Raw genomic sequence first — 268,576 nt, 5'->3', positions numbered from 1 at the left:
TGTCAAACTCATATGATCTGTTTCCAACCCTGAACTTAGTATTATTAGCGTGAGGAACAGACTAGGTTCATCATCAAGTATTGCTTGTGTGTACATCTGCCAAACCCTCCGCCATGCCATCCCACAAGAATACAACACTTGATGCCGATGCAGTCTTACAAGCCTTTCAAACTATCAAGAGCGCTACGGGTGACTATAAATCATGGCGTAGTGCACCGAGTTACTTAGTGCCCATCATGTAAAGCCATGGATTATGTCAGCAGTTCACCTCCCCGCGCTATACTGTAGTAGCTAGTTTAGCTAGCTTCGGCCCGCTGCCTTCTGCAGCTGGCACCATTCAACATACCTCATCTTCCACACCTCGGATCCACGCTTTCCACATGCTGTGATCCACCACAAAATGTCTGATACACCTGAAGGCATCGTCGAATACGCCTACGACCACATCTCAGAATGGTATTTGCAATGGGTCGAGAGCCAGAAATCACCGCGAGAGAGATACGCCAAGAAGCTCCTTGAGGAGCTGCCACCTTCACCTTCTATTCTAGAGCTTGGTTGTGGCCCTGGCGTTCCCGTCTTGCAACTGCTTCTCGACCAAGGCGCACACGTAGTCGCAAATGACATATCGACGAAGCAAATCGAGATGGCCAAGGCCCGCTTCCCAGACGCTGAGCTTGTTGCGGGCGACATGACAGCACTCACTTTCGAGCCTGAGAGCTTCCACGGAGCAATCAGTTTCTACACACTGTTCCATCTTCCACGGTCGAAGCTCAAAGATATGCTCACAAAGATCCACAGTTGGCTAAAGCCTAACGGAGTCTTTGTGTTCAATCTCACAACCATCGACGAGGAAGAAATCCATGGCGAATTCTTGGGATATGGAATGTTCTGGAGTAGCTTTGACGTCGACGGGAATGAAGCACTGCTTAGGGAAATCGGATTCGACTTATTGCAGGTGGAAGTATTGCAGGCAGGCGATGGGAAATTGGAGGAGGGTGATCCAGACTTTGATGCCGAGTTTATGTGGGTGGTGGCACGCAAGAAAGATTCTCCTACTGAGCGGAATACCGTAACGATGGTGGAGCCAAGTGAATAAGCCCTATACAATTCGGTTTGGGCATAAGTCAATTGAGCTCGGGCGATAGCAGCGTGAATAAGACTTAATACGAAGAATTTTGGCTGCCACTCTCTGTTGTGGTCTAAGGCTAAACCCAGTTGCTCTATGTCCTTGTTTGTAGCTAGTGCTGGAGCCCAGTACATCACTTTCCTAATCTCATAGACCAGTATCTGCCACAATAATATATATGCCAGCAATAACAGAGTACTGATCATCTGCAGCGCGTGTGAAACAACGGCGCATCCCTCGGTTCTTTCCTGGATAACCTCGCCGTTGATGTTTAGGACATTATTCTGGAGCGGCTGGCCAGCAAAAGGGTCAGGAGCGTGGCCCAGATGGTTGCCATTCCTAGTCGTGCTACAGGTAACGTTGTAAGTGGCTGCTGGATCGTGTTTTCGTGCACTTGAGTTGGATAATGCCAAGGGCTAAGCCATCAGCGTATTGCACGTAATACACGGTCGCGAGCCAGTCCATAGTCGTAGCCGTCTGGTCGGCAGGGTGAATCTGAAAAGGATTGGAAATAGTGGATGGGTCAGAGTCATCGACGAAACGATCCATCAGGATTTTCAGGTGGTCAGATTCGGGCTACACAGCAATGCTAGGCAGTGTTGATCAATTAGGTCTTGTCAAAGTTACATCTATAATTCGATAATGACAGTCCCGAGATTCTGTACAATCATGATTCCAACCTAATCGTAGGCGGAGGAAACCCAGTTGATGATATCCTCAGCTCTGAGGACCTCTATGAGGGTCTCCTCCTTTCCGATCTTCCAATCAGTGAATTCCTAACGGGTACCTCTGTCAATCTGGGCATGACTTTGGTTACCTTCGAGTTCAGTCATCCCTAGCCCTTTGAGAGCGAATCCTGTTGAGCGGTAAGATTTCCACTCCTTCACATCTCTCTCGTCCAACATAGCCATAAATCAGGTCGGTCCTTCCTTGATCCCTTCGTCCCCGACATCCCACTGTAGCCTCTACATGTCCTTGTGCTCGGAATGCTGTCTCCTCTTGTCCCGCATGACGTGGAAGTCAGCCGTTGCGACGAGCCTCCTCCAGACCACCGTCTCCGTCTTTGGCAAACTCGAACAAATGCATCCCGAAAGGAGGCTACGGGGCTGTATCAGCGTTGAATATATGTAAAAATAAAAGAGTTGTCAATCAAATGAATTATATAAAAAAGAATAAAAAAATTAAAAAAAAAAAAAAAAAAAAAAAAAAGAGAAAGAGAGAGAGAGAGAGAGAGAGGAAGGTCTTTGCATATTCGTTCCGCTGTCGGAAACATCCCATTGCACGGTCCTCCAGAGCAGAGATCTCCTGCTGTGCTTAGTTAAGGCATCAGCCCTAGCCGTGGCGTTTGAAGTTTTCAGAATACTGGCTTGTGAAGCCTGCAGACGCGGGTGAGGGCTGGTTTCTCGTATACGGTATTGCCACAGGGCCGCCGTCAACGTGATGGAAGGGACAGGGGTATCAGACCCTCGCACTTGCCTCGCCAAATAGGTAGCAGGGACAGGGCCGTCTGCAGGCTGCCACATCCTGGTGAGCTCGCTGATCCTCAAGCATAATCACGATTGGCCGGGAACTTCAGGTGGCGTTCTGGGGAAGTGCAAGGCTCCCTCAGCCGAGATCCCCACAAGTATTCGTCATCTCGCCGGCAAATCAAACCATGGGCAAACAACACACCACATACAGCTCATCAATTATGCCATGGTATTATATAGTTACCCGGTCAATAAACAACCCTGTCCGTGGTCAGCATGCCTTTGAACTATTAGACGATCTAATTACATAGGACGTTATGTATGTATTTATGTGTCAATGGGCGCTTAGAGAATCCAAGCAGCAATCCTAGCAATGTGACTGCGGACCCCAAATAACGCTTCTTGGCTTCGTCTCAGAACGAGAAGGATGGTTGGTCTCGGGCCTCTCCTATGTAGTATACACAAGACTGATCCAGTTAGCTTAATCTTACCTTATTTTTGTTTCTTGTTTCTTCTTTTTTCTTATTTTGCCCCCCGCCCCCGGCCCCTTTTCTTTGGGCCATTCCTCTGCAGACTGGAGAGCCAAGGTGGCTGGGCTTGGCTTGATGAGTTGTTGTTGCCTATGACCTCTCAAGTCCAGCGTGTGCGCGCGGGTGGCTCCTTAGCCCTCTGTAGAACTCTTCCTTGCTCCTTCGTGCATTGCCGCATATGCACTCGATCGCGCCATGACGTGTCCTAAATTGGTCATTTCAATGCCCCTGCGCGCACCACTGCATGGTACGGTGTGTCTAAACCTAGCATTAGGGCCGTTTCGCGATATGCCGTCTGCCGAGCTAGTGCTGTACCTTGAATTTCTACCAAAGCCTCGATCCGACCACCCAGCCACCACTTGAAGCCCCTTTATTGCTTGCTCTTGTCCCGTCTCGACGCGTCCTGACAATAATCCAATTTTCTCTTTCCTTCTCTCTCTCTCGTACACTTTGAGAAATCATAGCGACCAGCCAATTCTCTCTCTTTCTGCCAGACACCCATCACGAACTTAATCCACCACAACAAAGTCCGTCAAAATGCAGTTCAAGGCCGCCATCGTCGCTACCCTCAGCGTTGTCGCTGTATGTTTTTTTCCCTTCCCCTTTTAATACAGAGAAAGATGCTGTCCCCCTCTAGCTACTCAAAGAATGAATGAGCTGACCCGGTCAATTATTTCCAGGTCAACGCCGTCGAGACTGGGTATACCTCAGCCTTCCAAGCCTACCAGTCGGCTGTCGGAGTCATTGACAACCAGCTTCACTCGGCTGAGGCTTCCGTCACCCTGACCGGCACCGCCCTGAACGCCGCGTACTCGAGCCTCCAGTCCAGTGCTACCGCTGCTCAGGCCAGCCTGCTGTCCTCCTTCGAGGCCGCATGGGGTGTCACCGCTGTCAGCAGTGACGAGACCACAGCCTCCGCCACCAGCGCCGCCACTGGTACCGGAAGTGCAGCCTCCGCCACCGCGACCGGCTCCGCCGCCGGCACAACAATCACCACGACCACCGCGTCAGGAAACTCCTCAGCGGGCTCCACCTCCTCGTCCGGCAGCTCTGGCTCGGCCGCGTCGGGCACTGCCACCACCACCGAGTCCTCGTCCTCCAGCGGCACCTCGACAGCGTCCAGCAGCAGCAGCTCGAGCTCGAGCTCCTCCGCCGCCGGCGCTGTGAACTTCCCCGTTGCTCTTGCGGGCGTCGCTGCTCTCTTGGCCGCTGCTCTGTAATTGATGGCTGATGGATGAGCACGTGACGAAAAACTGAAGGATGCGAAATACACACGCACAGCAGCAGCGAGGAGTTCTTGCGTACTTTTGTAGGACTAGGTGGGAGCATCAATAGCGATGTAATCGTAATGAGGGGTTTTGCATATAATTATACCAAAAGTCATCTGCTCATACTCTGCCAACTTCTTCCACCTTTGTGACAAGTACTTGTCCCATGCCTCAACCGTCGAGCGCAATTGCTGAGAACGGCCACGCACCTCATCTCATGCAACGGCTCATAAATCACCAACGTTTCGTCGTTTTGTCAAAATCATCCTCATCTGTTACCACAGCACGTGCCTATTTCATTCGAGTCATGCATTGGCCGTTGGCTTGCTCTCACGGATCAGAATGCATTCATTGCCCAGCAAACCCCCCCAAGGGGCTCTAAGTACATATGTAATGAGCACTGCAGCAATCCGAAGATTCCTAAGTACACGAAGGGGTTTATGCTAACAAGAGCGGTGTCAAAGTGTCAAGTCCTTGAATACGGAACCGTACAAGTCCTAATAAGCGATGCAAGTGTTCACTGCCTTTGGGGCTACTCAGTGTATGAAACTGAATACTTAGATTGACAACTGAAGAGCTATGTACTGAATCCGTCTAATGGTAATGACCGTATCCTTATATATCCAGCTCTTCAGTATGGCTCGTTGGGATCGCTGGCGAGTCTAGCGATCCAAGGTGTGAAGCTCGTTGGGATCGCTAGCGAGCCCAACGATCCTCCCTCCTTTACAACCCTAACCCTGGGTTATGTAATCAATGCTTTGTCAGAATGTTGAGTTCTTGACACCTGGTCCCTGTTACTCGTGACCTGTTCTGTGACCTGCATGTTGGATGGGTCATAACATCATCTCCCTCCTATCAGTCGTTGTCCTCAACGATCTTCTGTAAGTATCCTGGCAAGTCTTCGTGTTCATGATCTTGCCTTCCTAATCGAGATGCCGAACAGAATCAACAAAGTCGCGAAACCGAAATCCTCGAATCCTCGCTCTGACAAAAAGAAGCAGAAAGATCTCCTTCTTCAGTCCATTCTTTCAAACAGTTTCGATATGCATCCCTGTTCTTATTGCGATAGTCGAGGCCTGCAATCGTGTATCGTTTCTCCTCACGATTCATCCCGTTGCTCGGAGTGCGTTTCCCAGAATCGCGCCAAATGCGACGTTCTGGAGCCGACGAACGCTGCCGAACTCCTTCTTACCTCTACTCAGCATCGAAAGCTGGAGGACGAGATAGAAGAGTTGGAGTTGAAGTTGCTTCGACTGCGTCAACAAAAGAAGATGTGGCGTGAGAGGATGTCTCGGGCTATTCGTCGAGGTCTCAAGAATCTCGAAGATCTTGAGAAGGAGGAGGCTGAGGAGGCCGAGGCTGAGAGGGTCCGTGTTGCTGCCGAAGTGCAGGCTGTGGTGGCTGAGGAATCTGCTGTTGTAGCTGGAGATTCTTCTTTTGAGGGTTTTGACTGGAATTCTGTGGTAGATTGGTCGGGCTTTCTGGAGAGTGAGGTTCCCGAGGCTTCTGGGTCTCGCTCCGGGGCGGAGCGATCGTCTTAGGTACTGGTTTCCTTCTTTTTCCAATACTCAGCTACTCTTTCCTGAGCGTTTTTAACGTTCTTCTGTGGTTCCCATGAATTTTCGCTTGCTGGGTAACCTTTCCACTTGATGAGGTATTCCCTTGTATTATCTGTGCCTCTGTGCTTGAGAATCTTCTCTACCTCATACTCTGGTTCATTGTTTTCCACTTCTGCTGTATTGTCTGTTGGTGTTTCCTGTGCTGCTGGTTCCAGCAGTGAGATGTGGAAAACCGGGTATATCCTCATCCTGTGAGGTAATGCTAACTCGTAGTTAACCGGAGAAATCTATCGCAAGATTTTGAATGATCCCAACTTCTTGTAGTCGAGTTTGTTGCTAGATCTAGTTGTTTTGATGTTTTTTCGAAGTAGGTAGATCTTATCTCCCTTCTGTAGGATTGGTTTCTTAATTCTTTTGGAGTTTGCGTACTGCGTCATTCGTTCTTGAACGAATTGTAATTCTGATCGGAGTTTCTTCTGAACTTTCTTAATCTTCTTAACCCTTTTATCCGCAGCTTCTGCATCTGCTTCTGGCAGTACCTTGTGGTAAGCTGTTGGGTTATATCCATAGAGTATGAAGAATGGTAACTTCTTCGTCGTGCTCGTATCTGCGCTATTATAAGCGAACTGTGCAAGAGGCAACAGATCAATCCAGTTGTTCTGTTTCTGATTGATATAGTGCTGAAGATACTATTCAATAACTTGATTCATTCTTTCCGTCTGTTCATCTGTTTGTGGATGAAATGCTGTGAACATTCTGTAGTGTATTCCGAGCTGTTTTATAAGCGAAGTTCAAAACTTCAAGTTGAACTTCCTATCTCTGTTGGAGATTACCTCCTCTGGCATGCTATGGTTAGCAATGATTGTTCTGAGGAATGCATATGCAAGTTCCTCTGCTGTACTGCTTTCCTTATAGGGAAGAAAATAAGCATACTTGCTCAGTCTGCAAACCACTACTAGGATGCTATCGTATTGCATCTTAGTTAAGGGTTCTCGTGAGAGAGGTAGCTTAGTAATGAAGTCTAGACTAATGGATTGCTAAACAGTTATAGGTACTGGTAAGAGGTGCAGTAGTCTGTAAGGCTTGTATCTTTCTGCTTTATTCTTCTTGCAGCTGTTGCATTGTTATAGGATGCTCTCAATTCTTTTCCTAAGACCTGGTAGGTTTCAGTATTTCTTGATGCATTCGTAGGTTGCTCTGATTCCCTGATATCCGTGTGCTGGTGCACTGTATACATCCTTGATGTAGTTGTCTTGTTCGTCTGGAATCATCGATTCTGAGTCTTTTCCTGAGAATCCGATCCTGAGGGCAGCGTTCAGTTCTCTGTATGCATTAACGAGGTTTCCTGACTCGTTTTGGGCGAAGATATTCTGTATATCCGAAGAATCTGCGTTTCGATGATCTGATCTCCTGCTGAGAGCGTCTGCTCATCCATTCTCCAAGCCTTTGCAGTGCACAATTTTAAAATCGAATTGTAAGAGGAATTCTGCCCATCTGACTTATCGTTTGTTCAAGACTTTGGTTGTCATAAACGTAGTCAGATTCTTGTGATCCGAGTGAACTATGATCGGGTATTGTATGCTAATAAAGTAGTGTTGCTATTCCTCAAAAGCCTTCACTATTACCATGAGTTCCTGATCAGGGATCCTGTAGTTGATTTCCGAGCTATTCAACTTCTTTGAAAAGTTGCTTACAATCCTTAGACATTCTTGGTTATCTCGCTGATCAAGTTGTTCTCCAAGTACATATCCCGATGCATTGATTTCAACTTCAAAGAGTTTATAGGGATCTGCTTTACACAGAACTGGTTCTGAGGTAACGTGCCTGATGATCTCGTTGAAAGCTTCTTGTGCCTTGGAGGTCTATTCGAAAGGCTATTCCTTTTTAGTGAGATTTGTAAGAGAGTGTGCGATCCGGCTGTAGTTCTTAATGAACTGCCTGTAGAAGTTAACGTATCCGAGGAAAGACCTAACATCCCTGATATTCCTGGGAATTGGCCAGTTCCTAACAGCTTCTACCTTATCTTTCTGTAGCTTGATGCATCCCAGCTTGATCATGAATCCGAGATAGTCGACTTTTTGTACATGAAAGTGGCTCTTTGCAGGTTCCACAAGGAGTTTCGCATCCTGGAGCGTTTGCAACACTATTTCCACATGTTTCTTGTGTTCTTCAAGTGTTCGAGAGTAAATAAGGATGTTGTCGAGATAGGCAATAATGAACTGATCCAGGTGCTTGCATAGGATGTGATTGATCATTTCCTGAAACGAAGCTGGGGCATTCGTTAAACCAAAGAGCATAACTAAATATTTGTAGTATTCGTAGCGTGTTCTGAAAGCAGTTTTCCATTCTTTTCCTTCCTTTACTCTGATCAGATTATAAGCTCCTTTCAGGTTCAGGACTGTAAATCATTGTGCTCCTTGCAACCTATCTCGTAATTCCTTGATGAGTAGCAACGGGTATCGGTTCTTGATCGTGATGTCGTTGAGTTGCCTGTAGTCAATGCATAGCCTGAGCTTGCTGTTTTTCTTAGGTACAAACAGGATGGGGTATTCTGCTGGTGATTGCGATGATTGTATATATTCTTTCTTAAGGTTCTCATCGAGGTACTCCCTGAGTGCCTCTAGCCGTGCCTTGTCTAGTTCGTAGATGGGGAAGAATTTGGGCTGTTTTCCTTCTTGTAGCAGGATCTCGTGGTTGTACGAGCTGTGTTCTGGCAATCCTGTATCCAATTCTTCCTGGAACAGTTTCTTGAACTTGTGATATTCTCGTGGTATGTTTGCGAGTGTTGGTTCTGGTCCTTGTGCTGTTTCTGCTACCTGGAGGAACAGTAGGTACTGTTGAGCGTGCTTCTTTTCTGATGGCGTTTTTGAGGGCCTTGAGCGTCCGCTCCGGGCCGGAGCGAGCGCTCGAGGGCCTGGTTTCGAGGTTTTTCCTGTGTGGATCCACAATCCACTTTCTGAAGCCTTTCCTTGTCGCTCCGGGGCGGACCGACTTGCTGAGGGTCTCGCTTCCGTTGTTTTGCTAACCTGTTGGCGCCCTGGCACTGTTTGGGTTCGCCTATTACTAGGTCCTTCTCCTTGAGCTGCTAGCCCTGCTGACTTGAAGGTATGTGTGAAGTTGTGTAAAGCCTCTTTTCCTGAGTGTTCTTCAATCACTAGCTTCGATCCTGCGCTGTTGATTGTAACTATCTCTCTGGGTACAGCTTGTTCCCATGAGAGCTAGCTAGTAGTTCAATCGATTCGAGGATTATGCTTCTTGAGCTATGGAAGCTCCATAATCAGCTCATGCTGTGCTGTATCCGTGATATCAAAGGAAGCTCTGGTTACGTATTCTTGGATCAAGATAGGTAGATAATCAGTCTCCTTATCGATTACTCCTTGATTGTATGCAACAGGTTGTTCTTCTATGGTGCTGAGGGTGTATGGGCGTCTCTTCCATCTCCATTGTAGTTATGCCTGATTAACAATGTGTGGGGATATGAAGTTTCCCTGAGCGCTACTGTTCAATAGTGCGCTGTATTTGTGTTCTTGAATGTATATGTCGAACTTGATGTGAGCGTAATCTGCCTTGAAAGCTCTATATAGGGATTGTTCCGGTCTGATCATCTGCAGTTTCTTTACAAGCAATCCTGTTCTTTTGAGTTCGTCAAGGACTGCTTGTTCTCCTGAGCCTGCTTCGCTGCTTCTTAAGCAAGCTTCTTAGCTTGCCTTTGCCCGTATCATTATTGTTCCTGATCTTTCTTCTGTTAATGCTAGTCGCAAACCTTGTTGTTGATGTAAATCGTGCAGAGTGTTGTTTTGCACTGCTACCATTCTATCTTTTTGTTTATGCATTGCATGGAGCAGTTGTCTAGTAGCCCAATGTATGCATTGTAGTGCTATCTGTTGAGAACTTCTCTGAAGCGGAGTTCCTTTTCTTCAACAGCCTGAAGGATTTGTTCTGGTTCTCTGACGGGGAACTATTCGTGTTGTACCTTCTCCGAGAAATGCGTTCTGCAGCTATGATAGGTGCAGAAGATCCAAGCCAATTCGTGGTATAGGTTGTGAAGTGAGCTGACTCAAGGATCCTCATCCTCTCGTGCCTCGATGTTCTGCAAGGGGATGCAGGTGAAGAGCTTCTCTAGTTCTATTCCATAGATGAGATATTTGATCTATGTTGTTTCCTTGTTCCACCCAATGCTGAAGGGAAACCTTCCTTTAAGCTTATTGGGCATGTTGTTTGCAGGGAGCTTTTGCAGGCTGCTAGGTTGTTTGCTCTGGCTTGATCCTTCTGCTGCCTGAGAGGCATTCTCTATGTTGCCTAGGTGTTCGTACCAGTAGCCAAGAGGGTACCATCCCTTATCCATGTTCCTGGTCATGGTGCTTGGCGTAGGCGATGAAGAATGTTGAAGGGTATTGTTGCTAAGCCCTTCTTCCAACGCCTGGATGCTCTGTTCCACGATGTTGGAGCAGTCCGAGTTGCTATTCGTGGGGGTGCTGGGCATGCATTCTCGTCCTGCTGTTGCTATTTGTCTGCAGCGCCTAGGTTTCTGAGGGAACCATCCTGAACCTTCCTTACTCGAGAGGTATGTTAAGCAGTTGTCATCATAGCAGAATATCCAGCTGAGACTTCCATGATCGACAGAGTTCAATACTTGCTCCGAGGGGGTGTTGCTCAGTTGATTGGGTTCCTGTCGCTGAGCAACATTCACCTGGCGTCCTTCCTGGACTGGTTGCTATTTGTTCTTCCGGGGTTGATGGCAGTTGCATGCAATGTGTTCTTGTTTGTTGCAGTTGTAGCAAGTAACGCTGTTCCTCTTGCTATACTGCCTGTTGGCTGCATCGAGTTCCATGGAACCGGCATGCATAGTGCTGCTCTGAGCCATACTGCTATATCGACTGCTATTCTTGTTTTGGAGTTTCTTGCCCGTATTAGCTGGAAACCTCCAAGTCTGGCTTCCTTCCTTCTTAGACTTCTCCACCCGTCGTTCATACAGACGGTTGTCGATGCGGATAGCTTGATTAGAGAACGTCGCAAAGTCCTCTGGCCAATCCTGTTTGGAGATTTCGTTCTTAACGTTGTTCTTGAGTCCCTTATAATAGTGCTCCATGAGATTCTTATCTTCCTACAGAAGTCTTGCTGAGAGCTGCTTGAACCTGACCGTATAGACAGAAGCCGACTTGGTCTGCCTGAGATCCATAAGCTGCTGAGCTGTAGTGCGTTCTTCGTTGAGATCACCAAAGATCTCTTTGAGAGCCTTCTCGAAGCCCTCAAAAGAATCGAACATATCCTTGGTACCCTGGGTACGCGCGTTGGGATTGTCCTGATGCTCCAAGTGGTTGCGTAGAGAAGGTTCGTACCAGATGAGAGCATCTTTCTCGAGACGAATGTCTGCAAGAATAACCTTCTCGGATTCCATGGTAAACTAGGTTGCATGGTGCAAAAAGTACGCCCTGCAGTGGGTAAGGAACCCATGCAGCATCTTCTGATTGCCATCATACATGGCGGGCTTGTCCATCTTGTATGCTTTTCCAGCGCCACTAGTGGTTGCAGAGATAGACTGCGCCTGCTGAGCCTGTTGGGCTAGCTGGGCCTGTTGGGCTAGCTGGGCCTGTTGGGCTAGCTGGGCCTGTTGGTTGGCGATGGTAGCGCTCTGAGCCTGCTGTTATTCGCGCAGGTCCTGGATACGCTGGGTAAGCTGGTACACCTGGTTGACCAGTTCTTCCTGAGTGGGGGCGCGCGGGGACGAAGGGGTTCCTGGAGGAGCCATCGTGTTCCGTATTGCTCAAGGGGTAACACTGAACCGTTCTTGAACAAGAGTTGTCAAAATGTAATGAGCACTGCAGCAATCCGAAGATTCCTAAGTACACGAAGGGGTTTATGCTAACAAGAGCGGTATCAAAGTGTCAAGTCCTTGAATACGGAACCGTACAAGTCCTAATAAGCGATGCAAGTGTTCACTGCCTTTGGGGCTACTCAGTGTATGAAACTGAATACTTAGATTGACAACTGAAGAGCTATGTACTGAATCCGTCTAATGGTAATGACCGTATCCTTATATATCCAGCTCTTCAGTATGGCTCGTTGGGATCGCTGGCGAGTCTAGCGATCCAAGGTGTGAAGCTCGTTGGGATCGCTAGCGAGCCCAACGATCCTCCCTCCTTTACAACCCTAACCCTGGGTTATGTAATCAATGCTTTGTCAGAACGTTGAGTCCTTGACACCTGGTCCCTGTTACTCGTGACCTGTTCTGTGACCTGCATGTTGGATGGGTCATAACAACATACCTTAGTATCAATAGCGAATTTGCTCCGCTCGCGGCGGTTCGGGCCGTACAACCTGCTGTGGGTAAGTAAATGACTAAGCATCACAACGACGCTTCATACCGCCGACTTAGAGACAACCCCTTCTGTCGTCAACCTCGTCGTGTCCATATTCAGTTCTGCTTTCCCATCAGAAACCGGCCTGCAAAGTAACAAGTCGAACGATAATACAAAGAGACCATATACCATTCGATATTCTCATGCCTACACCTTGATTATTACGCGCGTCAAACACACAAATACTAGGAAATCAGTTGACGCTCAAAGTAGCGCTACGATACCAGAAATCAAAGAAAGTAAGAGGAGAAATGTAGAATTAAAAAATGAAAAAAGGTCGATGGTCCCTGCCCCAGTCTCTCTTCTAATTCCTCCTTCCGTCCCATTTACAATGGATCTTTCCCCCCTTCCCAATTCACACACACAGACAAAGCCACCCCCTCAAGCCGCGGCATAACAGTTATACGCCGGATTATACAACATGTACAGACACATGGCAACCCCCGTGGTGCCATTCCCAGGACAGTCTGAACCGACGATACACGCGTAGCCGGCCGGACAATCGGCGTCTGACGCACAGGCCCAGCCATTGAGGCACGAGATGCAGTCGTTGCAGTAGTTGTTGCCGTCAATGTCGTGCATGCAGGCAGAGGCGGACTTGCCGGCGATGCAAGGGGTGTAGGGCTGTTGAGTACCAGCCGTGACTTGGGTGACGTTGTAGGGGGACAAACCGGCCGGGCACTGAATTTTTGTAAGAAGAAGAAAAGAAGTTACACCTCCCTGTCAGTCTCCCTGTTCTTCCTGGACAGGGCAGTTTGCAGGAGGGGTTTGTTGGGTGAAAAAGTGATGGATGGTAACTTACATAGGGAAACTTCCCAGTTGGGGTCGGGCTATATGAGGTCGTCGTGGTCGTCGTCGCAGGCGGACAGAAGCCACCCCGCAGGTAGAAGGTGTTGGGGCTCGAGGCCGAGTACAGGTCAACGCTGAGATCATGCTCGTACAGGATGCAAGCAGGCGCGGACGGATTGATGGCGAAGCTAAGGCAGGCCGCGTTGGCGTTGCACAGGCTGCTGCAGCCGAAATAAGTGGCCAAGCTGGCGTCTGCGTAATAGCCGATGTTGGTGCCCGTGTCATAGCCGGTGAATCCGCACGACGGGACGGTCGGGGAGGCAGATGGGCTGCTGCTCGTAAGGCTGCTGCTGCGAGGTTGGGAAGAGGTGCGGGCGCTGGTGGTGGAACCTATGCTGAGAATTAGCGAGCTTGTGGTAGACGACGGACTCTGCCCAGTTGATGATGATATCTGCAAACTAGCCGCCGTGCTGGTGGTGCTTTGCTGCGTTGCTTGTGATGAAAGTGATGTGGAAGCTGTAGACAATGATGATTGTTCACTGGTGGATATGGATGTGGATATGGATGAATAGCCGCTAAAATTGAAAGAGGAAGAGGACGATAACGATAACGATGAAGACGACGGGGCCACAATGTTCAGCTGAGCCAGGATGGTGCTGGAGTCTCCTCCCTCCGTTGGCATGACCACAAGAGTAACCATCACTGGTCCTATGTAGCCCGCTGGCGGATCCACCTCGATACCCGAATTGTCAAATGTCACATTGACAAAGGATACTTGGGGGCTAGTTGAGACGATGGAAGAGATAGTTCCAAATCGCGCGAAGCTGAAGGTGTTCACCGTGCCACTGACCACGTTGAACACCATGGCGATAGGAAGGGAAGATGTGGATGAGGGGCTTGTCTGAAGTGTTGTTGACGTGCTGCTGATGTTGTTGCTGCTGCTGCTGCCGCCTTGCGGCGTCGAAAAGGATGTGATGGTGGGCTCGAATGATGAATCTGTGGTGGTACTGAACGTGCTACTCGTCGAGGTTTGATCAGGTGCCAGCGAGCTGAATGCTGAGATATTCGACGATACTGATATGCTCAATGTACTCGAAACCGTTGAGATGCTGGAAGAAGAGAAAGACGGCGATATTGCTGTTATTGTGCTCGATGGTTCTTCTGACGTGATGAATGATGTGGAGACGCTCGATGATGCCAAGGTAATAGTGTTTGATGAGGTTTGGCTGCCTGTAGGTGGCTTGGACTCCGGCATAGTCGATGCTAGGCTACTACTGGTAGCCAAGCTGCTCGAGATCTGGACGCTGGATGCTGGAAAACTCGAATCTGCGTTGCTGGAAACCGAAGAAGGCTGGGATGTTGTGCCGGAGCTCGGCTGCGACAGAGAAAGTGTGCTGGTGAGACTACTTGCTTGCTCGCTGCTCCTTTGCTGACCGGTTGCGCTTTGGCTGTCTGATCCTTTGACGCTTGTCGTCATCGTGGTCTGGCTTGGCGAGCTCACAGGGAGTGACGAAGTCATGGACGCATCGGTGTTCGGCAATGTCTGCGAGGCCGATGTATGTAACATGGGAGTTCCAAAAGTGATTGTGGACGAGCCTCTTGTTGCTGGCGTCTGTACATTGCTGGAAGAAGAGCTCGACTCAACCGATCTAGCCGGTGAGTGGCTAATATAAGGTGTTCCGCTCAATGAAACTTCACGTGGCGATGCTGTACTACTTCTGTTGATAATGACGCTTGAAGAAGAGATGCTGAAAGAAATAATTGCTGGTTCCCCAGTGATCTTGGTGAAAGTAATCGAAGAAGCAGGGAGAGTTGATGTTGATTGTCTAGACGAAGAGATGATGTAAGAAAGATGCAGAGACGTACCGCCAATAGTAGTCGGCTTCGTAGTCGTTCTAGACGTGCTGACTTGGGTAGTCCCAGACTGTTTGGGAGTCGTTTTTGAGGTGGTGGTGGTTTTTGTCGTTGAAGTTGAAGTTCTCCCAGTTGTCGTGGTTGTGGTGGTGCGCTTCGTCGTGGTGGTGGTAGTGGTAACTGCAACTGCCGCTGTCTTGATATAGGTGTCGTAGCCGCTCAGAGCGGCGAGGCCTGTAATTAACTGGAATAGGATACAGTTGCGAGTACCTTTCTGGTAGGATGCGCCCATACAAGCCGAGTTCCCCATGCATTCATCGATACAGGCAAAAATATTAGCCACGGACCTCTTCTTCTTCAAGCTCTCCAGGGCAATACTGCCAGCGCCCGGAGCCTGACACCTGTGACAGGCAAAATCATCCACCTCTGGTGCGTGGGAGCAGCCTGCAGACGATGTCGATGTGGTAGACGTTTCGGCGAGCCCCGTCGACGGCACCGTCAGCTCCATTGATAGCAGAGAAGATAGCAGAGAGTTCTCGGAGTCTAGTCCAGATGTTGCCTCCGCCGGCTGCTCGAGAAGAGATGTTGTATTTTCTGACGCGAAGGCGTATTCCAGCTTCGTTATTTGTCCAATCGTCCGCGTCGCCACGGAACAGTCCTCTTCGTCAAAGACGTCTACTGCCTGCGACTTGGAGGCGCAAAATGCCCATAGAACAATAGTAGAACCTCTCATATTGAGTGAAAGACGGATTCTAGGGGGGAGGGAGAGGGGGAGGTATTGCTTGTTTGGCCCAGACTCGTGAGAAAACCAGGGGCGGGCAAAAGGACTGCGAGTGAACGGGTTTTGTAAACCTCATGGTTGAGAAAGACGCGTAGCAGCAAAGCGCGGCATCATCTCCAGAGAGCTTACATCATACCGTCCTTCAAGTACTTCTGTGTTTATTTGCGGCAGCTTCTCCTCAAAGTATACAGGCAGGCAAGTCAAAACAGTCGGATGAGGAATGTTGTCTCGGCTTTTTGGGATGGGCTGACTCCGCCGGTTATGCCTGCCTCGACATAAAATCACACTTCACCGAAGAAAATGCAATATAATAATCAAAAGGCCTCAGTGATCAGGCGGATTCCGTGTGATCAGCAAAGCGCTTGAAAGACAGAAAATAGTGCCGCTGAGCGAGCGGCTTGTGGCAGTGAACACGGGATCGGAACCTTCGATTTGACAACATACTCGAGCTTTCCCACGTCTCGTTCAAAGTCGTAGTCCAACCTCTCATTATTTCAGAAATTATGAGTATTGATAGACCTCCTTAAGAATTGAGTTAAAAGATTTAGTTTAGATTTCGATCTGATATCGACAAGAAAGGTGCGACGGAGGATGAGCTGGGCCTTGCTTCATCAACCCAGCTCCAGAGGAATGCAACGCGACCTTGCCCCGCGTGCCAGCTTGGGTCTGAACACCTTACTCTGAACAGTGTTGTCACTGTGTTCGCACGACCTTGATCACGCCCCCAATTTCCGTTGATACTCGTGATAACTCCTTGGCTGCTCCAGATACTACAGAGTGTTGCTTGGTTTTCCGATTCAGCAAGTGAATCCTTTGCAGAGGTTGAGATTCCGGTGCCATGCATGCAAGACCCCTCCACCCCTACCCCAGTACAGTCTATCATGGGAACCCAGTGGGACTGCCGCCATTAAGGTTACCAATACCACTCCCGGGTTTCAGACCTCTATTCCAATCTAGAATGATCATAAACCTTCTCGTACCCTCCTTCTATACCTGGACGGTGGGACACAATCTGCCGGCCCCAGCACAAGATACTACACCCCAGAGCATTGTTGACCTACACATCAACGCACATCTCTTTTGCTCAGTCAACCGCTCTGGACCACGAATGCAGGTTCATACATGGGAGTCTCCAAAAGACTCGTAGTTTTAAATCACAAATGACGCGAAGACGTGATGTCACGTGCGTGAACGGGTACAAAGAGCATGAAAACAACGCAATGCCCCTCGGCGCAGATGCGCGCTCTGGAATTGAGATTCATGTCTGCAACACAATGAAAGGTATTTGCGAAAGACCTTGTAGCAAAGCATGCTGGTGCAATCTAGGTTAGGCCGTGGAGGAGACGTAGCTGCACCTAAACGGCCGAGTCGGCAAGATGACGCCCCCCCCCCCTCCTTTCCCGGATTCCTCATCTTTCTTGCCCTTCTTTTATTATTGTTCATTGCACTGAAAAATCATGAATTGATGTAAAAATGAAATGGATGAGCTCTTGTCATATTCTGTTTTGGTCTTCATGGAGGCAAAATCTGGTCTGCGCAGACAGCTCAGGCTTGAACAAAGAGGGGAAGAGCTGTGTCTGTACCATACTCCTTCCTCTCATCATTACCTTGGAGCTATCACTCAGACCCTCCTCATCACTGTTTTGTAGCGACTCTCAGCTTATCTCATCGTCACTGCTCCTTCCTTCCTGTACTGCTTTCCAAAGGCCCCTGTCACTACACCGAATTATCTGCATGGGTTTGGACTGCTCCTTCCTCGATATATCTTCCAGACGATTCTTGCTGTCAATCCAGTTCTCTACTAACTCTTCTCTTCCACACGCTTCTCTTCCAAACTCTTCTCTTTTACACTCTCCCTCTCCAAACTCTTCCACTGCGCTGCATTTCTCTGCCATACAGCCTCCCAAAACACCTCATCACTTTTCTGGCATTCTGTCCAGTCTCTAAATCCTCCACAACGTCCACACGCACCTGCTGTCAGTGGTCTAAATCTAGAAACTGTGCTCTTTACCAACTGGGCCGAATCTGGCACTTTCTGCCAGTCTCATCATTCTTCAAGTGCACTCAACGTCCCAAGGTTATCAACACCCCCTCTTCAAGACAACAACGCAGCAACCTCTCACTGCTCAGTTGCATAGTTTCGCAGGTTATCCAGTCTGCATCGCCTACACACCCTGCACTGCATGTGTACTCAGTACCATCAATATCCTCTCTTCATGACAACAACATAGCCACTTCCTGTTGCTCGTTCGCGCAATCTCGCAGGAAGTTGCCCACTTCAGATCATCAACATCTTTTCTCCGCCATAACAAAATAGCAACAGCCTACTATTCGCTTGTACAGTCTCACAGGCTGCACACTCCATGACTATACAGTATGTAATATTCAGACTATGATCCTCCCTTTCAATTCAAAGTGTGTGTTGGAAGGTAATCTTCCAACCCGCGCTGTATGCACATTCACTAGCAGCGCATAGTGCTGCAATGTTACTTTCTCATCGCAGTTTTACTTTGAGGGCATTTGCGCTGCTCTGTCCCTGATTTCTTTCTGTAACACTAGCAATCCTCCTTTCCTATTTTGTTTCTTATGATGCTCGACGCTTTCTATCTTCACAACACAACACTCCTTATTCTTTATCACATTGGATGCTATGACATTCGACACTCCCTATTCTTCACGACATTCGACATTCGACATTCTCTATTTATTATAACATATAATGCTTCTCATCTTCCCCTTTTCTATGATTCTTAAACATTGGCATTGATCCTTCTCTATTTGTTCTTAAGCTTTTCTCTGTTAACATACTCTGTCATCCTGCATTGTGCATTGTATTTGCTGATCTTCTGTCATGTTTCTAATTGAACACTTGGTGCTTGAACTACAGTTTGACTTACTCTCCTCTTCCCATACTACCTCTCTCTTTCTCGACCTGCACACTGCACACATCAGAAAATGCTGACAGTTTACTCACAGTCCAATATGGCTTCTGGACAGTCTTCTTGCATGGGCAAACAGGCTAACAACACCTTGAAGGACTTTGCGACAGAGGTTCCCGATGGCCACGTCATGCTGCCCCATGGACTGGGCATTGTCAAGATAGCCAAGGGTGGAGCTACTGGCACAACCAGACCTGTCACGACTCCTGATGCCAGCACAGCCGATGCCGAAACGAGGAAACCAACACAAAGTCAGCTCCGCTTGAACCTTTCGAAACCGCATTCCAGTCTTGAAGAAAAGGAGGGAGATAAAAATGGGCACACTGAGCCGACCAAGGACGAGATCAACGACCTCAAAAAAGAGCATGGCAGAACAAAGGCCGTTGCCAGGAAGCGAATTCCAGTCAAAAATCAGACCCCCTACCAACAGAGAACGAAGGTGCCATGGGGCGAAAGCCCTTGGCCAGAGCAGGCCGGCCCATCAGCTGAGGATTGTGAGAGTGTCTACGACATTCTGAAGGAGCAACACGCCGGTGGCAAGTTGAATTTTGAACGACCTGCCAAGATCCCGCCACCTTCTCTTGAAGTTGCTGGTTGTGGCGAGACGCAACTCCTCATCGACGGTCTCTGTCGGACTGTGCTGAGCGGTTCTACCACCATGAAGCATGCCGATAAAGCTATTCAAAACATCGTCGAGTCGTACGGAACTGTGACCAAGTCAGTCGTGATTGACGGCGAAGAAGTCACTCCTGTCAAGAATTGCATCGACTGGAACAAGGTTCGTTTGAGAGGGGCCGCCGAACTCAAGTCCGTTATCCGCTCTGGTGGCCTTCAGGAAATTGGGAGCAAGGCCGTCCTAGATATCCTCGAGACCGCCTACAGTGTCAATTCCATACGCGCCGCTGCATTCAAGCGGGAGAAGGCAGATGGAGTGCCTGCTGACGTGCCTGGTGCAGACAAGTTGACGCAGAGCCAGAAGGATATGGAAATATGGATGTTCGAAAACGACGTCATCTCTCTTGAGCACCTTCGAGTCTTGTCTACAGAGGCCGCCATGAATGAGCTGGTCCTTCTCAGAGGTGTCGGCGTAAAGACGGCCGCCTGTGTGATCCTATTCTGTCTCCAGGAGCCTTGCTTTGCTGTGGACACTCACTGTTTCCGGATGGCACAATGGCTTGGCTGGCTGCCAAGAGACCTTCGGGAGGACGTTGGAAGAGAGAAGGCCTTTGCACACCTGGACCAGTGGATCCCTGACCATCTCAAGTACGGACTCCACCAGCTGTTTATCGAGCACGGCCAGAAGTGTCAGCGTTGCAAGGCCAGCACGAGAGAGGGCAACAAGGACTGGGAGGATTGCGTCTGCCCTCTAGAGAACCTGCTGGATCGCAATAAACCCAGACCCAACCCAGCCAAAGCCAGTCGGAAGCGGAAGGCAAAGGAGGTGAAGGAGGAAGCTGATATTGGTGACGAGGCCGGCTCTCAGAATCTTGGCGCCACTGAAACAGCGGAGGCGATTCTGAACCCTAAGCTGGGTGGGGAGGTTCAGGTCGCAAGCGAAGTTCTCGCTGGTGAGGAGGAACAGAAGCCTACTCGCATCACACGCCAGCGAAAGAAGAAGGTGCAGTACAGCGAGGAGTATCTCGAGTCGACTACCCGAAAGCGTCAGCGAGGACCCAGGTCTGGGGACAGTGACGAAGAGTACCGTCCTACTCGGGGCGGTCGGAAGGCAAAGAATGGCACAGTGTGATGAAATGTGGGCTCACTCATAGCTATACGGGTCGTAGATGAAGTGAGATTTTTTCCTTTCTTTTTGGAATGTTCCGCAAATCCCTTCTAGCATCAGCTCTAGCAAACCTGCAAATTTCGCCATCTGTGCTGGAAAGTTCGAAACGCTTGCTGTTATGGATATGAAGTCTTTAACTATTTCTGATGCTCTTCTCAGATTTACCAACAATGAACAATCGACATTCGATGTTTAGCGACAGGAGCAAAAAGGAATCTCATATTTCATATTATCTATCTTTCCCATTATCAGCTTGGTTAACAATAAGATGTCATGAGGAGCATGTATGAGCTCTAAGAGTCTGAAGCAGCCTCTAGAACGCTTCCACCCAACACAACACAAAGGACTGGCAGTTGAAGAGTCATGTGAGAAGTAGAGCATGCAGCCACCAAGGTCGCAAAATCCAGCCACTTACCAGTAGAGACATCAAAGGCAAGATTGAAGTATACTATATGTGATATTGGTATTCATTGAAAACAGTGGTGATAAGTAGGTGATCAGGGTGCTAGCAGAGCAAAGCACATAAGGCTTGGTTGCTTGCCTTTGCTCCCCTATCTTTACACATCCATCCTCATCTCATCCTCTGACCATCCCCTTCGTACTGCTCAACCCAGGTCCTCCCCCTCCCCCTCTCCCTTAGGTATATGTGTATATATAATGCTGGCCTCCTTTCTGAGCTGTGTGATTTGACTCAAATCAAATCCAGTCCTCCTCAGCTGACCTTGGGATGCAGAAATGCAGTTCTTCCTTCAATCATGTAACATCTTTACACTACCACCGCCGTCCGTCCCTGCATTTGTTGAAGCCTAGGAAAAAAAAAGGAAAAAAAAAAAAATTTCAAGCCATCTTTCGCCTTTCTTGAACCCACTACGCCGACAAACGCCAGTCAGGGAAGGCCAACAAACAAAAAAAAGCCAAGACCTCAAAAGTATCACCAGAAAGGAAGAAATGCAACAAAAAACGAGGAATAATCACATTGATGGGGGAATCCCGGCAGCGCGCACACATGGGCAGCGAGTGACAATTTGTAGGCTGGCCATTCCTCCCTTTTTTTTCTCCCTCTTCTTTTTTCCTTTCGGCGCGTTGCTGGGAGAGAGTATTCATAGGTTACTTCATGCGAAGAAAGAATCGTGAATGCATGAGATTTGTGTATCGACAAGCTGCGAAAAAGAAGTGGGAAAGTCCTTCCATTCGAGTGTGTATGGTACAATTCGGGTACGAAGAGAGGAAGTGAAAAGGTGTGAAACAGTTGGATGTGGCGTTTGGGGGGGGGGGGGAGGTGGTATGTGTTTCCGACAACTTCTATGGTTGATTATTATGTTTGCTCTTCGCCGATATTATGGACAGCCCTCGCATGCGTGTCCTGTTGAGTAAGTTGCCGGAGGCGCGGTGTGCCGAGTGTGTGGACTCGACGCGGCTGAGCCTAGCAGCTGAGGTGAAGTCACGGCTGGCTTCGAAGCTCGGGCGGACGCGGTCCATCGAAGCTCGTATCCTGTCGTACGAAGGCCTAGCGCGGTCTATCGACTGACGCACTGGGTACGAATCCGTCAAATCTGTCGACACTGGACGAGCTGACATGTCGTGCTCGTGTCCCGTGTAATTCGTGCCGTCGCTGCCGTTTTGTGCCCTCGTGTTGTGCGTAGCAACAGAGGGAGGGTAGATTGGCCGCCGGTCCTCGTCGACACTGGCATATTTGGTGTGTTTGGTTTTCTTTGAAGACTGGCTGGATCCGGTTGACGAAGACTCCAGAGCGGTGTCGACCTTCTCTGGGTTGAGAATCCGATCAAACTTGCCCATGGTGACCTGCTCGCGCACAATGTCGACATCGTAAGGGAAATATACTTTCTGCAGGGCTTTGATGGCGAACCTGGGAAAGATGCAGACGACTGGAGTGATGAAGTAGCACGCCCAGAAGGTGGCCTCGGCATAGACCTGCGGCGCAGCCTTGTAGAAAGTGGCCGAATAAGTCGTCGACGTGTAGACACCCGTCCAGAAGAAGATGAAGAGATCGCTGATGACGACAACAAGCAGCATCACCCAGTCCCAGCGATAGGTATTGATCAGGATGTAGAGGTTGATAGTGATCACAGCAGGGTGGGCAATGTAACACCCGAGACGGTACCGTTCCGAGACGTCCAGGCCATTGAAGCTGACAAAGGGGCTGTTCGCAACAGTGAGATATGGGATGAAGAAGACCATGACCGACTGGTAGACGCCGTCCAACATGTAGAGCCTGGCTCGGGGGTTAGTAACTCGTCGCATAAATTCGTGGCTTTGGTGGGATGGAAAGTCTAATAAAGAAATAAGCTTACCAGAACTTTCGCTGCGTCCACTCCAACCGCTCGATACCTCGGCGGTAAAGTTGAGGAACAGCAAGCGAAACAGCATCGGACACATCTTGATCCAGCACACCCATCAGAATGACGGGAACCGAGGTGAAGAAGAGGTTGAACATGATGATGTACGAGTATTCGAAAATGTAGGTGATGTCGAAGTCGCAGAATACTTGATACCAGAAGATAGAAAACGTCCAGATCATGTTCTTGTAGAAGAAGTTGCTGATGGTCTCGGCCAGACGTCGGTAAGACCATCGTCCATGGACCAGGACGAGTCTTTGCAAGAAACGAAACTGGCCGATAGCATAGTCCGAGGACATGACAGCCTGTCGACCTTCCTCACCGGCAATACCAACACCTACGTCGGCCTCCTGGATCATGGCTACGTCGTTGGCGCCGTCGCCGATCGACAAGGTCATGACATCCAGTCCATTCTTAACCATGGAGACAACCGCGGCCTTCTGCGCCGGGCTCACACGGCAGCAGAGCACAGACTTGCAGTTCTTGCAGAGAAGCAGGAACTTTTGCTTGATCCTTTCGTCGAGCACCCATCTGAGCGTGAATCCATCAATGACCAGGGCGTGCGTAGGGGGAGGGGCCTTGTGCTCGTGCCGCGCACGTCGAAGATCCTCGTCGCTGCCGGTGATGTTGAAGACAGCCAGATGCTCATCGAGCGCAGCCTCGACCTCCTGCACATATTGGTCCGGAGGCGTCTGGCCAGACTCGTCTTCCACAGCCTGCAGCCGAATCATCTCCATTTCGTTGCTCAAGAGGTTGCAAGAGAATCCAATGTTGATGGCTGTCTCGACCTTGTCGCCCGTCAGAACCCAGAGCTTGATACCACCCTCAGCCAACAAGGCAATGCTGTCGGGCACTCCGTCTTGCAGCCGGTCCTCGATGGCGGTGCCGCCCAGCAGAGTCAGGTCCTGCTCGATGAGGTCGGCCACTGCTTCTAATTTCTCTTCTCGCTCCTCAAGGGCGGTCGCCGCAGCTTGGTGCTCCTTCTGCCACGCGATGTACTCCTGCTCTGTCAGGTAGCGCTTGGCAATGCACAGTGTCCGCAATCCTTCTCGGGCAAAGAGTTCAAGATGCTCCGCGGTCTCCCGGCGCAACTCTTGCTGCTCTCCTCTTTTAAGCCGGGCATAGATGACGCTGTCGGCGCCCTTGCAGTACAGCACGATCCTGTTGTCTGGCAGGCGCACGATAGCGCTCATCCTCTTCCTGCTGGAATTGAACTCGATGGTGTTGAGAATTGGATAATGCCGGTCTTCGCCCAAAACATTTACGTTGATTCCGTCACCTGTGTGCCCGAGCACAGTAAAACCCATATCGCGAGCGGTGGCCACCAAGGCAGCCTCATCAGGAGACTGGGCCTTGAACAGCATCTTGGGTGGGTCTCCCGGTTGCTTTTCTGCGATGACTGTGTGGCACAATGCCAGGGCCAACATGAACTCCTCGTTGGCCTGTTTCTGGTCCTCCCCGTGCGTTCCAGTCAGGTCGTCCACGAAATCGGGTGCGATGAAGGTCACTTCATTGTCGTGCAGGAAGGGGTTATCATGCAGGTTCCGGAGGCCCTTCAAGGCCTTCACCTTGGCGATCTCGATCTCGGCTCGAATCCGGGCCCCTTCTTTCTCGACATCGACGCCAGCACGCTTCTGCATGCCTGCTTGGGCTTCAGTGTAAGCCTCGCCGTAAGGCTGGCCGTTGATCGTTGCCTTTTTAAATTCCATCACGTTTTGGGTCAGTGTTCCGGTCTTGTCGGAGAAGATATATTCCACCTGGCCCAGATCGTCGGATATATTCCAGGTTTTTGGAACACAAGGCTGATCAATAGGTTCATAGTACATCTCGGCGTCGCTGAAGATAAACACAGCCTGTAATGTCCGCACGATTTCCAGGGAGATGTAGAGCGAGATGGGGATCAAGTTCTGGAACACGATCAATGCTGCCCAAAAAGTGATGAATCCAGTCATGGAAGGTGTGGATCCAATCGACCCAAAATCAAAGTAGTACAGGGACGCATCCGTCTTTGCCCAGGCAACACCGTTGTCGATGGCTGCCACGAAGCACATGAAGAACAAGAAGACAAAGTTGCAGATGACGTTGAAGTTGAGTCCTCTCGCGATTCTCGCGCGCTTGCTAGGCGTGGCTCCGGCATTCATCATGATCTTGGTGTCGTGACCGGTGAAGAGGACAACACCAAGAACCCACTCCGTATTCCGCACATTGCAGCCACGGAGCAAGACGTTGTCGATGGTAACAGGCTCTGACATCTGGCGGGGCGAGCCGTTTACATTCTGCTCCCACTTGATGGCGCCATTGTACTTGTAGAGGTTGGCCTGCGGCGGCTCGCTGTCGATCATGAACTGCGCCCTCTCGCAGTCCCTCGCATGCTTCATAGATCGGCCGCACCGTAGGGCCTGGCGCACCTTCAGGTTCGTCTCGCCGTCCAGATTCTTCGTCTCCACATAACACGCGCCGTCGGGGTCCGAGGTCGACAGGATGATGATATCTGCCGGAAGCTCGTCATCCCCATAGACACGCACGAAATCGCCGACCTGTAGACTTTTCCAAGCATCTTTGTGGAAACGAGCCTTGCCAGGCGCATCCAGATCGTGGTTGATGACATCGCCCTGGATGTTCTCAAACCTGGCCTCGGCCTCTGGTTCCCGAAACTCGTAGCTCGTCTGAGGAGGCGGCGCGTCCATCTGGTTGTACGATTGCTGAGTCGGCAGAGGCGACGTGACAGGTGTCATCTGGATATCCTCGGCAGCGGACACGAAGGACTCTCGCCGAGTAGAAGCGCCATGTGTGACTCTGGTCTCGACAGACATGCGAGGATCGTCGTCATATATGCCACGGCTCCGCCTCCGGGCGGCTGGATCCTCCTTTTTCCACAGCCCCTGGATCGCACGCCATATCGATCCAAAAAACCTGGAGGTCGCCTTCTTGATTTTCCTCCACATGGAGACGTTGTCCTCAAGGACGTTCGGGTTGTTCCAGCCCTGCAGACGGTGGACGGCCGCATTGTTGAGTTCAATGTCGAGGACTGTGCGGCGGTAGTCTTCTATTGCGTCCCTTATCGCGGTAATGATAACGATACAAATCAAAGGCACAGCACTGAGGCCGGGATTGGTGCCGCCGAATATAGGAAAGAACTAGTCAAGGAGTGAGCGGCTGATGCGCGCGTCATTTGGCGCAGAAAAGTAGCAGCGCGCAGCAAGAGAGGGGGTGGGGGTCACAAACTTACAACAATAATGACGAGAAAGAGGAAAAAGACGTTGGCGACATTTTGGAATTGGAACCATAGGTTCTTGGGTATGAAGGATAATGGGGTATATTTGGCGGTCCTGATCTTGTTACGCGTGAATTGTTGTCGTGGGTTGCCGTCGTCGTCGAGGAGATTCTGCGGCAGAGGCAGGTTGAAGTACAGCTTCCGCGGCGCTGCGTGGCCGGACTCGTCGTCGATTGCATCGTCAGCCTGGTCGACCTGGTCATCTTCTTCCTGATTTGCCTGTGAGGACTGCAGCGTCTCGGAGCCCCCAGACTGTCTTTTCTTCTCGGAAGTAAGGGATTTTCTGTGGCGGCCGATCAGCGACAGGCGCTTGAGCTGACTACTTCTGACCGTCATCTTCCTGGTAGCCCATCTCGCGCGGTCTGTCTTGTCTAGCTTCTTCTTGTCGGGGCTGCTGCCACCACTGTTCGCGCCATCGCCCGCATCGTTGGTGTCCGGAGTGGAGGGCGCCATGGCGAGGGGTGGGTTGCGGGCCAGGCCCGGTCAAGCCTCAATGCTCGCCAGGTCGGGCCTCTCGTCCTCGTCGAAGCCGGCGTCCGTCCACCTGCCCTCGGAGTGGGCGCGCGTCGCGATCCCAGCCTAATTGGCCTCCTCGTAATGTAAAAGCGTGTTGCGGAGTCCTTGGTAGTGCGATCGTTCAGCGTGCGTTGGAGGCAAACAAACAAGAAAAGCGGATGATTCGGTCAAGGTGGAGGCTTGGCTCTTCTAGCTGTGACTTGGTTGGAAATCGGTCCCGGTATCAAGGGATGGAAATTTGGCGACGACGACGAAGGGGGAGGACGAGGAAGTGGTGGTCGTGTCGTGGTTGGTGCAGGCCGAGACTGACGGGGTAGTCAAAAAGGGCGGAGGACCAAGGGAGCGAACAGGTCAGGAAACCCAAAAAAGAAGGAGAATTCCACTGAGTGTCTTGGTCGGCTGGCGGGGGGGAGAGTAGGAAAAGAGAGGGGAGAAGAAGAAAGAAAAAAACGAAGGGACGGGAGCAGGTTCGTGGTTAGGATACAAGGTACAGCACAGTACGGTGCAGAGAATGGAACAAGATGGGTCAGGACGGACGGAATGTGCATATGTCCATGACCCAGTCCAAATGCAGTTTCCCGATCGAGGTCGCAATTGCAGGGCAGGGCAGAGCAGTGTAGTGCAGCGCCAGTAAAGTGCAGTGCAGTGCGGTGCGGTGCGGTGCAGCGACGAGAAAGGGTTGTGTGTGGTGGGTGGAGGAGAGGTGGAAAATCGATCTTGGGTTGAGATGGATGGATTGGATGGACGGGGTGACGGCGAGAATTGGAATTGCCTGGATCTGCTTGGGATTGCGCTGACTGCAGGACCCAAGACATTACAGCGGAGTACGTACTACTACCTAGCATGCCCTTGCCCTGCCACGCACAGGTTGAGGAGGTACCCCGTAGCAGTAGTGCTGACCCAGCTAAATCGGGGCGTCTCTCGGCGTATCGTAGCTCGCCCCCCTCGCCTTAGGCTGGCTGCTGCACAACCCGAGGAAGCCGGAAATAACCAGGGGCGCTGAAGGGACAGGACAGGGCAGGACAGGGTCCTTGACCTTCCATTTCCATTTTCCACCCCCCTCCTTGAATCATCACTAATTGTGCTTCTGCTCTGCTCTGCCATGTAACCCTACGTTGGTTGTTTTGGTGAAAGGATTTGATCAATTTTCCCTCCCGTCCTCTTCTACAACCCCCCCTCCTTAGGCCCCCATCCATCTCGAACAGAATGTCTTGATGATTTACAACAACAATAACAGATAACAATAGTAATCAGCAGCACCTGGTACAGATGTGTCCAGTAAACAGGCACCTTAGTACTATAGTATATAGTAGCAAGTCAGCCCAATGCCCAGTGCTTGTTCCTGGCAAGTGCATTAGTAAGCTATTCTGTGCACAGTGTCGTTTGTTAGGATTCCCAAGGATGTTGTCCTTCTAGAAGCTGCAATAATAATAAAAAAGAAAGAGGAAAAGGCTAGTTTTCGCCTCATCTTATCTGTTCTGAGTGAGGGCTGACAATCACAGCACCGAAAAAAAAGAGGAGGCTCACGCTGACAAACCCTAGCCAAGGTGTTGAGTAAGTACCCAGCAGGGTGTGGAGATCGTTGAACAGGCTCTGGTACGAAAACCGGCAAAGACAGTTGAGGCAGAAGCAAGATTGGAAATTGCCAAGTACAGTCTTCCTTCCATTCCAAATAGGATAAATAAGGACTAACTTTGGGTTTCTAGCATTACTTCCTGGGTCTGGGGGTTGAGGAAGCATTTGGCATCCTTCCACACGACGTGTTATGGTATGCATGTGTTGGTTGCTTGGTTGGTGGATAGAGGATTGGATCCCAACCCCCTGACCTCGACCGGGCCAGTTTCACTTTTTTTGGTGTTTTTTACTGGTCTGGAATCCAACTAGGACAGGAATGCATACTAATTACTGTCCGCAATGAAGTAGTCCAACAAGGTCCAACTCGTCTTCTGACTTCTTCTCCCTCGTTGGTTGGCTTGATGCGATACATACTCGCACACTTGCCCAGGGTGAGGAATTATTTTCATCCCTCACCTCTCCATTCCTTGCACAGAAGAAAAGACCCAGAAAAAAAGGGGTTGCAAGTGGCTCCTCCCCCCGCCCCCCAAAATTCATTCTTGGGAACGTAACGGCATAATCACGATAGGGCTGATGTGTGATGCGAAGGAGTCAGCTGGGCGTAACCGCCTCGTCGAATCCATCCTGTACGCAGCAGGTCTTTGGGACTACCGTCATCATCATAATGTATTTCTTTTTTTTCTTTTCTTTCTCTTACTACGTAGTATGTGGCTCAGCCGCGACTTTTCAGCCGTGCATAAATTCATACACGCAATTCCTCGCGCAGCGTCCCCGATGCTGGATGCCCACCAATCAAGGTTCAAGGGTCGTTACAGGGGAGGAGGTGTCGTTCCCTTCTTCATGGCATCAAGGAAATCAATAAGCACGAATCAATACTGTTTGTATCATCCCATCAAACTAGGTATTTGCCAACCTACTACGGACTGGCGTGCTTGCTGCTTGGACCTGCAGATCTGAGACAGGATATATGATATTTGGTTGAAGATCCGGGAGCCGATCCTCATCGGCCTAGAGATTTTCTAACACCCCTTCCCTCTCCTTGCTTAGACACAGACAAACACACACACACACACACACACACACACTCTCTCTCTCTCTCTCTCTCTCTCTCTGTCTTCTGTACCAGTCCAGCCCCCAACGCACCGGCCCACATGCCCCAGCGGCGCTCGACTTTAATGATCTACATGGTACCCATCTGCAAAGGGGGTCCAGGTGTGGGGGTCTTGCAAAGGAGAGGACAAGAAGAAGACTGTAAAGACGCAAGCAGGGAATGGCAGAAAAAAAAGATAAAAAAAATAGGGGTGTCACGGATGCCACGGATGCCTTTTAAAACTTGGCCTGCTTGATTTGCCAATCCCCAGGGACCATTCTGCACAAGGAAAAAGACAGGGACCCAATCTACCGTCACGACGCCTCGGCCCCACCCACCCCCCTCTCCTTTCATCTACCGTCTTTACCATATACCACGCTACGGTGAGAAATAGAGAGAGAGACCTATCTAGAAAATCCGAAAATCAACCTTGACGCACGCACCACGCGTTGTCGACGGAGCCGAATTCAACCATGTCTAGGTTGCTGCCCTTCCCCCACCCATGCCGATTGGGCGAAACTGAATGTGCGTCGCGTCCCGATTGAGGCCGAGTCCCAGGTACTACAAGTAGTAGCCTCATTGACACAAGAAGAAGACGGGCCCGAGAAACTAATTTTATACAAAAGAAAGCGGCTGCATGGCGGGGAGCTATACTAGATCTTAATCCCGTCAGACGTCCCGCCACAATTCTGACACACATCCATACACACAGCGGTAGACTTGTGTAGCCGTCGACCAAGACACTCGTTTTCACCCACTCATCTTCAAAGAAGAGAGATAGAGAAAGTGTGTGTGTCGCGTGTGTACACAGCCCGCCCCTAGGTACTACCAGGGACTTGTGGATGCGCCGCTTCGCAGGGCTCTCTTCTTTCCAAGGGTTCCACGGCCGAGATGTCTGATCCCGTCCCGCTGCAGATTAGGATGGCCTGGACACCTCGTTTCGAAATGCATCCTGGTCCACAACAACTGTTGGGGGCAGTGTGCACAAAACCCAAGCTCAGAAATAACCCCCAGTCTCTTCCTGGGTCCCAGGGGGGGGGGGACTCGTGGCCGCCAAAAGGGGTCTCCGGTGAGTTTAAGAAAGAAAAGAAGGAAATGAAGAAGGAAAAAGAAGAAGAAAATATTTGAAATCGTGCCGTGCCTGGGCTGGGTTCATCTGGTCGCTGGAGATTTCCAAAGTCCGATGACTAATGTCCACCAGAATGAGTCCTGCTCAGTTGAAACAGTCAGTCTGCAAGGTACCTTTAACATACACACACACACACACGCAGATTCTCTTTGCAGTGCTGGGCCGCCAACATTGGTGGAGGACTCATGCGAATCGACGAGGTTGCATCGGTGTGACACACTCTGCAATCCTCTGCAACATGCTGATATTTGTCTCCTTGTCCTTGCTTGCGCATCTCATCTCACCTTCGGATCCTTCTCGTTCGCCAGCCCGTGGCTCAGCGAACAGTAGGAACAAAAGAGAGAAGTAAACAAGACATCCCCCCCCTCCCAAGAAAAAGAGAACCAACATCGATGTTCTAGCAATAGAGTGCCCAACAGCTGTTTCCTCTCCTGGGCGAGGATGGTGCTAAGGCGAGACAACCCCCAAAAATGCCCCATTCAAGGCTCTAAAGGGGTCTCCGCCGTTGCGTCACTGTCCATGCCCGGGTGGGACCTGTGTGCTAGGGGGGCTCCCAGGCACAGGGCACGACAGGGTACTCCTGTGCGTGGTGCTGTCCTTCTCTCCCCACCCGACTCCTTTAGATTGTACCAGCTTTGAGCATCCTCAGCCTTCAGCCTCACTTTTGACGATACCTCAGGTCGTGCATATATGTCTCGTTCATGCCTCTTTTGCCTTCCTGTTCACACCAGTGTCCAGAATACAATGTCTAAAACCAAAATCAAAGGAAGAAAAAAAAATTAATTTCAAAGAAGCCACCTATGTTTGTTCCCTTTTTCTTGTTAATTCCTGTGGGAGCCTGGATGAAAATGTCACTGGTGTTGGTAGCAGTTCAAAAGAGGCGGAAGGACCACCCCCGGGACGGAGAAGTTCAGGCCAAACCAGTCAGGCCAGATAAGCTTGATGACAATCACGCAGCTCCGTCGCTCCATGATCATCGCCAGTGAGTCCCGCCTTGCTCAACAATCGTCCTCCTCCACCAGTAGAGAATTGCACAATTTTCAAAGAGAGGGGGGCACTGGCTGTGTTATCGCTTTTTCCGCCCAGCAAAGCTTTCTTAGGGCTACCATGGTAGGAAAGGGCCTTTGTCCTTCACCGCTCTTGGCACCTCTTGACAATTTTACTTTTCGACTAGTGGCTGTCTTGTGATTGATAGTGTATTTTTGTTTTCTTCTTCTTTCCCACTCTTTACTTTTATCCGCGCCCTTTCTTTCCTTTTCCCCCGGTCTGCTAAATGCCCCGGTGTTTACGGAGGTAACAGATATACACACGGGTTTTTACCCGAAGCCGAGACGCCGGGCGATGTTTACGATCTAGAGGGGTTCCCGCATGCTCTGCATGTCCCTGAGCGTAACACTGGAGCCACACCCCTGAACACGATTATGTAATATGAAAACTTCCCTTAACCTCCTCGCTTCATACTCCAATATCAAGACGTGTGAAGGAACAGGTTTCCACCTACATACACCCTCGGGACGCACTGTCGTGAGCTTTGTTCCTGTCTTTTAAGACATTCTTGTGGATTGAGCAGAAAGGGCATTTTCCTTGCCAAGAGAGTTGTGTTCTTTGCCAAGCTATCAAATTTCCTGCCACGGATGATCGACTGTCCGCAACGGGAGTTTGACGTGTCGACTTTCTGAGAACACACAGCAGACAGAAGCCAGCGGGACTGTGGTGCTAACTCCCACGAACGCCTATTGGTCATATCACGTCCAGATATATCAAGTCATATACACGTGTGATTCTTTTATTTGCTTTCCAACTGGTCGTGGCTATGTAGCGGCTCTGCTCGTGTGACTTGCTCGTTCAAAGCTTCAGCGAGCTTTCTTTCCCTGTCTCATGTCTCTTACCTACTTTTCCAAGGAAATTTGTCCTGTCTTTTTTTTTTTTTTTAACCGCCCCTTCCTCACCCAGCTGTTTCTGCTGACTTTATCTTGGGAGAACGTTTTATCTTCACCATTTGGACGGTACATCCACGGGTCTGTGGAGGTGAGCAGTTATCTTCGATACTGGTCATGCAGATGAGGGACATCTACCTGGGTATGATAAAACCACGAGAAGATGACGTGGAGAGTTTCAATACACCACATAAGGCTCGGCTCCAGAGGCAATAAAGAAGCTGTTGGCATTTCCAAAGACATCCTTGGGAGGCTTGCTGGCTGAGAAAAGTGAGACAAAAGGAAGACTGAAGGAGGGGGGGGGGGGCGCAATCCAAGTAGTCCACTGGCAATGAGGGAACAATGTCAGTTATACGATGTCGATTGACTCCTTAGGTATGATTATCTACATGTTTGCCTCCTTCGATTCTTTGTCAAAGGTTAACTGGAGGCATACTGTACATTCCTCCGTCACACCATGTGCAGTCTAGCGGCGGCTTGATACGGCAGCAAGTGTGCCACCGGTCACAGTAATTTTCTTCGCAGCCCAAATAATCATACCCTTGATGAAGGCTCGGAGGCCTTGATGCAGTGGGTCCTAGGAAGATGCTCTTCTGCAGGAGGAGTCTGAGCAGCCCTACACTTCTGATGACAAGCACACCCAGTGCCCCCTCCTTTTCCTCTCGTGGGTCTCACTGAAAGAGAGCATTGTCTACTGGATTCATGCGATTATGATTAGCTCTCCCAAGGCGGTGCCGATTTCACTGTTATCGGCTTTCCGAGTGCTGTGTGGATTTCCATCTCGCAGTTCGAGGGATTCCCCCTACCATGCTGAGGAGGGCTGGCGTGGGAATTATTTCATACAAAGAAAATTGGCATCGAAAAATAGGGGCAGCCTGACCAGCTTTCAGGCAGTTTCTCTGCCTGTGCGTTGACACCAGGCATTGGAGGTGACGTGGCGCGGGTGTGAAGTTTCCTTCCCTGGAACTTGATTGCACCTGCACTTCCCAGGCTTCGACTTGCACTTATGGGTGCGTTCAGTTGCGAGTTTTGGTAACAATTGACCGAGGTGATTAGCTTCGGACTCATGCCAAATTTCTGTTCATGCTTGCCGGAACCGCCAGTTCAACGTTCTCGGATCATACAGTTTGAATCCCCAACGGGTCGGGGTCCTTTTCTTTCTCCTTCCCCTTCCTTTTGTTTTTCCTTCTCTCAATCTCAACGTGACCTTTCTGAATGGAAATTGATTCTAAGTCTCAGCGTCGATCATTGTACTTCTTCGGTATCTAGGCCATAGCAATGTTGATGACATGGGATGGGAACGGGCAGTCGACGATTTCCTCTTCTCATCACTGCCCCCCTTGTGCCCACGAGAACCTCCTTTCATTTGTTGCCCCCTATCGCCCCGCCCCCCCCCCCCAAACGAAAAAAAAAAAAAAAAGCCCTTCGCGTTACACCTAACAGGTGACCGTGGCAGGTCTTTCAACTTGCAAAAGGCTTGATTTCGAACCCTGAGTGGAGGAGATGAATGCCTTGTCACAACGTTTCGAAGGGAAGGAGCTGGGCTGAGCCTTCATACTCGGTGTAGTGCAATGTAATCACACGAGCCCTGCCGAAGCAATGATCGGACTGACGATAGGCACTTGTTGGTGGCACCTGTGGTAACGCGTTGATCACATCCACTATAGAGGACTAATTGCTCTGAACCTGGAGTAGTCTCATTCTCTAATTAAAAATATCTAGCATCTGTGTGAGTCCGACCGTTACGCAGCTATATAGGCCATAGTCCCCTTCCAGTCAGCTGGGAGTGGTCACTCCTTTTAGCTGTCGCATAGCATCTCTCTATGTTCCCTTGTCTCTTGACCTTAATAACAGAAGCCTTGAGGCTGAATGTTAGGGTCTACTTCACCCTCTTTAACTTTCTCTGCCTCTTTGCATAGTGAGTTGCCATGTTTCAAGCTCTCAGTCGGCATATATGATCTGTAGATCGAGTTGCCTCGAGAATATAAGCCAACCTCCAAACAACCCGCCCCCCCCTCCCCCTGATGTTACTCTCTCGTGATAGTGTCCGAGTTTAGGTACTTGAACCAGAGTAATTAATTATTCAACCATCAAAATAGGCCTATACACCAATTGTCTCTGCTGAAGAAAGGGTTGACTTGGTAATATTCAGGTTTTGAATTACAAATCAAAGGCATAATACCTCACACTGGTATACAAACCTTTTAGAGCTGTGGTTTGAATGCGCCAGACAGACCTGTCGTTCAGATAATAGTGGATTGTCTTGGTCAATCAAATATTGCTTGTTGTAGAAGGAAACCTGTCAAATAATTCTGCAGCCATCTCTTTCTTTGCTTCATTTGCCACTGTTTCACGGAGATACCCAGATCTTGCCTTCTTTCATGACCCTTTTCCTTTATTGTCTGTGATTAAATTTAAAATCTATTTAGGAGTATTTTCTTCTCTTTCGGGGAAAGGGGAGGGGGTGTTGGGAGGGTAGTAGGCTGGGGCCCCTAACTGTGGTCCTTCCGCGCCTACTATCTACACCCGTTGCAACCCCACTTCCCGCAGCGCATCGCGTACTTCGAAGACGACGCGCTGCAACGCACGTTAAGGCATTGCAAGCAAATCTATCAAGCGCAACATGAAAGAAGAATTTGGCCTGCAGCGCCGTTAATCAATCACACACTGGCAAGCCCCGCCGCTACCACTACTACCATGCCCTCAAACGGCGACATCCGGTCTTTCTTCTTCACCAAATCACGAGCAGTCTCGCGCGTCTCGTCTAACCCACCAGCACCACCACCGCGCCGCGCCACTGCCGCCCGAGCACCGCCTCCAGCATCACCGTCACCATCGTCGTCATCCTCCCATTCCTCTTCTCCCCTTGATCAGGCCCTCCATGCCGCGCCGTCACGAACACCTTCGTCGTCCCCGGGCGTACACACCCCGCCCACTCCGCTTCCCGCAGGCGCTGCCTCTCTCACACCCTCCCCATCGGCCGCCGCCCGGCCCCGACAGATTTATGCACATGACGCCGTGATTGACGCATCTGACGACGACGATAGCGACTTCTACGAAGAAGACGGGCTCGGAAGCGACGGATCTGACCTCTCAGACATCCTTGGCCTGGGCACGCCGTCAGGGTCACGACGGGGACCGGCGGATGATGAGTCCAAGGTGGTGGGAACAACAGCAAGACCGAGCGGTGTATGCGTGACGCCGCGGGCCAAGAGGACGCTTCCAGACAAGGCCTTTTTCTTCTCGACCCCGCTGACAATCCGGTCAAAGAAGAAGAAGAACAACAAGAACAAGAGATACGACCTGGGGAGCCTGCTGCAGTTGAACGAGACGGATGACGATACAATCTCGAGCGCGAGGAGGTTCGAGACTCTGTTGAAGGGCGAGAAGAAAAACCTGCAGGCGCGGAGAGATGGTGCTGCTACTGCCGCTACTGGAAAGGCCCTTGTCGTCGTGAAGCAGGACGAATCTCAGCCCCAAAAGACCGAAGATGACGGCGACGAGGACGAGCGGAGGAACAAGGCAGCTCAGCAGTTAAAGAGGCGAATGATTGAGTCTGCTGCTGCGACTGCCGCTGCGACCGCCGACGAGAGCGAAGGAGGGGCCACCGGCAAGATGCGGGTTGTCAGGGCCTTGGACAGGGCGAATGTCAATGCTGGCAGCAGGGAGTACTATTTTCTCGAGCAGACGGAGCCCGAACCTGAGTCCCTCCTCACTGCAGGCAACCCGTTTCCTTACGAAAAGGCCAAGGGGGCCTGGCAGATCCTCGCAGACAAGCAGGACCGCAGCATGCATTTCCAGAGCGGGTTTCCGTACGATGTCCAGAAAATCCTTCGAAACATGCCGGATGAAATCTTCTTTTGGTTGTTGTACGAGGTCTGCCGTGAGAGACGAAGAGATCTGACAGAAGAGTACGTGAAGCTGCTGCACATCTGCGACGACCAGGTGCGCCAGCTTGTTACGCCTGGCCTTCTACAAGCTCTGTCCCGGAAATTTGGCGCAACCAAGGACGTGGAGAACCTGCTATCTCCTGTCACGCTCAGGGACGCCATCGACGATCCTTATCAAGACTGGAGGTGGACACGTCTTGAGACCTTTCTCAAGCTTCTGCGGAGCATTTCGCATTCCATGAACCCAGAAAGCCGGGCCACGGCAATGCAGATCCTTTTGCGTCTGGGCATGGACCACGTCGCTCTTCAGAACTTTGGCCTCGCGCAGGACTGGCAGTTGACGGCGGAACTCGTCGCCCGCAGCGTGCCGGGCGAGGAGTGGACCAATTTTGTAAGTAGCCTCATGACTGTCTTGCCATTGCCGCAGTCACATTTTGCTTACATATACTCTTCTCCCTTTCTTAGTGCCGAGAAGTCTGTGCATCTATCTACCAGAGCACACCAAAGGCAGCCTTCCGATTGCGGGCTATTTCTCGCCTCGGTCCTTTCCTACAACAGGACGACTTCGCGTCTGACCTGGACGGACGTATTCTCGACCTCAAACGTCGGCTTGCGTCTGCTTTCTTTTTCGACGACGTGGCAAGAGTCGATCAGCGACTGGAGGACACGGCCAACTTCGGCGCTGTGATGGGCCGGCTGCAAGAAGAAGAATTCGCTGTGCATGCAGGGACAGACTACGTCGAGCTGAAGGCTCTCATGCTTCTACTTAATACTGCCCTGGGCGGAACGTCCGAGGACGAGTACACGCTCACGGCGGCGGAAAGCCGGGACTTTGAAGCGCAGGTCGACAAACTGGCGCATCATTTGAAGAACCTGGTAACCCGGGTGGCGCCACCGCAGAATAAGGGAATCCACGTCTCGAGAATCGAGGCCAAGAGTGCCATAGAGGTGGCACGTGAGAGGCTGTTGTACCAGGTGCGGGCCAGGAAGCCGCCTAAGATCCAGGGCATCCGTCACGAAAAGATGAAGAGAAAGGATGATACGGCAACACAGCGGGAACAGCAGGAGTTCATGAAGCATTTCTTCCTGAGCGATGATCAAGTTGAGATGGAGAGCCAGGAAGTCCGCACGGCCAGCATTAACATTGAGACGGACCTGGTGGTTTGATACCTGCGCTGGGCCGGGAAGGGGGGCACGGGCCCGACTTGACGAATTATGAAACTGTACATGTACAACGATCCTGTATGCCTACCACCTTGGAAGCCGGACTTACAAGTGTTCCTTATATGTAGCCAATGGACTGGGATGGAATACCACCCAACGAACACACACAAGCAGACAAGAGGAGGTCCCAAGCCTTTTTTCTTTTTCTTTCTCCCGCTATGTTAAATGACCAAACATGGAATGATAATAAAAAACAAATTCAGATACAATGCACGTATGCATACCCAGTGTGAGGTATATCTCTCTATGTCTAGTAGTAGTGGGCCTAGTCGAAGAACTTGCGGTTGGGGTTTGCGCCGAACAGGGTCTTGCGCATAGCTGGTAGGGCGCTGTCCTCGAGCAGCACCAGCCTCGCCTCGAAGGTGTTGTCGATCTCGATCTTGCCGCCTCCACCAATGATGAACACACCGCCAGCACTGTGAGTGACAACAACAACAGCCTCGTGTGTTAGCAGATCATGTCCAGGATCTCAACCTTTGTATGGCGACGGTTTTCCACCAGCTCGGTCAAAACGGGGAGGGCGCGGGGGTAAAACTTGGATGTCCTTACCTTCCCTCCGGCAGAGGATTCTTCTCGTCAATCTTGGCCTTGCACTCCTTGCCCACGTTCTCCTTATACTCGGCGGCAGCCTTTTCGCTTGCCTTGTTCACGGCATCGAAATCTACCTTCCGCGCCCGCAGCACCAACTCGGGCTCGTTCATGGCATACATGCCCTCGAGCACCAGACCCTTGAGCGTCGCGGCGTACTTGTCCCCATCACTGGTGCCCTCGGTGGCTAGCTGCTTACGGGCGTCCTCGAAGATGTCGTCGAGCAGCTCCTGCCGGGCGGCGAGGACCTTGAGGCGGGTCTTGTTGGCGACGGTGGACCGGGTGATCTGCTGGGACATGGTGGCCTGCTTGAACTTCTTCTCGTAGGCCGTGTCGATGGAGTCCGTCTCCTGGCGCACCAGCTTCGACTTCTCGATGGCGAACTCCTCGTCTGCCTTGATCTCGATCTCGCGGGCCTTCTCGGAGGCTTCTTGCCGGATGAACGCCGTCATCTTGCGGAGCTCCTGTCCGACCTGTTTGATGTTGGGGCAGTAGGTGCATAGGTCAGCCTCTGTCTACGAATGCGGGAAGCTTGGACAAGAGTGTGGTATCGCACGTACCTGATCGTCGGACAACGCGTGGACTTGCGACATCTTGGGCGGTGGTTCTACTACGGCTGCAGATAAGGAGGTGCGAGGTGAATGACGCTGAAGAAGGCCTACGAGCTCGTTGCTCGCAAGGACGCAGGGGCGAGAAAGCTTCCGGAGGGAATTCTAAAAAGCCTGGGCGGGGAGAGGGGGGTGGAGTGTTGGGAAGTTGTTTCGTTAACGGTGTTTGCGAGGGTTGTTGAAGGTGCGTGAGATGTACAAGAGTACGTAGTTGAGAGAGCGAGCTATCTTTGGAAGGCTTGGTGGATCCTACGCCTTGGGTAGTGGCTTGTCGCCATACATAGCACACAGCAGCTCCGACACCGTCACTCAATGACGAACCGTCAGCTTCCCAGCTGCAGGCCACTTACTAGCCACACGGCACCCCTCCTCATAGTACTGCAGTTTGGGGCTGGGGTGGCTTGCCGGCGGCAGTGGTGGCTCCTTGAAAGCTCCAGCGTCTTCAGAGGCTGCAATGGGCCCCCGCAGTGGCCGGTCCAGGCCTGAGCAAGCTAGAGAAACTGCTGTCGTACAGCATACCGCCCTGTGGTAAGGCGCTGCTGCAACCAGTCAGCCAAGTGCTAGCAACGCCCCAGTAGCTGGGGCTGCACCGGCTCTTTTCAGCACCGCAACTCTAGTGATTGGCCACCTCATGATTGGCCTGGAGGGACCGTTGACGCAGGGACCGGGAGAAGCGCGAAAGCGGCGGCTTTCAGGCACTGATGGGACGGCTTCAGCATTGACTCAAGACCTGGGATATGCCTGTGTGCACTTGCATGGAACGGTCACGGAAGCACATCACCTGCTTGCGCATCACGACGACTCGTTCTCCTTTTGTATATGAGAAAGTAGTAATTAACCAATCCCACCCACCCTCTTTTTTCATGTCTCAAATTCCTTTTCATCTTCAGACTTACACAAACCACCCACCGATCTATCTCCCTTGGGGCCATAGTTCCTGTGACCCGCCCTGACCAGTCGACGACCGACCTGGCAGCAGACCCGCGGCATCTCAGCACTCCGAAACAGACCACCCATCTGTCCAACGCCCCCCCGGCCCCTTAGAGGCCCGCGGTCGTGAGGTCATCCTCCCAACATCATCTCCCACGGTCTACAGCCACCGACTGCTACGCAACCTCCTCAACCCACGATCCTCCTCAACGAGACCAAGACCTTTCGAACAGCGCTCGAGGTAGATCAAGTACCAGTAGCGATTATCAGCTGTGTGACTGCAGTCCCGACCTGAACTGCTTGGCTGCATGCCAGGCGTAGGTGCGAGGACTCGAAGAGACCCGGCGGGATCTCCTCGAAGCTCCTTGACGACCGACACGCATAAGCCTGATCCTCGACGAGCCCTCCCAATTCTGCGTCAGCGACGAACCTCGCCAACAACACATCTGTCATCCTTTCCTCCTTGACAGATCATCCTCCACTGGCAGATGCCTCCCTGTGTGACTGCATCCGCGCAATGGGGTCACTCGGTGGGATGTCCCCTGGCGGGAGCATTGCGGTGCGTACTCGGTGCAGCAGCGAGGCTCTATGATGAGGGACCACGAGCGCGGTGTGTGCAGGACTGACTTATCGCCTCTTGTGTACAGCTCGGAATTATAGTCGGATTGATATCGACCAGCGTCCAGAGCCTTGGTCTCACGCTACAGCGCAAATCGCACATCCTCGAGGATGAGAAGGGACCACACGACGTGCGAAGACCGCCACACCGGAGGAGAAGATGGCAGCTGGGGATGGCCATGTTTATAATATCAAATCTCCTGGGGAGCACGATTCAGATCTCGACATTACCGTTGCCGGTCCTTTCAACACTCCAGGCGTCGGGCCTGGTCTTCAACTCGATCTGCGCGACACTCATACTGGGCGAGCCCTTCACGAGGTGGTCATTATGGGGGACCTTGTTGGTCTGTATAGGTGCTGTGATGATCGCGATCTTTGGAGCCATACCTTCGCCGACGCACACCCTGGACGAGCTGCTGGAGCTGCTGGGGAGGCAGGCCTTTGTGCTGTGGATGGCGCTGCAGGTCGTGCTTGTGATTGCCATTTGCGTATCCGTCGATGTTGCGAATCACTTCCTCAAGCTGTCACAGAACCCGCGGTTTCGCCTCCTCCGTGGTCTGTCATTCGGCTGCGTCAGCGGTATACTATCCGCCCACTCGCTCTTGGTGGCGAAGTCGGCCGTCGAGCTTCTGATCAAGACACTTGTGGATGGACAGAACCAGTTTGTCCACTGGCAGGCTTGGGTGATCGTGCTGGCCCTCATCACCCTCGCCCTGACGCAGCTCTACTATCTACACCGAGGCCTTAAGCTGGTCTCGACGAGCGTCCTCTATCCTTTAGTCTTTTGCATCTACAACATCATAGCTATCCTCGACGGGCTCATCTACTTTGACCAGACGGAGCTGATCAGCCCGCTGCACGGGTGCCTGATAGCACTGGGCACCGTCATCCTCCTTTCTGGTGTCCTTGCCCTGTCATGGAGACTCAGCGACGAGCAGCACACCCCCGGTGTTGGACAATCTTCTCTGGCACCCGGTCTCGGGCTCGTGGAAGACACTGATGGCGAAGAGGACGAGGAGGAGGAGGGACTCCTTTTGGGAACTACTGGAGACGAAGATGACATCCTTCCTACGACCTACAAGTACAACACCTTTGACAATTTCGAACGAGACACAGTCCGGCGTGGCAGGCCAGATCCCCTACCTCTCGGAAGGTCTTCGGCCAAGATGAGCCGCAAGAGGGCCTCGTTTGTGCAGCCGCAGTGGCAAGAGAGGCGGGAGATCTGGGGCGAGCTGGACGACGAAGAGACTCCCTACTCGCCCGTGCCCAAAAACATGGGCAGATTACGATCCAAGACTCTGCCTGTGGGCGATGGGCCTCTCCTTGTCTCCCGCCAACGACAAAACCTCGACAGCCCCCTTACCGACGGGCCTGCTAGCGGCGACCGGCCACCGCGGTCATCTAAGTCAGACTATCTCCGTCTGCGCAGAAAGTCCACCGGGTTCCCGGGCTTTACTGCCCGCCGGACAACCCGCAGGAAAAGCGTAGGAGGTGGTGTTGGTGGTTTGCAGGGTGCTGTAGGCGGCATCTCAAGGTGGTGGCGAAGCAGACACAACAACTCATCCGGAGACCTCCTCGCCCCACCGCTCAGCTCAACGGAGTACCGCGACGGAGAGGAGGGTGCGGTCGCATCACCTGCGCTCGGCGTCTATCGCGATGAGCCGCCGCCGCCGCCCACCCCACAGCCCGGTCCGCCGGCTAGCTCCAGTGAGGATATGGTTACGGGCAAGAGGAGAGAGGATGATTCCGCCGTATAGAGAGATGGTTGATTGATGCCTACCTGGCTTTGCTTGTTTGCTTCATGGGCTTTCGGAGACAATACTGCGGGTTGACAGCGTGTCTATGGCGTTTCGATTGGCTTTTTGTTTGTTTGAAAAAAACCCGGTCTCTTGAACAACTTTGGGTTTGAGGGCTCATCGGGTTGGGTTTGAGGGATCATCTGGTTGGGTTTGGGTATGACGCGATATACCATAGATACACACACACACACACATATATACATACACGGGATTGGATAACATAAATTTGATCAGTCTTACCCCCCTTCGACTTCGTTGAGCTTGACTAGATCGGATATCAGGGCTTCTCCTTTAGGATTACTGCTCCTACCAATGGTCAATTTGGCAAGTCAACTGAGGCCATTTGGAAGGTCCAACGTCTTTTCCTTTTCCATCATTGCAAATGCAGTTCATTGAACACGTAAGAAGTAACCAGGGGCAGGAGTTTGGGCGTGGTCCATTTCCAGACGCTGAGACGCATTGGGTAGCATGAGGCGTCACGCCCCAAGGTTTGGACGGCTAGGACGGCACGCGCGGGTTTTTTTCTCTGTCTCTCTCTTCTTTTTCGTCCGATTACTTACCTCACGCTCGCAAACCCTCTATCTATCTATGCAGGGCCCTAGAGGGTTACGGGGCGCGATGCCTCGGTTTGTTACCTTGTCTACCTCGAATCATGCATGTGCAGAGGAGGAGGGTGTGGGTGGTCGGCCGGCATCCGAGGCATACGTAGGCTTGCCTGGTACTATTATTAGGAGACACGTGAAGATATCTGTGGGGGGTTAGATCAGCAGGCGTCTTGCATTCTTCAAGTCATATGGATACCAAGGGAGAAGACAATGGAGCTTTCTTATTCAAAGCTGAGAGGGTCAAGGAGAAAGAAGAAAAAAAGAGGAGCTGTACACTACTACAACCTTCTATTCAAGTCTAACGCTCCATATCCTTATGTAGTGCCCAGCACATCTTGATGAAGAAGGGAGGGGACTCTCAACACACTAGATCAACAACAGAATAAAAGGTAGAGATATAAAAAAACCAAAAAAAAAAAAAACAACCGAAAGAATAAGACTGGTGGACGGGAAGGAAAAAGCCAGGAGCTGCGTGGTGGGGAGGTACCAGAGGGGCGAGGTACAAAGAAGTCATCGCCCCCTCCTAGACCCCGATGAACAACACGATCCCTCCAGTCTTTTCCGCTCTGTAGATCCAACCCTCACATCCCACATACGATCCAACCGCCTTTACCCTCCCATATGGGCGCCAACCCACCTCCTCGTTCCCTCGTGATGCATATGCGTCGTGGAACTTGTGCATTAAGTTTCTCCCCCTGTCTCAACCACCCAAAGACCATCCATCCATCCCCTCTTTCAATTTAGGCCCCATCTATCCATTGGGCAGGCTGTGTGGAAAGTTTCCCCTCTGACCAGATGCAAGAGTAAGACCAATTGAGTCAAAATTCTCCTCATCCTAACCATCAGAAGCACACCCTCCACTCGCCCACTTAGGAAACCAGGGGGGGGGGGGTTACGCTCTCTCTCTTCAGATCGACCCTGACCTGCCCTCGGCCTTGGAGTCGATGTACCTGAAGCGGGCGCGCTCCTTGCGGTCCTTGAGCAGGCACGCAGTGGCGAGAAGGAGCACGGCATCGATGCCAGCCATACCGAAGACGGCGGTGAAGATGTCGTCGACAAAGACGTTGGCGAAACTGGCAATCGGCGCAGCACAGCCTCGCATCAGGGCGGCGGCCGCGGGCGACTGGCACGTGGCGTCCGTGACGAAGGCGGGCGAGGTGCTGTTGAAGTAGCCGCAGCAGGTGAACTAGGGAAAGATCTCCATGTCAGCCAGTCAACCCATACACATGCATGTCAGGCACAAAACACGTACCGAAGTCTGCATCAGGTCTTGCACCGTCGAGGTCTGGGCATCCCATATAGGTGAAAAGGTCTCCTTGGTCCGTAGCGTGAGGATCCACATATACAAACCCAGGATGACGGAAAAGAGGGCGCTGGCGACGATGAAGTAGCTTGAGAGCTTGAGCCAGCCGCGGGTGGGCATCACTATGGCGGGGATAGTGAGGGCGAAAGTCACAAAGACCATGACGCCGTTGGCGATACCCGCTGCGATGTGATCATCTGTCAGCTTGCTTTTTTCTCTTCCATCATGTCCTCGTCTTTCTCTTTTTCTTCGTAATCCCCAATCCGGTATCCCCTCAGCGATCCGGTTCACGTACCTGTCAATGGGAACTCCCGGAAGAGGAGGTGCTCAACAGCCTCCGTACCATTCGTCGGCGCGTTGAACATGGTGTTCTGCGTGACGACGCAGAAGCCGACCAGAATTGCGCCCGTGACCGCGAAGGCCAAGTCGGCGGCCACATAGGCCCCCAGTACCTTGTTGACCATTTTTGCTTCTTTGTGCTAGGAATCGTGATGGCCTCTTTCTCCTTTGTCGTCCTTCTGGTCTCGCTACTACTACTACTGAGCAGTCCGAGGGAAACTGCTCCTCAACCTGTCCTGCTCTGGTCGGTCGGTCGGTCTTTCCGTCCGTCCGTCCGTCCGTCCGTTTGATTATACTTGACGACCTGCGTCACTATGATGATATTCGACGAAATAATGTGTTGTTCGTCGTCGTCGTCGGCGAGAAAAGAATGTAGGCGGTCTTGGCGTGTGAGTATCGTCCTGCGGGTCCTCCACCAGTGGCGAGACTAGTCCGAGCAGCAATGAGCGTGGTCGATACGACAAGAGAGAAACAAGAAGAGAACAAGAAAGCCCAGTCGGTGAAAGAATGATGGAAAGGGGTGGGAAAGTATGACTGAAGATGACGGCCAAGCGCCTATGGGTCCATGAAACTCTTGTCGAAGGGCTCGCAATCCTCCTATTACTTGAGTCTGCCTTGAAAACGAAGCCAAAACAAAGGAGAAAGGATGAAGAGGAAGCAAAGAAGGGGAAAAAGAAAAGAATTGAGAGGTGTAGCGCAAGACGATACTTGCAAGGGCTACCGTCGAGACCAGCAGAAACACGGCGGAAACACAGGTCACTCGACCCATAGAGCTCAACCTTTCCTTACCCAAATAAACTCGCTGAGGACTGCTTCAGAACTCCGACTCCTCCCCACCAGGACGAGACGGAGAGGCGTTACTCGGCTCTGGGGGGAATGATTACCATCACCTGTGTCCTTGTCCGTCCTTTCACGAACAGCGTTTGAGGATGGTGGCCGACGGCGGTTATGATTCACATCGTGAGGCAGCTGGGGTTTCAGGCCTGGGGTGAGATGAGGCGTGCAGGGGTCGTGGTGTAGTCCCAAACCCTGGCAGCCGCCGCCTTCAAGCCTGGCTCGCAGGCGGCTGATCGCCCAAAATCATTCGATCATCTCGGACGCTTGAGAGCACTCGATTTAGAACTGCAATCCAGCATCTCTCACCTCTGCAAAATGCAGAAAGCAAAACCATCATATGAGGGCATGAATATGGACCCCTCTTTTTTTTTTTCCCTTTTTCTTTTTTTGTTTGTGCTTGTATGTTTTTGAACAGCGCCAGGTGGCACGGCTGATTACGTAGGGCCTGGTCTGCCCTGCGGACGGAAGTGCTTCAACAAGGAAAGAAGGGGTTGCTGGCTGCGCACGCATCGTAAGCTGGTCAGCGCAGCCGCAGACGGACGGCCGGCCAATCATCTATGCTCGGCTACCCGTGCAGATGCTAAAGGTTCTCTTCCAAACTCCAGAAGTGTTCAAGATCGTCTCTCAAAAGAAACCCTCTTGGTGCCTCGGAAAGATCCTGGGGCTTGACACGTTGTCGACAAATCAAGATAGGTGACCGCATTCGGATTCCTATTCCTATTCCTTTCATTTGAGTGGGCTAGGTTTCAGGAACAGGAAAGGTGCCGAACTCGCCGTGGTATCGCTTCCGCGAGCAGTCAGCGCGGCCCCAGGGGCGCAGCCTGTGCTTCTCTTCCTCTGGCATGATGGATCGCCGCAGCGTGCCGACCTGCTAAACTACTTCTGGCCATGACATCCATAACCTAAAAGCCAAAATACTTGCAGAGAGCCAGATAAAAAGCCAGCTTCAAACCTCGCGGGAAGGCTTCATCTGGCGAGAAAGGCAGAAACCGATGGGCCTCTACTTGGCTGTCCAGGCGGGCCCCCCTTTTCTGAGCCTCATTGCTGTCAAGATCTCTCTCCCTCAGGTGCCAGAAGTACGCACGTTCTTACCTAGCTTATAATGATAGCTATGCTATATCCATATCTCTTTACCTGCTTGTTAGCAGTAGGGAATTAGTCCTCCCCATCAACATCGAGAATGGCAATGGTCATCGAGGAGGACGGCGATGCGCTCAGGCGGTCGTGAGGCAAGTTCTGAAGACGTCGTCGATGAATTCCATTTTGACAAGAGCAATGACGAGCCCGTACCACAGCAAGCACTGTAGAGACGGCTCGCAAACAGCTCGATCGGTCCAGGCCAGACGACCACGTGCCAAAGGCCAGGAAGCGAGATGGACTCCAAGGATGATGGGTAGATCAACGTAAGATTCGGTGTGGGTAGCAAGCCCGTCGGAAAGCCGAGCGAGGATCAGCAAAAAAGTAAAAACTCGGGGGGAGAAGAAAAAAGAAGAAAAGAAAAAAGAACTGGACATGGTCGTGTTACCACAGTACTATGGTACAGGCAGGACCCGAGGACCCATAGGCCAGAAGGCTATTCTCTGCACTCCTATCTGTGTTGATGAGCCCATCCATTCACTCGCCCGGACATCGACCCGCTGGGCCCGCATACAGGGGGCTTTGGTGGGTATACCATTCTTCCTTCCTCGACGTGATATGATGTGCGCTAGCAAAACAGGCCGGTAGCCCTGAGCGGGGGGGGGGAATGTATTAAGACGCTAGTAGGGACCAGGTGTCAGCCATCTGGCCAATAGCAGACGCAGTCATCTCCGTAGTAGGAAGTTCTTCGGTTTGCCCTTGCCCGGTTGCAGAAGTTCCTGCCATTCCTCTTTCGACAGAAGTGGCCACTTTCACCTGAAGGGAAGGCGCCAATGTCAGTCAGTCAGCCCGTCCATCATTGACTCCTACTCAGCAAATTGTTTGTTTGTTTGGTAAGAGCTCATCAGCTGTCAGACTTGTCACTCAATGGTGAGGTCATTAGCGTGCCCTTTCTTTCCTTCACAGGAATGCAGAAACCAGGGACGACCAAGCACTGGCATCTTGTTTTGATGTTCCCAATCAAGTCAATTAAGGTGCGTAGACCCCCTCCCGATCTACCCTACCAAAAAGACAGAGAAAGAAAGAAGGGAAAAAACCCCTTCTATCGATTGATCTCTCTTTCGCTCTCTCTCTCTCTCTCTCTCTCTGCGAGGACCCCCGCCTCCCCAGCAGAGCACAACAAAAAACCACACCCCATTTTCTACCCCTCCCACCTCTTGTCCAGTCTACATCCCGTAACGATCATGTCCATTTTTTCTACCACCAACAATTGATCATTCTGGTTCCAGTCATCCAAGCAAGCCTGTCCTTTAGCCCTCTCTAGACAAGGGTCCTTATTGAGCCTTTCATTCCTCAATCTGAAGGCTGTCGTTGTGTCTGCAACTTCCCTCTCTTGGTACTGCGCCAACCTTCTTCACCCAGGTTCTGCTACCAACCAACAGCCAACCAAACCTTTCGCACCTAAACAAAAAGACCATCACTAAACAGGAAAGAAGGTAAGCCAAATAGCAGCCCTTCCCCGAAGAGCATCAGGGACCACAGCATCATCCCTTCAGTGCATTCATCACCTGCCACCCTACTTGCTTTTCAGCCTTTTCAGCCTATCTGCAGGCCTAGCAGCAGCGTCTCCTCCCCGAGCGGATCCCGCCGATTCGCAGCCAGCCAGCCTCCCCACCTGCACAGTATGCTTGACGGTACCATGGCTAAAACCTTACAAAGGGCACTACAGCACAGAGAACCGCCACGCCCTCCACTCTAACGAGCCTGACCTTCCACTTGTGTTTTACACGACCTGCAGACCCAAGAAGCCTAGACCAACCCCGTTCTCGCTTCGAGACCCAATACCAAAAACCAGAACACCCGCAAGTACGGCCTCGACCAACCCCCCCCCCCCCCCGGGAGGTACAAGATCTGGATACGACGTCTCCAGCGAGATAAGGTCAGTCAATATTCGGGCACAATGATCATATCTCAATCGTGACATGGCAGGTCATGGTCAGACGCAAGCAAGCAGACGGATGAGCCTGTTGGTTCTCTCCAGCCTCCCCGCTCCCCCCCTTCTTTCCCTTTCTTATCTTTTCTTCCTTCTTCTCTCCTTTTGTTTTCCTTCTTTCCCCATTTGCAGCAGCAGCAGCAACAGTGAGGATGCCTCCTTCACGTAGAACCGGCAACGTGTCAACCCTACTCAGCTAGGAAGACCCTGTGCCCTCTCCGCCGAGTTCCACCCAGGCCACCCTTACCCGTTCTCGTTGTCATGTTTCTTTTTCCTTCAGACTTATTCCCCGGAAAATTTGTTTTCTCTGTGCGCGCGGCTTGCCTCAGGATGCCTGCAACCTCGGCTTTCCAAGGGCTAGTGCTCTGAGAAAAGGCCAAGGCAGGTGACAGAAAAGACTACTTCGACACATTACCCACTCCTCAAGGAACCACTCTTGTGGCCTTCAAAAACCCAGACAACAAGAGAACGCCAAATGACCGAGGACGGCCCCAGTCAGCAAAGGACCCTAGCTCAGGTACCGCTGGTACCACGTTGATGATCCTCCCAAGGACCACGGGAGCGTCTGGCGGGACCTCTGTGCGCAGCTAATCTTTGAGTTGACGCGAACCGATACGACGTGGTGCATACGGGGTACCACATCCCTGAACCCCAGCAAAGTGCCAGAAGTACACCAACAGCACCAGCAGCACCAGCAGCCGGCGCCACCACCCATTGATTGATTCTCTGGGATCCGAAATCGAAGGGAGGAAGATTGTGCAGATGGACCACACCCCCTGCATCATCCTCTTCTATCACTGCATCCAGCTCCACATCTCTTTGTGACGAGGGGGGTTACGTCTCTGGCACTACCATGTACTATTAGTATCGACAATCTTCTTCACGATCGGGCGAATAGTGCTTGCCCTCCCGTACCAGCCCTAGCAACCAAGCATGTCAAGGTCGCCTGCTCGCCTGCCTACTTCATGGGGCAGACGTCATGGTCAATAAGCAGGCGGGATCATCGACGCGACGACGCCTCCCCTAAGGGTCTCTTTCTCGGTGTGCGAGTGCTGGGGTTACTGGCTGACGCCACGAGGAGTGCTAAGGCGAAGAAGACCCACCATGCCACGCCCACATGGCCCACAGTACCACCAATCACACGCCAACACTGTCATCTTCCCCCGCTCCTCTCTACCCCGGTCACGTCGCAGCGGATCGCCCAGCTTGACGCCAATCTCTCTCTACCTTTGCACCTCGTCCGCCATGCTGGTCTCACACGGACCATGACCACCCCCCCCCCAAACAGGGGGTCCAGGCCTGGTCAGCCTGCGTCCCGGCTGCGTCTGCAATCTCCAGTTGGCAGGATCGTGGGGAGAGAGAGAGAGAGAGAGAGAGAGAGAACCCTGGAACGTGCTGCGTGTCTTGGCCGCCTTGTCACTAGCCCGTCTGGGTCCTGTTGCAACACAACCTTTCGAGTCTTCCTCACCAGAGCCGGAGCCTGGCTCCCTGGGAGATACCATGGTACCTTGTTTACTATGTACAAAACGTCTTGTGACGTTGTGAGATCAATCGGGATCGCTGAAAACGGACAGCTGAGTCCGCGGCCTGCTGGGGCTGGCATCCCAGTGCCCGTGTCATCCCGCTGCCGCTGCTGCTGCCCCAGGCTCTCAGGCTCCTAGGCTCCAAAGCCTCTCTTGCACCCCCCCCCCCGGCCACTTCCCCAATCCTCCCTCAACCCCTCCACCCGCGGCACACCGGCCCATCTTGCGAACGCTCCCAGCTCGGCGAGTCTGGATTTTTTGGGGGGGGTCACCTGGCCTAAAGGGGCAAGCCCGGCACGACGAGATAACTTCAAGAGATGTCCTTTATGGTTTGTGGTGCTAGAAAGTTCACTCGCGCCCGGTATCCAGGATGATAGTCCATCGAATCCTTCAGGCGTCGGGTGATCAACGGCGAGTTCCAATAGTCTCGGCCCCTAAAACACCACCTGCATTCTTGTATGATGGCGAGGAAGCCGCCCGCACATTCCCTCCAGTTGGAAACGACGCGGCCATCCAAGTGGTTCCGGCCCATGTCTGCAGCGTGGGGACCCTCTACGACCCATGCAACATGCTTTCTTCCCTCGCTGCACGAGACAGGTGCATTATGCTGTGCGAGGGAGGATTGCAGCCGCCTCACAGTTGCAAGTTGCACTGTGCTTAGGTGCATCTTCCCCCTTCCTACCCTCCCCGGGCGCTCGCTGCCTTCTTTTCACCACGAGCTTTGCTTGTATTTCTCCCTTTCTCTCCCCAACCCGCAATCGCGCGCGCGCACGCTGCTGCTGCTGCTGCTGCTGCTGCTGCTGGTGGTGGCATTCGTCACACGGCTTTTTGCAGGGCTCTTGACTACATATACACACACACATCTACACACATTGTCTGCTCCCCGGAAAATCTGGGGAGCCTACTATGGTACTAGGCACATCTCATCCTTCCCAAGCAGGCCCTTCTTTTAAACCCCACTACCAACGTTCAATCTCGGGCTTTAGGCAGGAGCTGAAAATCCAAACCAAAATTCCTGCCCACAATTCTCCATCACGACATGTTTCTCCACCAGGCATGCCACCCGGTGTTGGCACCCCCGTTCTCACCCGCCTGCAGATTACAGGGGCTCTGTTCGCACTGGGCGCTTCCCGGTCAATTCCCATCTCCGTCCGCCCCACACCTGCTGGAATTCCAGATTTTCATTCGTTATGTTTCGAGCTGTCCTGTCCCTCTAGAATTCACCGTTGGCGAAGACCACGCCTTCTGCTTGGTACCATAGTCCTCAACCACGGGGGCAGCCTTCGGCACAGCGCACTGTCCCAGCGCCCGCAATTGATAGTGTTTCCAGTTGGGTCCCGCGGACCAAGCTAACAAGAGTTTGCCGAAGCAGGTCGCACCGTCATCTTAGGGCTGTCTCCACACGATACGAAGCAAAGTAGTCGGGATCCAAAGCGATTTGCACACACAAGACAGTGACACTTGACAGCCAGCCTTCTTCGATCTCTGCCACGGCCCTAGAAGGTGCACGGAGACCTCTTGTGTCAGGGCCACACACGGATAACCCTGGATCCAGAAGGGTAAGGAAACATCCGTCCCCAACTGTCAGAAACATTCCAGTGCGTTGCAATTGTTGCACCGGTTACCACAAGCCCGCAGCCCTTTTTCCTGCCCCTCTCCCCCCGGATCCCTTGTCTGATCTCGACACAATCGAATTATTCAAAAGATTCCCGTGTCCTTAGAAAGCCCGACGTTCGGCTGGGGCTCTCATTAGCTAGTGCGATTCGGTTCGCGAGAGACAGAGAGTGTTCGACTGACCTCTCCGCCGAGAAGAAAGCCTCCCCCTACCCTGGTCGTACCCTGGCTCTTTCCCCTCCCTCCATCACGCCCGCACTGTACTGTCCGTCGAGAACGGGTGGTATTGGGGACGTTTTAGCTGCAGGTGGTGCCGCAACTACTGCAGAGGGGGTGCGCGCTCTGCTACGTCCTGCTACGTCCTGCTACGTCCTGCTACGTCCTGCTACGTCCTGCCCCAGCCCTCCCACCTTCCCAGCTTCGGCCTGAACCCAGACCCCTGCCCCCTGCCCGCCACACACCCCTTCGGCCCTCTAGGCCCTTTCTCCTCCATGAGAAAACAGCTAAGGCTGCCCACCCCGCCCTCCGTTTTTAACCCTGTGGCCGTGGCCCGCTGCCCGTGTGCTACCACCTCGCTATCCTCTTTTCATTCAGTCCACAGTCCCTCAAAGCCTGATCAGTCAAGGTGTCTGGAGCTGACATATGTGCTGCCTTCTCTACAGGGAATCGCAGGGCCAAATACGTGCTCGACTCGTTCCGACTCACTTTTCCTTTTGGATCAAATCTTGACATCGCATCGCGTCGTCCACACACAACAAGGGCGCTGCCGCTTGTGTCACTTTGTCTCTTTTCCCACTCAATCTCACCCTTCTTTCCAGCAGGAGCAGCTTGGTGGCAGCCGACGCGTGCTGACTCGCGCCAAATAAACCTTGAAGGCTTTCTTTGTCAGACAAAAGCAAATAAAAGTCGATTCCTCGCTTCCTTTCCCGGAAACGCCAGACTCGATCCAGCGGGCGCCCAACCAGGTTTCTGCGACAGTCACCTCCCACAGAGCCTCCTCCGCTCGACGCCAGATCCAGTTAAGGCCATCGGCACCACACTCAAAACAGTATCTCCACCAACTTACCTTTTTAAGCTTTTGGTGATACCATTCAAGACAACATGGCCGACATCACAGACCAACACGACCAGACCTCGCCCACTGAGCTCGACGACCACGCCGGGAACGGCACACCTGGCGACGTCTCCCGCGGCGTCAAGCGGGCACGTCCTTCCGCCGGCAGCGACGATGACGACGATGAGAAGGGCGGTCGTGAGCGCCGCAAGATCGAGATCAAGTTCATCGCTGACAAGTCGCGTCGCCACATCACCTTCTCGAAGCGCAAGGCTGGTATCATGAAGAAGGTGAGGACTTACTCTTCCCGCCCGCTCAGAAGAAACCTATTCGTCCCTTCATCCACCACCCACTCAAGTGTCCTAGAGCAATCGACACTCGTCCTTTTTTTTTTTTTTTTTTTTTTTTAATCTTTTCAGGGAACGTGTGAAAAGGCGGCGCGTCGCCTCTTTCAATGTCGGATTGTTGTGCTAACGGCAACATGCGAAACAGGCCTACGAGTTGTCCGTCCTCACCGGTACACAGGTGCTACTGCTCGTCGTCTCGGAGACAGGGCTGGTCTATACCTTCACGACGCCGAAGCTGCAACCCCTCGTCACCAAGGCAGAGGGCAAGAATCTTATCCAGGTAGGCACTACACAACAACGTCGCACTCATCCCCCCACGAGGCTCTCGGCAGATTTACTGACTGTCGACTTTGACGCAGGCCTGCCTAAATGCACCCGAGCCCAATCAGGGCAACGACAACGGCGTCGACGAGGGCGCCCAGGTTGAGTCCCCCGAGGAGCCTCCCAACAGCCACATGCAGCAGCAACCAGGTCGAGGCATGCCGCCAAATCCCCACATGCCGCCTGGCTATATGCCCAACGTCGGACCTATCGATCCATCGTCGGCGCTGGCGTACTCCAGCTACGTGCAGCGTGGCGGGCAGTACGGTATGCCACCCTCTGGCATGCCGCAGCATGCCCAACACCAGTCATAAGAAGGGGTGCTCAGCCTGTGACGAGGCCCCCTCCTTCTGAAGCATGCTCTCGATCCACGCCGATGATACCCCCTCTACACACCTCTACACACTTTGATTCTCGAGACGGCTGCGACTCACTTCCCTGGACAACGACGTCTGCCACAGCTGCAGCACCTCATGATCTGGCGTTTCCTGGTACCAGCGCACAGTTCCTCTACCGATGGGGGAGCCTCCCTTTCTCTCCCTCAATTCACGAACTTCTCTCTCTTTCATTGTTCTGTCCTTTTCTTCTTATTTTCTTTTCCTTTCCTATCCCATCCCCACTACTCTCTCTTTGATGCACGGTTCAGGTGGAACTGGTGCAGCCTAATTGCCGATCCCATGATCACATTGATGGTAGCCGAAGGGGCTGATTACTGATTGGTACACCAACCTACCAGAGGATGCCGCCTCGGTCCATTCTGATAAAGACTAAGAAGAAAAAAAGAAGAAGAAAAAAATCGCCGCGCGAGCTCTTGGCGCGTTCCTTGCATCTGCAAAAGTCGCACAGTAAGCCTTATCATGGTCTCATCTCTTCAGGGGTCTGTTGGGAGCATCGGTTTGCTTGACACAGCAAGCAGGCTGGAGCGGGCAATTAATTTCATGAAAGGCGTGCCAATTGAACGCAAGGCAGGACGGAAGCTCACCTGTCGTTGATGTTGCATGGGAAAGGAAAGGTCCAAATGGTGGCACCCTGTGCCCTGCTCATCATGCCTTGGACTTTTCCTCTCCTACGCCCTGGGCCAGGTAGTCTTGATGAATCTCTTGCTCATGATTGGCGCTAGTTGAGGTTTTTTTTTTTTTTTTTTTTTTTTTTTTTTTGAAATGGTTCACGTTTTCGCGTTGGAGGATGAGGGAATGAGGAAAAGAGAGAGCTCCACTTGAGCACCTTGTACGATAAGTTTCCGTCACCGTTGCCGCCATAGATGCTAAGGTCTGCCCTATGGTAGACAATTGTTTCTTAATGCACCCAATGATTTATTCACAAAGGTTTATGACATCGCATCTGAGGCGGTCAAGTAATACTTATGTCTGAAGTACGCGCAGTGGCTGCGAGTAAATGTCTCTCGGGAGCCTGAGTAAGGGTTTTGGTGCGTGGTTTGTAATTTTGTCTGAATTCTCTGTTCTTGATGGCAGAGACACAGTTTGTTTTATGACATTTCTTTTCCGTAAGAAATGGGAGAAAAGGAGAGGGGAAAGGTAAATCTCGACGCTGGGCTACGAAGGAGACAAGGCAACTTTCGCCCAAGATGGTAACTAACACGAAAGGCCGCTTTACCTAGAATGGGGACGGATGGCCGCCGCTCAATCAACCCCTTTTGGCCAAGACGTAGGTCAGCGACTTAGTCGTAATAGAATTGAAAGGAGAGGTGATGAAGATACATGTTGCTCTCGCACATATAAACAAGACTGCTATGAACTCGTTGGATATAGAACTCAGTGCTGTGTTTTTTCTTCTTGTTTTTTTCTCTCTCCTTTTTCTTCCTCTTCTTTCTTTCCTTCCCTAACCCCTTCTCTGGTCTCTCCGCCCACCAATCTTGCTGCCTCGGATTTGGCTCACTTCAAGTTTTCTTCTAGGATATTGTGGGAAGATCATGGTTTCTCGGGTTTTTCAGAGAGAGGCAGGGGCGGATTCACAGGGCAAGACCAAGATGATCAACGAAGAGGGAGACTTTCTTCTGTCGAGGGGCGGGGGATGCGGTGACGGTTCTAGAGATGGATAGATTGGCTGAACCGGAAAAAGGTTTCAGGGGGGAAGGGGGCGGGAAGCGAAGACGGCTAGAATGGGTGTTTCTGTCCCTTTTCTTTTCTTTTCTCATTTTATGGGTTGGGGGGGGGGGGGAACCATGTAATTTGTTTGAAATAATGGCGCGTTGTAGTGAAGTAAGTCTATGTGGGAATATGCTAGAATGCTATGCTACGTGCTGGCTCGATCGAGGTAGGGGAGGGGAGGGAGGAGAGGTGTGGTAGATGATGAGGTGACTGGGATGAAGATGTTACATCTATGCCTATGCAGAAGGGAGACCCTAGAGAGTCCGTCATCTTCAAAGTGGGCAACAATTCTGCAACTGCTGCAGGGATCTCGAGTCTCGAGTATGTCGTAATGGTAATCTGTTCACGGTGCACAGTGCATGGTCCTTTACAAACTCAAAATTCTCCTCTTGGGCTATGGCGCTGATGATCTTAGGAGACGAGTTGCACACACACACACACACCCCCCGCTGGTTCCTCTTCCCTACTCCAGCTTGCGCACATATTCCACGGGCCCCTCATACACATACCTCCCCTTGAACAAGTAATAAACCACCGACCCAGTCACCACAGTCCCATAGATGAGAATATTCCAGTTCATCTCCTCCGGGTCCGGATTCTTCACCTCGGGGAAAAACGCAAGGATGAACATGACCACCAGGAAGACCTCCGAGACAAGGTTGACGGCCAGTCCCCACCTGCCCAGGCTGAACTTGGACGGCAGCAGAGGCTGGCCGGTGATGCGGCGCCAGGCCATGCAGCCGATAGAGCACATGTAGCTGGACAGCAGGGCGTTTGTGCTCAGCGACACGATGGAGTTGAGGGCGACGGAGGAGCCGATGTTGATGAGGCACAGGAGGCAGGTCACGATGAAGGTGGTGAGGATGGCGTTGACGGGGATGTCGTGCGAGACTCTGGAGAACCAGGAGCTGCAGGGCACGCCGTTGTCGCGGGCAAAGGCGAAGAGCTGGCGGGAGGCGGTGGCCACCATGGTCAGGTTGCAGAAGTTGAACATGAGGGCGATCCAGACGGCCATGGCGGTGGCGCCCTTTGCGCTCTGGGTCGAGTTGAGGAAGACGGCCATGTATGGATAGCCAGTCGGGCTGGCGAGGACGTCCGTTACGTTGCCGAGACAGAAGCAGATGGTGATGACCGTGATCCAGGCGAAGAGGCCGTTGAAGAAGCTGGTCATGATCATGGAGAGGGGGAGGGTTCTAAAACCGAAAAAAAGAAGAGGGAGAGCCAAAGTTAGAGAGCCATGTCTGAGTAAGGACGACGACGACGTGCTTGAGAGAAGGACGGGTGGGGGGAGGGGGGGCGGAGATCATTCTTACTTTCCGGCATCCCTCAACTCTTCAGACATGTGGACAGCCGCATCAGCACCCAGGTTGGGCACGATAGCAGCCGTGATGCCGACAAGAGCGCTGCCCCCTAGGCTTCCCCAGCCTCCGCCATCAGAGAACTGCGTAAACACCGTCTTGGCGTCGGCGATGGGGGACAGCACCCAGAGAGTGACAAGTACGCCAAAGAAGGACGACACATGAAGCACAAGGATGATGCCCTCGACGAGCGCCAGTTTGCGTGCGAGCAGCGTGTTGAACATGACGGCGAACGCGCCGCTTGCTATGCTGAGGAGGGTGCCCTTGTCAAAGTGTTAGAAGAAGAGAATATGAAAACGATCACTGCGAACGGCGAAGAGGCCGTCCGGGGTGGTAGAAGGGTGGTACACTCTACGTACATGCCAGTTCTCATAGACATAGTTGGGATTGCCCAGGACAATCAGACCCTGAATGCTTGTACCGGCCATGAAGGCAGTGCTGGCACAACCAGCCTGCCATCCGAGCACGCAGAGCCAGCCCATGATATAACTGATCTGTTTCTGGTATTTTCTGGGAGCGAACTCGGAGACCCAGTGGTATTGACCACCCGAGGTAGGGGCCATTGATCCCACTGTTCAGAATGGATTAGGACCGGTTCGTTTCCTGAAAAGTGAAGCAGGCTGATAGACGAGATGGTCATCTCAAGGCAGAATATTAGGGTAAAGGGTTGCATGTCCTGGAGTCAACCTACTTTCTGCCATCGAGATGTTGATGAACATGAATCCAACCCAACAGCAGAGAAAAACCCAGATGAGACCTGCAGTGCCCCCGTTGAGGAGACCCATAGACAGCATGGCCAGGGCGACCTCCCATGACGATCCCAAAATCATGGAAAAGCCAAACATGGAGATGAAGCGGAAATCTCTCTAATAGAAGAAGAAGAAGAGTATGAAGCACCCCTCATCATCAGTGAATAATTCTTGGATTTTACTTTTGTGGGGGGGCGGGGCGAATTAAAAGAGGTTCAGATAGTAGAACTGTTTGGAAGTATGCATCAACATACCCGTAGTTGCTGGGTCTTCCCTAGACGCAGCATGTGAGCTCTATCGTCTTGGTTTCCCTTCTTGCTGTCGACGACATTTTCGTCAGAAAGATCCTGTTCCATGCTCAGCTCCGAGTCCACAATGTCTGGTCTGGTTTTGGTGTCGACGGCCATTGTGCATCGGAGTATTGAGTCCACGAGAAATTGCCCCTTTTGTATGAGTAGTTGTTGTCAAAATCTTCTTCTGCAGGACGAAAAAGACTATGAAGCCATGTAGTAATGATAATATCAATACAGAAATTTGACGATGACGATGGCAGCAACAACGACAAAAAGAACAACCACAAGATGGTCAGTCTACCTGTCTTCCAGACTTCTTGCTTGAAATTGGGCGCGCCAGGATGACCGCAGCAAGAGAGAATCATCTGATAAATGGCCCTGATCAATAAAATGGGAGACACACGTTATTGAGAGCACTCTCTTCTCCGGTTGTCGCATGTTCGTTCTTTCGGTGGCGTCGTACCCCCACAGGCATTGAACGGCGGTACGGTTCTTTTGCTCCTCCTCCACCAGAGTATTATCCACAAAAAAAGGGAAGGGGTTAAGAGAGGGGAGAAGGGAGAGCCGGGGTCTTGTCCGGTTGGAGCAACAGCAGAACCTCCTGCAAGGCTTTCCCAAAATCGTCCTGGCGAGAGAGGAGAGAGACGGCCTGCATTACCACCCTGGCAAGCCCTGGTAACAAGCATTAAATGCCCACACAGTATCATGGCTCTATGCCCACACCGCCGTTGTTCTTGTTGGATGCATCACCCAAGGTCTTCTCCCTCCCATTCGTCGCTGGTTTTCTCATCATTGTCAATAGCAATAGGAATGGCATGACCGATGCGTGTGTCTATATGTGCCATGTACACACACCCACCCACCCCGCCACGGCTATCGTCTTGTTACATGATTAGTCTCTGGGTCGGCCCTTGACGGCCTATTCTTGTGGGTCTTTTCTTCGGCAGCAATGGTTTCCCTGTTGCAGCACCCACCAACTCTCACGCGCACCTGTGGCGTATGCATGCATGGGAAGACACGAGAGGGGGCACACTTATGGGTCTGGCTTTCCTCTCTATCAACGAGGAGCCCCCTTTCTCGATCACTTCCAAATAAGTACAAACAAACACTCACATGACTGATTGCTGAGCCTCAGATTCAAGACGCAGAGTGTGTTTGCTTTTACCTTCCCACATCTCGAAGATGATAAGAGCGTTGCGGGGTGCTTCAGAAACCATCGCCAGCTCCCGAGCCTCCAAGCTTGTTTGCTTGCCTTTCTAAGACCTAGGAATATCCAACGAACACCACCCCCTCCGCCTTCTCCATCATGTGTCGACCCAAAGTGCGCGATGCATCTTACCATGACATTCCGCAGATCGCCGAGTCCTTGGCCCAGGCCTTTTGGGACGACAACATGCTCGGGGACCTCGTGCACCCGCACCGCGACGAGTTCCCCGACGACATGAAGCTCTACTGGCTGCGCAGTGCGCGGGTCAACTGGTGGGACTGGCGCTGGAAGTTCCTCGTGGCCGTCCATCAGGATGAGGAGACGGGGCGGGAGATTGTCGTGGGTTGTGCGCAGTGGACGCGCCTGGGAAATGGAGGGAAAAAGATGGAGCTCTGGAAGCTCGACCCTCGTGAGTTTCCTTTTTTTTTTTTCTTTCCTTCTCTTCTTTTTTGTTGTTGTTCCCTATATCATGTCAAGAATATGCAATATCGCGAGAGAGGAACACTCTCTTTCATCCACCCACCAAGACGAAAGAGAATAAGGAAAAAGAAATCCACCGTTGCTGAGAAAGAAACCCTGCTGAGTTCTCCTCCCCCTCCCCCTTCCCAACAGGCAACCTCCTCAAACCGGCATCCAAAGTCGCCATGAAGATCCACAAGCGCCTCTGGCCCAACCGCGCCGCGGACCCACCACAAGAGGACATCCTGGATCGAGCCCACCCGCACTTTGAGCATATGTACACAGGCGAGCGGGCTGAGTGCTGGTACCTGAGCTGGCTCGGCGTGCACCCGGACTATCAGGGCCAGGGCTTTGGTCGCGAGCTCGTGCGGTGGGGTCTGGACAGGGCCGAGGCGGAGGGCGCGTGGGCCTCTGTGATCGCCTCCAAGGGCAAGGACCCATTCTATAGGAAGTGTGGGTTTGAGTTCATCGAGGGGAGCGGCGGCATGGGGGAGGGGAACCCGCTGGCTGATGTGGAGGGGGCCAATATGCACTGGAAGACGCCGGATGGGAAGAAGCGTGTGTGAATGACGAGATGTGACGTGTTGGAATTTTGAGGGAAGAGAACAAGTTGTCTATGGCTTAGGGAGAGTTGCTCACAAATCTTACCTCTCCAAAAATAATAATCCTGAAAATGTTACCTGGTCTTCTTGGGAGGGAAACATCTTGCGCGTACATCTCGGCTATGCCAATAAGATAAACGAGGCCCCCGTAACTATTTACGCGTTGCGGAGCCCCCCCAATCCGTATCATGGTAGAGTGACATTCCCGCATCCCTCGTCCCTGCGCACGTACGTCCTCTCAAAAACAGCATTGGCATGGACCAGTATCGAGGACGTGCAGAATGATCCGCTCACTTGTTAGTTGTGGAATAATTTTTTCTGGATACCAACCACTTGCGACAGCGCTCGATAGTATATGTCTGTGACCGGATGTCAGTCACTGTACCACAAGTAAAAGTAAAAGTACAGTGAATCACTCCTTGTCTTGCAAGGCCCATGCCCGAAAAGACGCATAAACGTTCATCTTAAAGGACACTCCCAAACCACTACTTGCTTTCACTCTTCCTGGTCAGGAGTGTTAATTCTCATTTCTCCTTTTGACTCGTCAAGTCTTGTAAGTGTTATCTGATCACTGTTTTTGGTTTGCCAATTTCCATTGCTCCGCCCTTCAGCCAGCCACATCATCATCATCATCATTATCCTCTCGACACGCATCTCTCTTCCCTTCTCACTCTAGGTTTTCAGCCGTCGGAGGAAACCATCACACCACAGGCAGGAAACTATGGTCATGCCTGTGAGGAAAGAAAAGGAAGAAGAAAAAAGACAGGAAAAAAGGAACGACCCATAGTACTTTTTAGTGGAACAGAAACCTCAATCAGGTGTCCAACACCGGCGTAGGAACCGACAGCGGGCCGCACAATCCTGGTGCCCCGGACCAATGAGAATCCTCTGCGCCAGTATATCAGGACCCAGTGTGCCCCAAACTACACCTAATACAAGATCACATTGCAACCATGGTGTGCACACAGTAGTGGGGGATTTTCCTTCTCTTCCCTTGTTACTTTTGATTTTCTTTTTGCGAAGGAGGGGAGCCCCCACCGTCGATTCATCTAGATGCACAGTGTCACTTGATATGACAAGAGAGAGAGTGCGTCTGTTCGCGGACCCCATGGTTGTCCCCTGGCGAAGGATTCAAAAGAGTTGCCACATCAGCTACCAGCATGCAGAGGGGGGTTTCTGCAGGGTCAAGGTATTCAGTATGTCGGCTGTCACTCGTAAGGCCGTCGTATTTACCGGCTAGACATTCCTTTCTCACAATACAACCTAGGGCACCACCTCTGTTCGCTAGACACGGGGCTCTCTCTCTCTCTCTCTCTCTCTCTCTCTCTCTCTCTCTCTCTCGCGAACTTGACAACCATATGTCTCTCGTTGAATGAGCTGAGTCGACCCCCTTCGGATCAAGTGAGAGTGGACAGATGTTTCGACTGATTTCGTTGTTTCCTAACAACTGGCCAACCTACAACCTGTACGTAGCACATGTTGTTTGTATAACGTATATGTAAACTGCTATAAAAGGCTGCCACGCCTTGCACGTCTCGTGGTCGTCCATTAGCCCTTTTACCCCTTCAGATCCTTTCTCAACCTTGCGGTCACGCCGAACTATCTTTCCCTGAGCTGTATAAGTGGTGACGCTCTGGCCCCTTTTCTAACAGGTCAAGATTGGAATGCTCATAACATGATTTATCGGTTATCTCGCGCTCCGTTTTCTTCTTTCTTTTCATCTTCTGCATATATACCCCAAAAAACGAAGTGAGTTATCTTGAACCAGAGGAGCGAGATCCAGGTTCCCTCCGTTCATTCAACTACCCATAGGTACAACAGTTGTCTCAAGACGCAACCGGATCAGCATTTCTCTTGCCCAACTTTGGAAGTGGCGCATGAGAGAAAGGGGGAGGATGAGGGAAATAAAGAAGAACTGAACCTGCATTTCCGAGAGGTAGGTCTCAAAGGGGGACCAACTGACGTGTCTAGCACTGGGGTCAGGCTATCTGTACCGAGTATGTATGCACAGCCTGTCCATGCAGAAAGAAAAAGACCCAGGGCAGTGCCGCAATTGGCCCCTGATAGAGAAATGAGTGCCAAACAAAGTGGATATTTTTACTTTACCAATCCTTCAAAGGAAATAGCTACATAGGAGTTACATAGCATCAAGCCTCGAAGTTGAGCTCTCTCGCTCTCTGGTGTCAAAGTGGATACAGGACAAGTGATGACCCCGGCGGTCTTCTGAGTGGAAAGTAGATCCCTCATGCAGGAGGAAGAGGGGAAAAAACGATAAGTTGCTGGGTTTGGGAAGGGGGGGGGGGTTATTGCTTCTTTTACCCATGGTAATTTGCAAAACCTGTGACCATGGATCCAAGGGCCTGGCTTGGTCTGATCCTAGTATTGTGTCGTTTTTGTGACCGCTTTCAGAGGAGGAATTCGGTACTGGATGGGGCTGGACTTGGGAAATAAGCACCAGATGTGCTTTGCTTTTTCCACATAGTTAGTATCCTCTTATTTTTATGTCTATGTTTGTCTCTACATCTTTCTGTTTACTTTTTCAAGGCTAGGCTGTGTCGAATTATGCGTCCAGTCCTAGACTATATCATTTATCAACTCCCTAGACCTCAGCCGTCACGGCACACCAAGCAACTACTTACCATAGTACTTGATCTCCCTCCCTTCACGAACCGACCCGCCGATCTCATATAGAGCACGACCCATTGCTACTCCGCCGTCCCACGGGGCGCGACGTCTCTCCGGCCCACAAGAGGTGACATCGAGAGAAGAGAGAGTTCCTCTTGAGTGTGTGTGTGTGTGTGAGAGAGAGAGAGAGAGAGAGAGAGAGAGACAGACCACTTCGAAAGTATGGACCCCCTACCCATCGCAGACGACCCGGTGGGTTCGCACCGACTCGTGCCGTCCGGGCCTGACAACCACGCCGGGTATGTCTGGATCGCCAGCATCCTGTGCTTGATCTATAGCGGTCTGGCTACCATCATCAGAACCGTGGTGAAATGGCACGTGTTCGGCCTAGATGACCACCTTCTATTCTTTGCCATGGTCCGTTTGTGTCCTCTCTTCCTCCCTCCTTTCCGTGTCTGTCTCAGGCTTACACACATGCAATGATCCAGTTCACGCACCTTGGGCAAGCAACAGCAGTGTTCTACGGTCTTCATCATGGACTTGGCAGGTCCAACTCAACGACGACAGCGCATGAGTGGTCAATATCAGGAAAGGTGAGTAGTGAGTGCATGCGACGTCGTCTGCCTGCGCTGGCTTAGACGGCTTGGGGGCCGGATTCGGCACTTGAGCACCCAGCCCTTGCATCGCTTCTGCATGTTCCTCCGCGGGACGCTAAAGAGAGTGCCGAGATGACTGACACGCGCGCACGAGAACAGGCCTTCCTCGCGTCGGAAATACTCGCCGTTATTGTTCTGTGTCTGGCCAAGTGCTCAACGGCAGCCTTGATACTTCGAATCTTCACAGCGGACGGGGAGCGTGGGAAACGCTGGGTCACCTGTTGGCTGGTCGTGGGAGCAAGCACCGCCTGGGGCATCGGCTCCGTCCTGGCTCTGGCCATCAGTTGTGATGCCAGCGCAGTGCTGACGACGGAGAATCTCTCCCAATGTCCAAACCAGGTAAGACGACGAATCCACCACTAGTAACCTCCCTCCTCCCCTCTCCAAACGCGCGTTGAGTCCCCATAGGTCTCTGATGTAAGAGGTTGAGAAGAAGAAAAACAAAACATGCAGATACATCGCTGGCAAGCCATCACCGCCCTCGATATTACCATAGACATCATCACATGCGCCCTGCCGGCCATCTTCACCTGGCCTATGAACATGCCGTCCCGGCTGAAGTTCAAGGTGACGGCGGCATTCATCTTCCGCGCGCTCTTCGTCGTGCTCTCGGGAATGCACCTCCACTACCTTCAGACATACGCCGGCGCCGCAGAGCCGCAGTTGGCCGTCACCGACGGTGCGGTGCTACAGCAGGCCATGATCGCCTGCACCATCATCTCGGCCACCGTGCCGAACCTGAAGGGCTTCATGAAGGCGTTCCACACGGGGATGGGCAACCTGGGGTTCGAGAGGCCCAGCCGAGGCGGGACCAAGAGCTCGAGCTATGCTCTGCAGACGATCGGGGGCTCGCTCATGAAGGGGGTGCGGGGTGCGGTCAGGCTGCCCTCGGACCGGAGCCGCGACCGCGACGAGATGAGCGATGGGCTTGGTGGCGAAGAAGAGGAGGCAGGTCCTCCTCGATTCCGTCCAGATATGTGCAGGCACGAGACGAGCGTGGTGCACTCGAACAACAGGAGCGGGACGACGGAAGAGGAGGAAGAGGAGGAAGGGAGAAGCCTGAGGAGAAGCGGGAGCCGGGAGCTCATCATCAGAAAGCAGGTAGACTGGAAAGTATCCCATGAGGCTCGATGAGCCTACTAATGTACTCTTCTCTCGCTCACATTACGGAGCGACCAGTCGACGACGGAGTTCTCTGTGATTGTGATCAAGTAAAGAACGAGAATGCCTATTCTCCTCGGCATGGTCAGTTTGCCTGAGTACGCAGCAGATCTCTCGAGGTAGTCCGGTGCGAACTCTGGTTGCTTTCTGTAAATATGAGCTAGGCTGCTGTCAATCCTGGAAGGTAAGGTAACGTGGTTCGTTGGAGCATTACTAGTCAAAAGAACGTCGTCGTTTGTTTGTGTGTTGATGACGACGATGATGACCTTTCCAGGCAAGCTAGCCCTAATGATTCACTTGTAGGTACTGTCGACACATGTGTTGGTGATTGCTCCTTCCAGTGCCCATATATGCTCTTGATAGGAAAGTCTAGACTTCTATCAGAAAGGCGGTGTTGAGATGAGCAGTCGTCTCTCCAGTTAGAGAAATCCCGACCCGGCTCCGGGTTTGTCGTGGGCGAGAAGAAGGGAAGGCGGGGGTTTTCAAAGTGGATCCATTGGTTGAGCATGTTTCTGCAGCACCATTTTAGCGGCCGCGGGGGGGGGGGTCCGTCAAGGTACCCGCAGATCTCAAGGTTGCTATCAACAGCCAGGGAAGGAAAAGAGGGGGAGGGGGAGAATGTAGGTCAGTTGTCTGCTTGCTCACGCTGAAGAGAGTAGACGGCGCCATTGAAAATGCACAGATGTTCAAACAGAATGTCATCATGTATCGGTAGTAGTAAATATTAATATTCGTCTAACGCTGGGAAGAATGAGATCTACGTGGACGACGCCGACCATGGTCCAAGTCCAGAACGCCGCCCCCCCCCCCCCTTTTTCAAGTAGAAAACCAGCCTCCAAACAAATTTTTGTCGTGAACATCGTTGTCTCATCGCACGAATGATCATCGTGCTGGCTTCATATGGTAAAATGAAATGCTACTCATCTCGTGCAGCACGCTGATTCAACACCGTCGTCCCGCAACGGCTCCTCTCTCTCGCAGCCGTTGCTCAGTGCTCCTGCACTGCGGCGTACCGGCCAATAGCCAGACTTCCGAGAAATGTACCACCGAGAATGGACAGGAAGTAGCCAATGTTCACCGTCATGACCGCCAACATGCTGTAGAGGTTGATTGTGTTAGCAGCCGGCCACCAGATAGACGTTTCATCAAGAAGAGAAGGGGTGAAGGTCCAAACTCACAGAAGATATCCGACACCCGCTATGGCAGTATCGATTGCCGCCCTTACGGGATCCACACTCGCCCTCCAAGGCCGAGTAATGCCGCCCCTCTTCTTGACCACCATAACCTGCTCCTCGACGCCGTTGGCGCTGAGAACCATGTTGTGCTTCAGGCTGTCCCGAGAAATGTTCTCGTGCATCGGCAGCTGCCCCTTGACGGCCACGTAGCGCCGGTTCATCTCCTCGTCCAGCCATCGCGACTCCGCAATGGCCTTGACCGCGAACAAGCCGCGGAAGATGGCCGCGAGGAAGATAAGGAAGAAGCACGTGCCCACATACTGGCCCATTGTGGTCGGTGTCCAGGCCTCGGCGTAGAGGGTCGTCGCCATATCATTCTGGAAGGCGACCATCATGGTGGCCATCGTGGTTGTGGTGTTGCTCATGGAGCTGCTGTCCATGCCCGATGTCATATCCATTTTGGAAAAAAAAAAGGCGAAGGATAAGATACTGTGGTAGTTTGTATTGTCGTTTCGTTGTAATTGGGTGTTTGGGAATTGACTTGGTTGACTTGACTGGTTTCTCTCAAGATGCCAAGCTTCTGTCAAGGTCGAACGCAGATATATATATGTCGAAGATGGATTTGTGACTTGCAGGTGAGTGCACAGTTCGGAGTCTTGATCCGAGCAAATATGAGAGAGTTTTGGGTGCTGCGCAGGTTTAGGATCCGTTACGGCCAGGTCAAGATGTCTTGTGGTGGGAAAAGAGGTAAAACATGCTCGAGAACATCATTTTCACGGGGAGGAGGGCGTCGAGGCTTTTTGCTGCTTTGGCCGCTATAGAGAGGAAAACTTGCTCAACTATACTCCGTGGTACTATGGTACTATTACAGCATTGTGAACGGAGTCTCGACCCTAGGGGTCCCATCAAGTTGTGGTCTCCGTTAGTGCCCAACTCCAAAACACGCCCAGTTCCTTAACTACGAAGGGAGAGCAACTTGCTCAGGCTAGACAGGGATCTGCCCCTCTGATGTGCCCTTGCCTCACCTTGTTCGGTTTAGCTCAGTCTCCTGTGGTGATCGAGCAAGTTCGAGGTACCAGGGACCAACCTTGACACTAACAGCCCTCTCGACAAAGCAACGACGTCCCATTTCTGGAGAGCGTGGCGGCAGATAAACTTTCCGATCTCACATCAAAGCACAAGCAAGCTTATTGCCACCAACTGCATACCATGCTCAGTTTCAGCTAATTGCAATTCTTGCCCCCAGATCTCAACCTCGAGTCCTCGTAATTCAGTAGCTACCTCTCACCTATGACCTCACCTCCAGCCACTGATTGACTGGCTGACTGATCTTGGTCTTCATCGAGACACCGGACAGGGTCCTCAGCCAGTCTTCGCGAGACGTGCGAGTGCAACTGCTGCTCCACGAACCTACGTCGTCGAACGAGCCTTAGATCGGAACAAAGTACAAGGTTCCCTCCTCCGGCATGTCCAGGTATCTGCATAAACTGTCTTGGCTTCGATCAAACTGTGCTTAAACTCTGGGCCGCGCTGCATTTAGCTAGATGTGGGGGTACGTTGGACTTAATCACGCCCTAGGGTCGAATCGACAGCCTCGTTGTATACGAGTCCAGCCTAATCGAACAAGCACATGCTGTGACAGCACTCAACTGACAGCGGGAGATCATCATCGTCACCAAATTGCCGCGGACGATGCGACAGTGCCTCCACCTTAGAGGAAGAAAGCCCCACGCGCCATGGCTAACCAGACGAAGTGGACCGTGTCGAGCGCTTGTGGCTCGCTACCTGTCCTTTATTTTTTGTATTCTGCAGCTGGATCTTGAGATTCCCCGACCGGTCCAAGACGGCAGAAGCTTAACATGCCTCGGGTGCCTGCCCTCCGCCTGGTGGATCCCGCAGATTGTTGTGTCCTTGTTGACTTCACTTTCGTCCCGGGTCTCAGGAAGTCCTGGCCTCAGGTCGAAATGTATGCCTCCAAGGGTGTGCGGCTATTTTGGCGGAACTATAGCAAGGATGCGCGAACCTGGGCAAGTACATCTTGTCATTACGTGCGGAGCGATTGTGGACTTCGCAATCTGGGAAGTGATATCTGGGTGCTTGTTTGCGAGAATTCACGCCTGGTCTAGCGATATATTCGCTCGGTCTTTACATTCGAGGCATCTTGATACACGCCCCTCTTGGCGATGGTAGAGGTGGCCTTTGTCCATGTTCAAGTGAGCATTCGAAACGGCATCGTCTGATCACAAGCGCGATGCTGCATAAATTGGTCTCCGTGGTGCACACCCGTCTATACAAGGAAGATATATCAGCGTGGGTGAGGTGGTAGCAATGGCAAAAGCCATGATTGATTTGCTCGGGCTTGTTGAATTGGTACCATGCAAGCACTAGTCCTTCGTTGCCCTCAAGACATTCGAGAATTCCTCTTGGACAGTGAGGCATTGTCCCATAAGCTGGGTCTAATTATGGGTCACTGCACGGGGACAAGACGGACGGTGAGTCGCCGATCTGTTTGATCAGATATGTACCAGTCATGCAGAATGCACTCAGTGCAGTGAAACAGCCTTGATGATTTCTGTTAGACTGTGTTGAATGGTCATGGCGAGGCAGGGACTTGGCCATTGTTTTGACACCATAACCACTGGCATGGTCCACAACTGTCGTCCTGCGCTAGGAGAAGAACGACTCGGACAAAGATACCTATTAATGCTAGCATGGCAATTGGCATCCTCGAATATATGGTTGTGAGGCAGTAGGATGTTTTTCTTGGATCAAGTGAGCGCAGTCGGCCCATGGACTTCTTGGCATTGTTCGCGATCCTACATATGAGAAGCAAAGAGGGACCTTGGTAGCACTACACATGTACACCGTTCAACTACGAGTTATCACTTGCACTGCTGACGGCAGGGCATCAACATGCAACTTTAAAAAATAGGACAGTCAGGCTGTCTCTTGATTACGTGCAGTAATTCGTGCACAGTACACGGGCCGGAGCGACCTCCCAACACTCGTTGATCTCTACCTCTCGAAACAGCCATGGCGATACGTCTAACACCCCTCCCCCCACCCCTTCTCAGTTCAATTTCACCAGCATTGACAACCTGCTGGAGACTTAGAATGAGTTAGCCATGGACCAGTGAGGGTCACTGTTCATGGAATGTACAATGCTGCCATGCGCGGGCCACGTGAAGGTCATGCATAATGGGTCAAGCAACATCAGAAACATTCCCGGCCTATTAGAAACCGCCTCTAGACCCTTTTTCTTCACGCTCTGAGGATAAGGAGTGGCTCCGAGCCCGTAGTCGAGATTTCACGGTCAGTTCCATATCTCTGGGCGGCTTTCTCCATGGGTTTTTACGTCTTTGACGGAGAACACTTGGTAAGCATCGAGAACTGCGTCTTCCAATGGTTCATCGCTGCTCATCAGATTCATTTTTCGGTGACCTAGATCAGAAATCTATACTAAACAAGTATGCTAAAACAATCAGTATTAATGAAGGTCCTCTTTCCGTAACGGCCTTTAGCCTTGGATATCTACCGCTCCAAAACGCTACGCAAGCTTGGCCTTTCAGGCCTATGAAGCCCAGCAGGAATAAGAACATCTTGATGCCTCCTTCAGGTAGGAACTATAAGCCTGGTGAAGCCCATTACTAGACGCCGGGTAGGAAAGCTATCAATTTCCTTGTATGATACTCGGCGTGGTCTTCCAAGGCAGCCGGGTCATGGTAGCCATCCAGAGGCGCTTTTCTTTTTGTTTCCTCTTGGAGATTGTTCTATTGTATTGAACGTAGTGTTGACCAATGCCGAATCCAGGCCCAGCTCCCATCAACAAAGTACTCCCCTCGGCAAGCTCTCGTTCGCCTGACCGCTTCCTAGTGTGTACTACCCTCACGCACTGGGGTATCCTTCCAAGCTGACGAGAGTACATACGTGTTAGCTACATACCTAATCTAATCTCAAAGATTTCGGCTCCACGGCATTGTCACGCACAATTCGCCAGCGGTGCTGCCGTACCACCTGGCATACTGCATGTCGCCGCAACCATGTTCTCAGTGTCACTTGCGAGCCCCTAGAACAAGAGCGGCACAGTCATCGCAGTCCGTGCTCGCTTGGGCTTCCGAGGCGGACAGGGAAGGAAAGAGAGAAAGAAGGACAGCTGGTGGAGCCTGGACTCGTACAGCAGCGGTAGAAGGGGACGCACAAATCCGAATGAATGCTGTTCGTTCCCGCAGCAGCGTAACCGTCATGGATCTCTCGACCTCATCTAAAGACCGCAAGGAGATGGTAATTAGAGCAATCTCCCTCACCGTCAATGGGATCCCCCCAATTCTCCCTGCTCTCCTTGTTCTTCTCATTCCATGTCGACATTGTCCCCATGTCCACAGGCTTCACATGACAGTGTGGGAAGAAAAGAAGCCAATAAGATGCATTATTTATCGAGATGAAGTTGCTGCTGTGTATTTGTGTCTATAATTACTGGTCTCGGGTTCTCCTCGAGGGCCATGTGCCTGCCTTGTGGACTCTACGCTTCAGCAGCCTCAGTGTTCCGAGCCAGCGGTGCTGTTCCTGGCCTGGTCGGAAATACTTCATAAAAAGAGGGCAAAAAGCTTGTGCAGCAAAAAGTTCAGTAGCCGACAATAGACACTCATTCCAGATGAGACTTGTAGAAGAGAATACAGCAGACTGGTCCTTGTTTTATGAAGCATTGAGAATTCAATGATAGCAATGGCTTGCTGCAGCAAGACGGTCTGAAAGAAAGAAGAAAAGAAGGGGAGAATAATTGTGTGCATTGGTCCCTTGATCTTGTCCCTCATGATTTTTCACTTCTCTCTTTTCTTTTCTTCTTTTTCTTTTCTTCCTTCAGACTTGAGAGCCCACAAATCTCGAGTGACAGCAACTGGGAGTGAAGTAGGCAGGATCTCTTGACTTCATTTAGCAACTGCTTGCAACAAAGGTCGGTTGCTGCTGCTGGTAGACACCGACTTGAGTGTGTACGGCGATCTATAGCGGAGTTCCAGGTAGGGAGACACGCCTTCCCTGTTCTGCGCAGGTCCTCAGGGCCCCTTCCCCTCTAAGCTCCCAAAGGCTGCAGCGCAGGATCTCATTCTTCTCTAAGAGAAGCCTAACCCGACGACCACGTTTTCTGCCTCTGCCTGCTACCATCCCCCATCCCCTCTTTCTTTCTCATTAACTGCAGACAATACAACTGCGATTTCAGACATCATATTGATGATAGCAGCAGCAGCAGCGACATGTAAGCTCTCCCTTTCCCACAAGGAACACAGCTGGCACCATAGTACGCTTCCTAAGTGCATGGGGTTTGGTGGTGGGCAGCACCAGCTTGCATCAAGTCATATTCGGAACCCATCCACTAGCTCAATCCGCTACATAAATAAGCCGGAGACAAGGAAAGAAAAACATCCAAAGCTAACCGCACACAAACTGGAACTGGGATCAGGAACACGCCTGAATTAACCCGACTGGCCTCTAGAAAGCAGCCAAGGAAAGATAGTGAAGGGCCTGCACCGCAATTCGCGGCTCGAGCGCACGACAGCCTGGCGACCAAACAGGTCTAGTCCAGGTTGAAATCAAGACGAGAACCAAAATCACCTAAACCAAACAACCGACAGACGGACGGACGGGCAAACGGATAGACCACTGCTGCAGTTGCAGCGGGTCGTGGTAGTAGTGGTGGTGGTCGGATCCCTCGCCGATGCAGCACAGCGCAGCACAACGGAGCGATGGATGGATCACACCCGGATGGCGCTCAGGAAGGGAGGGATATGCCTGCTCATTCTCGGATTCAGCCGGTGCGGTACTCGCTACTGACCCCACCTAAGGTAACGACGCCTTTGGTCGTCGCAGAATGTTTTCCCGCCCATTTCACAACATCTAGCTTCGCAGCCAGCTAATAACTAGTGGTGCTTAGGACCCCTCTTTCCTCTACAAACTCATTCTGATATGTGGAACAGCCTATTGGAGGCGCGGATTGACTGGGGGACTGACTGACTAACCTCTTCTCAGGGAAGCGCAAGATGACAGCAGCAAAAGCAACGACCTTGATGTGCCCGTGACACCCATGTCTTGGAAGATCTTGACTCAAATATAGCAAAATACGAAGCAAGGTCTTCCATTATAACATCTCGGTCTACTCTAGTTTGTGCTGATGCTATCGAGAGACAGGGCTCCACGGAGACTCTCTCACACCTACTCAGATTCAGCCCTGCTTCCGAAGATGATCGGTTGTGACACAAGAACAAGACACCAACACAAACGGGCAAAGGCTCTTTCTAGTCATGATCAGGAGATCAGCAGTAGGGGGGGGGGGGAAATAGGAGAAAATGAAAATGAAAATGACGCGAGGAGATGAGGAGGAGGAGGAGGAGGAGGAGGAGGAGGCGAAGGTCCTAGACACGCAACCGAGTTTGAGATGAGACAAAAAGTAATTCCGAGATGCGTGGTCTTGGGGAACCATAAGAGCAGCATCTTGTTGTCTTTGTGTGACGTGCAGGGCGTCCACTCCGCCGCGGCATGTCAACGCCACGAATTTTGCGCAGGAAGAAGAGAAGAAGAAAGAGGAAGAAAATCATCTTGCGCCGAGGGAAGCATTGGTGGAGAAACGTTCATTTGTGGTTCGTGATCAAGTTGCCTTCTTGGCTCGTCTTGGACGAGAAGCAGACAATGCTACTGCCTTGCAATCCAAGCTGTTCGGGCATCTTCTGATTGTTCTGGCAAGCACATCGGAGCCAACGCAGAGGGGGGGAGAGAGAGGGAGGAAGCATTCCGAACAAGTGTGTGTGGATCGTGGTATGCCTAGATGTTCGGAAAGACGCAACTCTAGCCCCGGGTGGAAGGGGGTGGGGAGGAGAAGCTGCTATGCCAACCAAGTGGGAACCTAACAAGGTCGTATCACAGCTTGCTGACCTCCCCTTCCAAGGTTCCGTCTGAACAAGGCTTCCTGCTCCTGCACCCCTGGCGACCAGCTCAACACAAGGCTGCCTTGGGTCTATTTGTCACGGGGAACATACGCGCGTGGATGTGTGCGTGCGCGATCTGTGAAGACTCCTGCCTGTGGCTGGTATGACACATCACGGATCAATCTGCCTGCTGAGCAGCCCCGTGACGGGGGCCATACGCTGATTCCACGCAGTATTGAAACCCCTTTGGGCGACCTGCGTGAGATGGGGTCTTGGGAGCTAGAGAGGGTAGGAAGTGAGGGAGGAGGTCGTGAATGATTTAACCCAGACAGTGTATCAGTACGGAGGAGGATCTCGTGTACAAACCATCATAAGGCCCCTGGACAGTTGTTCGTGGAACCTGGCTGCTGGGTCCCCTTGTAACGAATCAACCCGATCGATGGGTGGCAGATGGGGAGAGCTGCACAGTTCACGGGCTCTCAAAGCCTATCGATTCCATGTAATGTTCCATTACCTGTCCGGCAAACGCGCGCCCTCTACTAGTGATCCGACCAGAGAAGGACGAGCGGGAGAGGTACTTCCCTCTGCTGAAAGAGAAGAGAGGGAGAGAGGAAGAGAGAAAATTCCACGAGCCCGAGAAGGGTTTGGGCTATTTTCCTTTCAGACCATCCATCAGACTGGTTGTTGTTTTTTTTTTTTTGGTTTTTTTTTTTGGTTTTGGTTTCTTTCCACTTCCCTTAATCGCCGCCATTGCCATGGCTCTTCTTGAAACCGTCAGCCATATCATCCCAGGGCCACGGCTCTGGCCCAAGCCATCTTCGCCCTACGCCGCTCCCCACCAGGAGATTTTCTCGGGACATTTTGCTTTTTCGCCTTTCTCCCCTGGTCTGCTCCCGACAAGAAGAGTGGAGCGTTTCTGCCGGCAGGGTGCAAGACGCCAAGTTTCGAACAAAAGACCCGAGCAGGTACGTACGACTAATTGATTGCTGGAAGAATAGCACGTGTCATTATTATTATTATTTGTTGAGCTGGGGGAGATGGAAAACTGGACCTCACTTGGCCCCGGAACCGACAAAGTCCGATCGGAAAACTCAACAAATAAGAACAGGAAAATGCAGGGAGCCGAAAATGAGAGAGAGCAAGAGGCCCAAAACTGCGCACCCTGTTCAGCCCTGCCGTGATAGATTCTCACCCACCATGACTACATGTATCGGCAGCGATCCAGGGGGTTATTGGTATTTGGGAAGGGGGGAGCCACGAGAGAGAAGGGCGGGGGGGGATTGGCACATCTCATCACATCACACGTGTATTTTCATTCGTCTCATGCATGCATGGAAGCCCACTCACGCATCCATCACTTACCCACTGGACTTTTCTTTGGAGGTAGGGTATCGGCTTATGAATTTTCGTTCTCTGCTTCCGGGGCCGTGCTCGACACCATCTTCTTGCCATGTGGGAATGCGGCACATGATGATGCCCGGGGGGGAGGGATAATGTGTGTGTGTGTGTGTGCGCGCGCGTGAGATCTTGGTCGTCCCCCAAGCGATGGTGTGTAGAGTAGAATAGGATCGAAGGATTGACCGCCATGTTTTGTGGTATGCATGTGCAGTCATGTACTATTACGTGCTGAGTGGGGTCAGAGGGCGGGAATATGGGGTGGTATTGATAGTGGTGCCTTTCTTTGTTTTCTTTTCCTGCCCTGAAGAAGACGGGAGAAACAAGGCGAGCGAAGGCGGCAAGGTATGCGTGTGTGCGATGCACACGCCATACGTGCGTATATCCTAATACATCCTTTAGTGCATGTTTGAGTACATACAGCAGTACTATGATCAAACCCTCCCCCTCTTCTTCTTGGCCAGAATTGATACTTTTCATATTGTCCCTTTTGCTCATTACATAAGAATTAATGGACTCGCTATATGTCTCTCACCTTCCTAAGGCTGCGCCCGCTCTCAAACCCTTCTTCGGCCTGGCTCACGGTACTATAGTACATAGCTACTTAGTACTCTGGTTCAAATCATTAGCATTTGCCCGCCCAAAAAAGCAAATCCCCAATTAAATCATCATTCCAACCAGAGGAGCCCCCCCCCCCCCAATCCAATACCTCACCCTCCAGCCCCTGGTACACAGCAGTGGGCAAGGGTCGCACTATGTCTGCTTTGGGAGGAGTGGAGAGCTGAAACTGTAGTCCACACACACACACACACACACACACACACACACACACACATTCCTCCCACATTCTGTCCAAGAAAAAAAAAAGGGGGGAGAGAAAGAGAGAGAGGAAGAGAGAAGAGACAAGAGTGAAAGAGACAATGAGTGGGTGGGTGGTGGTCCTGTTACACACTATTTGCTTCTTCTGCTACTGCTGCCGCTGCCGCTGCCGCTGCTGCTGATGAACATCAGCATCATCATTAGTCGGGGGGACGAAAACCGAAAAGAGGGGGGGGGGGAGATAGGGAAGGCTGGGGGCTGCAGTGACAAATTGAATGTGAACCCCGCTTACTGAGAAAGGGAGAAGGGGGGTGTTGTCGTGTTGACAAATTCCTGACGCATGCTAGGGCCTTTTGTGATTATTTTTTAATTGTTTGCTTTTTATACTTTTATTTTTAATTTATTTTCTTACTGCCGTGTGATTGAAATATGCAGGTGACCGAGCAAAGTTTACACACCAGCACACGCTCTTATGCACACACACACAGAGTAAGAGAGAGAAAGACAGCGTGAGAGGTAAGAACCAGTTTTTTGCCTACCGAAACGAGGCATCATTTCCATTGAAGGGGATTCCTGTTGGACACGGCATAGCTCAAGCAGCCGGTTCCATTCGTTGGGCCTTCAGCCCTCGCCCACCCACCCTCCAATCTCTCGATGGAGCTTTTAATATCCTGTTTTAGAGAAAGAGGAAGAAAACGAGCTACTAATAAGAAGGTAGGAATGGAAGAAGAAGAAAATTGGACTTCATGATACCAACAAATTAGAAGAATAAAAACTCCAGAACCCATTTCCATAAAGCTCTCCAAAAAAAGAAAAGAAGAAAAAGAAATAGAGGAAAGAAAAGGAAATTACCCAAAAAGAAATCTCCCTTTTCCCAATGCCTTGCCTAGGTATAGAATATGCTGTACAATGACCCCTTCCGTGGCTTTCCGTCTTCCGTGATAATCAAGAAAACAAAAAATCAAAATGTAAGTGGGAAAAGACCCAGTTTATCGAGACCGTCCCGTCCCAACCCAATCTGCAGTAGCCGTTATGATATCCCACGAGGACCCAAGAATCTTGTCTCCTGACTATAACACGCCCCTTGAAACCTTTCCTCCTTTCGCTCCCATTTCCCCCTTTCTCCTCTTTGCTGAGCCCAGTATCCCGTGAGTACGTAGCGACGACGCCATGAAACAAGAAAGAAGAAAGGGGGAAAAAAAAAGGCAAGGGGAAACAAAATGCATCTTGGATTGGAGTGTTGAGGAGAGAAAGAAATCAGAAATCCAAAATCGAGATAGTCTCCAGACAAGCTGACTTGTCGGACTCAGCGCTTCTGGGGGCCGTGCTCTTTGCACTTCATTGCCTGCTTGCTCTCGATGTGCCACCGGATCCTGCTGTAGCTTCACCTGCCGTCCAGGGCGAATAGGGCGACAGGGAATATTGGAAGTCCCTTCCAATCCTTGGCCCCTTTGATGAAGATACTCGTGTGCAGAGCGACAAAGAGCGAGCGAGCGAGCGAGAGAGAGAGAGAGTGTGTGTGTGTGTCTATCTGTGTCGCTCCTCAGATGCTGAATCGGCCCAGACTCTCAGGTGGAAGATCAAGTGCCAGCGGTCGTTCTTGGTCCATGTAGTTTGCCTGGATATCGTTGTACACTTTTGCGTCCCAAAAATTCTGGCACACAACACCTATTTCTTGGTATGCATAGGTGAAGATGATCCGCTGTGTATGCCGTGAGTACCGGACGAGTGTGGGCTCCCTTCCTTCTTGACCTTATCATCCTTTTCGCCGCAACACTTTACCAGCTTGTGCCTCTAAAACCAGTTGGTCAGCATGTGAGAACAAGACATGCCCAAAAGGCAAAAGGTGAGAAGAGAGAACCGGAATAAGAAGAGAGTATGAAAGAGAACGCACCTTCAACGCATCTTTCCTTGAGAAAGCCTTATCACAGCCATCGCACGGATATGGCTTCACCGCCCAGTGTATCCTCTTGTGCCTCTTGAGGTCGTGGTTTCTGGTGAAGGCTGTTGGACACTGGTCACACTGGTGCGGCTTCTCAGGCGTCCTCTGCTGCGCCTGGAACATGACGCCGCCAAAGTGACCACCGTGCGTGTACGCATTTCCCACGGGCTGGTGGTAGTTGGACACCAGGGCCATAGGCCCGCCCGGGTTGCCCAGGTTGTGCATATACTGTTGGGGTTGGTGGTGATGGTGGTGGTGTTGATGTTGGTGTTGTTGTTGTTGTTGCTGCTGCTGCTGCTGCTGCTGCTGTTGGCTCGCCGCCGCCGCCGCTGCTGCTGAGTATTCGGAGAGCCGTCCTGCTCCGGAATGGGATGAGGGCGGTCCGCCGGTCGAGCTGCCTAAAGGTGAGATGGGCGCCGAGAGGCCGGGCCGGGAGGACCCAACCGTGGTAATGGGGAGCATGGAAGAGATTCCCGGGACGAAGGCGGACATGGTGCTCGCTGGTGTTGGGAAGGAGGACGAGCGGCTGAGCGGAGGTGTGGGCCTGGATGAGTAGGGCGTCGTGTTCCCGCGGAACGGAGGCAGGACTCCATTGCTGCTGCCGTTAGAAGCGCTCTGCTCGATGGACAGGTGTGACATGGTGGTCGCTGGCGAGGAGTGGAAAGACGCTTGGGTGTCAGCTGGGGTCGTGGCTGTGACTGGAGACATGTTGTTCGCCATGGTCGTGGAGAGCGAGTGCATGCCATGCTGGAAGAAGGGTCCTCCTGGGTTCAGGCCTGGTGTCCTATTGCCGCCGTACTGTTGTTGCGGCGAACGGCTCGAGGACCACGGATCGCCGTTCGACCAGGTGTAGCCAGCACTTCCAGCGTGTGAATCAGGAGAATTTCCCCCATTCAGGGCGAGAGGTGAAGTCTGTAGGTGCACGCCCGTGTTCTCTGCCACTGTCCGTCCTGTCACGGCAGGGTTAGTCTACTCCATTCCACTTGACTGGTGATGGTGCTACCCTCTTCTTCTCAGAATGTGGAAAAGAGAAGGAGATAAGGTAGAAAGAGAAGAGAGAAAAAACAAGGAACGAACTGTTGCTGGCGTCGCCCTCGGGCGGAAACAACGAAGCAGTAGTAACGGGGGTTGGGGAAGGTCTGTTCGTACTGGGAATTTCTGCGGCCTGGTATTGCTGTGGTGGAAGGTTTGAGTAGGAGGGCATCATCAGATGGCGACCGTGGGAAGGAGAGTGTGGTCTTGGGCCAGCTCCTGGGCCCATGTGGTCGGGATGGTGATCCATTACCGAGGACAAGAAGTGAGGAGTACTCCCGGGTGCCAGAACAAGGACCATGAGTAGGACGAGTTGGTTGGTACAGCGAGGTAGATAAAATGGTGGGTTGGATTTCGTCTCGTCCTCTGGCGTCGCTGCGTTGAAGGTCGAGTGGTGCTTCTCCAGTGATCTCTCGAACCGTTCCTCGATCGACTCGACTTTCAAACTGGAAAGACGCAAGGGGACGCGCTCTCAGGATCGTGGTATGGTATAGTTATATATGTATGTGTATACACGCGCGCACACATAGATATATCTACCTGGGCGGGGGTAGGTGCTGGTCTCGACAAATATTGGTTGGTATCGGAACGGTGACGACGATGGCTTACAACAACCTCGAGAGAGACGGTGACTATTTGATCTGCGCCGGGAAGAGGAACTGGTCGTCTGCGTAGAGTCGTATCCCAGGAAACCACAGGTAGGAAGGAGGAGGATGTGGTGCTCTTTTTAAGTGATGGTGCCCCAGTTGCTTGAATCAGGTTGACGTGCACAAGGTGGATTGCACCAAGAGGTCGAGATCGCTTCTGCTCGGGCGGTGCCGCCTTTCCACTCTTTCTTTTTGTCAACCCAGATCGGAGAGGTCCAATGCCCCCTGTAGAAGGAAGTCCGGGTTGTTTGAACTGGTGGAATACGCGAAGGGCCCCAGAGAAGGAGGGTGGGGGACCGGGGTGGTCTTGTAATCGCCCGGCCGTGTCGCACTGGGGAGCTGGGGGGAGGGCTGCAAAAAGAAACCCCTACCAGGTTCAAGGGCTAGATATTTTTGGCCGGGGTTGGTCCTTTATTTTTTTCCTTTTTCTCTTCTTCTTGATTCCTCTTCTTCCTTTCCACCTTTTCTTGCCCTTGCCCTTACCCTCGCTGGATAGTGCAGTCTCTTTTCGGTTTGCGGAGTAGACTCAGACAAGGTGAAAATGACATGTAGCAGGCGACGCACACAGCGCAGAAATTACCCAGCAGCCCGGACCTGCGTCACAATGAAGGGGAAAAGTCCCTCTCGTAATTATACAGGAGGAAGAGAGAGATGAGAGGGCGTGATGGCGCAGAGGTCAGGTGTCAGGAGAGTGCACACAAGGCCAGCTGGGAGGAGCTTCTCACACGACAGTCCGCTGTCAACAGAGCGCGGGAGAAAGGCTGGTCTTTCTATCTGTTTCGATTTTATTCAATTGTTATTCGTCTTGTCGTGTCTGGCCGTAGTCGTGCTGGCTATGATTCTCCTTTCTTTCGCTAGTCCCAGGTGGAAAAAAGGGCTGGCTGCCTGGTATCTCCGCAAGTACTAGTAGGGGCTGAAAGGAAATAGACAGGTTGTCCCAAGGCAGGGTACCCAGGACAAGAAGGAGAGACGGCACAGAGCAAGCATACTCAAGATATCCTGGGAATGTTAGCCGGTTTATGGGTGGTCCCCGGGTTGGGTGTCTGACTGTGGCGCTTCTGGGTACTGAAGCGTGTACTCTGACCGGGGGGAGGGGGTGGGTGCGCGCCCTCGTAAGTCTGGGTGTGTGTGGGTGTGTGGGTTGCTTGTTGCTTTTTCCTGACGACCATGGGGGCGACATCGTCAGCTCGCCAAAATGCGAGTTTTTTCCCCTCCTCATTAGGAATACCTGCTGCTACGATGGTAGATTGAGGAAACCCATACTTACATAGGAATATCGATGGAACAACTGTTCCGAGGGAGAAAGAGAATGAGAGCAGAAACACAGAGAGAGAGAGAAGAGAGAGACAGAGAGAGACGCTGGAGGGTGAGCGTGTATGTGAGACAAGGGAGTGAACTAGCAGTAGCTTTACCGGATGAAGCTGCTCTTGGCCAGACTCGAGGACGATATCACAGGTTTCATACAGAAACGATGACGATGAGAGGGATCTGCTGGCTAGTCAAGCATGTTTGTCAGAACATAATAAGCTCAGAGGCTATATCGAGTAGTGTTTGGATAATGGGGAGGGAACACTGGGTGTGGAAACTCGAGCTGGTAGATCCGCCGAACTCGTCTCATGTCTGCCTTGAAGGACACAGCAGGTCATTGACCATGAGTACCCCTGATTCCCTCTTAAGTTTTTTAATCCTTTTTTTTTCTTCTTCTTCCTTTCCCTCTGGAGCGAGGTTGGAATCTGGTCGCTGGGATGCGCCTTCAATAGCAAGGGGGACACTCACAGAGAGATAGAAGAAAATGAGGCAACCGTCCCCTGTCCCTTCCTCTATTTGGCAATAGATAGTTACGACTGACTGCTCAGTCTTGTTCTGTCTGGGTTCGAGACTGGTCGCACGCCAGCACGATGGCGGCTAGGGGGAAAAGTACGGGGCATCAAGGAAAAAGGAGACGTAAGTCCCAGCAGCTCGGGGCGCTAGTCAAGGGGAAAAAAAAAAAGAACAAGCTACGAGTGAGCATGTGGTTTCCAGTAGCGTCCCAGCCGAAGCGAGGGACCCTGGACTGCCATTCCGCTCCTACATTTTGCATGCTAGGGATGGGCAAGTGATGAAGGGGCATGGGGCATGGCCAGCCCAGCCGTGCTGCCCGCCACCCAAGATTTCCCGAAGCCCATGAAGACGGCAGGATCCCAACGATACCGAATCGATCCTAGATCCCCTGATGTCTGCGCTAGGAAACAGGGGACAAAGGGTGATGGGCTCGACGGGATATCCTGAATCGACAGTCTACCTCCACGGAGGCTACTGCAGTCGAGACTGCAGGAGAGGGACGGGATCGAAAGAAGCTGTGTAGTAAGGTTCACCACGAGGCTGCAGATCCACACTGTCACGAACGGCCACATGAATTTCGTGTGCGGGACCGAACACGAAAGGGGAGGAACAGATTGGGGGGGGGTCTGTGGTAGTAGAGACAAGAAAAATGCTCAGAAACACAATATGAGATGAACTCACTCACCAATGTTTGGACAGGTATAGTCTCAATACCACGTTTTCTCCAAGTGAAAGACGGTCTGAACCCTGCTCCCATATGACCCTCCATAGTACACATCAAGGATCCGGGACGAAGGCCTGAAGCTCAGGTGCTGTCAGTCAGGTCGTATGCCCGGGGCTCAGTAAATTGAAGCTGAAAAAAGTACGGTACTTTGTTTCAGAATCCAACTCATACAAGTCATAAGTGTTCGTGCTGATCGGAGAGAAGAGAGAGGAAGCGGACAGATGCTGTGGAACTTGGAAGAAGCAGGCAGCGCTGCTTGACACCCACCCTCATAGTCTCTCTTCAGAGTCAACTTACTGACCAGCCCACAAATGAGTGTCGCGGCAAGGCGTGGTTAATTAGGAGGCCAAACAACAGAAGATACCTCGGCTGCAGACTTTTCGGTAGTAGCATTTTGCGCAAGAGTCGCACCCCTGTTGCGGACTCTGCTCTTGTTTTCTTATGACATGCTGATATGTGTGTATGTATGAAGAGCAAAGACGCAGGTGCGCCACGTCGAATTTGGGAAAAGGTGATGCTCAGGAGAAATGCACGGCCTGAACCGCAAGGTGGCATGAGACGAGGCTCAGGGCCTGCATGTAATGTCGATTAGGTTGAAAGCTTAATCCACCGGTTCCTTCGAGCCTCAAAAGTGGGCAAAGGCAGGCCGGCGTTCGGACAGCGATCCAGGGGTGGTCTGACTGAGACGTGCTTGGACAGGGGGTGAAAAAATTCCGGCTCCCTGCGGGACAGGCCCTCGCTGATGGCCCGCTTTGCTTGCGACTCAATTAGTGCAATCAGCGACCGGGCTTCCTGCTCTGGAAGAGGTAAGAAGAGTCTCACGCTTTTGCAAAGTCCGAGATTTGGCTTACTGAGACCAACCCCCCCTTCCGGCGGTACGAGTGCAGACCCCCAAAAAGATACTTGGGGGTTTCGTATACGAAATGGGCAGGACGGTGATGCTAAGGCTCCCTAGGTCGCGCTGAATATTATGATTATGTACCATAGTAGTTGACAAGTCAGAGCAGCGCTATGAGCACCATAGACAGCTCGGCGCTGATGCCGTGAGTAGTGCATTACCCGTCCCTTAGAGCCTCACCTCAAGCCAGCGTTGAAGTCCATGGGCTAGATAAAGAGAGGAAGAGGAAGGAAGGTCTAACGTTGACAAGAGGGCCTGGCAGCGGCAGTGGCTTTCAAGAAGCGCCTCAAGAACAGGGACCAAAGCATCGGGCCCGACAGCCAGACAGGATCATGGAGAGCGATCCAAGATCTGAAATACAAGCAAGGACGACGGCACAGGTGAACCGAGCGCCAAAGTCTGAGCCAGCGTCCCCAGGTACCGACAGAATGGCTCTGGTGCGGCGGCGGGATGATCTGGCGGGTCTTCTTGTCCTCTAATTTCTTCTTTTTTTTTTCCCCTTCCCCTTTCTCTCTCCTCTTCTCTTCTGTTGCCTTTTCTTTCCCTAAGGCGGAGGTTGCCTTCATCAATAGCCTCCAGCTCTCTAGGCTGTGGTTTCGTCACTGATGGACTGCTGTCATTTGACGTAGTGCGACTGACTGATCTTTACGCAGTGACCCGGTTCCGGGCCCGTGGCCGTCCCGACGACACGATGCTGGCCTGGAGAGAACTGCTTCACCTGTTTTCCTTGAGAGACTTGACAGACTCATGTGTAAGATGTACGCACCCCTGGCCCCTCCCGGCCCCCCAGGCGCAGGCAGCACGACAGTGACAGATTCATGCTGTGCAAGACATGCTGTGCCAGGCTATGCTGGAAAAGCGAGCGAGTGAGCGAGAGCGGTGCTGGGGGCAGCAGCTGTGAGAAGTGGGTCTGGGTGGGATGTATTCCGCACCTCACTCTGGGTTCCGCACCGCAGTCCTGAGCCCTTGTGCGACGGGCAAGAGTCGTTCGTGAGCCAACCGAAGGGTCTGCCGGTGTGGTGATGCGAGCAAGATGAGGGCGGACACAGTCCCCATGTGGAATCGTGCGTGTCGAGTTGGTAGCTGAAAGATTAGCCTCCTGGCCTGCAGATTTTGGGGAGGGGGGACCAGACAAAGACCCCAGGCTGGCATCCCATAGTATGGTGCAGTGTCCCAGTAGCACGCAAAATAGATTAGGCAATTAATGGCAAGGAAGCACCCTGCATGCAGCCTGTTCTCGAAACAATCCAAGGGTCATCCATCTCCAAGCCCGCAGCGCGCCAGCCCCGATGGGGCGGTAGTATCTGTGGTACTATGATACTATGATATGATATGGGCCCCCCCATAGTATGGTAGTACTCTGGTACCACAGAAGTGCTGCTGTTGTTCCAGAGTACTATATTGTGGTACTACCACAATATTCGATGGTTTCCATGGGCGCCATGGTACGGAGCCGGCCGACGAGAGCGGGTCCAGCAGTCAGGAGCGCCAGCATGGCACGCTCTGCAGTAGCTTTGCTGCAGCTGCAGGCATGAGACAAGATGTGCGCGAGATGAGATTTGGGAAAACCTCGCAGGAGCCCAGCTTCGTTAGCGGGGCTGAAGTTTGCTGTGAGATCCAGGCTTTGTTGGATTGGTAGAGGGAGGAGAGGAAGAAGGAGGAGGAGGCGGAGGGTGGAGAAGAGGGTCATCGATAGGCCCTGACCCCCCTTGGTGAGGGATTCCCCATGCACGAGTGGACCAATGCACCAATGCAGGAGGGGGAGCAGAAGCAACTGCTGCTGAAGAAGGTGGTGCGTGACGGCATGAGCCGGCTTCCGCGACGAGAAGAGTTCGGTCAGTCAATGAATTGATCAATCAGTCAACTTTTGTTCCGAGACGAGATGCGATCCTACGCCAACCCCCCTGTCTGCAATCAGATCGGCATGCTGTTGCCGAGTGTGTCTGTGTGCATAAAGCAAGAAAATGTCAGTTGGTTAGTCTAAGAAAGAAAAGAAGAAGGGAAAAAAGGGGGGCAAAGTTTGTTCGGAATCTTGGCTCGCTAGATGTTGGGTAACGAGCGCATAGAGTAAAGCGGCAAGATAGTGAACATGAGGATGGGGGTGAAGGAGTGGGAATGGAGCGGAGCCTGTCGTCGAGTCACGTTCTGGTGGCTTATGATTGACACTTTTGACAGCTTGAGACCCTCGTGCTGAGATCGCTTCAGATCCCAGGGGAGGAGAAGGATAGGGGGAGATGTGGCTTAAACTCAATCAGAGGGAGAGACGGAAGGAAATAACGTAAAAGGGGGAGAGAGAGAAGAAAAAAAGGTAGAGGAAAGAGCCACCTTCCCTCTCTCTCTTTCTGTCTCTCTGCTGGAGGAAGCCTGAGTTTGAGCACGACGAGCCTGAAGTCTGGGCCTGGCGGGGCGTGGTCTGGGGCCTGGGTGAGGGGTCCTGGGCTGTACAGGACCACTACAATGGTGCTATGCCCTGGTGCTATGATGCTATAGTGGCAGCCTAGCAGGGATTGGAAAGTCTACCCGGCAGTGGGTATCAGGCCCATGGCTCATGTCCACAGGGGGCTCTGGGCTGTCCTTTCCACGCCTTCTTCCCCGCGAAAAGCCACAACCGATCTTGCCCCAGCGGCCCCGGGACGGCACATCGTACCATACATGAGAAGAAGTACGTACCACCTATCATATACCGAGTACTATGGCTACCAACTCCCTAGCAGAAATACATAGACATAGGCTACGGGTACAGGCCCAACCCCTGGCCTGCCTGGCGCCTTCCCGCCCGCCCCTTCAGAGGTTCCACTGCGCTGGACCCCTCGGGGCAGGTTCAGTAGGGGTTGGTTGGCCAGTGAGTCGGTCAGTAAAGTCAGCCAGTACAGTCAAGCACCAATCTACTGAATGCCAGTTCACCATTCAGTTCAGTGATGCTCATGACCACAACTTTGCATCCCCCACAAAAAAAAGTCTCACATTTTTCAACAGCAACCTTGTGACCGACCACACAAATTGGCCAGCCTGACATCACACCTCTTGGATCTACCACATCCCCCCCTTTTGCAATCTGGACTATCGAGCCCCGGGAGATTTCGAGTGGAGCTCTGCCAGCTGCATCTGGCTAATCTGGGCGATACGCTCAACCTTCATGGGCCTCAATTGGGTCTTAGCGTATCAGCTGCAAAACAAAGCTTGTCTTGCAGCCCATGTTCAATGGATGGGATGGAGCCCCATCGTGCCATCCCCTCAATAATAATGATGATGACCATCTCGACGCGTCGGGACCGACCAAGTATGAACGCATACAACACAGCATACGGCCAGAGATGCTGCGGGCGACCATCGAGGAAGACTGGCCTTTGCATGAAACCCGCTGAGCTAAAGGTCAGACACTTCGGGAGGGGTTCTCGTGATCTGGTAACCCGCCGGCCCTGCTTTCTTCAAATTGTCATCCATCGTTCAATGTCTAGACTGCGTGCTGATGACCAGGGCGCGGCGTGGGTGGACCCTCGCTTCTCCTCCCCCCCCCCCCCCAAGTCAGGACAGATCCGACCAGGGAGCAGAGACGACACATACCTGTTACTTCACTCAGCTCTTAGTTGTTCTCAGGTCCACCAGGCACGCCAGTGCAAACAATCGCTAGCGAGAACGAGAATGGGCAATCGGGATTGAAGTCCTGAGAGGGAAAGGGTCGCAACTTGATACAATTCCGCTATGCTCCTCTTCTCCTTTTCTGCCGACCCTAACAATTGTACTGTACGATCCACGACACCTCAGAGACGACCTGCCCCAGCCACGATCAACCCAACCCCGGGCAGCATGACAGCATAGCACCTGGAATCTGGAATCTGGCATCTGGCATCTGGCCTAACCTGTTGGCTTGGTCGGTGGCGTGGGCTTAAACAAGCTTAAGCATCCGCTGCCACACTGCAGGGACCGGCAATCTACATGCACGGAGAACATCAAATGATTCAACACATCGTCCTCCCCTTCCCGCCCCCTCCTACCCTCCTTATCCCCCGGCTCTGGACCTCGTCACAGTCAACGCCACCATCATCTGGAAAAAACATCCCAATAGATATATCGTGGATAGAAGGGAGCATCCTCGGCTCTGGACCCTGATGTCCTGCTCCGGTCGCCCTCACATGGACCTGCTGCTTTTCCTCAGAGCTCGAGCATGACTCCAGACGGATATCCTTGCAGCGGCATGCTCACCACAAATACTGATTGCTTTGGCCGATAAGGCGAAAGAGGGATTTAGGCAGGGCGACCAGAGCGAAATGCTGAAGTTTGAGGTCGGTGCCCGAGGAGAGCTATACCTCCTGGGGTATCGCTCTTCCCAGGGCATGGCCTGGGTTATGTTGTATTGCATGTGGAGCCTTCCATCTTTGGGCTTGTGGTTCAGCAAGGCCCCCACTCCAGACAGCCCAACCCCGTCGTTAGGATTCGAGACGACAACCGAAGCCTTCCCACGCGTTTCTAGGCGATCCGCGCGATCCTCCTGTTCCGGCCCCTTGTCCAGATCCTCCCACCTCGTGGCAAGCTCCTCCTCGCCAGACTCTAGCTCCATCCCATCCCGGTCCCCAGCATGCAGCCGTATGCTGCAGCCGGTGTGGACATAGTACCAGAGTGATGTAGGACATTGCAGCCCTCCCCGTCCTGCTCTGCTGGTCAAAACACGCTCCTGTGCGGAGGCTTATGGCGCGCGCATTAGGTAAATGCCCACCAGACAAACAAACAAACGCGGCCTACCTACGTATGCCACTGCTGTTCCTCCTCCTATTGCTGGTACTGTACGGTCAGCTTCGCCCTATTCGAGCGGCCCAGGTTGTCCCACCTGAGGGGGACCGCCACGCTGCTGCGTCAGTGGCAGGGCACGAGATGATAATGGGTGACAGACGGGAAAGGCTCCAAGCCTCTCTCTGGCGGGCCAACAGAATTTGCCCTGGGGTCGGGATGCGCCATGGACCACCAACCAGGAATGTCATGAGACCCGATCCTTAATTTGTCGCAGACACCCATCAAACACTCTGGTCGGGGGCCGCCTGCCTTCTTTTCTCAGTGCACCAGGTTTATAGTACGGAGTAGAGTCCCCAGAATCGGGCTAGCCTCGATACACTCCGCTGCAGGGCTTCGGAATTGTGATCTGCCCTTCAGCTTGTCACATCACTGGACAGCTTCGTTCACTCCAACATATTGTTCCGTCACGTGGAAGGTAGGAAACAACATGTACAAAAACGCCTGCTGTGCGAGTCTAGCGCCTCCAACGTGCTGGTGCCGTCTGGCAACCAGTGGCAGGCGATCCACTCTGCCAACCGCCAAGCCATGAATGGCATGAGGTAAAGGACGAAGGTTATATGCAGGTCTTCCTGAGTGAAGGGGAGGGGGAGGGGGAGCTTGGCCTCGACGAGAACGGATGCGGCAAGTCGACTCCGTGACCTTCTCTCTACCGATGGAGACTACAACAGGGGGGAGACTACAACAAGTCATGGCCATTTTGCGTCTTTTACGCCAAACCACTGAGATTGCCTGTGTCACTTCGGACCGCCTGCATCTGCGAGTATGGGTGCGACATAGGCTGAAAGGGCAAAAGCAATGTGTCCCTCTATTGACGGATCTTTCTGAAGGTCGGAAGGTGCCTTTTCGTACTACCCACCAGTGACCGGTGTGAATTCTTGCGGCATTCCTTTCTTAACAGCCCGCCCATCCGAAAGATGGAGGGGACGGGGGGCGGCGCTGAGTCGACCCTGTCTCAACGTTTGGGCAAGCAGACACACTATCAATCGACCCGGCTGTACACAAATTGCACACTCGAACTCGGGCCTGGGTTGGGCTCTCTTTGCCTCAGAGAAAGTTGACGACAAGCCGTTCGTCACTTGACCTGTTCGACATGCAAGCCGCCATCCGCCATCCGCCACGGTCCTTCATAAGCTCACCCTGTGGAAATGCCCTTGGTACCGACTGGATAGCAAATCGATAGGGCGTCGTACCCATTACGCAGAATTCCACCGAACCGAACCACTGTGTGTGTGAGACACACTGCGTACGAGCAGATCGGCTCAACCCTTCCGCACCGAGACCTCTCTTTCTCTCTCTCTCTCCTCCCCCCGATTAGAGGCTGCGAGGGTCTGTGGCGAGCGCAAGACAGACCATACTCGGCTCCCATGCGGCTCGATACGAGAGTCGGTCGACTAGCAGTACTCCGTACACACATTGTCACCCTCCATCTCAAGGTCTGCTAGCAAGGAGTTTCAGAAATTCTGCATGATGACTGCATGCTGTGTGTTACAGACCCCGCGCACCTGTCCTGCACTTCCAAAGCAAAGGATTGACTAGGGAAGAGTTGGTTCTTGCAGGTGCAAACAGAGAGCAAGAAGGACCCTCAAACATCAAACAACAGCCAAAAGCAGGGGCCTGCATAGCCTCCACGATTCGCCAGAGAGGTTGGCCTCTCGGTCTACCGCGTATTTTACTTTACTACAGAAGAGTAGGTGTCTGTATGAGACCCAGCAGTTTGGGTACCAGCACCCCCTGTGTCGATCACTGACTCTAGAGTCTAGACCTCGGTGGCCCATCCTGCCATCATAGCAGAGGAATTATGACTACCGACCTCGGGGATCGTCTGTACATGGGATCTCGTCGTCCTTTATTTTATCAAATAGTAACAAACCTGGAGAGTCTCCAACCATGCACTTGTGAAGTGTTTGCTTGAAGGTAGACCAATCACCGATTTGATAGTCGGTTACACGGTCTATATTTCGGTCGGTCAAAGCCTCGACAGCCATCGTGCTACACCAGAGACCGGTCTGTGATCGGTCAAAAGTAAAAATGGATCGGCGCATCAAGACGTCAGCAGAACTCTTCATTGATCAGGACTAAGCTTTCTGGGTTTGCAGCTCTCTCTCTCTGTGGCTCTCTCTCTCTCTCTCTCTCTCTCTCTCTCTTCTTCTTCTTCTTCTTTTACTCTGTGTGTGTGGCGTGCGGCCAAAACAAATGAAAGTGAACAAAATTAAAAATCGCGAGTTTCTGAGACATAATGTGTGATATTGGAAGGCAAGGAACTCGGGAATCCCGGCTACGCACAAGCTACTCACTAGACCCTCTAGTTGTCTCTGTCACGCACGCTGGGAACGAGGCTGAGTGCTGAAAATATCTTCTTGGGAAGAGAGAGGAAGGTAACTTCTCTTGTTTTTTTCTCCCCCTCTTCTCTCCTTCATCCTTGTTCCCTTTTTTTTTTTTTTTTTTTTTTTTTTTTTTTTTTGGCGCGCCACCTGACCACAGAAGGTGAGAATGACCCTGCGTGTCTCAGATGCATCTCTAGGTACCTCTCGCCCCCTCTTGGCCCTGGCAAGTTAGGCAGAGAATAACGAGCCCAATCTTACGAAGGTCCAGCGGATTATAGTGATCCGAGCCCGACGAATCGAGAAGTTCCCATCACAAACCTTTGATTTAACGTTCCATCATGAAGGGGGGGGGGGGCGGAAGGTGGTGCATATGGTCTGAGGAGCTGGCAGCAGGGGAGAAGTGGGCAACAGGGCCAAGGATCCACTCGGCGAGCTGAGGTGAGGGGGGTCCGGTGTTGATTATTGCTTTTTCTCAAGAGACACCACCTTTCAATGTTGCAGCCCGAAGAATCATCAAAGAGTGGGAATATCACAGTGGAATACGGGGAAAACCCCGTTCTTGTGTTCTTGCCTTCCTCGCTGACTTCCCTCACACGGGCAAGACGAGGGGAGGGGGCGAGATCGCATTGTCAGGGCCTCTCTTCCTCGTCTTTTTTCTCGGCGCTACTGGTCGGATGTCTTGAGTGAGCGGGTTTTCTTCAGCGGGAACGAGGGGATAAGATACGAGATCACAATATGTTCGTCGAGCTCGCCGGGCAAGCCACAGGCCACAAAACCACCCACACACACACGCCCTCTTTTTCGATCGGAGCTGAGGACAAGAGTCAAGCTCTCCCCTCCTGGAACTTCCCTCGTCCTGATATTTCAAACTCGCTATTAGGTCATGAACGGGCGGAAGGACGGATGGGCAGACGGATAGCTAGGCTTCGGGAGTGGCACTCGGCAGACACTTGCAGAAGTGATGCTGTTGATGCTATGCTTCCATCATCATCGCCATTCATCACTACGAGAGAGTCTTGTATCTCCTTGATGAGCCGTCCGTCTACTCTGGGGGACCTTATTACACGGCACATATGACCATGTCATGAAACAAATCACATGGTGTATGCTGGCAGGCTAAAATGGTTATTGGCTCGTTTACGGCGCCTGTCCAAGACATGATATATCCGTTTCTCTCTTTTTTTCCCCCCCTCCTATTCTTTTTCTCCTTCGAGGTCATGTGATTGAATTATTGCTGCCGGGCCTTGGTGCACGAAAGGGAAAATCCCATGAGTAGCAGAAAGTCACACCGACCGACTGAACTAACTTGGGCCGTCCCTGCCCCCCAGCCTGTGTCTTGTATGTGACCCACCACACAGCAGCAGCTGCCACAGCTGCGGCTGGAGTCGTTCTTCTCCTTCTCTCAAGCACGCAAGATGATGTCTTTACTATTGGGGGGGGGGGGGGGAACTTACTTCTTCTACACTATACACTAGGATCTAGCATGAATACCGTCATCCAAAACACGGCTCGGGGACGGCCGGCCGACCAGATAGCTGGGTAGAAAGAGAGGAGAGAAAGCAAGGGTTTCGAGAGAGGAAGGAGGAGAAGAAGAGAGAGGAAAGGGGGGGAGGGGGAAGGGGCGTCCCAGACATCGCAGGATCGGCCTGGAAAAGCGCCTGGACGGACTGGACGCACGGTTCACGGAAGCTAGCGATGTAATGCATGCATGCAAGTTCCTGCTGTGAACCTGACTATCTGAATTATCCCTCTTCCTATAATGTCTCTCCTAACTATGGAGACGGGACGGGACAAATCGCCCGTGACGATGCGTCCCGGCCCTTTCTCTCTCTCTCTCTCTCTCCCTCCCCCTCCCCCTTCCCCCCCTCCTTCAATTCCCAGCCCACCATCCTTCCCCAAGCGCGCAGGGCAAAACGCCACTTCTTATGGTATGCTAAGTCATGCCAATCACCTTCCGAGAGAGAGAGAGAGAGAAGAAGTAGAAGAGAGATATAGACGGGATGTCCCTGCAAGCTGCGTGTCAGGTGGACGTGTTCGCCCCGATATTTGCTTTTCTCCTTTCTTCTTTTCTTTTCTCCTTCGCCCTGTTCTCCGCATCATCTCGAGGGCACATCAATGATGCAAAGAGCTGCAAGGGCAGGAGGAGAGAAAGAGAGAGAGGGAGGGAGGGAGGGAGGGAGAGAGGGAGAGAAAGGCAAGTAGGAGGCTCTCATCTGAGAAGGAAGGGTTGTTGAGCTGAAGGGGTTCCTCTTTGCTTCCTGCTTCAAGTGGTGGTGGCGGCGAGTGAGTTACTGTTCTTCGCCGCGTGAAACTCCGGAAAAGTGGCTTATTTTTTGTCGTTGGCCAGCCATAGATTTGTCCTCTATGTCAGCACAAGCACACACAATGAAGGCATGCACATGGCTCTTTGCATTGCTTCATTACTCTAACTAAGCTGTATTCGTAGAGCTGTATGCCGGTTTCCTGTTCCAGTATACTGTGGTCTTACCCTCCCCCCCCCCCCCCCCAACACACACAACCTTTTCCCCTTTCTCCCTCTCTCATTCTTCCATGTCCTTATTTCAACGGAATAAACCGAAGGAGTCAACACAGTCCTGGTGGGGTTTCCCCTCGCCGTCACATCCCAGGCAGGGTTGTCTGGCCATCGTCCCCTTGCTGAGCAGAGCTCTAGTGACGTTCAACCGCTGATCTATCGATCACTATCCTAGCAGTGGCGACTCCCCCGTTGGTGCGGATTAAGTCAGTTGATGGCTGGATTGATTGGCTTCCCTTGCGGAGGCGAATGTGACAAGGAAGGCGTGAGAAAGAAAAGAGACAAAGAGAGTGTGTGGAAGGATGGAGGAGGGCTGGGGAGTCAGGCCATACTACGTTGCCTTGATTACTTTCTCGGAAGAGTATTGCAATTTGCATCTATGGCCTGATACACGGGGACCTCTACAGAAGTACAGATGAGCAATAATGGGTCAATTTGATTACACTTGGCAGTACTCCGTGGATGCCCAATGCCTGCTCATGAAGGTGGATGAAAGGCTGCAGAGAAAAGAATGACCCATCCATACACGAGTCGTAGAGAGGGATAAGAGAGACTTGGGGATTCGTGGAAAGACAGAGCTTTACGACGTAGCATGAGATTCCTCAATCACGTCTCCCTCGAAGCATTTCCCAATTCTGTTTGACAAGCTAAGAGCAGGTCGGCCCTCTTTCACACGTCTGTTGCCACTTCTCGAACCACAGGGGCAAGAAACAATTAACTCGAGGCACGGAAATGAACCCCTCCTTCTTTTTTCTTTTCGTCCATTTGTCACGATGCTCCCATACTTTTGTCTCCCCCTTGACAGGTTCTCTCGTGCTGTCCCCCTGTGACATACCCAGTAATCAGAATGAATCAATTCTGTGACTGTTGTCTGCTTGGATAGGAGCTGGTGGGTTCTCTCTCTCGCCCCTCTCGACGTCATCAGATGTGTGTGAACAGCAGCAGTAGCAATTAGGTCAAGGACTTGCTTTTTTTCTTCTTTCCTTTCTTGATACGTCGTTCTCAAGCTCTTCTGCTTCTCCTCCTTCTTCTCCTGCCGCTTGGATGTGCCCGTAAGAGTCAGGGCTATTTTTCGCCTGCCGACCTATTTTACAGTTCAGTACATCCTTGGCTGGTCCAGTCACATGTGCAGTTACATGCAGTCTGTCGATGAGACAAAAGTGGCGATTGAGAAGGAAGGGGGAGGGTTGGTTTCTCAAATACTGTCTTCCGCTGGTGGTGGTGTTGACTAGGTCGACATCTTCACGACACATCCCAGTTCAGACTCAATCTTTCAGTAGTGAAGTCTTTTTGTTGGTTTTTCCTTTGGGGAAGAAAAAGACAGGAAAAAAAAAAAGTAATTGTCATTCTGTTTCTCTTTGGCTTCCCTCCCGTTTCTCGGCACATACACACACAATTACACACCCCCTTCACAACACATCATGACGAATATGGCTTGGAATGATTGTACAGTACAATAATGCTAAATCAGAGAACCACATATCGGGGAGGAAACCGTCAAGGAAAAAAAGCCACGCCGGCAGATCCTCGTTTCAGTGGCTTTCAAGAGGGTTCGTTTCGTGTCCCTTGGACGGCTCACAGCTTTGACGCAGGCGCGGCGTTCCCCACGGTAGTGATTTCGTTATAAAGCAATCTGCAGCGAACACAATGAATTAGCGCTTCAACTTTTTTCTTCTTCGACCGTTGGTGACTTACGAAGTCAAAAAGTCGGCATAGTCCTCGCCCGTCACCTGGCCCGAGAAGTACTGTGCAGCCAGGTGGAACTTGTTGCCCTGGCCAGCCTTCTTGGCAAGCTCGTCGGCCTGCTCCTTGAGAAGCTTGAGCGCGTAGGCCTTGTCGACGCGCTTGCCCTCGGCGGTGGTCACGCCGTGGCGGACCCACTGCCAGAGCTGGCTCCGAGACACCTCAGCCGTCGCAGCGTCCTCCCTGTCTCGCGTGGTCAGCTAACTGTGCGTACGAGGTCAAGCACAAAGAAAAGGGATGGGTAGGTGAGTGGGTGGAGTGGGGTCAAGGTGTGTTTGTGTTTGTCGCGCGTGGGTTTTTTTTTGGGGGGGGGGGGGGCAAAGAAAGGAGCAGGAGAAAACTCAAATCAAGCCAGCTGCTCACATGAGATAGTTGATGGGGACACATCCGACGCCCCTGACCCAGGCCTCCATATAGCCGAGACCAATGTTGAGGTTCTTGCGGATGCCCTCCTCGGTGATCTTTCCTGGTACATTCATGTTCAGCAGGTCGTTCTGTCCGATGCTGACGTCCTCGCGGCGATTGAAGAGCTGGTTGGGCGTCGGCATGTTCTTGTTGAAGATCTCGGTGGCGATAGGTGCCAGGGCAGGATGGGCGACCCAAGTTCTATGACACCAAATGTTCCTGGTTAGTGACAGCTGTCCCATCAACCATTCACCCATTATCCATCCATACGATGTCAGAAACTCACCCATCATGTCCTGCGTGCACCTCCCGCAGCTTATCAGCCCGCACACCATCCATGGCCTTATCATTGGCCGCCTTGTCGTCCTTGATGGGGATCTGGGCGGCCATACCGCCCATGGCGTGTACTCCGCGCTTGTGGCAGGTCTGGATGAGCAGTTTGACATATGCATCCATAAATGGGACGGTCATGGTGACGGCGCTGCGATCGGGAAGGACAAAGTTGCTGTTCTGGCGGAATTTCTTGATGACACTGAAGATGTAGTCCCAGCGGCCGCAGTTGAGCCCGCTCGAGTGATCGCGCAGCTCGTAGATGATCTCGTCCATCTCAAAGGCGGCCAGGATGGTCTCGATCAGTACCGTGCCGCGGATGGTGCCGCGGGGCATGCCGATATAGTCCTGTGCTAGGTTGAAGACGTCGTTCCACAGCCGCGCCTCGAGATGCGACTCCATCTTAGGCAGGTAAAAGTAAGGGCCGAAGCCCAGCTTCACCAGCTGGAAGGCATTGTGGTAAAAGTACAGGCCAAAGTCGAAGAGTGATCCCGATATGGGCTCGCCGTCCACCGTGACGTGCTTCTCGTCGAGGTGCCAACCACGAGGGCGAACAATGAGTGTGGGAAGCGTCCGGTCCGTGCGCAGCTTGTACTCCTTGCTGCCTTGCTTGAAGTCCACCTGTCTCCGGTTGGCATCATACAGGTTGACCTGGCCGTTGATCATATTCTCCCATGTCGGCGCGGAGGAGTCTGTTGTGTGCACAGGCAACGGTTGGTTTTGGTCAGCCCCTGCGTCTCTTCAAATGTTCCATGGAGTTCCCCCCCATCCCCTTCTAAGAGGTGTTATATATCAGTGCAAGGTGACTCACCCTCAAAATCAGCCATATAGGTCCAGACATCCGAGTTCAATGCGTTCACAACCATCTTGCGATCCGTCGGGCCTGTGATCTCGACACGGCGGTCCACCAGCCCCGGTGCCGGTGGTGCACCCTTCCAGGTGGCATTATCGCGGATGTGCTTAGTTTCGGGCAGGAAATCTGGGAGAACGCCCTTGTCCAGCTCAGCTTGGCGGATCTTGCGGTGCTCCAGCAGCTGCTTGCGCGTGCCGTTGAAGGAGCGGTGCAGCAGGGCCAGGAAGGCGACGGCCTGGGGGGTCAGGATCTTGCGGTGCTCCTCCTGGACGGCGCCGAGGATGCTGACGCCCTGCAGAATGGTATCGGTGGAGGCCATGGCCTGTAATTGTCGTCGTTGTCGTCGTTTGTGAGATAGAATGGTCGGGTGGGTGGATGAATCAGTGGGCTGCAACAGCGTCCGTCTGTCTCTCCTCTCGCGCGTGTCAGATTGCCCCCAAGCTTGGTTTCTCTACCAAGTAGGTATGTCTTCCCAAGTCGTTCTTCTTCGTGGGTACGGATGGTTGGTGGAAGAAATGCTGTGTCCACACTTAGGAACACCCTTGTTGCTACTCCAATGTGGTGTCGTGAGTATGAATAAGTATCTAGAAGGCACCACACGTCAGGTCAGAAAGAATCCCACTTCACCAGCCGAGAGTACACAAAGACATAAGAATAAGAAGAGAGAGAAGAGAGCACTTACAAAAAGATTATAATAGGAGGTTGATCGACCTTTCCCCTCCTTTTCTCTCTCTCTGGATGGATTCCTCTTACAACGAATAAAATAAATGAGAGGAAGATTCACCCGATCTTGTCCTCCTTCAACCGAAAGACTAGCCCACGTCCAATATATCAGTCAATCCAATGGCGAATACACCAAGAAACCAAGCAAGGGCCAACCAAGGTACAACTCACACACACGAACACACACGCCCCTATGACTCTGCGTGTGAACCTGAATCTTACCTTTACCCCGGAACGATCGTTCGGTATTCTTCGGGTAAGAGGAGGTCCTTGTCTCCCTTTCCCCTCAGCCCCAGCAAAACCTTAGCCGCGGGTTGGACCAGGGAGGGGTGGCACTGGTGGGTGATGACGCGCTTGTGAAAGGGACCTGGGGTTCGTTCTAACAAAACAAAAAGAGGAAACTGCCCAGCCCGTGGTTGTTACCTGCTCTGGTCGTAGTTTCCTTAGTATGTCTCTTCTCTGCAGCGTGTCTGTGCCGCCTTGACAGGGGAGGGGTGGTTCTTGCAGTCCCCCTGCATTTGACATGTGAGGAAGGGTCAAGGCCGCCCGCCCAGAAGGAACTTACAGTGCATGCAGCCAGTGGATAGTGGGGTTGAGTGTGGTGAGGTCATAACCGGACGAGGGGAGAAAGTTCCAACCAGACTTTACAATATGAAGTACTCTTTCGCCCCCTCTTCTATTAATACTACTGTAATAAGTACCACAGTCAAGAAAGATGAAAAGGAACAGAAGAAAAAATCAGATTTCAATTGGTAAACATCGACCACCACCAAACATTTGTCACAAATCCATTACTGACTGAACCTCATCGCAGGAGCCCCACATCTCTTTCCCCCAGATTTTTGAAGCCGATATCGTATCTCGGCAAGGAGGAACAGTATCAGCTGTCAGAAAGTATCCAGTAGATTCACTTAATAGACGTAATACATAATGTACAGCTACAAACGGGGCCACGAATGGGAAGGACCCACTTGACCTCCGATCTACCGAGTTGCCTCTGGCAGCTGAGCCGAGGTCGATAGCATTTGCCGGTATTCTCCGACTGGCGGCTTCCTCCACTATATCGTGGTAAAAGTTACGGCCACACCCGACTCTCCTCCGTTCGGAACAGCAAGCAATTATCGGCATCGTCGCGTGTGTCGTCTTTGGTCTGACTAATGATAAAATTGTTCTTGTTCTTTACATACCAGTCCTGTGTCTATCACTGGCGCAAGCTAGTTTGTTCGTTCTCAGGTAGCCTAAGTTGAAGGGTATGCAACCCCTTGAACAAGGCATATTTCTTTCAGCACAGGTTCATTACTGAGCAAGTCTCTGATCTGCTCTCCCATTCCCCTCCTCCTCTGTAAAACATGAACCCAGCACCAGTAAACGTATAGAAACAATGCCAGCCATCTTCCACAGAAACTCAGTGTCCAATACTGGACAGCTCTTGCTATGAGATAGCTCTGAGCCATGCGATGCTGCTGTAAAGAGAGCCAAAGACCAGGGTCATTCTTGCCCGACCGTGTCTGTGCCATTCATTAGCCACCGCCAGCCCTATCACGATGACCCGTCCATCCCACTCGCTCAATTGTATTATTGTTCTTAAAAGTAGAAAGAAATAATTTATGTCAAGTTTGCCGCAAAGACATCATCCAACTCGCACCCATCCTCTCCGGCCCAATACCTTTTCCTCAACAATAAGTAGCCAGTAATTGAGGCTGCTACTCAAAATTGAGCTTTGGTTCCCCTGCACTGAGTGATTTTTTTTTTTTTTTTTGGGTGATATTGTTCTTCAGTGGTTGTTACGCGAGGGTAAGAGAAAAGGGAGAGGCGAATGTCAAATCAACCAACTTTTCCTGGAAGATCCCTTCGAAATGGTCTGCTTCAAGGAAGGTGTTGTTGTTTCAACACACAATTGAATTGGGAAGAGGGCGTTATTACCAGCTTGCAGCAACAAGAGGCCGCATCAAACCGCACAGTACGCCCATTTCCCATTTCGACTGCGAGGAAGTCGAGGGGTCACTCTCAGTTTCCTACCCAGATGACGACCACAAGATCTCCGGCTAGGAGTTGAGCGTCTTGATCATCATCTTGGCTTTGCGACCATCCTGAACCAGGATGTTGCGGCTGGAGAAGACGCTGTTCATCGTATCCACAACCTTGTGGAAGCTGCTGGCGGCTCCTTTCTCCTGCGTGAAGCGGATAATGCTGAGGTGGTTGCGCCTGCCATGCTCAATCACCGTGATGATTTCGACGGCGAAGTGAACTTCCTTGATGTGGAGGACTGCTCAGGGGGAAACAGGGAGAGAGTGTGTCTGTCAGCTCGTAATCCCGACCGTCGTGTCATGGAACATGTATCTTGACTTACAGTTCTTCTTGCCCACTCGTGCAAACACGATGTTGCGGTCCTTGTCAACCTCGACATCCCGCATACCCCACTTGCGCCACTCCCGCAGCAGGATCGTAACCTCCTGCCGGGCACGGCGGCAAGACATCTGTAGGCAGAGGTACCGCATCGCTGGCTTCACTCGGAACAGCCGCGCCAGCCAGTTCTGCTGCGGCTCGATCTTACGTGCGTTGGCGCTGTGGTTGTCTTCGCCGTGATGCGTCGTGGTGCCGGCACGAGCTAGCACACGCTCTGGATCGGGACTGGAAGAGTCACTCTCACGTTCCACACCTGCGACTTCAAATATTAAAAAGTAAAGTGGTCAGTGCATCCAGAAATCTTAGAAAGGGCGTGCGCGCACAAGCCATGAACATCAACACCCCGTTGCTTACCCGCGATGGACATGCGATGGTCACTCTTAGAACCGCTCTTCCAAAACATGAGGCTCTTCTTCTTGGATGGCTGCATAACCGCGACGGGCGGCGCCGCGTCGGTAGACGTCGAACAGAATCTCTGTGGGGGCCTAGGTGCAGGCATCTCCTGGTTCTTATCCTCATCCACCGTGGAGGTATCAACCTTCTCCGACACATCGCCTTTGGAGCTTGTCTTCGAAGCGCGGCGGAACCAGGACGAGAGCGTCTTCTTTCGACCTAGAGACGAGCCGTTGCTGCTGGATTTACCACACTTAGCAGGCTCCTCAGGGAGATCCTTGAGCTGGTGGTTGTGAAAGCTTTGTTTCTTCTTTGGAATTTGCTCATCCCGAGACACCTGGCGAAGACCTATAGGATCAGTACCGTCGCGTGAGGCTTTCTTGCGCACGTTCAGAGGGGCCGGGACAAGAGACGATGGGGCTGCCTTCCTCGCAGTGGGCGACTCCACAAGGCGAATTGTCTGCTCGGCCCTAGCCAGGAAGTCGAGGTTCTTGTTGTCATTTGGAGTGGGCAAAGCCCCTGCCATGCTTGGCGTGGGTGCTGATACAATCCGAGGCTGGCCATTGAAGGCGTCTGAAGAATTCTCAAAGATGGACGGCAGGGGTGTCGCGTCGCGGGCCTGATGAGTCGCGTAGAGAGGAGCGGATGCCGTTCGTCGCTGGCTTGTAGATGGGAGTTTCAGAGGAGCCACGCTCAAAGCGCTGTCGGCATCGTACCGGGAGGATGCGTCAACTCTTGTCGATTTTAGTCGCGGGGGGCTCGGGGTCAGTTCGTTCGGGGGCGTCGGAGGCAGTGGTCGCGAATCCCAAGGTCTGACGGCGTTGTAGACCGGCTCAGGAGTCCTCTGGATCGAAGGAGGATCAAAGTCAATGCTGAACGGAGTCAAACTCGATCGGATGTTTCTGGCTCCCGTGTCAGAGGGCGAGCCGATCAGCGAGCTCCCAAAGGCATCGTCGCAGTCTTTGGCGATACTGTGGCTGAAACGGATCATCTCCTCGTCGAAGACAGGCTCTATGGAGTGAAGAATGTTGAGCGCGTCTTCAGAATCCGTGTCCTCTTGCTTAATCTTCTTGTTGCAAGGGCTCTGCGGTGAGGTGTTGTCCCTACCATAAGTGGTCTGGTCGCCGGCGATGCTAGCAGAGACAATGATCCTCGCATCGACGCCCCGACGCCTCTGAGATCCCTGTGCAGCAACCCCCTTTCGAACACTGGAAAAGTCCACACCACGCTTGTTTCGCTGCTTGACGAGCACACTGGAGGTGCCATGGCGACTACTGCGGATGGAACTCATGGAGCTGGGTTGTGACTGGGCATAGCTCACGGTGCGGGCACGAAGGGATGAATTCATCCGTCTCGACACGCGTGAAGGTGCTCCCGTTCCCACTCTGGAAGGCACAGACCCCGACGCGACACTTCTTGCGGCACCTGGCTCCAGCTTGCCGCGGTGAATAGTAATCTTCGCGTGGCTAGCCTGCACGGGCGCCAGGTCGCGCGAGGCATGATAAGGGTCATAGCTACGCACTGTACCTCCGGCCTCTGTATCGGCAATGGTTGAGATGACGGTGAATCGGGATGGCGTGCGTCCGTGCTTGTGGAAGTCGCGAGTCGAGACCCGCGTGGCCCAGGCTTTGGGTCGCAGAAGGTGGTGGTAGTCGCTAGAAGAGTGTGTCAACTCTGGGTCGTAGTTCTCCAGCAAGCGTTCGCGGCGTGCCAAGAGGAGATGATAGAACACCTTCTGTTCGTTGGGTCCCTTGCTGGTGAGCTTAGCCTTGATCTCCTTGATATCAGACGAGTGCCACATAGCCCGTAGCTGGCGCAGGATCTGGGGATCGATGTCGCGAGGGCTGAGCAGGGCGTTTGTCGATCTCGCCTGCATATCGACTGGCTGCTTCTTGTGCTTCTCAAAGCCTGGCTTGCCATCGTACTTCTTGATCAGGGGGTGGTCCCACATTTCGACGATCGAGATGCGCTTGTCCGGGTCGGTGACCAAGATGCGTCGGATCATGTCCTTGGCGTCGCGGCTGAGCTCGTCCGGCATCGTATAGATGGCCCTCTTCGACAGCGACAGTATCGTTGGAAGATGTGGATCGTCGAACGGAAGCCGCTGAGCCAGCATGGCGTACAAGATCACCCCCATGCTCCAGACATCGGCCTTGTCGCCGCGGTAGGTCTTGGACTTGAGGAGCTCGGGCGCAGCATAGTGAGGACTGCCACAGGCGGTGCGCAGGTTCTGGTCATTCTGGTGAAGAGCGGCCATGCCGAAGTCGATGATCTTGACCTCGCCATCATCCGACAGGAGGATGTTCTCGGGCTTCAGGTCGCGATGACAGATGTTGAAAGAGTGGCAGTACTCCATGGCGCACATCATCTGCCGGAAAACATAGACGGTATCGTGCTCGCTCAGAGGTCCATACTTGTTGATCCAGGAGAACATGTCGCTCGACTCGCAGTACTCGAGAATAAGGTAACTGTCAGAACAAGTGGTTTAGTAAACGCCGAAAACCTAGATAGAGAGAGAAGGAGGAGGGAAACGGAAAGGAAGAGGGGAGGTTACATCTCGTTGCGATTCTCCCACACATCCAGAATCTGGATGATATTTGGGTGCTCAATGAGCTTCATGATGGCGATCTCTCGCTCGACCGTTACAGGTAAGCGGCGGACGCCATCCTCCTCAGCTGGGGAGTGCTTCTCCAGTCGGTCCAGCTGGGCGATGCTGCCTGCCTGGGATAGATAAGCCGTCTTCTTCGAGATGATCTTGACGGCGACGGACTGGTGGGTGACACGGTGGCGAGCCAGGCGCACGCGTGCCGACGAGCCCTTGCCCAGGGTCTTGCCCAGTTGCCATGGTCCAATATACGACTTCAGCCTGCTCTCGGCCGAGTTCACAGTCGAGTCGGACACGGTCGAGACTTGGGAGTTACGGTTCGAGGCATTGTGACTTTGCGACGCCTGAGAGAGGACGGACGACAGACGGGGGTCGACGGGGGGTCGAGACGTGTTCCTTGCCGATTGCTTCGGCTTTCGAGAGGCCTTCACATTCTCAGCAGGGACGAGAAAGTTTTCCTTGGACTCAGTCTCGTAAACACTGTTGAGTTGTTGAGGTGGGCGACCTCCAGAAGGCACGCTGTTTGCATACTTTGGATTCTCGCCTAGAGGAACACGAGAGGAAGAGCCTTGGACAGAGTGCTGATTGTGCACGTCCATGGTGAAGCTTCTTCAAGGGCGGCGATGTTGCTAACAGTCCTCAACACATAGCACACGTGTTTTGTGTGAAGTAAACAACGTTGAAGGAGAAGAGCCGGAGGTCAAGAACTGGGCTGGCTGGAGCACCAGCCTTGGATGGATCAGTGGAGCAGTCGACTTGAAAAGAAGACGATTTCAGGAAGTGAAACTTCAGATGAGCAAGAATGAGTGGAAGTTAGGGCTGGGGGGATTGGAGTGAATCTTGTCACGTAAACAGTGCTGCACAGCAGATTGTGGCTAGAAAAAGTCGTGGAGATGTGGTGTTGGACGTGAAGGTGGTGTGGGGTGGGGTGGGGGATTGGAATGTTGTTGTGTCTGAGGTTGGACGCGGTTGAGGTCTGGTGACTTTCTGAGGGCGACTAGGAACTCTAGACACCAATAGAAAGCCGAAACCTGAAGCAATTTGTCAATAAAAAAAAATTGACAACCAAAAAAATATGACGGCCAATCTCTCAACCTGATGCCGAGACACGTCTTGAGGTGGGAAAGTTGCAGAGTCAAAACAGGGAAGAAGCTTCAAAGTGTTGGCTGGTAGACAGTTGAGCAGAGCATAAAGAAATTCAGGATGGATGAAACCAATAGATAGACCGAGGTCTGATTTTCAGGGTTGCTGGGTGAGAATCAGGTGCAGTGAAGGCTGCCTGCCTGTCCTTCACGGAGCTCCTTCCCAGCTCCTTGCAAGGGTTATCAACATCCGAGTTCATGAAGTCGTATACTCAAGGTCCCAAATAGCAGGCTGGAGGGTTTGAAGGAGCTGCAGGACTTTGATCATGTCATATGATAAATCCCAGTGACAGCTGCTTCACATGCATCAAATCGTTGCCAGCTAGCCTCCTTCCCTCCCTTCCTAAACATTTCCACGACACTTTGCCAAGCAAGACTCTAGGCTTCCTGCCAAGTCAACATGTTACCTTAGGTTGAAGAAAGCCTTTGTAGATTGCAGTTGCAGAGAGGTGTTTGCAGACCTGTATACTGTGTCCTCATGAGTCTGGTCCGGTAGAGAGCCTGGCAGAGCACAACTTCCAGATTGCAGGCAGGTTCAATGACACGAAGAGACTGCCATACCCACAAGCATTCTTGTCCACTAAGAAGAACTTGAATATGGTGGAGACATGACGTCTTTCTCTGCATCAAAAGCCTTCCAAATCAACCAAAAAGCAACATTGGTGTTGAGTTTCAGTATCATGGCAAATTCCATTGCATGCCTCTTTAACCTTGAAAGCAAGCAGCTACCAATAAAGAGTGATTATGAGGAAGTGTGTACCATGTCTCGAGATGATGAATGAGTTTCCTTTCAAAAAAAATTTTTCTCCAAAAGTTTGTTTCATGTCGTGAGAGGGTGCAGTGATTTTGTTTCTGAAGAAGAATGGAGGTTATCGTCAGGTTGATCCCTTCTAAGTCTGTGTAGTCAACTTAACCCCAGTTGGCTGAGTCAGCACATTTGTGGCAGCTTACAAGGGGTTTCCGGCACCTACCTACTACCCTCCTGCCCCTCCGCTGGCTCAGGCAGTACCAAGAGTACTAAGTCAATAACTAAAGTACCCTGTCAAAACGACGCGTCGACCGCGTCCTCGCGCTCTTCTCTCTGTATCTCGCAACGTCCCATCTTGGGCAGCCTTATCAATTATACGCAACCTCCTCCTGCTGATTCCCTCGTTCGGTGCATTCGACCTATCTAGACAGATCCCTTCGATTTTCCCACCAAAAAAAAACGGAGTTCTCACCGACTGCGCACAATGTCCGGCACAGAAGCCAGGCGGCGGCGGTGGCGGCGGTCGCACATCGAAAGCGAAGACGAGGCTGACGTCGCCAGGTACGGCGATAGCGATTCTTTGCCTCCGACCGCGTCAGACGGGTCCAAGAGAATGCGGCTGAGGGGAGGCAGGGGCGCGCCGGCTCACCTCGAGACAGAAGATGACGAAGAGCTGGAAGATGAAGACACGGGCGATGAATTCCGCTCCTTTACCGCAGCTAGCATTTCCTCACATCGCACAAACGGACATAGCACGATTAACGGCTCGTCTACACCCGATTTTGCCCCCGGCGCCATTGTCCGCGTCATGGTCGAGAACTTTGTCACCTACGAGAAAGCAGAATTCCTCCCCGGGCCGAATCTGAACATGGTCATCGGTCCCAATGGTACCGGAAAGAGCTCGCTCGTCTGTGCCATATGTCTTGGGCTGGCTTTCCCCGCCAGCACTCTGGGCCGCTCGACGAGCTTTGGAGATTTCGTCAAGCACGGCAAGGAACATGCAATTGTGGAGGTCGAGCTGCAGAGGCGACCCCAGGATCGCAAGAACTACGTCTTCAGGCTGCAGATCAACCGCGAGGACAATACCAGACAATTCTGGCTGAACGGCCACCCTTGCAAGCTGGCAGATGTGAAACTGCGGATGAAAGAATTACGCATACAGATCGATAACCTCTGCCAATTTCTACCACAGGACCGGGTTGCTGAGTTCGCCGGACTGAACCCCGTCGACCTCCTTACCAGGACCCTGCAGGCAGCCGCCCCGGAAGAGGTCATCAAGCAGCAAGAAGAGCTCCGAACTCTTTTTGGTCAGCAGAAGGAGTCCCAGCACAGTCTCGACACGCAGCTGGAAAGTCTTCGCAGCATGCACACCCGGCAAGAAGGGCTACAGGGGGATGTCGATCGCCTGAGGGAGCGTGAACAGATTCGACGGGTCATCAAAGATCTGCAAGACAGCCGTCTCATTGTCCACTACAACGAGAAGAAGGCCCTGTTCGAGCAGATCAAGGAGCAGCGGAAGCGAGCCCGCCAACAGCAACGTAGACTCGAGGAAATGTCCGCCCCATCTCTTGAGGCTGTAAACCTCAAGCAGGAATACAAAGCCAAAATCGATGTTGCGCTCAGAGCCCGAAGGCGTCGACTTATGCAAGCCGAAGAGGCTGCCGACAAGGCCCTCGAGGCTGTCCAGCAGGTCGAAGAGAGCACCAAACTCCTCGAAGCTGAGAAGGCGGCCGACGCAGGGTCAATGGTCACTCATCGGCAAGCAGTATCGGCACAACGTACCAAGATCACCAAACTCGAGGGCCAGTACAAGAACGGCAGAGACATCGAAGCTAAATTTAACCCTGCAGAATGGAATCACAAGATTGTAGGTTTTGCGCCTGTCAGAAGGAGTTACTTGGGCTCCTAGAAACATACATGCTGAACTGTGCGCAGCGAGAATGTACGAACCGTATCAAAAATGAGTTCTGGGAAAAGCTCCGAGAGCTTGATACTACCAGGAATGATATCCTTGACCGGGGCAAGGCAAAGAGAACACAAGTGAAGGCAATCCAGGAAGAAATCGAGAGCCTGAACTCGCAAGAGGGACAGCGCTTGGTGCAACTCCGGCGTATCGATCGCGAAGTCGCCACGGCTTATCAATGGCTTCAGGAACACCAATCTGAGTTTGAAAAGGAAGTGTTTGGGCCACCGATGCTGTCCTGTTCGGTGAAAGACAGGCGGTACTCCAATCACATACAGATGTGCCTGCAGAGAGATGACTTCCTCTGTTTTATTGCGCAGACGAGAGCCGACCACGGGAAATTGACCGAGCAATTCTTCAAGAAGATGAACTTGGCGGTTCCTGTGCGCACCATCATGGCCGACTTGACAGCCTTTAAGCCTCCTGTGCCGCGCGAAGGCTTGCAGGGCCTGGGCTTGGATGGCTACGCTATAGACTATCTGGAGGGGCCAGACCCGGTGCTTGCCATGCTATGCTCCGAGAAGAAGCTCCACCTTACCGGGCTCGCTTTGAAGGAAATCAGTGAGCAGCAGTACCAAAGAATTACTGACGGTGAGGTGATCAACTCCTTTGCGACCGGCAATACCTACCATCGGACCACGCGATGCAGAGAGTATGGGCCAGGAGCCACATCTACGGTGACTACCACGATCCGCCCAGGAAGGTTCTGGGGAGACGAGCCTCTGGACGTAGCGGCTAGGACCAAACTCGAGCAAGACCTCGAGGTTTGTGCGAGAGAACTCGAGGAATTAAAGCAACAGTTTAATGAGGTCAAAACCCAACAATCCGATATAGATAACGAGTCGAAGGAGGAGCAAAAGAGACTAGTGAGTGTCTTCTCCCAACCCTCCCCCCCCCTCCCCCCCTCTCTTTCCTTTGACAACCTCGTCGCATTTTCCAGAAGACTGAACAACCTGTGTGTGTGGTATAGAAACAACTGGAGGACGAAAAAAGAGAGATCCAGCGGACGTTCAATATGTGGAAAGCCCTCCCTGATAAGATCGGTATGGCAAAGCAGCATGTTATCGCTGTAGACAAGCACTGCTGACCAGAGTCTAGAAATTGAAAAGAAGAATCTAGAGGGTTTGCGTGAGCAACTGGAACAAGCGAAACAGAGGGTGTTATCGTACGATGCCAAATTCAAGAAAATGGCTCACAAGAAGGCCAAGATCGTTCTTGAGCACCAGAAACAACTAAAGACGCTTCGTGAGGCGAGCCAGGCCGTCCTTGCGGCCCAGACCCGCCATATCGAAGCCAATTCGGACTTGGAAGCCTTGAAGGAGCGGAACAAGGGCATTGTGCAACAGCTCGAGGAAGAGAGGAAGAAGCTAGAAGAGCTTGTTCGCCGGGTGGACGAAGTCAAGGCCGAGGCCCGCAATGCGCAAACCGCAATCAGAGAGCTTCTGACCATCCCTGATACTGATGGGGAGATGGACATTGAGCGGAGAGACTACCTCGTCCGGTTCTCCGAGGGAAAGACCCTCGAGGGCGTTGCTGAGGACATCCAGGTGGAGAATTCCAAACTCGAACTCATCCATGATGCCGACCCTGGTCTACTGCGCGACTTTGAGAAACGCGCAAAGGATATCAAGAGACAGCAGGCCGAGATTGAGAAGAGACAGGCGGCTCTGGACAAGCTCAAAGAGGAAATCCAGGAGAAGCGACAGAACTGGGAGCCTTCGTTGGACGAGATCGTCAGAAGGATCAATGACGCGTTTTCCTACAATTTTGAGCAGATTAACTGCGCTGGTGAGGTTGGTGTACACAAGGACGAGGATTTTGACAAATGGGCGATCGAGATCAAGGTCAAATTCAGGTTCGTCATTACTTCTTTCGGCCGTCTTTGGGCACCATGGCCTGTCTTGGAAAATTGCAAGTAGTAGCCGACTAACATTTTGGGCGTTCATAGAGAAAACGAGACCCTTCAAAAGCTCGATCAACATCGTCAATCTGGTGGCGAGCGGGCCGTGTCGACTATCTTCTACCTTATGTCCCTGCAGGCGATGGCGCAGGCGCCCTTCCGCGTGGTCGATGAGATCAACCAGGGGATGGACCCGCGAAACGAGCGCCTGGTGCACGAGCGAATGGTGGAGATTGCCTGCAAGGAGCACACATCGCAGTACTTCCTGATCACGCCCAAGCTGCTGCCAGGGCTGAGGTACGACGAACGCATGAAGGTCATGTGTATCGCCAGTGGCGAGCACATGCCGGCCGATGGCGGCAAGATGGACTTTGCGAAGTGTGCCAGCATTAAGAAGAGGTTACTGGCGGCTGCCAGTGCCTAGAGGATGATGAGGCAGGGCAAACCTCAGATACGATGTTCTGTGCAGACGGGGCCTGGGCGGCGGATCTGTCAGTACCATGGCGTTCGGATGATCTTTTTATCTACACAAGATGACGCGAGAGGAAGCGGCTTCTCTTTTCTTCTTTCTTTTTCTCATGATACCCAAGGGGGGAAGAGATACGGTGTACGATCGAGTTCCCCTGGCGATTGGCGAGAGGGCAAGGTACCACCAGTCTTCCCTTTCAAGCTGCCGAATTTGCTCAGATGTCCTCATTCACACAAGATGATGCTCTCTGGTGTCACGTCGTGCCTGAAGATCCACGCGGCCAAGCACAATGGCGAACATTACACAGGCACATCTGAGAGTCCCCAATCTCAAAAGAAACCCAAGCGATCTTTTTGCCTCTTGTGCACACCAGTGTCCTGCTGCTGCCTGTGAGCCTAGACCTCATGGGATTTCCTGTGGCGGCCTCTCTACATTCGACACCGACCTTTCTAAAACACCCAGCACGGAACAAATCATACCATAGTCCGCAGTAGCATCAGGACATGCATGGGGCATGGGCATGGCATGTCCCGCCCCTCGGAAGAGTGGGACGACCGACCAACAGGAGACGACGAGAACTGTTTCCAGTCCCCTCGGAGGCGCGGCTCGTCGCATATTGTTGTTATGTACATCCCATCCATTGGCCACCACCCAGCCCTAGCCGGGACATTGGTAGCTCGTAAGTAGTAGTAGCAGCTGCAGTAGTAGATCTTTTCCCTAAGCTGCCGTACACAGGAGTATCACGAGTACTTTTCAGAAACACACACACACACACACCCGCGCGCCATGTGCCAGAAGGGGAGGGAGGGGGTTGGTAAGATGGTCATGGAGTACATGTTACACACATACAGTACGGTCAGTACCTGCATCACTAGGCTGAGACATTGTTGAGATTTTTAAGCTTCTCCGGGCCTGATTCTTCGTAACTATAGCGTTCAAGGGGGGGGGGGGGGAAAGGGGGCGTTTGCAGGTCTTAGACATATTTTGCCTTCTTACTGTACAGATACAAGTGGCCAATAGGAGGTACCTGGGGGCTCAATCGAACGAGATGAATGGATGGAGCGTAGATCTGGGGAGGAAAGGATGAGGGGGTTGCAAAGATTTGGAGATAAGACGTTTACTGCAGTACCATAAGTACAGTCACATACGAAATTCTATTTTCAGCTCAGCACACCACCACACCACCTGTCATAGTACACACTACTACTACTATAGGTACAGCAGGTTGTTCCTGGGAAAATTCGCCGCCATGTAATCATGGTAGCGATAATGTCAGGAGGCACATACAAAACATACACACTATGTTCCGAGCACATACGATGCCGATCTCTTTTGTCTCTCTCTTTTTCTTCTTCTTCTTCTTCTTCTTCTTCTACTACTACTACTACTACTACTACTACTACTACTACTACCTCCTCTTGTTGTGTGCTACTCCGGGGATTTCCTCTTCCCCGAGATCGAGGGTTTGGTTGGCTGTGAACCCTTGCTTGGCTTTTGGGTTTTGTCTTGTTTACCGGATTGAGGTGAGGAGAGGTGTGGGTGGGCTGATGACGATCACTGCCCAAGTGGATCAGCTGGCCGCGTGGTTTTGGTTCTTTTACAGTATTTCTTCTTCTTCCCCTTGGCTGGGTTGGGGGATAGAAATGTCTTGCCACTGATGATCCAATTTTATTCATAGAACGGGGAATTGCTACGGGGAATTGCTGATCACGTACAGTGATGTCGTTGGTGACGAGGGTTTTTCCTTTTCTGAATAGGCATTCTAGGGGAGGCGATAATCATTGAGTGTTGCCTTTAGACTTTTCTCGTACCGGGAGGATTCGTCGTGCAGCTGAAGAGGTGGCGACGTCTATTGTCCCGCCCCCCCCCCCGGCCAACCCGAGATCTACCTCGTTTGCCTTTTGAGGCATCCAGGGCAGACAACATTGGGCAACAATGTAACCCTTTCTCCGACCTGAAGCCCTTCTGGAACTGAGGTGCAGCATCTCATGAACAAAAGAAAACCCCGGCGGAGGGCGCCTCTTCCCGGGGGTTTCTAGCATGGCAATTTAGATGGGAGGTTGGGGAAATGAGAAGGGAGTTACAGCAAGGTGTCACAGCAGCCGCCACACCGCATGACCAAGCACAAGGGCCCTAGTAGCGAGCAGAAGCAACACACCGCGTCTTGGGCTGAGAGAGAGAGAGAGAGAGAGAGAAAGACGCGGGAGAATTGAAATACGGCAGCACGCTCATTGGAAAGCCAGACATGCCATACTCCCCCAGCCCCGGTTAAAATATGCGGCTCTAAAGATTTCAGCTGAGGACAGGGCTCGATAGTGGCGAGGCGTTGCAACCCGGGCGCAATACATTTGTGGTGATCATTGGAAATGGCACAATCTCTTGAACTGGCCGCCTTGAGGCCTATTTCCCCCGAGACCGCCACTACCATCCGATTTTCCATAAGCAAGTCGAGGGGAATCTGCGCCTCCGACCGGGTGATGCTCTCACACAGAGGACACAACCAGACACCGACAGGCAAAATCAAGGGGCCACGAGTGTGGGGTGATCTTACAACAAGTATTCCTCTAGATCCGGACGGCCTAGCACCCGAGCCATACACACAATGCTGAGATTACCCCCCGCCCTGGGGGGTGGACTTTGATAGACTGCTCACACGGCAGCTTGCAGGTTCCGAGTCCAAATAGCAAGGGATGACCTTGGCAGCCAGGCTTCAGCCCAACGGGAACAACTTGAAGGCCCTCGACTCGGGAAGGGCTGCCAACGAACGGTCTGTTCGGATCCCATGCATGCATTTGCAGCCATCCACCACCACCACCACCACCACCACCCCTTACACAGGCGCGTGGCGCCTTTCGCGGGTAGCTACCGTGGTAGACCGTATCTTGGCGGGGCGACACGCTCGAGGAGGAGATGAGATTGTCAGTGACACAGAAACCCCCTGGTGAGCGAGAGGATTGGCTCTTGTTCCGGAGTGTTCGCGCCGCCCCGGTCTGTTGTGGACGCGTGGGAGGGCCATGTTTGTGAGAGTGGGAGGTTGAGTTGCTTCTTCCTCCTTCAGGGGCCCTCATTGTGCGTGGGATCTGATCAAACCATCTCTGATAGACTGGGATATTGGTGGACTAGCTGGCCTGCACGTCGTCGTGCTCGAAAAGGGCTAACATGTCGGGCTCTTTCGAAACATCGGGGCGGCTCGTTGTCCTCCGCGTCAGCAGCGGCGTGCGCCATGGTTTGACCGTTGAGGGTGGGCTGGCTGGCCTGTAAATTCTGGGACTCTGCTAGCGAGGTCCACTGGAGAGGACTTGCTGCATTCAGCTTAACCAGGCCATCTGGCCATGTATCAGGGACATGACACAAGGCAGTATAGTTAGCAGCCCCGCTGATGGTGTGCTATTGTCAGCTTCTTTAGCAACGGCACTCACTGTATAGGCTAGATGAAGCCCTGCTGCAGCTACAGCTCACACGGGAAGTGGTGGCTGCCAACCCCCCGGAGACCATACCGATCATGGGAATTTCATAGCGAATCAGAGCCTGGCACGACATACACAGCCTGGGAGAGGCGATTCGCTGGTCCGAACTACCGTGCAATTTTCGATATGCAGTAAGAGGGAGGAAGATCAAGAGGGAGGGGGGAGAGATGGGAGAGACGGGAGGCTTCCTGGACCTCAAGAGTCAGCCATGCTTTCAACCCTCAAACATATGTCACGGATGGGAGCGTCTGAGAGTGAACCTAGCCCCAGACGATATTGCTCACCACACCAACGTCAACAACTGAGGGCTTCTCAGAAGAGAGAGAAGTTCCGGCCGAGCGGTCGTGGACCGGAGAAGACAGGCCCCCCATCTGTCCTCCGTCTCCGTATCCCGTCTCGGGCGGAGTTCGACTGCCACTGCTATGACAAAGCCTTGGGCTCTTCCTCGGCAAACAAGGCCCTGGCCAGGTGGGTGGTGGTGGTGGGAAAGGGGAGAACCAATCTGGAAGAGAGAGATGAACCACTCGAGACGGCTCCCGTTCCAAATGCTCCGGAACCTCTGAAGGCCCTGGTATGGGACAGGACAGGATAGGATATACCCTGGCGAAAGTCTTCAAACTCTCGCAACCAGATGTCATCTCAAATTGCTGACAAAAAACAAACAAAACCCATATTGATCAACAGGGTGGGTTGGTGCATCCACCCGTACCGCTGGCCGGGCTGTCAGACGTCGCAGGGCAGGGCATGACTGACAGGCTCGCAAATGCAGGTGAGCCTGCCGGTCATCGCGGAGATGTGGGCTCGATTGGGGAATGCTAGACGCTGCAGATTGGAACGGGGAGGATCCAGTCTACTGTAAGCGATCGTAGAGCTGCGGCAGGGGAGAACAGGCAGACAGAGGTAGATAGAGGAGAATGTGTGTGCGCGTGGGGGCAGACGTTCTTTCATCTTTTTCCCTCCCCCCTCTTCTTTGAGGCGTTTATTTCCACAGTTGTCCACTTAGAAGGCCGTAAGGGTCCAAGATCTATCCCCGTGTAAACTTGTGTGTGTGTGTGTGTAAAAAGGGTGCCTCGTGTTGACCCGACCGGTGACCACCACCATACGCCACCACGACGACCTGCATATTCCATCCCGGCATGGGGAACAGCTCCCAAAAGATATGGTGGAGACTCCAGTTTCGGCTCAGATTGGAAGGCCAGCCCGAATAGTACATAGTGGTAGTACTATAATACCTGTCAGATATAATCTCTGCTTATCGTCGACTTTTGGGTTCTTGTGTTGGATGTCCATCGGAAGACTCTTTCAAATGATGGCTGGGCTGGGCCTTGGGGCTGGTGGATCTCCTTGATTGCGGCCTTGCTTGGTTGCTTGCTCCCGAGATAATTGCTTAGTACTACAGTACCATGGTATGCACGTCCAGAGCAGTAGGAAATTGGTGGGGATATAATGGAAGCATCGAGCCCCCCCTCCAAAACTACGGTTCATGCCGAGCCTCGATCAGGGCGACGCGTCCTGACCTTTTTCCTTCTTCTTTCCTTCTTCTTTTGTGACAGGCAACAGGCAGGCAGGAAGAATAATACTGGAAGCCAGCACCAGCAAGCAGTAATAGTAGCAGCTGCAAGTAGCGGCAGGGTTCAAGGATTTCAGAGATATGGGGCTCTGATTGGAAATGTTCCGGGACAAGTGGTGGTGGTGGTGGGAGGGAGGAGTTGGGAGAGTGGCATGGAGAGCCATTCCTTCACCTCGCAGTAGGCACGCAGTAGGCACGCAGTAGGCACTGCAATGAACCCTAATTACCCCCGCCGCAACACAGTAGTACAAAGTACCTTCCATCTAAAATCACCAAAAAGTCGTTGAAAATGGCAGTAACTGACTGAGGACGGTTCGAGCCATGATAATCGCAGGCTGACTAAGTAATGAGGTAGGAACCTGCCCTCGGCACGGCTGTAGTGGCCCCGTGAACCAGGATCTATCCTGGATTCCTACCTGGACTAGGCTCTTGGAGCGAGTGCGTCTTGCGTGGATTGATCGGGAAGAGAGGGGAGGCAAAAAGAGAAGGAAAGAAGAGGTGATCGTAGTGCGTGGGTCGTCGCTTTGCCGGGCATTCTTGGAGAAGCCGAGCCGTGCACTCCTGCTCTATCTGCTGTCGAGGTCACATCGAATGCGTCATTGAACCACATCTCTTCTGTATGTGGAGTTGCAAGTCTCCGCATGTTTCTTCTTCTGTTTGGGGGAGATTTCGCGGAGACGTGAAGAGTTCTCTTGACGGGCTCGATCATCGAGTTGCGAGATGATGAATGCATTGGATGGACATTCAACCTAGGCGCGGCTCTTGGGATCGTTACTAGTATTTTTCGGTCCTTTTTGGCTCTCCATCTTTCCAACCTGACCCAGACGACCGACCCCCTTTTTGGTCCGACCGTTGGTGTGTCAAGTTCTTCCATGCCGAAGGGCTTATATTGACTAACTATTGTACCATAATATATGGATAAAGGACCAGGCCTGATCTGGATAGCACAGCGCAGAAAGAAAGCTGGCGGGACTACTTGTTAGTTCGCGTCCCCCGTTGTGACTCGTCAAGCCTGCGCGCGAATTTTTTTTGGAAGGAAAAAAAAAAAAAAAAAAAAAAAGGCTGGAAAGCGCCAGGGACTTGTTGTCTTCTGGGTGAGTGAGTGGAAAAGGCCCAGCCCGTAGCAGGCATAGCACGATATTGTACTGTGGTGGTAGTATGGATGGCAGGTGGTGAACGGTGGGCGGGTGAGGAAAGGGTCGAGAGAGAAAACAGCGGCAGTAGCAGTACTATGGTACTATGGTAGTAGCGAAGCAGCTGCAGCAGCAGGGGTTCGTGAGGCGCAAAACCAGCTTACCAGGCCGCACAATCCTGCCCTGTGTCAAGATGCCATTCTTCCAATTTCCCATTTCCAAGTTTTTTTTCTGTGACCAGCCTGATGATCGCCCCGACCTTGCATATGGGGCTCGACTTCCGGGCTGCTGGTTCTACCTTGCCGATCTCGAAGCGCCTTCGATCTCGGGCCAACTGTTCTCCCTCGGGTCCACGGAGATATACTTAGTGCCATAGTACTCCCAGTACACACACTATGTACGTAGGTCCTTCATATTTCAATTTGGTGTAGAGGGGCGGAAGGGAAAGGGGGGGGGGGTAGAGACTGCGGCTCTTGTCCTCTGTCCTGGCTCACAGCTTCTTGATTTAATCCAGTCCAAGTCGTGCTGTCCACTCTTGGCGTACACGGGAAAGGAAAAGTGCGAGAGAGAGGGAGAGGGAATCTCAAACACCACACCGACAACTAAACGCATGGACAGAGACTGTCGTGATGTGCTAAGCGCGGCGAGAGGAAAGGGGGGGCAGCGTTTATTGACGAGTGCTTGTACAATACTCTGGTGCAGCCAGTCGCACGACATCGGGCGCAGCAGGTGGGTTACTCATACAAGAATACGAAAGCAGAAGCAGCAGCAGGCAGTACTTTGTAGCAGTCAGCAGCCAGCAAGCTTTCGGCAGGGCATACCCCTGTTTGTTCAGGGTTGGAATCCTCGGACCTTCGGTGCTGCAAATTTTAGCTTGTGTGTGGCTGCGCCAAGTTGCTGATACTTGCAACCTGTAGCATAAGAACACGCCATTGCCGGGCGCCACCTTTTGTACACAGTACCTGCTGTTCAAGGAAGGGGGTGGCCTTGATGGCTTGTTTCCTGGGAGTGGTGTGCTTATGTCCGGCTTCTCCATCCATTAGAATGAATGGTACTATGGTGCTATCGTGGGAAATAACGGATGGCCAGCCAACTACTACTATGGTCTGGTACATACTATGTTACATATTGTTTGGTATTGCCATTCAGGTGTCAAGCCAAGGACCACTTGCGTAGCTGCGTTGGGAAGAGGAAGAGGGGGCCGGCGCCGGGTCCACCTATGTTACCGTGAGATAGATATGGACCGTCCAAGATAGCGAGAGCGGAGGCAGCTCACAAAGATGGTGGATGGGTCGAGCCCCGAGGAGCAAGACGGAAGGAAAGAAGGCGAGGTGGGCAACTGGTACCGAAAATCCGATACCATAGGCAGAACAGGAGATGGAACTTGCCGTGCCCGCCTTTCTGACCTGGCAGATATAGAGAGACCCAAGAGCGTGCCAGAGAACCAATAACGAACCACCAGCTGCTGCTGAAGATCGCTGGGCTGGCATGCCATGTGTCGATCCCGTGGAGCTATCCCACTTGCGATGTCTAGTGCCCACTATGGTTGATTGACAATACTCAAAATGGTTTGTGTGCCCTGACCTTGGCTGCTTGGGCTATGTGGTGTTGGTCTCGCCTTGTGGAACGAGTCCTCTCCTCTGCGCATGGTGTTGGGCATCAGGATAAGAGAGCCAACTGAGCGCGATGGAGAGGGTGAGGGTGAGCGGCGGTACATGTCGGTGTGAGATGAGATATGATTTCATAGAGGAGTACGCCTGATAGGAGAAAGAGGAGAAGGGAGAAAGCGACAGATCGGATCGACCATAGCACAGCACAAGACAGCACAACACATATACTTACAGTACTACCATAGTAACGTAGGTGTATTGTGCGTGTCCGTGTGCACTGTAAATATGGAACCGTTCCTCTTTACCCGCGAGTCGGCAAGGTCCCACACAGCTGCGCTGGGCCCTAGAGAACCAGGCGCGGTCCGCGAAATATAGGCTCCACTCCGGGTGGTCAAGGGCGTACGAGTACCATCGTGCCATACCATGTAAGTATCCTGACCGCAGCCCTAGGACCACTGTACACGTAAGTATCCGTCGTGCTAGTAGAGAAGATCTTCTCATGGGTTGACGTATTTTCTAGAGGGTTTACAAGGAAGCCAATGAAGAAAATTGGTCGATCGACCTTGACCCGTCAACGCATATTGATTGGCATGGGCATGGCATGGCATGAGCATACATGCTCTGTGTATTATAGCATTAGGGCCTGGGCGATTTTCTGGAAATAATCAAAGACTGTGTGCCTCTAAATAAAGTGTGGTTCCTTCTATCCCCTGTTTTTTCTTTCTTTTTTTCTTCGACCGCTCAATCTTGGAAGCACCGGAAGAGGCACGGGCCAGGCCAGGCAGCATCCCTCCTGGTGTACCAGATAGATACGCTCTCGTACGACCTGGCGGGATGGGTTTCTTTCTTCCTTCGTTTCTTTTGGAGAAAGCCGTGAGTCGTACATGGCAGTGTTCTAGCAGGGAACACATACTAGAGTAGACGTTTCCACACCTCCAGTCCATCAAGGATGTACTAACTGTATTCTTACTGTATTGTATTATGGCAGTACTATGTAGAAGGGGAGGAACCTGGTTACTATGATCACAGCAATGGGATCGGGAGGGGCAAGAGGAGCCGTCTGATCTGATCGTCGCAGATCCTATTATTAAACCCTAGGTCGCATCTGGCCGCAATTCGCATGCATGTCCAGCGCATTACGAGAAATCTCGGGGCTGGATCGACAGAAAGTGCGTTGCAGTGTGCTGAAGACGTAGACTCTTCATCACGCACGCGGCATCCCCGGCAGGATGTGACGTATACCCCCTGATCATTTTTTCTTCTTCTTTCTTTCTCTTTGGTGGGCGATAACCGTTTCTCCGCCCCTTCTGTATCGGTGAACAGAAAGTTAGTTCTTCGGGCCCAGCAGCCGGAGCACCCTGACAAGCCCTAGCAATACTATACTATCACTACTTCACGACCCCCCACCTCCCAAATCCACACGAGACTTGTGTAGCTGCTGTTCTTGTGGGGACTTGCAGAATGGGTCTGCTGGGCCTTTGCTGGGCCACTCGAGGCCACGCAATGAATCAAGAATACCCAGGATGCAGTACTTGCATTTTGTACTGTAGTCCCACTATGCTCACATGTACTGTAGCCGATGCCAGACACATGCAGCCCGATGTCCAACTTCGTGTGCTGGTGGACTCTAGGATCCACTGTGTCTCCCTGCCACCCTTGTCATGCCTCCTGTCTTCATCTTTCTTGTAGCTTTTTGCTGCTCCGCCAGCCCTGCAGGCCTTGTTGAGCTTGATTGATATCTCTGCTGGAGAGTGAGTGTCGGTCTCCAGTTTCAATTACCTCTGATATCCTCTCATTTATTGTTTCTTGTATCTGCTCTCCTGCTCTGGCGTACTTTTGAATACTCCCGCCAGCAGCAGCAGCAGGCGTGAAAAGAAAGAAGAAAGAAATAAAAGAAGAAAGACAATCAGGATTGGGAAGGCAGAAGACTTCCTCCTGTGGCTAAAATTATCCATCCCGCCACTGCCTCTAGGAGGGAGCAGCACCACCATTTCTACAGTGTTTATTACAGTCAATCTAATGTTGGAGTCTTGATTCTCTTGATTCGATTTTTCCCTTTCTTGGCCGAGTTTTTAGCCCTGGACTGGGCTTGGCTCTAATAAGTAATTCTGCCATCTATTTCCTCCCACCCACCCACCCAAACACCAGAACCCCAAGAACAGAGTTAGCCCCCCCTCCCCTCCCCAATCTAGCCAATGCGGAGGCTCCAGAACTCGACCACCTTAACCTACCTCCATCGACGCGACTACCTTCCCTCATACACTAGCCATACTACCATCCCACCCCCTTCCAGCATTTTCTCACTTTGTCAACCCCTGGTCGTTTCTGTTCCTTCGTTAACCTCTTGGACCCAGATCTGCAACGCGGTGTTTTTCAAATTGTGTTTTGTTCAGCAGCAAGACACTCGCGCATCTGCATCATATCTGTCTGTGACATACTATACCTGCCTGCTGCTGGCCCTAGCCCACAGGTTCAAGGTTTAGCATACCCCTTTCTTACCAATCAACGACGACATCATCGACCCCCACCCTCACAAGGTCCCATCAATCGTCAAGATCTCCCTTCATTCCAGCTGCTTGGCATCGAAAGGACCAGACCAGCTGCAGCTTGACTTGGAAGTAGTGGCACGCGAGCACACTCACACCCACCCAACTAGAGCACTAGGATTCAAGCACTGTCAACGCACACACACCAGAAACACCACCCACCAGAGGCTTCAGCAGGCAACATACAGTGGTCACCCTTCTTCTGTACGACTACCCAGCACTGCTTGCTGGCTGCACTCATATGCAGTCACAGCCATAATTCTCAGATCCCTCTTTACCAGTATTCAGTATCATCCTCCATCAGCCATCATTAACTTTGGACTCTTTTTCTTCCCCCCCCCCCCCTTTTGACGTCGTTCATTAAATTTTGGCTACGCCTGTCAGGCCTTGGGTACCACTTGTGGCTGTCGACGCCCCAGTCTGATCCTACCTGCAAGGTGGTTTTCTTGTCTGCATCATTTTATCTTGACGTTGAATACATCTTTATTCCAGACGGAAAGGGGACAAAAAAAAAATATCATCCACCATTAAAGAAAAAAGGAAAAAAAAAAACACCTGAAGGTCAGTTAAAACTCGCAACAACGCGGCACTCTTCCTGGCACTTCCTAGCCCCTCCGCTGGGGCCGCTGAATCTTTCAGCACCGCCCCCCCCCTTAGCACCCTATCAGCACCCATGCTCCGCGCTACCTGGCTTGGGTTCGGATGCGACTTGGTCAGGGCAGAAAACCCAAATCTTGTCAGCGCCGGCCATCCCAGTCCAGCAGCCCCTGCGAGCCTAAAGCCTGTGTACTACCGTTTCCGCCCCCCTGTCCGCCCGCCCCCCAAAGGTCTTGCTTGGTTCCTGGGTGTCTGAGCGTACCGCAATTCCACCCTGATCCTCAACCTCACTCCTTACATTTCTGTTTTTGCTGCTCGACCTTTTCCACCCCTCCTCTTCATCTCCATCTATCGCATCGTTCAGCGACCTTTTCCGTCGACCTAACAGCAGGCTCGACATAATTCCATCCTGCTAACCTCTCCCAGGCGCTTTCCATTGCGCTCGTCGCTCGTTAAAACCGTCCCTCCGCATCCGTAATCCGGTGCGACTCTTTCTACTGCCTCTAGTGCACGGTCGCTGCTCTAGAGTGCCACGATCCCTTCCTATTTGACGCCACGACCTCCTCATAGCTGGTCCGCAACATATTTCCCCCTCCCATATTCTTGTCTGCACCACCTACAACCGTGTGTCGAATGGGACCTGCTTCCTCCGAGACAGCCTCTTCGCAGTCCTCGCCTGCTGCTCAGCCCTAATACTCGTCTCCGACCGGCACCGGAACCCGGACACCCCATAGACTGATTGGTCTGGAACAAGAAGGGACAAGCAAGAGGAGAGGAGGACGACTGAGAAGGAAGAGTGAGAGAAAGAGAAAGGAGAAAGGAGAAAAGAAAAACGCACAGGGTACAAGGTGCATAACAGGGGATTCAGGCCAGTCAGAATCTCAGGCTTGCTCGACAAACCAGAAATTGGCAGAACCGATCTTCATAGAGCGGACCGGTCACAATAAGGTATTGATCAGCCACACACAGCAAGGGAGTCTAAGCGCAGGCACTCTCAAGTTGAGCCGTGGCACCGGGCCACAGCCGCAGCGGCCGATCCACCAGACGTTGCCAATCGCGAGAGCTGCATACCTGCACCTGCATTGGTTCAGGTTGCCCGTCCTCCTGCACAACCGCCGTCTCAACTCCTTCGCCCAGCCGCCTGGCTACTCCCACTAGGGCGCTATCATGGCTCCCACAGCACCCCGTCTGAAGATCCTATCAGGTATGTGGCAAAACGATGTAATGTCGTCTTACATTGTGCGATCTTTTTAGTCTCCCTACTCTATATCTACTTAGGTCCTCCTCCTCCCATCTCCCCCCCCCCCCCCCGAAAAGAAAGTGCGACTGCATTCTTCGGGATGTTTGGGGAAGAGTGTCTTTCTTTGAATTCTTGAACCCACCCCCCCCCCTTTTTATTTCCCGCCTAGGCCCACGCCTCTGTCCTCCCTGATTTCCATTCCAACACAACACGCTCGTTTTCTGCTACTTCCTATCCTATGATGTGGTGCACATACACCACCTGTCGCTAATCGCTTCAACATGGCCGACCTGGAGCTAATGAATATTCTTGTAGTGGGTGGGAACGCTGTCTCGGCTTTCCTGTCGTGGAGGCTACAGGCAACCAATGCCTGTGATGTGACTCTTGTTTGGAAGTCCGGCTACGAGCATGTCGCACAATATGGCATCTCCTTCAAGTAAGTTGGACCACGCGCTGGACGCCGGACACGTCGCGCCTCGCGATGCTAAACCATACTTTCTACTATTAGGTCCGCAGTTTTTGGCAACGAGCGATTTAAACCCCGTCGAGGTAAGGGACAAAACCACGCGCACACGCGCACGCGCGCACGCGCGTCTTGATCCGGAGTTGCGAAGGGACGTACAGCTGCTGACGGACGTTGCACACATACAGTGGTCAGATCACCAGAAGAGGCATTAAGCCGTAAAGAAGGATCCTTCGATTATGTTGTTCTCTGCGTAAAAGCTCTGCCCGACATATACGACCTGGCCTCCGTCATCGATTCCGTTGTTGTTCCTAATCACACCTGCATCCTGATCAATACCACCAACACGATCGGTCTTGAGGCAGCCATCGAGGAGAGATACCCGACAAATGTTGTCCTGTCTCTCGTGGCCGGTGCTGATCTGGCGCAACTCGGCCAGAGTGAGTTCGAACACAAGGGGTCGACCGAACTGTGGGTTGGACCGGCCAAGAGGAACTCCACCATTCCGGCGACGATACAGGACGACATGGCCTCAGCTCTTGCTATCACGCTCAGCTCTGGCCAGGTCGACGCCAAGGTGTCACCCAACATCCGGCAGCACCAATATGAACGTGTCATAGGGTGAGTTCCGAATTTTCCTATGCTGGCTTTCCTCCCGCCCCTCTGTATTAACGAAATCTCCGCAGTCCCATTGCCTTTCATCCCGCCAGCGTTATATTCGAGACGGCAAACTACTCGGAGCTGCTCGCGAAGCCTGCAGTGAAAACCCTCGTGTCTGGCGTAATTGATGAGCTGCTGGAGTTAGCTGCCGCGCAAGGCTGCAATTTTGACACAGGCTACAAGGAAAAGGTTATGGACGAGATGACGAGGCAGGCTGGCACGGAGAGCGTCATGTGGCAAGACTTCCAGTCTAGGAGACCCATGGAGGTCGAGTCCTTCCTCGGCTCGCCCGTGAAGCTCGCGCAAGAAGCCAACGTCAGCCTGCCCCGTATCGAGACGCTGTACGCCATGCTCCACCACCTGAATGTCGTCAACCGGAACAGGCCGAGGATAGACGTTACTGCTGCGGCAGCAGGGCCTCCACCGCCGTCCAGCTCACCAACGTCGATGGCCATGCCGTCTCCCGCAGCCCGCATGTCCATGTCACAGGCTCCTCGCCCTATGCCGCCCAATGGTATGCCCAACGGAAACGGAATGCCGCGACGACCCAGGGGTCCCTCACAGATGGGACCCCCTCTTGGAATGCGCCGTCCTTCATCCAACACCGGCCCGCAGCCGAACGGCTATGGTCGCCCTCCGATGAACGGCATCCAGAATGGATCCCATACCCGTCAGCAGCCGTCCAGACGAGGCTCGATAGACGAAGGTTTGCAGGAGGAGTTCGGCCACCTGGGCTTCTACGACGATGAGATACCCGAGGGCGGCGAGCCCATCACCCCCGACCAGCTGGCGATCAGGGAGCGCGAGCTTCAGTTACGACAGCGCGACCTGGCACTGCGGGACCAGGAGATGAGGATGAGAGGCCCCCCGGGAAGAGGCATGATGGGACCGCCACCACCCGGAATGAGGCGTGGGCCGCCCCCTCCCAGAGGCCCTGTCTACGATGATGACGACGACGAGGACTATTTTGATCCCAACCTTGGACCGCCTGTGCCTATGATCGACCCAGACAACTTTGACATGATGAGTGTCACGTCCAGGAAAAATCGGCACACACCAAAGCCTTCGGCTTCGCAATTTCGCAAGAACCCAGAAGCCGACTCGATGCCAGGCAGGTCCAGCCGCTTTAGGCCCAACTTCGCCAGTCGCAACCGCTCGAGCCAGATGGGTACCCAAACCCCTAATCTTGGCAGCAACATTCTAGATGACCCGATGATGAAGTTCACCGACAACAGATACGGCCATGTTGACCGAAGTGCAATGCAGGCGGAATCGCGAGCGAACTCCATGACCTCGCAGGCGGGCAACTGGCAGAACGGGTTGAACGGACCGCCGAACGGGCCGCCGAACGGAATGTTCCAGCGGAGGGCGAGCCAATCACCAGGTTATGCTCCGTCTATGAGAGGAGGAAATGGCCGGCCGTCCCCGCCCAACGGATATGGGCCACCAGGCATGAACGGACGACCGTCGCCACCCAACGGTGTCCGCCAGCCTGTGCCCCAGTATCCACCAGGGCATGGCAACGCAGTCGCGCCACAACAAGTTGAACAGCACGCTGGGGTGAGCAACCTTCATCCGCCCTCCAAGGGCCAAAATGTCCCAAGTCTGACCGGAAGTGCGAGCGCCAGCGCGGGCAGTGGTGAATCCACTAATCTCGATACACCATCTGCGCACAGCAGCCAGAGCAGCCTCGGGGCTCGCCCCTCCATCGCGGCACGTTAGGAGCGTCGCATTCCTGGGTTTGGCCTGCTCAGCAGGCTTGTACCAAAGCGGCTGCGGTATCTGAGCTTCCAATCCCTGCGAAGCTCAACTGCTCGGTCGTCGTACCACCCAGAGGGCAGTGTGTGCTGATCTCTCTGCCCAAAGCGGTCTGTTTACCACACACAAGGCCTAGCTATTCTCCCTTTGAGGACGTCCTTGATCGAAACTCGATCAATGAGCACGCACACACGCACACCCACTCTTGAGCATCGCGAAAACTTTTACTACTTTGTGCGAGTTGTGACGCAAACGCTACCCTGGAATACTCGGATTTACGAACACATGGCGTGCATACGACAATTAGAAGGCGTTGAGGGAAGGAAAGGGAAAGTCTCATCAGTCCTTGGTTAACATCAGTTGGCCGTCATGACTTCCTCGAAATCGTGAAACAACAAAACCGAAAAAGAAAGAAAAAAAAAAAGAAGAAAAGACAACGACCGTACAAATCCGACCAAACATAATTTTAGTGACGGAACCACTTGGGGCGAGAGCACCACGTGGCCTCATGCTCAAGGTACATAGGGTATTTTGGCACGGCACGGCCAGGAGAAGAAAGCATATCGCGGTATACTTGATCCTATTTCTGTTAATACTCCCCGCACCGCATTTCCATTCTGCGATCCGCTTTCGATGTGTCTGGTATCGCCACATCTTGTCCGACAGACCGACCGGTTATCCACACACACAGACACACAAACACAAAACACACACACACACACACACACAAAAGTTGTGGAAGAGGAAAGCGGGACAGCCAGAGCAGAGGCATTTGCATTTCATCAGCCATTGCGTATGTTGTTAATGGAAGCATGGTTCGGTTCGGAAGACAGTCAAGGGGCCAGGGATAGGTACGGAGGAAGAGGGAGGTGGTGGCATTATTGGGCTGTGGAGGGATCCGACGCATGACATGGTGGGGAATTGAAGGGAGGCGGTCTTGAAGAAGTCGACGAACAGACCGGTGGACGGGAGGACTCATCCGCTATTGTCAGGAGTAAGGGGGATGGGTTGGGATATAATCTGCTGTATAAAACACACAAATCGTGGTCGAACCGTCACCACATTTTCCTTTCGTTCACACACGCACATCCACACCGGCCAAAAGTATTTGTACCATTCCTTAGCGTCTCTTTTGTTTCTTATATGAAAAGGTCGTAATCGACAACTTTGATGGCAGCCCGCGCTGTGTGTTTTGAGAGAATAACTTTGTTTTCTGTTATGTGTCTATCTGAACGAAGGCTCATGAGCATTTTATGTAATAGCAAATGAGGGGGAGGCGAAAGGGGACAAATGACCGGAGAGTAAAAGAAGGGTGTTTTGTTTACTTGAACTTTCTTCTTTCTCAGTTTCGTCAGTACTTCTTATTGTATTTAATTTGCTTGCATGCCTGAGCACGCTCTTTGGCTGCGTAATAGATCCAGGGTCTTGCTATATGAAGTAGTCAAGATGGGGGTGGGGGAGGATGGTCAAAGGTGTAGGGGTGTGTTTTATTGGTAGGAAATATCTACAGATCGGCATTGGTGGCTGTCGTTGATGTTTTGTTAGGTTGCCTCTCTCACCTCTTCTTATCATCGAAGAGATAAAAAGAGGAAATCGACATCAGGATGTTATAAACAGGAACATAGAATCAATTATTGCAATCAAATTTCCTGTCTTCTTCCTGGGTGCTGGACATGATCCCGTCATCTGGTGACTGGAGAGGTTCGAGATTCCATCATTCGGTATAATACCCGCCAGATGTTGCCGGCTGGCGACGGCTGGTACCTCCCGACAGCGACTCTTCCGGGGACCTCCTGCCCCCCCCCCCCCATTCCATGAACCGCGGTCGCGTCTCAAAAGGTCAACAATAGCAATATCAACATCAACAACACGCCCCGTCCATCCAGCAACATTTCCTTGTCCGGACCCCATCATCGATCCGAGGTCTTATTTTCCACAGCATTCATTAATCAAAGAAGGACCCCTGGAGGTTTGGGCTCGGCCTCGTGGTTTTCGCCCGTCATGAATAACAACACGCAGCGGCAATCTATGGCAACCTCGGGCAGCGCGGTTAAGCAGAGGCAGCTGGTATGTGTCATGTTCGCAGTGATGTCATTTTCCTTGTTTGCTTGCGTCCTTTTGATGGAAAGTTTCTTTCTTTACAATTATCATTTATCGCAAGAATACAGTTCAGCTAGCTAACCACCGAGCTACTACCTCTTTTCTCTCACCACAGACGCAGCTGCACTCTCAGCTGGCCCAGCTGTCCGCCAATCTCGCGGACACCGAGAACCTGCTGCGCATGACCAGCGTCCAGGCTGAGTGTATGCGCGGTCTGGGAAGTTGGCATGGTGGACTGTGAGTCTCCTTCCTCAACAGGGTCTTCGTCCCCCTTTACTGAGTTGTTTTAAAGGCTGACTGTTTAACATTCTGCAGGTTCATGGCTGCCAGTAAGGTGCTGGGCGAAGATTCCGTGAAAGAGCAGGCTCAGCAGAAGTGAACCAAAATGTGACGGGAGCACCCATCTTCTTTCATCTCCGCCATGGATCATTTGGCGCCTAGTCTTGGAGAGCATATCTACCACTCTGCAGAACATTGATCCCTGGACGAGCACTGCTAGCCTCTTTCCCAGGTAGAGAGCTGCAGGGCGAAGCCATGATTCACGGTAGATTTCAAAGCATACCCCCGGTCGTCATGTTCCGCTCTGCTGCTGTGACTTTGTCGCGGCAGCGCGGTTAGGCCGCCTCTTCTGTTTCTCGGCGTGGACGGGGAAGCGTTTTTCACCACCACATGTGTAGCACTTGACCACGAGCACATCCGCCCAGGGTTTCCTGCCGCCCTTGCTCCTGTTCTCGACGGCAGAGGAGGATGTCTGGCCGTCCACAAGGAGCGAATCGCAGTATTTGCAGATGGAGCGCTTTATGTCCGGGCTGATGCGGACCTGGGACTTGAGGGTGACGTTGCGCAGGTCAGTGAGCAGCTGGCGTGATAGCTTCTGGGGTGTGGCTGGGTCTTGTGTCGCTAGGCCACCAGCATCATCACCACCAGCCGGGCCGTTATTCTCGGACGAATGGGTCTTCTGACTGCTGCTTGCGTGTGGGGTTTCTTTTTGGCCGGCCTCTGTTAGATATGTTGCTGCTTGGTACAGGAATGAGATGCGAGAATATATGTGCCGGTTTGACACGCCAGTCTTTTTTGTTTTTGCCATGGTATTCGTGTGTATGTGTGTGTGTATCTGTCGGTGAGAGTGAAACAAGTTTGTAATTGTGACTCCTCAGCGTTGAGCATTTTTGAGTCACGAGGGTGATACTGGGATGTGAAGGGGAAAATTCGAGGCTGTCGTGCGATTTCTCAAAGATGACTACCGGTCGAAGCCATTTGTCCAGGCTCTCTTCACTGTCCCCCAATCAGCCCTGCACAAGGGCTCCCCGCAAGAGCCTGGCACTTGGTCTGTGCTTAATCGCATCTACTCCTGAAAAAGTGGGATGGGATGCCGAATAAGGACTAGCCGGAGTGGCCTCAAAGGCAGCGAGCAAGGCGACGCAAGGGGGGCACCCGACGGTGCGCGCTCCCTCCCTGCCCCCACCCTGATGCCTCTGGCCCCCTGCCACTGTTTGCTGCTGTGGCACCTGCTCCCTGCTCCTGCTACCAAAGTACAGCCTTTTGACCTCACCTTTTCTCCCTCCACAATTTTCCTACCTTTTCCCTCTCAACTATCCATCTCTCTCTTTCTCTCTTTCTCTCTCTATCCCCTTCTCTCGACCAACTCCCATTTTCTCGTAGACCAACGAATCCCCCCCCAGCCACCAACGATTCGCTGCCTCTACGCATCGCTTTTTCCTTCTCTGCGGAGCTCATTTTGCGCTCCTTCTTCCTCTTTGTTTCCCAGCCTCACGACCCAGATTGGCCACGCGCCTACTTTCCGGGCCTGCTCATACTCGTCCCTCGATTCCACTCGATCGATAACCAATAACAGCCATCATGTCTGCCGAGGAGGATCTCATCGACTACTCCGACGAGGAGCTGGAAACCCAGAAGACCGCCGCCCCCGCCAATGGCAAGAAGGCTGAGGCCACCGCCGCCGCCGGCGACAGTGTCGACAAGAAGGGTTCCTACGTCGGCATCCACTCCACTGGTTTCCGCGACTTCCTGCTCAAGCCTGAGCTGATCCGCGCCATCACCGACTGTGGCTTCGAGCATCCTTCGGAGGGTCAGTCCTGATACCAAACTCTGACTCCATCATTGCAGCCTATTGTTACACTCAATTGCCATACCCCCTCCCGCGTGCCACACTCAAGGGTCCGTCCATCTCGTCGCAAGCAAGCAAAGAAAGAGAAAGAAAGAAAGAAAAAAACAAAGAGAAGACAAAGCATAGCAACTTGGGTCCAAATGTCAAGACAATGATTTCCCATCGTTGGAGATGGATGCTGGTGGCAGCCCATGGCGTGAAAGAAGAAGAAAAATAGACAAAAGGGAGTCTTTGCCGTTATTTCCCTTGGGAGAGAAGTCGACAGCCCAGGCACACGCAACCAAACTCGGATGGCGGGGGCAAGTTCCTTTCCAGATTGTTGACGCAATTGTCTGCTCTGGACCTCTTCTGGTTCACTGTTTTAGAGAGCGTCATTGGCAGACAACATCGACCAGCTCCACCTGAGCTCGTGCCATCTGGCCTGGTCGCGCCTCTAGGGCCTCTTACAGGGACTGGTTCGGAAAGAGGAGGCAAATGGAAGCGACGCATCTGTCGAGGGGTGCTTCGGAAGCCCTTCTCGCTGGCGCCCAAAGAGGACCTGGCACCCCTCAAACCTTGTCTTGATCGACGGATTTCTTGTATCATGCGCCGCGCTCGCGTTGACGACTTTTTCACGTTCTTTCATCTGGACGAGAAACTTTTTGCTGCGACGATGGGCGGACCTACCGACTCCCTCTCCGTCCTCCTCCGTTTCAAACCTTTCGAGACCATTTTCTAACTTGGGTCCGATCGTGCAGTTCAGCAAACATGCATTCCTCAGGCGCTGCTCGGTGGTGATATCATCTGCCAGGCCAAGTCTGGTCTTGGAAAGACCGCGGTCTTTGTCCTCACCACCCTCCAGCAGGTGGAGCCCGTTGCCGGCGAGTGCTCCGTCCTGGTCATGTGCCACACCCGTGAGCTCGCCTTCCAGATCCGCAACGAGTACAACCGGTTCTCCAAGTACATGCCCGACATCAAGACCGGCGTCTTCTACGGTGGCACGCCCATCCAGAAGGACGCCGAGGTCCTCAAGAACAAGGAGACCCACCCCCACATCATCGTCGGAACCCCTGGTCGCCTCAACGCCCTCGTTCGCGACAAGCACCTGCGCCTGGGCAGCGTCCGCATCTTTGTCCTCGACGAGTGCGACAAGATGCTCGACCAAGTTGGTGAGTTCTCCCCGCGCCTGGGCTTGCATTGCCTTTCCTACTCCTCATTTTCCCTTCCTTCCCCCCTCTAGCACATTACTAACTTCTCGAGACAGACATGCGTCGCGACGTCCAGGAGATCTTCCGTGCGACCCCACAGCAGAAGCAGGTCATGATGTTCAGCGCTACCCTGTCCGATACCGTCAAGCCGATCTGCCGCAAGTTCATGCAGAACCCGACGGAGCACTATGTCGACGAGGACACCAAGTTGACGCTGCACGGTCTCCAGCAGTACTACGTCGCCCTGGAGGAGCGTGAGAAGAACCGTAAGCTCAACGAGCTCCTCGACGACCTTCAGTTCAACCAGGTCATCATCTTCGTCAAGAGCACGGTCCGCGCCACCGAGCTGGACAAGCTGCTGAGAGAGTGCAACTTCCCGTCCATCGCCGTCCACTCTGGTGTTAGCCAGGAAGAGCGGTAAGTAGTTTACCCTGCACTGATTTTTTCTTTCTCTTTCTGAGACAGGTGAACGTCGACTGATGGTCTTCCACATCCAGTATCCGCCGGTACAAGGAGTTCAAGGAGTTCAACAAGCGCATCTGCGTTGCCACTGACGTCTTTGGTCGTGGTATCGACATCGAGCGCATCAACCTGGCTATCAACTACGACATGCCTTCTGAGGCCGACTCCTACCTGCATCGTGTCGGTCGTGCTGGTCGTTTCGGTACCAAGGGCCTGGCCATTTCGTTCGTCAGTACTGATGATGACCGCAACGTGCTCGAGGCCATTGGCAAGCGCTTCGAAGTCGCCATCCCGTAAGTTGTTTATGCCTGCCATGATGGCTTTGTACGGAGGGGGAGAGAGAGGCACTAGCTAACACATCTCGGCAGTGAATTCCCCAAGGATGGCATCGAGGCGAGCACCTACATGGCTTCTTAAGAAACCTGTGAGTGCGTCGAGGCAGGTGGATGCTGCGTTGCCTCCTAAGGGCTATAGCAGAGAAAGCCTATTTGCTATCTAGGGCGGCTGGAAAGTTCGGAACACGAAAATGACATTTCAAGTAAAAAGAAAAAAAACAAGAGGGACATTTGGGATTTCGTGCCGGAATAGGTCTTGATGTGGATGGCTTGAATCCCTCCTTTCTAGATTTTGTCCAGCAGAGACAGAAATTAGGAACAAGTTCATGCTTTCCAAACTGACAAGATGCCAAGAAGGGGGGGGGGAGGCAGAGAATCTGCCCTTATGTGATTCTTCTCCCCCTCATGTGATTTTCCTTGTTATCTCGCATCATGATTGTCTATCTCGTTCTTCTTCTCACCACTCGCCTTCGGACAGCCTTTTGACTGATTCAACATGGCTGTTTTCCTATAGCAAGTGGAGTTGGATTTTTCCTCTGAGGATCAGGGGACCTCCTCTACAATTACATTCACTGGCCTGAAAGGAAAGTACGAAGGTAACTGAATGCGAACCGTCCACGTAGGAGGCCTCCACGGCTCGCCAACGGAAAAGAAAGAAAAAAGAAAAGAAAATAGGAAACCCCCCCCCCCCCCTCTCTCTCCCCCCAGGCAAAAAATCACGATCTTTGTCGAAGATGCTGGGTTGAGGAATAATCTAGATGAGGAGGGACTATGTCGGGTCCGTGGGGAAGAAAAAGACAGCTCATCTCACATGTGCCAGCACCACCCGGGAGATCCACTGGCGGCGGGGGCGGGCGGATGGAAAAGCGTTGACCGCCTAAAGAGCCGTTCTACAAAACAGGGTGGTAACGAATGAGTACAGTACTACTTATTGACTGGATACTTGTACATATGGCAATGGTGTTCTGTGTCTGTATTTGTCTTTCTTTCTGTCTTCCCGAAGTACATTAGTTTGTAGCATGGGTGGTGTGAGTTTGCATGTATGAGTTGTCGTTGGGTGAGGAGAAGAATGATGCCCGTTATTTATTAGCGTGTGGAGAGAGAAAGAAAAAGAAAAAGAAGAAAAAACACAATCCTTTGGATGAGAGGCTCTGGACGAGGGTCTGGGAACGAGGAAATGTTGTATACCCTGGTTTCATCGGAGAGATCCACTGACTACAACAATAGATGGACAGATGATGTTGTTGTTCCTCCTCATTGGAGGTCTCCACTCTGAAAGAAAATAGAAACGAATCGAAAGCAAACCAAACCAGGAGTTGGAAGAGAAAGATGGAGGGAGGAAGAGGTAGAGCGAGTGCGAGAGGAACAAGGTCAGCAGGGACTGTCTCGTGCCTTCTTCTCTCTTTACCCTTTTGCCTCTTATCTTATCTGGTGATTTTTTGTAATTTTTTTTTTTGGAACTTGTTTTATTTTTACTTCGTCCTTCCTCTTTCCCTGATCTGCTTACCTTTCGCTCTTCCTTCTACACATACACACTTCTTGAGTCTTCAGAGAGAAGGGCTCTTTGAAGGAAATAAATTAGTTGCTCCTTTTCTTTTGGATGCTATCAACAAGTTGCCTAGTCCCAGTCCCACACTGAGGTTCCCGCGGCAGAGACGACGAGTTTAGAGTACTCCACAGTGACTTCTTATCAGCAACATTGCCTCTCCTCCTTCTTCTCCTCGTCGAGGCTCTCCCTCCTCTTCCTCCTCCTCTTCCTCCTCCTCTTCCTCCTCCTCTTCCTCCTCCAAAAGTAAAAAGGTCTTGCTTGATACCTGACGCGAACACGTCTCGTTCCAAGTCTCGACTTTCTCCTCCTCCTCCTCAACGTCCTCCAACGGCCCCTCATTTGCTGCCGCCACACGCAAGTAAACAAACCTCGTCGAATCCCAAACCATCATCCGCCATCGCTATCCTCCATCCTTTTCACCACCACCCACTTTTCTCTCCTCTTTCTTTTTCTCTCACACGCCTCTACTTTCTCGTCCTTGATTCCCTTTCCTCCTATAAAAAGCAGTAATAATCATAGTCATAATAATTATTAAAAAAGAAAAACGACAAACGAACAGACCATGACGAGCGTGCGACAACCGTCGCCGTCGCCCTCGCAGCTCCCGCCCGTGCCCGCGTCGCCTACCTACTCATACGCCAGCACTGCCGTACTTCCCTCCTCCGCCTCTATCGCGACAACAACTGGCCACAACCTCCCCAGCAACATGTCCACCTACACCCTCCCCTTACCGCCGCCGCCTCCACCTCCCGCTGCAGCCCACGCCTTCCTCACCAAGTCCGACCTCGCCTCCTCCCAGTCCGCCTACGCCGACCTCCTCTCCACTGCCAAGGCCTACCGCCTCGCCCTTGCCTCCCTCTCCTCCGCTGCCTCCGCCTTTGGCTCCGCTCTCGAGTCCTGCGCCCGCCTGAAGGAGGCCCGCGCCGACTGCGTGTCTCTCCTGGGCGGCAGCGGCGGCGGCGGCGGCCACACCGCACCCAGCAGTGGCGGTGCAGGCCCTGTCCCCGCCGTCCCCGGCACCGGCAGCAGTGCCTGCACAGCCGACAGTCTCCTCGCCGCGGCAGGCGTGCACCACCTCGTTGCGAACCACGAGCAGATCCTCTCCGAGACCGTCTACCGCTCCTTCGAGGTGCCTCTACTGCACGAGCTCGACAAGTGGCGCGGAGGTGTCGAGGACGAAGAGGCCCGGTACCTTGCCGCCGTCCGCCGCCAGAGCGCCGACGTGCGCCGTCTCGAGCGCGAGGGCGTCCGCCTGCACCGCCAGCGCGGGCCTCGCGACGTCGCCCGCTTCCGTGCCCACCTCGTCGAGCTGACGGCGCGCCTCGACGGGCTCACGGCCCTGCGTGCCGAACACGCTGCCTCCCTGCTGCGCGAGAGCCAGGATACCAGCGTCAAGATCCTCGAGGCCAGCTGCAGCCTGGTGCGCGCCGAGGTCGATATCTTCGAGAGCCTCGCGCGCAAAGGATGGAGCGGCGGCGGGCTGGATGATATCCTGGAGAGGGGCACCGACCTGTTTGCAGCCGAAGAAGGGACCAGTGTTGTGGGGAGCGGCATCGGTATGGGCAGTGGTGGCAGCGGCGGTACCGGGGCCGACGAGGCGGGCGCAAAGCTGTTCAGCATCCTCCCGCCCAAGAGCATCCTCGCCGACGCGGCGTCCGAGACGGGTGTGCTGCTCCTCCACCACCATGGCGGCGGCACTACTACTGCAACGGACCGTGGGCGCGGCCACCAGCGCGCCGACAGCCTCGGTGTTGTGTCGGAGCCGTATCAGAGCCTGGCCGGCGCCGTGGTGACGTCGTCGACCAGCCCTGAGCGCAGAGGGCGCCGGGACCTCGAGGACGCCGCGAGTATCTTTAGTGCCGACTTCAGCCCCTCCACTACCACCGCGCCACGTCCGCGCATGACGAGGCCTTTCTCGCCTAAACCTGTACGGGTGCGGACGGAGGATGTCTTGGGCGAGGAAGAAGACGAAGAAAAACAAGGAAACAGGCAGCGTGACGACAACAACGACGACGACAACGACAATGATGAGAGTGAGAGTGATGATGAGGATGGGCCCATGTCGCCTGAGACGATACGAGATGGCGAAGGAGGGGGAGGGCGTGGGGATCTGGCGCTCTCTTTGGCGGATGATGAGCATCCTTGGGACGACGAGGGGAAGAGGATGTCGACTGCCGGGTCGGATCCTGATGAGAGGGAGCGGAGGTGGAACACGAGTGAATGAGGGATGAAGTAATAACGGAAAGAAAAGGAGAAGGGAAAAAGGGAACACGAAAGGCGTACACGCACAGAAGCGAACAGTCAATCACTCTGTCAGTCAGTCACTGTCCTTTGTTATCATCCATCAGCTAGGCGTCACGGTTGGGTATAGAGCATCTACCATTTCTGACTTGGGAGGAGGTCTTTTGGTCCATCATCAAATTGTAAATTGGCCGTCTGTTTTGAATGTTCGACGGAATTGTATCTTGGGTTTCTCCTTACTCTTTGCACTCTTGAAATTCTTTGTTCGCGCGTCTCCCAACGCCATTGCTCAGGGCGAAGAAGAAAATAAAATAAAAACCTTAGGGAAGAAGACAAAACCAGAAGAGGGCCTATCCTTGAACTCCCATCCCATGCCAAATGTGAAGTTGCTGCTTGCGTTCGTGAGGCATCCGAAACGGACCCTTCATGTCGTGACAAAATGTCTGCTAATCCCCAATCCTCAAATTCCCAGCCAGGCACACCATCAAGGTCACCACCATTTCCCTCAATCCTCCTTGTCCGCGCTGCAGATATCGCCCGAGAACAGCCGGAAGTAGAGGTCCAGCCAGCAGATCAGCTTCCAGTACAGGCTGGCGGTGGCCCAGTCAAATTCGCCCTCGGCCGTCCGTGGCACCTCGCTCCCGATCATTGCCCCGCTGAACCATTTGAGAAAGGGAATCTGAGCCAGCACACGTGATGAGAAGGACGGCTGTGGCAGCAGGGCTTGCTCGGCTGGTAGGAGCACCGCCTTCCGCGCCGATGGTATCACCCTGCAATATGTGCTCTGCCCTGCGCTGGAGGAAGAGGAGGCCGCGGCGGCTGCTTCAGGAACGAGAGCGCCGCCGTTCTGGGCATGTTGGGCCCCGATCACGGTCGAGGAAGAGGACGTACCGGTGCCGACGGTACCGCTCTCGACTGTGCGGCTACTGGCGTGTGAGTGTGGTGGTGAGAGCTCGTTCGCGTCGCTGGCTATCACCTTCTCGGGCAGGCCGCCCTCGCCAAAGCTTGACCTGAGCTCTGCCGCCGTCCTGTTTCCTCCAAAGCCCGACCGTCGCCACCCCGCCGGTATCTCGTCGCCCTGCGCAGTGGTCGTCGCGTCGGGTACGGCCTCGTCACGGGTGGGCGACATGCCCTTGTAGTACTCGGCATAGACGAGATGGCCGAGGATGGCCTGTGGGCTGGCGTAGATGGCAGCATCCGCAGCCTGCTGCGACTCGAACGTCACCTTGACCCAATGGTCACCGCTGTCCGCCCGGTTCACCTTGGCGCGCTCCTCGGGCGTCAAAGCGCGCCGGCGGACAAACGCTGGGTCGCGCAGCTCCGACTTGTACCGTCGGATCTCGTAGGGCGGATCGCGTGGGTAATCCTCGCAGATGCGCCCGGCGATGTGCTCGTACCGGTTGATTGCGGCGTACTGCTGGTCAATATCCTTGAAGCCGCGCAGTATGATCTCGGTTGGCACGCTGGGGATGTTAAGCGCGGCCGTGCTGGGATCGGACGTGGGCGTCGTCTCGTCTGTGATATTGCCGGTCGACTGTGCGGACGGGAGGAGCTGGGCTGTGGTAGATTGGCGTCGTTGCTTTTGTGATGCTGACGCGTCTGACGTCTCCTCGGGCTGGAAGCTTTGCTGCTCGAAATAGGCGGCAAAGACCTTTTGCGCCGACTGGATGGTAGGGTCTTCGCGTCTGGCGGGGGTGGCGGTCTTGGATCTCGAACGACGCGTCGACTTGCCAAAAGCGCCCGACTCGGGGACTGCTCGTCGGTTTCGAACGTTGCCCGCGTTGCCTGGGTTGCCATCTTGCCTGGAGTTATTCATGGTCAGTCATCATCAACAGCAGCAGCAGCAACAGCAGCAGAGATGAAAGAGTCTATAGTCTGCAGGATGGGGGAGGGGAGGGAGCGTTGGGGACAACATACTGTGGGTAGATCATGGCATATGGTCTCTGGACACCATCTTCGCCAATGTACAGCTCCTCATCAGGAACATTATGCAAGATTAGAGGGGCCATGCTGCAGTACTAAAGTGTCCAAGGCAATCAACAGACCACAAAGAGTTGAATGCAAGAATGGATGTTGAGGTTAACAGGAACAAGGAAGATTCTTCGTGCAGGGTGATAAAACAAGAGCAAGAAGACAGGCAAGAATGCCTGGTCTGACTGGCAAGAAGAGGTAGGCGAGAAGGTGGAGCTGGTGTTGTCGTCTGTGGATAGACGAGAGTTGCTATGAATGCGAATTGAAAGACTGAAATTCTGAAATTCTGTCGATATGGTCGGAGTGACTTGGCCTGGCTTCCGGCTTTGGCACAGCAACCACTGCAGCGATCCCTGTACTGTACCGTACCCCCCTGCCTCCTGTAGTAGCTAATCCCTGTAGCCTGTCCAGGGCTGTCATTGCCTGTCATTGCTTTGACTGCCTAAAGACCACCCACTAACTAACTACCTTACTTAATCACTTTGGGGAGCCCACTAACCACCCACCCACCTAACTCACCCAGCAGTCAGAAGTGACCGCTCTCTGGCTTACTTGGCCAAGCCCTGTTGACTTACACCAACCATCCTCAACACCAACCACATGTTCCCAACTTTTCATCCAAGACCAGGCCTTGTCAACATACCTGTCTTCCCAGCTGAATCACCCACCACATAAGCTTGTGTTCTCGTCCCATATAATCAGCTGAGATGGACAATGAACCGTCTTATGTGGTGTACATCAGATTACCATTCCCTAGGGGAGACTTTGTGGACCCGCCCCCTGTAAGTCGCACTTGGTTGAGAACGTGGTCTTATACGCAAAGGCATCTTTCATTTGTACTGACTAGCCCCATCTTAGGTGCACTGGGACAGCTCTAAAGATGAAGCATTATGGAAAATCATCTCAGGCGTGGCAAAAACTGAGATTGATTGTACGCCCATTCAGCGTTTCCCCCCTGCTCCATGAGTATTCTGACTGACATCATGCTTCATGTAGGGGCTGACCTGTGAGCATTGCATCTTTTCGACGGGATTTGCCAATAATCGCATTATATACTTGTGCCCATAAGCTCACAAAATATCCAGGGCAGATAGGTTCGAGGTCTCGGTCGATTTCCTTTTCCAACAGGTCACATATCTCCAGGAGCGTCATACCTCGCAGCTCAGGGCCCAGCTGAGGAAGGCCACTGTGGCAGCTAGAAGCTCAGCAGCCCCGTCTCCCGCACCAGGTTCCGAACCCTCCACGGCCATGGCGAGGACACCCTCGGGCCGAGGCGTACCGGTCCACGCAAGAGCTCCTTCGCAACTATCGATCCGGAGGGATACTCCGGTTCCTAGGGCTGATGCGAGTCTGCCGAGCACCCCCAAGGCCGGACCAGCCTCGTCCATTCGATTGCAGACCGTACGAGCCTCGTCATTGGGAACCGCTGCACAGCTTGGAGGAGGACAAGGCGGCGCAGCTGGTTCGTTGAGGCTGAGAGCTGGCACACAGCTGTCCTCGCCTAGGATCCAGTCCGGAAGGCAGTGGCATCCTTCTATGCCTGGCATCGACCCATCGACCCCGGTGAGCGACGTACCGACACCAGTGCCTGCTGCCGGTACATCATCTCCAGGTCCAGCGGATTCAAGCTCTGAAGGTGCCTCATCCGACGAATCCTCCGGTCCTGAACAATCACGAATTATCCGACGGCCCCCACGCTTCCAGCAACAACAGCAGAACGCCAACAGGGACGCCATCAAATCGTCATTCCTCCAAGAGGTGGACGAGGAAGAGGCGGAACCGGCATTTCTCCCTTTTAAAGCCAGATCTTCTGGTGCCGCTCACGAGGGGAGCGGCGATGGAAGCGGGCAATACACAGATCCTGGTGCCACACTGCGAGGTGACCCACGCGACTTTGCTGCTAATGCTGCGCGTCGACTACAGAACGTCACGAGCCCTGACTCGAGCCAGGGCAAAGGCAAAGGCAAGGAGAGGGAGAAGGAGCGCAGATTACATAAATCAGGCACGTCTGATTCCTCCAGCGGCTCTGCAGCCTTTGTGTCCAAGCGCTCGCCTGGCGATCGAAGGCAGCCCTCTGGTCCCCTTTCTCCGCGCCGAACTGTCGAGTTGAAGGGAAAGGGGTTCTCGCGAGAAGGAAGTGAGGGCACGCCCAGCATGGGAAGCAGCTTCAGCGATCTGGACGGTATGGGCCATCTTTTCTTTCCTTGGTTGTCGATGACACTCTTTCCATACATACTCATTTGGTGCTAATTATCTTCGGAGCTCACAGATGCTTCCGTTACCCAATCAGCCCTGGAGGAGGCCCTTGCGAGCAATATGCAGGGTGGCAATACCATTGGAAGCACCATCAGCAATGTGTTCAGCAGGAGCCGATATCTCCCAAAGTGAGACCGACGTACCAAGATTTCCTGTCCCTGTCCTTCTTCTTTGAACTTTTGATATGCGGGAAATGTCAACTTCATCCTTGCGTGGGCTGTTCGCACCGATTTGACCATCGTCCCTAGCTTTTATGCTGATGACTACGATGTCGGCTTTACGCCGCGAAGCAGCCAGTGCTACTGGAGTGCTGATCGAACTTGGGAGCTTTCTTTTTTCATAGGACCGTGTATAGCTCCAAAGATGTTCAAATGCAGCATTTTAACCCTTAAATTAGACAACACCCCTCCAGCTGATTCTAGCTGTTGACAATTAGAGAAGACTAGGCCTCCTCCACCTCATAAAATCAGCAGCACTAGGGTTAATGCGAGATGAAAGTCGAGTTTGGGCCTGTCGTGTGTCTGTGATAGTTGTTCTGACGCAAGGGATTGTCACAGCCCATACCGTGCCATGGCTCGGCTAAACGGATGTTTTCGAGACCGAGACGGTAGAATGGATCAATGCAAGTCTTTCCTTCTTTTTCTTCTCTCTCTCTCTCTCTCTCTCTCTCTCTCTCTCTCTCTCTCTCTCATGCTAACTCGATTTCGAACGAAGATGATCTCTACTTCTCGGTAAGCCTGACATGGGCGAAAATGAACACTGTGCCTGAATCTGTTACAAAGAGCACGGTTTGCTACTAGCTAGTGTCAGGATGATTCGACGGCGTATTCGAACAATGAGGCAGAACCCAAGCTCTCTCACTCAACTTCCCCCTGGACTGTCTCCGAAGCGGTACTGAGCCCAGCCGAAACAACCCTCCTGCATCGTCCACAGCTGCTTCCCAACATCTGGACCAGCAGCCCCAGCAGCGACGTAAACGGGCATCAGGTGATCCATCCAACTAAACAGCGCTGAGGGTTAGCACTCATCCAACCAGGTACGGAGGGATGTAGGTATTATTCCTCTCCTTCATAACTAGCAGAATAGAGAAGAGACAAGGGTGCACCATGAAAGAGAATGAAGAACTTTTCTTTCTTTCTTTCTTCCTTCGCGTTTCCAGAAAGAGGAAAAAGGAGAAAAAAACATACGGGTGTGCCTGCTTGGCGTCCGGGCGACCGCAGACGGCGGCCATTCTCATCTGTCTCTCCTCGACAGGAGCCTCCACGGCCTCCTTCAGCGCATTATCGAACGTGACGGCATACGGCCGCGGCTTCTTCGGGTCGTCGGACACCATCATGCTCCACATATCACGCAGGTTGTGCACTGACATGCCGGCACCGATGATGACAACGCCCTCGTCGCGAAGGCTGGCGACGGCCTGGCCTAGGCGGTAGTGCTGGTCTGGGTCCTCGGAGTGGAATAGGGAGACCTGGACGAGCGGAACGTTGAGGGGGTTCTCGACGGGATCAAAGGCTACGTGGAAGCCGGCCCAGACGCCGTGGTCGAGACCGCGCTTGACGCCCTGCGCCCTGATGCCGGCCGAGGAGAGGAGGTCGATGATGTGACTGGCCAGCTGTGGGTTGCCCTGGTTTGGGTAGGTGGCCTGGTACATGTAACCAGGGAAGCCATAAAAGCTGCATATCTACACAGTCAGCCTCCTCGGACAGTCTTTCTTCCTTTTCGAGAAGAGTGGTCAACCCTGGGTCCTAAATCAAGAAGGGCCGGGACGAACTCGTAGATCAGGTCGGTCATCAGTGCATTGTTGACCTGGATGAGATCAGGTTTGGCCTGCCAGTGGGCGCTGAATACCACCACGGCCTTTGGCTTCACTTTCTGGGTAATTTCCTTGCCAATGTTCTGGAGGACAGGATAGACCTCATGGTCTTTCTCGTACATGACATTCGGCTGACGAGCCACGTTAGTCGGATTTGTAACAAAGGCAACTGGTCATGACAAGAAAAAATAAAATCATACCCCTCCATGGCTAAAGAAATATACTGGCGCCCTGCCTGACATCGTCACGTTTGCACCAGAAGGCGGTGTGTCTGAGATGTGCTTCGACAATGATCGTGCTAATTTCGAGATCTTCCAAAACATGAGATGCTCCGGGACGGGCATGAACGAAGTGTATGAAAAAGCAGCCACTAAGGCGATGACGATGGAGATGATTGCGACAAGAGCCCTAGTAGACACCCGAAAAGCCATTTATGAACACAAAAAGACATGAAATGAAGCCATACTGAGCATGGCTCGACTTACAAATCTAAGCACTGGGCACTGCCCTTTTCAATGAGGATGAGTTGAAGTGCTGAGCTAATCGAGGTCCTCAACTTAGAAATCGTGTTGATGGCTGGATGATCCCTGACCCCTACATGGTGGTTCCCCCACCCTCTGAAAGCCCCTGTCACGGAGTTACGGAGCCCACAGGTCCGAGTTTGCGGCTCTGGGGGCGCGGTGCAGCTTCCGGCGACAGGTCAGAAACCCACTTCGACCGAGAGTTGACAGGGCTCACGTTCACATCCAGCAAGACACTCCAGGTCCGAGAAGAGAAATAGACTTTCCGAAGACCTGTGTGCTCCACTCGAAGCATCGGATCGCGAATAAGGCGCTCGAAATCATCCGATATTAACTGCCGGACCTCGGCCCGTGTCCTTGACCTCGACGACTTCAACCTGCAAACCACCGAGAGACAGGGCTCGTCAATATGGCGTTGCGCTACAAGGCTCCTCTCGTTTTCCCGGCTGTCAAGACACACACAGCGACAGTCATCTTCTCTCACGGTCTGGGAGACACTGGACACGGATGGGCTCCAAGCGTGGAGAACTGGCGGCGGAGGGAGAGACTTGACGAGGTCAAGTTTGTGCTGCCTCATGCCCCCGTCATACCTATCACCTGCAATGTGAGCAGACGCTGCCGAGCCAACCCATTTCGGGGCTACAAGATCATCTTGTCTTGATTCCATATACGCTGACACCTCTTCTGCAGGGCGGCTATCAGATGCCAGGTTGGTTTGACATTGTGAGTAGTATTCATCTCCTGCTAGCAACGGTGGTTCCTCCCTGACTGACAATGAAATGGCACAGAAAGTTCTAAATGGAGGTGTCGAGAGCATGCGGGAGAATGAGGATGAACAAGGCATCAAGGCTTCCGCAGAGTACCTTAATTCCCTCGTCCAGCAAGAGATTGATGCAGGTATACCGGCAGACCGTATCGTCCTCGGCGGGTTTAGCCAGGGTGGTGCCATGTCTATCTACACCGGCCTGATGTCCAAGGTCAAGCTGGCAGCCATCGTCTCCATGTCTGGATGGCTGCTCCTTAGCAAGACGTTTCGCGAGGCCTTGAATGCCGGGCCCAAGATGAACGAGAACACGCCGATTTTAATGTGCCAGGGCGATTCGGATCCCCTCGTCAGACCTGAGTTGAGCCTGCTCAGCTACCAGGTGTTGAATACCACCGGGCTGAACGTCACCCACAAGATCTATCCGTATGTCGCTACGTTCCCATCCATATTCTCTGCACCTGAACCAGTCTGGCTAACACTTTTTTTTCAGCGGCCTTGGCCACTCAGCTGCACTCGAGGAGCTTGACGATGTAGAGGCTTTCTTGAAAGCAAAGCTGCCCCCCAAAGGTGATAGCACAGCTGCAAAAACAGCTGATGAAGGCAGATCAGAGCTCTGAAGGATCTTATAAACAATATCTGTACAGCTAGCGCAAGAGTTAAGGTTTAGGTCTGGTCAAGGGTTATTTATCAATGAGATAGACCAGGTAGCTCCTGATAGACTCGTTCTTTCCTTTTCAATAGCAGACCAAAATCAACACTACCTTCTGGAGGCCTAGCCGCTAATCCTAATCAGGGACTGGCTGGAGCGCAGCCTCTTGATCTGGGACCTCAACACACTCGAGATTTCTTTTATCACTTGTGCAATCTATTCTGACTGCCCCACCTTCTTCCTTTCGACTCTTTCCCTTGCACCCGTCGACCAGCAAGAATCCCCATCCGATCTTTTGCCCATCATCCATTGTTGTAGACTACCATCTTGTCTTCAGACAAAGCACAACTCAAATCAGGGTAATGATATCTCCAGCCTTCCCTCAGCCTCCTCTTGATGGAAGTCTCAGCCAGCTGGCCTGAAATCTAACCACGGCCACGCGCATTCTAGTGAGTATCCAAGCATTTCTCGACCACTTTCGATGCCCTACCATACTAGCCTCTCTTAGCCTCTCCTTCAAACCATTTCCTAACAATGCCTATTATTGATGGATCACCTTTGGCACCCCTCCCTGCTTACCCCTACATGCATCTGTACTGGTGTTCGGAGGGGGCTCAGTGCTTCTCCAGCTACACATCTCTTGATGCACACAGCCCTTCTTGCACCATATGATACTGACCACGCATACCAATCACTGCAGCATCAGGATGTCTTCTGGACCTATTCCTGCGTTTGGAGGCTTCAACGGAGACCAGATCCGTTTCCTAGCCATGATAATGAAGCATTCCAAGACCATGCCCAAGAACGAGGAGATTGACGTATGTTCCTCCTCTCGACCCCCCTCCCTAGGGCCTTCTTCCAGCCTCTTTTGATTCTGTCAAGACTATAGACCTGTGACTAACTTGGATGAACATAACAAACAGTGGGAGGGTGTTGCCAAAGACATGGAACACATGTCTGCCAGTGCAGCCCAACAGAGATATATGTGTTTCCAACTGTGCACTGGGGTTGGCCATAATAAGGAGAGCATTACTGCTGCTCCATTTCCATTCCACAGCGTCCAAGGCGAGCTGCAGGAGAGAGCTGTTGACCTTTCATCTCCCTCTGCCGTCAACTTTGGAGAGTCGCAAGAGGGTACTGCTACCTCCTCGTCTCCGCTCATCATCAAATCTGACGGGCTGCAGGATGGTGCTGCTGCCCCTTCCTCTTTCATTGCCAATCACGGCGAGCTGCAGGATGGTCTTGCTGGCCCCTCCTCTCAATTCACTATAAATCACAACGAGCTGCGAAATGGTGCTGTTAGCCCCCAGTCTCCATTCACCATCAATTTTGACGAGCTGCAGGAGGATACTGCTGTGTTGTCTCCTTTTACTGCCGATCAGGATGAGCTGCAGGAGCGTGCTGCTGATACTTCATCTCCTCTAATCTTCCGTCCCCTACAGCTGAAGGGCACGCAGGCACCGTCTCTCCTTCAGAAACTCCAACTCTGTTCTGAGCTTCAGCATAGGATCCAGCTTTTCCGAGAAATTTCAACCCAGGAGATCGCGCTGCTCCAGGATTTTGTCATGGAGACCGGCAAGGCCCCCCTTTGCATCAGTAAGGAGCTCATGGCGCACGGCCTCACCCTGCTGGACTGATGCTTTTCTCCCTCCATGTATGTGCAGAAATTATGGAGCAATAGAATACATGACTCTTTCAGGTCGTACCCCATAGAGATCTGCACTCGAAAGCCTTGAGGCAAACAAACTTCGACTTACTACAGCTCTTTACAAAGGTACCAATGTGCCTACAGAGCTACGAGACTGCTACCAAAGATGAAGATTGTCTGGCAAAGACCTACTTATTAGATACCTATGTATTCTTGGGGCCATTAGCTACTGATATACAGCAGCAAGGTACAAGCCAAACCATGCCTCGATGTCTTTCATAAGTTCCAGGGTGCAGTTGAGCACTCGGAGAGGGAATAAAATCATCAACGTAAAGAAAGCAACGAAGAGAGCAGACGGCTAACAAGGGCGAGTCAATTGAGGAATGATTCAAAAGCAAAGTAATCCTTCCTACTTCTATGAACGAGTGTGCTTCTAATCAAACAGGCACGTGTATCTCCTGATGACAAAGTTCTGCCCTTCCAGAAACATTCATACCGCATTGTGCACGGGATTGTGCTCATGCCTCCACTGGCTCGACCTCTCCAGTGAAGGTGTCCAGCTTGAAGCCGTAGACATTGATGCCAGCCAAGGTCGGGACATTTCTCAAGGTACGAACGTCCTCCCGGACCGACTCCTCGAGCTGGTCGGTGGTGAACAGCTTATAGTCGGTCTTCTCAGCGTCTGCCTTGGCCACAGCACCATCCTGCGCCACCTTGCTGACGATATCCTCTGAGGTTACGTGCATGACGCCGCAATCTAATAATGGATGGTCAGATCTGGGGCAACGCAAGTGTTTGGGGTGTAACGGAGTGTAAAGATCACCTACCGTTGTGGTGGACGACGGCAATGGTCTTCAGCCCGCCGAGAGCCTTCAGCAAGGTCAAGCTGCGGATAGCGTCGTCCGTAGCCCGGCCTCCAGCGTTGCGGAAGGTGGCTCCTACATAGTCGGGCCCAAAGAAGGTCTCGGGCACACAGCGCGGGTCAAGGCAAGTCACTGTTTTGTCAAGTTGCAGAGAGCACACCTTTTGTCAGTCAAGTCGAGAGGAAGATCGAGAGAAGAGGAAGGCTACATACACACGAGAGTCATCATGCCGCTCTCTGTGAGTGCTTGACGTCGGTCGGTCATGTGCCATGGTGCCGGCAGGTTAGGGAACTTGTCCCTGGCGAAGACTTTGTTGTTCTCCAGCCACTCGGGGACGAAACCAGAATATTGTGTAGACATGATGGGCAGCTGGCTGAAGCGAGATGTGTCTATGTAATGATGGAGTAGGAAAATGGTCAGGAGATTCCGATGCAAATGTCTGCAGATGCTTAGTTGAAGTCGAGGCTTTGATCTGTGATTGAAAACTGCCCTCAAATCTCTAGACAGGCAAGAAATGAACATTATATATTCTTGTGCTTTCGACTGATGCCAGGTCTCACGTCCCTCCCAAACCTGCGTGGCGATGTGTCGTGTCATTGTTGATGAGTGATCACACACGTCCTAGAGTCATCTTCAAACATAATTACATCTCAAACGACATGATTACTTCTTGGGGAGTTGAGGAGTTCTCCCACACCCATTTTCTTGTATATCAAGTAATTAATGGAAAGCCGCTGGTGACAAAGCAGTAAGATGCGCCGTCGCCATTGACGCCATGTAACTAACTACCGCAAGCCATCGGAGGGGACCCCCTGGTTTTGATTACTCAACCACCTGCACTGCAGACGCGAGGCTTTGCTTGATGCCTGCTTTCATGCCTGGATTTCTGATCTGCCTCGATAAAGTTGAAGGGAAATGAATATGTGGAATTGAATTGAAGGATGCAATTGGAATGTTCTAGAGTGATTTTTTGTTATCTCACGCACGCGGTCTCGGATGATTAGTGATTGGACAGAGAGTAGCAAGACCAGCATTGGCCAGGGCATCCCGAGTTCAGCGTCATGAGCAAGTTTGTGTATAACCAAGCCGACGCATTAAAATGTTCAACCCTTCATATCTTGCACAAACTCCTTCTCTTGTTCCGGCGTGACAGGCAGCACCCTCTTCCTCTCCTCGTCCAGCTTCAGGATGGCCTCCCTGGCCCCGTCCCACGTTCGTCTCTTGCCCGTCTCGAAATACCGGTACATGTGCGCCGACTCGATCCCGTTGGCCATCAGGTTGTACATCTTCCTGTCCTTCCACCAGAACTTCCAGCCCTTCCAGCCCATCCAGCTCAGGTTCTCCATGCCGGTGCCCGCGGCGTCGTGCAGCCACCGCTGGTACTCCCACTGCCTGACCATGCTCGTGTCGATGCTGTGGTCCAGCTTCCAGCGCGACGCGACCCAGGCCTGGTGCTCGTCCACCCACCTTTCCATCTCGGCGCGTGACGGCAGAGGGTGTGCGCCTCGGAAGACATTGGACACGGCCATGGAGGTGACGTCGGCGAAGCTGAAGCCGTTGGACTTGCCAAAGGCCGAGTAGCACAGCATCGCGAGCGAGTCGGCGTATTTGGGAGGGAAGATGTTCATCCACAGGCGGTACATTTCGACGTCACCACGACCGCCGCCCTCGGATTGTGTAGCAGCAGCAGCATATCCGTGTGCGGTCGGCAGGCTGGTCTCCAGGGCGTCAGGCCCCACGACACTGAAGTCGGCGCTGTACCCCGTGCACATGATGACGGCGTCGATGTCGTCCAGCACCATCCCGTCCAGGAGCTCGACCTTCTTGGGGCCCAGGAACCTCTTGATGCCGTGCACGGACTGGATGCTGCCGTCGCGCAGGCAGGGCAGCACGCTGTCGAAGGCGAGGGCGCCAGGCACCTTGAGCGCGATGCTGGCGATGTCGGTGAGGCGCCACTCGGGGTCCAGGTTTGGGTACGAGAGCCTGATGTAGAGCTTGACGGCCAGGTCGCCACAGACGCGGGCAAAGTTGGGGAGGTGGGCTTGTAGAGAGTGGGTGATCTGCCGCCGCCGCCAGGTCGCCAGTGCGTCGGTCGGCACACCTTTTCGAAACCTGCGGAAGGGGACGGCCCCGCGCCGGTGGGCAGCGTACACGGGGTGTGCAGCATGGGGCAGGATGTCGGGCAGGATGTCGGCAGAGGTCGAGGAGAGGCCCAGGACGATGACGCGCTTGTTGGCGAAGGCGTCGGGCTTTCGGTACTGTTGTGAGTGTATGATGAGGCCCTCGAACTGATCCTGCCCCTCAAACTGAGGTATGTTTGCCCTCGTCTGGTAGCCGTGGGAAAAGACGACCTTGTCGAACTCGAGTGTCTGGGGACCTTGGCCGCCTTTTGTGTCGACCTCGAGACACCACTTGGTGTCGTCTGCATTGCGGGATGCCTTTTTGACAGATGTGTTGAAGACCCAGTCCTTCAACGTGTCAAAGTGACGGGCGTAGTCCTCACAATACTCCCGGAACTGGTCTGATCTCAAGAATATAGGGTATCCTGCAGAGATTGTTGTTCAGTCTCCGTGCTTATCTGCGTTTTCTTCTACGTTTCTGAGGAATCTACTTACTTTCTGGCATCGGATAATCACTGAAGCCACATGTGTACTTGCTCAGGTTGGCGACAGTCCCTGCGAGCAGCATATTAAGCGTTAGTGATGATCGTTCTTCTAGCGGCAGAAGAGTTCATCGAGGTAAGGAAACAGAGAGATACTTACTGGGCAATGCAGTCGTGTGGGAAGGGTCCTCCGAGTATGCCCAGAGACCACCAACCCTTTCTCGGCGCTCGAATCCCGTGACGGAGAAGCCATCTTCGCGCAGCTGCTTCAACATCGAGAGTCCGCAAGGGCCTGTTTGACGGTTAACATGACTGTGGTATCAATCTCCAATGGACAGCGCCGTTGCGTAAATGAATTATGGGATGCGAGCCAATGGGAGAGAACTCACCAGCACCAACAACAGCTACAGTGGCTTTAGGCATGGTGCGTGTCACGATGGACATGACTCCTTAGAGACTGTGTAAATTATTCTATGGTGTAACGTAGAATGTTACTTTGGCTCCTGGTCTGGTAGGATAATGGACCTCCTTTGAAGGGACCGTTGGCATGCTCTCGTCAGCAGCTTACTGCGGCGCAGCAGCCGATCTCATCTCATAAAGTCTGACAACACCAATCAGAATAAGGAACACACATACCGAAAGAGGTAAAGAGCTGCCACACTAGCTATTGTCATGCTGGTCTGTTGGTAAATATAGATCCCAGCTGCGTACAAGAGGGCGGAATGCTTCCGCATCTTGGAAATAAAGGATTTAACATCACACAGGGCCGTATATCATAATGGCTTGGGATTATCCATAGGTGTCGCTTATTATCGTTCTGTGCCTTTGCTTCTGCATCATACGGAAATACCCCAGCTCTGGGTAATCAATATTTCGACAGGATCACTGGTTGGCAAAAGGTGTCGGCCAGGCTCTAAGATCATGGCCTGGGCATATTGTGCACATCTCCTCTGTCAATTACTTAGTAGATCCAGCACCGTTGTTGTCAATTAGGCCCAACCACGAGGAAATTTCGGGATCCAAACACCGAGGCCTTGAAGCCGGTTGGTGCGTTGAGAGACAGGTAACGCAAACTTGGACGGACTGAGGGAGAGCACAGAATGTTGAAAGATAGTTGTGCGAAGGGCTGGTGACCTACTGACACATGCATGCCTCCTCTTCATATCGAGACTTGATGCTGAGCATGCATTGTAAGCACTGTCAGTTCGTCAAACAATGCGTATTGAACACTCTTCTATCGCAGTTTTCATCAAGGTAAACAGGCCACAAGAGGCAACCATACAGTTCAGTGCTTTTTTCATATCTCGCTCTATATCATCTACTTGACTCTAAATTCTGGAACCTAGTTTACCAGTCTTGGAGCACATAGGAAGACCCCAGGCCTTTACTCATGACCAAAACCGCACCAATGATCACCAAAGAAGCCACAATCAACAGCACAATCTCGTCGACAAATGTCCTGCGCCCCATGCGATCCAAGGGACCAGCCCGTCCACCCTCCTGTGGCACACCACGATCCTGGATAGCGGGCTCCTTGTCCTTCCACGGTATCTCGACGCCCGCATCCCGCAGGATCTCCTCGGCCGTGATTTTGGCACCAGCCAGCACGATGGGCACGCCGGTGCCAGGATATGTGCTTGCACCAACAAAGTACGCGCCCCGCAGGGCCCTGGCACGGATCGAGGGCCGGAAGCAGAGCACGTTGAAAAAGTTGTGGCTCAGGCCCAGGATGGCGCCTTTGTCGAGGTTGAACCTTTCCTGCCACGTCTGTGGCGTATTGACCATCTCGTCGATGATGGACTCCTCGAGGGCGGCGCTGCCTGTCCTGGCGCGGATGGTGGCGAACACAGCCGAACGGGCGCGCGACACGACGGTGTCCCAGTACTGCTGCTGCTCGTCATCTTCCTTGCCCTCAGTTGCGACGAGGTGGCCCACTGGCACGAGGACGATGACGGCGTCGCAGCCCTCGGGTGCTGCGCTTGGGTCGATGCGGCTGGGCACGTTGACGTAGAAGCTCGGGTCCTCTGGGAGAGTCTGTCTCTTGAAGATGGCGTCGAAGGACTCCTTGTACTCGTCTGCCAGGAAGATGTTGTGCACGCCCAGCTCGGGCACCTTGCGAGACAGGCTCCAGTAGAAGGAGATGGAGGAGCAGGAGGCGTCCCTCTTGCGGAGAGACTTGGCGTAGGTCGAGATGGCCTTGGTGGCAGCAGCAGCAGCAGCAGTAGCCGAGTAAGAAGAAGGAGAAGAAGCAGTGGACTTCAACGTGTCTTCTTCTTTCGCATCGTTCGTGCCACTCCCGCCAGGAAAAAGATTGCTGTATGCGTACACCAGATCTGCATTGACGACCACAGTATCCGCCAGCACCGCCTCGCCGCTCTCCAGCATCACGCCGGTCGCAGTCTGCCCATCTGGACTTGTCAATATTCTTTTCACGGGCGAGGAAAGCCGGTAGTTTACGCCTAATCGCACACCCACACCGACCAGCCTCGCCAGCACGGTCTGGAAGCCACCGCGAGGGTACCAGATCCCCTCGGCGGCCTCCGTGTACTGCAGCAGCGAGTACGTCGACGGCGCATCAAACGGGCTCATGCCCATGTACATGGTCGCGAAGGTAAACACCCGCCTCAGCCTCTCGGTCTTGAAGTACCTGCTCGCGCGGCTCCAGATGCTCTCGAAGGGGTGCAGCCTCAGCGCCATCAGGGCAAAGAAGGGCGTGAGCACGGTCCTGATGCTGTCGTGGTTCTTGTGCAGCACGTGCTCTACACTCAGCTCATAATGCCGGTGCGACTCGGCCATCCAGGCCAGGTACGACTCGAAGCCCTCCTTGCCCTCGTAGTGCTCGATCTGGGCCTTCATGGAGGCGAGGTCGGTACACGGCCTGAAGACATGCCCGTCGTGGAAGAAGATCTGGTAGTTGGTCGGGCACCGGAGCAGGTCCACGCCCTCGGCCTCCAGGCTGGTGTCCAGGTCGTGGAAGGTCTCGCGGAAGAGCTTGGGCAGCAAGAGGAGCGAGGGCCCCTGGTCGAACCGATATTGCTGCGCCGGCTGGCCACTACTGCTTGTGGGTGCCGAGTAGAGAAGGCTGCACCGCCCACCAATGAAGTCGTTCTTCTCCACGACGGTCACTTTGTACCCAGCCTTGGCCAGCCTGGCCGCCGTGCCAACGCCACCTGCGCCCGCACCGATGACCACGGCTGTCTTGGGAGCCGGCTGCCTTTTCATCATTACTGACAAAAAAGCACCTTCTGAGCCCGGTTCTGGGACAATCTTGGGTACTTAATCACTGATGATCCACGCAACAACCTTATGTCAGTGGGTTTGCGAGCTGTGAACAGTATTAGCAATAGAGAAAGCACAAGACCTGGGACTCGAGCGTAACCAACGTGTACAATAAACAGGACGAGTACTGATGGCTGAGAATGACTATAATACTAGGAAAGCCATTAATCTGCACAATAATTAATCAGACAACGCACGGAGCCATTGTACTTGCTGCAGCAGTGAATCATGGGCGTGGCCATACCATGCTACGGTAGCACTACGGCAGTTTATACCATGATAAGGCCCTGTAAACACTATAGTAGTACTATTGGGGAGGCTAATGAATGATTGTGCCGAGTCTCCATGTGGCCTGCCTAGGATTTGGGCGACATCACCATAGTCATGACATCACCACTTGTTGTGAGAGAGAGAGAGATTAAACGAGAGAGGCGTGGGAAGTAATCCCGTAATATCCGGCCTTGAAACATGTTCCGAGGTACGATTGCAAGTCTACGGTGTGAATTATGGAACAAAGAAGAAGGCGTTTATTAGTTTTCCCGGTCGTGATTTTGAACATGAGTACATAAATAAATAAAAAATTGAATTGACTTCATGGTTTCGTGCTTGGTAATTTGCCGGCGTTGGAGGGAGGAAAAATGGTTACCAAGTCGTTGAACAAGGAATGAAAGGCAAGCTAGAACGCCTGAATAAATAAATACTGGAGCCACTGCAGCATTGGCTGAAACTGGGAAGCGCAGTAATTCCAACGCTGCGGGCTTTAAATTAGCTCTTGTCCAACACTAGGCTGGTGTCCGGAGCTTCTGTGCGCAGAGAGCAAATCCACCGAACACTAGAGATGAAAGAACAACCACGACGACGACGCGTTCCTTGTATCCTGTCTTTTCGCTTTCTCTTTTCTTTCCCCTCCATGGTGTTCTGCTAGGCCCTTCCAAAGAAGCTGTCACTCCTCCCCTCCAATCCTTGCGACTTTCCAGCACATTTTCCAGTGTTGCTTCCCACCCTCTGACGAATCCAAAGACGCTTGTGCTTTATCATCGCTCGTTCATCTTGGCAGAGCCCATGTTCAACCAACCCAAGCACTTGGAATCCGACCTGAATCTTCTGCCATCGTAACCAGAGATTTGATTGATTAATACCCGTCTTGTAAGTGCCATCTGGTACTTGGACCACACAAGTACTATATGCAAATGCTAATCCGAAGCCAACAAGGTCTCATACCCTTTGGGCATACCATCTGGAAACCCGCCAACCAGTGTCGAAAATACTATAGGTTTAGCCTAGATCTGGCCGAATATGTACTTATAGCATCGTTGGAACGCATTCTACCCTCCACCCCCGCCTAACCCATCATGGCATACGATTACGCTCTTGTGTACGTTTCTCGCTCACTCTCCTCTTCCTCTTCCTTCTCCTCTCCTCATCTTATATATTCGACTTGGTCCATTAGCTAACCATGCACACACAGGCACCTGAAATTTACGGTCCCTGTTGCTGCCCTGCTCACCCTGTGCAACTTTCCTTTTCTTACTCGTCGGCACTGGTATCAGACCTTCATCCTCATCACCATCGCCGTCGTTGCCACCATACCCTGGGATAGTTATCTCATCCGGCAGCATGTCTGGACCTATCCACCGGATGCAATCGTCGGCCCAACCTTCTGGGCCATCCCGGCCGAGGAGCTCTTCTTCTTCATCGTGCAGACTTACATCACCTCCATGCTGTATCATCTCGTCAACAAACCACTCCTCCACGCCGCTTATCTAAGCCCTCCTTCCTGGTTTAGGGCAACGCTGCACAAGCTGGTCCAAGTCGCTATCCTGGACCTCGCCCTGGTGGGATTTTGGCTGGTCTCCAATGGCGGCCCTGGGACGTACTTGGGTCTGATTCTGGCGTGGGCATGCCCATTCGCCTTGTTGACCTGGAGCCTCGGCGGTCTGTTCATGGTCTCCTTGCCCTTCACGAGCACTCTTCTCCCGATCCTGCTGTCCACCATGTATCTCTGGGCCGTGGACGAGGGCGCGCTGCGCCGAGGCACGTGGTCTATCGAGTCTGGCACCAAACTTGGCACCATACTGGTAGGGAGCCTGGATATCGAGGAGGCCGTCTTCTTCCTCGCTACCAACGTGCTGATCGTCTTTGGGCTAGGTGCCTTCGACAATGCCCTGGCTGTCATTGACGCGTTTCCGGATGCCTTCAAGTCGGCACCCGAATGTCCTTCACCTGTCATGCTGGTGGAGGCCTTGTACATGAAGTGGACTGAGGAGCGAGACGATCGCGTGACTGGGATTCTGGAGGCGGTGGAGCGGCTCTGTAGGAAGAGTCGGAGCTTTTATCTGGCCAGCTCGACCTTTACGGGGCGGCTAAGGATCGACTTGGTATTACTGTAAGGCGTGGCACCGTCACCATGTAGAGGCTGCTCTGCTGCACACCAGGACCAAGCGAGACGACTGACTGACTTTTGATGATATCCCAGGTACTCGTACTGCCGCATGGCTGATGACCTCGTCGACGAACCTCCTCAAGGGCTCACCACCGCGACCTGGATCGGCAGGCTTAAGGACCATTTGGACCTCGTCTATAAGCCCAAGCAGTCCGAAACTGATCCCTCGGTGCAGGCTGACATGATACGCGCCTACATCGAGAGCGAATTTCCCGCCTCGGCACGATCTGCTCTCACCCACCTCCCGACGTCCCTTTTGCCCCCTGAACCATTCTATCTTCTTTTAGAAGGATTCAAGACGGACTCAGGGTTTCGTTTGAACAACGACACCAAGGAGCGCCGACACTTTCCAATAGCCAACGAAGACGACCTGCGTGAGTACGGAAGCCGGGTCGCCGGGACGGTTGGGGAGCTCTGTCTCGCCCTAATCACGCACCACAGCAGGGAACCCATTACCCCAACCCGCCAAAAGTCTGTAGCCAAGGCCGCAGCAAGGATGGGAATTGCGTTGCAGTACGTTAATATCGCACGGGACATCGCGGTGGACGCGGCCATGGGGCGGGTCTATCTGCCGACGACGTGGCTGGTGGAGGTCGGCCTGACGCCCGAGGTCGTGGTGGACACCATCATGTCCAAGGACGACCAGAGGCAGGATAGGCTGGCAAGGCTGGTCTCGCTTCGAGAAAGGCTCCTCAATACCGCCTTTGCCATCTACACTGAGGCGAGGCCGACCATGGATTGGCTGCCCGACGAGTCAAGACGGCCCATGATCGTCGCAGTCGAGAGCTACATGGAGATTGGGAGAGTCTTGCGAGAGCAGCAGGAGGAGGGAGCTCTTCTGTTTGAGGTGGTAGAGGCAGGCCGTCCGAGGAGGGCCACTGTCTCCAAGTGGAGGAGGCTGAAGGTTGCTCTAGGGGCGCTAATCTATGCGTAAGTAAGTAGATTTGGGGTAACGGAAAATATCATCATCAGACATGCGTGGGATGATCACTATTTTGCCTTTTGGAATGGGCGACACAAGACATTATTCGATATAATGTGTGGTTCGATAGGGTGAACTGTTAACACTGGATCTTGTAAAATATCTCTTAGATTTGACAACAGTCCCAAGCTGTTTTGGTATGATGGGCGTCAAGGGGAGAGGAAGGGAAGTCTTGCAATAGGAGAGTTTTCAGATAGAGGAAGGGTTTCGTTCACCTTAGACATTAGACAACAGCAACAACACTTTGAAAGAGTATATTTCTGTCGAACTCCAAGTTCTCAGCCATTCAAGGAAACATATTTGTGTGTTATGCTTTTATCGACTACTGCTATGATCTTGTAATTCACTTGGTCAATACTAGCCCATGTTTTGTATAGAAACTCGCTTCTTAGCGGTAAGAAGCAGAGGAACCACACTCCCAACTCTGAATATTCCCAGCTAGATGATAGCGGCACTAGAGAGATACGAAGTTAGTGTTTGAATAATGAGAGAAGAAGGAAAACCCAAATCGTGTACAAAGAGGAGACCTTGCCTCAAGATCAAACAGCCCATAAGCGACTGCGTCCCATTCTTCATCCGGGGTGGTGGTACAGTTCAGCGTCCTAATTCAAATCGTCAGTCGTCAGTATTCTCACGACGATTTACACCCAAGCAGGCTTCTGCACTCCAAACAAGACGCACTTGTAGAGGTTACATCCTCCTAAGCTCTCTGGGACATAGACAAAGTTCACATCATCCACCAGGTCACTGGGCGCATCGGGAAAGTCTGCCCAAGTGTCTGTTCATCGAGCAGACGTCAGCAAACCCCTCAATCACAATGATAAAAGGGATGGAAAAACAGGAGGAGGAAAAGGATGTATCGAGACTCACAGCACTGGGGCGTTGAGATTGTCAGGTTATAGCAAGTCCCGCCACCTGCAAGAGGAGGGTCTGCAGGACAGCCAGGGCCGACGGCATAAACAGACGAGTTGCAGAACTCGATCTGGGGGCTCCCGAATACGCTCAAGAGAGCCGCAGCAGCTTCGAATTTCCCCTTGGCCATTTGTAAAGAAGGGGATCTCAACGAGACGAGTGGTGTAGAGATTTCCACCTGGCCTAATCAGTCTGGCACTTGAGAAGGAAGAATGTGATTTCTCCCTGTTCACGGCTTCGGAATTGAAGACAGGCAGCCAACTTCAGCTCAACGGTTGGGGGGATTTAAAAGGTTCATATACTTTCTCGACCTGGAACGGTGTCAGCCTCTTCAGCCCCGAAGCTCCCCGATCTGCACAACGCACTGGGCTGCAGAAAAGAAGACACTCATTTTTTTCAAGAGTACCTCTAAGCCACCCGTTACACGCGCATTGCACTATTGGCCTAACAAGGCACGCGAGGTAAGCTTGGCATGTCTAGACTCGGGCATGACGAGCGCATCGTACATGCAGAGCACGAGGCCTCTTGTTCGCGCAGAGCGCGACATGCTGCTCCTCCTGCCGTCGTTAGAAAAGATCATCTCAGTACGGGTGGGGAAAAGTAGGATGCTAGACAGTGATCTAGTGAATTCTTCGGTGAGATGATAAGTCTAGAAAGAGGCAACCAACGTGTCATTGAGGCGACGCAGCGGGTTCGTATTCCCTTGCGTGCCGCTCCTCGCTTCTGCGCGACCACAGTAGTGGATTACAGGGGCTGACTACACCGGTATGCACGGTGCAGAAATGGTTGTGCAGATAATTGCCTGGTTGGTCTGAGAATGGCCAGGTGAAGAATTATGTCGTGATATGTTGATCGAAAAGAGAAATATGGGGAGAGGCCTGGGTGTCAAATGGGGCAGTTGATGAAAATTTTGAATAATAGAGTGCATGCAACTTTATCGTTGTTTTATCTGTTTCTTGTCTTGGCGACATGGACATCTTTGGTGTCCATCATTACTCGTCAATTAAATCATTAGTGATCTCACTCAGTAAGGCATCTGAGATACTCTGCTTCTAGAACCCATCTCATCAGAGAGTAATGAAACCCTTTCCCAACCCACCTGTTCGTCTCCGGAAACATCCGAAGACCTAACTCCTGCATCAGTCCCAATCCACCCAAACGTGACCTTCCTGATAAGAGATACATTCCTCGAAATGCACACGCCGTGAACGCTATAGTGTCTCGTGGCATGATCCTCAGCTGTCCTTGTTTTGAAGGGGGGCATGCCTCTTGGTATAGTGAGCGACCTCCAAAGGCCCAGAATTCGCGCCGAAGACAAACCTGCAGACCTACATGCATTCCCTCTTTTGAACGCTCAATATCACTGAGCAGTCTTTCAGCCTCTGCATGACGATTCCGCCTGCTATGCTTATCGTACTCTTTCATTGGGGTCCATTGCTCGGGAGCATAGAGACTGGCCCTTGCAGCCCCAGGACTGAGATTCAACGGTATTATAGGAAGACAATACTGCTGAGGAGATGGCAATAGTCGTGCGCCTGGAAATCCTGCATTGTGGAAGTGGCCCAATCCCTTATGGCTTGATGACCGCCCGAGAGCTGTTCTTCGAGGATTGAAGTGTTGACTTTGCGTAAATCAGCGCCTGCCGCAAGGAGGACCCGAAACAAGGTAAAAAAATTGTGTTGGGCGGCCAAGGCTAATGGAGTTTCTTCAGATGAAGGGCCTGATTCTTCGAAATTGGCTCCGAAGTTGAAGAGTAACCGTACAATTGACTCAAAAGATGAGGGTAACACCCTCTGGTACTCTGCGGGTTGTTCCTGAGAGGGATTGGTTTAGTCAACTCGTGCCAACTTTATCAAGGTAAGTCTCTCGTGGTAAGACTCAGCGGACTTGTCCTCTTTTACCATGCTCATCCCAACGTCCAAGACGGTTTGATCGGTAACAATCGCATTCTTAACCTTGAATACAATATGGGTCATAGGCGTGCATGCAGCTCCTAACGGTGTCAGCCCATCCTCCCAGAATATCATATTCGGATCAGCACCGAGCTCGAGGAGCTCGTGGACGATACGCGTATGATGGTAAATGATGGCAAGACGAAATGCTTCTTCACATCCGGCTCGGTCCATATTCAAGTCTTCCGGAACCAGACGAACCAGCATCGTCTCAACTGTCTGTTCTATGATCCCGAAACTGAATTGATCCAGAGTGGTCGAACATGGGAGTATCAGGTCGTCCCCGATACGAACACGGCGTTGATCCTGAAGTATGACATCTCTCACACTGAGGCGTTGGCGTCGTTCTGTTAGCCCTCGCCGGAAGGCCGACTGTCCTAAGTCATTTTTGAGAGAGACATCTGCGCCTCGGTCCAGCAGCCGGCTCACGGCCTTCCAATCCCAAAAGCTGGCTACTGTCATGAGGACTGTATTTCCGTCCTGATCGGTTGCATTCAGCTCCTCTCTTGGTATCTTGTTAATAAGATTAAGAGCTGTAGCTTCGTTGGTAATCCACCATGTCTTCCACCAAAGATTGCGCATGAGATTAGGGAAAGATAGCTCCAAGGGCAAAGTGTGCACATTTCCATGGTATATTAATGATCCGCGATCGATGAAAATGATGTTCTCGATGGTCCTGTCCCTCATGAATACTCTTTGGACCCTGAACATCCAAATGACAAGCGGCATGTCCTGTGTGCAGCTTCTCACGTCGACATTTGCGCCACGCTGCAGCAGGAACTTTACCACGGCGTCGTGTCTCCCCAGTATGGCCCACCAAAGTGGAGTCCACCCATTCTCATCCCGAGATTCAATGTCTTCTGGAGTGGCGTTCTGGAGATACCCCAGGAGTCCGAAGAAAGCGGCTGCGTGCCATCCAAGGCAAATTGATCGAATCTTATGCTGGCAGATCGTGGCGAATTCTGCCTTGTTGAGCGTTGGATCGTATTCAAACTGCGGTATGATGCTAGGCTGACTGATGATGTGCATCATGGCTGCGCTGACCTTCTCAGACTGTGACAGGAAATCTTGAGTCAAGTAGTGATGTTCCATATGACTGTTCTGGACATGGAAGGCCCAGTGGTCTGCGGCATACGGCCATAAGATAGAATCCTCGAGTTCGAGCGACTTGTCCAAGAGCAGGCATCTCAGACACGATATAGCTATGCGCTCTTCACCCTGCGGCAGGCACTCTTGAATCTTGATGTTGTTGTCCGGGCTACGGAAGTACCGTTCCATGTCTGGATGAACAAATTTGACTGCCTTGTCGGACGAGACTTCTTCCGCCAAGAGCCCTATACAGTTTTTCAGCAAATCATTGGCATCGATACGGTCATCGATCCTGTTTCCGTGGCGCTGCAAAGAAATGGCCTCTTGAATTATTCGTATCGGGCAGGGCCGTTTTGCATAAATGACCCAGGCTAGGACATCCTTGGCATGCTCGGCTGATTGTCCTCGAAGGATCCTGGCCGTATACTCATCATAAGTATTTTGCAGCCCAGAAGGCAATTTGTCAATCTCTTTGATGGTCTGCCGGATGGTATTCTCTGTTGGATAGTTCTTCACGGTGTCGATGAGCAGATCCATATGCATTCGTGGCAATAGAAACCTGACCAAGTTAGTGGTCGAAAAAATGGGGCTATCGATATACGGCGCCCTGAAAAACTCATGAATAAATGCATGTGTGGAAACGACTTACATGCCAAGTGCTTTTGATAGAAGAGCTTCCACTATATCAGCCTGCAAGCGGGCTACTTTCCTCACAATCACGGAGAACTCGTACGCTTGAGGCTCCGTGAACCGGTAGTTGAGATACTCCCTCAGATCGTCAGGCTGGGCCGACACTTCCAACATTTCAGCACCAGTCTCGGTGAGAAATTCGCTGATAGATCCGATATCTCGAGAAGTGATCAGGACGCTGGCTTTAGTTGCTGACAGAGTTGACAGCAACGCGTACGCGTGGCCATGATCAAGTCGCTCGTCTAGAGCATCGATGACAAAAAACACTTGCTTGAATTGAGCAGTCTCGGCAATGAGCATGTTTTTGATCTCTATGTCATCTGGGACAATGGGCGGGTCATGAGATAGGCACCTTTGGGCGGCATTGATTACTACCTTGGAAAATTGGTGCCTTTGGTGGGCGAGTTGTGAGACCAAAGTTGAGCATGAGGCTTGAAGACGTCTGCTGATCCAGGTGTTTGCAGAATATGTATGCAACAGCGACGGATGGCTCCAGGATGGTGTTCTGGAGGTCTTCAATGGTGACTTGAACTGAAATCTTGTCAGTGGCTGTTCGTACTCCGGTGTGAGGTGCGGCAACTGCTTACGAGAGAATCGTTTTGCCAACTCCCGCTGTCATTTGCCGAAGGACCAGTCGCGTTAGCTATCATCTCTTAAATCAGCACGGTGAGGCCTCACGTTTTCCGTAGCACCATAAATAACGAGGGACCTCGTCCTTCAATGTGTGCCCTTTCCAATTCTCGTACTGGGTCGTTTCCAAAATCCATTTCCCTGTCTCAGCTTGGCGTTGTCGTAAGTTGTCTCTCTGGGTGTCAAGCATATTGTAGAACACGGGCATGAGCCATTCCAATATCTTGTCGCGAAGATTATGGCCTAGTGATTAAAATTAAGAGTCAGTCATAATAATCCAAGGACAAAGCCCCATTCAAAAATACTCACCGCTCTGGATTCGACCCTGCCATTCTTTCCATCTCTCTTCCTCCCTTGTCGAAGATTTGTAGAAATGCAGCACCTTCTCCTGTGCTTGAACAATGGCAGGATATACGATTTGACGGAATTGGGTTTGGGATACGGTTCCAGCTTGTCGCAGTTTTTGACTGGCCGCCTTAAAGCACTCCTCGAATGTATCAACAATATGGTGCAAAATGTGGCTCCGTGTCCTTTTCCGTGTAAAGTTGACGCAGTAGGTTGAAAAAGATTTTGTGATGATTTCCGTTCTTAAGGTATAAGTCGCATTTTTCAATGAAGGGAAGATATCGAAGGCCGTCGCCGTTTAGCACAATAGGTATAATGCCATCTTCGTCGCCTGTGTTCGTGTTCGCCAAGCGTCGTAAACTGAGAAAGGCGAGTTCGGTAAGAGCATGATGGAACTCAGCATTATCGCACTTGTCCTCGACGACACGGCGGATTGCATCACGATTTGATTTCTAGGCGAGCGCCGGCGGCTTAATTCTTTGTAGCAGGCCACGATCTCCTCAACATAGGAAGTAGCATACTCTGCTGAATTCAGTAAGTATCATCGCCTGCCAGCTTCCCATCTTGGGTAATATGTCAAACATCGAAAGGAATATGAACAAATCGACGACTAGCAGCACAGCTGCGCAACTTCTGAGTCAGTGGTCGAACCCTGGTGATACCCTCAGTCTTCTGCTCCTTATAGGCGGCGATATTATACAAGGCTCGATCGCCCAGCTCGTTGGGTGTTGTGTCCGTCTGCCAGTCCCACCACATCCTAGACTGTCTGTCGCCCCTGTGGCGTTTTCCTTCGGATGGGTTGCCTTTGGCTTTTCCAATCTACTTTCTGCGGCAAGCAAAACGTCCCTGATGCCTGATGCCGATGCACCTAGCATGGTAGTCAATTGCTCGAACGCATTCATACAGAAACCCAAGTCATGGGCGCTAGATCGTTTGCTTCCTGACCATGAGATCGAGCTTGACGTTGACGCCAGAAATGAAGAGGAAGGCGGCAAGGCCGAGTGTCTCCGTATCGACATCTTCAACCTGTGTCTCATCGCTGAGCCGGAGAGGGATAGCGTCTGGTGGTTGGGCTGGCTCGTGATGTTGATGCAAATCGGTATTGCCATTCCACCCTGAGTCCTGTATGGTGACTGGGGGGTCATGATAATTACACTCTGCGGAAACTTCCTCGCTGCCGCCACCTGCGCTCTACCACAGTGGAAAGACGAAAAAATGGGCTGGCCGCGCCCTGGAGAAACACAAGGTCACCTGCCTCACACGCGGAAACGGAAGCCTTTATATCATGGTCGTTATCGGTGAAAAAGGCTGCTGAGACCTCGAGGTGCTGGCCAGGGCCACATCTGTCACCAGGCCCAAGACTCGGTGGATTTCTCTAGGGTTAGAGGTGCTATGGGCGTGTCTCTTAATAAGTGTTTCTGGCCTAAAAAGCAATGCTTGGTTTCTGGTTGGAATCTGCGGTTGTAGCATGCTGCAGAACGTTTTTGTGGGGGAACACCTCGAACAGCAGCTGCTCATCGCTTTCATCACATGCCTTTTTCTCGGGCTCCAACTATCATTGGGAGGCGCCGGCCATCGCCGATGATGAGGATGGCCAGGTCGATTTCGAAGAAGTCACGAGGGGGCTCGCTAACCTGGAGAGGTGGTGTTCTCTGAAACCGTCCAGACGTGCATCAGCGGAGGCGGCTAACGAAGATATCACAATGTCTGGGTGGCTGTCGTCAATGTCTAGTAGAGATGACGTTCCTGAATGGTTGGAGGCCATACAGCTTGGCGAACATGACGGAGTGATCAACGCTGTAGGTGTGCACGGGGCCCTGATTGAGCTCGAGAAATGGGTTCCAGCTGCTGGACTTGCCATGGCCTAGATGTTCTTTCCTTCAGGTCTGAAATACAATGACCAGAGTGTGCGGGACGATGTGCACAAGAATTTCTGGAAACGCGCCTATCACACTGCTGGCCTTCGAAGACGAGCTGAGGAGAAAAGGAAACATGAAGAGAATCGGAACAGGTCGAAAGGTCGGGGGCAGACGCCAGTCGCTAGGGCTAAGGAGAGCTCATCTGATGTAAGAGTTTGAGTTGCTGTGGGGTAATGACATCTGGTTATTTTCACCGTTGTTCCTACTGGATTTACGGAAAAGACCCTATCAAGAGACTGTGCAGTAGAAAGACAGAAGGAGGGAAGGAAAGCCAGCCAGCCAAGCCCAGGATGGCTGAAGCTATCTAGGAAAGGCAGGGCGGGTGTCCGTCAGGCACGCACGGGCCAGTAAGTCACTGGCCCTCACACAGGACGAGTTTCTTGCATGCATTTGCATGCTGTATTTTCATGCAAACAATCCTCGTTCAGAATGTTTCGCACTATCAGTGTTATATAGAGAGAATTCCCTTTCCAAGAGCACTACCATCAAGATATTGGATGATGAGCCTGGGCTTCAATTCACCAAAACAGGGTCTCTAATTTGCCAAGTACTATACAAATGCTGTCAGGCTCTCTAGCGTTGGTGGGTCCTCACATGCAGCCGGGCTTGTATTTAGCAGCACACTTTAGAAGGTAAAGCGCTACTGCCCTAGGGCCGAAACTGGCGCGGTGTTAATACGGGAACTTTGCAGCGCGCAGCGGTTTAAACGCGAGGACGCTCAGACGCCGAACCTCGGCAAAAAAGACATTGAGGATCGGATACGTATTTATCGCCAGGGGACGAAGACCAGACCAGACCAAATGAACTCGATGCCCGAAAGAATTTCTTTCATTTTTGTTCAATACTCTATCTTTGCCTCTACACTTCAAATGTTCTTCATGAGAACATTCTCTTCTTGACATAAAGGCTGTTATCTATTGACGAAACAACTCAGAATTTTCGTCCCCTGGCACCTCCCCTTTAGCTGGCTTGCAAGCTTGCGATCATTAAGCTTACTGTGTCTTTACATACTTACCAGTCTAATCCCTGATCAGTATTGCCTACTATCTACTTGTCTACCTGTCTACATACTTCTTACCTGCGTGCTCAGTGCCCGATCTGTGGTCTGACACAGGGCTTCAAGATGAGTGAAGAAGGGGCCAGTGACCGGCCCACGCTCATTCGGCCGCCGCCTGACGACCCAGACAAGGCGCCCATCGAGAATGCACTAGACGTGTTGGATCTCAGCGTCATCGGCCCTGTGAGTCCCTCGATAAACCCCCAGTTCACCTCCATCTTAGCATAACGCCACACACTCTATCCTCCAGAGACTGACAAGGCTGACGATTTTCTCTCCTCTCTCAGAACATCTTTACCAACAAGCGTCCTCTGTGGCACCCACCAGGGGCCCGTGGCGTCTTCGGCGGCACCATGATCGCTATGTGCCTTGCTGCAGGGCAAAAGACGGTCCCAGACGACTTTGCGGTGCACTCGTGCCACTGCTACTTCATCCTGGCTGGGTCGGCCGACATCCCCGTGCTCTTCCACGTAGAGAAGGTCCGCGACGGCCGATCCTACGCGACGCGGACCGTGCAGGCCCGCCAGCGGGGGCGGGCCATCTTCACGACGACCATGTCCTTTGTCAAGGAGAGCGTGGCACACCCTTCCTCGGCGCCGGTGCCGAACCACGAGTTCAAGGACGGCGTGGTGCGGCACGCAGCGCCCATGCCATGCGATGCGGCGACAGGCCTGCCCGTGGAGCCACCGCCGGATGATTTTGAGGACGAGCTGGAGCTGGCAAGCTCGGGGCCATTCCAGAGCCACCGCGCTGTGGTCGTGAACAACGGCGATGGCTCGCCGCAGACCAAGAAGCTGCGGCAGTGGTACAGGGCGAGGGGTCGGATCTCAGAGGCCGGAGGCCGCCAGGCGCATCTCAACGCGCTGGCGTACGTGTCGGACTCGTACTTCATCGGGACCATCTCGCGGATTCACAAGCTGTGGCGGTACCCGTTCCCGGCGCGGGAGTTCTCCTCGCTGCCGCCGGATGTGCAGGAACACGTCCGCAAGCTGAACGACTTTGAGGGGTTCGAGACAGGCGGCAGAGGCTCAGGGGCACAGAGCTTCGAGGAGTTTAGGGACTTTTGGAAGGACAGGCCAGAGATAGGCATGATGGTCAGCCTGGACCACTCAATCTACTTCCACGAGCCTAGGAAGGTGAAGGCGGACGAGTGGATGCTGAGCGAGATGGAGAGCCCCTGGGCGGGCGACGGGCGTGGTGTGGTGACACAGAGGATCTTTTCCAAGGATGGCACTCTATTGGCCACATGCTTCCAAGAGGTGAGTTTATGGAGACAGGCTGACTGCCTTGCACTCTTCTTCCTCATCTTCATGAATATTCACCAAGTACTGACATGGCTTCTTCTAGGGTGTTGTGAGAATCAAGGCACCAGAGGGCACAGAGAAGGCAAAGCTGTGATAACATTTAGAAGGACACTGTGGTTAGGCTGTAATTACTGATAGACAAGATGATACCAATATATTTATTCATTATATAGACCAGGAAAGTATGGTGGCACACTGCATTCTGAAGGAGAGATATTGGACATGCTCATGATGCAACTAAGTGCATTGTTACATTGGTTGCACATTTTCACATGTGCTGACTGAACCCCCAAACGTGAACCTGTGCTGGCTTCTGGGTATCACTAGTACCTGAATTATAGGCCCTGTGAGGAACAACAACCACTGTGGGGTAAGAAATTGTAGATCTTGTATGGAGGGGGCCCTTTTCCCCTCATCAAGAAGCCACCCCCAATTGAACCCCATAAATTCCACCACCCCATGGAGGACAGGGGGAGAATGGCTGTTGCCGTTGGAGCGTTTAGCCTCGGGAATCAATGGCTGAGCACTATCTACGTATTAATTCGACACCCTCCTCGGCTCATGGGGTAGCTTGGGTAGCTTCAGCACCTGCTGTACTAGAGTGTCCATTCCCCTCCCCCCAACTTTGATACCCTCACACAATCTCTCCATTCCCCTCCAAGAAGATCAAGACACCATGTCGGCCGTCAATCGTGCTCTGTCGAGATCACTACGCCTCCAGAACGCTAATTACGCGGCATCTCGTCAGGCTGTACGGTCAGTCTCGCTTCTGGGCAGTGGAGCATCGTCATCATCATCACCGACCTCGGGATTCAGCGCCGCCCCTCGAAGCCTCTCCCGAACAACAACATCCCGCTTCCACACCATGGCTTCTCTGCAGTCCGCCGCCGCCACTACTCCCAAGCCCTCTGAGGGCGTGGGCTATGATCCAGAGATCAAGGACATCGCCAATTACATCCACAGTTACTCGGTCGACTCTGACCTCGCCGTAAGTGTCCATCTCAACCCTTTCCCCTCCTCCGCTTTTACTTCATACCCCGCGGCAGCCGAGGCTAACCGCCGACCACCACCACCACCAACACCAACAGTTCGACACGGCCCGCTTCGTCTTCCTCGACACCATCGGCTGTGGCCTCGAGGGCCTGCGCTTCAAGGAGTGCACCAAGCTGCTGGGCCCTATCGTGCCCGGCACCGTCGTGCCCAATGGCACCAAGGTCTTTGGCACCCCCTTCCAGCTCGACCCCGTCAATGGCGCCTTCAACATCGGCGCCATGATCCGCTGGCTGGACTACAACGACTGCTGGCTCGCCGCCGAGTGGGGCCACCCTTCTGACAACCTGGGCGCCATCCTGGCTGTCGCCGACTGGGTGAATCGGACCAACAAGGCCGGCGGGAACCTCGCAGGCGGCAAGATCTTCACGGTGCGGGATGTGTTGGAGGGCATGATCAAGGCCCACGAGATCCAGGGGTGTCTGGCCCTGGAGAACTCGTTCAACAAGGTCGGTCTGGACCACGTCGTGCTGGTCAAGGTCGCCAGCACCGCCGTCGTCTCCGGCATGCTGGGCCTGAGCGAGAAGCAGACCGCCGACGCCATCACCCAGGCCTGGGTCGACGGTCAGTCCCTGCGCACCTACCGCCACTCGCCCAACACCATGTCGCGCAAGTCGTGGGCTGCCGGCGATGCCTGCCAGCGCGCCGTCAACCTCGTGCTCAAGGTCATCAAGGGCGAGTCGGGCGTGCCCACCGTGCTGTCCGCGCCCGTGTGGGGCTTCTACGACGTGCTGTTCAAGGGCAAGAAGTTTGAGTTCCAGAGGCCCTACGGCAGCTACGTGATGGAGAATGTTCTCTTCAAGGTCTCGTATCCAGGTACGTTGCATCAAACCCTCCCTCCTCCTCTTCCCACCCTTTCTGGCTTCCCTCTCTGACCATGTCGTCCCGCACCACCAGCCGAGTTCCACTCGCAGACCGCCATCGAGGCGTCCCAGAAGATCTTCAACACCCTCAAGGCCCAGGGCAAGTCCGCCGCCGACATCAAGGCCATCACGAACCGGACCCACGAGGCCTGCGTGCGCATCATCGACAAGCAATTCAAGCCCATGGACAACTTCGCCGACCGCGACCACTGCGTGCAGTACATGTGCGCCGTCATGCTCGTCTTTGGCCGCCTGCAGGCCACCGACTACACCGACGGCAGCGAGGCCGCCACATCCCCCCTGGTCGAGTCCCTGCGCCAGAAGATCAAGTGCGTCGAGGACCCGGCCTTTACCAAGGACTACCATGACCCGGCGCTGCGCACCATCAGCAACGCCCTGACTGTCGAGCTGAACGACGGCACCGTGCTGGAGGAGGTCGTCGTCGAGGCCCCGCTCGGCCACAGGCTGCGCCGTGAGGAGGCCAAGCCCGAGATCATGGCCAAGTTCAAGAGGCACCTGGAGCCTCACTACAGCGCCGACAAGGTGAAGCAGCTGGTGGACCTGGGCGCCGACAGGCAGAAACTTGAGGGCTTGGCGGTCGACGAGTACGTTGACCTGTACGTGGTCGACAAGAGCGAGTTCCTGTAAAAGCCCTTGGCGAATGATGTGAATGAGAATCAACAAACCCCCCCCCCCCCCCCAAACAGGAGTCTGTATTGTATGTAGACTTGGAGCAGACAAAACAAGATGAGGAAAAAGGTGTGATCAATGATAGACTATAGTGTCAGAAGACTGTTCAAAAAGATTAAAACTTTATCTGCGCGAGGTCATGCATATATACTGAACTATACCAGCTGGATCAAGAACAATAAAATGGAAAGAACCCCTCATCATTCGGAAATTATCGAAATATGCCAAAGAAGACGCCATCCAACGCCCATCATGAAATCCCTATATAAAAAAACCGAAATGTATGCCCTACGCATGAGTAATACACATGGCTCTCTCTCTTCTCTTCCCATCACGGGTACGGCCTTACTCGTCAGCAACAGTGCCCAATCAGGAGAATACTCATCTCGTCTCCTCTAAAAGATGGAATTGACAATGTTGCTGCCAATACTGGCGCCAGCGCCAAAGATGGCTGCGTTCCCCAGCTTCTTGCCAAACTTCTTGCCCATCTCTCCAGCCTTTCCGCCTCCTTGACCCTGCTGCTGCTGCGGCTGTTCGGCCACCGCCATCGGCGGCACCGAGCTGTTGTACGGGTTCTGCTGCTGTGGGCCGGGCGGCGGCGGGTATCCACCATACTGCGGCTGCTGGGGACCAGTGTAGGCGTGCTGCTGCTGCTGGCCCCGGTAGTAGGACACGCCGCCCGCCTTCTCGCCGATGCCACCCTTGTTGCCATGGTCAGGCACCACCTCGACATAGGTCCGCGGGAAGATGCCCTCCTGCAGGGTGCGCTCGTTGCGGCCCATCCACCAGTCGGCGTTCATGTACTCGTAGACGGCAACTTGGTCGTTGCGGTCGAGAGACACGTCGCGGCCGTCGGTCGCGGCATAGTGGTAGAGTGCGCGTGCCCGGGCAATGACGGGCTTGCTCGGAGGCGGGGCCGGGGGTCCGCTTTCTCCGTTCTTGTTGCGGTTGGGGAGGGCGGGCGGTTGCGAGCCGGTGGTCTGGGCGTAGCTGGGGGGCGGGCCCGTGGATGCTGGGCTGGCGATAGGAGAGGCTACACGTGCTGCCGCTGGTGTTGCTGATGGTGATGAGGTAGTGGGCTGCTTGTGTTGCTGCAGGTAGCCGTTGAGGGGGCTCTCGGCGGGGAGGAGAGCGTGGATGGATTCGTAGGTGTTGTAGGGGATGACACCCTTCTCGAGAAGGGCCTCGAGTTCCTAGAGAGAAGAACAAAGGAGTTTGTGTTAGAATCGTCAATTTTCCGGGACTGGAGGTCATGTGTGTGTGTGTATGTGTGTGTGTGCGTGTGTCATCTCGTGTCACAGATAGTACGTTTTTGCGTTTGGGGGAGAAAGACGTACATTCTTAATGGTTCGGATGGACCGGTTGTTCTCGATGATGTCTTGACGGTCTGCCATTTTTTCCTTTCTTTTCTTCAATGGAGTTTCTGATGGTGGTGTCAAGTAAAAGGAAGGAAGAGAAGAATGTTCTTAGGGCAAGGTTGGCGAGATGAAGAGGAGAAGGGAGAAATAGGATGGACAGACGTTAAGTGGTCTTCGCAGCGGGGAAGAGGCAAAGAACAGAGGAGAGTAGCGGGTAGGTAAGGGTTGTTGTTTCGAGGGGCGCTGGGTATTGTGAGAGACAGTGTGTTCCCGTGGGCGCCGCGTCAGTGGCAGTGCTGCTCTTCTGAAACGGCAGGTGATAGGCCCCAGTGTAAGTGAGGCTGCGCTCTCGCCAAGGTTGGGCAATGCTACCAACTTGGTCTAGGGAACAGAGCTAAGCTTTCTATGAGGTGAGTACTTATATTCCCTATGTGGATACTTATTTTCACCTACTTGTGCAGGTGTGTAAAAAGAACACAAAAAGAAATAACATAACTGATCAATAGAGAAACGAACTGAGAAAAAATGTGCTTCCTTGTTAGGGTCTCGTATCCATCAGCTTTCTGTCAGGCCTACAGCTGCAACATCTGTGTATCTCGCTTGCGGTCGTCAGCCAATCATAGCGATGGCAGTCTATATCTTTGGCCTAGATGGGAATTCGGGCAAAGAAGTTTCCATGAGATGCGGGAGGTGCAAACAGCTGCAGCTTGGGATGGTCTAGACTCGATTGACCATGATGACGAGGTCTGATATGAGGACTATATACATGTATATGCCCTGTTGTGGCGTGAAAAGGTTGAGCTATTCCGTGTCACTACTGCTGAAGAACGAGGCTTGTCTTGTGGTACCGGACTAGTTTAGCAGTATGCATTGTCAGCTAGCCGGGTTTGAGACATGTTGCTGAAGAACGAGATTTTCTTAATTAAAGCCTATCATCCTACTGCAATCTTCGATCACTCTGGTGCCGAGCAGGCGTGGGATGTTGGGGGAAAAGGCCGCGGAAGGGACCATAGCTGTATCCGTAGGCTCAGAGCTGAGAGTTAGTGCTCCCACCTGCAGCATGCGCACTCTGGCATTCCCTCCGTGGTAGTTGTACATATATGGTGTACAATGATATTTCCGAATGGCGCCCAAGACGCAAGAGATGGAGAATTTTTGGAGCAGGGACCGCCGTCTATATCCACACGCTATTTACCATAGCCATGATGCCGTATCCCAAAAGTACCCCTCTGATATCATCAATGTTTCAATCGTACAATCCGCGTTGTAATGGTCGTAATGATTCCTCGATGCAGTCCACACAAGAAGGGGGGTGCCTCCTCACGAGCTTAGAAGATCTTCCAAACGGCATTGATAAAGAAGGGGGCTGTTCAGACCACGGGAGATCAGCAGGCGTTCACAACCAGATGAATATGGAGGAGACAGAGGAGGAAGCATACAGAGGTAGAGGGCCGCGGCGGCGGCGGCACCCTGCTGGATGGTGTAGGAAGCCTGGGCCTCGGAAGCCCTCAGCTCTTCGGCTGAAAGCTGAGGCATCTGGACTGCTCGTCACGGAGGATGGTTAGCTGCCGGTAAGGCCTCAGGGCACGCAAAAGGTGGATATGTGTTTGAAAAAGTGGGTTTATGCAACTGTAGTAGAGATAACTTACATCCTCCTCCAAACATCTTGATGGCTGGCTGCTTCGCTGTGGGACGGCGGGAGGGAAGGTGGAAGATTGGACGTGGTGTTGGTTATGGGTGCTGGAGCAATGACGGCATGTGAGAGAAAGTTTTGGTGCGAGTATAGACAGATAGAGATAGCCCAGCAGCTCCGATGTCGAAAATTTCCCTAAGGCGATAAGCGATAAGGTGTTGACTGTAGGGGGGCGTGTGTCTTGGGGGGCAGTTTGATTAGCGGACCGTTACAAGGGGTCAGACTGTAGGGCCAGTAACCAGGCAAGATTGTACGTACTGGGTACTACAGTGTGCATCCCACCGTAGCTTCATGTAGAACCACGTTGCTCACAGCTGCGAACCCGCTCCGGTTGTAACCGATAGCTGTCAATCCTTCCGACCGGCCAGGGCTGCGGACCTCTCTCTTGCCTTCAAGCCGGCTACTGGATGTATTGTACACACAGTACATACAGTTCCTGGGGAAAGTATGTATCCGTGCTACTATGTTACGTAGTACAACACATCCCGTAGTAGGTATTACATACTACAATCGTATAGAGCCGGTTCCCTTTTCCTTTTTTTTTTTTTTTTTGCCCACGGCTGCTTATCTCTTTCACCAAGGCTAAATCAACAAACATGTCAAGCCGTTGAGAGCCGATCACGGTGACTGGAGGTCGGGAAAGTCGATCGACGGGCCACAGACAGCGCTTTTGCCAATAGATGCGCGACTCATTCACATTGTTCACAGCCATGACTGACAATATTCTTGATACTTGCCATGGTAATTAGCTGGTTGGTTTTTTATCTTGTGAGGTGATCCCGGTATTTTTTCTTCTTCTCTCTATCGCTCCTTCCCAATCGTCGTCAGAGTCAAGAAAGACAAGAGGAAGAAGGCGCCGCCCCTGGTTTAGTTCCGACTTAAGGGCATCGGCACAGACGCTGTTGGACCATCAGACGGCACCGGCCCGCGCCCAGAGACAAGAAAAAGCAAGAAGGGGGGGAGAAGGAAGAGAGAGAAAAGACATTAGCTTCCTATTTCCTTCGAAAAGTCACCGACATTTTTTCTCGATATATCAGATCGTGCATACCTATCCCTCCTGTTTCCTCACCGTCTTTACTTCCATATCGTGGCACCTCCCTCCTTCTCTTCATCCTCTTCTCCCTCCTCCTCCTCCTTCTTTCTTCTCCTCCTTGGCTGTGTGGGCAGGCTTTTCTTTGCATCATCCCTCCCCTTCAAGTGTGTGTGTTTGCCTCCCGCCCTTCAGACGTACATACACACATTCCTATCGCAAGTGGCGAGGCTGTGCCGGCAGCTCACATCGGCGACTTTCTCACACTCAGATTGTGACACCCACCATCCACTCTCTACACAGAGTCAACCCGTCTCACCTTGGACACGTCCTCCTCTGACACGGTGGAAGCTCAGCAGAGCTGAGTGAGTGGCAGCCACAGTCAACTCTCGTCTCAGCACCCATAAACTTCATCTCTCGTGCAACAATGGCTGCCAATGGCTTGGCCATCTCGCGCCACCTCGGTCGTCTGAGCAGGGCGGCAGCATCCGGAGCAAGGGGCACGCATGCAGCCCTCAGCCTCCGGCTTGCGGCCAATGCCCAGCGTCCATGGGTCTGCCGCTCCTGCTCACGAGATGGTGTCGTTGGCACCAGCAAGGTCTTTACCCGAAAGCAGTCGTCGTCGTCGTCGTCGTCGTCGTCGTCGTCTTCTTCCAGCTATGCCATGCTGGACACCTTTCCTCGGCGTCACATCGGACCAGATGACGCTGAGACGGCCGACATGCTTCAGGCTCTGGACCCGCCTGTCAAATCTCTCGACGAGTTCGTGGCCCAGGTAATTCCTGCAGACATCCTGTCCTCGCGGCTACTCTTTCCCAATGCGCGCTCAGAGAGCAACCAGCCCACCGAGGCTGCCGTTACCGAGGCCCTCCCCGAGTCCGAGGTCTTGGGCCTGGTCGAGGCCCTGCAGAGGGATGAGATCCAGCAGGGCAAGAGCTACATTGGCGCTGGCTACTACGGCACCCTCGTCCCCGAGGTCATCAAGCGCAACGTCCTTGAGAGCCCCGCCTGGTACACAAGCTACACCCCTTACCAGGCCGAGATCAGCCAGGGCCGTCTGGAGTCGCTCCTGAACTTCCAGACCATGGTTACTGACCTCACTGGTCTGCCCATGGCCAACGCAAGCCTCCTCGACGAGGGCACTGCTGCTGCCGAGGCCCTGACCCTGTCCATGAACACCCTCTCCTCCTCTCGCGCCAGAAGACCTGGGAAGACCTATATCGTGTCGGACGCCATACACCCGCAGACCCTGGCCGTTATGCGCAGTCGTGCCGAAGGCTTTGGCATTGCCATTGAGACGGCCAATGTCCTCTCGCAGAACTTCACCAGCCGCCTGGAGGCTTTGGGCGATGATCTTGTTGGCGTCATGGTCCAGTACCCGGACACATACGGCCGCATCAAGGACTTCCGAGGCCTGTCCGATGCCGTCCACAGCAAAGGCGCCCTCCTCAGCGTGGCCACCGATCTCCTGGCACTGACCGTCCTGACGCCCCCAGGCGAGTGGGGCGCAGACATCGCCTTCGGCAGCGCGCAGAGGCTCGGTGTTCCCATGGGCTTCGGAGGCCCCCACGCCGCCTTCTTTGCCGTTATGGACAAGCACAAGCGCAAGATGCCCGGCCGCCTCATTGGTGTCTCCAAAGATCGGCTCGGCGGAAAGGCTCTCAGGCTGGCGCTGCAGACCCGTGAGCAGCACATCCGGAGAGAAAAGGCCACCAGCAATGTCTGCACGGCTCAGGCCCTTCTTGCCAATATGAGCGCCCTGTACGCCTGCTACCATGGGCCCAAGGGCCTGCGCGAGATCGCAGAGAAGGTCATGAGGGGTGCTGCCGTCGTCAGAGAAGCTGCATCTGCCTCTGGTGTCTGGGAGGTAGTCACGGATACCTCCCTCTTCGACACCGTAGTGCTTCGAGGCTCAGCAGCTGCGGACCTGCTGGGGCGGGCAAAGGAGTGTGGCATCCACCTCCGTCACCTTGGCGATGATATGGTCGGCATCAGCGTCGACGAGGCGACTACTAAGGAGGATTTGACGGCCCTGGTGGCGTGCATCACCGACGAGTCCGGTGCGGCCGCCCTAAAGACCGTCGATAAGCTTCTCAACGCGAACAGCAGCACGGTGGAGGTCGCTGAGCCGTTCAGGCGCACGTCCGGATACCTCACCCACCCCAACTTCAACACACATCACTCCGAGACCGAGATGTTGCGGTACATCCACCACCTGCAGTCCAAGGACCTGTCGCTCGTCCACTCCATGATCCCGTTGGGCTCCTGCACGATGAAGCTGAACGGATCCACCGAAATGGCTCTCATCACCAAGCCCGGCTTCGCCAACGTGCACCCCTTTGCGCCTCGCGACACGGTCAAAGGGTACCTGAAGATGATCACCTCCCTGGAGGACCAGCTCAAGAGCATCACCGCCATGGACGCCGTCTCGCTGCAGCCCAATTCGGGCGCACAGGGCGAGTTCGCCGGCCTCCGCGCCATCCGCAAGTTCCACGAGGCCAACGGCCACAAGGACCGTGACATCTGCCTCATCCCCGTGTCCGCCCACGGCACCAACCCGGCCTCCGCCGCTATGGCTGGCATGCGCGTCGTGCCCATCAAGTGTGACACCAAAACCGGCAACCTGGACTTGACCGACCTCGAGGCCAAGTGCGAGAAGCACGCCGCCCAGCTCGGCGCCATCATGGTCACCTACCCGTCGACTTTTGGCGTCTTCGAGCCTGCCGTCAAGCGCGTCTGCGAGATCGTCCACGCCCACGGCGGCCAGGTCTACATGGACGGCGCCAACATGAACGCCCAGATCGGCCTGTGCTCCCCTGGCGAGATCGGCGCTGACGTCTGCCACCTCAACCTGCACAAGACCTTCTGCATCCCGCACGGCGGCGGCGGGCCCGGCGTAGGCCCCATCGCCGTCAGGGCCCACTTGGCACCACACCTTGCGCCCACTGGCCCTGACGCCCAGCCGGGTCTCGTCTCCAGCGCACCCTACGGCAGCGCTAGCATCCTGCCCATATCATGGGCGTACAACATGCTCATGGGCGCTGAGGGGCTCAAGCGTGCCACCCAGGCCACCCTGCTCAATGCCAACTACCTCCTCTCCCGCCTGCGGCCCCACTACCCCATTCTGTACACCAACACCCATGGCCGCTGCGCTCATGAGTTCATCCTGGACGCACGTCCTTTTGCGGCCACGGCCGGCGTCGAGGCCATCGATATCGCCAAGCGGCTGCAGGACTACGGCTTCCACGCGCCCACCATGAGCTGGCCAGTCGCCAACACCCTCATGATCGAGCCCACCGAGAGCGAGAGCCGCGAAGAGCTGGACCGCTTCGTCGATGCCCTTGTCAGCATCCGCCAGGAGATCCGTGAGGTTGAGGAGGGCAAGGTGCCCAAGGTCGGTAACGTGCTCAAGAACGCGCCACACCCCATCGCAGACATTGTCGGGGACAGCTGGGACAGGCCCTACAGTCGCGAAAAGGCCGTGTACCCGCTACCGTGGCTGAGGGAGAGGAAGTTCTGGCCCAGCGTCGGGAGGGTGGATGATAGTGAGTTGTTTCTTTTCTTTTTTTTTTTTCGGGTTTCCCCCTAAATTCCCATGCATTGGTCAAGAAGTATAAATACTAATAGTGTGTTACAGCCTATGGGGACTTGAACCTCTTCTGCACATGCCCTCCGGTCGAGGACACCACGGGTGACAGTGCCTGAATCTTTCAACGAGAATCGTCTGGTGAGAGTTGAGGAGCCGCACATATACAAGATGGGATACGACGTATAGACCTCGCTTGGTACACGATTACTGTTCTATTTCGGAGGCATAGAAGACGCCGGCGTTGCATGGCGAGGGCCGTACAGGTCAGGGCTTATTCAACATGATTTGTTTATCATGATCTATTATCATCATCGCCATCATCATCGATCGTTCATGCGTATTTCAACACAATACGATACCCAAAGGGAAGGGGGCCTGGGATAAAATGGCGTTTTTTAAACATGCCAATAAGAGGGGGTTTTCTAGGCGTCATGTCACTAAAGAAAGTTTTGCAAGAACATGCATTCAACATTTATCGGCCACAGTGCCGCAGCGCTTGGAGGGCGGGCTTAATCTAGTGCAAAGATAGACATGTACAGGGCAGATATTTACCTTATGCACCGTGCCTCGTCTGGCCATCTGGTTGTAAACCTGCGCGAGAAGATTTCATGACAACTTCTCCCAGATCGACATATTGCTTCGCATTTGAGTATTCGGTCTAGCAACCATCATGGCTATAAGAGCCTTATTTCAAGCCTCAAAACCACGCTATCGGAAATGACATTTTGCTGTGCCTTCCAGACGCAGATCTTGGGCATCAAATTCTCGCATTGTTTGGCCAACTAAGCACTGCCACCATACAAATATTGGGACTGGAGACTTTAGTGCTGATTTTAGGTCTGCGTTCCTATACATCCAGCATAACTGCTCCTTTCTCTAGCTGCACTAACTTCGAGACCAAAGACCAAAGCCGCCCCCTTCCCCAGGTGGAGGGCGGTATAAATAAATGTATGGGATGATGCTATACTCGCCCACTCTTCTACCTCTGCAGCGTTTCTGCATGACTTGTTGCGTCACCTACATGAGCGTTGTCGCCAGATGTAGCCGTTTCTTGTCCTTTTATACTCTCTTACTTTTTTCCTTCCTCCTGGCCTTTTTTGGGGGGGAGAGGGGGTTTGGCCTCCACACACAAGTGCTGTAATCCCACCTTGTCAGGCTCTTTTTTTAAAAAAAATAAAAATAAAAAAATTGCGAAGGTCTCTAAATTATTGATGATGTGGCAGTGAGCCTGCCAGTCAGCCTCATATATGCAAGCAGCAGCCCTACTTTGAGTCAGCAATCGACTTGTAAGTACTTGAATTGGCGGGCGAATAAGTAGGCGACTATGTACCATATGATGTGCAAGGAAAGGGGCTATCTAGAGACTGGTAATTTTAGTGAATTGAATATTGATCTTTTCCTCAGTTCACACATCATATTCCATGAAACGTTTACTTTTCTATTCAATGACCCTCTTAGGGAAGCACAGTTGAGGACAGAGTCCTTGCCAGTTACTCGGCCGCAGAGAAAGTCGACAATGTTGTTGCTGCTATTATTGTTGGCCGTCTTGATCAAATAAGTAAGTTTCACATCGTCAAGCGAAAGTCCACGGCAGTCAAGCATAGCCCATAGATACCAGATCTTCTGCCGGGCCCGGACAGCTTGTCAGCAGCTGCAAGTATTCGGAGGTTGTGGCAGATCCGAGACCACGACGGCATAATCTATGGGCAATATCTAAAGCAACACGAGCTTCTCCTCGACCCACGAGTTGATCGAGTGCTCAGCGACGGACCTCCTCGGGTCAGTCCATGGGTTAGACCGCACCAAAGATGCGTCAGAAGTTGGAGGAGGGCCTCGGCTGCTGTATGGACAGTATGCGGCCGAGGAGATTCTCTGGCGCGAGAACTGCAAGAGGCTGAAGGAAGGGAGATGTATGCTGCTAGCGACCAAGCCCATGATCTGGCTGGAAGACATGACAGTCTTCGAAGACAGCTGACTGGACGGCATCCAGGAACGGGTGCTAAGTCAAAAGGAGACGCGAAAGGCACTCCAAGAGATGGACCAATTCCTTGTTTGGTATTTCTAGGTCCAAAAAGGAGGAGGGTATCGCTGCGATGGCGGATCGCACTTTGTGAATGACGACGAGCTCCGTGCCAAGATAATTTGATAGACTCAGATCTCACTATTATCTTTGTATAATTCTTGGAGGTTGTATAGATTTGGGGGGGGGGGGGGAGTTCCCTTGAAAATCTAGTCATGTGTGATCTCAAAAGTCGTCGGGCATGAAAACTTGAGAAGTGCTCGTACGGGGGGTTTTGCTCTGTCTGGTTTTCTTTTTGCTGAAGTATCTTGATTGACTTGGCAAAATTACACTTGGACGTAGGAAGATGAAAGTATGCACAGTCGGTTGTTGGAAGCCCCCGGTGAAACCTGTAGGCCACGGCAATGCAGTCATCGGCCCGAACTGCAATGCAGGTTGGTGATTACCTACTTAAGTATGTGAGCAGGCAGTTCGACACTGTGCCGTTGTCTCATCAAGCGATGAGCACCTTCTGCTTTCTCTATTTCACTCTCTCTTCTTTTGATCATGAGTAATGTTCCGAATGACTACTAGATATGTCGCGTTGAACCGCGAGTTCTACCTGAGCAGTAACAAAAATGCAGTTTTAATACATCACAAAACGTCAACAAAGATGGTAGCGTCGACTTCCTCCAGCAAGCGCTGCAGTGCAAAGTGGCTGGCCCGCCGGAAGAAGCGGAGTTTTCATTTCCAAGTGCTATAAATTCATTCCTCTCACCAATTACCAAAACGACGGCGAGGGATTTTTAGTTCTCTTGTGACGCTCGCAAGCCTCACATAGCACGTGCTTAAGGTATGCGGGACGGTGCAGATGGGAAATGAGTTGCGAGTGGAGGAGGGTGGGAAAAACGTGGCCTGGCGTCTTCCTTCGGGAAGAGTAAGCATTGCATCCTAGTGTGGTGGTGATGGTGGTCAGCTGTTGATGAACCTTGATCCTGTGACCCGAGATGCATGAATTGGTAGAGGTGTCCAGCAACAAGAGTTTCGATAAGGATCTTTTCTCTCTCCTTGCTCTTTATTTATCTTTTCTTTCTTTCCCTCTGTTTGCAATTTTTTTTTTCTTCTCTTCTCTTCTTTTTGAGCTCCTCATCTTGTTCTTTGCGCAGCGAGCCATAGAGAAGTGGGGGAGAAGGAAGAGAAAAGAGTATAAGGGATTGTAGCGCCCGGCGAGGCCGTTTTCAGGTCACTACGCCGCCGGAGCTGTCGGAAGAAAAAATAGTCGTGGGAAGTTTTGGGGGAAAAAGGAAAGATGATATCTTTGGATGCTGGTCTCGGGCGCGTGGAAACATCCGGCGGCCCGCCTATACATCCATGGAAAAAGCACTGCAGCTGTCATGCCACTGGGCAGTGAGGATGCCATGGTGTTGAGATCTTAGTGTGGTCTGTCTCGAAAGACTTATCGTAAGAGTCAGTGTGAACAAAGTTCCTCATGACCAGTTTTCACTTTGATGTGAGCAGGGAGGGTATCAATGAGAAGAAAATAAGACACAAAGAAGCCAGGAAGGGGAGGCGCCGATATATTTGCTATGTACTATAGGAGGTGCTGAGGTGATTCGTGGGCGGTGAGTGTAGTGAAACGAAACAGGCCCCCACTCATGGCCAGCAGCGTCTACTGCGGCTGCATGGGTGAGTGTCGAATCACGCTGTTTTGTCTGTGCTACGTGGTGCTAATACCACACAAGGTGGATGAGACGGGCTTGCAACCTTGACCAAAATACAGCACAGCACAGCAGAGATGATGTGGCAGCTCTGTTTCACGGAGTTCACAGAAGGGGGAGGTTTTCTTCTTCTTCTTTTCTTTCTTCAAAAGGAATTAAATTTAAAAAAGAACTTCGGCCAGCAATTGCAAGCTCGGGTGAAGAAACCTCCAAGCTGAGTGAGGATGAGGTCAAAGTTACGTTGGGAGTCTCTTGAAGCAGGCCAGTCGGTAGGATGGCCTTGGTTTGTTTGCTTCAAATCCCGCCCTCTCTCTCTCTCTCTCTCTCTCACATACACACACACAAGTCGTACAGTTCAGAAAGGGTTCTGACCAAACAGATTTGACAGGTCGTCACCAGAAGTACAACGGGAATTGGGAAACAGTTGTACAGCAGCGGGTGATTCTAGGGCCACACCATGTCTCTCGGTCGTGTGTACCCAAGTGTAATTCTCCGAACCGCTCGTCACATTCCCAAGGGCCCATTGTTGATAAGCGTTTCGTGATATATCATAAATTTGGCACACACGCACGGGACTTGTGCGACCTCCAAGGTTGTCAAACCTGTTGAACCCGGGAAGAAGGGAAAAAAAAATTAGGAAACATTACCGCTATAGTAATGGCTATTATCTCTATTAACTATCCAAAAATTCGATGAAAGTCCCATGGGGACGGGTGGGCACGGATTCAGAGGGTCCAACTAAGTCAGGTCAAGGGTGTCTCTAGATCTCAGCTGAGGATGCAGCCCGGAATGTGGCGCTTGCTATCAGGACGTCGGCCGAGGTTACTGTAGTCCCCTTCTTTCTTCTCCGTGTCTTTTCTCTTACTCATGCAATTTCACCGCCTTTGACAAGATGATTTTGATGATATTAGTTGCTTCAATGTCCAGAGTCTATCCTTCACAGAATAATTCATGATCTTGTCGTCGTGGGAGTGGTTAAAACATGTGTGACTAGATTAGCATTAACCAAGTAATTCCTTTTTTGATCCTTTCTGCCTGACCAAGGACCAGGGGGGACGGCGCCTTAGGTGCTTTACAGTACTACCATAGCACTTTACTGTATACTTATGCACCTTGCTTCGTTGTCCTGTTTCTATTCTTTTCTCCTTTTCCTTTTTCTATGTTCTTCCCTTCCTCTTCCTTGCCAGCCAACCAACATATCTACTTAGATTGTTCCTTTCAAGACCTGAAACGCATTGTTTCTTGTGCAGTATATACTAAGTATTTTGTCTTTTGAATGATCGTCCTGGTGGAGAGGGGTGAGACTTGCTTTATTTGGACCCCAACCCTGGCCCTCCTCTTGCTCTGCCCTTTTCCTCCCTCCCGCCCTCGTTCCTCTCCTACACTACACACGTGCACACACACACACGCACCTAGAGCTCCGTCTCCATCTGGGACTGGACCCCCCGCTTGCGATCCCGCAGCCAGCGCGTCATACCCAATCCACCCAGTGCCAGCAAGGCAAGCCATGAGCCTGCGGGTCTCTCTGGTCATACCACGAGATCGCTCCACCAGCTAAAGCTTGTCGTGTAACAATCAAGCATCGACAAATCGGCCGTCGTGTGTGGGCCAAGCGATTCGATCCTCCCAACTTTACACCCCACCAGGGCCACCCTCCACCCTCTGGAGCGCTTGTGCCGCCTCGTCCAACCACCACCCCTAGTCCCCCCCCCCGTCTCGCCCTCGCCCCTTCAAGATCCAAGATCAGATCAAATCACAACAGCCGCGCACTTCCAAGAGAGATTTTGTCCTCCCTGTGAACCCCCTTGCGGATGCTGCTTCGGCCTGTGTGTGGGACAACCCCCCCTGGCGGTCCGGGTCGGTATTAGATTTTGAGCGTCACAGAAAAGAAGGCGGCGGCGGCGGGGGTTTTATTATGGATCTTGTGCTATGAAGAAAGGTCGCCGCGCCTGACCACATCCATACTCGTCACCCCATAGCGACTTTTTATATATCCTTTCGATCGAAATCAGCACCGTCCTAGCCTCTTTTCTCTCTCCCTCCCCCCCCCCCCTCTCTCTCTTTCCTCTGCTCCTGTTGCTGCAAGTATCAACAGCCTCGGATGGTTGAAGGCCCCCCTTCAGAGGCCGCAGAGGAGCAGGAACAGACATCAGGATGGGCTCGTTGGCTGCTCTCGCCTCGCAGATCATCAGCAACAGCAACAACATCGACCACAATAACAGCAGTAGCAACAATCACAACCATCATAACGCGAGCGTCATGAACCTTCCCGCCGCCGCCACAGCCCTGGCCGAGCTGGACGAAAGTGATTACGCGCTGGAGGTGCTGCTGTTGCCGACATGCAATGGGACATCATCAGCAGAAGAGCAGATGGGACGGGTTCTAAGCAGGAGGGCGGAAGAGCTGGGCATATCAATACAACCGCCGACGCCGATCCACACCAGCTTCAACCACATCCCGACCGAGTCAGACGACGCCACTGCCGCTCCTCTCAGTCATGCTCGAAACGCCTCCTCCGGCTCCGACGAGACCACAGGTACGGCCGCCATGACGACGACGGCATCGAGGCCCTGCTCCCCGGCGGCGAGCACACCTGCGGATCCCCTGGCTGCCACCACCGCTCCCCGACACCATGCGAGCCCAAGGGCGGCCAGATCACGAGGTCTCACTTTCTCCCAGTACGACAGATACCTGGCGCAGGTGGAGCCGAGCCTCAACCAGCCAAAGGCCCACAAGCAGCAGTCGGGCTCGCTCTCTTCGGCAGCAGGCAAGGCGCCCAGCATTTTCAGCGTGGGCAAGAGGAGGAGCGTCATCAATATAACAAACGGGATCAAGGCCAAAGTGCGGTGGAAAAAACGATCGTCCTCCTCCATATCCCCTGCTATGATGTATGCATTCCTGGCCCCCAAAACAAGGCAGTCAAACGGATCATCATCTTCTTCCTCTGGTCAGGATGGGACCGGCCTACAACAGCAGCAGCAGCAACAACAACAACAACAACAACAACAACAACACTGTGTCGTGAGCTCGTGTATCTGCTGTCGAGACGACTTTGCCAAGCAGGACGACCTCCATAACCTGCCATGCGGCCATACGTACTGCGGCAGCTGCCTGCGCATCTTGACCAGCCAGGCTACGACCGACGAGTCCAAGATGCCGCCCAGGTGCTGTACGCAGGCGATCCCAGGCAGCATCATCAAGCCCCTACTGAGCCGCGAGGAGCAGCAGTCCTTTCTGAAGGCCGTGCAGCAGTTCAGCACGCCCTGGGAGGCTCGCATTTTCTGCCCCAACGCCAACTGCAACGTCTTTATCCCGCCTCGGAGCAGGATTGACCCGAAACACCCCTTCGACGTCATCTGTCGCGATTGTCGGACACGCGTGTGCACCATGTGCAAGATGCGCGCCCACCCGCTCGGGCAGGACTGCCCTAGCGACATGGAGCTGGACCAGGTCCTCCGCATGGGCGAGAAGTCCGGCTGGAGGAGATGCTACAGGTGCAGGACCCTCGTCGAGCTGAGCCACGGCTGTACCCACATGACGTGCAGGTGCAAGGCACAGTTCTGCTACATTTGTGGCGCCATCTGGGACCCGTCCATCGGTTGTCCGAACCTCTGTGACGGGCAGGAGGAGCTCGAGCGGAGGAGGCTGGAGGAGGAGCAGCGCGAGGCCGAGGAAGAAGCCGAGAAGGCCGCCCAGGAGGCTGCGGCTGCGGCTGTGCTCTTGGACCGTCTGGAGGCGGAGAAGCGGACACAGGCGAGTGAAGAGTTCACGAGACTGAAGTGCGAACAGGAGGAGGAGATGCGAAGGTTCCTGGCGTTTGAGCGCAAGACCAAGTGGAAGATGTGGACCCGACACCGCGAGCGCAAGGCGGTACTGAACGAGAAGTACTCGGACCAGACCGAGAAGATGCGCGAGCGCCACGCAAAGACGGAGCAGCACCTCGAGGAGCGACAGATCGCAGCCGAGATCGACCTCCGGGCCTCCCTAGAACAGGCCGAGAAGAGCGTGCGGATCCGAGTTAAGCACATGGAGGCCTACTGCAAGAAGGCCCTGGGACGAGCACCCCTCGCCGATGCCGACGCCAACATGCCACCGCGCGTCGTCACGGAAAAACACCTCCGCGAGCTGGGCCAGCAGCACAACGCCCTCGAGGGCATGGCCCGGCTGCACCAGGCCCGCATCAACGTGCTGCGGGACCGCCAGGCCAAGCGCATGGAGGAGCTGCTGGAGAGGCAGGAGAAGGAGCTGGAGAAGCTCGGCGAGAAGCGCGAGGAAGACATCGAGGACCTGGCCGCCGAGTTCGCCCACGAGGAGGACGAGCTCACCAGGGTCTTTGACGAGCGGAGGATGCGGCTCGTGAGGAGATGGGAGCTTGCCATCGAGATTCTGCGGGTCGAAATGGAAAAGGCAAAGAACACAAAGTACGCCCCTATCCCGACGCCCAAGTGGCCTGTTGACAACAGCAACAACATCAATGCCTCTATCATACTTGGAGGACCCAAAGACGAGATGCTGCTCGACGCGGTGAGGGACATTGATATCAGTATGATAATGACTGCGTGAACTCAACAAACGACGGACGATGAACGATGCACACGCGCAGATACACGCACACACGCAGACACAAACATTTATATACATGACAGACACACGCACACACTTGCGAGACGACACGAGACGGAAAGAGACAAATGGAACACAGATTCAGCATGATTACACACAATGTTGACGCAACGATGATAGCCTCTTGCATAATGCATATACCGACACACATTGGTGTCCCGTTCAAGTGCTGAATGGACCCAACATTACTCTGCATGCAGCATGCGGCATTTCTTCTTCCCTTTTCTTCCTTTTTTTCTTTCTTTTTTCTTCTCTTTCCAAGGGGCCATCATCCATTCGAAACTGCCCTGAAATCCGCAGCGTGGAGCAAACTTGCATTATGCATTTCCCGCTCTAGACACGCGGGACATACCTTTTCCTCTTTTCTTTATTCTTCTGTGGGAACGGGGGCCGGCAATATTGCCTTTTCTTTTTGTCTTTTGGACTCTCAGAGGGCCTTGGGAGTTTGGGCCAGGCAAGGGCTTTCTTTGGATCAGACTGTGAACATTGGGTACAAGATTGGCCAAAGTTGGCGGGAGATATAGTCTCAAGTCTTCCTGTCAGGGCAGACAGATGAGCATTCAGTCGTCCATGGTTTTGTGGCATCTGCAGGAAATCTTGAGCCAAGTTACTGATGAGGAGAAACATCAAGTCGGACTGCCTGATGGTGGGTCTTTTGGTGTGCGTTTTGGCTTGGCTTGGATGAGATGAGGAAAGAAGTTGACAGCTGGTGATCAGGTTGCAACTTTTGATCATATCTACTTTAGCAAAGACGATGACACTTGCATTCTATAGCAAAAGGAAAAACTCATCAATCACTCGGGCGTCATCAGGAAAGACATGAGACGAGAACGGGACATTCACCCAACATCATCATCAATATCTAGTAGAGCCCTGGTGAGTTGGACCGAGATGACTTGTCCTGCATACACATGAGATTGAGGCATGGCACTTGGAGCTTGAGTGAGCTTGGCAGGTTGGTAGTGTTCAGCCATGTCTGGGTCAGATTCTCCAGCCTGGTTCCATGGTCCTTGAACCTGTTCTCTGGAGGAACCAAGACTGCAATCCCTCCGTATACAAGCTGTTCAGGCTTGGGTATGAGGCGGCGTCTAGCTGTTTGGTAAAGGTGCACAAAAACAGAAGGAAAAAGGAAGAAGAAAAGAAGAAGAAGACAGGCAGAGCCAGTGAGCCTGGACAAGTCGCGGACACACACACACACACACACACACACACGAAGGGACTAGCATGTCGAGCACTGGGCAAGGGGCCTTGTCAAACCCAAGAGTGCCTTTGTATAAAGAACGATGGCAAAAACAGGTTAAGGAATACACAGAATGAAAGTGACAATCCCTGAATTGGACCTGCACAAGACTTTAAGACTAAAGAAAGGAAGGAAGTAACTAATTACTTATTGTTGCCACAAAATATGCGACAAAAATGCTAGACAGTCAGCGGCATTATAATTGTACAACGAGCGACTTAAGACCTATCGCATTCCTTGTCCTAAGGCTTGCCACGCTGCTCACCATACAGACAACAACAGCCTTAGAAAAGGCGTCAAGGTCTTGAAGTGAAGCTGCTTGGTTTTCTGGAAGGAGGCCCTGGTCTTGTGGGAGAATGCCAGGTCCTGTGATATCCTCCACCAAGGTCTTGAGATGGGGCACCATGAGGGGGGGGGGGGGCTTATGACAAACAGCCCAAGTTCTGAGCACTTGGAATTTTGGTAATAGAGTTTAGGAGCCTGGAGTGTCCGTGAAGACACCTGAGTCTGGTGTCTGGGAGAAGTACTTGGTTCTTTAGGAAGGGACACTTGGGTTTCTGGTCAAGGCACTTGCATCTTCTCTTATATTGTGTATTCCGATTTGTAGTAATAGTAGCCGGTTTCCCTAGCGGTAGGTTCTTTGGTGACAGCGGTAGGAGCGCCTGGTTGATCCAAGCAGAAGCCGCACACTTTAGGAGGGGATATTTGGGCTTCTAGAAGGAGGTTTGGTCTTATAGTTATAGCAACATGTTTACTCAGTAGAAGGTCTGGTCACTGCCAGAGAGGGTGTAGTAGTGAAGCGCCAAGCCTAGAAGTTTGGGCACGCACGATAGTGAAAGCGCCTAGCCTTCTGTTGACTAGCACTAGGGACTTGTGTCAAGAGCCAAGGAGCCTAAAGTGCCTGACGAAGAAGGCCCTGGAGCATTTGGTGAACTTCTTGGCCAGGCTCTTGTTCCCTCTCCTTCTTCCTTCCTTCATAATGGCCTCCTCCTGATAGCATCCAACAATCTTCGCCAGGTCCGCTCTCTTCTATACACGACTGACTCCCTTGGTTTAGATTTTCGAAGCTAGGTCGAAGTCTCCATACATTCCTCTTCCCTGAGCCTGCCGCGAGGTCATAAAATCTCCAACCATACTAAGGCACCAAAAGGTATGGTGGTTTTCGTTCGCCCAGACATCACTGCGTTCAAAACCAGTCCATAACCAGTCCCCCTTTCTTGGCCCCCAACGCCGAGTGGATGTGTCACATGGGGATGGTGTCTGCAACGGCGAGCTAAGTGAAAGGGGGGGGGGGCATGGGAGGGAGGGATTTGCACACCTGGCTGTCCGACCCCATATAGTCGTCTTCCCGTGCCATCACACCTTTGTATGCCGCAAGTGGGCTACATCGGGGTATCTGCCGTTGCGCCAGGTCTCCCCTTCATTTGGCCGGGGGAGGTGGGTCAAGTGGGTGTACTACCAAGTCTCTACAGGCATGCCACTCCATACCGGAGGCGGGACGCAACACGGGAACAAGGCCGCCAAAAAGAGAGCAGTGTTTCAGGTAAGGGGTGCGGACGGCAGATGCCCCCCTACCAATGGACCGTCTTCGATCAGCCGCAGCGGCAGGCCTCTCTTAGTAGTCCTGTTGTGTTGTGGGAATCGGGAAAGGAGAGTTGCTTCGAGAAGAGACATACATGATGCCGATCTCGAGGTTTGGCTAGACGAGGAGGGTCTTCACCGCCAGAAGATGGGATGCTGGCTGCACGGTCATGCTTTTGGGACGGTTTTGTGGTGTGGCTCGCTTTGGTTACGGCTGTCCGTTCGTTGCATCTTGGTTGACGATCACATCCTGGAAGAGCTGCTTTTTGGAACATGTTGCTTCTTTTTCTTGAGTGGCATTATCAGAGAGCACGCACCATGCTGCTGAGTACTCAAGGGAGCACCACAGAAAAATTACTCAGGGCAGGCAAAGTCTATGGGCTGAGTAGGTCACATACACGTCCATCCCACTATTCTTCTCGTCAATTGTTTCCCTTGACCCAGGCTAGCTCCCTTCCATCATCAGGCCCTACTTTGCTTTCCAGGGAGGACAGGCGGCGCCGGCGCCGGCGCCGGCAGCAGCTGGTCATCTGATTGGAGAAGAGGGCATCTTTGCTTGTTTCTCGTTCTTCTGTTTCTCTAACGCGTTTGCTAATGAATCACCCGTTTGGGCATGTCCTGGGTACCATTCTATGCCGTGTAGAGTGACAAAAATAGCCGTGCGCTGCATGAGCATCTCGTATTCTTTCTTTATATCCTTGCGAGTCTCTTGACGCATGTCAGTCCTCCAAACCTGATGTCTTGATACCACATCGGGCGAATCAAAGCCTTTACTCATTCAGATCGTACTCTTATCTTTCTTTTCTCAAGCCCATCACTGGTACTGTGAGGGGAACTGAGATATTCTGGTGGAAAGACAAATTACAATCTACCATTACGATTTGTGTTTTCTGTTCTGAGGAAGAAGTAAAAGAGAAGATAACATCCCGTGCAGGAAAAGAACAGTAACAAGAGCAGAGCAGGAGAATTTGCCCTGAGCGTGAACAAGATGATATCCTCAAGGTCCACGTCAACGCCCCAGCCAACCGGGAATCTGCCCGCTGCCCCGATCATGGCGACCGTTCATATAAATAACAGCAACAGCAATAGCAGCGCCACCACCGCCACCACGGCCGCCGAGGTCATCGGGACTACACAGCTCTTCGACGGAGACCGCCTGCGCTGCGTGCCCATGCCGACCCCCGACCCGCGAGACCCGCTCAACCTCCCAGTCTGGCGCAAGTGGGCCGCCGTCACCAGCCTCTCCTTCTTCGGCGCCCTCGCCCTGGCCTCCGAGTTCATCATCGGCGCCCTGGTCCCCGTCTTCGTGCTCGAGTACGACGGCATCGACCCCAGGATCCTCGGGTCTCCTGACCTCGGCGCCCTCGCCGGCGTCGGCGGCGCCGTCAACCTCAACCCCTTCAGCGTGCTGGCCGGGCTCGGCGGCCCGCCCGTGTGGCAGGTCGCCCTGCTGAGCTCGCTCCCTCTGCTCATGAACGGCGTCGCCTCGTACGTCCTCGTGCCGCTGTCCATTGCCGTCGGGCGCCGGCCCGTCCTGCTGGCTGTGGGCGTCATGGCCTGGGCTGGTGGGCTGTGGGCCGGCGCCTCGCGGAGCCTGCCGAGCCATCTCGCCGCGAGGGCGTTCCAGGGCTTGGGGGCTGGGGCGGTGGAGGCGCTGATCCCTCTGGTCGTGCAGGATATGATGTTTATTCATCAGCGGAACAGGGCCATCTCACTGATTGGTGCAGCTCAGGGAGTGTTCATCGTGAGCCTGGGCATCGCGAGGTATGTGTGCGCGCTGTTGAAGTGATGAGTCAACCCTAATTAAGTCTCGAGGTGACCTGAGGAGAGAAAGAGAGAGAGAGAGAGAGAGAGAGAGAGAGAGGCTGACGAGATGGGTGAGGTGATTGTTAGCCCCATCATTGTGGTTCGTCTGAACTGGAGGTATATTTATTGGATCACGGCGGGTCTGGGCGTCCTGGCTTGGTTCTTTCTTCTTGCCTTCGTTCCCGAGTCTCGCTTTATTCGATCGGATGCCGAGCTTGGTATGTCTCTCTGCTTCTCGTCCTCAAGAGAGAGCTCGAAGCCCCTGGATCCCAGAACTGATATGATGAGACTCATCAGCTGACCAAGATTATCCACAGCCGGCAGACCAGTGTACGCCCTGTACCCAGGAGAGACCCGACCGCGCCTCGACCCGAGCAGCTACGGCCCGCGCGACAAGAAGAGCAACTTTGGCATCTTGAATGTAAACCCCGAGTGGCGACGCGCCCGCCGCGCCGTCTGGGAGACCATCAAGACGTCCGTGATCCCCAACATCCTGTGGGTGATGCTCACCAACTCGGCCCTCGTCTCAATCCAGGGCGCCGCCGGACAGGTCGGCTCCGCGGTGCTGCTCGCGGCTGGGTGGCAATTTGAGCATCTCGGCCTGGCTGTCATCCCCGTTGTGGTCGCCAGCCCCTTTGTCTGGTTCTTTGGCGGGTATCTCGCCGACAGGGTGTCCAACTGGCATGCAAAGAAGGCTGGCGGGCGGAGGGAGCCCGAGGCGCATCTGGTCAGTCTCGTGCTGCCGCTGCTGTGCGGCATCGCGGGGACGGTGCTGTTCGGGTATGCAGCCGACAACGTCAGCACGGTGCCGATTATCGTGTTTCTCATCAGTATCTTCCTCATTGGGTTCGCGTTCCTGACCGCCAATGCGCTGTTGTCGGTGTATCTCGTCGAGAGCTATCCCGGATATGCTGGGTGAGTATCACAGCACATGATTCCCAACCCTGTGCCGCCAGCTTTATACTGATTGCAAGGTTCTCAAAGTCCCGTCCTTATTAACATCTCGTCCTTCCGCCTCATCATCGGCTTCGCCCTCTCCTTCGACGCCACAACCTGGGTCGAGCAGCTCGGCTTCATGAAGAGCTTCTGCATCTATGCCGCCGCCCTGGGCATCGTCACGCTCGGCCTCCCTCTTGTCTATTTCTATGGCAAGAAGATCCGCGCCTTTACGGCGGGGAAGTTGGAACGGACGATGCATATCGAGGGGGTGCAGGCTGACGAGGAAGATAAATCCAGCGAGGGACGTGATGCTTTTGTAGAGAAGTGTCTTTGATGACGTCGTGTTATTCCTGACAGACAATGCTGCGGCACCATGACGGTCGACTCATAAGGATCTGGAGTAAATGAGCAAGAGATACAACGTACTGTCCAAGGTAGTGAGCATACTTCACTTGATACAAACGTAGCCATGAGATAAATCAGGAATGCAACGTACCATGAACAAGAAGAAGGCCCTTTTCCCGAATCAGTGTCTTGGCTGGCAAAAGAGATCAAAGAGACGAGATGGACCCGCTTGGAACTTGGCAGATATATGCCGGTGTTGAAATTCGCTCTGCCCTCTTGGTAGTTCATCTTCTCCATGCTATTGCTATTTGCGTACTGCCCTCCTACACAGGCTGTTGAATCACTGGTCCAGTCCGGAATTCCCTCCCATGCCGCCAGAGTTGCGCCGAGTCCAGTATGCAAATCCTACCTCCCAATATCCCTTGTGCCGAGAAAACAAAAAGTAATAAGAATACAGGACAAGTGACGAGCACGACTTGAATGAAGTGTCTGGTCAATTCGTCACGAACATCACAGCGAGCTCGTCTTGTCCTGTCCCGAAATAACAGCCTCATCCAGTCCCCGAGCCGCGGCCACAGCCTTCTCTCCAGCCCTCTTCCGCAGGACGTTCTCGATGAAAGCCTCGCCAGCCTTGTACGATGAGCGCACCAGGGGCCCGCTGGCGCAGTAGAGAAAGCCCATGTCTAGGGCTCTCTGCCGCCAGTATTCAAACTCGTCAGGCGTGACATACTTCTCGACCTTGAGGTGTCGCTTCGTCGGGCGCATATACTGCCCAAAGGTGACGACATCGACGCCTACCTTTCTCAGCTCTGTAGCAGTGCGATCGATTACCCGTCAGTCAGTCATTCTCAAGTCAACAGAGGGATGGGTGTGGTTTACCTCTCAATGTCTCCCAGATCTCCTCCTCCATCTCGCCCAGACCCAACATGATACTCGTCTTGGTGATGATATCGTCTCCCTTCAGCCTCTTCACTTCCTCCAGCACCTTCAAGCTCTGCTTGAACGTAGCCCTGCGGTCCCTAACGTAGGGCGTCAGGCCCTCGACCGTCTCCACATTGTGGGCGTAGACGTCCAGCCCGCTCTCGGCAACGAGCCTGACCATGTCGAGGTCGCCCATAAAATCTCCCGTCAGCGCCTCTACCAGCAGGGTGGGTTTCTTGCTCTTGATCCTGCGGATGGTCTCGGCAAAGTGCCTTGCACCGCCGTCAGCGAGGTCGTCTCGGTCTACGCTAGTGAGCACGACGTAGCCCAAGCCCCACCTGGCGAGGGCCTCGGCGGTGTTCTCAGGCTCGTGGGGATCGAGAGGCTGGGGCTTGCGGTTCGTCTTGACACTGCAGAAGCGGCAGCCGCGGGTGCAGGTGTCACCCATGAGCATAATGGTGGCGGTGGCGGCGGACTTGTTGTCGCCGCCCCAGCACTCGCCGATGTTGGGACAGCGGGCCTCCTCGCAGACGGTGTGGAGGTTGAGGCCGCGGAGGTCGGCCTTGATCTTGCCGTAGTTGGAGTTGGCGCCGGGAGAAGGGATGGACGTCTTGAGCCACTTGGGAATGCGGGTAATCGTCTTCTTGCGGCCGGCGGGCCCGACCTGGGCAGTGCGCAGCTCGTAAGCCTCGGAGCTGGGGAGGTTTTCTTCTTCGCGCTTGGCAAGGAAAGAATCGAGGGAGAGGACGGTGGTATTCTTGAAATATGTCGGTCGTACGCTCGTCCCTGAAGGCGTAGAGGAGGAGGAGGACAACGACGATGAAGACGTTGTTGTGGTGATGGGCTGTGAGGTCGGGGACTTGGAGTCTGTGGGAATAGTGGCATAGCCTCGACTGCTCGAAGCCACAGCTCGCGTGAGAGAGCGCCGCAGTGGTGCCTCTACGCGGCGTAGTGTTGACGCTGAGGATGCCATCCTTGCCAAATAAGGGGACTGGATGTGATTGTAGCTCGTCAACGACAATTAAAACGACGCCGCCGCCAACACAGCTCAAGTATGGTTGTACGAATTGTTGTTGAGAAGGGCTCCGAAGTTCGCCTCTCGATCGGGCTTGCGAAAGCAGAAAGTTGCTCCAAGTCCCCGCCTAAAGTCATTAGGTAAAGTTCCGACGGTACCCGCTTATTGGCGCCAGGGGTACTCCCAAGGGGATAGTAGTCAATGATCTGAGTTGATTACTTAAGCAAAACGACTTCGGTACATTGTGTACTAATTACATGGAAAGGAGCAGTCAACGCACATAGTGCAGTTGCCCTGCAGGCAATTTTCAGGCCACTGCATGCATTTTCAAAGTTCAACATATGATTTTGTTACTACAGATTAGCCTTCATTGTAGCATACAATCTTGTGAGGGGTCGAGCTCTGCATCTTAAGAGCAGCAGTCATCTGATCACATAAGACAAAACAGATTATATAAGAAAATAAGCGATAAGCCAATCTAGAGTTGAGAAGGAAAGCCCGTGTCAATCAATTGAATATAAGGACATCAAGGCTTTAAATACAAGAATTACGAGTTATTGCTGAACTCTCATGCAACTATCTTACTATGATCTATGGGGACTATGCTTGGCGTCGCACTGCTCTGGCGAAGAGATGTGTCTCCACGGATCGGGGATGGACGGTAGCTGTGGAGAGGGTGTGGTTCTTGGCCGCCAGGAGTTCAACCATTTTGGCTTGTGCAAGCTTCGAGAAAATATACGCAGCCAGACCTGGGAGCGAGGAGGCAGGAGAGTGGTTGTCCCAGTAGTCAAGACGGGAAAAGTGGCCTTATCTCAGTGGCTTTGACCATTGCATGAGGGTCTTCGACATTTGTCTATGCAAGAAGATCGCATGAATTATGTATTGTTTCAAAACAACCAGCAATTAAGGTTCGAATGGTGAGAAATTTCAGAAATATGCTTCGAATGATTCCGACTACTCGTATGCATTAGCAGGCGACAAAGTACAATAAAAGCAATAAATAGAATATTCATGAAATACAACAATTGAAATTTGCAGGAATTAAATGCTAAGAAAAAGCGATCATATAAAAACACTAGCGTCTCAAAGATCCGACCTTTTCTTCTTCTTCTTCTTCTCCTTCTTCTCCTTCTTCTCTTGTTCATCCGGCAATTCTGTCTCTTTTGTCTTTTTTTCGGACTTTCTCTTGCCTTTCTTCGTTTTTGTCTTCTTTCTCTTTCTCTCGACCGCGGAATCAGACTCAGAATCAGCACTTGCATCTGATTCTGTGTCAGAGCCTGGCCCTGAGCTGCTGTCTGATTCGTGACTTGGCCCAGAGCTTGCATCTGAATCCGAATCTGATTCGGATGAGTCCTGCACTCTCTTGATTCGATTTGGCTTTGCTTTGAAGCTAGCTGGTCTGACCTGGTCTCTGGACGCTGTCATCTCCTCATCATAGCCGTGAGTCTGCAGAAGATAATCGTTGAACTGACTTGAGGCATCTGCAATCAGCATGAAGGTATCTTGATCCAAGACAGGTGTCTTGGACTTCTTGGGAGATGGTGATGGAGTCTCCCCGCCGGTTCGCTTTCTAGACTTTCGTGACCGGGCATTGAATTCTGCTAGCGCAATGGCGGTTTGGAATGCATTCCTAATTTGACGACCGTTCCACTGAAGACTCTCCCAATTGGTCGAGGCCCACTTGATGATCTCGTGCTTGTCGTACTTGATGGGTTGTTGACCTGCCTTGACTCGCTGTTCATTGACTTCTTTCAGCTTTCTGATGTTGTTCTTCCAGATCTTGGTACTTTGCTTCTCGAGAAGCTTTGGATAGTACAGCGTGAGATGAAGTCGTGAGCGGAACGCATCGTCAATAGCACCAACCCGATTGGTTGTCAGGAACAAGATCCCTGGGTAGTACTCCAGAATGCGAAGGAAAACTAGGTCGAAGCCATCAGTATAGCTATCTTTGGTATAGCTTGGAGCGACTGACCAGATACAAGTCCGTTTCGCTTCACGTCGGTTTTCTATGAGATGTCAGTGCTACAAGATTCCTTCTGTTTAGGTCACTCAGGTGTTCGTACAGTTCTTTTCGCGAGAAACACATCTGCCTCGTCTAGTAGCAGCACGCAGGCCCACCGGTGAGCTAGCTTGAAGTGCTTTTCCAGATTTGCCTCGACAACATCCGGCAGATGTCCAATATCGCCTAAGTTTTTCGGCGCGAACACTGAATTAGCCATCTGTCGACACTTGAGAGAAGAAATTAAGTTCCGACGTACCGCAGGTAATGGGATACAATGGCCGCTTGGTGTATGCTGCCACGCATTCTATCGTGTCTCGTGTATTAGCCAAAAAAATTTGTTGGAATCAGCCTGCGAGAATATCTAGTGAGTCCTACCGGCGGTGGATGTTTTACCCACTCCAGGAGCACCATGAAGCAGAATGATGCATCCTTTGCCTGTACGACGCAATGGTCAGTATACACGAAAACCACAAATCATGAATCAAGAGTTACCTTTCCCTCGAACGAGATCTAGATCAACTTTCTCGGAAGGCTGATCATATGTTGCTTGAGAATCATCTAACCGTCTGGTGTATGACTCAACCATCGCCTGCACCATCTCTCTGTGGCCTTTAGGTAGAACAAGATTGTCCCAGTTATCTCCGCGCTGTACATCCTGTAGTCGATCGATATCTAGTTGGACTGGTTCTTAATCAGTATTATAATCTCAGATCGTGTATTACTTAGTTCATGGGTGTGCAAAGGCGGTCCCTCACCCCATTTGCGATTACGCAAGGCATAGCCGGGGACGATTCCCGGGAAAAGTTTTATCAGGCCGGTATTCTCCAGGTACGACCTAAACTCTCCTCGAGCTTTCTTGGACTTTGCTTGTTGCGTAGCATGGCTCTCGAATGCCAAGGCAATCTGTTGCAGGATCTTCTGACTCTCCGCATCTTGAATTTCGTAATACGAAGGTCTTTGGCAATTATTTGCGTAACACCAACGATGGCTGATGCTTCGTTCGCCGTCAACTTCATCATGCCTATACCAATCATGCGCTTCCGGCTGACTTCCCTCGGTTGTTCTCGGCCATTCGGTCTTGGTCTCAAAGTCCGGTCTGATTTCTAAAATGTCTGGTAGGTCGCTACTTTGTTCAAATGCAGTCTTGAAGTCAACGATAACTTCGCTGGTGATCTACAGGAGACGTTGGTTGTTAGCTGGCAGCAAATAGTCTTGAACATGAATATTTGGGCATACCGTCTCTCGCGTGCTTCCCGCAGTGCTACCGTCGTAAGACATGTGAGAGTCGCTCATGAGGTCGACAAACTTACGGCCCCTCTGCAGTAGGCGATCCATTTCTTCGTCTTTCAGATGTTGCGCCGGAAAGACCTCCATGTCTCGTACATCTTTCAGACCGCTATAGGGTTTGATCTGAAACAATTCTCTTTGAGTACCGAATCGATCACCGTCATACTCCACGTTGAAGCAGGAGATGACAAGTGCGGACATTGTGGTTCTGTTTCGTCTCCTTGCGACGCCGCCAACACCATGACCCATCAGCGGCTGTGCAATATCCCTGCGATAACCTGCTGACTCTCCATGTCGGAAGAGGTCCAACCGGTCTAGTCGCAGCATGGCATCAACATTCTGCAGGAAATCGTTCTCATCAAAGTCTTCCTCGACTTCCCCTGGCATAAGCGACGTCTTCAACGGGACGCCACCCCTCACGGAGAGGACGCGATATGCTTGAGGGGAATATCTCGCGCGGGACTCAAAATCAGTAAATACGCAATCACTGTCTGTTCGATCAGCAAGAGCATCGGTAACCCAGAAGACTTCTTTGCCACTTCTGTAGGGGCAATAGATCATGGTACCGGTGTCGAAAAGCATCCATAAGTTCTCGAAGGCCACCTTGTCTTCCTTGCCAAGTTTGAGCTTTTCATACAGCTCCAGAGACTTGTGCAGATACTGATCCGCAAATTTGACAACCGTCCTGAAGTGATTCAGTGCGGACGGTCTCAGAAACGGCTTTTCGTGATGCTCAGAGGTGTCTGCGTCCGGAGGGGCTGTAGATGTTGACTCGGGCTCAGTCAGTTCAGAGCTAGGGGCGGCGTCGGTCTCGGTGGGCGTTGTTGAGTAGTCGGTCTCAGACTTCGGCTCATTCAAGTTCTGACCTGATTGGAGCGATCTGTATATAATTCGTTAGATGATTCATTTGGCGCTCCAACTTCGGGGTTCTCATACCCATAAGCCTTTTCAAGCTTGTTGAGATGGTCTCTCAGCGGTTGAAGGTTCCTAATCAGTGGACGAAATGGCTTGGAGAGACGAATGCAGGCGAAACCAGTGCCACAATCCAGGGCCAATACATCTCTGAAAAACGAGGAGATGGGGTCGGATAGGATATTCAGATAGATGATGTCGACTTGCTCTGGCTTTGGGTTGACCTTGTCGATGGTCGTGTTATCCGACAACTTGTTGTACAACACTCGTAGCACCTGCGGGTGGTCCCTCGTAGAGGAGAAACGCCCATGGTCCGCGGCCATGTCAACTAGGTTGCCGTCTGAAAACATATCGCCCTCCTCCGCTTCGAAAAACTTGACCTCATTCCGGATATCGTTGGGGTCGTGAATTTCGGCTTCATCTGGGGTTGGGTCATCTTTTACGACAGACTGATCCTTCGCCTCTTCATCTCTGTCTAACTTCTTCTCGATAGTACGAAGACGCTCATCAACATCTTTCATGTAGTCAATGACGCCAGTCAACACACTCTTTCCAGTGTCTCCCGCAGAAATTCTTCTGATCATCTCCAGGTATTGGCGGTACAGATTTCTAGCCGCGTCATCTTCCGAAGGCTGTGGCGAAGGTCCGCGGTCCTTGTCGGCCTGGTCATCCGAGACTTCAGTTGGCGTCTGCTCGGGGATGAGATCCTCGGCGGGTGACGGCTCAGCAGTAGAGGGAGAATCGCTGGCTTTGCCTTCATGAGGCTTCGCGGATTGGAATTCAGTCTGCGTGGCATTCTTTTCCGTGATCGACGCCTCGTCGCCGTGACTGGTATGACTTTCCAGGCCCGTTGCGTTGGCTGGCGTCGAATTGTCATCGGGCACAGAGTTTGAATCGCCGCTGTCAGCCATCTTTTCGTCCGTAGAGCCCATGTGTTTGACTCTCAGAAGTCGGGCGATTATCTCGGCGAAGAAAAACGAGAGATGCAACTGATATTTTCTTAGTAGACCGCTCTTTGACTTTGCTGAGCAGGAAGATAAAAAAAGCCGACAGCACGATGCGCTCAAGAAGATTCGATTTAAGCTGAAGACGAACCTCTCTCGTGCGTGTCCTGCAATTTTCACAGCTTCCTTCTCGAATACTCAATTCGAGGCTCGACAGAAATCTAGTCGGGCCGAGCTTTATTGGGAGCTTAGATACAGTAAGCTTACGTGTGACGGCAGGATTATGCGTGACTGGGATTGTCGTCACGACAACAAAAGTGCTATTGGCCGGTCTGGTCTCAATCTGCAAGACGCTTCGTAAAAGAGATGTAGGGCGATTACGGCGGTGATCAGAGTCGGCAGGAGAAGCAGTCCTCAGCTCGTTAGCCGCCCGGAACCCTCAATAGTGTAGCGGGCTGAGTAAAAGGCCATGCCTGAAAAAGTAGCTAGATTACGTTTCCTTCAAGTATCAAATCTTGCTATGATAATACATTCACGTTTTCTACCACTTTTCATATTGTACTGGATCCATTGTTTTAGTAGGCCTGCGCTCTTAACTCCCTGCTTGCTGCGTTTTCTTTACCTTGTGACGGACCAGCTCGACGGACAGGCTCCATGTGTTCGTCCTAACAAGAGGCTGAATTCAAGATGGTCGATACTGCGTCCCTAGATGGTGAGATGATCGCTGAGGTCCCACCTCATCTAGTGACTACAACAAACAGCGCCGCCAGATTCGCATACAGGGCCATCGGTGAAAATAGCACCACGGATACTGCTGATGAGCTGGTTTTCGTGGAAGAGTTCGATGCGTTTGTCAAGCGAGGCAAAGTTCCAGAGTCTGTAAACATGCTTATGTTATCACTTTCAGAATGTGGGGCTGATGAACAGCAGTCTCACAAATTGTTTCGATGGGTCAAAGAAACAATTGGAGCTTTTCGAGGCTACCATGAAAAGATTTGTGAAGAATATGGCAACTCGAAAGAGATTCAGATCCCTTGGCATCGACTTGAAAGATCCGACACATTGTGATCTCAGTTATGTCTTCAAGGTAGCAACAGCCGCTGTCGAGCAGCGGGATGGGACAGGAAGCTTGCGGACTTGCAAAGACTTCGCCCGAAAGTGTTTCAAGAGCGCAAGCAAACGGCATACAGCTCTTGGTGCCATAATGTCCATGATCCCTAGCGATATCTACGGGTCAGCCATTTCGGGAGGCGTTATGACCATCCTAGCGGTATGTTGGTCATTATTTAGCATAGTCTCTATGCTGTCTCGGTCGCGCGACTAATGCTTAGCACTTTGCAGGCCGCTGAAGAATATGAGAAAAAGAGAAAAGCTGTCGAAGATGCTCTTGCCGATATACCGAAAAAGTTAGACAGAGTCCAGAGGCTATCTGACCTTCATATCAAGTCGAAACGTCTCCACGGAAAGGCTGACAGTGTCTTGGTCGCCATTTTTGTGGTTCTGGAGGGGATTATCAACGATCTGACTATGGATTTCACATGTTCGTTAAGAGTCTGCGTCTATTTGGGTTTCAAAAATACTAACAAGTAGTTCATAGCCAAGCTTACATCCAAGATAAAGTTCGGGGCTGAGGATCAAATCACCAGTGCCTTAGCCTCTCTAGATAGCAGCCTTGCCGAGTTCCAAGCAGAGTTGGATGTGTGTACTCAGCTTCGAATGGGTCGCATGGACGAGAATATACGAAGAATCCAAGAGGCTGCGATCAGTAAGTCGAATCAATTGGCAATAAGTGTCAAATGACAGAAGGGATCAGATATACACTAACTTTTTACGTAGAAATCGCTACGGACCTAGGTGAGAGTAAATCAAATGCCGTCAGCAGAGACAATCTTCAAGAGGCTCTCTGCAATGCTCTTCATTGTTTCTACGCGAGTAACCCTCACTTTAATCCTATCGACGGCGGTGGTGAGTCTCTCTCAAGTAAAAGCTTTTCAGCCAGAAGATTAACAACAGCAGTTCAATATCTGGACGCCGGGGCTCGCACCGAAGACACAGTCACGGACAAGGGCAACAACGACGGTACAGCCAGTCATTCTGAGAGGAACAATAGTATTGTCGGCTCATGGTTGGATTTGATTGGAGACTTCGACGCGAGTTCCGAAAATCACGTCAAAGAATGCATTCGCGCTGGTCTTGGCCAACTTACACTGGAGGACCGGGAAAAGAGCCAGTGGATCATGTCTTCTGGCGAGGTTCGCAATTGGCTGCGCCTGGACCAGTCCAGTGTTCTGAACATCAGAGCTGAAGAAGCACCACAGGGCCTATTCCATTCTCTGTCTTTCACAGCCGCTCTGCTAGCTGAGACACTCCAAAAGTCGACCAACTACCCTGTCTTATCTTTCTTCTGCGGACTGCGGACCAACGACTCATTCGACAGTGAATTATGTGGTCATATGGCGGTTCTTAAGAGCCTTGACGGACAGCTAATGAAATTTTGCCTCGAAAAGCGACCAGGAGTTGACTTGTCATCACTTGAGCAGCAAAAGAAGCGGCTGATCAAGAAGTCAACCGAGGCGCCCAAATATGCCTTCCGGCTTTTCCGCGAACTCCTCGGATTACTGGAGGAAAAGGACGTCGTGTTCGTTATTCTCGACTCTTGGTCTCGGTTGCTTGGAGACAGAACACAAGCAGACAAGATTATTGAGAAGCTGTCACAAACAACCAAAGAATTGCCTAACCTGGTGATCAAGATACTCGTTCTCGATGCACTTGCTTCGGACGCTGTGAACCAGGTGGCTGACGTGTGCCTCTATGTGCCCGAAGAGGTCGACTGTTGGAAGAATGATGTACAATTGGGCCATTTGGAGCAAAGTAATCTGTGCATGGTGGAGGAGCTGCAAGAGACACAGCGAAAGAAACGTGAGGACTTGGTCGAATCAGACTCGGAGGATTCAGAAGCAAATTGGTAGAGCCAGATGATTCCATGATTTTCATATTCTGTTAGTAACCTCAGAACTCTTGTTATATTAGCTGTGTTCCGTGATCCCCAGGCTACTCATCCGCGACTCGGAGGCTAAACTCACTGCTATGAAAAATTGGCAACCTTCTTATTGAAGGCTAAAGATTGATTCTTCCAGTACACTAATGCGCTCCATGTTCCTCATTGAAGAAAACCTGCAACTTTGGCCTTGCACTAGCCTTTCCTGAACCTCCGTTTTTGATTAATTTGATGTAATGAGCACTGCAGTAATTCGAAGATACCCAAGTACACAAGGGGTTTATACTAACAAGAGCGGTGCCAAGTACAGGCCTTGACTAGGAAACAATGTCTGAATGCAAATATTCACTGCCTTTGGGGCTATCAGAGTGTGTTGTGTAATCTGATACTTAGATTGACGACTGAAGGGCTATGTACAATGATCAATCTACGGGTGGTTATAACTCGGGTGTTGGTGATGACGGGTTATCACTGGTGATTGGCCGGCTCGTAACCCTAACCCTGTATTATGTAATCCTTTTGTAGAGCATCATCACCGATGACGACACTGCCAATGTTGAGGGATGGCCATTTGATATGACGGCGGAGCAAAAGAGCCGCCGAAATGCCTGGCATGAGACACTACGCGCCAATGACAAGGCAGTCACCCTTCATTCAGACGTCACAACAAATTCTGGATTTAGATCTTGGCCATCAATCAACACCAGTTTTTTTTAGGTTGCTGGCAGAGCTTATCCAAACATCATTTGCAGTCACCCAAGCAATACTTACCACCCAGACGAAGTACCAAGTACGAAAAAGAAAGCCAGAATGTCGCAGCGTCACGGTGTCGTCGACTCTGTGGGAAGCAAGGCCAGCGAGGTCGCGTAAGAAGCCAGCCACTACACCTCTGCAAACCCCTTTCTCGCACCAAGCCCTTTGGCTGACATACTATACGTTCTTTATCCAGCATGGAGGACTTCAGCAAGGCAAGACTGCTCGTCAGTGATGCTGCAAAGAGCGGCTCGTACATGTACGTCTCAAGAATTCTCGTACCAGCTCTTGAGAGTAACTTCCACTTCATCTCAGGCTTGTCTGATGGATCTTGGCTAATTATTCCCATGCGCGGGGTCTCAGCTATCCCTTCAAGGCAAGCCAACTTTCCCCTCATGATGTGTCTCGGCGATTATACTCACTGACACCTCCCAATCCAGGGCATCGTGTACTTCTTTGGCCATCGGGCCTTGTGGAGGCCATTCTGGAGCAAGCTCGGCCCCACGCTGGGCCTGAGTGCCGGGGTCCTGGCCGGCATGTTTGCTTTCGCCTACCTGCCCCAGCTGGCTGTCATGGTCTTCGTCGACGGTCCCATCGCAGTCCTGTCGACCGTCCTGCTCGTTCTCAATGAAAGCTCCACCATTGTCTCCATGCTGTCCCGCACCTGGATCCTGCAGGACGCCCTGCTCGACACGTTCGACGGGACGCTGGTGGCGAGAAATTCCACCAACCTTGTCAAGAACGGCAGAGAGCTCAAATCCGGCAGTGACCCTATCGCCAAGCTGGGCAAGATCCTCAAGAGCCCCTTTGACCGCTTCAGCCCCAAAGCCATCATCCGATACCTGATGTACCTGCCCTTCAACTTCATCCCTGTTGTGGGCACCGCCGTCTTCATCGGTCTACAAGGTTCGAGTGCCCCCATTCGAGATAGCTGAGTTGAGAGTGCGGCTAACTTTTGGTCTAGGCCGGACACGTGGAAAGACTGTTCATGATCGAGTATGTGGAGAACAAATTCCATGGTTTCCAGCATCTTGATGAAGCCGAGCGCTGATTTTCAATAATAGTATTTCCAACTCAAGAGATGGTCCTCTTCTCAAAGGTCAGAGTGGGTGCAGAAGAATGTCGGTGCATACACAGCGTAAGTCCTCGGCTGTTTGATACCGAGTCCCCGCTTGGATTTGATTTGCATGTCAGCCCCAAGCCTGCGACATCTCGAGGTTTCTACTAACGTCTTATTATCAGCTTCGGCACTGTTGCTACGCTTCTGGAAATGGTTCCCTTCGTGGGCATCTTCTTCTCCTTCACAAATACCGGTGAGTGAAACTCCTCTGCACGCTGCCTGTCGTATCCGGCCGCGAATCAGGCGAGACTGACGGGATTTTCAGTCGGAGCCGCTCTGTGGGCTGCGGACATCGAAGCCAAGAACACGTCTATGATGGAGACGACAGCACCTGAGCTGCGGGAAGCGGCTGAAAATGCCGAGTGAGTGCCACCAGAGGTGCCGCAATTCGAGGTTTTTGGGCTGCACGATTAGTTCAGGTGCCACAGTATAAACGAGAGACACGGCTGCAGGTTTGACAGGTTGCTTGTGTGACAGCAGAAAACGAACCTTTCGATACTCGTTTATTTGAAGAGCAATACAAAGCCTTTTGACCAATGCCATCCCATTTAACTTGACATACCTGTACGCACCGAGATTGTTAATGGTTGACAGCTTGCACAGTAGATTCTTGCCGTCTTGCCTAAAATCCTAAGTTATGCCTGTCAGCCCTTGACATCCAGCCGTTATGCGTTTCGATTCGGCATATCTTTGCACTTGCTACCTTGATCGGGAGATGCATTTCGCTAATCTTGTTCACTGTTGCGTGTACCTTACTGGTGATTCTCAGTTGCCGTTCTTGGAGGACGGGATTAACACTCGAACAGATGTAGGCAGCTGTGGTTCGTCTCACCGAGCGTCGCATACTATTTCGACCTCGGAGAGGCCGCGAATTTTAGGAGTTACCCTTCCGTGCCTTTTTCGCCTTCCTCTTGCTCTTCAACACCAGCCCGACACGAGATGAAGGCTCCATGAAGCGGAAACCATCCAGCCTTGGGACAGAATGATAACCGAGAGGCTATAATGACTCGTTCGCCTACTTTCCGGCTTGGACGTTCTGAGAACCCAAAGGTTGCTCTTGTTTGGGGCACACCGCCGCCATCTCTGGGGGAACAAGTGTATCCTCGTCAGACAAGAATTGGGGGACACAAAGAAGGTCAAGGGAACGTTGTGCTGACGACTTGTTCCTACAGGCATCGCTTCATCCAAGGCTCATCACAACGGCTTCCTACCATGCACTCATTCCAACTTCAATATTTTTCTTCCTTCCTGTTCTCCCTGACACTTGGTGGCCTTTCCCTATTTTTTTCTTCTTGTATACATCGTAGGTTTCCTTGCCTTGTAGATCTATCTTCTTGCAGTCTTTACCTACCTTTTATCACGGCACATGCCTTCCTTCTCGGCCTGCTCTTCCGTTTTACCATCAAATGTTACTGCGAAGGGACCTTTTGTGTCTCATATTCATCTATTACTGTCTATTATCAAAGTACTCTGAGAAGTGCTGCTCAACATGAGGGTCTCTGCAATCAAGGCCCAGTTCGCCTCTGTTCTCATATCTCTCAGCCTATCTGCCCAAACCCGGGCGCAGAGGAATGGCAATCTAGACGCACCAACACATGTCGGACCTCCTTTGGGTCAAACACATGTTACCGACCATGATGAGTTCTCTGGTTCTCCGCCAACGGGTGATGCTATTGTTATCACAACCCTGCTGTCTGAGATGAATGAGGACGCTCGTCGCCCACGACCACATTCACGCTCGACTACGAGGTTCACTCATGTGACGACCACCCGTAAGCTAGCCAATATAGAGCATCATTAAGTTTTCTTCTCCTCTTTGCGGATGACAAAAGAACCAGAGACTGATTATCTCATCTCAATAGTACACTTTTCATTTACAACTACGATGTCCTCCGACTCAACTGCCACGATGTCGATCTCGTTGCCAATAACGGACTCGTCCAGTGGAAGAAGCAAGAGTTTCACCTCTACTTCCGTGCTATCATCATCTTCCAGCTCTGAGGGCCACAGCACAACCAGTACAACCAGCACGATCATCATATCTTCCAGCAGGAATTCATCCTCCACTTCAAACAGTATTGGAGGAACGACTGCGCCGGAAACACCAACAATGCTTCCCGGCCCAACTGGACCTCCAGGCCATATCAATACGACCAGCAGCCTTCTGTCTACTCACAGGCACAGGCCTACGAATACGACCAAACCCACCACCATAGCACCCCACAGCACAACATCAGAGCACTCTACGGCAGCAAACATGACGTCGGCCTCAAGTGGAACCTCAGTGATCGTATCAGTATCTGTCAGCACAGAAACAAGTGTCAGCACGACAACATCGTTGAACACCACAACGTTGATCTCGACCACTTTCATCTTGACCAACTCTTCAGCAGTCCCATCCACAACGAGAAAAGCCTCCCTATTGACACATTCCCCTACATTGCACATGAGCACGACCTCGTTATCCATCAGTGTCGTGAATGCAACATCCGCCCCTTCTACCGAGTCAACAACCTCAATCTCTGGTAACTTCTCGTCTAGCAGTGCTTCTGATAGCGGTGGCTCTTCTTCAGCTCCGTTTCCACTATCCAATTCCACAACGTTGGGTCCAACCACAAGTGCAATCCCACCTAGCAATTTCACTGTCACTGCAGGTTTCAGTTCGTTCTCTGTGTCTCCTCTCGTCCCCAGGCCATCACCTCTACCCAATTTGACATCGTCTCTCGTATTATCCGGGAGTGGGACAGTTTTGGGAGATTCGAGCACTTTCACGGCCCTCCTCCCGCCGCCACCCATCACACCGACCACGGTTACAAGTGCAAATCACCTGTCTGCACTCACCGGGAGCGCAGCCAATCCGCCCAAAACGCTGTCGCCGGGACCTCTGCCACCGTTTCCTCTAAGTAATGCAACATATCTCACCTCTGTGTCTGGAACTACAGAAATGGTGACTATCGGGTCGCCGGTGATCGTCACAGTTTCTGCCAGCGCCAGTCTCTCGCCATCTGCGTTACCGGAGCCTGAACCCATCACTAATTCTACAACGAGGGCCAAGTCCAGTGTCAGCTCATTAGAGACGGCAAGCGCCTCGACTGTGGTCGCAATCACTTCCGTCAGCATCAATGTTTCTACTTCAACGTCATCAGCGTACTATCCTCTTGCCAACTCCACCGCAACCACAAATTTAGGACCACCAGGAACAAGAAGCACGTTCCTATCGGCAGACACAGTAACGTCGTCAACTAATGACACCGATTCTTCTGTTTCAACATCATCAACAACATCATCAGGGTCATACTCACCCAGTAACTCCACAGATACGTTGGGACCATTCCCACCGACAGGCTCCTTCAGAGTTCCCGCCACAAGCCGGACCTCGCCAGCCATAAATACCACAACTTTCTCCTCCACTACTACCACACCCTATCCGCTTGTCAACTCTACATCAGCTAGATCAACCATCCTCAGGACCAGCATAGAATCGGCTGGTGAGATCAGCGCGTCTGCGATACCGTCCGTGCCAGGCAGCGCGTCCGCCACGCGCTCAGTCTCAGCAACGAGCAGCTTGGGCCCGTTCCCAACAGTCAACTCTACTTCTGCTGCTTCGGGGAGTCTTAATTCCACCAAGGCAAGCCCCACGGGTTCAATTACCTCGCACGTGGTCTTTCCGCCGTCAAGTGTCAGTGCGCCCTTGTCAAATAGCAGCAGCAGCAGCAGTAGCAGCAGCACTACCACCACCGACCCCTCTCTCACGACGATCGTAGAGCCTCTCACAGTGAACACCAGCTGCGTCGAGACCTTGACCACCACAGCAACGTCCCACACCACAGAAACCTCTCATACCACAGAGACATCTCACACCACAGCGACCTCCGACAGGACAGAGACGTGGTCCCTCGTAGAGCTCTCCCGCACCACCGAGACCTGCGACGAGACAACACTAGTAACTTCTACGAAGATGACGACAAAAACAAGATACGAGGAGGAAGAGACGAGTAGCAGAAGAAAAACAAGCAGGGAGAAAACCAGCCTGGAAGACCCTGTGACGACCTACCTCTGGACATCGGCCTCACGTCTGCACCCGATCCACCCGCCAGAGAAATCCGCCTCGCTGTGCTGTGGACCCGAGGCCGTCTCGACAATCGAGGTGAGCAGCGTATGGGCGGCGTCGGCAGAGGAGTCGCACGGTCCACTGTTCTCGTCACCGAGCTGGCTCATTGTGAGCCCTCACAGTAAGTAACCTCTTCGTTCCACAGCATGTCATGACTTGTTTCTTTCTTTATCCATCTTTCTTTTCTCTCCACTGACCAACCTGTGGCCAAGGAACACCAACCACCTTGGTCACAGAGACAAGCTGCGGCCCCGACTTGTCTGTTACAACAAGAGAGAATATAGCCAAGCCTCCAGAATGATCTTCCTTGGATTATTACCTCCTTATGACGGGGGTTCTCCAGAGCAGCCGTGCAGGAAACGTGGTGACTTGCCAACAACGCGTGCAGGATATGAAGGTCGGAGTACGGGCCATTCGTGACTTGGCCGTTCAACAGATATGAAGTCAACACATACATTTTCCATTTTCCATTCTGCTGCGATACTTATGGTGCTGCTATAGGGCTTTGAAGGTGATCTCATCTCAGAATGCTGCTGTGAAAAGAAGATTAGCGGAATATTTACTTGGCTGTAAGGAGCAACTTCACCTCCTCTTTGTTTCTGTTGGGTGTGCAAATTCAAATGTTTGGTCTTCCAATATTTTGTATGGTGCATTCAGCTTAGGTACACCTCCAACTTACTCGATGATTGATCCTGCTGTGCTCCAAAACATCATCTTCCTCGCTCACTGAGCTGCACCCTCCTGGTCTGTGCCAGCAGAATTCATTATCCTGCAGACAGACTCCAGGGCAGCAAATTGTGAATCAGGTCTCCACTTGCAAAGGTTAGCAAAATATACAGGCACATTAATATCTTATCTCAACTGTGTGTATTTCCTCTAGGAGGGGTCCAACAGATAAGATGCTAGCTACTTAAGCCACCTTGATTTGTGCCAGGATGTTCCGCTTCCACAACCAGTGCTGTGGGCCATGTTGAGATGGCACATACATGATGTGGGACAGGGTACAGGATATGAATAGTACAGGCAACCGAAATGTCAAGTAATGTTACCATGTGTTGTTGACCTTTGCCATATGTCAATGAGCCTTCGAAGGATAAGGCAGAGACACAATCAAATAACCACCTGGTGCCTCCTGAGAGAGAACAAAAAGGCGAACATGAACATCTGACATTTCCCCAGTGAGAAGAATACCGTCACAAAAAAGCCACAATCACCACCCCGTTGTTCACAACAACAGCATCAGACAACAACAAAAGCTGCCGTCCATAGTTTCTGCCAATGCTGTGTTGTTGGGCATGTTGAAAGACTCAGACTAATGCCTTGGGGTCTTTCTCCTCATCATCACTGTCAATCTGGATTGGGCCGCTGTAGCCATGACCAGGGCCACCACGCTGGCCTTGGGCCTTCTTACCAGAAGCAGAAGTACTGTCAGCCGAAGAGACTCTGGAAGGGACAGGAGATGTTGCATCAGGGCCAGTCGAAGTACGGCCAGGGGTAGCACCATCAGTGAAGGCGAAACCACCAGGGGCAGCCATACCGCCATTGAAGGCAGAACCAGCGTGGAAAGCAGAGCCACCAATGAAAGGAGGACCGCTATAGAGGGCATGACCACCAGGGAAAGCCGAACCACTAGTGAAGGCAGAGTCGTTCATGAAGGCCGAGCCACCCGTGTAGGCTATACCACCAGTGAAGGCAGCATTTCCAGGAAAAGTAGGATTGCCAGTATAGGCATGATAGCCAGTGAAGGCTGATGCACCATGTAAGGCAGGATTGCCACCGAAGGCCGGACCACCAAAGGCAGAAGAATCAAGACCATGCGCGCCAGGATTGAAGTTGCGAGGAAGGTGGTTCGGCGTGTTTGGGGAATACGGATCCCAAGTCGGAGACATCATGCTGGGCAGGTGGGTGTGATGATAACCCCAAGGGCTGTCCATGAGGCCACTGCTTATCTGGTGCGCAGCCTGAGGCGTCATAGCCATGCCAGCATCGAACACGCCAGTAGCAGGACCAACTGCGCCAAAGCCGCCGGTAGCAGAACCACCAGCTTCCGAACCGTGAGCCGTAGGGCTGGCGTAGTCTGCATCGTTGAGAGCCTGATGATGCCTGCCGGTGTTGGCACCGGGGCTCTTTTCGTAACCAGCTTCGAGACCGACCCATTCCCGGCTGGGAAGGACCGGTGGATCAGGTTTGGCCAGAGGCCGGTAGAGGCCGGCTTTCGGAGGACGAAGCGTCTTGGGAGGTGGCGACAGAGGTTCAATGGACTTCAGATACTTGGTGCAGGGAAGTTGTTGAGCCTCCTTCGTGGGATTTTTGGAGACAGGAGCCAGCTTGTCGCGGCTGTGACGAGAAGCTAGCTTTTCACGGCTTGGACGAAGAGTCATCGTGTCAGGACGAAAGCTAGGGTCGTTGGGATGAGAGAGCTTGCGCTGGACGCGCAGGTAGGCGCCCTTGTAGAGCGTGCCGTCGAAACGGGAGATGGCCACCTCAGCCATGTCGGACTCAGTATACTCGATGAAGGCCATCGTGCGCACGGGACCTGCGGACCCACGCGAGCTGGCAAGCATGTTGATGGACTTTTGAACGATGGAAATGTTCACTATCTCGCCAACCCGGCCGAAGAGGTCCTCCAGACCATCTGAGGTGGCGGTAACAGGCAGGTCTCCGACGTAGATGGTGCAGCGGTCGCGCTCATAGGTAGTGAGGTAGACCTCATCGTTGTTTATATGCGAGACAGGAGAGTTTTTCTTCATATCGAAGGCTGAAACGTTATAAACGGTATTCTGACGGAAGGCCTGCAACAGAGGATTAGTCAATATGCACCAGAAAAAAACCAGGACGGGACGTGCCAAGGAGCCGAACACGTATAAGTATGCGGAAGCAGACAAGAACGACAGGAATGGGAAGAGAAAGACACACAGAGAGGGATAATACTAACCGTATGAAGGTCACGGGTGGCATCGAACATCTTAAACTCAACCAGAACCGTGGGCGGGAAGCTGAGGAGCTCACGGTTCTCATCATCGATAAGCTCGCATCTGGACAAGGAACCGAAGGGGAGGAGAAGAGTCCGCGCCTCATGGGTCGTGATGCTGCCGAGGTCCTTTCTCTGAACAACATAGGTACGGTTGGCCTTGGTCTTCTCGGTGCGACAGGGCCGACCGTGGATCAGGGCACCGCGGCCCTTGACGAGGGCCTCTGCAGCTTCTTCGTTGGTGGTATACTGAACAAAGGCAAACGGCATGTTGTGTCCGTCGCGACGAATTTTGACCCAGCACTTGCCGTACTTGGTGAACTCGCGGTAGATGCCTGCCTCGAGGGCCGTATCATCCTTGCGCTCACAAAGACTAGCCGATGTCAGTAGAACGGCAAGACAAAAAGAAGAAACCGTCAAGGTCCTGTTGCGCCGTGGTACTCTACCGAAACAGGCGACATGACCAAAGGCAATGGATGGAGAGGGGCAGGCAGAGCTAGACTTACTTGGCAACAAAGACACAGGCAGTCGGGGGGTAAAGATTTTGTGCATCAACTCCATTGATCTGGTGTCGTCCGCTGAGGTTGGAGGATGACTCACGGAGCGGGTGCCCAGCACTAACAGAATGCTGGGAGCGGCGCTCTCTCAGAGGCTTTCCAGGCGAAGCCAAGGCATCGTCACCATTGTCATTGTCGATCGAAAGAGGGGAAGAGAGATCCAGGAGCAAGCCGCGCTCCGAGGAGGCCGTTTTGTCTGCAACGCCTGGCTGGCGGGCATGAGGAGGCGTGTACTTGGGAATTGGAAGCTCCATGATGTTGTTACGGTTGGATTTGGCACCTGCGGATTGATAGGTCAGCATTGTCTGATGGGAGAACATAAATAGCCAACAGTTGCAGGTTATTTGAAGGAGATGCTCGTCTAGTGTTGCGGGACGCGACACACGAAGTGCAGATGGCACGACAGGCAACGCGTCAGATAGAACAGTGTAACAGGGCAAAAGACGTACCTTTGGACTCATGGTGTTGGGAGGCCATCTCGCCAGGCTTGTTGGCGTCGTCCCCATTGCCACCAGGGGTAGTAGGGGCGGGGCGCTTCCGACGCTGAAAGCGCTCGTGACAAGGAGAGGCCTCATAGGCGGCAGTACCGCCTTTATTATTGTAGGCCATCTTGAGAAGAGGAGTATGATGAATGATGGGAGTGGCAGAGGTCTTCCTCCCAAAGATGAAGATCTCAATGACAACAAGGTCGTGAGATCACAGAAGGTAGGGCTGGGATGGAAAAGAATGTTGCACAACAGAAACAACAACAACAGATGGATAAAAATAAATGATGATGAGTAGTAGATGTGCTCTGCTGATGGTTGATCTGCTGGGAGTTTGGGTGTCTTGGGGAGGGTCTAAAGGAAAAGAAAAGTCGACAACGAGAAGCTGAGACGTGCTCAGCACAGATATAACCAGATCAAAGGACTATCGCGTCAACCAGTGGTAACCTTGTCCTGAATCGACAAAGAGAAGAGGTTGGATGATGGTGTGTGCCTGTGCGTGCGTGTGTGTGTGGGTTTGGGAGAGGGAAAATATGTGCGCGTTGGGTTTGTGGGTTTGTTGTGGGTGGAAGATTGGGGAGAGAGGAGGGGGTATTGAGATTGTTCCTCCGCCACACGCGTCCTGTGTCAGCAAGCGCGTCTGGAGGCGAGAAGCACTTTTAGAGAATGAAATACGCTAGTTTGTGAACACCTGATGTTTTTCGAGGTACAGGTAATGGCTTGTAGGTGTTTGGGGCCCTTGTGGCAGAGAGCGTTCTTCCTTTTGGGCATAGGGCACCCTCTGCCCTTTCTGCCCATTCCCATCTGTAGGCAGCAGACCAGTGAGGCCATGAAGGTAAGAAGATACTCAGTTCTTTGATTAGAAAGCGTTCTTCTGGTGTGTATGCTGTAGATACAAGTTGCCCTGGCCTCCCCCTCTCCTCCTACCATTCCTACCAGTAGTCAAGTCACATAAGAGAAGGCTCAATGTAATGAAAAAGGAGAGAATCCAAGGAGGCGCCAGAGATGCCTCCTTACCATCCACAGAGCATCTGTGAATTTCATTCTTGTGGTGCTCTGACACATTGGCAGATCCTGAAGCTTACACACTCATGAAGCTCTGCTGCCATGACTAGAAACATTGACCAAGTACAAGACAATGCTATTAGCATCTGCTTGAGATGGGTGAGTGACTGTAGGCAGCGAATGTTGCAGCTCCCCCTGCTTTGGTGTTGGTCCAGGACCATCACTGACCAGGAAGGCTAGGGCTGCCAGTGCTCTATCCCTCTCCAGACACCCACATATGTAGAAAAGGAAAAAAATAAAGCGACTGCCTGATGCCTTTGCCACAAGCACGACTTTGTAGTGTCAAGACAGAATAGTTCTGGTTGACAGCGAGAAGCTGCTCTCAAGACTCTGGGCCACTTACTCACAGCCTGACAATCGGCAGTAGCCCACATGAATCCTCAGTACCCAGTTATCTGCCCCAGAGCAAGCTGCTGAGGATGAGCCATGCAGACTCACATCAGACCCTTGACCTAGTACCCTCCCTGAACTCTCACTGGAGAAGCAGACGAGTTAAACACCTCACGCATTTACCATGAAGCAGCATGGCACAGCGCTCTATGAGGCTTTGCAGATCTGTTCCCAAAAATGGGTTGCCTTTTCATTTCTGTCTCTACTGCATCTGTTAGCAAGTGTTGATTGTTGCAAGGAGATTGAACTAGAGTTGAAAGTTTGGGATGTTGTCACAGTCTGGTATTATATTTGATTGGGATGTCGTCGGACAACACTTGGGCACGGACCACCGAAGCCCGGGAGCCCCCCTCAGCCCCACATCCTGCCGCTGTACCACCCCCTGCAGAAGCTCCAGGGTGGCTGAGTGGATCAACTGCAGTACTTTGCTTGACCCTTAGCACGCCCTGCCGCATGACGTTCTGTACTTATAACGCTTCTTCTTACTTGTGGCTACCGACCCATTTCCTTGGTGTTAACTCAAAGCAACACAACGAGCGATTACGGAGGAGATCTGCGCCTTGTGCCCTCCTCGCAAACCCGAGACTATTCTATTGTTCAGCTTCAGTACACGACCTCGGTTCCAATTGACGCCTGGTGCCCGGTTACCTTAGGTACTCGCATCTAAACCCTCACTATACGAAGCAAGAGACCTTTCCCGGTCTTCCAAACTGGGCTGCTACCAACAATGAGGGCCACATCTTGCCTGGCAAAAGGCTTCTGGGGCCGGAGCTTGGACGAGTTCAAGAGGCTCTCGCAGATAGGTTAGTGCAACTCCAACAAGCACCAGGAGCCAGGAACTGTTGGCTCGAAATTGCAAGACTGATTGGGACTGGCCTCTTCCAGCAATGAACCTCGAGGGCGTTAAAGGTCCCTCCGGCCCTCGCGAGTTATACTCCTTCCACAGCAGAGAGTCCATGGAAACCTGCAGAGTCTTCTCTGATGCAGACATGGGCGGCTTCTCCAAAGCACAGCTCGACTGGACCCCACCCAGACCACTTTCAGAAAGGCCGACCTCGTCCTCCTTCCCAAACCCTTCCGAGAACCCCAACGGCCACGCTCGATTCCACGGTTCGATATCGACGCAGCTCCCAAAGAACAGGCCAGAGGTGGAGAGGTCGGGGTACGCAGCGTGGAAGACACTAGACAGGCCGCCGACCCTCTTTGGCAAGAGTGTGTGGGATATCGACCCGTACGCCTTCCTCGCGCTTCGGATCAAGTCGGACGGGCGGAGTTACCTCGTCAACATCCAGACGGAATCTCTTGTGCCGACGGATCTACACCAACATCGACTATTCAGTAAACGTCCTGGAGAGTGGGAGACGGTGCTGATCAGATTTAACGACTTTGTGCGGACAAATCATGGCTTTGTCGTGGAGCCCCAGACCGAGATGCTCCGCCAAAAGGTCCGAACCGTCGGCATCGGCTTGACAGATCGCATAGCGGGGCCGTTCGACCTGTCCATCGAGAGGATTTGGGCTACGAATAATGCGAGGGAGGCTGACCACGTCGATATAGAGCCCGAGGGTGCAAAGGAGGGCCAGCTGAAGAGCAAGGATGGGAAGAGCATCAACTGGGCTGGTTGAGATGGGCTATGCTGCACACTTTTTCATGGATAGGTGCTTTCCAGGGCTGATTGTTGTATGATCTGTCTGTTGGTACATGTCCTGTCTTCTTGTACATGCTTTGTCGATGACAACAGCAGCCCAATTTGCGCTGTTACATACAGCATGGTCCAGGTTATTCAACTGGACAGGGCGGGAAGGTCTAGTCTTCCATGTGCAAGATGAGGAACCAGATTCCACAAGACCTTGAGCTGCATCATCAATTGGCTGCGCTGCCTGGAGGTATATACCCATCCAGATCACAAAGCATGGCAGACCAAGGAGTTGGCTATGGCCTAAGGCAAAGTGGCAAACATCGAGGGTAGAACCCCATTATAATGGTATGCAGACATGCCTTGACGACAGACGATCGTACAAATTACTCTTTGACAGGCAAGGTGGTCTGTTCTATGCCATTCATAACCAGTCTTGGTCCAAACAATTATGTGACATGCTCCAGGGCGTACATGCTACAGCCTTAGATTCGTCTCTGCAAGAAATGATACAATGTTCTTTGCGCACCACCTGAAAGTACCAACAAGTGCCTAGCGCCTCTGCTGTGGTACTAAGATGCAGTAAAGCCTTCGCCATAACCTAACCCCTACCAATCAGATTTGTAGCGCAGGTGTGGAACCCGCGCCCCCCCCCCCCCCCCCAGGGCCGATGTACTCCGATGAATGATTCAATCCACCTACCACGCCATCACCAGGGCAAAGGTTTTCATCAAGTAATGAGAGTGCTCCACGCAGTTTATTCCGCCGTATTAAACCACAGAGGGATTTCCATTTTGTATCCTTGACGAAGTGTGCTTCAATCCTACCTCTTTTTATTTATCCATTTTGGACTGCCAAAATTGCATATTCCTCGTATATTCTTTGTTCTTTTCTTATCGAGAACGCTTCAAGCACGTTGTTCGCCACATCATGGGTCAACCCTCTTTTCAGGCGTCCAACGCCATAGTCTACTTGACATACGGTGCTTTCTTGTATGTGTGATCCAAAGAGTCCGAGAGTCACACAGAGACTGATTTAGACGAAAACAGGATTCTGGGCACGGCACTGGCATGGAAATACCGCAAGGACTCTAAAGGAGAGTTCCTCTCTGGAAACAGAACTCGGACTGGTCAGGACTATTTCAACGCATGAGGAGATGACTTGCTCGTTGGATGCCAAAGTTCTTTCTCCTCTTGACGAGAAGATTACCCCGCCTTGGCTCTCCTTCAGCACTCATCTCTTCTTGTCTTCTCTTTCCCCTCTTGTGTGCTAATTTATCAAATTAGCATTCCCGATTGCCCTGAATTTCATCGCCTCTGGTGAGTGAGATAACGCAGAAGAATGCGCTCACGCCCTTTGAAAGAAAACAAAGAATCCAGAGCGGTAGCAAGCAGGCAAAACCAAGCATGACACACAGACGCGAAGCGAAGCGATGCGAGAGGCGGACTTTGGGCGGGCCATACTTGGCTGAGTTGCGCAAACTGATCAGAGAGGTTCGTATCCATATCTACAGTATTCTTCTGTCCTCTTGGGTCAGGACTAGCCAGGTCTTGGGAGGGCTCTCGGGTTGCGGCCCCCCCGGCGCGGGTCTCACACTTGAGATTTGATCTTTGTTGGTCTGGCTGGTTTGATCTGGGAGGACGGGAGACTGCGGCTCACTACGGGCGCGGATTTGAAGCAATTGTTCTTTTCTGACAGGATCTTGACCTCGGAGATCTTGCTTGAAGGGGGCTTTTGTGGAAATGAAGCTGAGATTGTACCGTGATTACTCGATCAAGATAATGCTTGCGTGGGAAACGTGCTGCCGCTCCGATCTACCCCTTTCATTCTTTCTTCCCATCTTTTTTTTTCCCTTTTACCCTACTCCTTTCCCTCCCCATCACTCTGTTCCCCCACCCCCCCCCCCTTCTTCTCCTTCTTCCTCTCCCTTCTTCCGTACTGACCAATACAAGGCCTCGGCTCCGGCATCTTATTCTCTTACCCGCAGCTGGGCACCATCGCCGGCGTGCAGGGCGTGGTCGTGTACGCGCTGACCTCTGCCCTCCCGCTGTTGATCTTTGCCGCGCTGGGCCCCATCATCCGCAGGAAGTGTCCCGAGGGGTTTGTTCTTACCGAGTGGACACGCCAGCGGTATGGAATCGCCACGGCGCTGTGGCTGAGTTTCCTGACGCTCGTCACCATGTTTCTGTACATGGTCTCGGAGCTGTCTGCCATCGGCCAGGCGGTGAATGCCCTTACCGGGCTCGATGCTCTACCCATTCTCATTGTGGAATGCGTCGTCACGACGGTGTACACGTGTAGGTTTCTGTTTTCCCCCTTCCCAACTTGATATCCACGTCGCTTCTCTATAAAGCAACAGTTCTCCCTGGGTCGCTGACGTGTCTGGATATTAGCCCTTGGTGGTTTTCGGATCTCCTTCACAACCGACAACATCCAAGGCACTATGGTGATCGGGCTCATCATCATCGCGACCATCGCCATCGGGGCCCGTACGCACATCGACCCGTCCCTGATCGACTCCTCCGGGCTCACACAGGCCAACCTCTTGGGGTGGCAGCTGCTGTACATCTTCCCCGTGGCGATCCTGACCAACGACTTTTTCCTGTCCAACTTTTGGCTGCGCACCTTCGCCTCCAAGACGGACCGCGACCTCTGGATCGGCGTGAGCATCGCCTGCATCGTGGTGCTCATCATCCTGGTCCTGGTCGGCATGACGGGCTGCATCGCCGCGTGGTCGGGCGCGTGGCCTGGTGACCCTGCGCAGGACGGCAGCGTGGCTTTCTTCCTGCTGCTCGAGCAGCTCCCGGCCTGGGTTGTGGGCATCGTGCTGGTCATGGCCGTCTCCCTCTCGACGGCCTCGTTCGACTCTCTCCAGAGCGCCATGGTCTCGTCCGCCGCCAACGACCTGTTCCGCAACCGTCTCAACATCTGGGTCATCCGCGCCGCCGTCGTCTGCATCATCGTGCCCACCGTGGTCATCGCCCTCAAGGCCCCCTCCATCCTGCAGATCTATCTCATCTCCGACCTCCTCTCCGCCTCCACCATCCCCGTCCTGTGCATGGGCCTGTCCGAGAAGCTGTATTGGTGGCGCGGCTTCGAGGTCGTCGTCGGCGGGCTGGGTGGTATCCTGTGTGTCTTTATCTTTGGTACCATCTACTACGGCGATGCCCAGCAGGGGGCCAGCCTCATCCTGCTCGAGGCTGGGCTGTACGAGGGCGACTGGGGTGCCTTTGGGGCCTTCGTCGCTGCCCCCGTGGGTGGTCTGCTGTTTGGACTGGCTGCCTGTGCGGTGCGGATCGGGTTTCAGTTCCTGTGGGCCAAGAAGACGGGGCGGCGGTTCGATGCGCTCGACTGGCCAGCGGAGCTGCAGCAGCAGGATGGTGACTCTATCGCCGAGAGAGTGGATATCGTTCGTGACGTGAGCGAGACAACTTCGAAGCAGACTGGGAAGTTTTTCTAGAAAATCGCCCACGGAGAGATTATGTATGGGTGGCAACAGAAGGGGAGACACTACCAGGAGTTGTAGGTGGCTGGAACTAGGACGAACGCATAGGTTAAAGGGGGAAAGAAGAGGTTATAAAGTTAGGGGGTTACGATAGTGCATACAACTTTTCGAGTGTTGCTTGGGGTGAAAAGGGTTGTTTCATTCCTATTTCATTTTGCCTTGATTTTTTTTCTTCTCTTCTTTACTCTTTCCCCTCCTCCTTGGTCATAACACTATATGTACACAGGGAGGAGTGTTCCTTGTCTCTTCCCATCTCCCCAAGTATTGCCCTGCCCTGCACACTATGTTATGTGCAAGAATATCTTGACAAGTTACTTGATTATATACAAATCATGCTCATCATGCTCACAGTCCCTTCTTTGCATCCAACTGGGCCTGTCTCTCCAGCAGCTTCGCCGCCGCCCGCGTGTCGCCCAAAGACTTCAAGAGCGCCATCTCCTTGTGCAGGTCCTCCAGTGTGGTCTCCTTGAGCGTGCCGTAAATCTGCCAGTCTCCCTCCGTCAGGCGCTTCTTATCAACTGCGCGCCACAGCACCAGGTACTCGAGCAGGTCCAGTACCTTGCTGCCGACCTCCTTTCCCTTCGCATCCAGCTCCGTCAGCTTCTGTTTGCTCTTGATGCGCACCACGGCCTGCCGGAACGAGATGGGGACGCCCACGTCCACCTCGGTCCACTTGTGGTCCATGATGCGCGGCCGTCCCGTCGTCGCGAGCCTCTCCCACCTGTAGCTTTTGCCCTTCGGCCGGGACTCCATCGCGGCCATCAGCGAGCGGTGCAGCTTAGGCACGCATATCTTGGCTAGGTTGACACGGGCCGTCGGACCACCGATGGCTAGGCTCTGCGACATTTCGGCGTGTAGGGCCAGGGCAGCTTCGACAATGCCCTTCCGCTCGGCGCGGAACTTGGCGCGCGAGAAGAATTTCTCCTTGAGGGCGACGGTCTGCTGGAGGATCTGGGCCCGGTCGGCGAAGCGGGTCTTGAGGACCTCCCAGTAGTATCGGAAGAATTTCTTGGGTTCTCTGGGGGCTCTGGAGAGAGGGAGTGCGACGACAGTTCCTGGAAGGAGAAGGGAACACTTTTATTCAGTACAAATTTCATATGTAGCCCGCAAGAAAAGAGACGGACATATGACATACTGGGTGCCAAAACAGCCATATCGACATTATTAACGGAACTCCTGTCATCCATCAATTCAGACATGAGCGAGGACGTGGCTTCTTGCTTGAGCTGAGAATTCTTGGTATGCTGCATCGCATTCCGGAACCGAGGGTCAATTCTCCTGCGGGTGGCAGCGGCATATTGTCTTGTCTGCTCCAGATTGGCCAGGAGACCTCGTGCTGCGAGAAGAGAGGGGGGTGAGATTGTGGTTGATCGTGTCGAAGCCGTCAGCCATGGCCGTGTTCGAAAAGTGGCGGCCATTATAACTGATCTCGAAGGTTGAGGGTTGAAGGATGTTTGGAGAAGTGGAGAGGAAAGGTTCGTCGATGTTGCGATGGAAGGAGCTCAGGGCCTCATGGAATGGGTTGTTCTCGGTGCAGAGAACACAATGAATATGCTGCAACTTCAATGAAGAGCTGTAGGGCACACACAAGTCCACCTTCGGCTAACAGCCCTCTCTGTCAGTGCAGAACAGGAGCTGTGTGGTAGCTTGTTGTCAAGCAAATCACCACATCATAAGTGTGGTGGTGGTGGGCAGTTGCGCGCGTTCAGAAGCAACCAAAATTTAGCCAACCCGCAGCGGCACTTTCGGGGGCACCCTTGGCACTATTTTTTTTCTGTCTTGCCTGCCGCAAAGCCCTAGACCTTCCCAATGGAAGACCCACTCCACTTACTGAACAGTACTTGTACTGGCCCATGGACTGAAATGCAGTGGTCAGTTTTTAACATAGTTCGCTGCTTCTATTCCATCTTGGGGTGCACAAACTTCAAGCCTTGAAGTTGAGAGAATGGATGAATTTCCAATATGGGAAAAGAAGACAGCGTCTGCAGCCATCTTGGCAATGAAAATCATGATGAATTCTCATTGCAGAACACACAACTTTGATCCAAGATCTTGACAGCAACCCAATCCCACCTTGCTAGCCACAGGACCAACAAAACAAACATGGACTGATAATCCTGCAGAACTAGGTGTATCAATTTCAAAAATTGATTGGTTCACTTCCTGTCATGCCCACAAGGTAGACACGTCATCGATTGACATCTTGAGAGGGAAAGGGAATGGGTTGGCTTGACAGCCACTCAAGTCGACATCATCATCCATACCTCATCATGGGCACTGCCACAACACCTTCTACCATCCTCTATAATCATTCAACCCACTGGCATCACCATTACCTGCAGGAGGAATCTCACCAGCAGTGTCTCACCCTGAGAGCCCTCCTCAGACTGAGCGAGCGAGACGCCCGACCTCTTCTTCCGCCTTAGCCGTACGACACCCACACACACGAGGTGGCTCATCGGTCTGCAGGAGGCCCTCCTTCATCCTGGACCGCGGGAAGCTTAGTCTGTTTGCATGGTAATGAGGCCTTCACTTCATGTGCTTCAGTGTAGGACATTGGTGGTCAAGATGTCAGACAGTGATGACGAGTCGAACGTGGTCGCAGTCGGGCATCGTCAGGTGTTGCACTCACTCAGCCATTACCTTCAACATAAGAATATCAGACGGTGTGGGTGTGGCCGCCACTGCCCTGGGTGCGACTTTGGAAGGCTTTGCTGGTGGGCCTCCAGCATAATGTAGCATTTATGGTGAGTGGTGTGCGAACCATGAGCATTCATTAGTTGGCCTTTCCGGTTCTTGCTTCTTCCACACAGGAACGATATATATATATATCTTTCTCTATCTCTTTCTCTCTCCCTCTCTCTGTGTGTGTCTATCGCAGCCTTCAACATCAGTTGAAACACCTCATCATCTATCCTATATCCCTTCAAGACTCTCTCTACCGATACTGAAGCCATGGGTGCTCTCGCTCAACACCTTGCGCCCCTCGAAGCTCATGACAGCAGGCCAATTGTCATTGGCATCTACGGTGTGCCCGGTGCTGGCAAATCATTCCTCCTGAGCAGGCTCGAGACAGTACTTAACAATGGATCGGAGCGCTTCAGCTTCTATGAAGGCACACAGGTCATTTTGCAGATCGTCTCTGGCACACTGGAAGCGTTCCAGAAACTCCCAGAGGCCGACAAGACCCTGTACCGCCAACAGGCCATCATCAAGATCAGAGACTCTGTGGCGGCCTCTGGCCATCCAGCCATCGTGACGGGACACTGGATGTTCTGGCCCGAAGGCGAGGCAGGGCAGTATGTGTACACTCAGCATGACCTTGCCGTCTACACTCACATCGTCTACCTCGACACCCCTGCGGACATCATCATCCAACGCAGGCAGGGAGACCTAACCCGAGCCCGCGAGCCTGTATCGAGGGAGCACATTCGCGCGTGGCAGTGCGAGGAAAAGACGCAAATCCGCCGCGTTTGCCACAAACACGGCATCTTGTTCTCCACGGTGGGCACAGCTCGACCATCAGAGACCGAGACAGAGGTCTTGAGCCTCATTCGAGGGTTCATCAAGCAAACCGAGGAGTCCAACACTCGCTTGGCCAAAGAAGTCCTGGACGATGGACTCCAGCGCGGTACAGAAGACCTGGAGACGGTGCTGGTCCTTGACGGCGACAAGACCTTGATCGCAGAGGATACGGGCACTTTATTCTGGAAAGCCATTGCTCAGAATCGAGAGTCAAGCGAGGAAGCTGAGGATCCTTTGCAGACACTGTTCAGCGGACCTCTTGGCTACTCCTTTCTCGCCTTCTGCCAGGCCAATCTGCTCTATGAAGAAGCAAATCACAACTTGGATTTCCAAAAGACCTGTGATGCAGTAGCAGCACAAGTATCGCCCCATGCAGAGTTTCTACGGCTCCTTGAGAAGGTGGAAACTTCGCACCACACAAGGGCGGTCGTCGTCACCTGTGGACTCGCTGTTGTCTGGGACAAGATACTGAGACGTGCGGGCCTGACCCGATGCACTGTGGTGGGCGGTGGTCCCAATGGCGACAGAACGCTCGTGGTGACTGCCCAGGTGAAAGCTGCCTTAGTAGACCACATACAGCATGTCCTGCACTGCCACGTTCTCGCATTCGGTGACAGTACTCTGGACATCCCCATGCTTTCCAAGGCAGATGAGGCTTTCATTGTGGTGGGCAACGAGCAAACAAGGTCCAGGAGCATGGAAGCAGCGCTGCTGGGCGCCATCGACAGCGGTGGTCTTCATGCGCGGCAGGTCTTGTTGCCTCACAATGTCCCACCGCGCCTAGATCTCCACCGGCTACCAGCCGTCGACATTACAGACCCAGCATTCGCCGAGACGGTTTTCCGCAGTCGAACCCCGAGACCAGGTTCCCGGGTCCTCCACTCTTCCGACAAGAACGCTGCCAAGCTCCTCATGACGCCGACCCGCGACGCCGCAGTCGCCGGACCAGCCCTCCGAGAAGCCCATCGCCGCGTGGGGTGGTACCTTGCCACCACCTTCCTCGGTGATCTTCTCGGCGTCGAGGAGCATCTCATCCCGCACGTTCAGGGCCATCACACCAGTGGCTACCGGCTCGCCAGCGAGAACCAAACTCTGATTGTCGCCGTGATGCGCGCCGGCGAGCCCATGGCCTTTGGCGTCAGCGATGTCTTCCCGCTGGCCCTTTTTGTTCATGCGAAACGGCCTGAGGATATATCCCAGCATCTCGCGAGAGGAGACCCTCTGCGCGTCGTGATCCTCGTCGACGCGGTCATCAACAGCGGCAAGACGGCTCTGGAGTTTGTTCAGCTCATCCGTCGCTCCGACCCTGACCTGCGCATCGTGCTCGTCGCCGGCGTCACCCAGGCCAAGGCCGTCACTGGGAATGGAGGGCTTGCGCAGGCGGTCGCGCAGGACAGCTGCCTACATCTTGTCACCCTTCGCTTGTCGAGCAACAAGTACACTGGGAGTGGCACTACTGACACGGGCAACCGCCTGTTCAATACGACGCATTTGTCTTGAGAGAGAGGAGAATGATGGCAAGAGAGGAGGGCGAGTCTTAAATACTTTCATCCTTTCTTTTTTCTTTCTCTTTTATGAGGTAGCTTCTTTATACAGGGCACACATGAAGGACTATAGGCCAGGAAAGCTGTGTCAGTTGTGTTGATGATGCTGCTATGGCCTGTTGCAGAATACACAATGTTTATCCTCTGGAAAATGCTCAATAATCTTGTTTCAACCCATGGCGAAGGGGTGAATTTCATGAATCAGATGAACCAGAGATGCCACGTCCAACGGAACTAGATACTTGGAACCCAGTGATATCTACAGCTCATCTCGTCCACCCACCCGAATATTAACGCCAGGAATATTCGCAACCGACAGTTTTCTCTTGACGCTTTTGGTCGGGCCTGCGCGTTCTTCATGGACAGTGGTTGCACCAGGAGGCGTCCAAGGTTGGATCCGGCCCTGCCACACATCCAGGCCCCATTTCTGAAGCGATCGCGTGTCCAACGGCTGACCGCGCGGGTACGGGTAGATCCTATCTTTTGAGAGCTGGTGAACCGCGCCCGAGGGGAAGACTCCAGGCTCGAGACCCATCTCTGCCTGAAGATGGGGGAACTCAAGGGGGTCGACCGTGACACATGTCAGGGATTCGTACTGCGACTTGGCGAACTTGCGCAACGAGCTGCGAAGTTCTGCGCGGTCGGCCTCGGTCGCGCCGAAGATGTATACCATGGGCCAGCCGCGCTTGTTGGAGAGCCGGGGTGTCAGAGATGGTAATGTTGCAAAATAGATTCTTTTTCGAGGAGAAAAAAGGAAGAGGAACAAAGAGTTTGGCTTACATCGATCAACAGTTGCCGATTATGTGGCATGAGCTCTCCTATGGCCGGCCTTGACGCTTCCCTTACGAACCTGTCCAGGTCATCAGGATCAGAGAAGGAGTTCCAGGTTCTCGACTCTCCATCCTGGACAACATGGCATACCACAACAGGTGGTTCCAGCTTTTGTGCCGCAATGAGTGCATCGCTGGTGACGAGGCCAAACGTGAAGTCGTTGCGGTACTTGTCCGCTACGGCTGCGAAACCTTGCCTGGCAACCTCGTCCTTGGGGTCAAAGTAACCGATAAACACAACCTCATCTGCAGTCTCAAAAGATGCCAGGCTTTCACCATCATCTATCTCCGTCATCGAAGGTCTGAGTAGACGCGATACGAAATTCGAGATGCTTTCGCTCCGATCTGAAATTAGCTTTGCTGCCATCGTGCAATCGGTTTGCAAAGGGCTGTAGCTTGCTACTCACCCAGATGCCCGCTGAGGACCTTGGTATTTCGTGATTAGGGTTCCGTTCTTGAAGAAGAGCAAGGTCGGGTAGGCGCTGATCTCATATTTCGCACATGATGTCGTTTCGACCTCGCAGTCGATGCTCAAGAAATTACTGCCCTGGGAGTCGGACCCTATGGACAACCACTCCGTCTCAAGCGCTTGGCTTTTGGCTCTGCAGAATATTTGTCAACGATGAATCGACCACGGTGGTCTCCTTCTTCCTGTGAACAGACTTACTCGTTTGGCTGGGTTGTTATCCGGTTTCCACCCCGAAGTTAGCATGCAGGCTATGAGGTGAAGGTATCACGGGCCTGGAAGAAACTCAAGATTCTCGTACAGAAACGACTAATGACGACAGAAAGAAAAGGAAAAAATCAGTCAGGTCAGCATCTCTTGGTGCTGTGATTCAACCCCCTCGATAGTTGCCACAACAGGCCACTTACAGGCTACCAAGGATGCCCCATGGGCCGCGAGGCTTGCATCGAGAGCCTCTGGACTTGCGTGGTCCCAACACCAAACTTGAGTGACATGCAACAGACTGTAAACGAATAACTCTTTTGCTGGACGCATCTTCTTAACTCAGCTCATACGGCTCACGGCAACAATGGGAAAACAAAGCGTTGGACATGCAGGTCCAGCTGCGAGATGTATGGAGATATATAATTTGCAGAACTTGGCAGCGTCTTCCATGCTAACACTCAGGGGAACGGTACTCGATTGCGGCTAATTAGCGATGCGGCATGACCCTGTTAAGTCGTTCTCTAGTGCCGACTCCCCCTGAAACAATATCCCCTGTTTTTACGCACTGCACTTGGACCTTGTTGATTACTCCCTTTCTTGCCCACCATCCCGACAAACCAAGCACGTTTGTGAAGTGATCACCTTTCTAAGCCACCGTTAAGCAATTAAGCCTGTTTGCAAATGACTTGAGATGAGGTTTGGGGAAACAATGTTCAAAGTCTGGACACCAATCTGCAAGTTATTCATCTATCAGGTTAAGAGCCAGTGATCCATCCCAGGAATCTGCCGATGCCCAACGACTTGAATGGACTCCAGGATCTCATCCAGCTCCTGCTTCTCCTGAGCAGATATCTCGACCACCTTGCAGTTCTCGTTGACATGAACAACAGTCGTGGGTCCAGGAATCGGAACGAGAGGGCCACAGACACCAGTGTTGGAGTTTGCACGGATCCACGCGAGCGCAAGCTGTGCAGGTGTGACTCCCTTTTGACGGGCAAACTCGGTGAGCTTGTCGACCAGCTCAACATTCTTGGAGAAATTCTGCAAAGACACCAATGATCAGTCAGATAACCTTCTTCTTCTTCATCGTCATCACCAGTTTGTGCATTCATATATCCGAGGAGGTATCTGAAATCGGCCTACCTCTGGCTGGAAACGACCGACGGCGCGGCGCCCGTCCCCTTCAGGAATGTCCTCGAACTTCTTGATGGCCCCCGTGAGGAAGCCATAGCCCAGCGGCGCATAGCACCACAAGATCACATTACACTCTTTGGCAGCCTGGGCGACACCATTATGGAGCATGTCGGTGCTCCACAGCGAGAACTCGATCTCGGCAAACCTGATCGGGCAGACAGCAGACGCCCGCCTGATCGTCTCAGCTCGCACCTCAGACAGGCCCACGCTCCCGATCTTGCCCTCGTCCATCAGCTCCTTGAGGGCGCCAATCGTCTCCTCCACAGGGACATTCTGGTCCATGCGCGCAGGGCCAAAACAATCGATCGTCTTGACGCCGCCGAGGATCCTGTCAGCCTCTTCCCAGCTGGCTCGAACGCCCTCGCGTGTGCATTTCATCACGCTGTTTTCAAAGTCTATGCAGCCCCGAATAAAGAGCGTCACCTTGGATGCGTCCTCGGGGTACTTCTCGAAGTAGCGCCGCAACAGCCACAGGCCGGCCGTCGGTGGTTCCGGGGGTAGACCATACACAGTCGAAGAGGACCACATGGTTGCGCCATTGTTGATTGCAGCTTTCATTGCGCTGAAGGCCTGCTCGTCTGGGACTTGCTTTGCTCGCCAGGTAAAGCCCTGTGTGATGGGTTTGTTAATTAACTGCATGTTGTGAAGAAGGGCATGTCGGTTCTCTCTGCCCCGACCCTTCTTATGTGGTCTCGTGTGATTCTTCACTCACCAGCAAACCAAAACCCACAGGAGGAATACTTTCAGCTGCCATGTTCAGGTTTATCGAAACACGAATGGTATATGCTTAGAGTAGCCGTCAAGTTGCAGGTATGGCTCTCGAGCTGTACTAGTAGCACGCCGTGGTAGCCAAGCGAGGCTTGTTGAAGTTTGAATTGGTAATCTTCACTCAAGAGGAGAGGAAGAATGAAATGGTATCGAGCCCTGAGTTCCCAGTGGCAGAGTTGAATATGGAAACTGGATGGTGGAAATTGCGTGACAGGAGCTGAAGAAATTAAAGACGCGCCGTGCTTGTGTGCGTGACTTTATAAATGATCTGGATCTCAAGTCCGTTGGCTCTGCGCTGTTGATCTATCTGGCGGACTTTAGGTGTTATTGTTAAATGCGATGGTGAGCGCAGACAAGCTCCGGAGCCGAGAGGGTCCGACGACCATTATCCATATTGGGTAACAACTTGCAAGACAAGATGCACGTCGGACCAACAGTCTGGTGTCCCTACCTGAAACCTCATCCTAGAAGTAAATAACATGTTCGAGTCATCGACACTTGGCTGGGGCCATTGGAAGGCGGCAACCTTGGAAGTCTCACCATCTTCAGCGCGTGGGGTGTGGTTTAGATCGTAGGGTTCCGTAGCGAACTTAGAATACAGGATACCGATCCCGCGACTTGGTATTGAACAAGAAAAGAAAAAACTTTAGGCGGCCGTCCTATCCTATCGGAGAAGAAGCCGCTGTGACAGAGCTGGAAGAATCGGCGCCACGTGCGGGCTGCAAAGTAAGAAGAGAGAGATCGATGGCCAGAAAACCCAAGCTTGTTCTGAGCCCGCTTGATATCGTGATCAAATACTGACTCTTGAGGCTTGAATATACCGAGTTCACGATGAAATGCAGGATAATAATTGGGACGGGATGAACGATAGTGGTGTTGAAGACGAGAACACCTAACATTAAAAGAACCACCAGACAGGCCTTGTAAATTTGCTGAACCTGTATGTAAGGATGCTCAGCTGGTCAATTTGACCGCTGGCTGCCGAAGCATCTTTGAGCGCCTTCAAGAGGCTTTATAAACTCTGGGTTCCCATTTGACGGTGTGGAGAAGGGGGCCGTTTGCATGATTAGATCACGGCCCCGAAAATCAGAATAGTCAGAAAATCCAACCTGGGTGTGAATATCCAACAGGTGCCAGGTTCAAAAATGTGCTGTGCAGCCGTTTTAGTTGTCTAAGAAACTTACTTCACTTGTAAAGATCCGTCCTGCAATCCGACTGGCGCACCGTTCGTTCGAGCCTGTATCTACATTCCTTTCCTTGACAAAATGGAAATGAATATAGACAGAAAGAATATTTCATAAGAATTGTCCCGAGTGCTCACATTGTCGGTGCTTAGGTAACTTTGTAGGCTGTCCTCAACGTTCCAGACAGAGAGCGAAAAACGCGGTGTAGGACGACACAGAAAATCGAAGACGGCAATCCACAGAATCGAGCAACACGGCTCCAACTTGAGCCAAAATGAACACGCGAAGGAAGAGTCGCAGTTAGTAAGACGCTAGGCATCTTCCAAGGGCAATAAAGGTCCAAAAACGAAGTGGAATGACCAAAAAACTCTCCCGCCGGGAATTGAACCCGGGTCTCAAGCGAGCTGCTCTGGTTGAATATCCTCAGTTGGGGATGTACAAGTCGAGTGACAAGCTTGCATACTGACCACTATACTACGGAAGATGTACATTGACGGTCTCTGCGTTTGAGCACAGAGTGTAGTGGGTCTGGTTGTTGTTGAGGGATTTTGCGAACATTACATTCATGAATGCAACCATAAGAGGCGCTTGGTCAGTTTTGGGGTGGGTACAACGCTTGTCTTGAACTGGAAGCTGTGGAGACTTTGGGTGGCGAAGGGAGAGGCTTGAGCTGGCACATAGCGCTCGATAGCTCTCTAACGTGGCACCGGTCACTTTCGAGGTAGTAGATACTTTGAGGCCTGATCACCTTGTGTTAGGGAGCACATGTCTTAGTCTGCTTTTTGAGGTACTTTGTCTGTTAGTTCAATGCAGATGTGGTGCGATTTTTGTCAAGCAGTCAGGGAAGGGAATTCTCGAAGCGGGCATACTGAACGTTGGCCGCTTGGTAATAGATCAGTGAGTGAGTGACAAGGGAGGCTTTCAGATTGCCTCTGCTCAGCGCAGCTTTTCAAAAACAGGGAGAGCTTTGATGGTGCCGTTCGGTTCCTGGGTCTCGAGTAACTACTGTATCCGGCTCGGCGTACGCCTTTGCTACAGTACTCGACATGATAGCATGTACAGCAGCACATGTCTTCGACCCCGTCATCGTCCTCGCTGCCCAGCTTTGTATTGCAAATAAGTAATACGGGAGAGAGACGGCGGCAGCGATGAAGCTGCGCCCAACCTCCATCAGAACGACGGTCAAATAGAACAAGCGAGTGCATGAATAGGGCTGGGACAGGGGGAAGGGGAGATTCGCCGAGAAACTGAGCCTGTGTAGCTGAGATTGTAGAGGCTCGTATCAGGCTTGCTTAGGATCAAATGGTCCTGTCGTGATAATTACTCCACCTAGTATAATATACTCTCGTCCTCTCCACTCAATAATCTGAGCCTCTAACTCTTGCTAGGTTGCTCTTTCAAACCCTTTACTCAACCTGTATATTTTCAGATTTCCCTTCTTAAAAGCTCACGTCCTGCCACCCCCCCTCACAAATGCTCCCTCCTCTCCTCAGACCCGTTGATATGCTCATCACTCTTCTCGGTGTGGGCGTATCCATGTTGATGCCCGGGATCACTACCAACAGCCGAGTGCCTCCTGTGGGCATATTCGGTATCCTCGTAGTTGATGAGAAGCTCTCCATGCTTGTCGTAACGCCTTGGCTTCTCCCTGGCGATCTTGACAACATCGAAAGCGCCTTTGAACCCATGGGCGTCCTGGAAGATCTCGTCCATCTGCAGAATCCTCGAGTCAGCTGATGGTCATAGGGACTGGGTAGAAGTGAGGGATGGCGAGGGTTAAGAATAATATTTACCTCTTCGAGCGACCGGTAGGCTGTTTCGGGAAAGAAAAAGTAGACACATGGCACCATGAATGCATTGATGACGGCGAAAACCACGTAAGTCCTATAACCAATATTGGCAAAAGCAGGAGGCGTCACCATCACGACGAGGAACTGGTGGGAAAGAAGTGTCAGCAAATATGAGTTCTGATCCCATACAAATGACGCTGATATCAGCCTTTGGTAGAAACTCACGTTGAAGATCCAATTGGCCGTGGTCGAGATGGCGTTGGCCGGGGCTCGGATTCCCAGAGGCGTGATCTCCGCAGGGTAAAGCCAGGTCATGCCCAGCCAACCAACAGCAAAAAAGGAATTGAAGACGAAGAGGAAGATGGCGGCTGTGATTCCCGCACCTTTGCTGACTTCGGTGTACTTGCTGGTCACCGCCAGCACGACCATCGAGAGGGACTGGCCGACGGCCCCGAAGAGCATGAGCTTGCGCCGACCGAACTTTTCAATGGTGAAAATGGCAATCCAGGACGCGATGAAGTATTCTGTTCCGTTCAGCGCAGCAAGGAGCCGACTGAGGAAGTTCGATAAGCCGATGCTAACGAAAATGGTGGCCGCATCTGCACAAAAGGTTCCTAGTAGTCAGCGACGACTGTGCGAGAAATTGAAGGACAAAATAATTCAATAAGGAAAATCAAAAAAGCCAGAGGCGCTTCAGTGAACGCACAGTATGTGATGATATTAATCCCTGAGATTTGTTGGAACATCTGGTTGACATATCCAAGGATGGTCCGATGAAGATTGCGATTCTCGTTCTTCTTGAAGCAGTCCCTGAACGACCCAGATGCCATCTCGAGGGCAGCATCCTTGACCGCTTGAAAGTCGCTGTGGACCCTGGGGTCATCCGGGGGGAGATCCGCAAGTGCAGAGAGGACCTCGAGGGCTTCGTCCTCCCGTCCCTTCAGGATCAGCCACCGAGGGGACTCGGGCAGACCGGGAATTCCCAAGGCGACAAATAGGGCGAGAATGATCTGGAAGGCGATGGGGAACCGCCAGGCGATAGTTGACGGCTCGAGAAACGAGAAGCCGAGGTCGATCCAGTAGCTCAGCATCACACCAAAGACGATCAGAGAACCCTCGATCATGACCATTTGACCCCGCTTGTGAGGTTTCGATGTCTCGGACTGCCATGTCGGCACCGTCGACGTATTGATTCCTGTTTGTAAAGCCTCTCAGTAAAAAGACTGTGACGGCAAAAAGGGGCCGGGATTGAGAAGAGGAAGATCAATTTACCATTGCCGAACCCGGTGATGAGACGAGCAACAATAAGCTGTGGCAGGGAGAATGAGGCACACTGTATGGCAGCGCCAATGATCATGATGGTCGAGCCAGTGATGATTGCTCTCTTTCGTCCAAGCCAGTTGCCCAACCAGATCGTGGCTACAGCCCCGAAGAAGCACCCCAGGGTGTACCCTCCCACGGTGATGCCCTGTATGTTCGACGCCTGCGAAGCAGTGTAACCAGGTGGTGGGTTGGCCACGTCCACTTGGGGGAAGTATTGCAAGAAGGAGGACAGGGTCAACAGCCCACCCATGACACCCTGCGAGAGAGAAAGCATTCTCGTTAGTAATTCAGGTCTAAAATAATCGTCACTGGAATATTCACTGCGGGCTCACTTGGTCATATCCGAAGAGGGCGAAGTCAGTGCCGGCAATGACGGCGATGGCAACGTTTAGTGACGTGCCTCTAAGGCCGTAGAACTTGGACTTCTTCATGTTGGCAACCTGACAAAAGGGAGAGGAAATTCGGTGCTTCGGCCAATGATGGAGGAAAGCAACGCAACAAGCCTTGTGGCTCTAAGTCAAAGGACAGACAGACAGAGTTCTCTTCCTCTGACTTATATATCATACTCGGGTTCGCTTCATCAGTCATCCACCACAGCCAAGCCATGGGGCTACCATCAAAAAACACAAATGGTGGGCTGACCGGCGTGTCGGGCTCGGCATTGTTTTCGGTGGTGTCCAAGGCTCGCGCTCTCTTCCGGGGCCCGCTAAGTCCCATTATCCCCAGAAATCCCCAGAAAAGGCGTGGAGTCGAGTCATCATCCTTCCCCGGATTCCGTCCAAAGAGGCTGCACCCCGCATAGAAGTGGAGGGACGATCCGTTACTTCTGGCAAATCGATGCTTTCCGGATTGCTGAAAAGAGAAAGCCGAGCCTTGCATCCTCCTCAGTGCGTTGTTTCTTTTCGTGATCGACAAGCTTGACATCATCTCTCAGCCGGTACTGCATATGAATGGAGACATACTATTCCAGACGTTGTACTTCGTAATATTTGATCCTTGTGGTTCCTTGGCACGAGTTTTATTTTACCCATTAATCTTTACTTCTTCTCTTCCTGCCCAGTTTCAGAGAGGAGTCCCCGGCCACCTTTTTATGTGTGAATGTTGTCGATCTGGACCTTTCCGAGATCGTCAGGGTATCTCCTGTCTATCACGACAGACGTGCATGTGATCGGCGAGTTTGTGGTGTGGATTTGTCCAATGTCTTTTCTTCTATTTTTCCCCCTTTCTTTGTTTGACTGCCATCCCTCCGGGCTCCGCATGGGACTACTATATTCCTCATTTGCGCAGTAGAAAACGTGTCGAAACAAGGAGAGTGTTTTCTCTTGTACTTTGGATGCTGCGGCAATATTCAGAATCTGATACTGCTGCCAATCAAGGCGATTCCATCCACTCCGAGTCCCTATTTTGGTAAGATGAAATGTCTCCAGCCTTCACCCAAAAGCATAAAAATTGATTGTTTGTGCCTTCTCAATCAGCTTCTATAATATCTCATCTGTTTCATCATAGTCATAAAGGCTATCTAGATCAATCTCATGCACCGTAACGCCGTTGTCGTCAATAATAGGAAGAGTCTCGTAACGCTGCTTCGTCCGACCAAAGGCTGGTATCTCCTTTGCCAGAGAGACTAGGGTCAGACTCCCTATCACGCTTCCAACCCCTACAAACGTCCACACATTCATGCTGACATGCCAGAAAATGCGGTCGAGTATCAGAGCCCACAAGACCTGCGAGTAGATCATGATGGTCGCCACGGATGACGCGTCGCTCGCGATCCCAAGTGTCAGGAGAAATTCCTGTGTGTCTGGTCAGTAATCCGCTTATGGCATATGTACTGAGGGTCCCACACATACCATCAGGCCCCCGAAAACCCCGACAATGATCATATATGCCCATGCCTTGGGGCTGCTGGGCCAACTGAGCTGCTTGATTATCACCACTGTCATGGCAACCAGCACAACAACCCACGCAAAATAGTTGACGACGGTAAGCGGGTGTGCTCGAGATCCAATGCGGCGCATGGTTGTCAGAGCGGTCTTTTCATTTGCTCGACAATTTCCTCGCTGTCAGCCTTCTGGAACTTGAGATAACGGCAAGTAGGTAACACGAGCAAAGCCCAAATACTGGAGGCCAAGAACTCACGATTGTGCCCATGACACCTATTAAACCACATGCCAGACCTTTCCATTTCGCAAAGGCATCTGGCTTGGGCCCAAGTGATAACGTCTCGCCAGGCTTGAAGAAGTTGTCAGGCTGAACCACCATGACCACCCCGGCCAGCGCTATAGCGGCGCCCGCACGATCAATAAACGTGAATGTCCCATGATCCATATATTTCGATATGATCATGGCGCCCATCGGTGCAAGGAAGTTCAGGGCGGTTGCTTGAGACAGCGTGAGGTATCGAATCGAATCTGCGACATGTGAGATGAGTATCATGTCCAAGAACAACGATAACACCCTCTGGACATGAGAGGTTAGTATAATTCCATTGCGAAACTTACAGTACATGCCGGCTGCACCAAGCACCCCTCCAACTGCTCTCAACAGCAGCATCGGGCGAACATCACGATGACCCCAGGGAGACTCTGGCACTCGTCTAAGCCAAAGACCGAGCGAGCAGCCTACCCCCGTGATGATCATCCGGATCAGGAGGATCTGAAAGGGATCGACATGGTCCACCCCATTCTCCAGCGACTTGACGACCCCATGTACCACAGCAGCGGATATTTGGGAGGCGAGGACGACGAGCGATGGCTTATGCCTGGCCACGAAGGACGGTTTTTCTTCTCTCCCCATTTCAGAAGTGTAATTTCATCATGGATATCAAATTTCCAGTCAACTCAGGGAAGAACTGAGAAAGAAGAAAAGATGAAAATGTGGAGGGGCTACCTCGGACTTTACATGCGGCGATGCGGCGATGCGGCGTGCTCAAAGAAAGGATTTCGGACCGTGCAAAACTATTGGCCCCCAAATGCGGAACGATCTTTTTGTTGAATCCCAAATGGGTCTCAATGAACAAAGGCTAAGCTGAAAATGCAGGATGACCCCCTGGGGGACTCTGCACAGATGGTCCTCCCACAGAAGTGTTTCACAAGCAAAGATGCGACAAACCCCATAAGGGATATCGTACCATTAAATTTCGAGCCCATCTCAGCAACTGCTGATGGGGAGATCCGATGTTGATTGAGGAGTGCAAGCATTGCTTCATCTTGTATTTGAAATGTCACCTATGTGCAACGTAGTTAGATATCGTCAGTTTCTGTCTACATCACATTCTATGATTGTTTATTCTCCACCTTCCCGCCCTGGTTGCCAGCATCATTACTGAAGCACACCCTTACCAATCATACCTTGTGACAGCTGTTCCATCTCTCCCACAAAGCACCTGTATAAGCTATATCAGAACATTTCAGGATGATCACAAAATATATGCTAATTAGGACATTCACAGATCAAGGTCAGTCTGCTCAGTTCTTGAAGTGGGGCTGGACTGTCCTCTCTCAAAAAAAAAAAAAAAAAAAAAAAAGTTACCAGCTTCACTATGATGACTTCGACGTAGCTGGAAATGAAATTGGCCAGCTTGCGAGAGGCTGATTCTTTGTGACAAAGGTATTGTACCTTATATTGATCACATAGCCATGGTTTCTGGTTAGCCGCCAGTTGAACCAAGGGAATTCGCTCAACACAGCAGCAGCAACGTCAATGATGACAACGTCTTTCCAATCCTTGACTTCGATTCAGATCTTCATCATATCAACATCGCTATGCAAGGTCGTCTTCAACCATTTCATATCCTTTCCTCCGCCCCTGCAGAATGTGCCTCTCGAACAAGTCCTGCGGTGATTACATCGTATCAGTCTCAATCGACTCCCAAGTCAAATATCGACAAGCAAGCTCTCGACTGCTCCCCGAGGCTACTGCCAATTTCCAGGAACCTTCACACTGATGACAATGATCAAGTATTATTCTGCGAGAACTCCCGATGCTACAGACTTCTACTCATTGGCATTGGGTCCTTATTTCATTTTTTTTTTCTTTTTTTTGGAGCCATCCATCTTGTGAGGGTGGTGGGTCTCTGTACCAGGGCAAGCCTTGCAGCTGTCTCAGGAGCGGTGGAGTTTTAACATGCATACTGCCAGAAGTGAAAGAACAGGCGGAGAGCGCCTAACAATACCTCAGAAGGACGATGAAATTCTGGAGGTAAATGGCCAGACCTTGCTGGTGTAACTCTGGGCTGCAAATTTCGCTCCCCGAAATAAGATAATTAACCAATGGTTATTTGCCCGTCGAGGTCCTGTATCACACGAGGTTTTCTTTAGGGAGAAAAGAGCATACGCGAAGATGCTTGAGCTAAGTAGACCCACGACGGGCCAGTGGGTTCTCCAATGATCCGCAGCCAGGCGAGAAATTCTTCATTGTGTTGAGTGCGGCAAATTATGTGATTACCGACCACCGACCATTACTTTGGGGTACTGTATACTGGACCCAAAACCCTGTAGGGAGAATCACAACAAGTCTGCACCAGCATATCTACCACAGAAAAGAGAGGGACAAGAGGCCCTTCGCTCAGCAACTGGGGGGCTTTGTTCGTGCCCAGCATGCGCGGTCAGCAGGACGTGCATCATGAGGCCGATGAGTGCAGCCCACTGCTCTCGGACAGTCCGGCCTCGACGACACCGAGGCCGGAACCACCCACGGAGGCCGCTGCCCGCGATGAGGAGGACGAGGCCGACATCTACGGGTCGAGGAGCAGTTCGGAGCTGTGGCTGCTCACGAGCTACTCGCTTCCCCTCATCGCCACATACCTGCTGCAATACTCCTTCTTCGTCATCATCACGGTGGTAGCCGGCCACCTGGGCCCCGACGACCTCGCCGCCGCCAGCATCGGCGTGACGACCATGAACGTGGTGGGGCTCGCCGTCTTCGAGGGCATGGCCACGGCCCTCGACACGCTGTGCGCCCAGGCGTACGGCTCAGGCAACCCGGCCGCCGTGGGCTTGCACGTGCAGCGCATGCTGCTGCTGATGGCGCTGGCGGCCGTGCCGATCGGGCTGTTCTGGGCGTGCTCGCCGTGGGTGCTGCCGCTCGTGGTCAGGCAGCACGACGTCGCCGTGCGGGCGGGGTTGTTTCTGCAGTACAGCCTCGTGGGCCTGCCCGGATACGCGGCGTTCGAGGCGCTCAAGAGGTTCCTGCAGGCGCAGGGTGACTGCAACGCCGGCATGGCGGTGCTCATCGTCTGTGCGCCCGTGAACGCGGTGCTCAGCTGGGCGCTGGCCTTCCCGCTCGGCATGGGGCTCGAGGGTGCCGCCCTGGGCGCGGCGCTGAGCAACAACCTGCGGTTCATCCTCTTGCTGCTGTATATCGTCTCACCCCTGGGTAGGTGGTCGCACGGCTGCTGGGGAGGCTTCTCGAGGGAGGCTCTGAGGAAATGGGGCACCATGGTCTCTCTGTCTACAGCGGGCGCCGTCGCAACGCTGGCTGAGTGGGGCGCGTTCGAGATTCTCACGCTCAGCACGTCTTATATCAGCACGGAACATCTGGCCGCCCAGACCATCTTGGTAAGTTTGCCACACAGACGTATTCTCTCTCTGTATTTGTATCTGGGCTAACGTTGCATTCTTGTGGTTGGAACAATAGACGACAGCAACAGTCATCCTCTGGCACATCCCATTCTCCATCAGCGTGGCCGTCAGCACGCGGCTTGGCCATCTCATAGGAGGCGGTCTGCTCCCGACCGCAAGGCGTGCCACACACCTCTACCTGGTCGTCTTCGCCGTCGTCGGCCTCTTCAACGCGACCCTTCTCTACGTGTTCCGCCACCATATTCCCTCCATCTTCTCTGACGACGCCAAGATCCAGGCGATCGCTGCCAACAGTTTCCTCACCGTCGCCCTGTTCCAGAGCGTCGATTCTGTTCTCTGCGGCACACATGGCCTGATGCGCGGCCTCGGGAGGCAGGATATTGCAGCCTGGATTGTCTTCGTCATGAACTACGCTGTCGGAGTTCCGCTCGCCATGTGGCTAGAGCTGGGCCCCCTGCGATGGGAGCTAGACGGCATCTGGGTTGGCTTTGCGGTCAGCACGGTGGCCACTTCGATCGCGGAGGGGATTTACATGAGGTGCTTGAGATGGCAAAGGTGCGTTGAAAGCGTCAAGGCAAGAGAGGAAATGTAGATGCATGGGGGAAAGGGGGTTGTTTTCTTTCTCCATGGGCATGAGAATTCGACAGGTTACTCCAGTCGCTCATCAACTTGTTTGGTGTAACATATTTGTATAAATCACATTCTCACCTTAAATATACATATCTAGTAGCTCATCATTAATGCATTGCCAGAATTGACTGTCGATCGTCGGCTTAGTATTCAAGGTTGCTTTGCATCCTGCCCCTCCAAGACCGAGACCACCCCCCCCCCCCCCTGGCCCTTGCTGGCCATGACTTCAGGTGGGCATGCACTACTTACCTACCTACTACTGTAAGGGACTTTACGGCGTGTAGCTGCAACACCCCAGCATAGCACATCACCGTGACTTCCTGTCTTTAACTAAGGGGATTTGTCTGCATGATGAACAAAACAAATAGGGCCACTTTAACTTTTACTCCCAACAATTACATCCTTACAGCGTCGCAGTCCCCGTCCGAGTGCTGGTCCGAGTGCTGGTCCTGGTCCTGGTCGTGGTCGTGACTTCTCGTCATGAACAGGTGCAGTCCAACACGGGATGAAGCAAATGACCCTCAGATGATACGACCTCAACCATCCCTCACAAAGTAAGATGTATATAGCGGCACATACCATCTTACCACACCTCTTTTGGCTAAAGGGAGGGGGAGGAAGAGCAATGCCACTATAGCTGAGAAGCTTTGACACACACACACACACACACCATCATCTTGTCACTTTTGGCGGGTTCAGTTCGATGCTAGCTTCTATAACAAACCCACTAATGCCCCATAAGTGCGGGAAGGGGCGACAATTCGGCCAGGCTAGGCCCTCTGACGTCGATGGGGTTCGAGCCTTTCGTCAGGGCGCCAAGGGTTACACGTAAACTCCATAAACGGCTCCGTCATTGCTCTTGTGCCACTTTGCTGCAGCGTGCCCAGCAAATAACAGAACAAATGGGGAATCGAGAAAAGCGAGAGGGAGAAGAGAAAACAGATTGTTTTTCGTACGTGCGTGTGTATGCAGATCCCTCTCTCTACCAATGTATCCTCAAACTTAAGGAAGTCAACCCATCTCATTATTCTTTCTGGAGAATCCAGTGAGCTGTATTTAATATTAAGCCCAGCATCCCACCGAGTCTCAGCCAGAACAAGTCTTTCTTTCCCTCGCCCATACCAGTCTCGAAAAACATAGGAAGGGAAAAAGAAGGGAAACTTCCAGGAAGGAAAGAAAACAGTAAAAACGAACAAGACCAAAAAAAAGACTCCCAATTCTGTCTACTTGTCTTTCCTCAACCCACCCGCAACATCTTTACAATCAACACACTCAACACCCTCACACGAGAGATGGGAGTCACACGCCTCTGGTTCTTCACCCTCCAGCCCACCGTCTCAGCAACAGACCCAGCCTTCACAAGCCTCTGGACCGAAGTGCTCGAGCTCTGCGCAACCTACACCCCCTCCACACCCAGCCCGTCCGCCTCGCAGTTTCGAATGTCACTCTTCAACAAGCCCGCGCCCCCAAAGAGGTCACACCATTTCCTATTTCAGGCGGTTGGGGGGAAGGAAATTGATGGTCATGGTGATGATCATAGCGATGAAGGAAACGAGCCCGTCTTTGTTCTCATCTCCACATACCCCTCCCTCGCCCTCTGCAGCCAGGCCAACGCAGTCTACGCCCGGCGCTACCAGTCGCAGATGTCGCAGTACGTACGCCACCGCGCGGTGAGGCAGATGGACCTCGAGGATGCCGAAGTCATGGCCGCGCTGCTAGCGTCTTCGCCCAAGGGAACAACCCACTCCCTGCCCAACAACGAGGGGAATGGCGACGTCATCGACGACGACGACGACACCGACGACGAAAAGCGAGCCCCGTCGACCATCACACTCACAATCTCAAGCCGGGACCCGCTGGTCACCGAGGTCAAGGAATCACTATCCAGCCCCGACAGAAGGGCACGCGTGCCCCCGCCGACCGAGGAAATCAGCGGTGCAGATACCTACCACGCACCAGCTGCTCCGCCGCCGCCAGTAGTGGACGGCGAGGCTGGTGGGACGGATGCCTTCGAGGCGCGAAAGCGAGAGGGGAGGAAGTGGATCCGGTTATCGCGGAGGGCAGGAGCTGGGAGCGAGTATGGGGACGTCGAAATGTTTAAGCTGAGAGAATTATTATCGCGGTGATTGGGCGGACAGGAATCGGCAACATGTCTGTCGCGAGAGAGATTTGAGAGAGAGAGAGAGGAGGGACTGACGTCGTCTCAACAGCTGAATGAAAATGCCAGTTTTTTTCTTATCACTATAGCAATGAGAAATAGTAGTATCCAAACAGTGCAAATTGTTCAGAGATGGAGAGAGAAACAAAAGTATATAAAAAAAAAAAAAAAGGGGGGGGGGGTATCATCGACCTACAATCCCTTGCTATGAACTGAGAGGGGACTGGTTATCGTCACAAAACGCCGCCCAATATGTACGCAGATCGAGTCGAAAATGCCAGGATAGTGTGGACGACCCCTCGGTAGGCCCGTCAACCTCGAGCCCGAGGCCAGTCTACCGTCCAACAAGTCTCCCACCCCCTCCCTCTCGAGGCCTTGACACAGCTACCCAAATCTGATAATGTTCTTCTTCGTCTTCCCTCTTTGCAGGCTGCAATGTATCCTGCAAGGAACCGCGAAGGAGCCCTTTATTTTTTTTCATTCTCAACGGAACCGCTGTAACCACTTCCTGAATCCAGTTATCTCAGTTCGTCTCTCCTTCAACTGCGCGATCCTCTTGAGCCTCTCTCTATGTTTCGCCTCCAACAACGCCGTGGGGCTCTCCTCGCGGTACCACTCCCGTACACCGTAAGGGCCCAGCGCGTCCTTCCCATCCCTGCCATCGTTAACCTTGCGAGTGCGCGTGGTCGGCTCCCTCATGCGTACACGCTGCACTTTGCGCAGCTTGGTAAATCCCCACCAAGCCACCACAATACTGGCCAGGGCCGAGCCGACGGTCACAGACGCGAAACCAAAATTGGTCTCCTCAATAAAGTTCTCCAGGTTCATGCCGTAAAGGCCTGCTAAGAACGTTCCCATGGCGAGACCGAGGGTATAAACGCTGAACTTGAGCTCGAGAAGCATAAGGGAGTTGCGGTTGGCGTCCAGGATAGCGCGGATACTGTGGCGTGATATTAGCAGTGTGTCATGCGCGCAGAGGCCACGGTTATAGTGGAGGAGAGACCGAGTGAGTGTGTGTGTGATTGCTGCTTAACTTACATTTCTTCCGTGTTCCGGATGCCAGACACCAAGTTGCCCGCCTCCTGGACGACTTCGTCGCAGATCTTGTGGTAGGACTCCAGCAGCATCTCGATTTCGGTGTGGTCGTCCAGCTCGCGCCTGATGTCCCGTGCCTTCTCTGTCAGGTACATCTCCGAAAGGTCGTCGTCCGCCTCCAGCAGCTCGTCGATCGCATCGCGCACCAGCCTTGCCTTCTGTTCAAACGTGCTGACCTTCTTGGAGAGCACCAGTAAGACCCGCAGCTTCTCGCGGTCGACGTCATCCTCAAGGTCGCTCAGCAGGTGCATGACGGGCTCCTGGACGGTGCCAAATTCCTTCCACAACTCAGCCGTCACCGACATGAGTACCACCTCGAGAGCCCGAAACTCATAGGGAAGCCCTCCGCTCGTGCCCGGGGTTTGTTTTTGGCGCAGTTTGCCCTGCAACTCGTACATGAACTCGGACTGCGCAGACGAGCTGGACGAGCCATACACATCGAAGAGGAGTACGCGGTCATGCTTGATCAGCACTCGCAAGTGGAGGAGATTGAGGAGGATCGCAAAGGGGCGGATGAGGATGTGAGGGAGATTGGAAGAGTCGATCTTGCGAAGGTCACGGGGCATGAGGCCGTACTATAGCAGGGAAGAAATTTAGCAAATGTTTCTGTGTTTATGCGGAGCAGCAGCAAAACATCGTGGCTAGTGTAATGGCGGCTCACCTTGGCAATAAGCTCGCTCTTCTTGAAAGCTCCATCCGTGAGGATGGCATCACCTTTCTCGTCGACCTCAGTACATCTCAAGACGGGCTCCAGCGCGGCCTTTGCACGCCTGCCGGTCATGCCAGCGTTGAAGATGGAGTCCTCCAGCTCGTCGGTGCTGCGACTTCGAAAATCTGGTTTCACGGCATTAGGCCCCCAGAGTCTCTCCGACGCAGACTTGTCTTCCTCATCCCCTTCGAAGCGATCTCCATTGGAGGCGAACCGGCGCGAGGTCGCGGCATTGTTTGCGGCCAGCAGCGTTAGGCCGGACGAGCGTACTCGCTTCAGATGTTTCGGAAGGACGTTCTCGACGTGGAAGACGCAGGTTTGGCGGGTAGGCTCGAGGCGTTTTAGCCTAGCAGCTGAGGATGGGCAAGAAAGCGGTTTGGTACCGCCTGGGCTGGATGCAGTGGAGTTGCCAGTCACCTGACGAGACTGGCCATTCCATCTTGCACCTGCTCCGTGGACATGGGCATGGTGAGGACTGAAGAAGGGAGTTCCCTCGGACTGGGAGCGCAGGAAACGAAGCAGCCTGCGGGATGGGACAGCAGGCTGCAGTACGGAGCGCATTGCGACGGACGATTGCTGACGACCTTCCGCCTCGGAAGGGTACTTGACAGCAATTGTCTCCGAGATCTCAAGACCTCACGCGCTGTTATGGTTGACGGTGCAGCTGCAACATATTGTGCCAAGTTGTTTGCTGAATCGAGAATTTGATAGCAGATTTTCTTAATTACGTCAAACTCCATATCAAAGCTTGGACCCTAACCCTTGCCCCGCATAAAAGCATGCAGCCTGTCTCTCTTTATTTTGGTCAACTTTATTCCAACCCTTCGTGCCTTAACTCACCATCCTTCCATGTGATTTCCCCAGCTTTCGCAGCATCAAAGCTCACTGTTCGAGTTTTTGTTTTTTGAATTCTTTTCTTTCATTTCTAAAGCTCAATTTCATTTCAGTCTGCTTGCGCTGTGAGAAAAGTTTAGCAGCTGGGGCCTCATGTGTTTGGCTTCAAGATTTCCAAGCCAGCAATTTTCCCCCACACCCCCACTCTCGCCTACTTTCGCATCAGAGTTTCTGATGGCTGGTGTTGTGTTATTTTCTTCTTCTTTTCTTTTCTCATAAACAAAAACAAAAAATGAAGCTTACTCCAATTAGAGTACGCGGGAGGCGTGGCCAGCACAAGCCCACTAACACGGCACCTTCCAAGACCAAGCAGCCCATTATGACCGACGATGGCCAGGGAAGAAGAGACCGCCTGCAGCTACACAAGCTGCCACAGGAGATCCTCGAGGTCATCTTTGTCGCCTCGAGAAATCTATCCCTGCCTCTTGTCAATTCTGATCTGTACAATCGCCTATCCTCGCCTTCCGCCAAGTATCAGCTAGTCAGCGCTGCTTTCGGGCTCACATGGGACACATACTATGGTCTTGATGCTATCTCAGTCGCATCCTACAATGAATGGTGGGCAGACGAGGCCCGAATTATTGGTGACCCAGCCTTCCAGGTGAGCAGCTCGATCTACCGGACCAGGTCAGGGTTACCTGTGTCAGGGCGACGATGATAGATTCAACTAGCTAATAAGAACCATAGTCTGCCATTCTCCGTTGTTCTTGGGCAAATTTTACCATGATGATCACCTCCTTGGAAGTTTGGACTCGACAGCATGCTCGCGGCCGTGCCTACTTCACCATCCCCGGGGCTGAAGAGAGGACCATGACCATGCCAGACAAGTTTATCTTTGACTTCAAGAAATTCGAGCACGGACTCCCAAGCCGGGACCGTTTCCGCAATCCTAATGTTCTCCTTCTGGATCAAGAGGCCTACCTCTATGCCCTGCTGGGGTCGCACATGGAGGTCCACCCCAGGACACAAATACCAGACAATCTACTTTCGGGGCCTTTCGAGTCAGAAGACGGAAGTGTTGACATTGGGGAGGCCAAGATGCGCTTCCTGTTCTGGCTAGTCCGTGGCGGAGCATGTCTTCAAGCTGAGCAGAATTGGGAGGTTCTGCAGGGTGGTGTGAGAGCCATTGTCAAGCTCATCACAGGTGCAGGAGGGGAGGCCACTCTCATCAATGTCCAGAGACGGTTCGCCCTAGCCACGCAACTCTTCTCTCTTTATAATTTGCTGGGCGTATTTGAAGCGCACTGGCCTGATTGTGAGTACCCCACCTCTTTCAAGAAGCACAAGAAAAATACCGAAGGATGTGCAACCCGGACTGACAAGGCTTTGAGCAGATATTGTCCAAACAATTCTGGTTGATGACATGATCACAGGCATCCATCAGGCACCATACAGTGCAGCTCAACGTACCTATCTCATCGAGCTTGCAGCCTACATACAATTTATGTATAGCCCAACTACCGACCTCCCTCCAACAAATAGACAGCTTAGTGGGAGATGGCGTCGACCAAAGCATGATGAACCCCGGTTCCAGCAACAATACCGGAGGGACCTTGCACAGGGATGGCACATGCAGGTCTCGACAGAACGCGCCAGGCTCTTCCAAAATATCACGGATGAAGAAGTGCAGGCTCCACATACTTTCGACCTTGGAGCTGCAGAGGTGATTCATGCGCGCCTGTGGGCATACATGGACATTCATGAGACTGACTGATAAATGTGCGCTTGCATAATTGTTGACAAGAGCGGATATGTGCTGTTTCTGGGACCAGTTGGCTTCAGCCTCTTGATTTTTTCTTTCTTTTTCAGCATAGCAGCTTTGAGTAGAAATAACTGGACTCTCTATTTCTCTCTGAGAATGTCTCTATTGGAGCTGGTTGACTTTGTGCTAGATGGTCGTAGTCATTGATGGTTATGGATATGGGAGTATTTCAGCATGGCGATTCCACTTTCTGTAAGCATTGCTTTCTTCTTCTTGCTCTTCTGTTTCCTTCCCCTTCTCTATTATGATATTATTATCCATGAGTTCGGATTATGATTACAAAAATGTTTCCCATCCAACCGTGCTGTTCTCTATGAATTCTTGTATGGGAAAATCTTGGTGTTCAACAGGACAGAACCCTCGGCTGCGATGTTTATGCAGCATCTCCTGTTGCCTCTCCCTCCCTGCTTTCCTCTGGGTATTGATTTCCAACTCAATAAGGGAGATGAACAAATAAGAAGAAGAGAAAAAAAAAGGAAACCAGAACAGTTAAAAGGATGAGATATCCCTTTTCAGAGTCTTTTACCAGTGACTATAGCGATTACTGTCTTACATACTTCACAGAGTAAATATACGAAGGTCAGATATGACTTCCAAGTCTGGGTGGGACATGTGAGAGTATTACACGCTATTGGCTCATTCTTTGTTTACCGGTCAGGGGTCTACTTGTCTCGGTCGCACCCGACTTCGGCCCCCTGGATCCGCTGCTGCTTTGGCGTGTGGACCCCTGAAGATCGTCTGCAGAAATTCATCCGTCCAGGAGCTCTTGATGTGGCACCACCTGGCAGCGGCTCGAACGCCAGTTCCCTTCTTCCCCCCCCTCCCTCCAGAACCAAATTGAGAAACTCTTCTCCTCTCTGGTGCAGGAAGAGAAGACACGATGCAGGTCGAGGAGACGTTCGGGCACTGGCTCTCCCAGGCGCGAGAGCAGCTGCAGAGACTGCCGTACGCGCTACCTTTTCCTTTCGCCTGCCCACCTGTTGAGGAGACGCGGCCAGCTGACAGCGGTTGGTGGCCCTTCGCCGACAGGCTGAACGACATACCGCAGGCGGCATGGCTGGCGATATGGCCGTTGGCCCTGCTTGCCGTATTCTATTACATGAAGGGCGAGAATGACCAGCCCGTTCGCTATCGAGTCCCTTCGCCCAAAACACCAGAACGAGAGGAGTTTCTCTCGAACCCAAGCGTCAAGGTATGGAGCTTACAAAAAGAGCAGCCAGCGGACCAGACTCAGACTTTGAGTGCTCTCCTTGTTTATGATGTGGCTGACATTAAGGTTCTTCCTCCGTCCCTCTCTCTTCTAGGTCTCCGGGACGAGCGCGATTCAATGCTTTGCGCCCGCGACAGGACAGTTCCTTGGCTTCATCAACGCCGCCTCTCCATCTGCCATCGACCGAGCCATTGACGCCGCCGAGACTGCACAAAAGACATGGGCCAGCACGACCTTCAGGGAAAGGCGCAAGGTGCTCCGGTCCGTGCTGCAGTATGTTCTCGACAACCAGGAAGAGATTTGCAGGGTGGCATGCCTCGACTCGGGCAAGACGATGGTGGACGCACAGCTGGGCGAGATCCTCGTCACGGTGGAGAAACTGCAGTGGACCATCACGCACGGCGAAAAGGCTCTCACGCCCGAGAGTCGACCGACAAACCTCCTGATGGCCTACAAGAAGAATACAGTGCACTACGAGCCTCTTGGCGTCGTGGCGGCGCTGGTCTCGTGGAACTACCCCTTCCATAATCTGATCGGGCCCATCATCTCGGCCATCTTCTCTGGGAATGGTATCCTCGTCAAGACCTCTGAGCAGACGGCATGGAGCGCATCCTTCTTTGCGAGCATCGCGAGGGGCGCCCTGGTCGCCCATGGCCACGATCCTGCTCTCGTACAGACGGTCGTCTGCTGGCCACAGGTTGCGAACCACATCACGTCTCATCCGAAAATCGCCCACATCACCTTCATTGGGTCACGACCTGTGGCACACAAGGTCGCCGAGTCCGCAGCCAAGGCCCTCATCCCCGTGGTGGCTGAGCTGGGTGGCAAGGACGCATGCATGGTTGTGGACTCGGCCAAGCGAGACCTCTCACGAGTCACCGAGACGCTGCTCCGCGGCACTTTCCAGGCGGCAGGGCAGAACTGTATCGGGATCGAGCGCATCATCATCACGCCAGGTATCTACGAAGAGCTTGTTGGGCGCCTCGAGCCCCGCGTCAAGGCCCTCCGGCTAGGGCAGGATCTCGACTTGGGCGCCGTCATCTCGGATGCATGCTTTGCTCGGCTGGAGGGCTTAGTGCAGAAGGCAGTCAAGAGCGGTGCCCGTCTTCTCGCCGGTGGCAAGCGGTATAAACACCCTGACCACCCCCACGGCTTCTACTTTGCCCCTACGCTCCTTGTGGACGTGACACCCGACATGGACATTGCGCAGGAGGAATGCTTTGGTCCCATCATGGTCCTCATGCGCGCCCCCTCGAATGTTGCCTCGGACGTTCTCAGCATTGCCAATGCGCCCAACTTTGGCCTCGGGGCATCCGTGTTTGGAAAGGAATCGGACCCCGTGGTCCAGGCCATCGTCAGAGGGGTCAGAAGCGGAATGGTGGCGATCAATGATTTCGCGGCCTACTACGCGGTCCAGCTCCCCTTTGGCGGAGTTGGTGGGTCAGGGTATGGCAGGTTCGCCGGAGAGGAAGGACTCCGAGGACTATGCAACATCAAGGCCGTCTGTGCGGATCGCTGGGGCTGGGCTGGCGTGAGGACGAGCATCCCACCACCGATCCAGTACCCTGTGGGCAGCCAGGAGAAGAGCTGGCGATTTGCACGAGGCGTGGTCGAAACCGGCTACGGGATTGGCCTGATGAGGAAGGTGGGTGGTGTGTTGAGCATATTAAAGAATATGTAAAGGGCTCCGCTCCATGAAGAGCCTTGTGTATACATACAAGTTTGGAAGAACTCCGCCCGGGTATATATCTTCGAGAGAAGGGCTCAGATGAGGAGACCTCTTGGCCAGTCATGCTGGCCTTACCTAATATAATAATAATACTAAAATTCAATTGATCCCTTCCCAATGTAATAGTTACGATAGACAAGACGGCAGACGAGAAACTTATTTAGTATTTTCGTTACTTGCACAGACAAATATATAATACAAAACAGACATGTAAATAAATACCTACGAAAAAGCAAATCAGAAGCTCGTCCACCTTCTCGTCATCAATTCTCAGCCAGCATTATGTCGTGCCATCAAGTGACTTGGCTCGTACGATGCTGCGTATCCTCCTCGCTTGACCCCACAACATGTCAGGAGATAAGATCGATTAGATAACCTCCGAGACTCCTCGGCTCGTAACGGTTACTACTATGGTACCACCTTTTGTCGATCAACTCTTGAACATAATAATCCTCTTCCTTCTATCATCATCATCATTAGCATTCTCTAGCATTATTATCGTATTCCTGCCTTTGTCTCCTCCTTGTTCTCGTGCTTGTGTGTATGTGTGCATACCCTCCTAGACCCTCGTCACCATGAAGCTCTCGACCTCCCTCTCCGCCATTGCAGGTCTCACCGCCAGCACCGCAGCGAGCAACACACCCATCGACGAACCACCCTCCTCCCACCTCTTCCAGAACCCCGACCCCTCCTTCTTCTCCTCCTCCCAGCAGCAGCAGCAGCAGCGCATCCCAACCTCGTACGAGTCCGCCGTCCTGGGCCGACGCATCCTCGCCCTCACCCCGCTCGCGACCCTCTCCACCGTCTTCCCAACCTCCTACGCCACCGCCGCCGAGGATGCCGATGGCCTACCACAGAGCATCCTAATGGAGCAACGGCCCGCAGGCCTGGGAGGTGTGCCGATCGGACTGATGGATTACATTGCCGACTGTGACCCGGCGCCGTTGCTTTCGTTGTCGTCGTCGTCGTCTGAGGAGGAGGGAGGTGAGAAGACGTCGCTGGGCAATGGGGACCCGACGATCCTGGCCATCCAGATCGCCACGAGCTTCAAGAATGTCGATGCTGGGAGTAATATGAGCGTGAGCGTGAACTGGGTGCCACCGTTTCCGCCTAAGAAGAGGATAGAGTCAGAGGGGAAGAAGAAGAAGAAGAAGGAGAAGGAGTCGTCACGAGGCTTGCTAGGGTGGGCAAAGAGCTGGCTCTTTGAAAAGAAGGAGGAGTCCAGCAACAACAGCAACAAAAAGAATCACCACGGCAGTCACCACGACGACGACGATCACGGTCACGACGACCACCACCACCACCACCATCACCACTACGACCCCGTCCCCTACTCAGCCGCCAACCTCCCCCGCTTCTCCCTCCTGGGCTACCTCGAGCCCATCCTCCCGCTCCCCACCAACACCACCGCCGCAGCCGAAGCCCTCCGGTCCTGCTTCCTCAGCGCCCACCCAGACGCCAAGTACTGGCTCCCCGGGAACCGGATCCACGAGAGCGAGTGGGTGCGGCTGGTCGTCACCCAGGTGTACTGGATCGGCGGGTTCGGCGACCGGGCGTATATCGGGTGGATCCCCGTCGAGGAGTGGCGCAATGTGACGCGCCAGGAGTGGGAAGGGGTGAGGCTTCCTGGGGAGAAGGAGGGGTGGGAGGAATGGAGTGTTGAGGGGGCGGGGGAGGAGGAGATGAAGAAGAAGGAGGGAGAGTGGGAGTTGTGAAGTTGTGGGCTGTGAGGTTGGTGGAAGAAGAGGAAAGAAAGAAAGAAAGAAAAGAGAGATTACCAATAAGAGGGAGGATACTTCTGTCAAAGGGGGACATATAAGAGAAAGAATATCGGAGCATAAAGAATGTAATACACCGTTCGCTTGCATGATGTTACACAAGCCACAGACCATATGGCGTAGGGATGGTAGTTTTTCGGGATATATGCTGTGCTCCCTCACTCTCTCACACACACACACTCTCTCTCTCTAACACAGCATCTTACAAGTAAAAGACACATTTTTGACGATATAAAGAACAAGCCCGTACCCAGGATCTATTAGAGTGAAGATTGATGATGCCTCCTATCTTCCAACCGATCCATTCCATAGCCAATATTCCCCTTTGAAAAATTCCTGTCCCAGTATATTCGTTTCCTCTCATTTGTGTTTCATTCTCCCATGCAGTTCTATCCATGTTATGCAGGTAAGCCCCTAAAGATAAAAAATTGTTGTAGGGAGCCCAAATATCAAACGCGCTCGCTTTGCTTGGCAGGGTATCGTAAAACACTTCATCTCCTCGTACAACAACCAGAAGAAGAAAAAAAGAAGTCTCCTCAGAGAGAAGGGGGTGATGGGGAGAAGACAACCTCCAGGACGTCCCAAAAGAATAGCATGGGAGTACCCTGCTGCCCTGCGGCGCTCAGTCAACCCGGACGACAACCCGCCAGCCGACCGCGCCCGCCTCGCGGATAGCACAGGCGAGACACCCTCGCCTTCGTCTCGAGATGACCGCGTTCCAGCCCCGCTCGGCGCAGATCGCCCTGACCAGGATCTCCATGTCGCTTCCAAACTGTCGTCTCCTCGACTCGGAGTGCATCTGCTGCTCCGCCGCCCCGCCGTTCTTCTCCGTGTCCGTCCTCTGGAGCCGGGGGAACCCGCCGTCCACATCCGGCGAGGCCAGACCGCTCAGCGACGAGTGTCGGCTCGAGATGGAGGCATCGCTCAGGCCTGTGCTGCCGCGGCTTGTCACGGGCGACAGGGGGATCTCGTGTGCCTCGGGCTGCGGCAGGAAGTTTGTGATGGCGTCGATGACTAGGACGCGGGGCGTGGGTGCGCTGTTCAGGGACGGGGTGACGCTAGGAGAGGTGTCGCTTGGGGCGTCTTGAAGGAGCTGCTCCAGGGTCCAGTCTGGTCTGCCGAGGAGCGCAGACAGGTGGATCGGGGTATACGTGTAGAACTTGTGAAGAGGGTGGCCTAGAGATATGATTCATGTCAGCAACGCGAGGATCAAGGGGGCAGGGGGCACTGCGACGACAAGAGACAGGAGACAGGAGCCTACAAGTGATACTCGTGTGACCGTTCGACCTGCCGTGGCCAGCGACAGGGTGGCCAGAAAGGTCAATCTGTTGGATCGTGGGGCTCGAAGGTGACTTCAAGATCCGAACATGATGCGAAGGCACACACGGATGGGCCGTTACAAAGTTCACATCCTTGGCCACAGGAAGCGTGTATTCACGGTCCTCGTCATCCTCCCACGTCGTCACATTGAAGGTGATGGAGGGCGTGAAGGTCCTGAGCTCGGGGGTCGTGCTCGGCTCCGAATACGGGGTCACAACCTCGAGGGTGGGCGTCGTGGTGACGGAGTCGAGGGGATCGGTCAGGTTGAGCGATGACAGCTCAACGCTGATGGTGGGCGGTGGGGTCTTGTAGTGGTTCTCGTACGGGATGATAAAGTCGGCAGGGAAGATGGCATCTGGATCCGAGCCGCCCAGGATGGAGGACTCGCGCTCCACGGCGAGCTTGCCCCAGAGCCTGGCCTGTTTGCCCGTCCGCTTGACATCCTCGGCGATCGTCTCCACATCGATGTCCACCCACCCGTTGCCTAGTCCGCGAGGAATGATGTCGCAGGAGATCCAGCCCATGCACTCGACGGCTCCCTTGCCGGCGGCCAGGACCCGGCCCACGACGCACGCGGTGCTCCAAAAGCTCTTACCATTGTACACGAAGCCACCACACAGGTTCGCCATCGGCCCGAGTTTCGACATGGCCACAACATCGTTCTCGAGCAGCGTCGACATGATGCAGTGGTAGAGCCCCTCGCCTGGCAGCATCAGGCCTGACACATAGCTCTTGGACAGCCAGCCGGCAGGGTGCAGTGCAGCGCCCACCTTCTGCCGCCTCTCCTGTCTCCTGCCCACAGAACTGTCCTTCTGGAAAGCAAAATAGGACGAGTTCTTGGACCTGGCTGTGGTGGTGGACAGTGGCGTCTCCAGGGGCGTGCTGATGGGCGTACCCTCGGTCACGGCACGGCAGTTGTTGGCAATCAGCGCAGACTGGGCATCGATCTCGGGCCATTTGAGCCTCCTCGCGAAATGCGTCAGTCCTCGCACCTGCCTCTCCCAATGCTTCCCTCTCATGACGTAGATGACATTCGGCTTGTGCTGATCGTGGGCGGCGTGCCTCTCATGGTGTCTTGAATGTGGTCGGTCGCTTGTCAGTGCCATCTTGTGTGTTAGATTCGCCAACCAGCCCTTGGGCTGCTCCTCCTGTTGGCCGTCTGCAGGCTGCTTCGACTTGGTGATTTCGATGTTGTCCAGCCAAGCCCTCGCCAGGTGCAAGGACCACTTCACAGAGGCGTTTGCGGTCCTCTCTAATTTCTGGATCTCGGAGGGCCTGACGCTGTCGGGTAGCTCATCGCCTTCGGTGAGGATGTCCAGCCGGACGAGCAGCTCACATGCCAGGAGGATCTGCAGGAGCAGCCAGTATCTCTCTTCGTGCAGGCCCGTCGTGTCATCGGCGTCCGTGATGGAGCTGCCGTCACTCACGCTGTCCTCCCCGCCGTTGTCAGCTCCGGTGGTGGTGCCCCATAGTATCTGTCCGAGCCTGATTCTCCACTCGACGTGGGAAAAGTCAATCCACACATTGGGCGTCGCGAGGACCTTCAGCAGGGCCTGGATCTGCACGGCTAGGCTAAAAGGATCCGTAAACGTCCTGCTCGGCGGGTGCAACAGCTGCGTGAACAGCTCGTTGAACAGCTCGTGGCACGAGGCCTTGTCCTTTTGGTGTTTTTCGTGGTACCGCTGGGCGTTCTTGATGAGGTGGTCCAGCACTGTCGTCTCCTCCAGCCGCCTCAGCCCGACCTTGGATGCGATCAGGTTCTTTCTCGTCTCGACGACGACACTGTCCTTGGCGCCCAGGCTGCCAAAGCCCCACTGCTCCTCCTGGAGCGTGTCCGCTACGCCGAGCTCCAGGGCAGCCTGGTAGCCCATGGTGCCCTTCTCGAGCCCCTGCATGCTGAGCATGTTGGGCCGCTCCCTACACCGAGGATAAAAGTGTGCCCTCCGCTTCTCGGCGACCTGACGGGTGGCCGATGCCGAGGGGCCACGCCGCACATCCCTTGTGATGTGCGGCCAGGCGGTGATGCAACCCCATGCCTCGTCCTCGATCTGGGTGTGGTCGGTCAGATCACGAATGGCAAGCTCTTCGTCCCATGGGAAGGCGACGGAGGGGTGTGGTGCGCCGGTGAAGTGGCCCTCGGACCGGGCAAAGTACTGCGGGGCACCGGAGAAGAGCTTCTCGATGTCCAGGGTGGATAGGGTCGCCATGATGCGATTGAGGCGCAGAGGGACGACGACGACTGGTGGCGGATGATCACCACTGGTCGTGTCGGGCAGCAGATGTTCTTGTCCCTGGCGGCCTTCGGCGGGTGTGGGCGGGAGCGGTTTGTTGTGGTCCACAGGCTCGCGGGATGTCAGCTTGGACACGTGTGAGTAAATGTCAGCCACCTGAGGCAAAGCAGTGTGTCATGAGACGTAGTCGTCGTCGGAGACAAGGGCTTGCTTAATGGCAATTCCGTTAAGAAGGAGTAGGATGCATGAAAGAGAAACCCAGGATGATGATGAGACAAGAAACATGCATAAGAAGGTACCTTAAGGGAGGGGGGGGGGGTGCGGGTATGGAATTGAGATCTCGGGAATGCAGCCAGCCTTCGACTATTGCCGTATGGTGCAGATGCAGATGCAGGGCAGGGCAGGGCAAGCAGGAGGCAGGGGGAAATATAACAAGGTTTGTGTGCTGTGTTGGCGGGTACAAGATTGAGAACTCGAGGTTAGGGAGCAGAGTGAAATTGGGACCAAGTAGAGGTCAGGTGAGGTGGTCTGACGAGTTGAGATTGGAATTTTCCCAGGCATGAGGAGGAGCTGCAGCAGCTGCAGCAGAATGCGAGAAACGTCAAGGACAAGAAAGACGACCCCTCTTCTTCATTCTTCTCCTCCTCCAACTCGACAGCTGCTGCTGCTACTGATACTGCTCCTCATGCTCGCTCATGCTTGGACCGGGGACTGGACCGACAAGGGCCCCCCCCCCCCCCAAAAAAAACAAAAAAAAAACCCCCCAAAAAAAACAACCGAATTGACCCCTCGGGGAGCCAGTGTGCCACTGTGCTACTACCACGCTCTTCTCTTCTCCTCTCACTGTCAGGCCCTCCTAGGCTGATAGGCCATTCATTGCCAGGGGTGGTGGAAGTGCCCGCCTTGCCCTGAGTGGGCTGATGAATCTGGGGTAAATTGTGGAGCCTGAACTGACTCTGACAGGGGGGCAGGCCACTGGCACCACTTGCTGGACCACCTTTTCAGGGGTCCATTGTTTGCCGTAGGGTGTCTGAAGGAGGGAGGGAAGGAGGGAAGGGTGAGTTGGAGAGGGGAGAAAGAGCCCAGGGGAGAAAGAGCCCAGGGCAGCAGAGCAATTGACGACAGAGGAGGGGTGGGGGGGGGGGGGGGGCGCGGCATTGGGGAAATCTTCTTGTATGTGGGAAAAGGAAGATAAATAAATTTGGAGATGCATTCATCCAAATTTTTGGGATTTTCTTTTCTCTCCCCATGCATACGCGCATACACACACACACATGCACACAAAACACAAACACAAAACACAACATGACTTGACTCGGAACACAAACAAGTAAGACAAGAAAGAAATTTGTTCAAAACTTACCACCGGGGCAGGCGTCACAACCAGCTGTGGGGGCTTGGTCAGCTTATTTCCTCGCCTTGACAGGCCTCGTTTCAGAGACAGGCTTGGCAGCTTCTTTAAGCCTCGCTGGAGCCTACCAGTCCCGTTGTTATTATTTTTGGTGTCGTTGTCATTGATGCTGGCGGTGCTGGGAATGGTACTGGACGAGGGTTTGGCGGTATTGTCGGTCGCTGCCATCTCGGCTTGGGCTGCTGGTCCTGCTTCGACCGCAACACTATGTGGACGTTGCCGCTGCCGTTGCGTCTGTGCTGATACTTGTGTTGGTGCTGGTGCTGGTGCTGATGCGAGTGCTGGTGGCTGAAGGATTCTGTCTTCAGGTTCCTCCTCGTCCCGAACGGCCCGTGTTGAGGCTGGCGCCGGATCCGGATGTGTTAGGTCTGGCGCAGGCGCTGATGGTGCATTCCTCGCACTGACACCTACGCCCTCGCCCTCCTCATCCACGACGGCTGCGGCAGAACGATCCCCACCGCCGCGATTCTTGGCATCGCGCGGGGCCTGCCAGCTCAATCTCGTTCTCGGTTCGCCGTCACCACCGCCGCTGCTGCCCAACCGGAAATGCGCCGACCGGCTGCGGAACAGGCGAAACGGAGCACGCCTCGTGTCAGCGCGGCCCAGCTGCCGTGTTGTCTTGTCGTGATCACCGTCGTTGCCCGCCTCGTCTCCTCTTGGTACAGTCGATGTCGTACTTGTCGCTACCTGCTGCTGCTGCTGCTGCTCACTGCCGCCGCCGCCGCCGCCGCTGCTGCTGCTGCTGTTGGTGAAGGTGACGGTAGCATCCGTCTGCGGTCTGGCGGTGCTGGCTGCCAGGGAGGTCATATGGTCCGGCCTGGGAGTCTCCGAAGGGCCACCACTCCTGGGTCGTCTGCTGTTGTCGGCATTGGCGGCGGTGGCTGAGGCGGCGGTGGCATTGGCGGTGGCGGTGGGTGGGTTCTGCTGTACCGATCTACGCTTCCTGCTGAACAGCGTCCACGGCGGCATTTTTCCTCACGCGCGCACCGGATGGGGCCCAACTTATCGCAGCCAATATCGATTCGGGGCCAGCGCTCGATTTAGGGGTGACGTTGTCTGTGCGTGTGTGTCTCTGTGCAGCAATGTCGTAGCCTCTGTCTTTGCCTAAGAGTGATCGTCTTTGTTTCCCCCTTTCTCTCTTCTTCTCCTTCTCCTCTCTCCCTCTCTTCGAGTCAGAGACTTAAGGGTCGAGCGTGATAGGCACGATATGTGTTGTGTGTGTCTGCGTGCGTGTGTGCGTGCGCGCCCCTTTCTAGAGCCTGTAGGCCCTCAACAATTCAAGATTCTAATCTCGCAGGCCTTGTCATCACTCCCTAGGTGGGTAAGGACGACGTCATGCTAGCACGGTTTGGAGGGACGAATAGTAGACGGCGAGGCGCAAACACGACTCGCCGGACGAATAGCCAGGCAGGGAATTTGGTCGTCCGTCTGGCAGCTGATACACACAGAACATCCACACCAACAGCAACAACAACAATAAGAAACAATGATTTGGCTGGAGTTATTAAGAAACCAACGTATTAATATTTTTGTCTCCTATCTTTCCTTCACACGAGAGCCCTATAATATATGTATGAATGTGTACGTGCGTGTATCAATGCTAATGGGACGACGGCCTGGCGGCCCGATTTCAGGCTCGTCCGCGTGGCAGGCTGGGTTAGGCTTGCAAGCTTGGTTTTTTTTGTCCTTTCATTCTTGGTTCTTCCTCCACCCCTCCTTTGCTTTGCTTGGCTGTTTCTCTCTGAGCTAGGCTGTCTATCCGATACAGTAGTGTCCTCAGCTCCAGCGGATCGACTTTTTGCTATGCTCAGACAGCATGATCGACCTAAAAGAGGTTTGCTTCAGGGGGAACACGACCGAGGGCCGCAAGCAAAAGCCTGTCTGAACTCTATCTCTCTCCGTTACCCTCACGCAGATACACCTCCTCTGCTGTGCTGCATACTTCAGGTAGCGGGGCACAGCTGCCTGGGTTCTACTACTATGTGATCACCGTATGAATATGTATGTATTGGAGTGGATTGCCCGCGCTATGCGTTCACCCTGCAGCATGGCCCATGTACAAGCCCGGCGGAAGACTGCGCCGTCTCGTGCTCCTCAGCGTATGCAAGTTGTATTTAGAGGAGAACGGCGGAAGAGCAACCTAGAAATGATCCAATGCCTGACAAGCAAGCCACAATGTTCATTGAGGAGGGAGACGGGTAAAGACAAGGGGAGCAGAAGAAAGAAAAAAGATGATTTGATAAAGGTGGATGAACCCTTTTGCCAGGTCTTGCAAGCAAAAAGCGAGCGAGCAACAAGGGGCTCTGGACCACCTGGACACACCCTGTCAAGCCTATCTGTCTGACGCAATGCGCAGGAATAGAGAGCGAGCGAGCAAAAGGCACAGCAACAAGCCATTCTCGGGTGCGTACACGCCACAGTGCGGTGCAGTCCAGTCACCGCCAGTCTGTTGTGGCCCGCCACCCACCTTTTCACTTGGCTTGCATCTCTTTCGGCATCATCTGGGACGATCTTGTGTCACGTACTGCGGTAGTAAATAACATTGACTGCTTGTTGCTGCTGCTCCAAGCATAAGAAAATGTGGTCCTTTCTGTCCGACCCTCTGCTTGGTGTGTCGGTGTCGGCCCCTTCCTCACACGAGCGTTGGAAAGACAGAGTCAGTACCGTCTTTTTTTCTTCTTTCTTCTTTCTTTTTGGAAACGGCCATAACACAAGCCTTGCTGCTGCATGATCTCCACAAATGGCAGTCGCAGTCGCAGTCCAGGTCGCACGACGTGCATCGAGCCGAGATTCGCACATGGCCCGATGTGACGCCCTCTCGTTTGCCTCGTGCGAAGATGACCATGCGCGTCAATTTATTAAAGGGCCCAGGCATGCCGGGGTCCCTCCTTCTCAAGCCACACGCCACAATTGGTTGGTTCGGTCCAGACGGAGCCCCAGGGTGGGAAGAGGAGTATGCAGCATTTATTTTGTCCCGTACGAGCTACTATGCAGTCCCAAGTCGCCAGGGCATCACCAGCCTCCTGTGGCCAGACTATCCGAGATTCTGCTGAGACATGTACGACGTACATGTTCCATCTCCCTTCTCGTGTCCACCATAGACTTACTTTTCCCTTCTTCCTCTTTCCCTGCATGCCACCAGACAGCTAATATAGCATCTTTCAACTTTGTCCTCCCTCCGAAAGCACACCAGTGTTCTCCTTCTGCTATGATGGCTGGGGGTATCGCACGACCGGGCCCCTCCTCATATGGCATAAGCAGCCAGCAGAAGATTTAGATAGATGAAAAAAGGGGCCCTTTCCAGTCCAATGTAAAGTTAAAAATAAAAATAAAAAGATGCGTCAGAGCGCGCAGGGACGGCTAGACCAAGCCGATCCATCATGCTACTTCACCGCCAGACAGAAACGGCAACGGATTGCCCGCTCCATAGGAATCGTCGAGCCGAGGAAGAAAATCTGCTCGTGTGGCCGCAGGATCTCCGGCCCATATCTGTGCGCCCACCGATGACACTGTGGCACACAAACCAGGTCTTATGCTCTCTCTCTCTCGCTTTCCCTTGGTCCCCCTCTTCCAGCTTGGCATCCTCTCCGCCGGGCAGTAAAAATTGGTGTTGCAGAAGATAATTGCGTTTGTAGGAGGCTGGACCTGTGGTTCCGGGAAAGGAGGGGGGCAAAGGAAATCCCAAGGCGCTATGTTGGTCTGGCCATCTAGGTCCTACACATGGCTTCTTGCTTTTTTGTTTGTGCCAGCCTATCCTGTCCTATCCATTTCCTAGCCACAGACGAGGAATACGAGCTGCCACCCAGGAGCGCTGGGTCATTTCATAACGCGACCCAGCACAACCTCAAGACCTTGTCATGGTCATCATTAGAGGTCGTAGTGTTCATGCAGTCGAGGTAGGATTGTGAGTGGGTGTTGTGTCAAAGGTTCTTGTCTTCTGTCTTCTTTGTTCTCCCTCTTTTTGCCCGGTCGCTTTCGTAGATTTGTTTGTCGAAAACATCAGGCCGCCGGCGTCTCGTATATCACGATGAGGAGGTACTTGGCGTCGGGCACGATGACAAGCTCCTGTTTCTTGGTGCGTACGCGGAGCAGCCTCAACTCATCCTGTAGTAGGAGGAACATAAAATAGGTTCAAGGCGTCAGCCTTTTTTTCCTCCGAGAGTTCTCCACCAACCTTGTGCGACTTCTTCTCGCTGCCACCTGCTGCCCCTTCTCCTGATTTCCCACCGGAGGTTTCTTTCCCCCCAGCAGTGCAGCCTGCCGTTCATTGTGCCCTTTGGAAGAACTCACCTCGGTGTCCAGTCCCTCCACTAGGCCGCCCGCCACGTTGACGAACCCCCAGACCATCTTTGCCAGTTCCTCTGCGCCTTGGGTCTCACTGTCGATGACGCTTGCTGCCGCCGCGGCGCTGGAGTCGTCGGATTGTGCTTGTGCCTGTTGTTGCTGCGACTGGGAGGAGGAGTCCGTCGAGGTGTGCAGAAACGAAATCTGCCCCGCCGTCTTGAGGATCGTGCCAGACACGCGGTCGAGCGCGATGGTCGCCTTCACGCCGGGTTTCTTAGAGAGGCGGCTAAGAGTCTCTTCGAGGGCGTCGGCGCCGTTGGTCTGGAGGGCGACGCAGGTGGTTTAGTCAGTTCAGCCGTTGGTGATTGTCGAACGATGCAAGCAGACATGCTGGAGGGAGGGACCATTAGGGGCACGTACCGTGACTGGGTCTGCCATCCTTTCGATATGGACAAGACGTCGTAAAGGCGTTGTGGAATCGAAAGCGTGTGAAGCGAGTCGGCGGCGGCGGCGGCTTGCGATAGTAATAGCAATTATAGTTGCAGTGGGCAATGTAAACAAAGCCCAAGCTATATCATCCCAGCTCCAGGGCCGATGCTCGCCCAGTCCAACGGTGCCTCAGTGGGGTCACACCCAAGTCCTCTCCCCCAAACCGAGCCCGGATTCTGCTACAGGGCATCCCTGGTGTACGCAACACACCGCTTTTACCAGATTCGGCCTCGCCCTCAATCAAAGTCCGTTCTGGAGAATTCTCAAATAGTCTTTGCAACTAACTAGGTGAGTGAGTAGCTGGGTTGTCTGCGAAATCCCTTACCTTTTTATTTGTCCCCTTTTCAGGGAAAGGGATTCTGGTTCGGTCGTTGTTGGGTGGCTGACCCTGTGTCAAATGAAGTCAAGATGGGTTCAAGCACAAGGAAGAAGAAGGAAAAGAAGAAGGACTTCCAGGTAAACTAAGCCCCCACCCCCAGGATACCCTTTTGGCGGATATCCTCTTGATATATGTGTCTGAGAGTCTGAGGCTGACTGGACGAGCATGCAGAAAGCCAAGCTGAAGGTTGGCAAGACAAAGGCTAAGGCGTCCAACTTTACAGACACAAGTTTTCAGTCCAAGGGTGAGTGGGTGGCATTCCCTCTGTCTTTTTTCGGCGCTATTCTCGTGTGTATACAAAAAGCACAGAGGTGGATAGAGGGGAGTTTCTAAATGGTGTCCATCGCTGTCTACACGAGAGGCATGTGCTCTCAGCAATCGATGAAGAGCGGTTCGAGGGTGACTGAGGATGCTGGGTGTGCTCCTGCCCGAGGAACTGCAGCATGAGGATTTGCTTTTTTCTTCTTGGGCGACTCATCCACTAATCACATGCCCACAGCCATCGTTGTTAACCAGCAATCGCTTTCCACGGTCGCCCCTGATGCCGTCGCTCAGTTTAGGCACAACTTCTCTCTCGCCACCTCTCGTGCCGACAAGCAGCGGCGCGAGGCCCTCTCTCATTTAGTTACACAGTTGACCTCCACCCCACCCAACAACCCGGTGGGCACCTATGCCCTCCTGGACAAGCTCCTCCCGCTCATCACCGACATCTCGGGCGGGGTGCGCACCACCCTCCTCCGTCTCTTTCAGGCCCTCCCCGCCCAGGAGATCGCGCCACATGCCGACAAGGCCGCCAAGTGGGTGCGCCTGGGCATGCTGCACCTCTCTGCCGAGGTACGGCACGATGCTCTCAAGTTTATGGAGTGGCTGCTCGACGCTGCGGGCGAGCCACTGCTGGAGACGGCCGGCGGGTGGACCAAGATGCTCGAGGCCTTTGCGGCCATGATGGGCTGGAAAAACGCTGCTGCCGCTGCCGCAGCTGCCTCCGCTGATAAAAACTGGACCTCGGCGCCCAAGACAACGTTCGGCGCGGACAAGGGCGGCTCATCCTACGCCGGTCAGATTGCCGTTCTGACCAAGTTCGTCGCTCTGGGGCTGAAACAGCCACCACCCGTGCAGGCCTTGAGCGAGGATGAGTACTGGGAGCACGTATATGGCTTGCCCAAGGGCCCGGACCCACTTGGCTATCTGTCGCTCTTCGGCCCTCCACAGGATGGGGAAATCTGTGCCGATGTCGAGGAGCGGCAGCGGGTGTTCTGCAGGTGGATGGATACCATTCAGCAAAAGGTCGGCGAGGCAAGGAGGGAAGGCGGACCAGCTGGTCGGGCGGCTGGCGAACTGATGAACGTCATCGAGGAGGGGATGGACGGCTATGAACATATCGAGATGGAAGAGATGATGGTATGGTAGCCAGCGAGGAATTCGTGGGAGGGGGGGATGGGGAACAGCTTTGTTCAAAGAGGTACGCAATGCTCTGCCTTCATATTAAATGCAGTTGATTTCGACTACGACGGATCGTTCGCAGCACTCAACCACCTTGTCATCTTTTCCATCTGATGCGATTTTCGTGCCTTAGGGTGCCTAAATCTTTGATACAATACAGGAACCGATATTGGCTCAATACACGGTCCTGGGGAACGAGAACAACCTCCTCTGGGATTTTCTTTTGTCTTATTTTTTTAAAAATTTATTTTTGGTCTCTTGCCCTTCCTCTTCACCCATCCGCGTATTCAATTCTTATACCAGCAAGGTGTGGGGACATACTTTCCTGTCCAAGACTTATAGTGTCATGTAACATGTTCTGCTTGGGATGTGGTCCCGTTTCCACCAAAGGCCGTGTCTTTCCAAGCTGACAAGAGGACAAAGCTCGCAGCCTGTGATCTGAGACCGCCTCTCGAGAATCAGAAAGGAGGAGGAGGTTTAGGACCGGCTTCTTCTTACAACTCATTCTCCTCCTCTGGCAAGAGCCTCCAACCACCCAGCCACATGCACCTTCCTCCTCCAGTGTTCTACATTGGTACTTTAGAGGCTACTCCAAGGCTGGTTCTCATAGCTCTTTAGAGGCGTCATCCCATAGCTCCAGGGCTAACAAGACAACGTGAGTACCCATCCACACTCTTTTCTTCCCACTCCCCCAGCAGGACATCAGCCCTCTCTCTTACAGCTTCACTCGTCAATACTCCGGACGCCACGACGACGACAACAACAAGACAACAACAACAACAACAACAACAGCCATCAAAACATGTCACATGTTATTACCAGCTGACGCCCTCGTCCCTGTCATGTCGAGAACCCCACCTGGGGGCCTGGAATAAATATCTGCCAAGTTGTTGTTTCTGGCTCCCAGCTCTTCCTTCCCTCCCTCCCTCCTACCACCGCCACCTCTTTCTTCGCGTTTGGAGCATCAGTCCGCCGCTCTTCTTTCTCATTTCCTCATCGGCAACTCTTCGTACGTTAGTTCCGTACAAAATCATCGAGATCATCGTCATCGTGATCGACGACAACTCGTGGCCTTCTTGGGGACCTTCCAGGTAAGTAATTACGCCTCAACACCCAGCACCTAGCAGCCAGCACCCGTTCAGCCCTCACTACCAACTATCCACTACTCTGCTCATCTGTTCATCCATCCGTACACACATTCTCAGCATCAGCAATATCATCATCGCTATTATCATCAACTTGCGAGCCAGGGTATGGTTTACAAGGGCCTCTTGCCCCCATTTCCTCACGTTATACGCATCTTCATCATCACAGGTGTTAGATGCCTCGATGCCTTGTGTTGATGCCCCAAGCTCCTTCCCTTACGCGGCCATCAGTAACGGCTCTCACTCGGCATTTGCATTTTTCTCCTGAACAATAAGTTGGACATTCCCAAAACCCTTCCTCAGACCACCTGTTCTAGAATGGGTGTCTGGCCACTTGTCTGGACAATGTGGACAGCTGCCCTGCTCCCTCAGCCAGATATTGACCTCCCAAAACCATCCTCCTAGAGGTTATCTCTGCGGGGCTGGGTTTGGAATTTCTTCCCCCTCCCCTTTTTCGGTTTGCACTGCTGCCCCGCGAGGGGGAAGGGGGTGAAATCTTCATTTAATTTGTCGTTTGCACCCGCCCTGATCTGCCCAAGTGCCCTCCCACCTGTCTCTAACACTCTATAACATTTTTACATTGTCTCCCATTCCTTTCTTTTGTCCTGGCCCATCGAAGATACTCACCAGGTCCATACAGAGTCTTCCAACCTTCATTCAAGTCATTTCCTTCACGGTAAGTTGTTCCTAGCAGCAGGTCTCTTCATTGTCAGTGTGCAGCACCTCCCTAGACTTTCACCACCACCTTTCATGTTCTTCCATTGATACATCCAGGCCTTCTGCCTATATCTTCATGTGCTTTCTCCCCCCTAGGCCCTTCCTTACAGATCCTCTTCCCAGAGTGGCTGACAGACTGCCCAACAAATACAGATCAATTTCTTCTGCTGCCACTATGTCCTCTCAGTGGGCCAGAGTTTCGGATTTCAAGCCCGGCGACGGTGCTTGGGAGACTCCTCACGCCGTCGAGGCGTCCGGCACTCGCGCAGAGTCGAACCCTGGTGATCAGGGTACCACCAACACTGGCGACGATGGCGCCGGCCCCAACACCACTGGGGCCAACGAGGAGTGGGCTTCTCAGGACCGCCCCAAGTACGACTATGACCAATTTGCCCGCACCGGCGGCTATGATGGCAACGTTCGTGTCTACCAGTGGGACGGCGAGGAGGGTGACATTGGTCCCGAGTATCCCGAGCTCGAGCTCGACATCTTCGGTCCTCCTGACCAGCGCGACCTTGGCGGTGCGCTCGGCGTCGCGGGTCCCAGCTTGCACAAGTGAGCATTCTCGCTTCAACTTCCCCTTTCGCAGCTTTCTAACACGTTGCCTCAAGGATAAACGAGATCCAATTCCAGCAGGAGGGTCAGATTCGCATCCTGCCCTGTCTCACTTTCAAGGACGCCGGTCTGCACCCGGCTATGGTCAAGAACGTTGAGCTCTGCGGTTACAAGGTTCCTACCGCCATTCAGAAGTACTGCATTCCGGCTATCAATGATGGTCACGATGTCATTGCTATTGCGCAGACCGGTAAGCACTGCACCATTATTCATGATAATCATCTCGCTCCCACGGACAACTGACGAGACTCGTAGGCTCCGGCAAGACTGCTGCCTACCTGATCCCCATTATCAACAAACTCATGGGTAAGGCGAAGAAGCTTGCGGCTCCTCGTCCCAACCCTTCTACTTACCGTCATGGCTACGACGCCCCAGTTCGTGCCGAGCCCTTGGTTTGTATTGTCGTCCCCACCCGGGAGTTGGCCGTCCAGATTTTCATGGAGGCCCGCAAGCTCTGCTACCGCAGTATGCTACGCCCCTGCGTTCTGTACGGTGGTGCTCCCATCGCCGACCAGGCCTACCAGCTGGCCCTGGGCTGTGACATCTTGATTGCGACTCCCGGTCGCCTGATAGACTTCATAGACCGCCCTACCGTCATGACGTTTCGCCGCCTGAAGTTCATGGTCATTGACGAGGCCGATGAGATGCTGCATGACGATTGGTCTGAGGACTTCTCCAAGATCATGGGCGGTGGCGGTGTGTACATGTCCAATAGCCCCTCACTTGCCTAGCCGCGACTAACAAGTTTAACAGAGCAGGAAGAGGGTGAGATCCAGTACCTGCTCTTCTCGGCCACGTTCCCCAAGGATCTCCGCGAGCTTGCCTCTGAGCACCTGGCTACTGATCACGTCCTTTTCCGTGTTGGCCGTGCCGGCAGCACCCACGAAAACATTCACCAGCAAATTATCGAGACGGCTCCTTCCATGAAGCGAACGGCTCTCATGGAGCTTCTCAACTCGATGCCCCCTGCTCGGACCATCGTTTTTGTCAATCAGCGCCGCACTGCCGACGAGCTTGACGATTTCCTGTACAACTCTGGCATGCCCAGCACTTCGATCCACTCTGATCGCACCCAGCGTGAGCGTGAGGATGCCATGCGTTCTTTCCGCGCTGGAAAGACCCCCATCCTGATCGCGACCGGCCTGACAGCCCGTGGTATCGATGTTCGAAACGTTGTTCACGTCATCAACTACGACCTCCCCTCTGCCGACCAGGGTGGTATCGAGGAGTACACCCACCGAATCGGTAAGATAATCTCCTGCAAGGCAATCTCTCTCTCACTTTCTCCTTGTTAATCCTAATCTTGGCAGGTCGCACTGGTCGCATCGGTCATCAGGGCCTTGCTACGTCGTTCTACACCGACCGCGATGAGCCCTTGGCCCCTGTTCTCGTTCGAACCCTTTTGGAGACCGAGCAGGAAATTCCCGAGTTCCTAAAGAGCTACATTCCCGAGGAGGGTGAGCTGAACAAGTGGGAGTCTGAGGGAGACTTCGCCATGGGTATGACCGGCCCTGAGACTGGTGATGGTGGCACCTGGAACGTTGGTACCAACGATGGTGATGCTGGCAACGCTTGGGGTGGTGGCCCCGACGCTGGCGGCTCTGGAAACGCTTGGGGTGGCGACTCCGGCGCTGGTAACGACGGTGCTGGCAAACCCACTTCCTCTTGGTAAGCGCCTCGACCCTGTCTCGAGGCAGAAGATACTTGCCTTGCTTGGCGTGTCTCCATCATGACCAGGGGATTCTTGCACCGTCTGCTCTTGAAGAACAAAATTTTGATCAGGACTCGTACGCAATTCATCACGGAAAGATTATGGAAGGAAATGGATGGCAGATGCTCTTGAGACAGTTGGCCATAATAGTCAGTCGTCCGATTCGGTTCGTACTACTTGTCACATGATCAAAGAGATCCGTTGGCATCTTTCTTCAGGTAGTCTACATCTTCTTCCATAGAAAATCACCAAACACAAACTCGACTTTACACTTGTGGTCTTCTTTTCCTGATGGTTATTTCTGAATGAGGTGATTGTGCTCCTGTCCTCGTATGAAAGTAAATCATCAATCACGATGTCTCCCAACCTGGCTGCGAGGCTCTTGTACGATTTTTCTCTTCTTTCTTCTTTCTGGGCTGTATTACACGCCACGCGAGTGCAGCAGTACCATCCTCATGTCGTCTTCTAAACTTGCAGAACTCGGAAATGGTACGGGCAGCTCTTGAAAGAGACCATCTCTGTAACTTATGCTCAGATTCGCGATGAAGAAACAAGTGATGTCTAATGGTTGAGAGAATATATGTATGAAGTGTGTCGTCAACTTTGGAAGGTACGGATATGCAATACAATAGCAGATGGCCGGCCAGACGAGAGTAGCTCAGACGAAGCCCTCCAATACGATTATAAAAGCCCACGATGATGACGATGACCATGACGCTGAATCTACCTCTTTCGTATATCAGTGCTCCCGCAAGGGGGTCAAGCTGCCCTGCATATCGGCAAGCAGCACAGGCCCCCAGGAAAATTTAAAATTCCTAAGCTACGCATCTTCAAGACCATCCATGAAAAGATGCATTTCTCTCTACTACAGGACAGTGCTGGGCCGGGCACTCTTGCGTGCATCAAATCTAGGCTACGAGCCATCTTCAGAGCACGAGACAATAGCCAAAACATCAAAGGTAGAACAGTGACTTTACATGAGTATCAACAACATACCCCGTTGGAATTCTAGATAATAATGCAAGCTGTCTCTTAGTTGAGCCCTGCACACGACACCCTCCCCCCCCCCCCCTCCCCATCCAATCGGGAGTCCAGGGGAGAGAGGAGTCACGCCGTGCAAAAGTTATGCCAGCATGTCGGCCGACAAGTCATCTTCACGAGGGTCTCTCGTTCTCTCCAGATCCTGACAGCAGTAAGACGGATGAACCGGAAACCAGATGCGGGGTGGAACAAATTACCATCACGAAGAAATTATGCATAAATGGATATATAATTCATCTAGTTACTTAGTCACTCGCCGGCTCACTGTCTCCGACCTGCCGCGCTCGATAAAACCCCCAAGCGTGATCATGCATGCATGCTAAGTGTGTGCATACGAACGGCATGAAGCTAGCAAGGACTCGCCGTGCCATAAGCGGAAAGCCGCCTTCTACTTTGCCAAACTACATGTCACGTCGGTGGGCTGGAACAGAGGTCACGCGAGAGGCAGCGATGGAACGCGAATGGATGATATTTTGGGCCTTGGCCATGGATGTTTTACGTGCGGAACCAGTGGTGGATCCTCACGATCTTGTTTCCAGTCTGGCCGTCTTACAAATTCGCTTCAGGAGCAGCTCCGAAGTATCCGGTGGTGGAATCTAATCTTGCCACGAGGGGCTCTGGGGGGGGGAGGGGGAGGGGAGGGGAGGGAGGCTGGGCGGGTTGTTCAATATCGTGAGACCGATGGTTTCCCTTTCCCCCTCGCCGTGTCTGCACTGACCAGTCATGTTTCCTGAGCAGGCAGACAGGCTAGTGTGGCCATGAAGCTGGGCTTGGCACGCTTCGTTCCCTTTCACGATGCCTGTACCTCTGCCCTCAGAGGAGGGGGGGGGGGGGGCGCGTCGTGGTCTGTGTGTCTTTTGTCTTACTTGAGCTTCGACAGTCTGGTGAATGGTGACCCTGAGAGCAACTCATTCAGCCACTTCAAAAGCCTTTTGTCTTCGTCCCACTTACCGGTGCGCTTTGTCTCGGCCTGTTTTGGGTTGCCTATCCTCTCCTCCGAGACGAGTCGCTTCCCAGTCACACTCACCCACCCTCACGCGCCTTGGTGGGTCATGTACTTGATATTGCCTGCTTGAGCCCAGATAGGAAGGATATGGCACTTCGGGCAGCCCAAGCTCAAATTTGGGATTTCGAGTGCCAGGAACCAGAAGCCGTCACATCTCCGGGACATGTACCTGAGTGTCAGTATAGACGATGGCACACAAAGTGGCGTTGATCTGAGGGAAACCAAAATCAATGCAAACAAGCAAACAAGATATCTGCGAAAGGATACAAAATCCTTATGCTCCTCTGTAGGATCTCGATGACGCTGTGGAATATAGAGTGGGTCAGCAAAGGCTGAGACTCACGATGGCAAGTATCATCGTGCGGTCCACCAGGCCAAGCCTGCTCACGTCGTTCACGTTGGGACAACTGTCTGGGGACCTCCTTCGAACATGGCTCAGCACTGGGCAGTGGCTCAGTCGCACCAGCCCACAATCACGAGATCAAACTCTCTCAAGCCATTTTGTAGTCGAGAGATCCCAATCGTGTCCGCCCGCCCACCTCGTTGAGATCAGGTGGGCGCCAGGTGGCGAGAGTGAAATTTCGGCGTCACTGGTTTTCAATCATAGCTGTGCGTACTTTGGCTCCAGTCGGCTTGTCACTGCTCAGCCAGGGCTGGGCTCTTTCCTACCTAGGGTAACAGTAGTATCCATAGGCCCTCGAGACCTCCCTGGCCGTGACAGCCTGTACAGGTAGTCGGAAACTCATTCGCCCTCACAGCGTCTCCCAAATAGGGGAGGGACGCGGTTCCGGCGATGACTCACTCGGGCGAAACTTGGGGGAGGGGGCCGTGGCGATGTTCATGGAACCGCAGAGCAAGCTTAACTTGCTTACATGCTCAGGCGAGGTGGAACCAGGCTCCAGGGTAATAGTATGCTGTCTAAGCGAATCCGCCGGTTTTGGTGTTCAGATGGCGTAGGTGGTTTGGTTCTGAAATGATACGTGAGCAAATGCGCATGTCTTTGAATTTCATGCCATGACAGTGGACACACACGTGTATGGTGATCAGTCTGCGCTCAAGCAGTATGGCACATCCAGGAAAATCATCGAGTCTTCTCAAGGCTGTTTTTGGTTTGAAAAGTTTGTAAAGTTTTGGTTTTTGTTTACTTAAATTAGGATGTATTCTCCTTGTGTAGGCCAGCTCGGATCTCGAAGGCGGCTCTCGGTGAGGGAGACGCTCTTCTCGTCGCGGCTGGCTTTGATGTGAGGTATTGAAACCTGTCCTGGTCCTTTAGCATGTCAGAATCCCGGGGATCCTTCAATGCAGGCCAGGAACTGGGTCTCATATCCTCAACAATGCTTGTCTGGAGTAAATAGGGTCAGTTTTGGCAGAGCCTCGAGATGGTCCGTTCCAGAAGTGGTTCGCGTGCTGGCAGCCCGTCTGGTGCTTTCGCAAAACAGGCGCCTGCTGCGCTGGCCGCTCCAAGCAAACCCAAGCTCGTCTCTTCTGCCGGTAGATATTGTCGTAGTCACGTAAAAATGACTTCCTTCCACGAACCGCCACCCTCCCCTTGTTCTCCACAACGCTTCCCTTGCTCCTAGACATCTCGGGCACTGGTTTCCCAGCCACGCCAGACTCTGCCCCCCCCCCCCCCCAAGAAATCTCCTCCCAACTAACCACAAGCAAGATGCATAATATTTCTCACACTTCATCGTACACGGTGCACTCACACCTCATTTCCCATGGAATAACCCCATTGAGCCCAGTGAATAAGACACCTGCCAAATGCATGTAAAACGCAACAGCGCTTTTTCCACCACCCCTGGTTATCGGCCCCGGCTCCCTCATACGCCAGCAAAATTTGACGTCTAAGGCAGCGGTATCAAAATGCCATTCCGCCTCATCTTCCAGACAGGAAAACAAGATTAATTTTGTGAATTGAGAAAAAGAGAAAGAAAAAAAGGTTTAAAAGATAGTGATGACAACAACGATGCCCCAAGAATATGCAACAAGAGAAAAGCAACACGTATGCGCCGCCATCAGTTCAAAATACCTGACCACATTCCAGGACCTCCAAAGCCGCCCATGACGGGATGCATTGAAGGGATCCTGAACTGCGCCGCCTCGGTAGAGCAACAGACTCGCTTGCGGCCCTCCGAAGAAGGAGCAGGGACCTGGAAGCGATTCTCTCCCGCGGCAAAGCTGGCGTGATTGGAACTGCAGTCCCCACGCAGCAGATCGCGGACATTTTCCTGGAGGCCAAGGTCTCCTGACAAGGGACGGCTTCGCTTAGACCCGGCTTTGGGCGCCGATGTCATGGAGCCTCGGGTCGCGAAGGAACGCTGCCAGTTGTCGTGGAGAGCCTGCAGAGCCTGCGCGGCATCATTTGTGGCGTCATCGACCTCAACTGCCCCCGAGTAGGACTTGGGAGACGCAGTAATTCTCTCTCCGAATTCTTCACCATAGGAAGGGATGGTAGGCCTCGATGCAAACCTCTCATCCACTAGCTTCGCAGAGCGGTAGCGCGCCTGTACCTGGAGGTTGGTGTAATCCGACCTGGGGTACGGCGCACCCGCCAGCGAAGACAGCGATGAAATGGAGGATGATCGAGATGTGCCGGACGTGTCCGAGACCATCGATTCAGGCGAGGAAACCGTCGAAACTGAAGCTGCCAGCGAGGAACGACGTGATGTATAGTAATTTTGCGGCGACGAGGAGATGGAGCCGGGCCACCTGTCAAGCATCATACCATTGTGCACAGAACCGGCCGTCGACACAGCCAAACTCATGGCGGAGCCGGGGGCAACGAACTGTGGCGGTGAGATGTCCCGAACGGCGCTGACCTGGGGCGTCAAGCGAGGCGTTGGCAACAGTCCGAAGGGAGGCAAGCGGGCAACCGTCTGTGCTGACGAGGGCGAAGGCTCCATGACGGAAGGCGTCTTGAAGATGCGCGGCACCGGCGTAGCATCCCGACCGCAATCAAATGCAACCGATTCGTTCTGGGCAGCAGCCAGAATCGATCGGGGTGATAATGATCGCGGAGACAGGGATGGCACCGGCGAGTAGCGACCCGTAGACAGGACATCTTCCAGGTTCTCCAGGTCCGAGTTCAGACGACGGATGATGCGTTTGAAGACGTCGCATTGGTTCTCGAACTGCGCATGGGCCAGACTGGAGCCAGGAGCGGGCGGTTGAGAAGGACTGTACTTCATGACACAGTCCGTCCAGCGATGATACACCTCCTCGGTGATGTGAAGTTTCCAGTTCACCGCAAGAACAAAAGCCATTTCGTTTTGATTGATCTCGTTGGTGTTCAGACCCGAGATCTTGCTCCATGCTCGAGCGGAGTAGTTTCGATCCTGCAGGTACTTGGATGCCAGGATGAGAGCAGAAAGGAACATCCTGCGGCCGCACTGCAAAGCGCGGCTCGAGTGACAATCGTCAGTTTGTTCCATGGTGAAATCACGCTCAGGGAGCTGATCCTTGATGAGGACTAAATAGTAGAGTGCGACCTGGAGGGTTGAGTAGCTCGTGCGTGAGCGGCGCAACGTCTCCTGGATGAACGTCCGCAGAGGTAGCACGCTCGAGCTGTTGGTCTCGTCGCGGCAGACCACGGAGGACGTTGGCCATATCGCCTCGACAATCTGGGTGGAGGAATCTAGAGTATGATTTAGAAAGGAAGTCCCGGCCGGGGTCTGCCTAAGATTTTGAGGTTCTCGTCACGGCTTACCGACTAGATTGTCGACGAAGTTGAGCTTGCGCTCTGCCTGCCTGACCAAAGTGGGAGGGCAGCCAGTCCGAGACGTCGCGGTGTTTGAGGTCCGCCTCGGGTTTGTTCGAAGTGAGCGTCGAGCATCCGAGACGACGGGTTGCGCGTGTGGCTTGGCGAAAGCGAAGCCGCACCTCGGAGGCACATCCACCGAGAGGGAAGAGGCGGTTGTGTCGTCGGAAGATTGCGATAAAGAGGATGATGCATCAGAGCAGACCGAAGCCGTTGCGGAGGACAATGATGAAGTATATGACAAATTTCGGCGGACCGAGTAGAAATCCTGCGAGGGGTATTCTACTGCCGTCATCTTGTCTGAGACTTTCGTCAAGGATTAAAAGTAAGGCCGATCCGGTCGGGTTGATTCGAATACGTCGAGGACCTTTGAATTTTTTTCTCTTTTTCTTCTTTTCTTTTTGGTTCCCTGGCGTAAATAACTGACCGAGACGAGGATTCCTTACTGGCAAGCCATATTGTACCACATAAATACTAGTTGCAAGTCGGATTCGTGTTGTGTGATTGGTCGAGATGTTGAAGAAGGGGGTGTCGATTGACCTGCCAAAGTATTATAGCAGGTGATCAAGAGAGGTTGTGAGAATCCGCAAGGCGATGGAAAGTCTGATGCAATTGTCCTTGGCTGGCGATGTCATGCCGTGGAGGACAGGAAAAGGAGTTCTTCTTTAAGAGGTTGGTAAAAGCGCCACTGTCATCTGAAGTATGAGTAACTTGGTGATGTCCAGCCGGTAAAGTAATGGCCCAAAGAAAGAGCGTGCGCGTGAATGTAGTCACCGGAGCCTGGCACCCTGAGAAGGCAAGGGCAGGGCAAGGCAAGCGCCTCACGGCTCTAGGCAGTGGCTAGGCCAGGCTGAAGAGGCGTCGTGAGGATGAGCAAGGGATGGGGGGAATAGGGACAAGCTGAGGGCACGAGACGAAGATGACGATGATGTTGGTTTGGGTATGGTAGAGTGGATCGGGCCAGGCAGTGTCTGACCTCCGATGCTGGAGACGGTCAGGTAGACACGGCCACGTCCACGACAGGATGGTGCCCCATTATACGTGTCTGGTCTTGGATGACTCTTTTTCGACCTGTGATGGGAGTGGCGAGAGACCCACAAGGCCTTTGCCGCTGGGTCGCAAGTCGGACAAAGCAGGGTGGGTAGGTGTAGGGTGTAGTAGCAGCGGCTGGGCCGGGGGAGTTTGGGGGAGTGGAGAGGGGGGGCGCCTGTAGCAGAGGAGAGGCCAGTACCAGTTGGGAGACTATTCCACTGGAGAGAGGCTGTCCCACAGGGGGTGTTGGTCCTCAAAGCTTGGCCTGGTTGGGCGCTGGGCGCACACAAAGCCTCGAGGCTGGTTGGGCTGGGCAAATGATGGACACCGTGATTATGGGCATGGATGGTGTGTGCGTGTATAGTATGCATGGGTATGGGTATGTGCAATTGGGTATTGGGGCAGTAATCTGGGATCGATCTGGGTCCTTACCTGTCGAGTCACAGCCTACGTGACGGGAAATGAGTCGCTGGCGTGGAGTGACGAGTGAGAAGCTGGGCTCGGGCCAGTGTGAATCAGGCCCTGGGGGCGAGGGGGGCGGAAGCCTGAAGACGGACCCCTTGTAGCGTAACTAGTGGTGGCGAGTCCAAGTTCCAGAGGGCTCCGAATCAGGAGATCCTTGGGAAAGATGAGTTGTGACTGTGACTAACTTGGTCGTGTCCGATGAAAGAAGGGAAAGAAGTACAGATGTCGTTTCCGAGATGATAGGTTTGACCTCGGTCGAGAACAAACACTCGGATAAAAAGTAGAAATTGGGGCGAGGCGAGTGGTTGAGGATGGAATCGTCCACGGGAGTCCCGCTGTCGATATCACAAGAATGGAACCTGTTGTCCCCGTCTCTATTCTCTCACTCTTGCCTTCTTGTCTTTCTTTCTTTTTCTCTCTCGCAGGTGCAAGCAAATGCCTCACGGGAGAGGGAAAGGAGACAAAAAAGGAGGAGAGAATAGACTGGCCAAATGGTTGAGAGAAAGAAATGAGGTCGTGAGAGAGGTGTTCAGGCCCAGATGTCCGACTGTGGTTGAGCGGCGTATGTTGGTCTGATTGCTGAGAGGAGATGGATAATAATAATAATAAAAGACCACCAAAAACTGATGAGAGGAGATTTTTGAGGAATTCTCAAATAAAGAACAAATCAAACAAACACCATGAGAGAGAACAAACAAAAAAGAAATGACGAGATCAGATCAAGGAAGAGTCGACCTTGCAGCAGAATATGTGCAGAAGCAGACCACAAAGAGTCGCTTAGCACTTCTCAAGAGGTCGAATCGAACATCTTGTCTGCTCGATAGCGAGAGAAGGGGGAAAGGAGGAAGGGATTCGCGATGGCGGGCCCCAAAGCAGTTTTGAAGATTCCACTACTGTCAACTGCCCTCTGTTCTTAGCATCTCGGGACAGCCTGTTCTCTCCCATCAGAGGTACCCCGGCGGTGTCATCTGGGCGTTTGAGGTACATAGATAGGTACCTGGGACGCGCAACGGTAAGGCCCCCCCTGCAAGAGCCTAACGGCAAGCACGGGTGGTACTGCGCTGTCCTCAGAACGAACATGCACCCACACCCATAACCCACCCGCACCAAAACCAAGTACGCCAGAGATTCGATGGCAGGAAGGAGGAAGGTAGGTTCCTGTTAGTGGAATGGTGGGACGAGGGTGGCTGGCTAAACAGAACAGGGAAGCCACCACCATGCAGAACGTCCGCGATTGGACACCACTGCAGAAGTGTAGGGATCTAGCGTCCCACTATGACCTTTTAGGGACTAGCGCGACTCAGAATATGCAACCCCAAATGTTGGCGGGACAAAGACAAACGAAAGTACAGGGAAAAGTAGAGACAAGAACAGGGGAGGATCGCGATGACTCTTGTTTTCTCCTCCCTCATTCCCTCCCCCCAAATCCTCACTCATCCAAATCCTCAAGTAAGATGGCCCTCCATTACCTCGGAACAGTCTGGCCATCTGACACATGGTACAGAGATAGCACGCATCGTATTAGATAAAAATAAAGAATGAGCATTTTACTTTTTCTCTCTTTAATTATCTGTCTTTTTTACTAAGAGGTGGTGTGTAGGGATGGGGAAGGGATAAGGAACGGGTGGTTAGAGATAAGACACAGAGCGTGTATGAGATTTTCAGGGGCGACGGTAAGAGTCATAATTTAGAAACCTCGGGGGTACTATGTACCATAGTACCTCGTGTGGTGGTGAGATGGATGGTTGATGGTGCAGCTGCAACCAGGTGGTTGAATGGCTCTGTTGTCCCCCCTCAGCTGCCCATCCCAGCCCAAGCCTTCCCACTCCCCTTCCCTGTTCGCATCTTTCTTTTTGCCACATTGGAACTTTATTCCCAAATTTTCCAAGCTCTTACCACCGAAAAGATTAAGAAAGCAAAGATTTGATATGTGCTCTCGCTCATTTGATCTTCTGCTGTGGAACAATCGGCCAAATACGGGGTTGGCTGGTAATCTGGCAATCACTGTAGTGTCATTTCTCTTGTTCATGGGCCAGCCAGTCAGTCAGTCATTTGGGTAGGGCTGGGTAGGTCAGCTTAGGGCCTGCAGGGCAACCCAACACCCCCATACACTACTGCTCGAAGCAGCCTAAAATCTGCCACTGTCTCTTCTGGCGGGGTAACCTACAGTGGCACCAAGGCGTGCTACGAATGGAGCCAACAGGTTTTACGCACCTTACACAGCAGGTCCTGATTCCGTTCTCGTTACTTGGCCGCAGTTTTGGGTTCCCCCTCCCATCCTGCCGTGATTCCTCGTGACGTGGA

At 52.9% G+C, this 268,576-nt stretch overlaps 68 protein-coding genes and 1 non-coding gene across 69 annotated transcripts; 36 read left to right on the top strand and 33 right to left on the bottom strand.

The window, feature by feature from the left end:
• Positions 1-400: 400 nt before the first annotated feature.
• Positions 401-1,096, top strand: M406DRAFT_327199 (S-adenosyl-L-methionine-dependent methyltransferase; the record flags this gene model as incomplete). The annotated part of the gene is made up of 1 exon (XM_040920178.1): positions 401-1,096. The coding sequence occupies one exon, from the start codon at positions 401-403 to the stop codon at positions 1,094-1,096; it is 696 nt and encodes a 231-aa protein (XP_040779741.1).
• Positions 1,097-3,628: 2,532 nt separating this feature from the next.
• M406DRAFT_321001 (uncharacterized protein) lies at positions 3,629-4,314 on the top strand (the record flags this gene model as incomplete). The annotated part of the gene is made up of 2 exons (XM_040919460.1): positions 3,629-3,707; positions 3,806-4,314. Coding segments are annotated over exons 1-2 (532 nt in total), but the record flags the coding sequence as incomplete, so codon positions are not given.
• Positions 4,315-12,692: 8,378 nt separating this feature from the next.
• Positions 12,693-13,965, bottom strand: M406DRAFT_327197 (uncharacterized protein; the record flags this gene model as incomplete). The annotated part of the gene is made up of 3 exons (XM_040920177.1): positions 12,693-12,992; positions 13,114-13,450; positions 13,712-13,965. The coding sequence occupies 3 exons, from the start codon at positions 13,963-13,965 to the stop codon at positions 12,693-12,695; spliced, it is 891 nt and encodes a 296-aa protein (XP_040779739.1).
• A 4,776-nt stretch (positions 13,966-18,741) lies between these two features.
• Positions 18,742-20,421, top strand: M406DRAFT_251039 (DNA glycosylase; the record flags this gene model as incomplete). Its single annotated transcript, XM_040916739.1, has 1 exon — positions 18,742-20,421. One exon carries the CDS (start codon positions 18,742-18,744, stop codon positions 20,419-20,421), a length of 1,680 nt encoding a protein of 559 aa, XP_040779738.1.
• A 1,338-nt stretch (positions 20,422-21,759) lies between these two features.
• M406DRAFT_62832 (uncharacterized protein) lies at positions 21,760-26,513 on the bottom strand (the record flags this gene model as incomplete). Its single annotated transcript, XM_040924801.1, has 4 exons — positions 21,760-22,690; positions 22,770-25,951; positions 26,044-26,454; positions 26,490-26,513. The coding sequence occupies 4 exons, from the start codon at positions 26,511-26,513 to the stop codon at positions 21,760-21,762; spliced, it is 4,548 nt and encodes a 1,515-aa protein (XP_040779737.1).
• Positions 26,514-37,564: 11,051 nt separating this feature from the next.
• On the bottom strand, positions 37,565-39,373 carry VMA-4 (vacuolar ATP synthase subunit E). Its single transcript, XM_040915034.1, has 3 exons — positions 38,598-39,373; positions 37,999-38,510; positions 37,565-37,865 (listed from the first exon to the last, which is right to left on the bottom strand). Exons 1-3 carry the CDS (start codon positions 38,628-38,630, stop codon positions 37,715-37,717), a joined length of 696 nt encoding a protein of 231 aa, XP_040779736.1. The 5' UTR covers positions 38,631-39,373; the 3' UTR covers positions 37,565-37,714.
• A 715-nt stretch (positions 39,374-40,088) lies between these two features.
• On the top strand, positions 40,089-41,950 carry M406DRAFT_250909 (uncharacterized protein; the record flags this gene model as incomplete). Its single annotated transcript, XM_040916727.1, has 2 exons — positions 40,089-40,134; positions 40,236-41,950. Coding segments are annotated over 2 exons (1,761 nt in total), but the record flags the coding sequence as incomplete, so codon positions are not given.
• Positions 41,951-43,504: 1,554 nt separating this feature from the next.
• Positions 43,505-44,364, bottom strand: M406DRAFT_249206 (uncharacterized protein; the record flags this gene model as incomplete). The annotated part of the gene is made up of 3 exons (XM_040916594.1): positions 43,505-43,783; positions 43,850-44,082; positions 44,196-44,364. The coding sequence occupies 3 exons, from the start codon at positions 44,362-44,364 to the stop codon at positions 43,505-43,507; spliced, it is 681 nt and encodes a 226-aa protein (XP_040779734.1).
• Positions 44,365-52,045: 7,681 nt separating this feature from the next.
• M406DRAFT_286760 (SRF-TF-domain-containing protein) lies at positions 52,046-53,319 on the top strand (the record flags this gene model as incomplete). Its single annotated transcript, XM_040918696.1, has 3 exons — positions 52,046-52,627; positions 52,830-52,964; positions 53,044-53,319. Exons 1-3 carry the CDS (start codon positions 52,385-52,387, stop codon positions 53,317-53,319), a joined length of 654 nt encoding a protein of 217 aa, XP_040779733.1. The 5' UTR covers positions 52,046-52,384.
• A 2,257-nt stretch (positions 53,320-55,576) lies between these two features.
• Positions 55,577-57,576, bottom strand: M406DRAFT_44371 (uncharacterized protein; the record flags this gene model as incomplete). The annotated part of the gene is made up of 5 exons (XM_040924244.1): positions 55,577-56,306; positions 56,427-56,734; positions 56,831-57,042; positions 57,163-57,337; positions 57,475-57,576. The coding sequence occupies 5 exons, from the start codon at positions 57,574-57,576 to the stop codon at positions 55,577-55,579; spliced, it is 1,527 nt and encodes a 508-aa protein (XP_040779732.1).
• A 1,106-nt stretch (positions 57,577-58,682) lies between these two features.
• On the top strand, positions 58,683-59,823 carry M406DRAFT_355011 (acyl-CoA N-acyltransferase). Its single transcript, XM_040923057.1, has 2 exons — positions 58,683-59,129; positions 59,333-59,823. The coding sequence occupies exons 1-2, from the start codon at positions 58,820-58,822 to the stop codon at positions 59,743-59,745; spliced, it is 723 nt and encodes a 240-aa protein (XP_040779731.1). The 5' UTR covers positions 58,683-58,819; the 3' UTR covers positions 59,746-59,823.
• A 2,838-nt stretch (positions 59,824-62,661) lies between these two features.
• M406DRAFT_231285 (uncharacterized protein) lies at positions 62,662-64,187 on the top strand (the record flags this gene model as incomplete). The annotated part of the gene is made up of 3 exons (XM_040915870.1): positions 62,662-62,823; positions 63,162-63,401; positions 63,516-64,187. Coding segments are annotated over 3 exons (1,074 nt in total), but the record flags the coding sequence as incomplete, so codon positions are not given.
• A 743-nt stretch (positions 64,188-64,930) lies between these two features.
• On the bottom strand, positions 64,931-65,802 carry M406DRAFT_273248 (uncharacterized protein; the record flags this gene model as incomplete). The annotated part of the gene is made up of 2 exons (XM_040918178.1): positions 64,931-65,320; positions 65,402-65,802. 2 exons carry the CDS (start codon positions 65,800-65,802, stop codon positions 65,212-65,214), a joined length of 510 nt encoding a protein of 169 aa, XP_040779729.1. The 3' UTR covers positions 64,931-65,211.
• Positions 65,803-76,282: 10,480 nt separating this feature from the next.
• Positions 76,283-76,591, bottom strand: M406DRAFT_249929 (uncharacterized protein; the record flags this gene model as incomplete). The annotated part of the gene is made up of 1 exon (XM_040916652.1): positions 76,283-76,591. The coding sequence occupies one exon, from the start codon at positions 76,589-76,591 to the stop codon at positions 76,283-76,285; it is 309 nt and encodes a 102-aa protein (XP_040779728.1).
• A 15,918-nt stretch (positions 76,592-92,509) lies between these two features.
• M406DRAFT_286750 (malate synthase, glyoxysomal) lies at positions 92,510-94,885 on the bottom strand (the record flags this gene model as incomplete). Its single annotated transcript, XM_040918695.1, has 5 exons — positions 92,510-92,868; positions 92,931-93,161; positions 93,342-93,584; positions 93,670-94,405; positions 94,525-94,885. The coding sequence occupies 5 exons, from the start codon at positions 94,883-94,885 to the stop codon at positions 92,811-92,813; spliced, it is 1,629 nt and encodes a 542-aa protein (XP_040779727.1). The 3' UTR covers positions 92,510-92,810.
• A 2,449-nt stretch (positions 94,886-97,334) lies between these two features.
• On the bottom strand, positions 97,335-101,292 carry M406DRAFT_44514 (uncharacterized protein; the record flags this gene model as incomplete). The annotated part of the gene is made up of 4 exons (XM_040924252.1): positions 97,335-97,558; positions 97,640-97,934; positions 98,030-100,556; positions 100,643-101,292. The coding sequence occupies 4 exons, from the start codon at positions 101,290-101,292 to the stop codon at positions 97,335-97,337; spliced, it is 3,696 nt and encodes a 1,231-aa protein (XP_040780355.1).
• Positions 101,293-103,196: 1,904 nt separating this feature from the next.
• Positions 103,197-106,870, top strand: M406DRAFT_44410 (uncharacterized protein; the record flags this gene model as incomplete). The annotated part of the gene is made up of 4 exons (XM_040924245.1): positions 103,197-104,450; positions 104,519-105,412; positions 105,656-106,401; positions 106,495-106,870. 4 exons carry the CDS (start codon positions 103,197-103,199, stop codon positions 106,868-106,870), a joined length of 3,270 nt encoding a protein of 1,089 aa, XP_040779726.1.
• Positions 106,871-119,359: 12,489 nt separating this feature from the next.
• M406DRAFT_226793 (uncharacterized protein) lies at positions 119,360-121,893 on the top strand (the record flags this gene model as incomplete). Its single annotated transcript, XM_040915749.1, has 4 exons — positions 119,360-119,514; positions 119,587-119,627; positions 119,730-120,162; positions 120,228-121,893. Coding segments are annotated over 4 exons (2,295 nt in total), but the record flags the coding sequence as incomplete, so codon positions are not given.
• Positions 121,894-123,960: 2,067 nt separating this feature from the next.
• Positions 123,961-124,300, top strand: M406DRAFT_337126 (uncharacterized protein; the record flags this gene model as incomplete). The annotated part of the gene is made up of 2 exons (XM_040921222.1): positions 123,961-124,026; positions 124,175-124,300. 2 exons carry the CDS (start codon positions 123,961-123,963, stop codon positions 124,298-124,300), a joined length of 192 nt encoding a protein of 63 aa, XP_040779724.1.
• Positions 124,301-124,630: 330 nt separating this feature from the next.
• On the bottom strand, positions 124,631-125,146 carry M406DRAFT_250597 (Rpr2-domain-containing protein; the record flags this gene model as incomplete). The annotated part of the gene is made up of 1 exon (XM_040916708.1): positions 124,631-125,146. One exon carries the CDS (start codon positions 125,144-125,146, stop codon positions 124,631-124,633), a length of 516 nt encoding a protein of 171 aa, XP_040779723.1.
• Positions 125,147-125,657: 511 nt separating this feature from the next.
• M406DRAFT_355007 (P-loop containing nucleoside triphosphate hydrolase protein) lies at positions 125,658-128,512 on the top strand. Its single transcript, XM_040923056.1, has 5 exons — positions 125,658-126,148; positions 126,925-127,335; positions 127,431-127,791; positions 127,872-128,129; positions 128,205-128,512. The coding sequence occupies exons 1-5, from the start codon at positions 125,920-125,922 to the stop codon at positions 128,251-128,253; spliced, it is 1,308 nt and encodes a 435-aa protein (XP_040779722.1). The 5' UTR covers positions 125,658-125,919; the 3' UTR covers positions 128,254-128,512.
• Positions 128,513-130,294: 1,782 nt separating this feature from the next.
• M406DRAFT_229822 (uncharacterized protein) lies at positions 130,295-131,671 on the top strand (the record flags this gene model as incomplete). The annotated part of the gene is made up of 2 exons (XM_040915821.1): positions 130,295-130,653; positions 130,705-131,671. Coding segments are annotated over 2 exons (1,326 nt in total), but the record flags the coding sequence as incomplete, so codon positions are not given.
• A 795-nt stretch (positions 131,672-132,466) lies between these two features.
• On the bottom strand, positions 132,467-133,970 carry M406DRAFT_44255 (uncharacterized protein; the record flags this gene model as incomplete). Its single annotated transcript, XM_040924241.1, has 3 exons — positions 132,467-133,424; positions 133,497-133,763; positions 133,879-133,970. 3 exons carry the CDS (start codon positions 133,968-133,970, stop codon positions 132,467-132,469), a joined length of 1,317 nt encoding a protein of 438 aa, XP_040779720.1.
• Positions 133,971-134,639: 669 nt separating this feature from the next.
• Positions 134,640-136,320, top strand: M406DRAFT_337121 (uncharacterized protein; the record flags this gene model as incomplete). The annotated part of the gene is made up of 4 exons (XM_040921221.1): positions 134,640-134,714; positions 134,791-134,876; positions 135,027-136,114; positions 136,202-136,320. The coding sequence occupies 4 exons, from the start codon at positions 134,640-134,642 to the stop codon at positions 136,318-136,320; spliced, it is 1,368 nt and encodes a 455-aa protein (XP_040779719.1).
• Positions 136,321-137,049: 729 nt separating this feature from the next.
• On the bottom strand, positions 137,050-138,243 carry M406DRAFT_44731 (uncharacterized protein; the record flags this gene model as incomplete). Its single annotated transcript, XM_040924256.1, has 4 exons — positions 137,050-137,188; positions 137,376-137,861; positions 137,960-138,132; positions 138,202-138,243. 4 exons carry the CDS (start codon positions 138,241-138,243, stop codon positions 137,050-137,052), a joined length of 840 nt encoding a protein of 279 aa, XP_040779718.1.
• A 492-nt stretch (positions 138,244-138,735) lies between these two features.
• On the top strand, positions 138,736-139,664 carry M406DRAFT_355005 (Phospholipase/carboxylesterase; the record flags this gene model as incomplete). Its single annotated transcript, XM_040923055.1, has 3 exons — positions 138,736-139,126; positions 139,213-139,245; positions 139,311-139,664. Coding segments are annotated over exons 1-3 (582 nt in total), but the record flags the coding sequence as incomplete, so codon positions are not given.
• Positions 139,665-140,644: 980 nt separating this feature from the next.
• Positions 140,645-141,574, top strand: M406DRAFT_327173 (uncharacterized protein; the record flags this gene model as incomplete). Its single annotated transcript, XM_040920176.1, has 2 exons — positions 140,645-140,755; positions 140,861-141,574. 2 exons carry the CDS (start codon positions 140,645-140,647, stop codon positions 141,572-141,574), a joined length of 825 nt encoding a protein of 274 aa, XP_040779716.1.
• A 579-nt stretch (positions 141,575-142,153) lies between these two features.
• M406DRAFT_355004 (carbonic anhydrase) lies at positions 142,154-142,945 on the bottom strand (the record flags this gene model as incomplete). The annotated part of the gene is made up of 3 exons (XM_040923054.1): positions 142,661-142,945; positions 142,413-142,580; positions 142,154-142,342 (listed from the first exon to the last, which is right to left on the bottom strand). Coding segments are annotated over exons 1-3 (504 nt in total), but the record flags the coding sequence as incomplete, so codon positions are not given.
• A 606-nt stretch (positions 142,946-143,551) lies between these two features.
• Positions 143,552-145,473, bottom strand: M406DRAFT_337118 (FAD/NAD(P)-binding domain-containing protein; the record flags this gene model as incomplete). Its single annotated transcript, XM_040921220.1, has 4 exons — positions 143,552-144,993; positions 145,064-145,123; positions 145,211-145,342; positions 145,440-145,473. 4 exons carry the CDS (start codon positions 145,471-145,473, stop codon positions 143,552-143,554), a joined length of 1,668 nt encoding a protein of 555 aa, XP_040779714.1.
• An 895-nt stretch (positions 145,474-146,368) lies between these two features.
• M406DRAFT_337117 (uncharacterized protein) lies at positions 146,369-148,275 on the bottom strand (the record flags this gene model as incomplete). Its single annotated transcript, XM_040921219.1, has 2 exons — positions 146,369-146,385; positions 146,535-148,275. 2 exons carry the CDS (start codon positions 148,273-148,275, stop codon positions 146,369-146,371), a joined length of 1,758 nt encoding a protein of 585 aa, XP_040779713.1.
• A 1,406-nt stretch (positions 148,276-149,681) lies between these two features.
• Positions 149,682-151,706, top strand: M406DRAFT_337116 (uncharacterized protein; the record flags this gene model as incomplete). Its single annotated transcript, XM_040921218.1, has 3 exons — positions 149,682-149,704; positions 149,798-150,715; positions 150,806-151,706. 3 exons carry the CDS (start codon positions 149,682-149,684, stop codon positions 151,704-151,706), a joined length of 1,842 nt encoding a protein of 613 aa, XP_040779712.1.
• Positions 151,707-152,041: 335 nt separating this feature from the next.
• M406DRAFT_354996 (uncharacterized protein) lies at positions 152,042-152,911 on the bottom strand. Its single transcript, XM_040923053.1, has 3 exons — positions 152,625-152,911; positions 152,436-152,532; positions 152,042-152,356 (listed from the first exon to the last, which is right to left on the bottom strand). The coding sequence occupies exons 1-3, from the start codon at positions 152,794-152,796 to the stop codon at positions 152,209-152,211; spliced, it is 417 nt and encodes a 138-aa protein (XP_040779711.1). The 5' UTR covers positions 152,797-152,911; the 3' UTR covers positions 152,042-152,208.
• Positions 152,912-154,495: 1,584 nt separating this feature from the next.
• Positions 154,496-156,697, bottom strand: M406DRAFT_327167 (ankyrin; the record flags this gene model as incomplete). The annotated part of the gene is made up of 2 exons (XM_040920175.1): positions 154,496-156,266; positions 156,357-156,697. The coding sequence occupies 2 exons, from the start codon at positions 156,695-156,697 to the stop codon at positions 154,496-154,498; spliced, it is 2,112 nt and encodes a 703-aa protein (XP_040779710.1).
• Positions 156,698-160,414: 3,717 nt separating this feature from the next.
• Positions 160,415-161,825, top strand: M406DRAFT_92086 (uncharacterized protein; the record flags this gene model as incomplete). The annotated part of the gene is made up of 3 exons (XM_040926216.1): positions 160,415-160,531; positions 160,636-161,607; positions 161,696-161,825. 3 exons carry the CDS (start codon positions 160,415-160,417, stop codon positions 161,744-161,746), a joined length of 1,140 nt encoding a protein of 379 aa, XP_040779709.1. The 3' UTR covers positions 161,747-161,825.
• A 313-nt stretch (positions 161,826-162,138) lies between these two features.
• Positions 162,139-165,224, top strand: M406DRAFT_344783 (uncharacterized protein). Its single transcript, XM_040922012.1, has 3 exons — positions 162,139-162,640; positions 162,741-163,518; positions 163,600-165,224. The coding sequence occupies exons 1-3, from the start codon at positions 162,329-162,331 to the stop codon at positions 164,211-164,213; spliced, it is 1,704 nt and encodes a 567-aa protein (XP_040779708.1). The 5' UTR covers positions 162,139-162,328; the 3' UTR covers positions 164,214-165,224.
• Positions 165,225-166,527: 1,303 nt separating this feature from the next.
• M406DRAFT_320974 (uncharacterized protein) lies at positions 166,528-167,363 on the bottom strand. Its single transcript, XM_040919459.1, has 3 exons — positions 167,263-167,363; positions 167,053-167,154; positions 166,528-166,979 (listed from the first exon to the last, which is right to left on the bottom strand). The coding sequence occupies exons 1-3, from the start codon at positions 167,276-167,278 to the stop codon at positions 166,942-166,944; spliced, it is 156 nt and encodes a 51-aa protein (XP_040779707.1). The 5' UTR covers positions 167,279-167,363; the 3' UTR covers positions 166,528-166,941.
• Positions 167,364-168,994: 1,631 nt separating this feature from the next.
• M406DRAFT_273225 (glycine dehydrogenase) lies at positions 168,995-172,480 on the top strand. The gene is made up of 2 exons (XM_040918177.1): positions 168,995-171,881; positions 171,974-172,480. The coding sequence occupies exons 1-2, from the start codon at positions 169,001-169,003 to the stop codon at positions 172,039-172,041; spliced, it is 2,949 nt and encodes a 982-aa protein (XP_040779706.1). The 5' UTR covers positions 168,995-169,000; the 3' UTR covers positions 172,042-172,480.
• A 5,709-nt stretch (positions 172,481-178,189) lies between these two features.
• M406DRAFT_337110 (uncharacterized protein) lies at positions 178,190-180,170 on the top strand (the record flags this gene model as incomplete). Its single annotated transcript, XM_040921217.1, has 3 exons — positions 178,190-178,488; positions 178,669-180,094; positions 180,138-180,170. The coding sequence occupies 3 exons, from the start codon at positions 178,190-178,192 to the stop codon at positions 180,168-180,170; spliced, it is 1,758 nt and encodes a 585-aa protein (XP_040779705.1).
• A 169-nt stretch (positions 180,171-180,339) lies between these two features.
• M406DRAFT_102816 (uncharacterized protein) lies at positions 180,340-181,061 on the top strand. The gene has a single exon (XM_040915033.1). The coding sequence runs from the start codon at positions 180,439-180,441 to the stop codon at positions 180,787-180,789; it is 351 nt and encodes a 116-aa protein (XP_040779704.1). The 5' UTR covers positions 180,340-180,438; the 3' UTR covers positions 180,790-181,061.
• A 2,886-nt stretch (positions 181,062-183,947) lies between these two features.
• M406DRAFT_62808 (uncharacterized protein) lies at positions 183,948-184,139 on the bottom strand (the record flags this gene model as incomplete). Its single annotated transcript, XM_040924800.1, has 1 exon — positions 183,948-184,139. The coding sequence occupies one exon, from the start codon at positions 184,137-184,139 to the stop codon at positions 183,948-183,950; it is 192 nt and encodes a 63-aa protein (XP_040779703.1).
• Positions 184,140-184,257: 118 nt separating this feature from the next.
• On the top strand, positions 184,258-186,222 carry M406DRAFT_337109 (MFS general substrate transporter; the record flags this gene model as incomplete). The annotated part of the gene is made up of 5 exons (XM_040921216.1): positions 184,258-184,850; positions 184,980-185,110; positions 185,210-185,807; positions 185,877-186,071; positions 186,189-186,222. The coding sequence occupies 5 exons, from the start codon at positions 184,258-184,260 to the stop codon at positions 186,220-186,222; spliced, it is 1,551 nt and encodes a 516-aa protein (XP_040779702.1).
• A 180-nt stretch (positions 186,223-186,402) lies between these two features.
• M406DRAFT_320973 (Lipoate synthase) lies at positions 186,403-188,153 on the bottom strand. Its single transcript, XM_040919458.1, has 2 exons — positions 187,056-188,153; positions 186,403-186,985 (listed from the first exon to the last, which is right to left on the bottom strand). Exons 1-2 carry the CDS (start codon positions 188,068-188,070, stop codon positions 186,687-186,689), a joined length of 1,314 nt encoding a protein of 437 aa, XP_040779701.1. The 5' UTR covers positions 188,071-188,153; the 3' UTR covers positions 186,403-186,686.
• Positions 188,154-189,040: 887 nt separating this feature from the next.
• M406DRAFT_286719 (uncharacterized protein) lies at positions 189,041-192,636 on the bottom strand (the record flags this gene model as incomplete). The annotated part of the gene is made up of 9 exons (XM_040918694.1): positions 189,041-190,031; positions 190,085-190,118; positions 190,176-190,297; positions 190,371-190,418; positions 190,490-190,549; positions 190,607-190,795; positions 190,870-191,279; positions 191,688-192,244; positions 192,322-192,636. The coding sequence occupies 9 exons, from the start codon at positions 192,634-192,636 to the stop codon at positions 189,196-189,198; spliced, it is 2,571 nt and encodes an 856-aa protein (XP_040779700.1). The 3' UTR covers positions 189,041-189,195.
• A 1,338-nt stretch (positions 192,637-193,974) lies between these two features.
• Positions 193,975-196,270, top strand: M406DRAFT_286718 (uncharacterized protein; the record flags this gene model as incomplete). The annotated part of the gene is made up of 4 exons (XM_040918693.1): positions 193,975-194,132; positions 194,188-194,531; positions 194,855-195,046; positions 195,307-196,270. The coding sequence occupies 4 exons, from the start codon at positions 193,975-193,977 to the stop codon at positions 196,224-196,226; spliced, it is 1,614 nt and encodes a 537-aa protein (XP_040779699.1). The 3' UTR covers positions 196,227-196,270.
• A 795-nt stretch (positions 196,271-197,065) lies between these two features.
• On the top strand, positions 197,066-198,663 carry M406DRAFT_286717 (uncharacterized protein; the record flags this gene model as incomplete). The annotated part of the gene is made up of 7 exons (XM_040918692.1): positions 197,066-197,121; positions 197,205-197,286; positions 197,449-197,914; positions 197,973-198,004; positions 198,073-198,146; positions 198,251-198,321; positions 198,394-198,663. 7 exons carry the CDS (start codon positions 197,066-197,068, stop codon positions 198,492-198,494), a joined length of 882 nt encoding a protein of 293 aa, XP_040779698.1. The 3' UTR covers positions 198,495-198,663.
• A 230-nt stretch (positions 198,664-198,893) lies between these two features.
• Positions 198,894-202,346, bottom strand: M406DRAFT_327156 (uncharacterized protein; the record flags this gene model as incomplete). The annotated part of the gene is made up of 14 exons (XM_040920174.1): positions 198,894-198,925; positions 198,961-198,973; positions 199,148-199,211; positions 199,480-199,552; positions 199,994-200,189; positions 200,337-200,712; positions 200,970-201,010; positions 201,051-201,166; positions 201,280-201,342; positions 201,431-201,541; positions 201,641-201,818; positions 201,903-201,926; positions 201,990-202,068; positions 202,183-202,346. The coding sequence occupies 14 exons, from the start codon at positions 202,344-202,346 to the stop codon at positions 198,894-198,896; spliced, it is 1,530 nt and encodes a 509-aa protein (XP_040779697.1).
• A 5,896-nt stretch (positions 202,347-208,242) lies between these two features.
• CIA30 (putative complex I intermediate associated protein) lies at positions 208,243-209,332 on the top strand (the record flags this gene model as incomplete). Its single annotated transcript, XM_040915252.1, has 2 exons — positions 208,243-208,510; positions 208,593-209,332. Exons 1-2 carry the CDS (start codon positions 208,435-208,437, stop codon positions 209,330-209,332), a joined length of 816 nt encoding a protein of 271 aa, XP_040779696.1. The 5' UTR covers positions 208,243-208,434.
• Positions 209,333-210,173: 841 nt separating this feature from the next.
• Dur3 (Na+/solute symporter) lies at positions 210,174-213,708 on the top strand. Its single transcript, XM_040926024.1, has 5 exons — positions 210,174-210,335; positions 210,393-210,472; positions 210,630-210,662; positions 211,296-211,640; positions 211,737-213,708. Exons 1-5 carry the CDS (start codon positions 210,274-210,276, stop codon positions 212,801-212,803), a joined length of 1,587 nt encoding a protein of 528 aa, XP_040779695.1. The 5' UTR covers positions 210,174-210,273; the 3' UTR covers positions 212,804-213,708.
• Positions 213,709-215,012: 1,304 nt separating this feature from the next.
• On the top strand, positions 215,013-215,594 carry M406DRAFT_56228 (uncharacterized protein). Its single transcript, XM_040924572.1, has one exon. The coding sequence runs from the start codon at positions 215,119-215,121 to the stop codon at positions 215,272-215,274; it is 156 nt and encodes a 51-aa protein (XP_040779694.1). The 5' UTR covers positions 215,013-215,118; the 3' UTR covers positions 215,275-215,594.
• A 167-nt stretch (positions 215,595-215,761) lies between these two features.
• M406DRAFT_349858 (uncharacterized protein) lies at positions 215,762-218,093 on the top strand. Its single transcript, XM_040922510.1, has one exon. It carries the CDS (start codon positions 215,804-215,806, stop codon positions 217,871-217,873), a length of 2,070 nt encoding a protein of 689 aa, XP_040779693.1. The 5' UTR covers positions 215,762-215,803; the 3' UTR covers positions 217,874-218,093.
• Positions 218,094-218,136: 43 nt separating this feature from the next.
• M406DRAFT_286705 (uncharacterized protein) lies at positions 218,137-219,114 on the bottom strand (the record flags this gene model as incomplete). Its single annotated transcript, XM_040918691.1, has 2 exons — positions 218,137-218,602; positions 218,698-219,114. 2 exons carry the CDS (start codon positions 219,112-219,114, stop codon positions 218,177-218,179), a joined length of 843 nt encoding a protein of 280 aa, XP_040779692.1. The 3' UTR covers positions 218,137-218,176.
• A 1,053-nt stretch (positions 219,115-220,167) lies between these two features.
• Positions 220,168-221,365, bottom strand: M406DRAFT_249378 (Aldo/keto reductase; the record flags this gene model as incomplete). The annotated part of the gene is made up of 3 exons (XM_040916607.1): positions 220,168-220,458; positions 220,561-221,220; positions 221,324-221,365. The coding sequence occupies 3 exons, from the start codon at positions 221,363-221,365 to the stop codon at positions 220,168-220,170; spliced, it is 993 nt and encodes a 330-aa protein (XP_040779691.1).
• A 1,565-nt stretch (positions 221,366-222,930) lies between these two features.
• Positions 222,931-223,047, bottom strand: M406DRAFT_t32. The gene has a single exon. It is a non-coding gene; the product is annotated as a tRNA-Asp (tRNA).
• Positions 223,048-224,030: 983 nt separating this feature from the next.
• M406DRAFT_337099 (general substrate transporter) lies at positions 224,031-226,107 on the bottom strand (the record flags this gene model as incomplete). The annotated part of the gene is made up of 6 exons (XM_040921215.1): positions 224,031-224,276; positions 224,357-224,497; positions 224,579-224,952; positions 225,060-225,548; positions 225,626-225,932; positions 226,009-226,107. 6 exons carry the CDS (start codon positions 226,105-226,107, stop codon positions 224,031-224,033), a joined length of 1,656 nt encoding a protein of 551 aa, XP_040779690.1.
• Positions 226,108-227,154: 1,047 nt separating this feature from the next.
• On the bottom strand, positions 227,155-228,472 carry M406DRAFT_251067 (uncharacterized protein; the record flags this gene model as incomplete). Its single annotated transcript, XM_040916742.1, has 4 exons — positions 227,155-227,469; positions 227,527-227,709; positions 227,816-228,087; positions 228,178-228,472. The coding sequence occupies 4 exons, from the start codon at positions 228,470-228,472 to the stop codon at positions 227,155-227,157; spliced, it is 1,065 nt and encodes a 354-aa protein (XP_040779689.1).
• Positions 228,473-230,274: 1,802 nt separating this feature from the next.
• M406DRAFT_337098 (MATE efflux family protein) lies at positions 230,275-231,850 on the top strand (the record flags this gene model as incomplete). Its single annotated transcript, XM_040921214.1, has 3 exons — positions 230,275-230,312; positions 230,424-231,234; positions 231,314-231,850. 3 exons carry the CDS (start codon positions 230,275-230,277, stop codon positions 231,848-231,850), a joined length of 1,386 nt encoding a protein of 461 aa, XP_040779688.1.
• A 1,330-nt stretch (positions 231,851-233,180) lies between these two features.
• Positions 233,181-234,156, top strand: M406DRAFT_349856 (uncharacterized protein; the record flags this gene model as incomplete). The annotated part of the gene is made up of 1 exon (XM_040922509.1): positions 233,181-234,156. The coding sequence occupies one exon, from the start codon at positions 233,181-233,183 to the stop codon at positions 234,012-234,014; it is 834 nt and encodes a 277-aa protein (XP_040779687.1). The 3' UTR covers positions 234,015-234,156.
• Positions 234,157-234,529: 373 nt separating this feature from the next.
• Positions 234,530-236,317, bottom strand: M406DRAFT_327145 (cora-domain-containing protein; the record flags this gene model as incomplete). The annotated part of the gene is made up of 4 exons (XM_040920173.1): positions 234,530-234,986; positions 235,085-235,716; positions 235,803-236,196; positions 236,268-236,317. The coding sequence occupies 4 exons, from the start codon at positions 236,315-236,317 to the stop codon at positions 234,530-234,532; spliced, it is 1,533 nt and encodes a 510-aa protein (XP_040779686.1).
• Positions 236,318-236,976: 659 nt separating this feature from the next.
• On the top strand, positions 236,977-238,411 carry M406DRAFT_327144 (uncharacterized protein; the record flags this gene model as incomplete). The annotated part of the gene is made up of 3 exons (XM_040920172.1): positions 236,977-237,345; positions 237,432-237,999; positions 238,227-238,411. The coding sequence occupies 3 exons, from the start codon at positions 236,977-236,979 to the stop codon at positions 238,409-238,411; spliced, it is 1,122 nt and encodes a 373-aa protein (XP_040779685.1).
• Positions 238,412-239,536: 1,125 nt separating this feature from the next.
• M406DRAFT_273198 (aldehyde dehydrogenase) lies at positions 239,537-241,525 on the top strand. Its single transcript, XM_040918176.1, has 2 exons — positions 239,537-239,698; positions 239,811-241,525. The coding sequence occupies exons 1-2, from the start codon at positions 239,606-239,608 to the stop codon at positions 241,395-241,397; spliced, it is 1,680 nt and encodes a 559-aa protein (XP_040779684.1). The 5' UTR covers positions 239,537-239,605; the 3' UTR covers positions 241,398-241,525.
• Positions 241,526-241,924: 399 nt separating this feature from the next.
• M406DRAFT_354985 (uncharacterized protein) lies at positions 241,925-243,311 on the top strand. The gene has a single exon (XM_040923052.1). It carries the CDS (start codon positions 242,021-242,023, stop codon positions 243,158-243,160), a length of 1,140 nt encoding a protein of 379 aa, XP_040779683.1. The 5' UTR covers positions 241,925-242,020; the 3' UTR covers positions 243,161-243,311.
• Positions 243,312-243,845: 534 nt separating this feature from the next.
• Positions 243,846-246,750, bottom strand: M406DRAFT_337094 (uncharacterized protein; the record flags this gene model as incomplete). The annotated part of the gene is made up of 2 exons (XM_040921213.1): positions 243,846-244,399; positions 244,503-246,750. 2 exons carry the CDS (start codon positions 246,748-246,750, stop codon positions 243,846-243,848), a joined length of 2,802 nt encoding a protein of 933 aa, XP_040779682.1.
• Positions 246,751-248,180: 1,430 nt separating this feature from the next.
• M406DRAFT_71702 (uncharacterized protein) lies at positions 248,181-249,154 on the bottom strand (the record flags this gene model as incomplete). The annotated part of the gene is made up of 2 exons (XM_040925493.1): positions 248,181-248,249; positions 248,597-249,154. The coding sequence occupies 2 exons, from the start codon at positions 249,152-249,154 to the stop codon at positions 248,181-248,183; spliced, it is 627 nt and encodes a 208-aa protein (XP_040779681.1).
• Positions 249,155-251,128: 1,974 nt separating this feature from the next.
• On the top strand, positions 251,129-251,709 carry M406DRAFT_354984 (uncharacterized protein). The gene has a single exon (XM_040923051.1). The coding sequence runs from the start codon at positions 251,141-251,143 to the stop codon at positions 251,333-251,335; it is 195 nt and encodes a 64-aa protein (XP_040779680.1). The 5' UTR covers positions 251,129-251,140; the 3' UTR covers positions 251,336-251,709.
• A 475-nt stretch (positions 251,710-252,184) lies between these two features.
• Positions 252,185-252,907, bottom strand: M406DRAFT_71701 (uncharacterized protein; the record flags this gene model as incomplete). The annotated part of the gene is made up of 3 exons (XM_040925492.1): positions 252,185-252,289; positions 252,476-252,790; positions 252,890-252,907. The coding sequence occupies 3 exons, from the start codon at positions 252,905-252,907 to the stop codon at positions 252,185-252,187; spliced, it is 438 nt and encodes a 145-aa protein (XP_040779679.1).
• A 459-nt stretch (positions 252,908-253,366) lies between these two features.
• M406DRAFT_273191 (uncharacterized protein) lies at positions 253,367-254,847 on the top strand (the record flags this gene model as incomplete). Its single annotated transcript, XM_040918175.1, has 3 exons — positions 253,367-253,414; positions 253,509-253,581; positions 253,837-254,847. 3 exons carry the CDS (start codon positions 253,367-253,369, stop codon positions 254,745-254,747), a joined length of 1,032 nt encoding a protein of 343 aa, XP_040779678.1. The 3' UTR covers positions 254,748-254,847.
• A 2,102-nt stretch (positions 254,848-256,949) lies between these two features.
• On the top strand, positions 256,950-258,875 carry M406DRAFT_23195 (uncharacterized protein; the record flags this gene model as incomplete). Its single annotated transcript, XM_040915890.1, has 5 exons — positions 256,950-257,197; positions 257,254-257,447; positions 257,513-257,955; positions 258,016-258,502; positions 258,568-258,875. Coding segments are annotated over 5 exons (1,680 nt in total), but the record flags the coding sequence as incomplete, so codon positions are not given.
• Positions 258,876-262,123: 3,248 nt separating this feature from the next.
• Positions 262,124-262,846, bottom strand: M406DRAFT_102808 (uncharacterized protein). Its single transcript, XM_040915032.1, has one exon. It carries the CDS (start codon positions 262,704-262,706, stop codon positions 262,344-262,346), a length of 363 nt encoding a protein of 120 aa, XP_040779676.1. The 5' UTR covers positions 262,707-262,846; the 3' UTR covers positions 262,124-262,343.
• A 265-nt stretch (positions 262,847-263,111) lies between these two features.
• On the bottom strand, positions 263,112-265,752 carry M406DRAFT_273187 (uncharacterized protein; the record flags this gene model as incomplete). Its single annotated transcript, XM_040918174.1, has 2 exons — positions 264,725-265,752; positions 263,112-264,652 (listed from the first exon to the last, which is right to left on the bottom strand). Coding segments are annotated over exons 1-2 (1,887 nt in total), but the record flags the coding sequence as incomplete, so codon positions are not given.
• Positions 265,753-268,576: the final 2,824 nt, after the last annotated feature.

Source organism: Cryphonectria parasitica (assembly GCF_011745365.1).
Source record: "Cryphonectria parasitica EP155 unplaced genomic scaffold M406scaffold_2, whole genome shotgun sequence".
In the NCBI taxonomy this organism is placed as follows: Eukaryota; Fungi; Ascomycota; class Sordariomycetes; order Diaporthales; family Cryphonectriaceae; genus Cryphonectria; species Cryphonectria parasitica.
This window is presented reverse-complemented; position numbering and strand designations above follow the sequence as displayed.

Coding starts and splice junctions, on each gene's coding strand:
- VMA-4 (XM_040915034.1), bottom strand. CDS start 38,630: ATGTCGCAAGTCCACGCGTTGTCCGACGATCAG. Junction 38,511..38,597: donor ACGCGTTGTCCGACGATCAG/GTACGTGCGATA, acceptor AACATCAAACAG/GTCGGACAGGAGCTCCGCAA. Junction 37,866..37,998: donor AATCCTCTGCCGGAGGGAAG/GTAAGGACATCC, acceptor TGTCACTCACAG/TGCTGGCGGTGTGTTCATCA.
- M406DRAFT_355011 (XM_040923057.1), top strand. CDS start 58,820: ATGTGTCGACCCAAAGTGCGCGATGCATCTTACCATGACATTCCGCAG. Junction 59,130..59,332: donor GCTCTGGAAGCTCGACCCTC/GTGAGTTTCCTT, acceptor CCTTCCCAACAG/GCAACCTCCTCAAACCGGCA.
- M406DRAFT_355007 (XM_040923056.1), top strand. CDS start 125,920: ATGTCTGCCGAGGAGGATCTCATCGACTACTCCGACGAGGAGCTGGAA. Junction 127,792..127,871: donor GGTGTTAGCCAGGAAGAGCG/GTAAGTAGTTTA, acceptor TTCCACATCCAG/TATCCGCCGGTACAAGGAGT. Junction 128,130..128,204: donor CGCTTCGAAGTCGCCATCCC/GTAAGTTGTTTA, acceptor ACATCTCGGCAG/TGAATTCCCCAAGGATGGCA.
- M406DRAFT_354996 (XM_040923053.1), bottom strand. CDS start 152,796: ATGGCCAAGGGGAAATTCGAAGCTGCTGCGGCTCTCTTGAGCGTATTC. Junction 152,533..152,624: donor AATCTCAACGCCCCAGTGCT/GTGAGTCTCGAT, acceptor CTCGATGAACAG/ACACTTGGGCAGACTTTCCC. Junction 152,357..152,435: donor GGAGGATGTAACCTCTACAA/GTGCGTCTTGTT, acceptor GATTTGAATTAG/GACGCTGAACTGTACCACCA.
- M406DRAFT_344783 (XM_040922012.1), top strand. CDS start 162,329: ATGTCGGCCGTCAATCGTGCTCTGTCGAGATCACTACGCCTCCAGAAC. Junction 162,641..162,740: donor CGGTCGACTCTGACCTCGCC/GTAAGTGTCCAT, acceptor CAACACCAACAG/TTCGACACGGCCCGCTTCGT. Junction 163,519..163,599: donor CTTCAAGGTCTCGTATCCAG/GTACGTTGCATC, acceptor CCGCACCACCAG/CCGAGTTCCACTCGCAGACC.
- M406DRAFT_320974 (XM_040919459.1), bottom strand. Junction 166,980..167,052: donor CGCCGCGGCCCTCTACCTCT/GTATGCTTCCTC, acceptor TGGTCTGAACAG/CCCCCTTCTTTATCAATGCC.
- M406DRAFT_273225 (XM_040918177.1), top strand. CDS start 169,001: ATGCTGGACACCTTTCCTCGGCGTCACATCGGACCAGATGACGCTGAG. Junction 171,882..171,973: donor CGTCGGGAGGGTGGATGATA/GTGAGTTGTTTC, acceptor AGTGTGTTACAG/CCTATGGGGACTTGAACCTC.
- M406DRAFT_102816 (XM_040915033.1), top strand. CDS start 180,439: ATGGACCCAACATTACTCTGCATGCAGCATGCGGCATTTCTTCTTCCC.
- M406DRAFT_320973 (XM_040919458.1), bottom strand. CDS start 188,070: ATGGCATCCTCAGCGTCAACACTACGCCGCGTAGAGGCACCACTGCGG. Junction 186,986..187,055: donor GATCTGGGAGACATTGAGAG/GTAAACCACACC, acceptor GCACTGCTACAG/AGCTGAGAAAGGTAGGCGTC.
- Dur3 (XM_040926024.1), top strand. CDS start 210,274: ATGGGTCAACCCTCTTTTCAGGCGTCCAACGCCATAGTCTACTTGACA. Junction 210,336..210,392: donor TTGACATACGGTGCTTTCTT/GTATGTGTGATC, acceptor AGACGAAAACAG/GATTCTGGGCACGGCACTGG. Junction 210,473..210,629: donor TGGAAACAGAACTCGGACTG/GTCAGGACTATT, acceptor TTATCAAATTAG/CATTCCCGATTGCCCTGAAT.
- M406DRAFT_56228 (XM_040924572.1), top strand. CDS start 215,119: ATGGGCACTGCCACAACACCTTCTACCATCCTCTATAATCATTCAACC.
- M406DRAFT_349858 (XM_040922510.1), top strand. CDS start 215,804: ATGGGTGCTCTCGCTCAACACCTTGCGCCCCTCGAAGCTCATGACAGC.
- M406DRAFT_273198 (XM_040918176.1), top strand. CDS start 239,606: ATGAAGGGCGAGAATGACCAGCCCGTTCGCTATCGAGTCCCTTCGCCC. Junction 239,699..239,810: donor TCTCGAACCCAAGCGTCAAG/GTATGGAGCTTA, acceptor TCTCTCTTCTAG/GTCTCCGGGACGAGCGCGAT.
- M406DRAFT_354985 (XM_040923052.1), top strand. CDS start 242,021: ATGAAGCTCTCGACCTCCCTCTCCGCCATTGCAGGTCTCACCGCCAGC.
- M406DRAFT_354984 (XM_040923051.1), top strand. CDS start 251,141: ATGCAGCATTTATTTTGTCCCGTACGAGCTACTATGCAGTCCCAAGTC.
- M406DRAFT_102808 (XM_040915032.1), bottom strand. CDS start 262,706: ATGAAGTGTGAGAAATATTATGCATCTTGCTTGTGGTTAGTTGGGAGG.